At 41.0% G+C, this 288,240-nt stretch overlaps 10 protein-coding genes across 17 annotated transcripts; 5 read left to right on the top strand and 5 right to left on the bottom strand.

The window, feature by feature from the left end:
• Window positions 1-8,635: 8,635 nt before the first annotated feature.
• Window positions 8,636-31,632, top strand: dnaaf4 (dynein axonemal assembly factor 4). 2 transcript variants are annotated; one of them, XM_084364601.1, is made up of 9 exons: window positions 8,636-8,868; window positions 17,560-17,707; window positions 23,250-23,383; window positions 23,533-23,737; window positions 23,818-23,963; window positions 26,047-26,156; window positions 26,239-26,392; window positions 30,718-30,823; window positions 31,062-31,632. In XM_084364601.1, the coding sequence occupies exons 1-9, from the start codon at window positions 8,746-8,748 to the stop codon at window positions 31,178-31,180; spliced, it is 1,245 nt and encodes a 414-aa protein (XP_084220727.1). In that variant the 5' UTR covers window positions 8,636-8,745; the 3' UTR covers window positions 31,181-31,632. The 2 variants fall into 2 exon arrangements, with proteins under 2 accessions (XP_084220727.1, XP_084220728.1); XM_084364602.1 differs by lacking the exons at window positions 26,047-26,156; window positions 26,239-26,392.
• Window positions 31,633-70,964: 39,332 nt separating this feature from the next.
• LOC311264399 (homeobox protein DBX1-B-like) lies at window positions 70,965-76,488 on the top strand. The gene is made up of 4 exons (XM_084365237.1): window positions 70,965-71,367; window positions 71,843-71,926; window positions 75,576-75,778; window positions 75,929-76,488. The coding sequence occupies exons 1-4, from the start codon at window positions 70,998-71,000 to the stop codon at window positions 76,244-76,246; spliced, it is 975 nt and encodes a 324-aa protein (XP_084221363.1). The 5' UTR covers window positions 70,965-70,997; the 3' UTR covers window positions 76,247-76,488.
• Window positions 76,489-78,152: 1,664 nt separating this feature from the next.
• Window positions 78,153-116,870, bottom strand: ckap5 (cytoskeleton associated protein 5). 4 transcript variants are annotated; one of them, XM_084363649.1, is made up of 45 exons: window positions 116,763-116,870; window positions 114,050-114,146; window positions 112,006-112,199; window positions 108,386-108,592; window positions 105,722-105,893; window positions 105,489-105,621; window positions 105,258-105,358; window positions 104,882-104,995; window positions 104,614-104,718; window positions 103,346-103,435; window positions 102,429-102,593; window positions 101,958-102,086; window positions 101,671-101,826; window positions 101,402-101,503; window positions 101,018-101,128; window positions 100,284-100,376; window positions 98,905-99,090; window positions 98,659-98,753; window positions 98,300-98,483; window positions 97,970-98,112; window positions 97,276-97,453; window positions 96,464-96,577; window positions 96,007-96,135; window positions 95,689-95,883; window positions 95,423-95,549; window positions 94,347-94,429; window positions 93,838-93,948; window positions 93,000-93,122; window positions 92,284-92,433; window positions 91,994-92,197; window positions 91,776-91,911; window positions 91,454-91,647; window positions 91,194-91,366; window positions 88,785-88,808; window positions 86,320-86,493; window positions 86,075-86,195; window positions 84,407-84,586; window positions 84,000-84,187; window positions 82,096-82,171; window positions 81,793-81,981; window positions 81,496-81,633; window positions 81,258-81,341; window positions 80,905-81,064; window positions 80,696-80,817; window positions 78,153-80,435 (listed from the first exon to the last, which is right to left on the bottom strand). In XM_084363649.1, the coding sequence occupies exons 2-45, from the start codon at window positions 114,104-114,106 to the stop codon at window positions 80,172-80,174; spliced, it is 6,174 nt and encodes a 2,057-aa protein (XP_084219775.1). In that variant the 5' UTR covers window positions 114,107-114,146; window positions 116,763-116,870; the 3' UTR covers window positions 78,153-80,171. The 4 variants fall into 4 exon arrangements, with proteins under 4 accessions (XP_084219775.1, XP_084219777.1, XP_084219776.1 ...); XM_084363651.1 differs by having other exon boundaries at window positions 81,318-81,341; XM_084363650.1 differs by lacking the exon at window positions 88,785-88,808.
• Window positions 116,871-118,316: 1,446 nt separating this feature from the next.
• Window positions 118,317-129,070, top strand: cstpp1 (centriolar satellite-associated tubulin polyglutamylase complex regulator 1). Its single transcript, XM_084363681.1, has 9 exons — window positions 118,317-118,537; window positions 118,771-118,873; window positions 119,562-119,692; window positions 119,970-120,054; window positions 121,213-121,298; window positions 121,692-121,899; window positions 126,051-126,160; window positions 127,571-127,634; window positions 127,866-129,070. Exons 1-9 carry the CDS (start codon window positions 118,456-118,458, stop codon window positions 128,032-128,034), a joined length of 1,038 nt encoding a protein of 345 aa, XP_084219807.1. The 5' UTR covers window positions 118,317-118,455; the 3' UTR covers window positions 128,035-129,070.
• Window positions 129,071-130,718: 1,648 nt separating this feature from the next.
• On the bottom strand, window positions 130,719-162,037 carry LOC311263540 (C-Jun-amino-terminal kinase-interacting protein 1-like). The gene is made up of 12 exons (XM_084363680.1): window positions 161,828-162,037; window positions 154,719-154,794; window positions 150,443-151,027; window positions 147,130-147,714; window positions 145,873-146,130; window positions 142,493-142,568; window positions 142,206-142,372; window positions 142,002-142,105; window positions 138,409-138,519; window positions 138,041-138,111; window positions 137,745-137,843; window positions 130,719-136,309 (listed from the first exon to the last, which is right to left on the bottom strand). The coding sequence occupies exons 1-12, from the start codon at window positions 161,897-161,899 to the stop codon at window positions 136,237-136,239; spliced, it is 2,277 nt and encodes a 758-aa protein (XP_084219806.1). The 5' UTR covers window positions 161,900-162,037; the 3' UTR covers window positions 130,719-136,236.
• Window positions 162,038-172,375: 10,338 nt separating this feature from the next.
• On the bottom strand, window positions 172,376-195,059 carry cry2 (cryptochrome circadian regulator 2). Its single transcript, XM_084364817.1, has 13 exons — window positions 194,763-195,059; window positions 187,336-187,444; window positions 185,606-185,748; window positions 182,210-182,394; window positions 181,924-182,012; window positions 181,127-181,267; window positions 180,817-180,942; window positions 180,314-180,499; window positions 179,978-180,129; window positions 179,617-179,819; window positions 178,236-178,316; window positions 177,538-178,109; window positions 172,376-176,108 (listed from the first exon to the last, which is right to left on the bottom strand). The coding sequence occupies exons 1-12, from the start codon at window positions 194,918-194,920 to the stop codon at window positions 177,544-177,546; spliced, it is 2,139 nt and encodes a 712-aa protein (XP_084220943.1). The 5' UTR covers window positions 194,921-195,059; the 3' UTR covers window positions 172,376-176,108; window positions 177,538-177,543.
• A 901-nt stretch (window positions 195,060-195,960) lies between these two features.
• LOC311263599 (uncharacterized protein) lies at window positions 195,961-197,164 on the top strand. Its single transcript, XM_084363789.1, has 5 exons — window positions 195,961-196,019; window positions 196,104-196,152; window positions 196,223-196,281; window positions 196,354-197,006; window positions 197,092-197,164. Exons 2-4 carry the CDS (start codon window positions 196,148-196,150, stop codon window positions 196,998-197,000), a joined length of 711 nt encoding a protein of 236 aa, XP_084219915.1. The 5' UTR covers window positions 195,961-196,019; window positions 196,104-196,147; the 3' UTR covers window positions 197,001-197,006; window positions 197,092-197,164.
• A 2,812-nt stretch (window positions 197,165-199,976) lies between these two features.
• On the top strand, window positions 199,977-201,271 carry LOC311263828 (uncharacterized protein). 2 transcript variants are annotated; one of them, XM_084364155.1, is made up of 5 exons: window positions 199,977-200,065; window positions 200,153-200,217; window positions 200,288-200,346; window positions 200,462-201,120; window positions 201,205-201,271. In XM_084364155.1, the coding sequence occupies exons 2-4, from the start codon at window positions 200,213-200,215 to the stop codon at window positions 201,112-201,114; spliced, it is 717 nt and encodes a 238-aa protein (XP_084220281.1). In that variant the 5' UTR covers window positions 199,977-200,065; window positions 200,153-200,212; the 3' UTR covers window positions 201,115-201,120; window positions 201,205-201,271. The 2 variants fall into 2 exon arrangements, with proteins under 2 accessions (XP_084220281.1, XP_084220282.1); XM_084364156.1 differs by having other exon boundaries at window positions 200,053-200,077.
• Window positions 201,272-207,343: 6,072 nt separating this feature from the next.
• plcg2 (phospholipase C, gamma 2) lies at window positions 207,344-248,593 on the bottom strand. 2 transcript variants are annotated; one of them, XM_084365168.1, is made up of 33 exons: window positions 248,471-248,593; window positions 239,428-239,619; window positions 238,019-238,168; window positions 237,132-237,225; window positions 236,945-236,992; window positions 234,602-234,686; window positions 234,236-234,316; window positions 234,093-234,136; window positions 233,912-233,984; window positions 232,344-232,445; window positions 231,935-232,053; window positions 228,455-228,540; window positions 228,145-228,262; window positions 227,625-227,793; window positions 227,435-227,530; window positions 226,424-226,510; window positions 225,517-225,686; window positions 224,635-224,835; window positions 224,289-224,411; window positions 223,969-224,149; window positions 223,277-223,345; window positions 223,068-223,177; window positions 222,811-222,907; window positions 222,644-222,716; window positions 215,879-216,051; window positions 215,625-215,727; window positions 212,669-212,872; window positions 211,989-212,128; window positions 211,176-211,284; window positions 210,895-211,062; window positions 209,244-209,332; window positions 208,967-209,133; window positions 207,344-208,878 (listed from the first exon to the last, which is right to left on the bottom strand). In XM_084365168.1, the coding sequence occupies exons 2-33, from the start codon at window positions 239,609-239,611 to the stop codon at window positions 208,836-208,838; spliced, it is 3,756 nt and encodes a 1,251-aa protein (XP_084221294.1). In that variant the 5' UTR covers window positions 239,612-239,619; window positions 248,471-248,593; the 3' UTR covers window positions 207,344-208,835. The 2 variants fall into 2 exon arrangements, with proteins under 2 accessions (XP_084221294.1, XP_084221295.1); XM_084365169.1 differs by lacking the exons at window positions 236,945-236,992; window positions 237,132-237,225; window positions 238,019-238,168; window positions 248,471-248,593 and having other exon boundaries at window positions 239,428-239,501.
• Window positions 248,594-250,498: 1,905 nt separating this feature from the next.
• Window positions 250,499-263,551, bottom strand: meak7 (MTOR associated protein, eak-7 homolog). 2 transcript variants are annotated; one of them, XM_084365170.1, is made up of 9 exons: window positions 263,489-263,551; window positions 262,027-262,232; window positions 260,689-260,952; window positions 260,423-260,567; window positions 260,113-260,324; window positions 255,440-255,626; window positions 254,113-254,231; window positions 253,087-253,266; window positions 250,499-252,244 (listed from the first exon to the last, which is right to left on the bottom strand). In XM_084365170.1, exons 2-9 carry the CDS (start codon window positions 262,195-262,197, stop codon window positions 252,119-252,121), a joined length of 1,404 nt encoding a protein of 467 aa, XP_084221296.1. In that variant the 5' UTR covers window positions 262,198-262,232; window positions 263,489-263,551; the 3' UTR covers window positions 250,499-252,118. The 2 variants fall into 2 exon arrangements, with proteins under 2 accessions (XP_084221296.1, XP_084221297.1); XM_084365171.1 differs by lacking the exon at window positions 263,489-263,551 and adding an exon at window positions 263,196-263,213.
• Between the last annotated feature and the right edge of the window lie 24,689 nt (window positions 263,552-288,240).

The raw sequence follows: 288,240 nt of genomic DNA, 5'->3' as shown, positions 1-288,240 counted from the left end.
ATACTTGATACAGGAATGAAATGATTGGGTAGGCCTATTAGAGGCCAGTGACAGCCATTGACACACGATTATTCTTCTTTTTTTTTTGTCAGAGCAGTTGATTTATTGATAGCTGACAGGATGTTGACAGACTTTCTACAAATATAACAAAAATGTTTGTAAAATAACTTACCAACTATAGGAGTCCAAACCAAAAGTAAAATTAGAGTGAATAGGAAACTTGCATTTGTCAGGTGGCCTGAAGCACAACTCAGATGGAATGCTAATGTTTCTTTGTATATACTGGATTTATATTTAGGTAATGGTTTGCACATTCACCATGCATGGAGACTAAAATTGCTAAGAGTGTAGTGTTGAAGGAGACTTCTGTGGAACAATTTATACACAATAAAATGAATTGGCAGAACAGTGTTGAAATTATGGAGGCTAAAGAAAAGTACAGAACATTCATCTTTTTATACCCTAGTCACTGACAGCACTTGATTCTGACTGGTTTGCAGGTATCTGTCAGTTGCATATGCAATTACAACAGTGCAGTACTGTCAGATGTCTCTAACAAAGTACCTGGAAGAATTTAATCTATTCTGTATCAGAACAGTGATCATGCAGGGCCTGAAAATGCGACTGGTAGGTCCTCTAAATTATGCTACATTTACATTTTTTAAACCGTGTTTTTTTTTCAGCTTTATTACTTAAACACATACTGCCCATGGCAGAGATACTGTCATCACGGAGTAGAAAGCGGGTGTTTTGGATTAATAGCACTGGAATTTCGACCATCCAGCCTGACCGTTTGGACCATCCACGGGAGGAAGAGAGTCAAGTGGATCAAGCTGTTGCACTCGACAGGCGGACTGTGTTCTGAGCCGACAGAAAGCAGGACCACAGCGGGACAAGGAGAGGTGGACTCGATGCTTGGTGCTCACATTCAGTTAAAGTTGATGGACAGTGTTTACCTGATATCAAACTTTTGATGTGAAGATTCCGACTACATTAACATCATCACATGTTCATATTTGTATATAAATAACTCTAATGTTCTGTAATTACTGTAGCATGAAGCAGTTTACAACCTTTCATTTCGTTATGCAGACCTGTGAATAAGTTGCCATGAACCTTATGTTACAAACCTTACAACCTTATGTTATTTATAAAATAATGGCACTCTTTCTACATCCCCATACACATTTTCTTCTGTATCAAGACACTTCATTGTGCATTTTTGCTACTTATTTATACCAACTGCCAAAATATGCTAGTATACAACAAAGATTATTCCTGGTACACACCATAGTTAAAATTGCTTTGTTCTCTCTTGACAATAAATCAAAGCTCTGATAAACCATTAATCATGTTAGTTGAAGAGAATTTCCAAAATCACATTTGACTTCTTGTAGATATTTTTTTCATCTCAGTACATTTTAAGCTGTCCTGTAAAGAAGAATCTGCCTTCTTCACCTTGACGACTATGTCCAAAGCCCTAGATAGTATATGGCTTTTGCTGTAAAATGTGGAACACTGGGGTCAGCTGCAGTTCATTGTCCTTTTCAGGCCTTCTTGTTAATATATGCAGGATTTCCTTAGATGTGAGAAAGATGTGGAAATGCTCTATGTGCTATACGAATGTACAGGAACAGATATGGCTAATGTTTTATCTCACGTGAGTCAAACTGTCCTTTCGGACCATCTGCATCATTAGAAGCCTACCAGGAACACTATGTTCAACACTTCAGACATTTCTAAGAGTTTTATATACAAGTTGTTGTCAAGGAAAGATTTTACGATGTGGGGGTTAACAATAGAGTCCATTTAGCAAGCAAGAACAGAGAGGTTTTACAACAGCAAGTGTATATAAGATCACCTTGGCTATTATACTATCTCTGACCTTGTTTTTATCTCTGGATTACTCTGATAAAAGCTTTGATTGTCAGGTCAAAAGTCAGAATGAAGAGTTCATTGATTGTGGAAAAGTTAAAGCATTATTAGTTACCGTAAAGGTTTAGAGAAACGCTGTTGTGTAATGTAGCTCTTTTTTAAAAAAAAAACAAAACTCAATTCTTGACCTTATGATGGAAGTCAATGATAAGTCAGGGGATTCATATATTTATTACAGTTGATCTTGGGGGGGGTATTATGGTGTGAAACACATTTTTTAGCTTTCAATGCAGTTGTCAAGGCTCAAAACCACAAATGCTAATGTCTAGAGGACCAGTAATATAAGGGGATCAGGTCGTTTAGAATCAGCCAAAAACTATGAGTATCTGCAATTTGTGTCAGCTCATCTGAGGTGCTTTTGTAAGAGCGCTCTACAGCGGGTGATTAAAAGTGCTGAGAACATCACTGGTACCATCTACAGAGCATCTGTGAAATGAGATGTCTGCACAGGGCCTAAAGGATACTAAAAGACAACCCCCACCCAGCCACCCTGCTGTTAACCCTGCTGCCATAAAATACATGTATTCTTATGTAGCACAAAGGGACATTTGAAGCGTTCATGAAACCCTGACTGCTGTTGGCACTCTGCTGCTCTGTCTCCTCAGACAGAGGGCCCAGAATGGGCATCAACACAGTTTTTAGGAGCAACAGGTTGACATTGCAATCCAGAGAGCCACACTGCTTGCATGGCTTTAAAAAGTTTCATTCATTTCTTGAAAGAGCTGGGCACTGTAGCTGTCAGCAAACCTTACATAAAAAGAAGGAAATAGTTCATTTGTTGGAGACTATTTCCAGCCAGTGCCACGGTGTGACTCACTGAGTCTGTTCACATACAGTGCTGCTGATAAGATAAGCCTTTATTTTATCATCAGAGGGGAAATATGGTTGTTGTGGCTGCACAAGAACAGAAAAAAGTAAAGTTAAGAATAAGAGTGATATAAAACCAAAATAAGAGTAGAAACTATACAAAAGCACTCAAAGAGAAGATGACTTAAGTATCAGTGGTGTGATTTGATTATTATCAGCAAAGTCAGCAAGTCTAATATGTGTAAACCGCATATACTAGACTAGACTGAGTGGGATGTTCTGCTACAGCTCGTCTTGCCATAGAGAGGGTGAGAGGGGTTATGCTGGATGGCCAGCCCAGCCACCAAGCAGGCCTTCTTTAACAGCTTGTTAGGTCTGCGGGCCTCACTACTCTTGATGGCAGCTGACACCAGTGCACTGGTATGTGGGCCTAAGCTTACATAAAGTGCTTCACAGAGTGTAAAGTAGACAAAAGTCCAAAAAGAAGGAGTAGTAGAGAAACAGCTGCAGCAAAAAGGCAGCCTAGGGCTTGTTATGTAACTTTATTATCAGGAAAAAGGCAGGACTCTGGTGCTGTACCTAGTTTATTTTTTTATTTACCACACACCCTTTTTTTCCAACCTGTCAATAAAGATAAAGGCGGATATAATATCTGTGTATAAAGTGCAATTCTTTAGCCTTGTGTAACATGGTGTAACAAGATTTGTATTCTGTTAAGTTACACAGTATCAACTCAGTATAGCATGGGGGGGGGGGTACAGCAGCTACATCAGTAATAACAGCTTTACTAATTGAGATGTTAATATTAATGATACTAAAAGGATGATGACGATGATGATGATGATGATGATGATAGTAGGACTCAAACAGGACCACAGCAGCAGGGCCAACCACCATCCATGGGAACCTGTGAGACGAGAGAGCACAGAGACTCCGGGGAACAAGCCAGTCAGTAACAGATGGGTTTGGACAGAGAGAAAGAGAGAGGAGCTCAGTGCATGATGGGAAATCCCCTGGCAGTCTAAATATTCGGCTAAGAGTCTGTGCAGGCCTAAACTAGGCTTTATCAAAAAGAAAAGTTTAAGAGTCCACTCTTAAACATAGAGAGGGTGTCTGCCTCCTGAACCAACACTGGAAGATGGTTCTACAGGAGAGGAGCTTGATGGCTGAAGGCTCTCCGTGTCACGGAGCAGTGGGCAGCACACACATGCACTCACACTGCATATCTCTCTGTTGTTTTGCTGGCAGTATTTAAAACACCTTGCAGTTACCCCTCTCTCCTTAACTGTTTCAGTAGCGCCATCAAGGGTGCATACTTGGTTGTTCTGCTGTTTCCTGTACGCATATATTCACACAATCATTACTCTCACTCACTATTTGATGAAACAGGGGTGTAACAATTTCCTCTGTTAAGAAGAGTGCTTTGTGCATTTTGAGGGTCGATTATATTATATTATATCATATTGTGATTTTGGTGCCAATTATATTGTTTTGGTTGGAGTGAAACATGTATGTGTAAAAAACTCTAATGTGCAATGGGCTGTAAATGTTTTCTCTGCCAGATAATATTGTGCATTTAAAAAATGTTATGTGAGTAAATACGCCCAGGGGAGGGGCTATTAGTTTAAAGGGGGCCATCTTGGCCTAGTGGAGTCAGTCTTGGTTTGGTTATACCCCTTTTCCACTGGTCAAAAATCCCACTTAAACCCACTAAGATCGGGCTTCTGTGTGCAATGGGAATGTGTAAACTCTGCATTTACACCTGAGTCGATTGACTCTGCAGTAGACCTGGGTTTTTATCACCTCAGCTCGGCTTTGATCTAAACGTGAGACCTGGGTAACACGCTAAATTCCACCGCACAAAGTGATTATACATTTTTAACATCGGGTAGGGGCGCGTAAATAAGGAAGGAATTTGTGATGTGGTCTATTAAGAACGTCTTATTACTGGACACAGTGTTGGAGGCAGAGCCCCGTTCATTCCTATGAAAGCTGCTCAGTGGTGTTCTGAAGCTTGAACTTCCAGGCTATGAAAATACCTGGATCGCTGACCGAGCCGGCTAACTCCCGGTTTAGCACCCAGCTAACTTGAAGGGGGATGAAATAATTTAATCATGCAGCTCTTCTAGTCATTCCAACCAAAGGGCTCAAACTATGACAGTGAAACAAGTCATTTCGCGGGGGTTGTGACGCTAAAAATAATTTATCAACTATTTTACAGACACGTCTTTCACAATTGGTCTATTGTTGTTTTCTCTTCTGTTACAACTGTTTCCGGCGCATTCGTGACGTGAAACGTGAAGTCAGAACGTAACAATTCAGATAAAAATCACAGACTTGCCTGCAGGAAGTGGGATCAATAGAGAGAGAGAGAGAGAAATCAGCAGCAACAGTTGCAGTAGACAGTGTCTCCAACGTCATCCAGTACACCACCAACCACCTAGACCTACAACCCAGAGCTCTATGAGATAGTTTGTGCAAAAGGCTGTGTACTTTAAAATGGATTTTTTGTAGCGCTCTGTATCATGTTTAGTATAATAGGCCATGTAAATAATAGACATTTGATATAATGTATGTTTTGTACATTAGTAATTCATTGTATACATCATGTTACATTATTTTTGATAATAAATTAATTGAAGCAACAAAAAATCTGAGGAGCCACTTGGGAGTTGAAAGAGCCGGCTCTTTTTAGTGAGCCGAGCCATAAGAACCGGAATTCCCATCACTACTTTGCAGAGTGTTGTGTGGGGCTGGGTGGAGCGTGGAGGCAGAGGCGGTGCTCAGCTGCTCAGACCTGGCCACCTCTGGATGAGAGAGTCAGTGCAGAGCCAGAGCTTCTGAAAGGAATAAACACCTGTGCTGTAATTTCCATTACATCTGCCAGCCTGGCTATACCATTCTACTTTGAGGAGGCGCAGCAGCCCGGCAGGCAGGGATTTGCATTTCCACCACAACAGGGCTACCTGCTTGAAGGTGTGTCTTAAACCAATGACACCTTGCCTCGATCCCTGCAGTACTATCAAAAGATCACCTCTCACAAAGTGGCTCCACTAATTCAGCTACAATTACGTTTAATGTATTCTAACTACTTCACAATAAAAGCCCCCCCTTTGTTTAGTCATTTTAAGCTTTTATTATGAAACAACATTACAGGAAACATTGTGTTTTCACCAGCAGTCACAGCTGAACGTGAACACGATGAAACAGTAAAACACAGCAGAGGTTTGAAAGAACAAACATGACGTGAGAAACTAAAGGGATTCAGTTAGAAGCTACAAAAGTCCTGAGAGCTGAACACACTGACTTTTAGAAACATCTTTCTCTCAGGTTTCCTGCACAGACATGAGCTGAGTATCGATTTGCAACACACACTTGTTTGAGGGGGAGGTGGGTGCTTGTTACAGGTTGGCCGCAGTGGCGAGACATAACAGCAGCCTGCTTGGAGGTAGGGTGGGCCCAGCTTGGCTCTCCCGAGCAGGTCCATTGAGGGTATGGCTCGGCTCAACTCTGTGCAGTAAAACTGATGATTTAAGGTAAATCAGTTTGACTTGGTTTGACTCGGCGCAGCCAACCGTGGCACTGCAGATTTGGCTCTGATCCAGAGCCATTTCTGGGCAGGAGAGCACAGAGATTACATTTTTAAATGTTTTGGATCAAAGTGGATTTATCTTCCCTCTTTATCAACCTGACTGCAGCGGGGGTTAGATGAGGGGGATAGAGGTGATCTCCTGTGTCAGGTGTCTATGTCCTGTATTGGTACAGTCAGACATGCACTAAATTGAGAATTCAACTTTGCTGAACATTGATGAGAACTTGGCCTCAGCGGGTGGTGGTCACTGATTTGGTCCATGTGTGACCATACCTTAATGTTGACTGCTAACTAGAGCTGGAGGGAAATGTACTTTACTGTATTAATGTAATGATACAGAGAGGAGAGGGGAATAGATCAGAGAGAGCTGGAGTGATAAGTGCTGAGTTCAGTGAGAGGCTCAACGGATTTCAAACAGACACACACACCCTCAGTGCATGCCGTTCAGTATTCTGCCTGTTTGAGGGGAATAAACACACATGTGAATAAAGCAAATAAACACAAATGATCCTGTGGTGACATCTGTGTGAGGAAGGCAAGGCGAAGATGTGCTTCACTTTCTCTGTGAACACAGAATAGGATCCCCAAACCAGACACTCTCCACCCTCTGGCTGTAGTTAGACATTTTCACACTGAATTTAGGCAATGTAATAAGTTAAGATAATTATGGTGGGAAAGAAAATCACATAATAGCACATCATAATTCATACATTTAATCTTGTTAGTTAACATTGCTTTGTGCAAGTTATTTTTGAATAACATTTTTGAATAATTATGCTTTTTAAAAAGTAATAAGGACAAGCCCCCCCCCCCCAATCACACAAAAAAGGCTCCATTGGGGCTCATGGGCAAAAGGCACGGGGGCTGGGAATCAGGGAAACCAGGAGGCAGGGCTGAAGGGCGAAGCAGGTCTGGAGAGCAAAGCATGTCTGGGGGAAATGAGAAGGGCCAATGGGCCAAGCAGGTCCATGGGGCAACAAGGAAGCTGGAGCAAAGGGTGTGAGCCCTCAGGAGGCCAGCTGGGGTGCAGACAGGGAATCAGAGACTGGAGAGGCGTCGACTGAACCACGGACTGGAGAGGTGATGACCGTTCCAGGAAGTGGGTTCAGGACCAGGCGGTGCATTGGCCGACCCAGGAGGAGGCGAGACGTCAGTCAGGACCCCGACAACAGAACAGGAAAGGCATCTGCCGGAACTCTGAACTAGAGAGGTGTGGACTGATCCAGGAAGAGGAACAGTTTTCCACAGAAACTGCCGGAGAGATGCTGGAAATAAAGCACTGCTAATGAGCTTGATGTGACACAGGTGTGGGGGACAATCAGACTGGTGAGGAACACAGGAGAGGAACAGAACACACACAACACAACAAACACAGGTGAGAAGAAAGGAGAAAGTAACAACAAGACACAAGAGGATGTAACTAAGAAAATAAAACAGGAAATCAACAAACCCACACTATGACAGTCACACTGTAATGATCTGTGAAAGTACATTGAAGACTGTTAATTTTGAAATTGTATTCAACATTTGAGGTATTTTACTCAGGTGATCAAAGCTTTGTGCTTATTGTATGTCATCTGATGTGTATTATTATATATATTCTGATGTGACCTTTTCTTTGGTCTAATGCTGAGTTTTATTGGAATATTTAAATATTTCATATAGAATCTCATTTGCTATGAATACAATTGTTAAAGTTTGTCTGTTTTTGCTGTAATAATCCCATGTTTGATTTATGCAGCACAATGAAACCTACTTCTACTTCTAAAAACAATAGGTTCAGGAACAACTGAACATCACTGGTACCATCTACAGAACACTAGTGAGATGTCTGCACAGAGCCCAAATAATACTCAAAGACATCACCACCCCAGCCAGTCTGTTCACCCTGCTGCCATCTGTTAACAGATACAGAAGTATATGTTGCCATACCACCAGTGAAGCACAAATTACTCAAACATAGTTTTGTTTTTTGAACCCTTGGGGTTTAAAAAAAATGACAATAAATATAGCTTGTAACCTTGTATATCTTATCCTATTCTTGTTTAGAAAGAATGAAAGCTTTACAAATGAATGGGGTTTTAAACAGCATAAATGCAGCACCCGTTTCACAACTTTAAGAGGTGTAACATGTGTGAGCAAGCCTATGTGTCTTACATTTTTCCCGGTGTCATATGCAGTATGTCTACTTTACATTTTGTGTATTATTTCTTGAAAAGGATTACAATGATTCTCAATTGTGATTTTTCCGAAAAACGTGAAGGCAGCATGATCGATGTCTGGTCACCATAGCAACCGGACGCTACGCGGCACCTTGCTGTTCTCAGCGCTTCTCCTTTTGATGCAGACATTCGTTTTTAACCGACGTCATCGATACATCCATCAGTAAAGTGCAGGTCAGCGTGTCCAAAATGCCTTTGCTAGTGACAGACTACTCGTGGACACAGACAGACTCGATGGTTTACATTAGTGTGCCTTTAAAAGGAGCCAAAGCTGAGAAAGTAGACATCCTGTCTACAGACGAGTACCTCAAGGTAAAGTAACACGCTAACACAACAGCTAACAAACAATTACCGTGTGTCACTCAGTCAGCGGTATGTGCCTTTATGTCGACTAACATAGTCAACATGTAGAAATGCACGAACAACACAAATAGCATGTAATACAACAACAGAGCGCTAGGGTAGAGTTCTTGCTCTATCAACACGTTTAGCTATATCACACACAACTTCAACTGTACCATGTAGCTGTATTGTGTAGGCTACAGTGAATTGTGTAAGCTACAGTGAAGCTGTATTGTGTTGTATTGTGTAGGGCTACAGTGAATTGTGTAGGCTACAGTGGAGCTGTATTGTGTAAGGCGACAGTGTAACTGTATTGTGTAGGGCAGCAGTGTAACTGTGTTGTGTAGCCTACAGTGTAACTATGTTGTGTAGCCTATTGTGTAGGCTACAGTGTATTGTGTAACCTACAGTGTAGCTGCATTGTGGAGGGCTACAGTGTAGCTGCATTGTTTAGGGCAACAGTGTAGCTGTATTGTGTAGCCTACAGTGTGTGTTGTGTAGCCTACAGTGTATTGTGTAGGCTACAGTTTAGCTGTATTGTGTAGGCTTCAGTGTCGCTGTAACCTACAGTGTATTGTGTAGACTACAGTGTGGCATTTTTGTATAACCTACAGTGTAGCTGTATTGTGTAGGCGACAGTGTAGCTTTATCGTGTAGGCTACAGTGTATTGTCTAGCCTACAATTTAGCTTTATCGTGTAGGCTACAGTGTATTGCTTAGGCTACAGTGTCTTGTGCTGGCTACAGTGTATTGTGTAGGCTACAGTGTAGATGTATTGTGTAGGCTTCAGTGTCGCTGCATTGTATTTAACCTACAGTGTAGCTGTATCGTGTAACCTACAGTGTATTGTGTACTACCTGATACAGTGTAGCATACACAATACACTGTAGGTTAGACAATACACTGTAGCCCACACAATACAGCTAAATTGTAGGCAATACAATACAGGTACAGCTACACTGTAGCCTACCTAATACAGCGTAGCCTACACAATACGCTGTATTAGGTAGGCTACAGTGTAGCTGTACCTCTCCCTATGCGCATACTGAGTGAGTGCTGAGCAAGACTTGCGCAAGCAATTAAAGGTCCCAACTCTTGTCCCTACTATAGGCAGGATTCATTCAGTGATTGAAGCAAATATTATAATAACATTAATTGAAGTTTTACAGTATATAGAACGAACATTGAAGGCTCTGAGCGAGCTGTGCTGTGATAAACATGGAACAACAACTTTTCTTTGACATGAAACAGTAAATAATTAAACCAGTGGGGACCTGTAGTGCATGAAGCAAATGTCTCTACCTTATTCATGTAATATCTATCCAGTCAGAGTACAGTTGCCTACACTTTAAATAAAATAAGATAGACAATTCCGAGAAATGTGACAACAAAGAACTTTAACCCTGAGGGATCATTTACAATAAAGTGCTATTAAAAACGAAAAAATAGGCTACTTACATTCTTGGTGCTTGTATAAAAAAAGAAAAGAAAGGAAAAACTGCATTTTATCCCAGTGTCACTGATTGTCAGGCTCTTTTAGTCCACTGTCAATGTCGGGTCTTAGGTCTCAAGGCCTACAGGTTATTTGCCAAAAACACAAGAAAGTCCACATGTGAAGAGGCCAGTGCCGATCTCTTTTTATTCACTATATTCCCAGCAGAGGAAAAGACGCGTTCAGAGCGCACTGAGGATCCGGGGGCGGAAAGATATATCTTTGCCATCTGGGCGACGTGAGAGTATCTCCCAGAGCCCAAAGTTTTCCACCACATGAGAGGGTTTTGTATTGGAGACTCTTGTTCATACATCGACATCTCTTTGAGAAGCAGCAGACTGATGTTCTGGCCTGACTCTGGCCTGTCCCTGAAATACGTGTCTCCGAAGAGATCCCCCATAGCCGTTAGAGCAGTTTTCCCAGCGGTTTGCTGATCACGGGGTTGTCCGGCACCGGTGTCACTGCCTGTGCCTCCTGCCACATTTACCTGTTTCATCTCCTCCAGTATAGTTGCCTGCACCTCCTGTCTTTGTTCCTCTTTTAAATGAATGAGGCGATGAAAGCGTGGATCCAGGTAACTAGCTTTGTTCAGCAGCATAAATGCGCCCTTTTCCTCACTATACCGCTTCTCCAGATCGGTGATAATTTTTGTCTTCATCTCTGACAATGCAGGTGGTTCTGGTTCGTCTGGCGTTTGCTTGTTCAGTTGCGAGAGAAGAACATGTTTTAAAGGCGGTACAGCCGACGCAGTTGGACATTTGTCAGTTGACAGCGCTTCTGTTGCCACTTTGAAGGGTTTAAGAACCTCTTGTACCTGTAGTAAATAAGTAAATATAATATGCGTTGATATTAGGTCAGGTAGGTTTGCATTTGTCCAGTTTATTAACATTCACACAAAGTAAATTAGGGCCATCATTCTACCTATTTAACAAAACAAGAGAGGAAGTTTTGCATTTGTCCAACCTATTGCAAATTTCATACACTCTCAGAAATAATGTGTAAAATGTGTACCTTTAAGGGTCCAACAGCTTGTCACTGGGGCAGTACCCTCAAAGGTACACCTATTGTACCCATTAACATGGAAACATTTTTGTACCCTTCCTGTTAGTACCTCATGGGGACATTTATGCACCCTGGGGTACAAAAATAGACAAACACTCTAGGAACTAAAATGTACCCTTGTAAATGGTACAAATTTGTTCTCTAGAGGGTACAACCCCAGTGACAAACCATTTGTACCTTAAGACGTCAAATCTGTACTCCATACAACATGAAATAGTCAAAAAAATGTTTCAGATAAATAAATAAATTGAATGAAACATCAGTAAAACATCGATAACAATCGATACAATATAATTTTCAATAAAATATTTCAATACAAATTCATAGAATACAAATCAATCAATACAGATCATTTAGCTTGTAAAAAATTATGTGATGTCATTTCCAAAAACATCCTTCAGTTTTGTCAGAAATTCACAAACCATCAAGTTTAAAAAAGGCAAACTCTCCCTTTTGATTTTAGGGGCAGTAACTATATCAACTATGTCACGACAGAGTAGGTACACATTCCAATAACTGCAAGTGGGGGGAACACGGTGTCCTATTAAGAATGGCAACAGTCTAAAATGAAACCATTTCTGAGCAGCAGACCCTGAAATTCCTGAGCCATGCATTAGTCGCCCTGTCAGTTGTACTGGTCTGTTTTTTTTGTCATTTTGACCAATTGCTAAATGCTGTAGTTCTTCGTTTATTTCTTGTATGGTTATGTGTTTCTCTTTGTGTGCTTGGCACACAACTAGTTTCAGTACAAGTGGGCTGACTCCTTCGAACAAATCATGCATAATATCAGGTGGAAATGCTTTCGTCACATCAAAATAATTTAACTCACTCCAGCCAAGTTAATTGTGTGTGCCACACATGGTATGTTCACTGTTTCAAGATGTCTCTCCACTGCATTGACATAATTAGTGGCATTGTCCATTGTTACGGCAATCACAGATCCCCTTATTATGCCATAAACATCCACGATCTCTTGAATGCATTCGCCTACATGCTCTGCAGTGTGGCTTTCCGTAAGCTCTTTTGTCTTAAGCACATAGTCGTGCATTTCCCAGTCACCTGAAATCCAGTGGGCCGTTGCTGTAACATAGGTTGTTGTTGCTAGGGAAGTCCACCCATCCGTGGTAAGAGCCACATCTTGGTCTTTGAGTAACTCCTTTATATTGTCTGAGGTGCTGTTATAAATTTCTTCAATCCTATTGGTGATTGTTTCACGGCTCGGGATACGGTACCTCGGTTCCAATTCTTGACAAAAAGCTTGTGGCGGGCGGTGAAAAATATGAGTCGAGACGTGGCTGTTTAGTTGGAGTTCTAGACATCATGGCATGCTAATTTCGGTGCACATTTTAGAGATGTGCCCTCATGTTGCTAAGCTAACTGTAGCTTACACAGCTTGCATAAAACTTTATCTTGAGTCTCCGCATTTTTGCCGTCTACTGACCAAAATCCGAAGTATTGCCAAATGGGGCTTTTGAGGTTGCTTGGAGTCCAAACCACTCTCTCTGCTGCCGAGTTGGGCTCTGAATTTCTTGCCATTAGTGTTTTTCTCTGCCATCTGCATCTGCCACGGTTTTTGTCTCTCACTTTCATCAACGAGTGACGCTGTGCAAGTGCGACTCCTGTGACCTGTCCCTGACCCGTCATGCAGTGCAGCCGCTGATGTGTTTTTTTCCACAGTCGAATATTAATTTTCACGATGGAATCTCTGTTTTTTTTTTATATTTGAATATATATTCGATAATAGAATATTCGTTGACAGCCCTAGTAGGCTACAGTGTATTGTATAGGCTACGTGTAGCTGTATTGTGTAGGCTTCAGTGTCGCTGCATTATATTTAACCTACAGTGTAGCTGTATCGTGTAACCTATAGTGTATTGTGTAGGCTATGCTGTATTAGGTAGGCTACAGTGTAGCTGTAGCTGTATTGTGTAGGCGACAGTGTAGCATCATCGTGTAACCTACAGTGTATTGTATAGCCTACAATTTAGCATTATTGTGTAGGCTACAGTGTGTTGTGTAACCTAGAGTGTATTGTGTAGGCTACGCTGTATTAGGTAGGCTACAGTGTAGCTGTATTGTGTAGACGACAGTGTAGCTTTATCGTGTAGGCTACAGTGTATTGTCTAGCCTACAATTTAGCTGTAGTGTGTAGGCTACAGTGTATTGTGTAACCTACAGTGTATTGTGTAGGCTACAGTGTGGCATTATTGTATAACCTACAGTGCAGCTGTTTCATATAACCTACAGTGTATTGTGTAGGCTACATCGTAGCTGTGAAGCCCACAGTGTAGCTGTGTTTTGTAGGCTTCAGTGTAGTTGTATTGTGTAGGCTAAAGTGTATTGTGTAGGCTACATCTTAACTGTGTAGCCTACTGTGTAGCTGTATTGTGTAGGCTTCAGTGTCTCAGTATTGTGTAACCTACAGTGTATTGTGTAGGCTTCAGTGTGGCATTATTGTGTAGGCTACAGTGTGGCATTATTGTGTAGGCTACACTGTAGCATAATTGTGTAGGCTGTATCGTGTAACCTACAGTGTATTGTGTAACCTACAGTGTATTGCGTAGGCTTCAGTGTATTATGTAGGCTACAGTCTAGCTGTATTGTGTAGGCTACAGTGTAGCTGTATCGTGTAACCTACAGTGTATTGTGTAGGCTTCAGTGTAGCTGTGTTGTGTAGCCTACGGTGTAGCTGTTTTGTGTAGCCTATAGTGTATTGTGTAGGTGACAATGTAGCTTTATTGTGTAGGCTACAGTGTATTGCTTAGGCCACAGTGTCTTGTGCTGGCTACAGTGTATTGTATAGCCTACAATTTAGCATTATTGTGTAGGCTACAGTGTATTGTGTAACCTGGAGTGTATTGTGTAGGCTACGCTGTATGAGGTAGTCTACAGTGTAGCTGTATTGTGTAGGCGACAGTGTATTGTGTAGGCTACGTGTAGCTGTATTGTGTAGGCTTCAGTGTCGCTGCATTATATTTAACCTACAGTGTAGCTGTATCGTGTAACCTACAGTGTATTGTGTAGGCTATGTTGTATTAAGTAGGCTACAGTGTAGCTGTAGCTGCATTGTGTAGGTGACAGTGTAGCTTCATCGTGTAACCTAAAGTGTATTGTATAGCCTACAATTAAGCATTATTGTGTAACCTACTGTGTATTGTGTAGGCTACAGTGTGGCATTATTGTATAACCTACAGTGCAGCTGTATCATGTAACCTCCAGTGTATTGTGTAGGCTACATCGTAGCTGTGAAGCCCACAGTGTAGCTGTGTTGTGTAGCCTTCAGTGTAGTTGTATTGTGTAGGCTAATGTGTACAGTGTAGCTGTATTGTGTAACCTACAGTGTATTGTGTAGACTAAAGTGTAACTGTATTGTGTAGGCTACATTGTAGCTGTATTGTGTCGCTGTATTTTGTAGGCTACAGTGTATTGTCTAGCCTACAATTTAGCTGTAGTGTGTAGTAGAGCCCGACCGATAAAGGATTTTTAAGGCCGATACCGATACAAATATTTGCTGATTTAAAAATACGATATTCTGATATATCGGCCGATAAAAAAAAAAATCCAGAAACGCGTAACAAAACATAAACAGATTTCCGTAACATTAGTTATTTGTAGTTATTTATGAGTCCTCACTGAAATAATACGATAATGCAGTTTAAAAATAAACTTGTTTGTTTTATTCACACAACAGAACAGAGGAACATCAACATATATTAAAGTTCTGATAAATAAAATGTATAAAAATACAAACTTAAGATATGAAACTCAAAGTCCTTTGAACAAAAACACAACAACAACAAAAAACCTTAATAGACTTGGTAAGGTTCATAAATAAAACTCAAGACTGGGGAAAAAAAATTCTGTTAAGTTCTATAAGTCCTGATAAATAACAACAACAACAGCAAAATATAAACTATATACAGTATATGAGGTAGTGTACTGAATCAGTCAGTCCTCAATAGCTCCAGTCCAGCAGAGGCAGGTTGTAGTACAAGAAGCAAAGTTTCTCTGAATCCCCCCCTTCAAAGAGCTTCGCCTATCCTCATAAATATTCCCTATGGTGCTGAACACTCTTTCGCTCGCCACAGAGGTGGGTGGACAGGAGAGGTACTGCCTTGCCAAAGCTGACAGTCTGGTGAAACGGTTGGTGTTGTGTTTCCACCAATCATATGGATTTCCACTCTTTCTGTCAATGACCGGCTCTCTGAAGTACCGTTCTAGCTCTTCGATGATCCCCTCTGGTTCCACTGCCTCACTGGTGGAAGGAAGGAGCACAGTGTCGTAAAGCGAGTCTAAGAGACTGGGTACTTCTTTCTCTGTTCTCGGCCTTTTGGGATCGCTCTCCTCAGATGGAGTTTCACTGGCAGAATCTGGTGGACTGGTCTCCATAGCCTCTTTCAGCCAGGTTTTAACTTTTGGCAGAATTTCTGGTACCAAAGGACGCTCTTTGTATCGTGGGTCAAGGACACAGGCAAGCACCACCTTTTTAGAGTCCTTAACTTTTGCAAACCTTTTTTGCAAGCTATCCAGCATGGTTTTTCTCATGGTTTGAATACCCCTGGTGGTTGGCCCCTCCGACTCCAGTAAACGGCGTAAGACTGCTGTGCATGGTAAAATGCAGGATGTGGATGAGTCTGCTCTACTGAATTCCAGTGTCACCTCCTCCAGTGGTCCAAGGGTCTCTGCCAGGTTCGATGCAATGGACCATTCCTCTGCTGACAGACATGAGAAATGTCCATGGTCGCTAGCATATGCAGTGATGGCTCTTTTTTGTTCGATCATCCTCACCAACATGTGTAGTGTCGAGTTCCACCTCGTCTGTACTGCCTGTATGATAGAATGCTGTGGGACACCTAGCTCCTCCTGAATTTTAGACAGCCGTTGCTGTGCCGTAACAGAGTGGTTGAAGTGTGCAGCAATTTTCTTGAGCTTTGCCAGAATGTCCACCACCACTATCTGGGAACTGAGGCCATCATTAATTAACCAGGTGCGGTATGTGAGCACTGCAGCTCAGGTCTGGCATCTCAACAAGGCGCATGCCTTTCACCATATTTGCCCCACTGTCCCTGAGCACAAGCATGACCCGCTTCTCATCAATTTCCCATTCCTCAAGCATGGACAGAAATGTCTCTCCAATGTACTGTCCTGTGTGGGCCTGTGACAAGGATTTAACATTTAAGACAAGTTGGACCCTTTTCCAATTCTTATCAATGAAATGAGCAGTCAAGCTCATCAGTGCTTCGTTTGAACCTGACCAACAGTCAGTGGTAAAAGAAATGCTGTTTCCTGCATTTTCAACTGACAGCAGTTTCTTTATTTTGCTGAGGACTCCTAAATCTCGTCCATCTTCTTTGTAGGGAAAAATTTCTCTGTTTTTAATGGGTATCTGGGCTCTGCCTTGGCCCTAACCCTTTTAAACCCTGCACCCTCAACAACTGCAAAAGGCAGGATGTCAGTGGCTATCATCTCCATCAGTAATTTGTTTTTTAAAACCTACAGTAATGCCAGTGTGGCATTATTGTGTAGGCTACAGTGTGGCATTATTGTGTAGGCTACAGTGTAGCATAATTGTGTAGGCTACAGTGTAGCTGTATCGTGTAAACTACAGTGTATTGTGTAACCTACAGTGTATTGCGTAGGCTTCAGTGTGGCATTATTGTGTAGCTGTGTAGGCTACAGTGTAGCTGTATTGTGTAGGTTATGCTGTATTGTGTAGACTACAGTGTCACTGTATTGTGTCACCTACAGCGCATTGTGTAACCTACAGTGTAGCTGTGTTGTGTTGCCTACGGTGTAGCTGTGCTGTGTAGCCTGCAGTGTATTGTGCAGGCTACAGTGTAGCTGTATTGTGTAATGTACAGTGTAGCTGTATTGTGTAGCCTACAGTCTATTGTGTAGGCTACAGTGTAGCTGTATTGTGTAGCCTACAGGCTATTATGTAGCCTACAGTGCAGCTGTGTTGTATAGGCTACAGTGTAGCTGTATTGTGTAGTCTAAAGTGCCATTATGATGTCTAAACTAATTTAAGCCAAACATTCTTTAAACAGGTTCTGGTGTTTGTCTTCATACAGTACCCAAAAATGTTTTCCACATTCTCTCCTGTACAGGTGCATTTCTCACCGTACCTATTTGAAGCCTTCCTGTTTGAACCTGTTGATGAAGTCAGAAGCACAGCAAAGGTTGGAAACGGAGTTGCAGTAATCAGTTTACCAAAGAAGACCAACAAAGTGTGGGAGCATCTGACGATAATTAAAAGTAAGAGCGTCTACCCTGTATGTAGTCCTTTCACTAAACTGTTCAGCTGCACAATTCAAAGGCATACGATACAAGAGGTAGTATGAGGAATTGCCAGCAACCATAGCCAGTGTGTCAAAAATAAGATTTTCATTAGCTGTCACTGAATGAACAAACTGGCCGAGTTATGTATTAAGACAAACCTGTCGCACAGAACTGTGCTGTAGCTGGAGAAGACTTTAATATTTCAGCTTTCAGAAACATTTTATGTTCAGGACTTGCTCTTAATTCTACATTTCCGAAATCCCCTTCATTGTCTAAATATGTGAACACATAGGACTCCAGTTTTTATTTTGTTTTTAATATACTTTCACACAGAACAATTTACAGAATAGACATAGACATAAATCTGTAGTGCAAATGAGCACACACTGAATGAGTATTAGACTGCACATAAAGTGTGTGGTTATGTACACTATATGCATGCCAACATGTCTATATTCAATGCATAAAGCATGTAGGATTTAGCTGAATGTATGTGGATGATACAGTGTACAGTGTGTATTTCAAACTGTAACTGTATCATTTATAATTTGTAGGTTAGTGGGTGTTTTATGAGCACACACTGAATGAGTATTAGACTGCGCATAAAGTGTGTGGTTATGTACACTATATGCATGCCAACATCAGGGCTCGAAATTAACGATGTCCCGATGTCCCGGGGACCATAAAAATTCCTACTGGGACACAAATATATTTGGTCCGGGACAATGACGGGACAGTGGAAAAAAAATGTCAACTAAACTTCGAAATGGGTGTTGTTTACAAAGTCATTAAATATGAGTATCTAGACGTTACTTTGTCGTTTGAATAATTTAATAAAAAAGTGTGAGCGGCGAAACTATAGAAGGCTTACGTTCTCGCGGCACCTCACGATAGGCAGTTAGCCTGTTCGTGCAAATGCATTCTGCGTCATCCACTCTGCTGCTGGCTGCTGCTTGACTCGCGCCAATGCAGCATTCATAGAGCCAGAGCGATGGACCATCATTAACGACAGGTGGTTTAATAAACAGCCCCCTGATGCAAGCCCCAATACTGCCGACTCCCGAAACGAGGACATCCCAAGTCCTGGTCATGATTCATCGTCCTCCCCTGTGGTAAGTTAGTTGTCTTAACTGTCAGTGTTAGCTAGTGCTCAGCGATAGCTAACGCTCACTCAAACAAAATGCTCAGTTCCCTCCTCCGTATATCTTTGCGTTTCCCTGAGGTTGAGGACTATAATGCAGAGCAGGCAGTTGAGAAGTGGTGGCAAAGTGGTCAGAGAACATGTCGACCCATGTTCAACGACTCTGTGTGAGACAAGAAAAAACATCTCCGCGGCGGTCAGCCGTCCTGACTGAGACTTCAGTGAACTTTCCCCCCAGAAAACAGCATCGCTCCCCGCGAGTGAAATAGTCAGACAGCGTCCTGTTTACTGATGGCGATTATGTAACTTTGTACGAAAAATGTAACTTTGTCACTTTCCAGGATGTTTGGTGGGTCAGGATCTCAATCACAACACATTATAACAGCATCCATGTCATTATAAACAGTCAGCGGTACATGTTTAGATATAGGAGGACACCGGGAAACACCTTGAAAAAAACACACACGTCATCATACACGTCATGATGATGACGTGTACCGTCATCATCGCCGGCTTTCTGTGTGAATTATACTCTGGTTCGTCTTTTGCGCCGGAGCTGCTCGGCTCTGTGTGAACAGCCAGCGGCGGAGAAACCGATAATGCGGCGTCTCTGTGTGAAAAGGGCTAGTAACTCATAGGTTACAGGGAGCACCTGAACAATGTGTTGTGTTTTTGGGTCTTGAGGTGTATGTGAGAGAGTGACACATCAAGACAGAGAGGAGTGTTGTGTAGGAGGGCAGGAGTAAGCAGAGTAAATGTGAAGGGGGAGATCTGGTGGGGTGGGTGAATGAGTGAGAGCAAGATGATCGACGTTCATAAATGATAACAGAAGATAAAATGATATTCCTATAGTACTACTGACTTGTAATAATAACTTGTAATTACAACTGAAAAAAGATACATTTATTAAACTGTATTATGGAACACAGAGACCATACAGCCATAACATATTGAATTGAAAAATAAAACTATCAGAATTCTTTAATGTTGACATAATGATAAATTAGTCTGGATATTGAGAAACAATAGAAAACATGTCTTAAAACAACTCCTTTCCCTTCTAGTCTAGGAGAGGCAACAGATCAGACTGATATTCATATGTTTAATAAAATAAGTATTTTAAACTTACATGGTGGACCATATAAATGGTGGTGTGATGGTTAAGTGTGATGGTTAAGTGACAAAAAAGGATCAAATTATATGTATTCTGCATAATTGGGGGGGCGACGACAATAATTTAAATTTGGGACACTGTTGGTTATATCCGGGACAATACAAAGTAGAATTCGGGACAGTTGTGGGACACTGAGGAAAAAAGTTAATTTCGAGCCCTGGCCAACATGTCTATATTCAATGCATAAAGCATGTAGGATTTAGCTGAATGTATGTGGATGATACAGTGTACAGTGTGTATTTCAAACTGTAACTGTATCATTTATAATTTGTAGGTAAGTGGGTGTTTTAGTGTTACTGGGTTATTGACACTGATATCAACAACACGGTGATGACCTGTGGAAAGTAACTGTTGTTGTGTCTGTTTGTTGTGGTGACCGGTGCTTTGTAGTGTCTACCTGAGGAAATAAGTTGGAGCAGGTTTTGTTTATGGTGTGATGGTCTGCGGAAATGATTCTTGACTGTCGTCGCACACATGACTCAATTAATTTGTTCCAAGTCTAAAGCAAGTCAAGTTGAGTCATACTCATTTATATTTTGTCAAGTCAAGTTGCAAAGAGATGTTTCCTGCAGAGCTGGGAAGGTTGCAGAATTGCCCTCACTGTCATCACTGTAATTTCACAGCCTCTCCTCCAGACATCTTCACTCACCCTTTTATTGATGGCATCTGACTTTTTGCTGTTGTGCTTTAATGCAATAGGGAATTTGGGTTTAGGGCTGTAGCTATCGATTCTTTTTGGAATCGATTAATCTAGCACTTTATCGATCGATTAATCGATTAATCGTATATATATATATATATAATTTTTTTTTTGCATTTTTAAACAACCAAAACAAATAATGCATGACGAAAATGATGTGGCTGTAAAATGATCAACCATTTGGCTTTTATTTCTTAAAAAAACAGAGGTATTTCTTACAACTCAAACATTTGGCTCCAAAACTTTATTGCAATTTACCCATTTAGTGCAAGTGCAAACAATTAAATACAGTTCACAATACAATACAGTTTCAGCTTACTGTAAAACATGTATAACATGTAACACTATGAATCAATACAAACTTAAATAGTAACGGCCATTTTGCCTTAGTGTTGTCTTATACAACATTACAAAAAGGGATTGCACCTTCTAACCACCTACTAACAAATAATATATAATCTCTGGGATAGGCCTATTTGCTATGGTAACCTAGCAACCTATGTGTGTGCACGCATGCTGTGTTATATATAATTTTATGTTATACATAGCACCAAATCACAACAGAAGTCATTTAAGGTCACTTTTCCTATAGAACCGGTCCGGACCGTGTTCGTTTAATTAATAATTTCTTCATCGTCGCGCATCTACAATTCTCCGCCGCTCTGTTTTACGAAGGGAGGAGCTCCGGACCGACGTACAGTAAACAAACACACGTGCACACACACTTACAGACAGACAGAGAGAGAGAACATGTCACGTCGGTCTCAACTGTCTGTAAAGCAGATATCATATCTACGTTTTTTAAACGCGCACAAACTGATTCTGCTCTGGCATGTCATCTCGAGCCTTCGCAGTTCTCCGTCGTGGTGGCGGATACGCAATGCAATCTCCCCCGGGCTGCTGGAGAACCGGCGTGAGGACGTGAGTTTAGAGGACCAATCACAGCCCTTGCCGTCTCCGTTTCCCCTCGACGGAGTGACGGACACTTAAAAAATCTTTCATGCGCCCGGAGAGGCTCTCCGACGATGGCTCTCTGTGTCCGTGTACGGCACTTTACGCAGTAGTAACAACGGCCCGTGTGGAACATTCAAGATCTCTGCGCGTCACAGGAATTTAACGACGCTTCGAGGCAGAGTTTTTGCCTCGACCAATTTTTGTAATCGAGTAACTCGAGTAACTCGATGAATCGTTACAGCCCTATTTGGGTTATATTGTCTATCAATGATAATGATTATCAGCGATAATTATTCATTTTGATAGATATTAAGATCCAATTACGATCTAAATACATTAGATCTGTTCAGGAGCACCAGCCTTGAAGAAGGGACATGATAGCCAATTCAATAATTAAATCTCATCAAGTTAGCCGTATAGCAAAGCAAACTATCAATAACCTGACTACACAGAGATTACAATAACACCCAAACAGTGAACAAAACACCTAGATGGAGCACATGTGCATTACATCAGCCAGTTAAGCAGTCCTGTGCTTAGCCATGCTATGCTATGCTGTGTGCTATCAAGGCCCAGTTACACATTACCAGTCTTTGAAGAAAAGGTGCTGATGGGTCCTTAGCTGATGAGGAGTACATTGTAATTCCAATGTTGAACGGTGCTGTCCTTGCTGTGCAATGGCCGATGAAAGACGGTGGATGGAGGAAACTGGTTGCTCCTTTCCTTCGCAGGGGTAGCAGCTTGGTGCTAATTCGTTGCTGCATTTTCCTCGGATTGTGGAGTTAGCTGGCAAGCTTTGTGTCACAGCTGCTGGTACTAACTGAGCTGGTGTACTGGCAGGACCTTGCATCACTGCTGTGGGGAGAAGTTCTGTGGGCCTGCTCGAAATGTAGCTGGCAGCTCTCAGCAGCTGTTGGCCCCAAAAGAATCCAGTAGAAGAGAACTGGTAGCCAGCTCCAAGGGGGCAGAGCTGGAGAAGAGCTCTGAAAAGCGAAGAGGGCAGGCAGCACAATGGGAGAAGAGAGAGAGACAAAAGGAAGGAGCTGGAGTTTTGACTACCTGGTCAGTGGGGGGTCTGTCACCCTGACCAATAGTAGCTCAAAGCTGGGTCTCTTGGCAGTCTTTGCACCTAGGTGAAGGGGAATTCTGGGGGACTGAGTCCATTTTGAAATCCACAATGAACAACTTCATCTGTGGATCCCAACATTGCCTTATTGCTACTGCCAACATGTCTAGTGTCTGTGTTGGGAAAAACGTCTTTGGTATAGAAAGAACATGGAAGCAATAAACACATATAGTGATAGTGATGCGTAGCATTCACAACAATGACAACATTTTCAAACATCAGCAGACTAAAAAATCACTCATGGACCGTATGAATTAAGGTGTCTGGTTGCACATGGCCTACAGGACCTACATTAGGCTCTAAGATAAATAGAGATCCCTGATAACCCTGAGCTAATCATTTCAAATATCTGCTTCACCTGATTAAAAGTATGTCATACCTTTACATACATTTAATTTACCATTATAAATTGATGTGTTTCAGATGATAAAGAAAAACAGAGGACGATCAGAGAAAAGGCTCTGTTGAAATACCAGGAAAGGCTTTCTTTAGAGTCTCGATCCAAGGCAGAGAAACAGCATGCAGAGAAAAAATATGCACTGGAGACAATGATGAAGGTAACTTACTCAGTGACTCCACAATCTACTCAGTATTCACATCACCAAGTGTCCAAAATTACCTTCAAAAGTCTGCAGTAAAATCTAGAAGCCTTCTAGCTATATATGACTTAAGGTCTTATAGTCTTTGTTTTTTTACTTGATCCCAGCTTGAAAAGGAGGAAAGAGACAGTATCCAGAAAATGAAGGAGACTGAGCGAGACATCACCACAGCAGAGCTAGCAGCATGGCAACTGAGACAGAAAGAGGAAGCCCAACGCAAACATCAGAGTCAGAGAGACGGTCAAAACAAAGTGAAAGTCATGACAGAGAAGCAAGACAATGGATGTTCAGGTGGTGGAACGGTCATACCGGGTAAGTAATTAACTGTGCGATCAAAGTAGCTTCTATATTAGTTGGTTTTGGTATGTTAATGAACATATTCCTGTGTTTAGATCAACAAGCCAACAGTGAAGCAAAGAGCACAAAAAAACAAGCAGACCTGCCTGCTCCAAGACTTTCTGGAAACATTCAAGTCACATTTACCCCACGAGTTTTTTCAACAGCGCTCAGAGAATCAAGAGTGCCAGAGGAAGAAGAGGTGAGAAACACGCATCAACATATTTCTGTGGAAACTTGCAGCACAGTCTCATTCACATTTGTGGACTCTAAATAGATCAACGTTAACTATCAGGCAATCATCCAAAGAGGGTGAAAGACACCAGTCTAGAATTAGGACAGCAAAAATCCTCTCACTTTGATGCTCGATCATACTGTACCTTCAACTGTTCTGCGTATGGTGACTAATAACATTTTTTGAAAAGGAATACAGTTTTTCTGTTTTAACAGGGCAAAAATGTGTTTACACAATCAGTAACCACATGTAGTGTCATTGAAGCTTCACAAAGTACACAAATGCATGTTTAGAAAAGGGCAAATACTGATTATTAGTTATCAAGGAGTCTTGCAGTAAACATAGAAAAAAGAAAAAAAAGATCATCAAAATCTAGAATAATCAGTGATTGAATGTAACGAAGTACAATTTACCCAAGTACTGTACTTAAGTACAATTGTTAGTATTTCCATTTCAGTTTATACTTCCACTCCATTTATTTAAACTATAGTTAGTTGTGCAGCACGGCTGCACAGTGGTAAGCGCTGCAGCAATAAGGTCCTGGGTTCAAGACCTGGTTGGGGCAGGGCCTTTCTGTGCGGAGTTTGCATGTTGTCTGCGTGGGTTCTCTCTGGGTACTTAAACGGTTACTCTAAATTGTCCGTAGGTGTGAATGTGAGCGTGGATGGTTGCTTGTCCCTATATGTTAGCCCTGTGATGAACTGCCGACTTATCCTGGGTGTACCCCGCGGTTGCCCAATGTCAGCTGGGATCGGCTCCAGCCCCCCCGTGACCCTGAAAAGGATAAGCAGTTTCAGATAATCGCACACGGCACATCAGTTTGACTTTATTGATTATTTGAATCTCTCAACAGTTATTATTTCTGTGTTATTATTAAAGAATATAGAGAATGGCATTTTTGGCAAGGGGCTGTGTGCAGACACAAATTCAGTCTCTACAGCTGTTAAAGCTGACGGACAGCTGATGCAGCTATGAACAGCATCAATCACAATGCTTCACATGACACTTCAGAGGACAGGATGTCTCATTTCTCACAAAATACATTCCTTCTTCTCCTCTCTCCTCCCACGGTTTCCTCGTGCTTCTCCACAAATCCCTCGCAGTGAGGGAAATGAAAATGCAATTTAGGGGGAAATGTAATGTATCCTGTGATTACAGAGAGAGAAAGGATGCTATATCAGAGCCAAAGTAGCACATTATTGAATTAATTTATTTTATCACCAATCAGACACAGGTACTTATAATTGGAAAAATGCTGAATATCTGACTCGATATTAGGCCAGGCCGATAATCAGGCTATCCCTAGTTATGAATAGGTATTATGGCATGCCCTCAAATATACCAAGTGTATTAAATCTTAGCATGCTTAAGAATACTCGTACCCTGACTTTGTACACTTTAAGTATATTGCTGTGTATGTACTATTCATGATTGATTAGTTTATTTATAGTCTACCTTATTTGTATTATAAGTACATTAAAAAAATATTGTTCTCTTGCAAAGTTATTCTTCTGGTTTATTTCTTTTATTGTTACTAAAAGTTTGAAGTTAATTATCAATATACTTTAGTATTACTCTGCTGTACTACTTTGTACATTACATTATATTGTAATTAATGAAATATGTCCACTTTCCTTCCTGTAAACTCCTCATGGAGCCACCTGTAAATGCATCTCTGCTCCATACATTTCTGATTAGTGAAGATCATTTGATCAGCCGCCATCATTTCAGCTTCCCAAGAGCTGTGCTGCCAGCGGGGCTGCTTCACACAGAATGGAGGCCACAGGCTGCTAAAGTAATGCTTTCACTGCTGATTCACACTAGACTCATCACTTGCCACTGTCATCTGTCAACATCAACTATGATGAATTGTAGCACAGCTTTTGTTGATGCATAAGCCATGAGTCTTTTATGGTTCAAATGAAGACATTTCTTAAATATAGAAAATTATTAGAACATAGCGTTTGTCTAATTATAATATTTTATTAACCATATTCTTTCTGAGTGGAATTAGTACTAAGATTGCACTTTATATATTCCAACCAACTAGTGGCTCAAAAAACAAGCTGAAGCCAGACGTGCTGTAAATGCAGATGTTGAGGAGCTGAAGGACCTGAAGGGGAATGAGAAGAATTCTGACTGGTTAAAGAACAAAGGAGAGTAAGTCAAGTCTCCTCTCAAAACTGTTTAACAACACTTGTTTTTTCTGAACCATAAACACTAAAGTGACTCTCTCCTTCAGTAAATGCTTTGTGACTGGGGACTACCTGGGTGCAGTGAATGCCTACAACCTGGCTATCAGGCTTAACAGAAAGATCCCAGCTCTGTATTCAAACAGGGCTGCATGTCATCTCAAGTTAAGAAATCTTCACAAGGCCATTGAGGATTCCTCTCAGGTCCGTACTGTGTCTGTGTTTTACATCATCTGCTCTCCACTGCATGTTACACACATTAAAACTGCATTTGCTGGTGTCTTGAAACTTGCTAATAGCAGCAGCACATAACTTGATTATTAATATCTGGAAATTCTGTACAAGGAGAGAGAATATAGAATGGAGTCATCTAGTCTGCTCACTGCTGTGTGCGACACTGTTGTAATGTTGCTCCTAAATTAAAATTCTACTACTGCAGCCTCTATAAAGTCTTTAAAGTTAATTCTGACACACAACTTCAGTGGCAGTAACCAGGGATTTATTACTTTCAGGACTGAAGCCGATGATTGAGCCGATGACTGATTAGTAGTGATCAAGAAGCCCAAAAGCAGATATTTGAAACCAATATACATCTGCAGTAAAAATTAAAATCAAAATTTAGAATAACCAGTGATTGAATAACTAAGTGCACTTTACTTTAAAGTACTGGACTCAAGTACAATTTTTAGGTACTGAAATCCTTAAAGCTGCTGTGTTATTTCCTTATTAAAATGTGCGTTCAATAGCTCTGCATTCCAACAGTAATCACTGTTATGGAGTGTTGATGAAGGTTTTCAGTCATCCAGGTCATGGTTAGTCTAAGTGATGTATCGTAGGCAACTGGACTTGTTTCAGTTTTTGAAAACTTTTCAACTCTCATCCAAGAGGCTTTTTTCAGTTCTACAGGGCCAAAAGGATCCTTCAGAGGGCTCAAAACCAGCTACTCAATGAAAGAGGTGACAGATTTATTTCAGCATCAATGCACTCACTGCTAAGACTGACCAGACATTTGAGGAACTAACATCACTACTACCAAGCAACGTCCTGGAAAATGTCTTCAAGTTTGTTAAGAAGGCACAAGCATCACAACATACTAGAGGTAAGGAATGGCAGACACGAAAATAACAAACTTTACAGGCACGTCAAAGAAACAGAAGCTCTCACCTGGAGAAATAAGGACATCAGCAACACAGCACATTCGGACAAACAAGAGAAGTGGGTGAAAAACTTGTCCAACAGAGAGCTCACCCAACTGGAGAAGAATGTTTTGCCAAAGGACTGAACTTTGCAGGAACTCCAGAACAGATACCGGTAGTAGATCTCATCACAGCAACAGAGTCAGCCATCAGAAACAACAAGCTGGCAGACACAGAGGCAGAACAGCTACAGTTGAAGGTATCAGCTGCTCTTGCTAATGCAAAAGCACCCCCCTCCAGCTTCACTACTGAGGAAAGGAAGGCCCTGGCATCACTCAAAAGAGACCGGCACATCACCATCTTGCTAGCAGACAAAGGGAGATGCACTGTAGTGCTAAACACAGCAGACTACCACATCAAAGTCACTGATCTGCTCAGTGATACTAACACCTATGAGACTCTGAGGCGAGATCCTACCAGTAGCTACAAAAAGAAGGTTATAGAATATTTGCAAAAACTGGAAAAGGATAAAGCCATTGACAGGCCATCATATGACAAACTGTACCCCGGGGAAGACATCCCATGTATCTATGGACTCTCCAAGATCCACAAGGAAGGAGCACCACTCAGACCCATCACCAACAGTATTAACTCAGTTACCTATAACATATCCAAGCACTTAGCCAGTATTCTAGCTCCTTTGGTCGGTAACACTCAACACCACATCAAAACCTCACAGGATTTCACCAACAAGGTGAGAGAAATAACACTGGACCTAGATGCAACAATGGTTTCTTATGATGTTACATCACTCTTTACATGCATTCCCACTCAAGAAGCGGTTAAGATGGTGAAGAAACGCCTGCTACAGGACAGCACTCTGTCCAGCAGAACCAGCTTCACCCCAGACCATATTTGTGCCTTGCTTGACCTCTCTCTGACGACCTCCTACTTCCTGTCTGCACTTCTTGGACTGTGCAGTACACATTGGAGAAGACAGAAGCCTCAACATTGAGGTGTACACAAAACCTACATACACAGATCAATACTTGCTGTTCGACTCTCATCGCCCACTGCAGCACAAGCTGGGGGTCATCAGAACCCTACACCATTGTGCTGAGACCGTGCCCACTAAGTCAGAGGGGAACAGAAGGAACAGAAGCACATCAGGGGAGCACTTAAAACCTGTGGCAACCCAAACTGGACCTTTGTTAAAACCTGTAAAAGATCCAGAGCAGACAGAGAGGAGGAGACGAGAAAACAAAACATCTTCATTCCTTATGTCGCAGGAACATCTGAGAAACACAGGAGGATCTTTAATAAACATCAGATACTGGTTCAACCTACCAACATGCTGAGGCAGAAACTCCATTCTAAGAACAAAACACCCAGGCATAAACAGAGTAATGTAGTTTATGCTGTTCAATGCAGCCAGGACTGCACAGATTTGTACATTGGGGAGACAAAACAACTTCCCCATAACGAAACAACACAGGAGGGCCAACTCCTCAGGTCAAGACTCTGCTGTCCACTTACAGCTGAAGGAGAAACATCATTCCTTTGAGGACAACAATGTAAACATCTTGGCTAAAGAAGACAGATGGTTCGAAAGAGGAGTTAAAGAATCCATCTATGTAAAACTGGAACGACCGTCTTTGAACAGAGGAGGTGGCCTAAGACATTACTTATCACCCACCTACAATGCTGTACTGAGTTCTCTCCCCAGACAGCTTAACAACCATTCACACCTGGGCTCACCTAGCCTGAGCAACCCACATGAAGGCCAGTTGGGTCAACGACCCACAAGAGATGAGAGGTGAAACATCTTCAAGAAACTGAAACAAGCCTAGTTGCCTACGATACAGCACTTTCAACTGTTGGAGTGTTTGTCCAGTAACCCGTGTCTCTCCTCTCTCTGCTCATGCAGTAAAAGAGAAAATACATTTTCTGGTATCCCTGCCCACTTTTATCCAGTTGGGACAGAAACTCCATAAAGGGACAGTCCTATCTGCTTGATGAACACACACAGGACTGCTAACTAGAAATCAGGAAGTTAGCTAATATGACGGCAACGCTTACAGCAGCTTTAAGTATTTCCATTTTCTTACACTTTATACTTTCACTCTACTACATTTATTTGATAAGTTTAGTTACTAGTTACTTTGGAGATTAAGTTTATTCGGTGTTGATAGGCTATTACTTTTGACATGTAACCAATCAGATAGTGTTGACGGTGGGGCACTGAGTGACTACAGACAGAGAAAGAATGCTGCATTGTAGTCAAAGTTTCACATTTTCAAATTAATTTATTTTATCAGCAATCAGACACAAAAACTGCAATACTGATGATTGGAAAAATGCTGATTATGGGCCCCCTGGCCAGGCAGATAATCAGTCCATTCCTAGTACAACGTGGAGCTCTATGCACAAAGAAAGATGATCTATCTGGCTTTGGTTACATAAATAAAAGTTGACAATAGGATCAATGAATTGTTGGTTTGGGTCTGCACATTAGATTATCCTACATGACACTGAAGGGCACACTGGCCCCTTCTCACTTAATAAGACATCATTGTTGATATTACGAGTTCCACCTGAGCTTTTCATTAGGTAAACATCACTGCATGATTAGTTGTGTTTTTCACCAGCCTCCTTTGTGTTCATACGTAACTTTTTGTGTAACCATTTCCTTGCATTTTCAGCATGAATGAGAGGCAAGATTTGATAATATCGTGAAAAGAATTGTGCACGTGTCACTGGGCAAGCAAGCACTGTAAAGACTGTCAAACTGGTACTAAGTTTAGCAGATGGTGAATTTTATTATTAGACAGTAAACTGGATGTAAATGGGTTAATCACTGACCAGTCAATATCTCCACTGATTTTACACATCAAACACTGTATAAAAAAATAAAAAAATAAATAAATTGGGGTGTATGAGCTTACCAGACCTCTGGATCCTGCTCCTCATAATGCTCTCCTTGGTCCAGTTGCAGTGTGGGTACTGTAGGCGCCAGGTTTTGAGAAGGAAGAAGAAGGTTTGGAATCAAACAGAGAATATCTTTGATCGTGTTGCATGGATTTCTTTGTCCTTCATGAGTCCTACAGTATCATAGCAGTGTATTGATGTTCCCAGAGAGTGCTCTTCAAATGTTAAAGCAACGTTTGTATCTTGAAGCTGGTTGAGTTTTTAGAGTCTCTGTTTTAGATTTTGCTGTTGATCCTGCAGTGTGCTTAATGTGAACGTAGTGTTGAACACAACATAAGTTACTCCGACTACACAGACATTTACTCACAGTGCCATGTTTATAATCTTTTCAACACTTTGATTTAGTTTCTACTCTCTTATATAGCTTTTCTGTAAAGTTGAGATAAACATCATGTTTCTCTGCAGGCTCTTGATCTGTTGACTCCCCCAGTTGCTGCCAACGCAGCTGCCAGAGTCAGAGCCCATGTTCGCCGTGGATCTGCTTTCTGCCAGCTCCAGCTCTATGCAGAAGGTTTGAACAGCATCAGTTAGTCTTTCTGATTTGGTACACTGGTCCTATACACTTTAAAATGTTATCTTTGAACTTTAATGACACTCACTCACAATGATTGAAGTCTAAACATCAACACTTTTTGCTTTTGTGTTTAAAGATATAATGGTGTAGTAACAATAAGTCATTGTAGAATGCTTGAACATGTTTCTACCTATTCTGTGCAGTCAGCTGATCGACCTGTGACATGTTTTCGCAGGGTTACAGGACTACCAGGCTGCTCTAAAGATTGACCCTCACAATGAAGCACTGCAGGCAGACACGCAAAGAATCAGAGACATCATTCAAGGCACTGCAGCTCAACCTGAGACACAGTAACACACAGAAAATGCACTGTGATGCTTGTTTCTGTTATCCCTTACCCAATAGATTAATACATGATAACAGAGAACTCAAGGCTGCTGTGTATCTGTGACCACACAATCACACACCAACTGCCTTATTGGAAGCTGGGACAGGTATGTTTGTGTGGAGAACACAGTGTGTTCTACTCTATGATGCTGAGTTCATAGAAGATACTCTATCAGTGTGCACAGAGCGCCCTTGTGTGGTTAAATGTTACACCTAAAGTGAAATGCAAATGATGGATGTTTATGTGAATTCATAGAATTATTTATTTTCAATATGAATTTTACATGTCAGCTTTTTAGTACTAGTATGCAGGTTTACACTGAGTGTGAATATAATAAAAGCAGACACCTTCAGTTCTTTCAAATGTCTGGCCTTTTGTGCTAGTGCATTTTAGTACATAAAGACTTATGCAACCCTGAGCTGGCGTGTTTATCTTTCACTATATCATATAATGTCATTTTGACAACATAGTTTTCTTATTGTTTTAGTAACTGGAGTATGGTCAGCTAAAACTAAAAAGAAAGACAAGAAATGAAAAACTTTGAGCTGTCTCCACCAAATTCTTGTTAGGGTCCATACACTAGTTAATGTTTCCAAGAACTTTCATTTCCACCATGTAAATAAATAGTATAGTGAGGAGATTTATGACATCTGGTATGCTTTGTAAGCATACAAAGGAATGCTTAACTCCAAAATTTGACATTCAAATTGTGGCATTGTTATTTTGGACACAGTTGCCAAATTTAAAGGTAGTTTTGAAACCATTATTTACCAGAAGGTATATTTGAATATGTAAAATGTATCATACCAAATTTAAGGATCTGAATCCTTCATCCACCAACGGTACATCAGTGTTGAGAGACAGAAAAATGTTAACAGATGTAGACACAACTAAATGTTTGTTGTCAGCTAACCTCCAAGATCAGAGGCTTTAAGTTCACATCAGACTGACTGCTCACAGACCATCCTCAGTCCACCCTGCTCCCTCTACAGTATTTTATGACACTGATTTCACATTGAAGGGATTTGGACATTGCTTCTCCTCTTTGTAAAAGCAGACTTTTTGTAAAGGCCTTTATTGCCGTGAATCTGAAGTGCAAATTGAGGTCAACTGATCAGACCACACAGTGGGTCAGGACCCAGTGCTGCTGGGTCATGGGAAGGCTAGTGTGAGTCTCCAGATGATTCTGGAAAAACTGGTGGTATGGTGCTTTCTTCTTTTTATTATTCTGATAATAGCTGCAGGATCTAACATGCTGCCAGAGCTTTATTGAATTCCTTTAGCATGACATAATGCAGACCCCATAACTCAGTGCAGGTTAGTAGTCTAACAAACAAAGTATAGCAGCTTTAAAATATGGGTCCACAGAAAAGATGTTTTTGTCAGTGCACTGATCTCAGGAGATCAGAGCTCCAATCCTGCCAAACATGTGAGTGTGACTGTGAAGTAGCACTTGAAGACCTCGACCACACACTCTGCCCTCTGTCAGCGGACACAATTGAAATCTGTAAACACCCCGCAAAGCCGCTTTTCTTATTTTTTTCTTCTACCAATTTTCTGTTTTCTCTAATCTCTTAATCAAATGTGCCAAAAGCTCCCCAAAGAATTACCAAATGGTTGAAATTTAGCGTCAAAAGAATAGCATCATTAAGAGGCTCTGTTTTGTAGTGGAGCTGCAGTTTGAGTGAATGATTGTCAGTGAATTACTTCTCCCAGCGTTTGAAAAGATAAACACAATTCCAGCGTGCAGAGACGAGCGTGAGAGCTTAAGTGTTATTACAAAAGATTAATGCAAGTGCTTGGAATGGAGCGAATGGAGACACACACACAAGGTCGTGCTAGGAATTCACTGGACGACTTAGCTGTGGGACGAAAGGAAGACATTTACGGTTACACTTTATTCTGAGAGGACTCAAGAGCAGGAGACAACACAAATACCCTCAGAGGCACAATGCAGAAATGTTTTTTGATATGGACAGTCGCTGGCAAAAGTTTCCATCCACTTGTAAAGAACTTGTACATCATGGCAGTCCAATGATTTCTACAGCTCTTTTGTTAGCTTCCTGGCACGGACTTGTTTCTTCAGCACAGTCCACATGTTCTCAATGGGGTTTAAGTCAGGACTTTAGGAGGACCATTCCAAAACCTCAATTCCAGTCTGATTTAACCATTCCTTTACCACTTGTGATGTGTGTATGGGATCATTGTCCTGTTGGAACATCCAACTGCACCCAAGAGCCAATCTTCTGCTGATGATTTTAGGTTTTCCTGAATAATTTGGAGATAATCCTCCTTCTTCATTATTTCATTTACTTTCTGCAGAGCACTAGATCATTATTGAACCAAACTTGTGGTTCAGTAATGTGTGTGGGTCAGTGCTGCCAGATGGGGAATGTTAAACTATTGATGCAGAGGCTTGAAATTATCATCATTTGGGGAAAATTCTCGTACCTGAGTCATAACCACAAGAATAAATGGGCATAAATGTGTAATATTACAGAACATGCATTCAAACTCATTGCCTACAAATCTACCCACATTGTTTTTAAAAACAAGCTGATGTATCAATGTTAGTGGAAGGGGGTGAATAATATACTCATGACTCTGACAACTTTCAATAGCCCACTATTACAACATTAGAAAACAAGAAAGCACGACTGGAGCCTCATCATATTCTGCATGAACAGTAAAGGCCATATACTCGGCCAGTTAAATACACGACTCGACTTGAATGCAGCATACCATAGTGAGGAAAGTTAGTAAAAGTAAGAGTAAAACCAGCTACAGATAGAGCCGTCACAAAATTATTGTACATTGTGGCTTTTTTGGCCTGCTCTGGCTTGGCAAAGGATTGGCAGCTGAAATAGGTGTCCAACAGGCTTATACCAACTCTAAATCCAGTGAGTGAGACTTTATCCAGCAGACGGCATCTGTTTTTAGCAAAAAAACTGATGTAAACCACCTGCTCAGCACCAAACAATAGATAAAATTAGCAATGAGCTGGTCGTGCATTTAGCAGCTAAACAGTCCAAAAAGAGCTAAAAGGAGAGGGAGTATCATGAGGTCACCTGAAACACAGGAGAGTGATAATAGTCTGCCCTGAGCAGCAGCAGGACGAATACCCCCATGGAATCCAGACACTGGTGGTGGTGGTGGTTGATGACTCTTCTGAGATGATGAAGCTGGTGAATCTGCAAAGATGGGGAGGTGGAGGGCACGCAGAACAGCGGCATGAATGAACTAGAGGCAGGACACAATGGTTTTTAAAAAGACAGCAGCAAGATGATAGGCTAACAGTGAAGGTTTGTCGCTGTGCTATTAGACAGATGTGAGCAGCTGATATCGATTGACGGCGCCCAGATAATGACAGGCAATTATCATGAGTGAAAGGAGTGAATGAAAGGAAACAAACTAAAGACTGAGCATGTGAAAGACGTGTCTTCCTGTCGGAACTTTCACTAGAGCTTCATGTTGCAGGATGTGTTAATAGATAACTGTTTGCTGACTGTGTGTCAGCCATGTCACTTCTGAACCTTATAAGGAGATAACACTGTATGTTCATGTTGTGTCCACAACTTGTTGTTCTAGATGTGTCTAAGCTAGTCCACTATTAAAATAATGCTGCCTTTAGTATCCACAAGCTGCAGCAAGTTCTTTATAGACTCCTGCATAGATTTTCGATCAGTGGTAAATCCTTGTTGTGGTTACCCAGAATGCCTGCTAATTATCAGAAAAAGTAAATGTGTGTGTGTGTGTGTGTCTGTGTGTGTCTGCGTGCATGCGTGTGTGGGGGGGGGGGGATTCCCCTCCTATTATTGTGTGAGCTCAGTTTGATTGACAGGTGGTCAGCCCTCCTGGCTGGGTGCTGGAGCTGACTGACCACTACCATATGGAGGCCTTTATCCCTGCACGCTGAGCAGGACACACACTGCTGCCTCTGGACACCACTCTTTAACCCATTTAACACACTCTAACAAAGGAAGTGGACCCCCATGTATACATGTCCCTGCACCAGAGAACAGCTTGGAATTTAACCAGCTCCTGGGGTCCAAAGTTAGGGCCAGTTGGTCCACACATGACACTGACATTTATAAAGAAGAACTATGATTTCATTTGAAGAAATTGTTCTCCGTAACAGTTTTTTACAATTGCTTTCACAAACTTCTACTTTTTCAAAACTCTTCAGACAGTCTGCATAACTGAGATCAATGTGGATTAAACTGTGGATCACTTTTCATTGCTTTGACACAAAATGCATTCAGTGGTCACATCTCATGAAACTTACTAAACTCAACCATCACCAAACCAATATTGGCTGATATATCCACAGTGAATTGTTAACTTCCTGATATTGCTATCAGCACCAGAAACTGAGAATCAGTCGGACTCTAATTTTTATATTACTGTGGCTATGTAAAGTTAATATTGTGAACATTTTAGCAAACTTTTGCATTTTTACTTATCTAGCATATAAAAAGAAACGTCAACGTTCATTCAATAAAATGTTGACTTAACTTAGGTGGCAATTGACTTCAGTCACCTTTTTGAGCATACAGTAAAAGAGGCCTCAGGTGACCTCTGCTGTGTTTGGGAAAATATGGAGCAGCAAGGAGCAGTTAGGGACCCCTTTCACCTCACTCATTCTCATGTGTCCTCTAGGTCTTGACTAATACTAATATTGATTGCTGCAGCTGTGATCATTCATTTTTTGCTCTTGTTCAGAGCAGATAACTAATTCAGTTATTGGCCTTAACAGACACAAAAATTCCAATACCACTCAAAATTTCCATTTCATATATTTTATTGACTACATTTCACAGCCTGGCGGTACATAATGAAAGTAACACCTCAAATTTCAATCTAACATTGATCCTCAGTGAGAATGTCAATTTGCTGCAATAATTCAGAGAAAACAAAATCTACTTAAGGCATCACAGGTCCAGTTTACATAGCAGCTTAAACTGACCTGCTGTTGTTTCTGTGGTGTTATACAGAAATGATGTTTTCTTATTAGTGTGAACAACAAACATGCTGCACAAGTTCCGCTCAGATTTGTACCGTCCTCCTTCCTTCCTCCTCCTTCCTCTTCCCTCCCTTTCTGCCCAGCTGAATAACCACTAAAGGTAAATTAGTTTATAATGACCCTGCACCATCCATACAAAACCTGATTAGACACGCAACCCTCTGCCTAATGAGCTGAAAAACGGCTCTGTGTGTGTGTGTGTGTGTGTGTGTGTGTGTGTGTGTGTGTGTGTGTGTGTGTTAAATGTCTGTATTTTGCTCCTTTAGTCACAGCTCTGTGTGGTATCTTCTAACCCACACCGACACTGGTAACATGTAAACACACACACATGCACATACCAGAAAGCATATTTAATTGCATGAATAGTGTTATACATGCGACTCAGTAATGTTATGAGCAGCAAAGCAGGTTATATACAGTAGGTACTGGTGTTTGGTGTTAATGGTTCTGGAAGTTACAATCATATTTTAGCAAAGCAAATAAAAAAGATTGTGTCCCAGGTTTATTGTAGGTGAGGACATAAGACGAGATGTGGACAAAAACTTGATGATGAAGAAGAAGAAGACAGGGTCGACTATCACTGTCCTACCTACTGTATCTTTCCTTCACATGCATGTATCGTCAGTGTGTACATGTTTGTGCTGTAATACATTTATTTTATTTTAGTTATTAATTATTTGGTTCAGGAAAATTAAGCCTGTTGAAGCATCTTGCAGCATTTCTGATTCAATTTTTTGTTAATGCAAAAGTAAAATAAAACATATAAGCTACTTTACTAACCGTAGTGATACATATTGCGTCATATCTATTGTGTAAGGAGTGATGTTTTCTTGTTGGGAGACAAATGTTGTGACTGGAACTATTTTGGTTGCATTATGGATGTTAGGTGAACTATTGTGTTGAGCTTCATGTTGAAATGTGTGACGAGTTTTTAAAACAGGAACTGAGATTAGAGAAATTAGGGCTGGACAATATATACAATATATATTTATCATGATATGAGACTTTATATCATCTTAAGACATTGGATATCAAATCATTGTGATATGTAATAAGTGTTGTCTTTTCCTGGTTTTACAGGTGTCATTTGTAAGAAGTAGCCAGAATTTGAAAGTAACTCCAAAACTTTAGGGGGCAGCATAACCACAAAGTGCTGCTCACTATACTGGACTTGCTACTTGTTGCTGTAGCTATCTTTGCTGTCACAACTAGCTGCTGATACCAAGTAGCTCAGTTAGCTGCGGAGCTAAGCAGCCCTATTAGCTGATTGTCACTGAGTGACTGAGTCACTGAAGGCAATGGGGCTCAGCCCAACCAGGCTAAGAACTGAACTTCCAGTGATCACGGCTGGCAAGGCAGGAATATGGTTCATATGGTTTAATTTTTCACATCGCTGTTTGTGTGAAAGTGACAGAGGTGGAATGGTGGGACAGCTTCATTCCACCTCTGATCCTCCAGCGGCGGTGGTATCAGAGCCACAGCAGAGGCGAGACGGCGTCCGTTGTGAATGGATAAGCCGGTAGCCCAGGACAGATGTGTTGGTCTGATGGTGTTCACAGTCTGACAGCTAAACAGATCCTTCACTCATCAAATAAAAGAGAAATGTCCCACACTGCAACCCACAAAGCAACATTACAGGACCAAACAACAGTAATGTGGTAACTGGTGTCTTTGGCAACTTATATGAGGATAAGAATACTGCATCCATACATGGAAAAGTGCCTGTCATCCTGTCTGTCCTACCGACTCTTCATCACATTTATGCCTGAAAAACAGCATCTGTCCCCGGCAGCAGAGTCAGGCAGCTCCCGCAGTTGAATGGCGGTGACTATGTGACGCGATCAGAGCAAAACTCACCATGTCTTTGTCCCCTTCCACTATTGTGTTGTTGTAGTTACTGTACTGGAAACTCACCGTGACTGTCAGCCATCCTGACCGAGACTTCAGTGAACTTTCCCACAGAAAACAGCATCCCCCCCACCCGACTGAGAGCCAGACAGCGTCCTCTATTTACTGATGGTGATCATGTGATGATGTCATTTAGAACAAAAACATTTAACTTTGTCACTTTCCAGGATGCATGGTGGGTTGGGATCTCAATCACAACACATTATAACAGCATCCATATGATTATAAATAGTAGGCAGATACATGTTTAGATTAACAGGTGGAAACAAGTTAAAAACACCTCTGTACCACCACACCTATTTTGGCTGCAGAGGAGAGAGGGAGACAGCCAGCCATCAGCAGTGGGTGAAAACTGCGTGTAGAGCCAGAATATTTTCACATCTTACTCTGTGAACTGAGGATTTATTTGGACCAAACCAGAGGTAAGTTTGATTTAGCCTATGTCCAGTTTGAATGAAGTACATTTTACGATGAGTTAACGAGGCGCTTAAGCTCGTCTTGGTTCAGTAGAAGAGAGAAACTTGGATATCTTGACTTTTAGTTAAGAACTTAAGTGTAAAAATGTGTCCTTTGTTAATATTTTGTGAGTTTGTTTTCGTTACTGATTAGTAGCAAACTACTTTTACATCTCCCAGCTGAAACTATCACCTCTTGAGGTACAAAGCGGTATTACAAGACTAGCTGTTAGCTGGTTAGCATGCTAACTTCAGTAGACATCTCTGCAGTGAATAGGAGTCTTTGACAGAATGTCAACACTGTTGTTTCTTCACACTCTGTTAACAATCTACCATCTACAGAGTATCGGTGAAGTGAGATGTCTGCACAGAGCCCAGTGATACTAAAAGACAACAGCCACCCAGCCACAGTCTGTTCACCCTGCGGCCCTCTGACAACAGATACAGAAGTATCTGCTGCTGTACCACCAGACTTTGTTTTTTGTTTGTTTTTTCCTCATATGTAGCATCAAGGGACTTAATCTGAGTTTCATTTACAACCCTGGTCTTGTAAAATGACAAATATATGAACCTCTAACCTTTAAATGTTTATATCTGGATATGTCATGAAATATATCCCGTCTTTCTTTTTCTGTTACAGAAGTCCTCAGGGTTCTGTAGTCCCTGTGGACCTGACCTTTGCTCTCTCTTTGAAACTTCTAATATTGTTAATTTGAAAATTGAAGCTTATCTTGTTTTTTTAATTCATTATGAGAACTTAGTTACACCTTCCCTTTTCCTTTTCTTCCCTCTCCTTCCCATCCTTTCAACCCTCCTCCTATCGTTCCTCTCTCCTCCTACCGCCTGCCTCTCCTCAGTGATAATGAACAGCCTGTCTTGCCCCTGTGAGTCTGTTCAGAGAGTGTGTGTGACTGTGTGAATGATAGACTAACCCCTTTCTGAATTATAGACTCCTAGGGGTCACCCTGTATCCCCAGGGGCCTATTGTTATTGCCCCACTAACAGCCTCTCTCAGCTGCACTTGACAGCCCATTGGTCGGGTGTGTGTGTGTGTGTGTGTGTGTGTGTGTGTGTGTGTGTGTGTGTGTGTGTGTGTGTGTGTGTGTGTGTTCTGTGTTTCCTCTCAGGTAGAAGAAGCCAGCAGATCACTCCCTGTCCTCCAGCATGCCTCACTGCCCCTTTTATGGTCTCTCAGTTACTGAAAAGGGCCTGGACACTTAAATCCAACTGCTACTCACTGCCACTAACTTCCCATCTCACCGTCATGTCCAAGGAAGTGAGCAGCACAGTCAGAGGAGGACAGAGAGCCAGGCAGATACTGGAGGAGTAAGAGGAGAACAGAGTGGGTATGTGATGAAATAATGATATTAAATGGACCTTTTAAAGACCAATTAGAACATTGGGTAAATATGTGCAATGTCATCCTGCAAAACCATTGGAGAAATGTATATTGAAGAAATGCAAATGCTGCTGTCCATCCAAAAGAGACAAATGTTTTTAGAAGGTCAAAAAAGTGTTTTATTTGCTATTACTATTAGCAGTAGGAGCGGACAGAACATGTGCGGATCAGATTATAACCAGGTTGCCAATAGGAACGGAGAGAACAGAGCTGATCATACAGAGTTGGTAAATCAAACTCAGTAGAGAGAAGAGTGAAAGCATCTTTTTGAGAAAAGCTTACATTTCATTCTTTGCTTTTCTTTCAATGAAAAAAACTCTCCAGCTCCGATAGAGCTGATGCTATAGCAGCTATGCTAACACTTAAACCATGTCGCTGCCATCTCTAGCAACCAGTAGTTCCTTAGATCATCTGATCTCTGGAATCTAGCTATCTCGTAAGGTCAGCCAGCTTGTGCAGTGCTTCCAATTTTTTGGTTAGTCCAGACTGTTTGTTTTTTAATACACTGGCTCCCTCCATGTTTTTTATGTCAATGATCTAAATACTACAACATCCATCACTTGTAGCAAATTTAAAACACTTCCTCTGTGCAGAAAAAAAACCCTGCTGTGTCATGGCTAAATTAATCTGAAACTGATTCAGAACACAGGTGAAAATAACCATCAGGTCACAAATTAGGATATAATCTGTTAGCAAGTCATAGTTACAAGATACCAATGCTTTTGTCTCCGTTTAATACAATTCACATTTGTGTGTGTTCTGTGTTGAAAAACATTGAAGACATAATTAATAGAAAAGTTTACAAAAAAGAGTTACAAAAAACATCTAAAGTTTAAAATTCCTCCAATAATGCAACTCTATTATGACTTTGCGATGCAGAAAAAGAAAAAAACATTCCATTGTAATGTGGGAGGATTTTACTCAGCACTGTAAAACCCACAATGAACCCACACCATCACCATATTTCACTTTCCCTCTCTGTTTGCCGAGTTTGATGAAGGCCGGCGAAGCCCTGCTAAGCCACACAGAGCTCTATACACACAAGCCTCTGCCACAGAGTGCCCGGCTGATTATTCCCCTCAAGTGCTGCCGCTGCAGCAACACTTTGAAGTCTCACATTCATCCATCTCTTTCTCCTCTCTCCCTTCTCTATCAGTGTCTGTGTCTTGCTCATGACTAATACCATAATGATGTTAAGAGGCAGAGGAGGAGGGGATTTAAATTAGAGCGCCGTCTTTCTCTCTCATTGTATTTAATGGCTCTTATTGTGAGAGCTGTCAGGCCACAAGGGGTCCCTGAAGGAGTGATAGGGCCATTCCTTCTGCCACTCTGAAGAAAGGATGAAGGGAGAAGTGGATCAGGAGAAGGAGTATGGCCAGTGTAAGTGGGGTAACACCAAAGTACAGAGATGTGAGAGGCAGAAAGAGTGCCCGCGTTAAGTATCCAGGCTCCTTTCTTGGGTTTTAATTAAAACTCCTGAGGAATTCTAAACCAGGCTTTTCTTTCTTACTGAGTTCAGAGCTTAATGTGTTGGAAAACACGTCTGGGTTATATTGAGAGAGGAGTCGAAGAGGAGGATACTGAAAGCAAATAAGAGGCTGTTTACGGATAAAGCCATTCCTATTTCTCATTAATCAATTAACTCATTCATGGTTAATGAAAAGACTAATTAACTCCTGGTTAAAAGGCCATGGCAGGCTTGTGAAGGAGAGATGCAGCAGATCACGGAGAAGTGTTGAGAGGTATATAGTATGAGCAAATCAGCCTTTTAAAATTAGACTCTGCTCATTTAACATAGTATAAAGCAATGCTTTAATATGAAAGGTAAGTGAAAACATTTTGTCTTAGTTTTCAGTCAAATCTCTCATCTGCAGTCTCCTCTAATTGCTCAAATTGGTCGTTTTCTTTCCTTTTTTCCAGAGTGGGAAAAAGGAAAGTGTGCTTTGTCAAACAGCCATCTCCATGTCTCTCCATCTCAATACTCCACTCTGAACTATTTCCGCCTGTCTTGTCCCCTACGTCACCATCTTCCTCACTGAAAAATCCAAAAATATGGTTCTTTTCCATAGTTTTGGACTCAAGATGTCTCCTACATCCTTCTTCCCTCTGATTGCAGCAGAGGTGTAAGTGATGCAGCGACATCATGGTCTCCTTGCATATGGTCCTGAAGACTCACTCAAGGTCACAACAAATTCAGATGTTCTCTATATCTGGCTGTTGGCCTCTTGGGAGTACCTGACTCTGACTAACTAATGGCCATCAGGTTACTGAAACACTTCCACCTAGCTGGAAGCTACTGAGCTAAATCAAATCAAATCAAATCAAATTTTATTTGTATAGCCCAAATTCACAAATCACAGTTTGCCTCAGAGGGCTTTACAATCTGTACAGAGACGACACCTTCTGTCCTTCGACCCTCGATTCGAAAAACTTGCCCCCAAAAAAAGGCCCTTTTAACAGGGAAAAAAATGCGGAAGAAACCTCAGGAAAAGCCACAGAGGAGGGATCCCTCTCCCAGGACGGACAGACGTGCAATAGATGTCGCATGTACAGAGCAGATCAACGAGATCACAATGTATTCAATTATAAGCGATGGTTGACAGGAACATAAAGATGTATTACAGCAATAATAATGAAATGCACATGGAAATGTGATTACTAGTGATAACAGTAGTAGTGATTAATGGTAAGGATAGTATGTAGTAATGCATTACAATAATAGTAGTGGAACGTATGTAACAGATGTGACTAATATTAGCGACAGTAGTGGTGGGTGTCAGGCAGGGTCATGGCAGTAGGCGCATCCACGATCCGGCAGGGCCATAGCAGTAGGCGCATCCACGGTCAGGCAGGGCCATAGCAGTGGGCGCATCCACGATCAGGCAGGGCCATAGCAGTGGGCGCATCCACGATCCACGACCCGGGCGCGGCCAGGATCCATGGGAGCCTGTAGGACTAGAAAGCACAAGGACTCCGGGGAAGAAGTAAGTCAGTGACATGCAGAGATGGGGCATGTATACAGGCATAATGTATACAGATGGAGAGGAGAGGAGAGGGGAGGAGAGAGAAGCTCAGTGTGTCATTGTCCCCCGGACTAGGCCTATAGCAGCATAACTAAGAGCTGGTAGCTAGCTAGCTAAGGCTAACAAGCAATGTTCCCTCTAAGCTGCGCGCTTGCGCAATCGCGCACTGCTCCCACGTTCTCTGCGCACAGCAAATCTATGCAGCGCATAAAATAAAATCCAACCTGAACTGTAAATAAAATAAACACATAACAATTTATTCTGTACCATTTTGCAATGCAACTCAGTGAGTGACAGGTGACAACAAGCGGTAACTACAGTAAAACAATGACTAACACTGTCCAGCCAATGATATGATGCGGTTCACACGTGTTTACTTACGCAGCCAATCAATGTCATTAACAGCGCTTTATGCGTACGTGCCCCTGTTTTGCAGGTTAGCGTATAGCTAACGGTGCGGCGGAGTTAAGAGAGGTAAATGCTGCAGTGCTAACCCCCCAAAACGAATGGGCAGTGGCAAATCCACTGACCAAGCCAAAGTACAAAAGAAATGCGGTTCTTTTAAGATGGAATGGCTGTCGGAGTATGTGCGAACAGAAGAACAAGAGGTGAAACTGGGTGAGATTTTTTCTTTTTTGAGTGAGAAAGGGCTGCTCTGCAAAACATGCTGCGAAGCCAAAGTGGCAAGCGAGTTTTCGGAGGGAAAAGTGTGGACCGATTGGAAGTTGGACTACCTCAAGCGTCACATTCAGCAGAAAAGTCATTTGAATGCTGTTGGAATTGTACGAAGACGCAAGACGGGAATGGGCATCGGTACATTATTGCAGGAGAGCGCAAAAGATTGAGAGAAGAGGAATGAGCTGTCACACAAAAAGAAATCCGACCCCGAGCAAGTTAAAGTTCTCATCGACAATATTCTACTCGCCATCAAAAATGAATGCATCAATGCTGTCGGTTCAACAAATCCACGATCACATATCAAAGTATGTGAGTATACCAGATGGATGGCGAAGCAAAAATTATGCCTTTGAATTTGTGAACTCAATCAATGAGATAGTGCAGAATGAGACAATGTGCAATGTTAAAAATGCACCCTGGAGCTAAAGGAGATCTCACAGCTTGTGGATATTTGTGCTACATTTCAAGCATCCAGTGCAGATTGTGAAAGAATCTTTAGTTTAATGAATCATATCAAAACAGCATCCAGAAATCGTCTTGAAGTGGCACATTTGGACCAGCTGATGCGCATAAAGTCAAAGCAAGAAGCAGACGGGGCCATCAACCTGGACAAAGTCTACAACCACTGGAGAAGTGAGAAGGACAGACGGGAAAAATACGGTGAACGGAAATTACCGCTGTAATTTGATTCTTTTAATAAGCCATGTAACTTGTTATGATCTCAGGTTTTTGTGTGTTAATTTTATCCCTCCTTGTCTGTGTCTGTTCTGTCTGCTGGTGGGTTTCCTGCTCTAGCTGGAGTCCCAGTGTGCAGACCTGGACCCAGAAGTGACAGCAGCGCTCTCTGTGCACCTGGACCCTCACAGCCTCAGCCCAGAGATGGACTTCCTCTGAACAGCTGCAGACTAAAATTCAGGCAGAGAAGCTGTCTAAAGTGAACCTACTTTATTGCAGAACTTTTGTAGTGTATCTTTAACTATACAGATGGTCACTTTTGTTTTTTTTTTCTGATATACATACTAAACAGCTCATGAAAAACAAGATTTTTGTCTTTTTCATTGTAAGTGGGCCAAATCACTTATATTAAACGTAATCGTTAACGGAAATTACTGCTGTAATTTGATTCTTTTAATAAGCCATGTAACTGGTTATGATCTCAGGTTTTGGACAGGTGTGATACTGGTGTGGCCACAGTGTGCACGTCTGATGTTGCTCACAGTGGTCCAAGGAATTCTCAGGGAGTTTGTGTGTATGCTCAGACACATGAAAAATTAGGGGGAACATTGCTAACAAGCTAGCTGTGTTCACACAGAAAGAGAGGTGAATCACCTTGTGCTAATTCAAGTTCGATCCTGGGATCATTTGTGTTTATTCAAGTTAGTTGCACGAGTTAAGCCCTTTTCACAGAGACTCCACATTATCACTACAACGAAGGCTCGTCTTTATGCTGCCTTTGTTTGTTCACACTGAACCAAGGAGGAACCAAAGGGGTGTGATGGTACACATCATGATGTTGACATCCATCTAAACATGTATCTGCCGACTGTTTTATAATCATATGGATGCAGTTATAATGTGTTGTGATTGAGATCCTGACCCACCATGCATCCTGGAAAGTGACGATTTTTGCTCTAAATCAAACAATTACATGATCACCATCAGTAAACAGTGGACCCTGTCTGACTCTCATTTGTGAGGACGATTGCTGTTTTCTGGTGGAAAGTTCACTTAAGTCTCGGTCAGGAGGGCTGTTCATCGCTGTGATTTTTTTTCTATACCAGAGACAGTAACTACAACAACACAGTGATGGAAGGGGACAAAGACATGGTGAGTTAAAGTTTTTTGCTCTGAATCACGTTTCATAATTATTGCCATTCAACTGCAGGAGCTGCCTGACTCTGCTGCCGAGGGCAGACGCTGTTTCTCGGGTAGAAAAGTGACAAAGAGTCAGTAGGACAGACAGGACGATGCAGTATGTATGGATGCAGTATTTTTTTCCTCATATAAGTTGCCAAAGACACTTCCATTTACCACATTACTGTTGTTTTTCCTGTAACGTTGCTGTGTGGATTGAAGTGTGGGACATTTCTCTTTTATTTGATGAGTGAAGGATCAGTTTAGCTGTCAGACTGTGAACACCATCAGACCGACACACTCCTGTCCCTCACTGCCTGCTTTTCCATTCACACCGACGCTGTCTCGCCTCTGCTGTGGTTCTGATACTACCTCCGGAGGCGGATCAGAGCTGCAGCGAAACTGTCCCCCCTCTCTGCATCTGTAACTTTCACACAGAAGAGAATCAGCGCATGATTCCCACACTGAAAAGGCAGTGTGAATGGGGCTACAGACTGTACTTACTCTATATTTGCCATTAGCTTGCAAGCACCAGCAGGCTTTTGATGCACTGGTCAACCTGGGAACTGTCCTGTTGGTCAGTTACAAGAAAATACCATGGGTTTGGGCCGGCGTGGGTCGATGACTGAGAAAGCAGTGTTCAGAATAAGTTAAGAACCTAGAAAAACTGTAGAAGCATATTGTGTGCACATTCCATTTCTTTTCCCTCTTTTTGTCACCCTATTACCCCCACACAGACAAACACATATGTCCTCAAATACCCTCACATTCCCTCTCCTCTCCAACAGTAGACCAACAGATAAGGCTACTAAAATGTGTTTATGTGTGTGAGAGTTCATGCTCAAAGTTTAACCTTGTTCAAAGATTCAAACTTCTTTCACTGCCATCCAACAATCAATACCATCGTCTGGAACAATTCATTATTTTTTATTTATTTATTTAGCCTAGATCTTCCCAGTACTGTGAGTGGGATAGAAAGAGGAAAAAGAGAAAGGACATATAACGCCTTGTACCGGACTGTGTTAATACAATAGATAAAGTTGACCTGTGCATCACTACAGCAGGCACAAAGGGTGTTTGTGTCTCTGTTTGTATTCAGTTTAGCCTCTGAATAAGTCAGCACTCACCAGAGAGTGCTCTCCTTGACTGCAGGTGTTTATTCCTCCAGACGCCCCAGGCTCTGCCTACAGCTGTCTCCTCCAGAGCTCAGCAACTCCAGCAGTTGCCAGGTAACACCAACAGGGTGACTCGTTAATTCAAAACACCTGCGTCTGTCTTTTCGTCCGTTAGTCCAATTAAATGCACAGCAAGTGTTATTATTTGTCCAATATTTGCATTAACAATTTCCAGAAAATTCAGTGACTCAAATTAGTTAAGCTGAAACCCAGTAAACAGCTCGCAGCTAGCTGTCACTCAAAGCCGACACACCCTTATTTATACATAACTTTAAACTGTAGTATACTTATAACTAAAATGAGTGAGTTATTTGAAGTTATATAGGCCAAGATGATGAACAATCATAGCTGAAATAATTAAAACTGGTGACAATATTGTGGCAAGCTGTTGTTCATTCATGGTAAATCCCAGGAAGTTAGTTTTTTATATACATATATTTTTTAACAGATTATGAGCAAGAGGCAGGGTATCACTACAGTTGAACACCCAGACAACTGGGTCTTCCCAAGCAGCACCAAACTAAATGTTTTGTGATACATGAGAGGGGTGACAAGCTGTTGTAGAAAAGCAGCACATTTAACAAATGGCTTGCATACAACCTAAAAAATGCAGATTTATCTTCACTCCTGTTTATCAACCTGACTGCAGCAGTGATCTGGAGGTGACCTCCATTGTCGGGGGTTTATGTTCTGTAATGTTGACTGCTGACTGGAGCAGAGTAAAAAGTATATAATGAAGGTCTTGTCGTTTTTTTACATTCTAATGAAGAAATCTTACATTTTATATATATCTTTGCTGACTATAAACCAGTGTTAACTGTAAGACATACACCAACATGTCACTGAAATGTATTGAGTAATTGCTGTTTCTGGAGAAAATGAGGCCACCCGAACCTAAACCTGCCTAAATGTGCTGTGGATTGGACTCATCTCTCATCTCTCGGAGGAGGCAAATGGTAATGAGGGAATTATGTAAAAATGCCATTGGCCACATAGGATTGCCCTTCATTCCTTTCTCTCTTTTTGGTCAGAAAAGTAACAATTATTTCGACACAAAAAGACATGGATGGATGGATGGAAGTGAGGAAAGAAAGGATTGAGAGAAGGGGTCCTTAAGTAAATGATGGGAATGATACTTTGAGGAGAATGTAGCGCTATCGGACATATGGTGAAGTGGAGGCTGGGGGGCTTTTCATGATCTTCACTCTATTACAAGGATTAGTGATGTAGGGAGGGCAGGCCACACACACACAACTCTCTCTCTGCCCCGCACTTGAGAGCGCAGAGACTTTGTTTTGAGATTTAACCTGATGTACCAGATAGATGTTACACTGAACCACCTGGACATGCGTCCTTGGAAAGTTCTTGAAGCTAACTTCAACCAATCAAATCAACAGTAGGAGAGCACTATCACCAGTGGAGCCCGCTCGTAAATCAAACTCTTACCAAAGTCAATGAAGAGAAGAGTGAAAACATCTTTTCCATCAAGAAAAGCCTTTAATGTCGTTCTTTGCTCCGCTTTCACTGATATAAACTCTGTTCTGATAAAAGTGATGCTATAGCAGCTACGCTAACCTCTGGAGGAGTGGCCATTGATGTTTTCAGATGAACAGTCGCTTCTCTCACTGGCATAACAACACCTGCCACTGCCATTAGTTACTCATAGCACTGTGGTTTAGTCACAAGAGCACTGCTTGAAGCCTGGCAAGATGGATTTGCAAGATCATGTGATCTCCTAAATCCAGCTGTCACACAAGGTCAAAATTACAACCTCAATTACAAGATATACATGTATGGCTATGATTAGTGCATTTATCTATATTATTATAATCCACACCAAGCCATGCGATAATTAAAATATAATTCAGAACATAGAGCTCAGTTAAACTGTGGAACTGTAATTGGTTCATAGCTCTGAGTCACTGTGGAAAGGAGAGATGGCTGTCCTTCTAATATTCTAAAAATATTGTTTATTTTCCATTGACTGTGATGTGAAAGCATATGAGCATCTAAACCACGATTAAAGGCCCTTTTGTCATCTTCACAGTATTTTAAAATATAGGCTACTTGATGTAGTAGTTGGATGCAGATACTTTGCTACTGTGTTAGTCCCTGTTTAGTTTCCTGGTAGTAATGCAGAAAACGTTAAAAACACATTAAACATAATAAAAGTTAACAACATTTTAATTCAGGTTTTAAGTCAGGTGGAAACACAAAAGTTATAGTATAGTTGCATTTGACTTTGACAAGCACTGGAGCATGGAAGCACCTGGACTGAGAGGAAGGGATTTACACATTAGCTTTCCTCGCCTTTCTCAAGACAGACCCCCATGAAATCAGTCTTTAACTAAGGGATCACTCACTCCCTGTGTGACTGTGTGCACGCACATGCGTGTGTGTGTGTGTGTGTGTGTGTTCATGGTGGTAATGCCCATGGTAAATTGATATCATTACTGTCTGGTTGTGAAAAAGGCAGAACTAAAGACCGTTCCTATGTTCCACCTCTTGCTGTTGACTTTCTAACAGCTCTGTGTGTGTGTGTGTGCGTGTGTGTGTGTGTGTGTGTGTGTGTGTGTGTGTGTGTGTGTGTGTGTGTGTGTGTGTGTGTGTGTGTGAGAGAGAGAGAGACAGACAGACAGACAGAGAGAGAGTGAAAGAGAGTGGCACGTGAACATACCATATTGATTTGCATGAGTTGACACATCTTTCTTTTTTTCTCTTTCGTTCGTACTTAGGTTATTTCTTTCTGTTTGTAAGTCCCCCCCCTCCTCTGGGTCTCAGACCTAGCCATGTATGACAGATATGGTTGATTGTGAGTAGATCAGAGCAGATCATTGAGGTGAATGGCCTTAGTGAAACCTCTCATTCAGCTCAGAGTCAAAGCTTTCAAAGGAGCCCTGATATGGAAGAAATGGGGATATCCTCCTGGCTGTTCCTTTATTCTTGTGTGTGTGTGTGTGTGTGTGTGTGTGTGTGTGAGTGAGAGAGAGAGAGAGAGAGAGAGAGAGAGAGAGAGAGAGCAGGGTGTTTTGCGTGGGCTGCTGACTTTGGTCCATGTGAAATTATCAAACAAAGCTGAAATAGGAAGTAGAATGAATAGCACTCACGCTGGGCACCATGACCATAATCTGGTGTGTGTGCACGTGTTTGTGTCTCCGTGCACACTCGCTGTATGAGAAAGAATGGCTCGACACAGTCTTCAAACAGGAAATGAAAATGTTTTTATCCTTTTCTTTATGAGCAGTTTTGAATCGTGCCTTCTGAATTTGCTTCAATGCTAATGGACACCATGCTCTGCTTGTACCAGCAATGGTGATTTTCTGTTAGACTGTCAGTCTGCTTGTTATATGAAAAGTGTTTGTTTTTCTCAGAATGGATATTTAAATGAGTCATTTGAGCTATTTGAATATCTTCACTGTGAAAATGCACTTTAAATTCTGCTCACATCAAGACCATGGTGTTTTTTCCCCTCAGGATGGCACCCCTGCTGCTGGTGAAGAACAGAAATACAAAGATATCATAGCACAGGAAATACATTTTGTAGCATTAACTGTTACCTTTTTCCATTTTAATAAGTGGAAAAAGTTTTGTAGAATTGTTATTTGCAAAGCATTAAGTCCATCCTTACTGAGTAGCTCAGGCTCACTGACCATCTCACTTGTAATGAGATGGTCAGTGTGGCGGACACTGAAGCCCTATGGAGGCTTGGCAGGAGGCCGACAAAGAAGGCAGAGGCCCTCTGGAGGATGGTCTGTCGGCTGGAGTCGGCCAGGCCGCCAAAGGAACAGGAGCTGGAGTCGGCCGGGCCACAGATGAAGGAACGGGCTTGGGAACCAGGGCTCCCAGTGAAGACCCATGAAGAGGCTCACGGTTTCCATGTGCATTGGCTTACCCAAAGACTTCCAGAGCTGGGACACTGGGCAGACTTGGCTCTGGGGCACTGGACATGTATCTGATATCTGAACATCATAATTATTGTTGTACCAGGACCATCACGACGAAAACCACATTTGGAGCTAACTGTCATGGCTGAATGGATTAAGAATAGGGCCTGGGTTTTAATCCCGTTTAGAACATATTGTTAAACTGTTCACTTCATATTTTAACACTAAGTTCACTTGTTATTTTCCATTTCATTTCAGTTTTCTGTCGCTGTTTAAGCAACAGAAATACTTGGTTAGCTTTAGGAAAACATGGTTTGGGTTTAAACAGACCCTTTCACAACATTAAACATGTGTTTAAAAGGATACTTTCTCTTCTTTTTTCTCAAGTTGCAAAGCTTTGACAACACAAGATGTGATTGGTCAGTTGCTATGACCTATGGTCCTAGAGCAACATAAATATGGATGTTTCAGGAAGGGCACCAGGACAGCGATATCAGACTGTGCAGAGATGAATGTGAAAATATTCTTCAACTGTGAAACTTGTGCACAATGAAGCTCAAATATCTAAGTGAAGTAACAATGAGCAAAACACATACAGATGTATGTAGCCTACTGTAGAGGACTGACGCTGATTTCATCAGCACAACATACTTATAATGCTATGGAAAAACAGTTGTACGATGTCCTCATGATTCTGGAGGAGCTTTGTCATGCAAAGGAAATTTCCCTAATTATGTCATCAGGGTCATCTCGTAGACAAATCAGCTTGGAGACAAGTCTGTAACAGAAAGTCTACGTTAAGACAATATACTAACGGGTAAAATTCAGGATATCTCAGCCTCTGCTGTTTCTAATCAGTTTCTTACAACTCCTCCAAGGTTATGGTAGTAAGCAGCAGGAATACTATATTCTATACTATATTAAATTAACATTTAATGCCACAAGAAACACTCACATATAATTCTTTTTCACAGATAACGTGCTGACATGCGATATTATACTCACTCATACTACACTCATACTAAGTTTCAGATTTGTTGCATTTAAACTCTTTTGAACACAAGCTGCAGTCTGCATTTTTCTTGAAGAATACTTTCTCTACGACATAAATTGGCATCACGACAAGATTGGACAGAATTTGATCAGAAGAGAAGAAGTCTGCTGCTGTGGCCACATTAAAGAGGTAAGAGTCATCTTTCCATTATTTGTTAATGCGCAGTCTCACCAAGGTCTGTGCAGCAAGCAGAGTCCATTCTCTGTAAATTCTCCAAAAGAACCTGAAAAGGTTTGAGGTTTGAGAGATGAAAGCGGCTTTCTGGTTTTATTTAGGCCGACTCCTAAATATTAAAATGGATGATGGCTGAATTCTATGTATCTGCTCTGAATATAATTTTAATGTTATTAGTAATGCCTGTGCTTTTCTTACTGTGACCAGTCCAAATGTTTGCTGTATGTTCAATTCATTTTGATGATTACCTTTTATAGCAAGTAGCATCATTTGCTCCTCTATAATAATTTCATAGATAATTTGGGTACACTTATTGACGTTAGTAAATGCAGTACTAAGCATTAACCAGCTACTAATTACCACTTAACTGATGTGTCTTGTAATAGTATTTAATGAATAGATGCTATTAACACAGTAATAGAGTAATAAGCATTAACTAACAGTAATGAATACAATACTAAGCTTTAAGTAATGGTTAAAGGTGTCCCTTGTTAACATTTATTAAGGGTTTACATGTTAAGATACTAACATAATTAAACGTTTGATAAAGATGTTCATGTTCATTGTCGTGAAGTTCATGAAATTCAGTTTTTATGAATGTTGATGATAATGAGGGTAATGACTGTCCACTTGTTCTCCCTCTAACTTCCGACATATTTTTGTTAAGATCAGTGGACACACTTCATGGTCTTCATGTATTCATGTTCCTTTATTTTCATTTCGACGTTCATTAGCATATAGCCTAACCTATAAATTAGTGTGCATGTTAAACTGTAAAAGCATTGTTAACCATAACATGGGGTCATTTCTCTTTGTGACCCTGATTGTAAAGTTGAAACAGTTATCCTTTACGTGACACTTTTAATTTCATAGTGTGGAATAAGCATTACTTAACCCTAATTAACCCTATCCTAACATTATTAACCAACCCCAGACCTACCCAAAACTAACCTAGTAAGTATAAACTATTAAATAATGCATAGATTAATAGCGTAGTTGATATGAACACATTAATGACTACAAGACCCATTTGTCATTAGATTTCAGAGCAAGACTTCTCTTTAACAAGACTTGTGTTTCTGGTTACAAAAAGGATTTTATTACTGAACAGAAAAGTCTCTCTCTGTAGGAATTGTTTGGAATGTTGTCAGACACTTAGAATAATAACCTCAGCCTGTCAGTGGTAAAAACAAGCACTTTTAGTGGACGGAACTTTGACAGTCTGTGTTGCCCAAAAGGACTTTTGGAAAGTATGAATCATTTACTCACCAAAATATGGAAATATAGGGCCCAGCTTTAAAAATATCCAAACTTCCCTTTAATATTTTGTAAAAGAAAATGAGAGTATTCCCAAACATTTACAAGTTATCACTGAATTCATTCAAGCCAATGAATCAATAAAGTTTTCTATTGAAATGTCATGATGGAATACCAATTCACATGCATCAGCTTTCACTGACAGTCTCAACTGACCTATGAACATGGAAATTGAAGGCCTATCATTCTGTTTTACTCCCCTTACTTCAAATGAAGACTTGAATTTTAAAAAATGTATTTATTTTCCACTGATGACATAGTAATGACACCCATCTCTCCACAGAAACCAACCCGCTCCAGATGTGATAGTTGTTTTTTTATTTCTATTTCCCATAGCAGAACTCCTGCCGGTCAGATTATATGAGCAGCAGATCCCTTACTGAGTTGGATCTGACTGGATTAGCTGTTTCCTGCCCCGACACAAAAGAGTCCACCAGGAAACCAGATCAAACCACACACAGGAATATACATGGGTAGGCTGTGCATATCATAACATGTGCGTGTGTATTTCTGTGTGCACATGCCGGGAGCAAAGAGCCAGGCTAAAGGGCCGAAAGCCAACAAAGAACAAGAAGAGGAAGCAGCAGGAAGCTGACTAGTCACTTTATCCCTGGCTCTCACTCTCTCTCCCTGCCTGGGCAGACGGCTGGATCAAGGGAGAAAGTTGAAGTTAAAATCAAAGGTTGAACCAGGGATTAGTCCTGAGTGGAGAGTGGTGGGGGGTGGGCAGGGGACGGTTCAGGTTTAAAGAGAGCCTTAGGATGATTTTCAATGCTCAGATTAAATTGTCTGTTTCCTAGTCAGTGTTCCTATCACCCAAAGACTAAGTAACAAGTAACCATTACTCTTAGTATTGTTGAGCCCGAGTTTGTTCTTCTCTGGTGATTATTAATCCTTTTGCCAATTCTGAGTTGATGATTAAATTCAAATTTGTTGTAGTAAAACCTAAAACAAAGATAGTAACAGGAATTTATTTCATTGTTATTATTGGGTCATGGAATAGAGATATCAGATATGCCTTGTGACATGCCTTTAAATTACAGAACATTATATATATACAGTGCATTCAGAAAGTAATCAGACCCATTCACTTTTTTCACATTTTGTTATGTTGCAGCCTTATGCTAAAATCGTTTTGATTGCTTGGACATGGCACACACCTGTCTATATAAGGTCTCACAGATGACAATGCATATCAGAGCAAAAACCAAGCCATGAGGTCAAAGGAACTGCCTGCAGAGCTCAGAGACAGGACTGCGTGTAGCACAGATCTGGGGAAGGCTACAAACACAGGTCTGCTGCACTGAAGGCCCCAAGAGCACAGTGGCCTCCATAATTCTTAAATGGAAGAAGATTATTACAACCAGGACTCTTCCTAGAGCTGGCTGCCAGGCCAAACTGAGCAAATGGGGGAGAAAGGCCTTGGTAAGAGAGGTGACCAAGAACCGAATAGTCACTCTGGCTGAGCTCCAGAGGTTCTGTGTGTGGATGGAAGAAACTTCCAGAAGGACAACAATCACTGCGACACTACACCGATCTGGGCTTCATGGCAGAGTGGCCAGACGGAAGCCTCTCCTCAGTGAAGGTTTACAAAAAAAACGCCTAAAGGACACTCTATTCTAAGCGTCATGTCTGGAGGAAACCAGGCACCGCTCCTAACCTGCCCAATGCCATCCCAACAGTGAAGCATGGTGGTGGCAGCATCATGCTTTGGGGGTGTTTTTCAGCAGCAGTGACTGGGCGACTGGTCAGAGTTGAGGGAAAGCTCAACAAAGTTAGTTTTTTATTTTTTTGTTTCATCGGTTTCGGCCAAGCTGATCACTATTGTAACTATGCTGCACACTTCCAGTGCTGAAAAGGAAAATAAAAGAACCTGCTGAACAGTTAAAGAGCCTCATTGTTGCCTCCAACCCTCGACCAACCATACAGTACCAATTTAGCCTCTAACACAGAAACCTCAGAAACAGCTATAAAACCAGAGCTATATCTAAAATTATTGTCTACCATTGACTTTCACCAGCTAACTTCAATGATTTCTTCATCTAAACCATCAACGTGTCTGTAAGACCCAATCCCAAGTAAATTGCTTAATAAAGTTTACCTTTACTTAGCATTTCTATACTCGACATGATCAATCTGTCCCTATTAACAGGATATGTAACACAGTCCTCTAAAGTAGCTGTAATTAAACCGCTTCTTAAAAAGCCAACACTTGACAGAGGTTTTAGCCAACTTTCATTAGACCCATATCCAACGGTCCCTTTTTCTCTAAGATTCTTGCCAATCAGCTATGTGTCTTTCGACATAACAATAGCTTTGAAGAGACTGATGAGAATGAGAATTTCCAATCAGGTGCATCATAACACCGAAACAGCATTGGTTACAGTTGCAAAGGATCTCTTAGACGCATCTGGCGTGGGTCTTGTCTCTGTGCTAGTCTTATCAGATCTTAGTGCAGCTTTTAACACTATTGACCATCACATTCTTTTACAAAGAATGGAACATTTAATTGGAACTAAAGGAACTGCATTGAGCTAGTTCAACTCCTATTTGTTTAACTGAGACCTATCTCAGTTTGTACAAGTGTACAAAAGTTAGACACGGAGTTCCACAAGGTTCTGTGCTCGGAATAATACTATTCACTTTATATATGCTTCCTTTAGGGAATATCATTCGAAAACACTCCATTAATTTTCATTGTTATGCAGATGATACACAATTATACTTATCCATTAAGACAGATGACACCAATCAGTTGGCTAAACGTCAGGCATGTCTGAAGGACATGGATGACCTGCAATTTTCTGCTTCTAAACTCAGACAGAACAGAGGTTATTGCGCTGAGCCCTAAACAACTTCCTGTAAAATCCAGAATAGAATTTAAAATCCTCCTCCTCACATACAAAACCCTTAATGGCCAGGCACCAGCACATCTTAAAGACCTAATAGTACCCTATTACTCCACTCAGACGCTGCGCTCTCAGGATGCAGGGTTAATTAAGACAAACAATGTGCAATAACCCATATATTTTCAACTGTAGCATTATTTATTACACCGTATATATAGATATATTCTAGTAGAATGTATATTTCTTGTATTTTTGTTCTGTTTTTGTTGTTCTTGCTTATATATAGTTTGTATTATTATTATTATTGTTATTATTATTATTATTATTATTATTATTATTATTATTATTATTTATTTTTATTTTTTTCTGCATATTTCTGGACTTTGAATGGGAGCAGCTGCAATGCATTTCCCCTCGGGGATCAATAAAGTATTTCTGATTCTGATTCTCATTCTGATTACTTGTGGTTCCTAGTGTCTCCAAAAGTAGAATGGGAGGCAGAGCCTTCAGCTATCAAGCTCCTGTGTGTGTGTGTGTGTGTGTGTGTGTGTGTGTGTGTGTGTGTGCAGCATGAAGGGACTACAACTTACATCTCCTTGTACAAACAATGTGTTGTAGCATGGCAGTTAAATAGACCTTGAACGTCATCAGGCTTATTTCCCAACAATCATTTTGGCATATTGTCGCAGAAAAAGCACAGGTGCAATTACTAACATCAAAGATGGCTGCCTATCATTTTACTAAAGGCAAGGGTTAGATTGGTCTGGAGCACACCAGAGCCGAGCTTTACCTCCTGACATCGCACCTTGAGCTCTAGCTCCTTCAATATCACCAAAGTCAGAGCAGCTGGAACTGCAGGGAAAAGAGAAATAAAGCATCAGGCCAAAGATAACAGGCAACAACAGGATAACTAGATGGCTGGCCAAAAAGATTAGAAGTGTAGACTCACTGAGTATTTGTAGAGGTCTTGATTATTGAAAGGGTTGCAGCTGGTGGAGCTATGTTCTGACTTCAGCACACTCGTCTCACTCATACAGTCAACAGGATGGGAAGTAGAGGGCTTAGCAGGTAACAGCTTGTCTAGGTGGAAGGCATGGAAATCACATACAAGCGAGAGGTCCAATATATGAAGACGATGCACCCAGCAGCGCTTCCTGGGAACAAGGGAGGTTGGTAATGGTGGGCGGTGAACTGATGGGAGAGAACATTAGGCTTGATAATCCCTGAACAATAAGTTTGATAAGTGAGTATGATATTGAATCTAACAAAGCACAAGGCCCTCCTGGCTCGACAAAGGTGTTTCTGATGAGTCTCAGAGTCCTTTGAACGTCCTCATCTAGATAGACAAAAACAAGGCATCCTATCACGTCCCTCAGCATATCATTGACCAAGTTCTGGAAACAGCAGGGGAATTAGTAAGACCATATACCTAAAATGGTTGAGTGGTGTGTTGAACGCCGTTTTCCTCGTCCCTCACTCTGATGCAGAGGTGTATGGTAGGCAGAGGGGCAGAGGCACATCTGATGAGTGGTGAGGGATATTTGCTAATTTAATGCTCTACATTAATGACGATACCTGAGTCATGGTGCGTCTTTCACATCTGTGTCCTGCTCCACCCTGACTGCACTCATGAGGGATTCTCTGTTAATTCCTGCCAGTTTCTCAACAAGATGTTTGGACTACGTGTCCTTGTTCCACCACACCATGGCTGTGAGCTTTTGGTGTCTACTTTTATGTCGGGCAACTTCTTTTTTTAATTTCTAAGCCAGCAGCATCTGTCAGATGTTGCAACTCAACAGATGTTTTTGCATTTGTGATGTCCACACTGTGTCTACCAACTGTTTCATCAGTTCTCCATGGTCATTTTCATGCCATCAGCATGAATGAATATTAATTGGGGGTGTTTCACTAACTATTTATAGGCAACTGTGAGCGTTCCATGAAGCTTGCAAAAGGTGCGCCGACATAGGATGTGCGTGCACCTTTTAATAAATCAGAATATTTTTGTCCATCACTTTCTATATTTCATCCGTATGACACCTTTTGACGTGAATCCTGCGTACAGTTTTATGAATGATGCCCCTGGTCTGTTTGGTCCTTCGGCCCTGCCTCCTGGTTTCCCTGAATTCCAGCCATTACCCAAGGACGAGTGCCATGCTTTGACGATAGTTTTCATAGTGGCCAAACCGTGTAATTACATCGTCACGTGGTGCACTGCAGCCCAAAAAGACTTTTTCCCATAAGCTTACATTGTGAAAGAAGTGGCTGTTAACCGATGGATACATTTTTTCAAGTGTCACAACCCCTGTGAAATGACTCGTTTCACTGTCATAATTTGAGCCATTCGGTCCAATGACATTTGGAAAGTCTAGAAGATCCGCACAATTAAATTATTTTATACCCAATCAAGTTAGCCGGGTGCTAAACAGAAAGTTAGCCGGTCAGCAGTAGTCTCTAGTGCACACTCTCTATGGGCCACACAACACGGAAGATCCAGGTATTTTCATAGCCCGGAAGTCTAACTTTTTTGGCTCCAAAATGCCACTGAGCAGCTTTCATAGGAATGAATGGGGCTCCAACACTGTGTCCAGATTTAATGTAACCTCCTTGTTCCCAGCCCCTCTGCCTTTCACCCAAAATCCCCAGTCGCCCCTTTCCTCCGATGTTTTGAGACTTTGTGGTCTGTGATTTTTTTGGATTTCATATTTTTGTAATTGGACTTTTCAACCTGCCTGACTCAGTGTCTGCATTTGGTTCCTCACCATTCTGCAACCATGACAAATTCAATTGGTCAGTAAATTGTGTTTTGTGTTTATTTTACAAGAACGTTTTTCCAAAGTCAAATGAATAGTTTCAACTTCTTTAAACAGGTTAAACATTTACTCCACTTATGCAGTAGCTTGATGAACAAGGCAAAGTCCAATTCTTTTTGGGGCATTTGTTAATGTTTAGTTTGATTTTTACAGCACTCACTTTACCCACAGCTTTTAGCTGTCCTTTCCTTATTGAGCTGCATTCCTGTCTGTCATTTCTGACAGGTACTTAAGATATAGGGTTTTACCAGACTGACGCTCCATACAGGGAAGACTATGATCTATATGACTGATCCAGAGCTGACTAATGCCGCCACTTTTTTGATGCTGGCAGATTGGTTTATAAGGTTACATTCTTTGATACTGTCTCTGTCGGGGAGTTGAACCCCCAACCTCCCCCTGGTCTAATCTCCCTGCTCCCTTCAGTGGATGTCACTAGATCTTTGTCAATTTGTGCCAGAAGAAGCTTCTCTCATTAGATATACAAATATTTATTTTGCTTTTTCATAGAAGATGCATTTAAAGATTCAACTATTAAAATACTTTTATATTATGCATTTCGTTCATGTATTTTAAATGTTTCAATGTTTTAGGCCTTTTGCAACACAGCTGGTCAGCCTCTGTCTGGATGTCTTTTATGTCTGCACCAGTTGTTACTCATACAGTGTTAGTGTCATAATTGTTGATTGTGATATTGATGATACTTTAGTTTATTCTTATATTTCGATGTATCCCATGATCAAATTCTGTAAAAAGATCATTTTAGTTTTAGCTAACAAATTAATTCTGAAACTGCATTTTCATGCATCTCGGAATCATGAAAGCAGATACACTTGTTGCTAAATTAGTGAATGGGATTAATTTTATTCAATAACACATTGATTAAAAGATAGGTTCTGTGGCAAAATAGTTGTGTAATTATGTGGAGATCTAACAATGGCGAGATGTAACTGTGTCCCGCTGAGTAGAAATGCCATCACATAAATGATTTGAATCTGTGGATAAACAGCGGTACGCATGAGTGTTCTGCAATAGAATCTCTCTGTCTGCTGATCCGTGTGAGAACGCTTGTCCCTCAGCATATGCATATATAAGCCTACTATACACTTTCAATTACAACACTGTTCCTGTTCTCCCTCTCTCACACACACACATACACACACAGGGACACTGAAAAGGCAGAGTCCCTTTTTCCCTGTTATGCAAATAACATCAGCCCTTAAAACGGTTTGAGTGAGAATTAAACGTGAATTAAATGAGGCTTGGCTCTTTTCTCTCCTTTCAATCTGAATAAGGCAAAGTCCCGTCACCATGGGAGATCCCCACGCCGTTGCCATGCCTGTTATGGGATTGACAAGACGAGAAGTGACATAAATACCGTGGCCAGCGTTCAATCCAATTATGTGGCGTGGCCCGCCTCAATACCTGCTAGCCATGCAGTGCTGCGCTGGCGTCCTTGTATTCAGCCCGCCTCAGAAATAAGACTGGCCTTATTCATCTTCAGGCCTAGCACTAACCTTGGTCTCTTCACCTCAGCTAGCTCTCAGTCTCTGCCCTCAACCCTATGCTCAACCCACCAGCCTGGCTTAATCCAGGCCTTTGGACAAGGTGCTTCCCCAGGCTCTCTGAAAACCCCCGAGCTAAAACAAAATCCCCTCTGAACTATCCAAAGGCCCCAAGCTAGCCATGGAGATGAATAGCTATTGATATAATGATATACACACAGCACTAAGACAGGAAGTCTATGTGTAAAGAAATTCTGTGATGTTTGTGTGAGTGACTGAAGTTTCTGCTGAGTCAGTATGCACATTTTACATGCCAGGATGACCCCAGTGAAATCAGGTTTAGGCTGATAGGGGATGATTTCAGTCATTGATGATCCACTACTGCATTAATGACCAATTTATGTTGATTGTAGGAATAGCAGTGCAATGGAGTGCTAGGGGTATAGTTGTCAAAATGTGTATTTTGAATTGGAAAAGCTCCCATTACATTCAGCCCCAACAGGTAGGCCTGTTGTCCTGGTGACTCTCATCACTCCTGGAACTCCACCTGGTCTTCATAGAGAGTCCTGGAGTGCTGGAATGGACACGTGCAAGAGCCTCATTTCCACTCCCACAGTTAGCCATAAACTTACTGTACATAGAAACACCCTGAACTACTTGCTTACATATTCATACTCGACTGCTCCACCACTTATTAGACCTGTTACACAACAATGAGAAAGAACTCTCATTGCACATGACCATTACACACAGCTATAGCTATTATGAATTCTACATTCATCACTTGTATCTGTACACTATCATGGGTAGTAATATTTCAGTAATACTTCATTATTCTGAATAAAATTTAAAAAAAGATTTACAGGGAAATGGCTCACACATGAATAACAAGACTCTCATGTTAATGACTGCGTCTTTGATTGACATTTACTGTGTAGACAGCAAAAATAATAAGTTAAATTGGCAATGTCTCAATATAATATAATATAATATAATATAATATGCACTTTTTCAGACATTCTTGTGCCACTAGCTCGCTAACAGCTTCAGCTATACATGTGCGGAGCCCCGTGGAGTGCAAAGTGAGTGTGCACAGGCAGACAGCCTTTTTCTTTTATCTGTCAGTGATATTAAGAGATTTTCTACAAATACAACAAAAATGCATGTAGCATAACTTACCAACCCTAGCTTTAATGCCTCTCACTGGGTTGAATTCGGACTTATCTGGGTTGAATGAGGATAAAGTCTCCGTGAAGTCTGAGGGAAGGAGCTCCTCTGTAATCTTGCGGTACAGCACTAAAACAAAGTTTACTTGGTTTAACCATCTTCATATTAAAGTTATTAATCTTACATAGCCAAAAATAGATACACATCATCATGCACCCAGCAAACAGCTGGGTTTAAAGGAGAAAAAATTGTGTAAAACATAAATAGCCAGGCAGCGGTGCTCATACTGCTTTGGTCCACAGGGACCGCAGACTCAATTAAAAATATACTGTTGACATACTGTTGAGCAAGGCTTCCAGAGAAGTTTCTAGTGTTTTGAGTTCAGTCAGACAACTCGCGTTTGAAATGTTTATTTTAGCAGTAAAAGTTTGGCGTCCAGGCTCTGACCTCATATGCAGCATATTTTGTATGACTGCTGTTTAAAGATATTGAGTCATTTAATCATTTGCTGTAAAAAAAAATATGAATGTATTGGTGCGGCGACTACCCGTCGTCCACAGCGTTTAATATAGTTTCCTCTGGTTCTGAGACGAGAGCTGATCCAAAGCACCATCTGAATAGCACAAGAACACAACAGAAGTAAACTGAAGCAACAGGTTTCACTTACTCTCTCCCCACCACTCCACTGACAAAACTGACAAAAATGTAAACTGGACTTGACAACCAAATCGGTCTCCCTCCCCTCTTCCCCGGCAGTGCTTGGCTTGTGTTTGGGCCCCAGAACCCATTTTAACCACAGGCATTTACAAGCTCCCCTCTTAACAACCTGCCAGGTGCTTTAAGCCTCCCGCTGAAGGGCCGCAGAACGTTATGAGACTCCAATAAGATTAGGGCAGAATGGGCTGTGAATGGAAGAATGGAAGCTCTTATAATGGGAAAGATTGTTAGCACAGCGATGTGTTGCTCTGAGCTCCCATGACCAATCTACAACTAATGAGCATTCAGTGAGCGTGCTCTATGTCACAAGTGTCCCGAGGCTATGATGGGGACACTGAGGCAAGCAATTTCTCATATTTGTCAGCAACACGAGCTAATCGCTTTGGTCAAGTTTTACTTTTATTGTAAGAATTCAATATGCTGAGGATGTTCTCACACTCTCACACTGCCTGATGAAAATTCATGGGGCTGCTCACTGGCAAGGGAGTATTTTATTCCAGGGATCTGTACTTGTCGTCTCGCTCTACTTGAAGGCCGAGGAAACTTAAAAAAAAAAAAAACATGTTCTAAAATATATTCTATTCTAGAATAAAGTCAAGGCCTTGTTTTTGTAATATGGTTTGATTTGTATCATTTTAAACTTTTACTGAGTGACTCTTTATAGGATTGCTAGTCTGTCAGTGCAAAAGGTCCCAGACATACAACTGATGGATGTTTGAAAATAACTACATTGGTATTTAGAATGAGTGATAGTGTCATGGTGAATGGTAGGGATATGTGAGTCCACCTTTATCTGTGTCTGCAAAAAAGAATTTCCCATTGTGGGATTAAAAATAGTACAATTAAAATTAATAAATTAAATTATCTGTTCTACCAAAGAAATGATCTGTAGAGAGGCGTGGACCACCATGGGACCTCATTTCAGAAAAAATATGTACAGTAGTACAGTGGGCCATTAACTACACGTATGATGTCTGTCAATTTAAAGGATATTTTTTCAATTCAAGAAAGTCACAGTTTGTAATAAAACTTCTCAAGTATATGACATAAAATACATAATTAAAAAAGAATACACACCCATCAGCTGCATAAGTGACCTTGTCTCGTCTGACGTTCAACTTAACTCAAAACTGAAACCTTGTGGAGTCGGTCCTGTATGTTAGCAGCTCAAAGATCTGACTGACTGTCCTTTACTGTAACTGCAGCTGTCAATATGACCAGATTTGTTTGTATTTCCACCTTTTTAATACTTCTTCTGCACTAAGGCAGCAGCCATGTTGATGTTGGTGACATATATTGAGTGAGATGATGTGGTTCTCTGAGCGTTTTCACACCAAACTAGATGGTATTTTACCTTACTTATGACAAACAGTGACTTTCTTGAGTTGAAAAATGATCTTTTAAATTGACAAACATCATATGTGTCATTCACGACACAATCCAAACAGGATCGGAAAATTATTTGTCACTCAACATTAAACATGAAATACTGAAGTTGATTACTGATGGTCCCAAGGGGCACAAAACCAAACGTTTTTTTCATAAACCTGAATGAATGAACTTCAGTCAGCTACCCAAAGAGGATTTTCCTTCATCACGAGCGCAGATATTGATACATTTTACCAATCATTTATATCAAACCAGTAAAAAGTACATTATCTGTACCAGATACTTATTTCAGCCGTGTACTAATGAATAGTAACAAAACTAAGAATCTGCGGACGTGCTAGTAGCAATGTGAGCCTGTGCTTTGAGCTAAATGCTAACTTTAGCATGCTAACATTGTTCATGTTAAGCAGGTACATATAATACGTATACCATGTTCACCATCTTAGCATAAGCTAACCAACAGTAAACACAAAGTACAGCTGAAGCTGATGAGAATGTTCTTGGTTTTGCAGTATTGGACACATTAAAATTTATACCTGATGGTGGCGCTAGAATGAAAAGTCACCAGAGGTTGAAATATTTCACAGAATAAGTGACATTTTTTACTCGCTGGTTCATCCTGTGGCGACCATGAATATCTGTGCAACAAGTTACAGTAATCCATCCACTAGTTGTTGAGATGTTTTGTTCGGGACCAGAGTAGTGGACTGTCCCACAGATGGACATTTCCATTCCTTAGTCCAATGCAGCTAAAAAGCATGTGAATAAACTTCTTCAACTGAAAAGTACCCAAAAGTCATACTTGAGTAAAAGTAAAGATATTGTCACCCAGATGAATAATACTTAAAAAAATGGAAGTACAGTTGGTCTAACCTAATCCCTCAGAGGGAATCAACATATTCTTTTATGAACTTACATATATTTTATAAAGATTTCAGAAAAAAAAAATAGAATGAATATTGTTATGAAATGTGTATCTGAGTGATATTCACAGTTTGATGTTTGAATACAAAGTATTTTGTTCTGCATTTTCTTTCCAAAACTGTACATTGAAGGAACAGGTGCACTGAGGGTCTCGCTCTCTCTCTCTCTCTCTCTCTCTCTCTCTCTCACACACACACACACACACACACACACACACACACACACACACACACACTCCTTCTCTCTCTCAGAGGAGCTTTATCCCAGGGCTTGTGTCTCTCTCTCCCTCGACAGAGCGAGGTGATGTTTAATGGAAAGTTAATATGGCTTTAATGCTCGTCGCCGCACTTCGACAGCGAAGGCCCCACTAATCCACTCTGTTCCACACTGCCTGGAAACAGATGCTCCGCCGAGGGAGAGAGAGAGAGAGAGAGAGAGAGAGAGAGAGAGGGTACAAAGAAGAGTGAGGCAGAGAGAGGAGGCATTAGATAGTATTGGCTCTCCACACACTGAGCCGAGTGTTCACTCAGGATACAGTAGTTCCACAGTGACATATTAGCTCGGACCACTCTATTATAACTTCAAACATGGGACTTTTATATCTGTACACAAATACTGCATTCATTCTCTCATATTCATATTTGTAATAATAGTGTTAACACTCTATAGTAACCATCATTAATGAATGGTAAATGAATAGTTAATTAAACTTTAGTTAATAGTTATTCACTGTTATAAATGCTTTATAAACCCTTTATTAAGACATTGTTTAATCTGTAATTGCAACTGATGTTTTTCCATCTTACTCCATGTCCCATGATCCCTGTCACCACCTACTACTAAGCTAATATTAATTAATACTACTACTTAATACTAATACTAATATTAGTATTAACAATACTGCCGATGTAAATTAGCTCTAAGCTAACTCTGGTTCAATACATCACATGGCAACATGTATGTTTAATATTGTCCATGGTCCCTCTACCTCTTCCAAAGTAACAGGAGGCAGATTGTCTTTCTCAGAGTCACTGACTGGTGCACCACATCAGTCATTCTTAGATAGGTTAGCAGCTTTATCCAGTGAATGCAACCAACACTGTTGATATTGCTCAGCCCACTTAGCTAACACTTGGTGCATTAGTTATGATACCTTTTATTAATAATAATACGGTGTGGTTCATCTATAAACAGTATTTGGATGGCTATTATAAAGTTGCACCTGATGTTTATGAACCTCTACCATGTCTAAATAAATGCTTTATAAAGCATTTCTTTGTCTGTTACAGCAACTAGAAATGTACCATTTATTAATGATGGTTATCATAAAATAATAATGAAGTAAGTAAAAAACAAACACTTTTTATACAGTTGCTAACTTGTATGTTTTCAGTGGTACTGCTCAGCTTTGTTTGCTTTCTATCAGCTGCACTTATACTGCTGTGGTAGGGGTGTCGCAACCTCGCGATATTCACGAAAAGCGTGATGTAATTATTCACATATTGATATTGGTTTAATAATGCACATTTGATAATATCGTCTGAATAATCAAGCGAAGATGTTTTCCCTAGTGCATCTCTTGTACATGAGCTCATCTGGTTGCCTCTTCACTAGAAACCGAGTACTTGATAGTAACTGCTGGTTTTGTACACTTTTCTTCACAGTAATGGGGACAGACTCGCTACACTCAATTTTAAGGGTCATTTATTTGCTAAAAAAGACACAAAACATGCAGAAAACAAAGTTAAAGACAGATTTAATTGCTGGCATGTTTTCAAATTTTCTACAGATATTGTGATAATAATGATAATAATAATACTAAGAAGAAGAATAATATCATTATTGTGAATTTGTTTGGCCACGATAATCATGTAGTGAAAATCTGACAGCCCTACACTGTCGCCTAAGTGACGCACAAAAACTAAAGAAGAAGAATAGATGAAAGCTGGCAGACTATAGGAAATGTAACGTCAGTCAGACACTTTGATCCAACACTGTTCTGTACTGATTCAGATGAAACAAATATGACAGTGTGCTGGTTCATCTCTTGAGTTTTTCTTTCATCCCAGGTCTCCCCATCTGTGTTGGCCTTTAAATATCCGGTTCTGAAACAGCATGATCACAGAAATTCTACAATTCTACATTGCTCAGTCATAGTGTTTGCATCAGTGTTCAGTCTATTTAAGCTCACATCGACACATTTCCCCTTTAATTACTTTAATTTGACAACAATAATTGTTTCATCATAGCTTTTATCTTAATGGGAGCTATTGTCAGTGTTCCTGGTGCCTATATGAACGACAGCTGGAGGGAAGCATACAGGACACAGCTTCATGTAGAACCTTTCTCCCCTTTATCTTTTTGAAAAGACCGATGACTCCATGTGTTCTTCTCTGTCATGCACTCACTCAGATTGTGTTTATCCTCATTTTGTCACTGTGTTTGTTGGCGACATATTGGTTAAGACTTGGAGGCTTAGAGCATTGACATGAGTCTTAACTAGTTAGCACATCACCATAGACACAGCCTCAGTTGTTTTCCCCACTTTGCATGTGTAATCAATTCAGGGAGTTCGGTGGGGAGGGCTCATGTTGTCAGACTTCAAGAGGCTAATAGCTTTAAAATGAGTCTTAACTGGTGTTTAATTCACCCACAGCTGTTGTACTGGTTAAGAATCGAGCGACAGGCCGGTCTGTCAGTCGGACCAGGAGGAGAAATTAGTTCTGCTGATGCCCATATTCCCTCCCAGAGAACCATCTGCTCCACTTCAATACAATAGAGGGATTTTCTGAAGGAATAAAATGCTTTGAACACAACAATTTCTCTCTCTCTCTCTCCTCTCTCTCTCTCTCCCTCTCTCTCTCTCTCTCTCTCTCTCTCTCCCCCTCTCTCTCTCTCTCTCTCTCTCTCTCTCTCTCTTGTTTAAGGCGGCGTATTTCCCGGCAGGACTGCCACTCAGAAGATCTGTCGCACATTTACTGATTGGTTCCTTTTGTTAAAGAGTAGCTCATGTCATCATGATGCCGACAACATTATACCAAAATGAGGTGCATTTAAATGCATATAGATTTGGGCCTCAGTATGATAAGAGCTTTCTCTCAGCTCAGTGACAGAAATGAGTCCCCCTGTTCACTATGGTTCCCTCCTTCTGGGTAAAAGCAGGATGCTGGAGCGTGTGGGCACCAGGGAGAGCCCACACAGACAGATTATATCTGTGAAGTCGCCCTTTTATTCTGAGCACAATGACTTGGTCTATCGAGTAAACTGACACTGTTTCATTTGCTTTTTTCTCTTTTTCTGTTAGGTTTGTTTATTCGCAAATCATTTGAGAGAGATGTTAGATGTTGTTAATTTATTTAAATATCTGTTACCCTTCTTTTCATTTTCTGTCAGAAGGCGTCAACACTGCTCATTTATCTTCTTTCTTTCTAGTGATTGTTGTTGAGCACATTTCTACACTGCCAACTGTATTTCAACCACTCAGCAAAACTGAACCAACAGGTGAACTTCACTGACAGTGTAAAAGATACAGCTATATTGCAAATTGGCTACTTATGAATAATGCTGTAAAAACTAGTTTCAACTCTGTGTTGTAGATATTTTAGATTTCATACTCACCTTTGACCTTTTCCTAAAAACAGAGAAGCGTAAACTTTTTTTATGAAACAAGTCAGCTGTTATGGCCTGGCCCGGGACAATGTGTCACTGTGGTGGTGCTCTGCTTATAAGCTGTGGTGGATGGACGTCAGAAAGACAAAGGTGAGCGATGAACAAAGAAGCTTTTAAAGAAGATTTGGTCCGGGACTTGAGGGATGTGAGTCCCCGAGGGCCGCGATAAGACCTGTGACTAATGGCATTTGAGCACGTGCTGCTAAGGTCATCTTCCATGTAGCCTATTGCTTCTGAAACAAATGTATTTTCTCACTCTTGCTCCAATGTTATTGACATGAAAGGATCATTTAATAAATAAATCATCTGTTGACCCCACGCTGATGGAAAGTCTCGCAGTCCGCAAAACATTTCTGGAGCTTCACAACAAAACCTTCTCCTGAACAACTGAAGCAGATGGAGACTTGATTTAAAGCTGAAAAAACAACCAAGAAAATATCAAATGGGTCCATCGTACAGTGTATCCCTAGTCTGATTTGAAAAGACATAATTTACAACCTCAACGTGCGGTCGAGCTTGTGCACCCACTTCAGACGAGGTGCTACAGGGACGATTTTGACTTAAAAAAGGGTTTGGCCTCTCAGGGCTCCTTGAGACTTGGATTACAGCAGATGAGCTGTATGGAGCCATGTGATGTGTTTTTTGGTTGTTTTTACATTTGAATGTAAAGTTAGTGAGTTTGTCATTTTAGTGAAACAGAACATTTTACCACAACACCTGGTGGACATGACTCCAGTAATTCCTCAGGTGATTTAAATTAGGAGAAACACATTGCGTTAGATTTTCCCAGTTTTTGCGTCTCCTGGCTGCTGTGTAGCCGGCTGCAGGTAGGCACGGCTCAGAAACAGTACGGCGGCCTGTGAGGACCAGTCTGAGTGTTTGAGCAGCAGAGTGAGCTCAGGACATAAACAGCCACCTGTCTGTCTGAGCATCAGCCTACTGAAGAACTACTTTGTCCATTGAAGTGAGCATGGGACGTTCAGGGGCAGTGGGTGCTCTGTGTTTCTGAACTTTGACTCATTTTACACTCAAGTCACCAGGGGACCTTCAGACAGTCAGCGTGATCAAAGGCGGCCAGAACAAAGCTGACTTAAGTCCCTCTGTCTGGAAATCATCTGACGCTGAGCGGCCACCTTTCTGCCTAACTTGTAGACGGAATGAATGATGGGTAGATGGTGACATCACAACATGATGACGATGATGCAACGAGCTGAAGCGGGTTACCTGCAGGTGGACATGTGCCTGCTGATGATGGGCCTCTCAGCCTCAGGCTGTTCTTTACACTCTGTAGTGTCTACACCTCCATGATGCTCTCATACTGATGTTTCCGGCCTCAGCTGATGCCACAGTGAGGCCAGCATGTCGGATCAAAGAGGGACAGTCAGCGGGGCGCGAGGCCGACCGACGCTTCAGGCTGAACGGGATCAGAGGGAGCGCGAGGCCAAGGCTACATTTCATTAGTGTGCGCGCCACCGTTTGGGAAGGAAATAATAATAATAATAATAAGAAGAAGAAGAAGAAGAAGAAGAAGAAGAAGAAGAACATTAATAATAATACGACTACTACTAATAATAAGAAGAATAATAATAATAACAGCAATAATACAAATAATAATAACAATAACAACAATAATAAATAATTATTATCATTATAACATTCATAATAAACAATAAATAACAATGATAATATTAACAATAGTGATAACACGACTTCTACTTCTAATAACAATAATAACAATAATACTGGTAATAATAGTAATTAATAATATTGTTAATTATTGTTATATTATTAATAATAATAGAATTAATACTACTACTATTAATAATAATAATAATAATAACAATAATAACATTAATACTACTACTAATAATAATTATAATTATAATAATAATAATAGTAATAGTAATATTAACAATAATAATGATAGTAACTTATATTTCTGTAAGCTAAAATAAAAAAGGAGCAAAGCTGAAATGTTTTCATGAAGTTTCTTCTTCCAAACATTTGATCTGAATGTTCTCACACAGTGAATTACTCTGGGAAACAGCTACTTTTGTTATCATTCACATGTGAATGCCGGGTTGATAGTGCCTGTTTCTTATAGACGGGCCTTCTTTACTTTGACACAGGAACCGGTCAGTTAATCATTAGTGATCAAAGAGGCCTATAACTCATATTTGGGACGAACACACTCGCAGTAAAAATACAGATCTTAGTGTCAAAATGAATAGAATAGAATAACCTCCTCACATACTGTACAAGGACAAGTACAGGTAGGCCCACTGATAATCAGGACCATGTTGAGTATGGGGCCAGATATGGAGGGGCCCATCTCTGGTCTGTCCCTGGTAATAACACATGAGGCTTCATGAGACAGTACTCTGTGCTCTGGGTCAGTTCTCTGTGACAGCTCCACTGCAGTCTGAGTCCGTCTCATGTTGTTAGTCCCGCACATGTTTGTGTCAGCTGCTGGCAAACCATAAGAGAGCCACAGTCAGACCTGTACCCGCTCCAGAGAGGTCCAATCACAGAGGTATCAGAGCCCCGCTGACCAATCCCGAGCCCTGAACTCTGATCACTGAGCTCCATGAAGAGGACCTGCAGCATCCCTGAGGGCTGACACTTGTGCGCGTGCGTGTGCGCGTGGGCCTCAGTGTGTGTGTGTGTGTGTGTGTGTGTGTGTGTGTGTGTGTGTGTGTGTGTGCAGGGGTAGTATAAAAGCTCTCCAGGAGAGCGCAGAGAGTCAGTGTGTGTTGTTGAACTTGCTCTGGATCTGAGCACAAACTTTCCGGGTCGGACCGCCGTCATGATGTTTCCCTGCAGCGCTCTGCCGCCTCCTCTCTACCCGGGCTTGCTGCGTCCCCCTGCGGCTCTCTGCTCGCCCCTGACCCGGTCACTCCCTTCAGGCTTTCTAGTAGAAGATCTCCTCCGGTTAAGCCAGCCTGTCAGCTATATACACCGGACTTTCTCTTCCAGCAGTCCTCGGGACATTCTCCCGCTCAGCCCGGGGCCGGGCGCCTCTCCCCGGGCGTTGGGTCCCAGCACAGAGCGGTCTGTGCCTCAGAGCTCCAGCCACCCGAGCCGCAGCAGCCCCGGCTCTCCGCAGACTGCCTGCGCCGACTCCGGCTACCTCAAGTTCGGCGTCAGCGCGATACTGGCGCCGTCCACACGGAGCGGTGAGTGTGGAGAGGAACTGGTGATGATCCTTTATTACTGTACTACAGCTACTGCCAGGACAGGAGAATCATACACAATATGTCTTAGTATTATTATTATTATTATTATTATTATTATTATTATTATTATTATTAATAATAATAATAATAATAATAATAATAATATCATCATCATCACCATCATCATTATTATTATTATTATTATTGCTATTATTATTTTGTTGTTGTTATGAAAGATGGACGTACTCTGTCACTATTACTGAAACATAGAGTGTGAAGAATACTGAGTATAGCTAATATAGTAAACAATTATTGAGCATGTACTAGTTCATACTCTGTAACCAGCTGTTTGTCTGGAGGCACAGGTCTGACTCCTTGTCACTGTGGCAGTTGTGTTAGTGTACTTGTTATTTGTGCTGCTCTGGAACAGCCCAGATGTGAAGTGTCTTTGTGTTCTTCTCTGCTTGCTCCTCAGTCCACAGTTTTCAGACTAAGAACTTCCCTTTGCCTTTGTTTGACGGGAGCCTCCATCCTTTCATCAGAGCTTCGTATTTCACAGGTTGGTGGACTTACATATATTAACATTAGTACTTTTAGAAATAATGCATAACTGATTCATGTGTGAAGGTTTCATCCCTTTTTTATGCGAGGAAGGCGTCACTAAAGTCACATTTATTACACCCAGGTGTCACTTTGTGTTGGGTGCTAACATCAGAAAATATTCCTCTTTTCTTATTCACAACTCAGTACCATCCTCAAACAGACTAAAGGGTTTTACAATGAAACACAACACATATAGTTACAAATAAAAGAAGAAATATCAGATCAGAAGATAAAGATTACAACACAAATACAGTATAAATACAACCCAGATATCTGAATGTGATGCATCTTTTACAGTCCTGTCAACATTAAATACTAATACTCATATGAATACTGATAATAAACACATACCAAAGGGCAGTTTGACCAATTTGCAATTAAAGTAAAAAAAAACAAGTGAGAGTTCGTAGAGGAAATGTTTCCTTCTTATGAGGTGGAATAAAGTGTTGTTGTAATAAGAGCAGGCTGCAGATGCAGACACTGAAGGCTGAACAATTACTTATATTACTTTGACTTTCATTGCTCAGTTTCTGTACTTTGGTCTGGAAGAAAAACTCCTCAGTCAGTCATTTCATTTTCCTCTGCCTCAGCCGCACCACCGATATCTTAGTGATGAGCAAACAAACAGCTTTACAACACTCCCAGTGTTAGTCAGGCTACAAACAAATGTGAAAGAACTCTGATATATTCTGCATTTCCAAAAATATTAACGTTTCTTTTTACCCTGATTAGCTGCCAGTGTTGTACACAGTCATACTTGAGTCAGAGTAAAGGTATGACTTTGGTAAAAGTGAAAGTCAGCTGTACGAATATACTCGAGTAAAAGTCTTAAGTGTCAGAATTTGAATGTCCTTAAGCATCAAAATACAAGTAATATGTGCTGCAGCTGTCCTGGGAATATTTTACAGCCATAGATTATTATTATAATATACGCTTACACAACAAGTAATTCATAGGTTTTTAATTGACCATATCAGTACTTCATACACACCCATTTACAAATACAGAGGCAGATTCTACACCCTAAAAATCATTTAACTGTGTTGTCCAGAGGAATGAGATAACATGTTATTCTGCTCGGATCAGCCTGCTGGATCATCACATCTGATCATCCACATTTTTCTGATTGTTTAATCTGTTTTTTAATCTGATTGTAGTTAAAATCAAATGCAGCATGCAATCTACAAAGTAACTAGTAACTAAAGTTATCACATAAATGAAGTAGAGTACAAGTACAATATCTGCCTTCAAAGTGTAGCACAGTAAAAGCACAAAGTAGCAGGACATGGAAATACTAGTAAAGTGCAAGTACTTAAACAAAGTAGTTGAGTAAATGTACCTAGTTACATTCCATACTGCTGGCTGCTTATACATGTTAATAAGGAGAATGGATTGATTGATTCATGTCCTTTAAATTAGAATCATTTGGAAGACACAAGCTTGTTGTAAATGTGAGTAAGTCCTGGTGGCACCGTGTGCGTTCTGTGGGTCAGTTCACTCACTGATAAAACTGGACTTTGATTCTAAACTCTTTCACACAGAGCACACGTCTGTGGTCCAGCTCAGTAGGACTTCTAGCACACAGTTCTGCTTACTTCCAGTTTGTTCCAAAAGTTTTGTGTTTGTCACTGAAATGTGATGAGACGATGGTGAGCTCTCAGCCTGAGCCTCAGAGACATCGTCAGCCTTTTAGCATGGGAATGCCCCGGACAGCATGGAATCAGCTCCGCCAATTTGAAGGCCTATTTAGGCGACGCACTGACTGCTGACATTAGCACCAGTTGTCCTAATCTACAAATTAGTCCAGTTTGTCACGCTCTAAATATATTAGTGCCGTTTGTCATGGTCTAAATGTGAGGCGAGTATCTTCCCAGCTCAGGAACTCAGCGCCTCTTCACGCGCCGTCGTTTTCCCACCAAGCCCCTCTGCCTGCCCACAAAGCTCCCAGCACCATGACCAATAGGAGCCAAACCACACACACACACACACACACACACACACACACACACACACACACACACACATTCAAGTACGCACACACACAAAGATTTGCGTTTCTTACAAGCTCTCTGTTAAATTCAAAGGCTTGAACTCATTTTATTGGATTGATTTCCAACATTCATCAACACAACAAAATATATGGTCAGACTGAGTTCTTGTGAGCAGGGATGTGACTCTGAACAGCGCTCAGCTCTGTGTATCCTCTAGAGCTTTAGGAACAGCTCTACATTATACTGACCTGTCTTTAATGGGCCTGTAATATACTGGCCTGTCGACGGCCTTTTCCACTCAATTCATTACAACACAATCACCTTTCTCTATGCATTTGCAGCCTATACAAACCCCCTTCATGCTTCATTAGAGGCAGTGTGAGCCGAGCTTTGGAGAGCCCGTCTCATTAGCATAGGCTCTGTTTCCACTGCTGGACAAATTGGGCTTTAAACGGCAGATTTCAGGCAGAACAAGTATATTATGGGCTGCATCAGGGAGCCTGTGAGACAATGATGGAAACAAGAAGGGATGATGATTTTCCGAGAACACCGACAGACACAGAATATACACACAGAGATCCAAGTTTAGCAGATTAATTCTGCATACAAGCTTCAACCCTGTATCCATTCAGACCAACTAAGACGGAAACAAGAAGATATGATTCAACAAAAAAGAAAATATTACGATGGAATGATTGATTTTCTTTAGACATGCTGAAGGCAAACAGTAAATGTGTGAATGACAGAAGACAGATGTGCCAAAAAGCTCCATTCGTTCAGCTCAGCATCCAGATGTCACTGAATATAAAACAAGATGGTGACATTGCAAATTGCTCAGCACAGTCATATTTTATGAACGTGTTGTATATGAATTGATCCGACAAAACATCCGTGCTGTCGAGTTTTTATCAGCCTCCGACTGATAAGAATAAACCTGGAGACGCAAAAAGATTAACAATTGAATGTGTAATAGCTGATAATGAAACGTCTGCATGGACGTATGACTCTGAACTGATATCATGAGCATGAGTCACCCTCACTCAGAGCTCCAAAACACTCCTTACATGCCTGCAAATATTATTTTCATGTTAATCAGGATTTCATTGTAAAAGAACAGCTTTCACTTTATCGGCTGTACCACTGATGGATTGTAACTAAGTACATTTACTCAAGTACTGTAAAATTTTTACAGCACTTGTACTCCACGTGACTATTTCCATTTTCTGCTATTTAAAACTTCCTCTCTGCCACAGTTTGCCAGCACATATTGTACTTTTTACTCCATTACATGTATTTGATAGCTTTAGTTACTAGTTACTTTGAAGATTACATGTTGCATTAGAGCCAAAGTGGCACATTTCTAATTCATTTATTTTATTGGCAATCAGATAAAAAAAAAAACAATAATCAGGACAATATTTAGTCAACACAGTATATACATACATGTGTAACTTACTTTCACTGCTACTTCTGATACTTCACTTTAAGACTTATACTGACGTAATACTTGTATTGGTGGCTTTCACTTTTACTTAAGTAATCATACTTATCAAACTTTTGCTAAGTATGTGATTCCTCTTTAAATCTCTCCTCTCTTGTGTTTTGTCCCTCCAGCTTCCTCCTCTGTGGTCCCTGTCCCCGGGACGTTTTCATGGCCCCTGGCCCCCAGAGGGAAGCCCAGGAGGGGCATGCTGCGGCGGGCTGTGTTCTCAGACCTCCAGAGGAAGGCCCTGGAGAGAACTTTCCAGAAGCAGAAATACATCAGCAAACCGGACAGGAAGAAACTTGCCAATAAACTGGGACTTAAAGACTCCCAGGTACACACCAAGTACAAACAGATTATTCTCAAGTGCTCTTATATTGCCTTGTGTATTGCATGTAAAACTGATCCTGCAGGGACATCTGTAGCCCGAGCCAGCTTTGAACACGGTCAGTCATATTGATAGTGTTTATTCTGTCCTGTGAAGGTGAAGATCTGGTTTCAGAACCGCAGGATGAAATGGAGGAACTCCAAGGAGAGAGAGCTGCTGTCGACAGGCGGCTGTCGCCAGCAGACCCTCCCCACCAAAACCAACCCCCACCCAGACCTCACTGATGTAGGCAGCACCTACTGCCACCGGCTGGACAGGACTGCACCCACCGGCCAAGCACAGCTGGACAGCCAGAGTTCCCATCTTCACCACCACCACCACCACCATCATCATCACAGTCCTTCCTCCCCGTCAGAGTCCAGCAAACAGTCGGAGCTCTCAGAGTCAGACAGTGAGGAAATCACAGTTTCATAAGACCTTGATAGAGGCTTAAGTAATCAGATTACTCTTGATTGCAATGAGTCAGTTGTGGAGGATGATGGGACACAATAAGGGGTTATTAAAGAAACCAGTGAATGGAAGTGAATAGCAGAAGAATCTGCACAGTACACAGCTGTGTTTTCTCAGCCTTTCCCCCTCAGTGCCATGTTTCTGTACAGTGTTGTCTATATTGCTTTAATATGTAGTTCAGTATATGTATATACAGTGGATAAGGTGGACTGAGCTCTTTTAGATCTTTGTAGATTGAAATGTTTAAATATAAAAATTGTACTTTGTAATCTTTATATTTTCTCAAATAAATCTTGAAAAGTATTCTTTTGCTTTTTGTTAATGTTCAGTATCCTGCTGACATGAAACTACTGGAACATTCCAGTTACACTTTCAGCAGTGTCTCTGACACCACTGCTGTGTCCCCAGAGTTTAGACTGCACCCAAACCCAGCTGCTGTGTCCCCAGAGTTTAGACTGCACCCAAACCCAGCTGCTGTGTCCCCAGAGTTTAGACTGCACCCAAACCCAGCAGCTGTGTCCCTAGAGTTTAGACTGCACCCAAACCCAGCAGCTGTGTCCCCAGATTTTAGACTGCGCCCAAACCCAGCTGCTGTATGCCCAGATTTTAGACTGCACCCAAACCCAGCTGCTGTGTCCCCAGAGTTTAGTCTGCACCCAAACCCAGCTGCTGTGTCCCCAGATTTTAGTCTGCACCCAAACCCAGCTGCTGTGTCCTGTGGAAATCTCCTGAATGCCAGCAGAGGCCGCTGTATCTGAGGCTTAATGCACATTTAGGTTTAACATCACAGTTCAAACAGATGCAGATTTGTTTCCACATTTTTCAACTATGTTTGCTGCATGTCATCCTGGCTGAACATGTCATCCTCCCATGAGCTGAGGTCAGCTCATCAGTGAAGTGTTCACTCACCTGGCTGAACAGCAGAGGAAAATTAATCACACCTGTATAATAAGACCAGCTCCTGCTGCAGTGTTAATGTGAGGTGATATACTGGGCGGATTACTTCAAATGTTCAGTGTGCTACAGTATGATGTGTTTGTATTAGATGTACTGTGGGGTCCAGAAGCCGACATACATTCGAAACAAATACCAAATCTTTATTACAAATGACAATACCAGCTCAGCAATGTGACAAGTTGAATCTTTGAAATGTCCATGAATGTATTTGGTTTGTCCCTCTTGGGCTTTAATGACAGCATGCACTCGAGCTGCATGGACTCCACAAGTTAGTGCAAAACTGGATGTACTGAAGTTGATGTATTGGTGTTCTGATGGTGCGCTCACTTTGGCTCTGCCCGGTCGTGCTTTGGATACAACTGATAGTTTCTAAGAGGTGTTTTATGCCGCTTTTCCACCAAAATTGGCGGGTCTACACAGGGTTTTTAAACACGGTTCAACCCACTAAAAATCACCTATTGATCCCATTCCCGCTTCCTACTTTAAAAAAAAAATGCTAAATAGAAGTATTTTGACAAGTGGTCTGAGACTTTTGAACCCCACTTTATCAGCAATGAACCAAAAAGAGTCGACAAAAAACCTAAATTGTGCTTCCCTAGAATATTAAATCAGAAAAAACATGAACAGAACATTTTTATTTGATTAAATCTGACACTTGGATTTTTTTATTCTTCTGAACTGAAAAGACAACCTCTGATCTCACGATCCTCAGTGAGCATCTTCTGTCTAATGAATTTAACATGCAGCTGAAAGTTTTATGGTGGAGGTTCCCGTTTAGCTGGATCAGCTCAGCTATTCAGATGATAAGTGACACAGCAACACCCCCGTCACACTAGACTAACATACATATGAAGAACCAAGCACATAAAGATGCAGCCGCTAACAGGAAACAGGAAATCGGAAAACTCAAAGATGGATTGTTAAAAAAAAACAAGACTTTATTGCCATTTTCCACTATGGATTATACAAGGAAAGCTGGAGAGCAACAATAGAAGACTAGTACTGACATCTGAATTAAATACAAAAACAATGTTATTTATTTGTGTTTTTCTTTACCCAACATTCGGCTGCAGAACAGATGACTGACAGAGCAGCCATCATCATCATCATCATGATAATCATCGTCTTCATCAGAAAAACAATGACTTAATTAAAACAGCGCTTTAATTAATGTGAACTTTATTTACATGAGTAAAATAAAAACAATCAGACTTCATGCCATGCTCTTCAAGCCTACAAACACAACGGAGTGGCTGCTGTTAAATAACTGAAGGGAGATGTTAATGGATTACATACAGTATTTACAGCCAAATGTCAACTCACAGCACAATCCACCACTTCAACACACCTGTACGCAGCCCCGCTTGGTCCCAACTTCAGCTGGGGACAGATTCTTAGTCCCGATTGGCTGAAAAGCGGCGTCAGGATGCACCGAATTGTGTCACTTCTCCTCCAGAACAAAAGCAGTAGTTTTTAACCCTGTCCCACCTCAAGTCTGCAGGTTTTAATCACAACCAAACACTACAGCTGATCACTTTGAGTGTGGCTGGAAGAAAAGTCTGAAAACTTTCAATAGGAGGATCAAAAACCACCGACTTAAAAACAAATTCTTAACACTTTCAAAATAAAATAGAACAGATTCCCTCCAGAACCCCGACCAAACCCCCTGTTACAAACAGACAAAAAAAAGATCCTTCAATATGAGCATACAGCTGTGGCTTTTAGGGCCCTGTCAGTTTGAACCCCATCAGAGGTAGAAAAAAGACAGAGGACTTGATGTCGCTGTGGAAATGCAGCTCTGCCTATATTGTTGCAGCATAAATATCTGAAATGGGCAGAAATCAGACACTTATCAATTATAAGCCTCGTCACCAAATTGAAGTTTTTTGCTGATAATAACAGATGTGAACTTTGGGCAAATTATCACAAATCACCGGATGCCCCCAGTGCAAACAGGACTTCAGCTGAAATCTCTGAGAACTACAAACTGATAATAAGACAGTGTTCAGCCACAAGGGGGCAGTCACATGCTGCATTTACACAGCCACAAATCTGACATCAGCTCCTTACAGCAGTGTTTCTCCATCCACACGCAGCAGCAGTGACGCGGTCAGTCGGGAAAACGGTAACGTTTGACTTTTTTTTCTCTTTTTTCCTGCAACCACATGAGAAGCGCTCCATAACAGTACAATGGTTTTAACAACCTTTAAATATGTACAAACATCTTTGTGCCGTGATAGTAAAACAGAGAGGAGGAGGGTAAGTTCACTATTTCATTATTATAATACAGTATGAAGTGTACATAGAAGGGGAGGGGGGCACCCAAAAACATTAGGCTGGGACAGGACAGGAGGAGGGCGGGAGACAGTGACAGTCATCAAGATGAAACTGTACAGACTGACAACTACAGCTGACTACGTGATCCTGTACACACAACATCACAACTCACTCTGAGACTGTGGCTTTCTGCCCTGATGGTCGACACTTGAAAACAAAAGGGACTTGAAGCCTAAATAGAAGAGCTAGAAGAAGAAGCTGGAATAGAAGCTAAAACACTTTGATGTGTGTGTGTGTGTGTGTGTGTGTGTGTGTGTGTGTGTGTGTGTGTGTGTGTGTGTGTGTGTGTGTGTGAAGGCTAAAAATCCCAGTCACAGCCTTAGTTCAATCTGAATGTATTCCACTACAATCAGATTAGGGTGCGTTTTATTTCTAATAACTTACAGGCACAGTGGGTGGAGTCAGGTTCAAACTTGAGGGTGTATTTGTCTGTTGCTACCTGGTTTGTTGTTACAGAGGGGTGGACTTTAGTGTCAAAGTGCTTTCTATCTCCATCTAGCAGAACATGAAGAGGAACACAGAGGGAGTTGAAAAGGAGGATGTATTTAGCTGGACTCCACAGGCTTTGCGGATGACATGAGGTGGTGCAGCGGCTTCACTGCCGGTTGCTCTTTATCCTCTCCAGACGTTTCTTCAGGTCGTCCAGGTTGGCCGCCGGGGAAGCTGAGCGTGTGTGTGTGTGCGTTGGGGAGTGGGAGTGTGCGTTGTGTTCCTGCTGGTACAGCTCTCTGGACTCTTTGAGCTGAGACAGCTTACTGTGGAGCATGTCGGTGGAGGAGGCCACCGACGGCTTGGAGGACAGCAGGGAGGAGATGGGAGGTCGCTGCTGAGGCTCATCCTCGCTTCCTCCACCACCCTGCTGCAGAATGAGAGAGGAAAGAGTTGATGAGACATTTTCACTTCACAGTAGATATCAGTCAGGAATGTTGCTGTATAACTTCCTACATGAAAAGAATCAGTGCAGACAGTCTGTCCTAGATGTGAGAAACAAATCTGATTCGCCTGCAGTCTGAACACCTGGACACATCTTTGGCTCCTTCCTACTGGAATGACATATACAGTACATGTACAGTGTGGATGAACTGTATTGGCCGAGTGTGTATGAGTGTGTTCACTAACTCTGGAGGTGTTTTCCAGGCCTTGTCTCTGTCTGAGGATCTTGAGTCTCTCGTAGTAAACAGCTGGTTTCAGCTCTTCATTGTTACTGCTCAGACTGGAGTCCATGCCATGCTGAGGGATCACTGCAGCGACACAAACACACACCAATGTTACCACACACTCCTCACTTCATTGTGACCCACGTGCACATTGCCAGCGTCCAGCTGTACCTGCTGAGGTCTGGATACGAGCCTTGCCCTCTCTCTCGGACTCTATGACACGAAGGCCTCGCTCCACGTAGCTCTGGAAGAACTGGGATGTGTTTTTGAGGAAGGGCTCCAGGTCTGCGTCAGAGTACTTCTGTTTGTACTCGTACAACTCGGTCAAACCCTGACAAGAAGATTGGATACATATTGAAAGATTACTTCATGTCTTGCAGGCTCTTTGTTATAAGCCTCCTGTTTTCTGTCTGTGAAGTTACAAGAGGAAAAAAAATGTAGTACAAACATTTCTTTCAAGTTCTAAAGTGCAACGAAAAGTACATAAAGAATGATCTGAATGTGTTTTATGGGGCTGAGCTGACCTCTTTAGTGTTCTCCTTGGAGCCGATCTTCTTGAAGATTTCAGACAGAATGTCACTGACCTTAGCCTTTGACATCCGATCCTCCTGGGAACAAAACATCAAGGACAAAATCCTTGTTACATCCATCGCCACAGTCATGCAACACAACTCCTTCTGATACAGTGAGGCCGCTGAATTTTCTTCAGGTAAGAACCTAAATGGCCACTGAGTGTGTTCATTGTGGTGGTGTGTTGCTCACCGTGCGCAGACCAGTCTTCTCGTTGCCGCGGTCGCTCTTCATTCCTGACAGGTTTCCAGAGTGTTTGACCACCCGCCTCAGATGGGCCTCCAACTCTGACTCATTACGATTCTCTATCATTGATAGGTGGTCCAGGATCTGTTCATCAGAAACACAGGAGCTAAACCAGTTAACCATCAGATTTTGATACAATACATTAAGTGTCTCTCTCTCTCTCTGTGTGTGTGTGTGTGTGTGTGTGTGTGTGTGTGTGTGTGTGTGTGTGTGTGTGTGTGTGTGTGTGTGTGCGTGCATTACCTTGGCGCCAGTTAGCTTGCAGAGTGTGTGCAACAGAGTCTTGAGGGTTCGGTGAGGGACGTCACTCTTGAGCTGCTTGAGCTTCTCTTTGGGGAAAACCTTCATGAAGTTGTGGACGTCCAGTAAGATCCGATCCAGGTTGATGCTGTTGATGGTCTCTGGGAGGAAGCGGATCATCCTCCACAGACACTGAACACACACACAAACACATGATGTGTATGATGCACCATTTTAAAAAGGACAGCGAGGTCAGCACTAGTACGATGTAGGATTTGTCAGGTCCTCTGCCGTCACACTGCTTACCTTCATGACCAGTTCAGAGAACATTGGGGGACCAGCTGTTGTGACCAAACTGTCCTGAAGCAGAACCAACAGAGCACTGCAGAGAGGCAGGGAGGGAAGGAGGAGTCAACTCAATGGGTAAAGAAAAAAAAAACAACAACAAAGTTTCTTTAGCTTCTTTGAAATGATCGAGTCTGTATGACGGACGGGCCGCGAGGGACCAGGCACTGTGCCCCCTCTGTTCAAGTCACTCAATGACTAGTGACAATGTGGTGGCATCAGTGCAGGTGTGCAAAGGCTTCAGCTCCAGAAAGAAAATCTGTCCCTTCCCTTTTCAGCCTCCCTTCTTATCGCTATCATGTCTGTTGCTCAGTGAAGTTGGCTCCCAGTTTAATCAGAAACATAAAAAGAGATTCAATATTCATTTGTGCTGTTATTTGTTTTTCTCCAGGAACTTCTGTCTCTGTGCCGTCTTTCCTGATGCTGAAACCAACAATAATTGGTTTTGGTAACAATGAGCAGCCAAAGATTATATAACTTACAACTTGAAGCACTGGGAGCGGCTGCACAAAAAAGACGGAGCGCTGCACCTTTTCTCTGGGTGGGCACCTGCTGCTCGCTCCTTATTGGGAACAACTGAAAAAGATGCTGCCGCTCAGCAATATAACAAAATGCTGATGGTTCTTCTAGGGCCTGTGTCCACATAGCATTTTCTGTTGTCACTTCACTACAACAGTGCTGCAAACCGTAATATTTCCAACTCACGTACTAATGGTTTCATACTAAGGCTTCGGACCTCAGACCTTTTAACATGGTGCATCAGTTCTAGCAGTCTCTGCAGGTAGAGCACTGGGAGGTGTTAGTGTGGATTGGAAGAAAGGCACCTCCCCAAAGTAAATGTGGAGGAGTTTCAACACCAAGCCCGGGTTAATTGCTCACAATCATGGGCTGAGGAAATCTGGAGCAATCCAAAACCGACAACTTATTGTTTATTTAAGAAAGAGTATAGATGTGAATGTTATGTAATTTGCCTAAAAGTCAGAGATCACTTTGTGCACAGTTAAGGTGTTTATTACAACTGCACGTTGAAATAGGAAGATACAGGTGTGCCTGAAGATGAACGATTCTGTAAATATTTTGAACTAAATGAGGTGGAGAATGAAATGACTTGTGTTATACTGTCCTTCATATAGATTTGATAGGTACTGAGGATGGAGCTCTAATTGAATACCTCTTTGATAATGTTTTTGCATTTTCTGAATACGTCTCCAAAACATGGGACAGGAGGAGGACAGTGACGTATAATAGATTAAATCTTCTGTACTGGACCGAAGACTACCGACTTATGAACTGGATCGCATATACAGAGTTTGGCACTAATGGATGCAGATGTAACTTTTGATTTGTGTTGTTTGGATTTGGATATTGCGTCTTGTGCTTAGGGGGCTGCGTTTGTGTTTGTATATCTGCTCTTCTGTAACTCCTGGAATGCTTTTATATCGGGGAGGTGGATGATACTTCTGTTCAGATGTTGATGTACTGTAATACTAGATGATTCTGGGTCAACGTGCCAGAATGTTAGATTTGTTCTAAGTTAATGTGTATGGATAATTCCATGAGGGGTGGGTCATGTAAACGACCAGTCATCCATTCACTCACTCACTCATGTTGATTGATTTAGGGTGAACTGGTACTCAGTAGTACAGATGCAATTAGGTCTGTACCCTTAAAAATGTGTCTGCTTAGATTTGAGTAAGACTTTGTCCTTCAGATAACCAGCAGTATGAAAAAAATACTATAATATATCAACTATTTGGGCCTTTGGAATTTGTTGCATGACTGTTGAATAACGTAAAGTCCTGAGCAAGTGAAGGTTCAAGTGAAGGTGAATGTAATTTTGAGGTGAACTGTTCCTTCATACCAACCTGATCATGTTGGTCTGATCAGACTTCTCCAGAACTCTGATTACCAGCAGGTTGACTGATCGGATGACCTGCTGTCCATCCTCTATGTCCTCCACTCTGCCGTCCAGCATCAGTGTTATCAGACCGTGCATGAGGTCCTTCAACACACCCATAGATGCCTCTCTGGCCAGGGACTCCATAGAGAACAACTGACAGAATGGAACAAGAGCAGTTTCAGACAGACGTTAGTGTCTCCTCTCATCAGGTCCTGAATCAACCTCACCAGTTAGAGGCTGGCCACACTGGATGCCTGAAACGCACGAGTGAGCAGCAGCAGCTCAGCAACACAGCCGCCACGCACTAAACAAGCATCCTGTGTGGCCAGCCTGTTGCTGTATGTATCAGAGCAGCAGCAGGCAGACACTCACAGATAACATGTTTCCTATGATGCAGCTGTACAGTTTGATGATGTCCTTCTTGTCCAGTCGGTCATCAGCCATGTGTGTGCTGTAGATGAGCCTCAGCTGCATGAAGGTAGCGATGAGGAACTGATCAATGTGTCCCGACATGACTTCTGCTTTGTCCTCCTGCCGCAACACCTCGTCGATCTGAAGGGATAAAATGCACACTTTAGGTCTGACTTTAAAGAAGCAATGACTGATCTTTCTATAATAACAACCTATCATCATCATGTGAAATGTGTCTCTAGTAATATGAACCTATAGAGAGCAAACACCAGACTCTGTAGCTCCCCTTGCTTTACAGAGCTTTGTAGTTAGTTTCAAGTTCTCATCGTTTAGCTGTAGGGCCAACAACTTGACTGTTTGGTGTTGATTATGGTTTATAACTGTAACAAAGAGGGGACATCATAGTCTGATAGTCAGACTGAATTTCCATTTTTCTTTCACTTTAGTCATTCTGACATTATGCTCAGGTTAGCCAAATTCTTATCAATACGGTAGGTTATTTTGTGTCGTTGGTAGCGTCTGACTTATCCCTACAGAAGTTGTAGCAGTTGCTCTAAGCAGTTAACTTGAGGTCTTCTGAGTAAATAAAAGAAATATGACAATTTAAAATGCCATTTCTGAAAGGGGAGCCTTTTTGTACAGCTGTGTCTCTCTCATCCCCTCCTGTTCATATCTTTATGGATATTGTAAAATAACAAGCTAGGCATGTAGTTGTATTGTAGTTGACGTCCGAAATCTTAATCCCGGCTCTGATTAGTCAACCGTTTCTCCAAATACCAGAACCCACCGTCAATGAACACCAGCTCTATTTGAATCACTGAACAATCTGAGATGTGTGCAGTGATGAAGAGGTCTACAAACATGTCTTTTTTTGATACTACAACTGAACAATGTCAGGAGATATTAAAGCTAATAGAAATGTAGGTTTCTAATGAGACCCAATTGGTACTAGATATCAGGGACCAATTAACAGTTGATTTAAAATTAGAACAAAAAAAAGTCGAGCCTGCCCGATATTCAGTTTTTGGGGCTGATGGTGATGTTGGGGAGAAAAAATTCTGACCTCGATACATCGGCCGACGTACACACATTTTTTGCAGTGACCATGAACACTTAGATATATAAACAGAGGCAGAATGTTTTACAGTTTTAACAAACTTTATTGTCTAAATAACATCAGTGCTAAGAAACCGTAAACTTTGCATGAATGTAATAATTCTAAATCTACCCAAGCAACACCTTTTGACCAATGTCTCTTCTGACTCTGTTAACTGCCATTATGGCAGCGTGCAATAAACGCAAATCCAAGTGTCAAAATATCGCTTCATCAGTGATCTCACAGGCACCATCTTCATGGTTTCATTAAATGTACAGATCAAAACAATGACACCATGTCTCGCAGTAATGAAAGTGATAACAGGTTGTATTACAGTTCACTGTAACAACACTTCGGTTTCATCATTTGCAGGAGCAATAACTTCAAATGTGTTAGAATTAACCGATATATGTACTGTACATGATTGTGTGTGTGTGTGTGTGTGTGTGTGTGTGTGTGTGTGTGTGTGTGTGTGTGTGTGTGTGTGTGTGTGTGTGTATGTATGTGTGTGTGTGTGTATGTGTGTGAGATACCTGTGCCAGTGCCTGTATGCTGGTGTTGATGTCACCGCTCGCCACCTGAGAGATGACGAAGTTGATGGTGGAGGCTGTGCTATTGTGGAGGTCATCAAAGTGTGGAGACACAGCTCGCATCCTTTCAACACAAAACACAAAATATATTAAAATCTGTTTTTAATGCTGCTTTCTATCTGAACTGCCTATGTTCTTCAGAGTGTGTCAGAAACACAACCAGACTAACAAAATCTGAGTGTGTTTACTTGGGTTCGGGGATCATGATGGGCTCCAGCAGCTCATCCAGCTTGTGTTGGACGAGGTCCGGCAGCTCACACACCCTGCTCTGGTCCATCTCAATCATGTCCAGGTCTAACTGGAACTCCTTGGGGATGGAGGGGTGGGAGGACTCGCTGTGCTGGGCGTTCTGACGGGCTTGGCTGGATGGACGGGGGAGGGAGGGATTGATTGGGGGGTGGACAGGACAGTATATTTAGTCGGGTGTATTATCGATCAGTGCCTTTCAACTCCAGTCCTTAGGAACATTGGATACATTCAAATACCATCATAGATTCTCCAATGTATAAAAGTGAGAGCATGTGACACTAAGTCTAATTACAATGTATAACATGCAACAACCACCTTTATCCAATTAAATAACTTAACTTCAGTCGAACATTTAAATAAGAAGATTAGCGTGGTGGGTTTACCCTTAAGTACCTTCGCTGCTTTGAGTCTAATGAAGATCTGTTTGGGAGAGCCAAATATTTAAGTATTCAAGTGTTAACGGCCTGGTCTTTTCCAAATTTTGGCTGTACCATCAGGACTGGAGCTGATCAGCTCTGATCTAAAACAAACATCACACATTTGAATCCTTTAGAACGGACTGAAAAACAAACACACTGAAAAGCTGCCTTGATATTGGAATTAAAAAAAGAAAAAAAAAAAGCATAATTCCTTCCGTCTTTCAATTGTTGGCCACATTGTTGATAAATGATTAATTTAAACAAACGACGCAGATTTTTTGCTTGATGACAGCTTATTAAACCGACTGACGAGGGCTATTCCGGTCTCATGACATGAAGAACTTAGATACTTGTATCTTAAAACTAATAATAGTCACTCAAAGTTGTTGCTGCTCCTTCTGCTCTACCTGTCCCAATTTAACAACTGGTCAAACAAATCTCGAAAGATTGGTCATGACTTTTACAAGCCGTTTTGAGACCGATTAAGCAGGTGACTTTAAGCCAACTAATCCCTGTATCTTCATAAAAGATGTGCACTGCTTTGTTGCTGCTTTTAAGTATGAGCTCATCAGGGCTGAGTCTTCTTCTCTCCTTTGTCAAAGCAGACTAAGGTTTGGCCCTACATGTGCATTAATATCATGTATAAGGACCAAAGACAAATTGGACTATTTATACAAGCAGACAGCAGAATCTGAGCTGGTATTGAATTTCATGCTATGAATATTGTAGCAAAAATATCAATACAAATGGTATAATCACAATATTAATGAAACATCATCATCTCCAAATAGCCATCAACAAATACCATGGCCAGAGCTGAAGCGGAGCAGTGAAGAAGAATGTAATGTGTGCAATCTTCTCAGTCACATAAAATGCACCCTTGCTCTCTGACAATATCAACAGCAATTAACTAGCCACGCTTTGGCAGTTTAGGCAGCAATTGTTACCTTAGCAAGTTGTGGCCAAAGTTACTAGAGCTCTAGACAGCCAACGAGCCTGCTCTATGGTCCCGCACTGACCTTCTCTGTTCAACTGGCTGTTTGCAAATGCTCTGCTGTGTTGTCTCAAAATAAAACTGCTACTAAAAGCCAGAGAATCAGTACAAGAAATAGTTACTGTTGTTGTTACTGCCAATACATCATCATCACACAAAACTAGGATTTCTACATTTTAAGCATAACACAAATTAAAGCACCACTCCAGTGTATTTTTGCATTTTTTATGATATCCTTCCTGACAGTTAGCTTCACTGTTGGCTAAGAACTTTGTGCCCAAACTATACCAAGACTATAGTAGAATCTACAAGTCATACCTAATGCTGCAAGTTTTGTCAGGCACACTAACAACAATGTTGATCTCACTAGAATGGTGATGTGGTTGCCATGGTATTGGATTGCATCTGACTATTAACCACACCCTTGTTGCTTGCTAGAAAAAACAGTGGCTGGAGTGGGGCTTTAAGAAAACAACTGCTATGTTGAGATGAACGACAAATCTACGTTAATGTAGAGAGAATTTAGATTAAGAGCACGTGGCCATCGATAGGTTACATTTTTTTCTTTTCTTAACACAGTCAATAAGCTAATTTTTCCAAAATACAGTGTCCCCTACATTTCCAGCTGGCAGCGTTTGTGTAAAACTAAGCAGAAACACTTCATCACATTTACAGGTACAGTCGTCAACATAAACAAGTAAGACAAAGGAGTGACACGAGAAGAAGAATGAACTTTATATGAAAGTGACAGCAGGACATTTTGAGCTTTAGTCTGGTGCTTTACTGGTCAAGTGACAGTGGGGAAGAAGAACAGACCCTCATTGCCCACCATGTGAAGAAGCACGACTAAAACTCAGATGGCGCAGCAAGCTTTTCTGTTCATTAGTTTCATGAATAATGGAGCATTAGAAGGCATTCGCAGGGGAGTTCTTGTACAATGACAGCATGTAGAAAGGAGAGACGAGGAGGAGGAGGAGGAGGAGGTACTCACATCCTATACGTGCGATACATTATTCTGCTCCAGAACGAAAGGCAGGCAGAGCAGAAAAAGGAGGAAATCACACAGGAAGAAAGATGAAGGGTTAAGAGACAGACAGGCCGAAGACAGGCAGCCGGCCCAGCAGCCGGCCACAGACACACACCAGGTTGGTTTCACAGACACAGTGGAGAGGATTTTATGTGCTAGTTTTGTTGTATAATTAGGTATCTGTGAGAGCAACCAAACATGCAATGACCAAGTAAAACAAGACGAGAAGAGAAGGACAGATTAGTCGCGAGCAACACAAACATTCAAAAGATTTATGGCATGAATCTATCTAGAGTCGAGTCACAACAGTCCACAGCATGATTGGTAGAATGGATGACATGCTTATGAAAAGATTGATTTTAATAAGTTAGACATTTCACATCCAACTGCTAGACTTTTTATTTGGAAAGTGAATTTCATCAATTCAGAGGCATGCTAGTTTTCTGCCTGGTGTGACGCGCCAACGTAATAGATTACATTAATACGTCAATTTGCGTAACGTGCATCGTCGCAGAGGATGTAAGCAGTACTACTGCTGTGCTCGAGCACTTGAAGCGGAAGCATCCCAGGGCAGCTGGATTCACATTGGATCCGGCGGTGTGGTGCAACGCCAACGGGTTGCTGTGGCGGTGTTGGAGTGTCACTCCATGATTCCTGTTGTGACGTGTTGTGAACCCAGCTGATCAGTTTTCGGAAAGATGAAGCTGCTATGTTGTTATGCTACTGGCATGCTAGTCCTGCTAGTGATCATTTGTCCTCATCGACGGATTAAAAATAACAGTAAACAACCAGGATGAGGCAGATCATTGCTGTGTTTTATACTGTGGGACAAAACCGAACCGAAGTGAAAGTGAAACTTGATGCTACACAGAATAATTTCCGTTGTGTTTCCTCCATAGTTTTTATCCATGCTGAATAACATGCCCTCCTGATTGCTAGCTTATGTGATTGGACACCGCAACGTGACATCGGGCTGTGTTTGTCCAAGCTGAGTCGGCTTCAACTTTTCCACCGCAGCTAGGTGCATTGTTTTTGCAGAACCTCCTGTGGCACACACTGCCAAAACGGACTAACCTCATTAAAATGAATGGGAAAACCTGCGTTTTCGCCACAACGGCAGACCCAATTTATTTGTTGATGATTGAATAAAATATTGAAATATAAATTACAAGTTTTAAAAAATGTTATTTTGGGTGAATTTATTGTTGTATTCGAGTAATAACCGATAGATTAATCAATAAAAAAAATAATCATTAGGTGCAGCCCTACCACCATACATCACTGGATAAGTATATTTTTTTGGTAAGAAGTCGGTTTGTGTATTCAACCGTTAAAATGCTTGTTATCTCACAGCGATGTACCAACTCAGCTCTTCATCCAACTGATGAAGATAATAACTCGAGCTATCTAGAAAATTGTAAAGTGCTGCACTGTGTGTCGGCTGGAAGTTGGACTGATTCTTCCGTGACTGGACTTCTTTTCCACTGCTAAAGATGATCTATTTATTAGTTCCCTGAAGAAGAACCATCATCTTCAAGGCACTTCTGAGAAAATAATTTTGTATAATCAAATTCATTCTCAGTGGCTTTGCACCACTCCTACACCCCTTCAACCTGGTTTATAATATATGATGTTTGTGACGTTTGCTCAACTCCATTCATCGTTTGTAATATTAGATCATCAGTAAGGCTTTGTGTGCAGGCTGTTTGATCTCTTCAGAATCTTATTATAAAGTTAAACTCAATCAAAAATTGAAATAAAAATTGAGGTTATGTCTAGTATTACATTGGAAAGGTGGTAAATGCTAAGCATTAAAACATTAACATACTGTATTTAATAAGGTTTATTTGTGCAAAACTGTCAGCTCAACTTCCAGCTCCAAGGAACCTCCAGTCCAAACAGAAGCTTATTTCAGACATCTGGATGATGGTAATGTGCACACAAAGAGATTTCTTTCATCTTTATCTTTCGCATTGATCCACTGTAAGTGAATGTTGTAAAATAAAAATGAAAAAGGAGTGATGTTTTGTATTAAAGGCACTGTAACACAAGTTCTCAACCACTCCGATGACCTTCTGACATTGTCTGGAGAATGTTTTTTAAGACTTTGAGCACCCAGCTCATTTTTTGTTTCAATGTTTTTTTATTAATATACAGTATATTGAAATAATTGTGTTGATCCAGTGCATTTATTTTGAATCCAACTGCCATATTTTCAATGATGATCTTTAGAAATGAGTAAGCGCCCATTCACTGGATTTTTGTTCCTCAATATTATGCATTTTGTGGTGAACAAGTATGATGTGTCTCCTCACTGGATTTTATTCAGCTTAGGTTAACACATCCAGCAGCCCTGAGTCAGAGGGGACCTACTTGAGTTTGTTGGGGTCCTCTTGTGCAGGCTTGCGGAGGAAAGTGGCGTTGGGGTTAGCTGGGGGCTCTCTTTGAGACCTCTCTGTCGCACTCTGCTTGGCAGGAGCTGGAGGAGTCTTCTTGGCTGAACGCTTGATTCTCTCTTCCAGCATGCTCATGTCTTTCTCTGACAACTGGAAGGACAGGCAGAGTAATAATGTAAAAACTGTACAGAGAGTCTCATGAAACTTAGTATGACAATAGTATCCTCTCTATCTTACGTTTCCTATTAGTTTGTAGACCTGCTCCCCACAGACATTATAGACAGCCACCACGGTGTTCAGGGCAGCATTGCGGACAGATGTGTCTCTGTCGCCTATGTGAACCGCAATCTCCTTCAGGGACTTGGCTGGAGTCGGTTGGCATACATTCATCCCATAGTCTTCTATCAAACAACCCAACTCCTCCAGACATTCTGAGGACAGTAAGCAAACAACATAAACTCTTCCATTCAATAAATCCATCAAAGTGATTTACAGGGGAACAAAAGAGGTTTGAACAGAGATTGATGCAACTTCAGTCATTAGCTCTGTAGAGACCTACCGGCTCTTTGTTTGGAGTTCTTGGACTTGGTTCCATCCATGAGGAGAGGGAAGACCTTGGATGCTGGGTAAACCTTACACAGCATGGCCAGTATGGCCCGAACATCTTTGCGAACCACATCCTTTGACTCTCCAACCTGAAGGAGAAGGGAGAAGAAACTGAGCAAAAAGCGCTTTACAGTGGCTTGTTTCATCATTCTGAGTGTCATGTGTGCTCACCTTGAGTATGAGGTAGGGGGCAAAGGAGTTGGCCTCGTATTCAGTCAGGTGATAATTCTCCCTGTTCAGCATGGCAAACAACAGTTTCAGATACTCCAACACCTTCATCAGGACTGTGGTGTTGGTGTCAAAGAACCGCAGGGTGAACCACTTCAGAATCAGGTCCAGACAGCAGATGGTGGCTTCGCTCTCACTCTCTAATCTCTGTCAAATGACAAGCACACACAAGGACTATAAGTAGCCCACTCCTAAAACTTGACCCACTGGTAAAAAATAAGACCAACAGCTACCTCGATCATGACTCCGATGGCCTTGACGTGTCTCTGGAAGTCAAAGTGAAAGAGCTCATCCTGCAGCCACCTGGCAAAGCAGGTGGACATCTGAGTTTTCAGCTGCTCCACGTACTCATCTCGAGGAGTGATGAAGTTCCACTTCAAAATCTACAAATGAAGCATTTTAAGTTAAACTGTAGTCGACAGCACTTCTGATGGGTTTGTGTGATAGACAACTTCAGTTAACTAACAGAGGCCAACTGACGAGTTCATTTCCAATTAAGCTGTTTTTTCAGTTGCTACCTAGTCCAGGTCGACAATTAGACAACTATTCAACTCTGCGGGAGTCGTCAGGCATGATGAAGGTCCAGTACTGAAACACTGTATATAAATATAAAATAAATATATCTTTGCAGCCTAGACACTGTGCAGAATTTCACTTGTCATCTGTGATGTGAAAACATCACATTTCCACACAGTCAGAAACAAAGAATGCGTCCCAGTGGGAAGTTCACCAATAGAATTCTAGTGCTTTACAGAGCATCTCTCTAGCTGGGCTGCTGGCTGTTCTGTAAGAAGAGTCAGTCACACTGGACACCGGTAGAAGAAGATATACCAGTGTCTGTTTTAAAATTAGTTAATTGATTTGCTAACATTCAAAATTAGAGCTGAGAGCATCTGAGCAGCAAAAACACAAACTGCGATCATGACACATTCTTCAGCCAGTCAGGTACCTTCAGTTGCTTCTCCTCTTTGATCCTCTGCTCCTTAGCATTGGGGATGAGGATGAAGATTGGCCCAGACCTATCTTCCTCATCCTTCGGGTTTTTGGCTGCAGGCTTCTTACCAGCTGCACCCTGAGAGAGGACACAACACCACAGTGTGTGTGAGGGAGTGCGAGGGAGCCAATGCGCTCTGTCTATGGGTACATAATTAATTATCTTTGTGTGTAATCATGTTTTCTCATGGGTTTTACTTGAATGATTTGAATGGCATGTAATCGTTGTGTAGGTTACAGACATTAGGTAGAATAAGGAGACAAAGGGCTGTTATGCTGAGACCGTCTCAGTGCAGGTTAATACAGAGTGCAGGAAACACTGACATGAAATTATTTCCAAACATGAAACACACACACATTCAGAAACACGGTCATGCAGTGGAGTGAGCTGAAACCTTAAAGTGACACATGACACTCTGACTCTGTTTGTGCTCGTGTAAGCATGCTTATACTGCACTTTGATTCTTCTCAGGTCAGCACATTGTTTAAATGTTAAAATATAAAAAAACAGACTGATCTTATTTCACCCAACAACTGCGTGTCCATGTGCATTTGATTATGAACAGTAAGATAACTGTTGTATAGTAAGTGGCGGTTAGTGATTAGAGAGACAGTATTAGACTGAGCCAAGACCCGACCAGGTCAAGTCAGATAGAAGCTAGACAGAGGTTAACATCTGTCAGGCCGACAAGTGTCCACTGAGAAACTCTGTCCACATCTGTAGCAGCATGTAGATGAAGTAGTAAAACATTCTGGACTGAGTTTCATCATGAGGACCCCTGCTACACATCTACCTGTTGACTGCCAGCAGCAGCCTTCCCTTTGCTGGGGGGCTTTTTACTAGCATTACTGTCCTTGTCCTTGGAGGAAGGGGGAGGGGCAGGGTCCTCGGGAGGGGAGGGAGGCTGGGTGAGCAGAGAAACCACATCATGTTTACACTTCACGGTGAGAAATGACTAACCAAAACCCAATGGTGCTCACAGACAAAAAATAAATGTACATGACTGATGTGTACAACTGCTAACAGGATTGACAACAACCTAAGTACAAATGGTGGTTGTGTGAGTATATAGGTACATGTACAGATTGTCGCCCAGTTGTTTAAAAATGTTAAACCACACCACAGGCGGATTTGAACCCAAAACCAAATACCGTTCATTAAGCTGAATGGGGAGTGAAAGTCCAATTTTACTTTGGCTAGACAGCCATTAGAAGATTTATTAGCCGGCATAATGTGTGACAAAACTACCAAAACCTGTCTTATCCTTCGTGTACGCGGAAAAACGAAAACAGGTGTTGATACCTTCTTAGCAGCCGCTCCTCCTCTGACCTTCTTCACTTCAGGTTTACTATCAACTTCCTCACTGGCTGGCTGAGACCTGGAGGCTGCAGAGGAGAGGAATACATGTGTGAATATAATGTATCTATTAGACAGTTACTGGACAGACCATTCAAACATTTGAAATCACACACACTGCATTTGCATTGTAAATGGAATGCTTTTATAAAGCTATTCTGTCCCAGTCACCGTACAACTTGCCACTCGTTCAGCCACACTGGCCTAACCAACTGGAACAAATTTGGGGTGGAGAGTCTTGCTCAGGGACACTTGGCATGAGTCAAGGCCTGTGATGAGTGGGTGATTTGATCACCCTATAGAGGAGCGGACAGTTGGGGACTAATGCATGGATTTGGGGAACACACGTGGGGCTTGTCCATACACATGTGCTGGCTAAGCTTGATTGGGCCCGTCAGCCCAGCACAGCAGAGATTTGAATCTTCATGACAACAAGGCTACCTACTTAAAGGTTTGTCTTTAACTAATGATACCTTGTCTTGAATAGTGGTCACACGAGCAGCTGTACATACTCTTCTTCACCTCAGTACTATCGAAATATAGCCGCCAACAAAGCTACGCTAATTCAGTCCTTTCATTTTCCATTAATTCTTCAAAATAAAAGTACTGTCATTTAGTCTTTAAAAGCTTTTTATTTATGAAGCAGCAAAAACAGGAAATGTTGGTGGCTCACCAGCATTAACTTAACACGACAACGGAGCTGCTGGAGGCGGACACGATGAAACGCAAGAACACAATTCTTAGACTAAAAGACGTGCGTTTCTTTTCGCATTTCTTGCATTTTTGGTTCTGCAGCATTGGGTCTTCACTGTATGAAGTAGAGCTGGAGCTACAAAATAGTTTTTCCCCTCTTACAAATGATCTTTGACCATGTAAAGACACCAGCTTGCAGGGAGAACCCCACCTTACTTTACATTATCTGCAGAACTACCACAAAGCAGCACAGATATGGTTTGACATTAAGGATCTGAGAATGTGGTTGTAACAAGTCTACAAGTCATTTATCTTGATGTCGTACAAACCTGAAGCACTTCTGCTTGGCTCTGCAGAACCTTTTCCTCCTCCGGTCTTGGCAGGAGCAGCAGGTTTAGCAGGCATCACTGCCCTGGCCTTTTCCAACATGGCTACCACCTGATCCTTGGAGGAAGGCTGCAGGGAGGACAAAGAGAGTCATTGAAAAAATTATTATTATTATCATTATTGAAAAAAGACAGCCACATACAAAGCCTGGGGCCAGGCTCTAAACATTTAATTTGTTGGTCATAGCACATATCCATTGGTTGAGTACTTTGAGTTTCCCTGTAGCCTTGCTCATCTTGTCGTAGCCTAGGTGCATCATGAAGGTGGGCAGGGCTTCCTGGGCTTTCTTTCTCACGTCTCCATTTCTGTCTTCCAGGCAGGTGTAGAGATAAGGGACACACAGCATCAGATCACCAGGTACTGTTCTCATGTTCGGCAGCTTCTCTGCTAACCAACCTAGCAACTGGTGATGAAGCAGGACAGGTGTCTTTGATCAGTGTCATGTGTACTAGGATTTCAGAGGGAACAAAAAATTGGAAAGTATATTTCCTGAATAAGCAGGAAGAGGATGTGCATCTGTGTGTACCTCCTGCCGTAGGAAGGGATTCTCTCTCTTCAGCTCCTCTGACAGGTCTTCTCCTTCTAGCCAGTCCTTCATCCCAGTCTGCTCCACCCAGGCCTGCAAGGTGGTCATGGCAGCCGTCCTTACATTAGGCTTTGTAGGAACAAAGACACATGTCAGTCAACACCACACAGTATTGATAAACACAAAAACAGTCATCATTTCCAATGAGTCCTCCTCCTAGATGTTTTACCCAGGTGCCACCCCTCAACAAAACCAAACAGAGTATTTTCCAGTAGTGAGAACAAATCTGACGAACAGTCTCCTATTGTGTGCTGTGTGAAAGGGTAACGCGCCCAGACCTGATTCCTGTTCATTTGAGAGAACAGCTTTCCAGACTTTGCTGTCACATAACACAGTGTAAACACAGGTATCTTACTGCAGGTATTGTGTTTCTAATGTGAGTGTTTGTGTCCAGTACCTTGCTGTCTCCAAGTACAGTGATAATAGGGATTCCCAGTGCTTTAACATGCTGCTTGAGTCCAGGACCCATGGCTGTAGCCAGCTGCTGCAGGATGGTCAGGGTCTGCTGGACCTACAAACCACAACAGAACACTTATTTTAACTTACATTTTTAAATCCCATTATTGTGAAAAGTTATCCTTAAGTCCTTCTCTCAGCTAAAACAAAGTTGGCCCATTTCGTTGCAACAGAAAATATCCTGCCGACAGACCCGTTGATCTATCTTTCTAATGTTACGAAGAAACTTGAAAGTTACACTTCAGCGTCATAAAATCATTTTAAATACATCTTTAGTCTGAAGTATTAAACAAGCAGAAACTTATAGCAAAATACAACCCATAATCCAGATTTAATAATCAAAAGCAATGCCCTCCATTGTTCCTGCTTTATTGTGGCCTAAATTTGAAGCAAACTAGAATTTACAAACAAAGACATACGAGCAGCCATTTACTTAATTGTTCAGAGATTAAGTGCAGGAGCGAGCCTTTTCCTTAACATGGCGTGGAAATGTTCACAGAAATGTCAGTGCAAGCTTCGTTCAGTTGTTGTGGACTCATCCAAACAAAGCCACTTAACCAAAGGAGAGTTCAAAGTAAAATGAAAGTTGCTTTACTGGTGACAATCAGATGAAACCAGTGACAATATGTTGACTGAAGGCCTACCCTTTCAACTGTCTACACACAATGTTGTTTCATGTTAAATGAAGCTGTGCAGAAGTTTGCAGTGCAGCCTTGAGCTCCACAGCCAGGACAGATGTGCTCTCTAACTAACCAGGATCTTGTTGGAATCCCCAAGTCGTCCTTTCAGGGCCAGTGGAAGCTCTCCGCCGATGTTGGCTGTGATGAACTTGGCCTCAGAGATGACGGCAGCAGTCTCATCCAGACCCTCCTTCCTGATCTTCCAGTTCTTGTCCTCAATTTTAGACACCAGATCGGATGTGATCTTGTCACTAAAAAGGGAGGAAAAACACGAGAGGACGAGGGAGAGAAATCAGGTACAATGTTGTGCAGATAAATACAAACAGTCAGTCAGTCAGTCAGAGCCACCTTAGTCTTGGAACAGGACTCTTTTGACTTGGACTTGTGTGCTGGGCCTAGGCTGAAACAAGACTTGTCCAGATTGAACAATCCTTTTTAATCCTGCTAATTCCAAGATGAATATGATATGACCTTAAAAATGGATTAAAAAACTAATTAAAATGGAACTGAATAGAAAACTGAAAATTGGAAGTACAGTACATTGTACATTGAATTGTTATGTAGCTTTCCTTGCAAACAAAGTGTTTTACTCCTCTTCTAAGTGTTGCGCACCGTTATCAGCTGGAAACATTGAAGGTTGACAGATAGCTATATAACAAACAATAGTTTAAAGCCAGACAAAGCAGATAGCTGATTAATCAGCAGATAAACACTGTATGTATGCAGGTGGACTGAGATGCTGTGTCACACAGTCACTGTCTTGTTACCAGATATCTGTTCTGGGCAGTAGGTCCATGATGTCCTGTCCTCCTCCATCTTCCTCCTGCTCCTCTCCATCATCCCCCTCCTCCTCCGCCGCTGCGGCCTTCTTGGTGCATCGGATTGGAGCTGGCGGAGACTGACCCTGCATCTGTGAGGGACACACACATAAATACATATCTCCTCCTTTTCAAGTTCCATTCCCTCGACATAACTCACTGTCAGGATAACCAAGTGGCGAGAGGCCAACAGCTTTCTTGGCTTTTGGCCGTTTTCTTTATCAGTATAACTGAAAATAAAAAACCTTTTCGCTCCTATTACCTGACTTAAGTTCCTACCTTCTCAAACTCGGCATCTATCTGTGAGAGGAGCGCAGGCTTCTCGTCTTCAAAGAACATGCGCAGCGGAGCTCCCATGTAGAGGAACATGACTCCCAGCAGGGTGATGGCAGCCGTCCGAACAGCAGGATTAGTCGCTCCCAGAGCCGTCTTCACGTTGTTGATGAAACCCTTCACATTGATACTAGAGAGAGGGGAGGTCAAAGGTCAACCGGTGCGCCAACAGCTTTAGCCTTCACAAACTGCTTACTTTTTTCCATCAAAATGTATCACTTGGAGTTAATGCCTTATTAAAAATGTAATTAAGTATGTATAATAAAGGACAAAGCCTTGACTTTTTTTAATACTTCAGTAATTACCCAGCAAAGCCAAACTCCTTCATAGCATTAGCCAGCCAGTTGAGAGTCTCTGCCTGGTTTTTGGGGTTCTTCTGTGCAAACGCCATAGACACAACCTGACAAATGAAATACAAACATTTGAAATACAGTATATCCATCATCAACATCCACTCCTTAGGATCTTTCTTTGGGGTAAAAATAGCTTTTCAAGTTCTATATCAGCAATGTCAAGTAGCTGTCTTCTGTCTAAAGAAATGGGCTACAAACCTGCTCTGCAGTCCATGGTAGGGAGCAGGCCTCTCCGATAGCAGTCAGTCCCTCTTTCGCGTTTCCACCACACTTGACATCTCCGACCTTATCCACCAAGCCGTCCAAAACCACAGAGGCTGATGTCTTTGAAAACTGTCCTCTTCTACATATAAGAGCCACAATGTGCAGCTTCATCTGCATCACCTGCACCAAGAGAGACATAACCACAACATTAGAATGGATGCGGCCTCTTGCATGACCCAGAGAGGGGTGTCATCCGCCATCGTGAAGGCTGTACCGGTGGAGGAATGTTTAAGACCTAGCTAAAAGTGAAGACTTTATTGGATAAGACATCCATTTATTTCTTATCTGTTAGTGAGCACAACTTTATGGAGCCAGATGAAGGCCAAATGGTTTGTTAATTTGAAAAAAAAAAAAAATTGAGTGAAAAACTAAAAGTACAGATCTTGAATTATAAAAATTTAAATATGATTTTGAATTAATTCTGATATTCTTCTGAATACATTTATTCTTAATTTACACTTAAGTATAATTTCATATTTGAGGTCTTATTTCAGTTGTAGATTTTATGTTTTCGGATTCAGATCTCTTAATAATTATCAATATATAAGAGCAGTAATATATGCCAGATTGTGAAGTTTAACAGCCATGCTTTAAAGAATGCGTTTCCCATTTGCACATAAGCCTGTGAACGCAGTATCGGCGTCCTCCTCACCAGGACAACCTGCTGGTGCAGGCGCACAGGTAAGACATTTTTAGACGAGGTACTGTGGAAAATGATCATATATAAATATATATAAATATTGTAATGCTGGGTCATTTTTGAAACATAGGAAGATACAGAAAGACATCTTTATGTGAGGAGTTTGTCAAAGCGGTTAGCTAAGCATAAGGTTAGCATTAACTAGCTGTATGCTGTTAGCTGTTGTTAATGGATGTTACGGTCCTTAAAATGTCTAGCTCAAACTTTAGTCTTAAATTGTCTTTGTTAGCATCTGTGTTTCAGTCAGTGCCAGTGCAATAATAAGTATAAGTTTTTTAAAGGTGCGTAACATCCATTAACAGAAAAAATAGGATCTAAAAAGTGAAAAAATAATAATAAAACAATCTGAAACCAAAAAAAATGTATTTGAAAGCAAAAAATAAGATCTGAAAAATTGAAAATTGAAAATATATAATTTATTCAAAAGAATATCAGAATTATATCAAAACGTTAACTTTTTAGTTTAAAATCTTATTTTCTCAATCACATTTTTTGGCCTTGATCTGGCTCCAAACAACTTCACCAGTTTGACAAAGAGTTGCTAAACTTTGGTTTCCAATGCCTATAAAGCTACGTTCATTTGAAATATCAGCTGCTGTAAGGAGACAGTTACCTGGAAGTTGGTCTCCTTCCAGCCTGGTTTCTTGGCCAACATCCTGACTAAGGCCTGGCAGGGCATCACAGCTGTGTCCATGGTCTCAACAGCCTAGAAGCATACATGCAAGCAGATATTAACATTTCTCACACATCAAGTCTTTCAATGACAAACATGCAGTTTGAAGTATCAATAGGCTTCAATCAAGATGGGCTGCTAATTTCATAACAAAAACTGTCAATATTCAGTGTTGGGCTGCAATGCACATTCATTTTCTTGATTGATAATTTTGTCTATTAAAAATGGAGAGAAATGCACATAATATCCGAAGGCTGAAGGATTTAAATGTCTTGTTTTATTCAACCAAAGCAACTATATAAGCAAATAAGACGTTTTTTTTCCTGAATAGTTATTGTTCCGCTGGATACATCATAAAATTCTAAAACTATTTATGGTGAAGTGCTGAGGATGAATTTAGGAGTCTCACAGCATGAGCAAAGAAACTGCCCTGTAGCCTGGTGATACGCCACTACAACTACAACAAAGTTCACTTTGTTTCACCAGTTTCATCTTTTGTCCACACGGGGTGCCATAATCTACAAAAAAATGCAGGTTCCTTGTAGCAGACTTATTGATGCAGCTCTCAAACAACAACTATCTATCTATTCGTGTTTTGTCAAAACGATTGCAGGAGATGCAGACACCACTGCTTTTATGCACACAGATAGAAAATAAAAAGAAATGGACATTACCCTCTGGAACTCTTCCATACTAGCCAGTCTCTCCTTCCAGTTGGCTGAGTCCAGCTGCTGTAAACAGGAGGCAGGAAGTACACCTCCTGCCAGCTCCTCACTCACCTCAGTCTGACATGACAGGACACACATGGAAATAATCACATACTGTATTACAATGCATGTAACATACTCCCCCCTGAGAGCCATAGTGGTTTGGAAGCAAATGATACTGAAACAATTTATCTGTATAAAGAAAAGTCAGGATTTAGATGGAAGATCGGTCATCACTGAAGTATGTTGTCATAGAACGCATGAAGACTAAACTGCATCCACCACTGGTATTATGACACACCTTTTGACTAAGGCTTGAACTCAAAGACAAATGTTTGCACACAGACTTACAGACAGTTCACTCTCTGTGACTTCTTTACTGTCCGGGGTCTTCTTGCTTTTTCCACCAGCTGCAGAGGCCGGTTTGCCTTTCTTAGATTGACCTGCTGAAGGCTGCACAAAACAAACACAAAACACTTCAAGTACAACTGTGGACAGCGGATGTCACCAGTTTCCTGAACCTAGTAAAACTGGGGTACAGCCAGGTAATGAATTCATTCATTAACTGTTTTTAATTCACTTTGGGTTTTTTTTTTATATGTGCATTGATGTGAGTATACCTTGCTGGCAGCAGACTGGGTCTTCCTGGGTGGGGCAGTGGATTTGTGTGGTGGTTCAGCAGCAGGAGGAGCTTTAGCTGCTGGCTTCTTCTCCACCATTTTACCACCACCTTTTTTGCCTCCAGGAAGCTCCACTTTGTCAGCACACTCCTTTATCTATTAGCATAGGACACAAGACACTAAGTGGTTAGCAAGAAATGACAATAAACATGGGAGCTTTCTGCTGGTTTGAATTGATCCTAGCTGATGGGCGTTTCCGCTCCTTTTATCCTTCTACAGATCCTTACCTTATCCAGTTTGAGTTTGTCCAAGTCAGCCAGGAAAGGGTTCACAGCCTTCTCTCCCACTACTTTCATGGCTGTCCCCAAAGCTTCAAAGGCAGCGTCACGCACCTCTGGAGCTGAGTCGTTTACTTGCTGAGATGGTAAGAAAAGTACAAATACACATTAAAGATGACATTTAAAAATAGGAGCCAAGTGTCCTTCCAACTCTTTTTGAGGATTTGATAAACCACCTGAAATCATCTTACACCCAGCAATGTTTTCTAATGTCCCAGTTTGATGACAATCATTGGTTAGCAGGGAGCAACAATGGGCTCTTACATATTATACATATCAATGGTAGTATTAGTACATTACCTACTACTCATGTTACAGTACTACAGTGCTGATTCTACAATAAGAAACAACTGGTGTGCTCTGATCATGTGCAGTATTAGGAAAGTAAAAGTGAGGAAGTTTCCAGCCGGGTGTGTGTACCTTGATGAGAGCAGCACAGAGGGGTTTGAGGACGCTCTTTGGCAGCGTGGCCTGTGTACAGTGTCTGAAGGAGCGAGCCAAAAACAGAGAGGCCTGCTGCTTAATAGAAGGGTTCTTATTGTCCATCACAGCCAGAATGTCGTCGGACAGGTTCTGGAGAGTGGTCTGGAAAAAGACATGATATCATAAAAATATGACAATCCATCTATCAAAGTTATTTTGAGTGTCCGCTCAGTGTTTCCCCTTGGATGGAGTTGTAGCAGTGCAGGTGTCACACAGGCGCACATGGAACAATCTCTCTATATTTTGTTAAATAATTATCAGTAAAGTGGAGATAATTACTTGGTAAATGCAAGTATAATAAGAACAAGTAGAACACTGGTGAGATGAAATGAAATCACTTACTGCAATGCAACCTTCAAAACCAGGAAGCACTTATGATAACCATTTAATATCGATATATTGCCCGGCCCTACAACTGAAGAATGCTTTTGGAAAAATAAATAAGACTTTAGTAAGTAATCTGGACCAGCTCTAATTCAAGAGGCCCATGAGCAAACACGGGGCACCAGTGCTGAGAAAAGCCAGCCTTTCAACAGGCATAGTTAAGGAGATCTTTAACTCTTACCAAACCTTATTAATAATTGCTGGAGCTGCAACTAATAAATACTTTCCATACGAATTAGTCTGCAGTTATTTTCTCCATTCTATGTCAAATGGCCTGTTTGAGATTGAAGTCCACATCCAGAAGAAGCCACAAACTGAAGGGGTGGAGACTGGAGAACATCGTCACAGACTTTGTGTTCTTGCCTTTCCTGAGCTGGTTTTCGTCACAGTGGCTACTTTTTCCATTAATGCTCATCACATTTCATTGCTCACCACTAAATATTTAATGGAATTATTAAGACTATACTTACAGTGAGGAAGATGGCATCAATAGCCTCCTGCAGGGACTGGACAACCTGAGGCTTCTTCTCCTTAAACTTCTCCAGAATAGTTGGAACCACCTACATACACAAAGAGCCCCAGTTTAGTGATGAGTGACTTCGAAAGATAGAATAGTATTGTCATTCAATTGTTTTTTCATCTGAGCAAAGCCTTTATCTCATACAATGTCAATTCTGATCATAGAAAATCAGCTGTGGTAACTCATTGATTTGTTTTAGTTAAATCTGCTGAAATGATGAATAACACCTTCTTAATCAAATAATCCCCAAGACCCGTCTTCAATGTGTTATCAAGTTCAAGCACTTAACTAATGACCACAACCATTTACCCCATACATGAATACAGCACCAGCATTTTGCAGGGCGAATGTGTGTAAGAAATAACCAGTCTCTTCATTTTATTGCTCTCTATACATTAAAAAAGGAAATGCATACATTCAGATTATATAAATATCAAACAAATGAACACAAACATGCACAAACATTATTTAATCGCAGTTTGTCTTCCTATGGTCTGGAATGATCCTCCATGCAAAAAAATAAAGAGTTGTGAAAATGTCTCTGTAGCCATCAATGGAAATGAAGAAAATGATTTGCCAACCTTCAGAACTAGAAAAAAGGGAGGATGACAAAGCCAAAGTGGGGTGTCTGAATTATATTTTTCTTGGAGAGGACTGTCAGACACTTTGTTTCATGCATTCCGGTGACTTTTAAAGAATAAAAAAAAAATAATGATAAGTCCACTGCAACAGATTTTCTTGTTAAATACATTTAATTTTAAGAGTGTGTGCACATCACAGGCCTATGTTTGACAGCCTCTCAATGGTGATGGATGCTGCTGCAACCCTTTCTGAAACTGATGCAGTTTCTTTTCAAAATGCATGCACTTTTCCTTTAAAACTTTCCGTAAGAAACAGGAATTCTTCTTACAAGAATGTCTTAAATGTGCGTATTTTGTCTCCTTTCTATTTTAAAATCAGTCTCTCACTAACTGAGGAGGATGAGGCGCAACAGTACAGTAGCCTACATGCTGTACAGTGCCAGAAACAGAGTAAATAAATCAGGAGCAACACAGGAGAATTGTGATTCCGGATAAAATTGGGAGAGGGGAATAAAAAACAGAGCCTCCCAGGAAAATCAGGGGAGTCTACAAGTATGGTTTTATGTGCTTATACACATGCCATTTAAAAAAAGTAACAAAGTTGTTGTCAAAATATAAAGAGATTCCTTGAACTTACTTGTCCTGCATATGTTCCAAACTTCTTCCTGAGACCGGTGGCCAACCCAGCAAGACATTTAGCTGCCACTGACACCAACATCACATTGGCATCTTTCCCCACAACCTGGAACAGAAAACTAGTAAGCGTACTGCGTCGAGTCACCAGTCTTATTAGACTGAACTTTATTTATAAAGACAAGTTTTGATGATTCATCTTATATGTCCCTGATTAGTTCCCTATAACCTACTTCCAGATAAGACTGTCTAAATGTAGTAAAGTATTTCACCTTCTTCAGTGCTCTGACAAGGTCTCCATAGTCTCCATTCTCTAGTTTGGGATTCTTGGTCAGTGCCTCTACAGCCTCCAGAGCTTCTTTCCTCTCCTGCCACTTTTTAGCTTCCTGCAGAAAGAGAGAGAAACGTCACATACTGCAACATTTAGGTTGCCATTACACTGAAAAATTCATTACCAGAACTAAAATATATCACACCCATCATGTTCTAATAAAGAGTGTTTCAGTTGTAGAAACTAAATTAACTAAGTCAATCAGACTTTTCTAATTGGATACCTTGAGAGGCTATCCAAGAGGAGGTTTGGCCAGTTAGAAACCAATCCAGAGACATGAAGTGTGCCAAGAATTCTACACAGTTAAATGATCTTACTATTTTCTCAAAGAAGTCTTTGGGCATCTTGGACAGAATCTCCACAGCTTCCAGCAGTTCATAAGCATCCACTGCTGCCACTGTATCAGCCTCATCCTCTCCTGAAAGACAAACAGAAAGAGAGATGGCACTGGATCATGACTCTACAACTCCTCTAATTTAAAAGGAAAGCAACAATACTAAGTATTGCATGAATGATTTGTTAGCAGTTTGCGCTGTAGCTAAACCTACCATCAGACTGTTCTCCTCCTTGGGCTTGATGCTGTTCAAACTTTGCCTTCAGGTCCTGCTGTGAGCGCAGGAACCGGGTTTGCTTGGGAGGAGATGAAGGCAGCTTCACCCACTCCTCTTCTAGCTCCTTCAGCTACACAGACAGAACAAACAGCCATTAGTTAGTGCAACTTGATTCTGAAAGCTGAATATGAAAAGGAGATTGAGTATGTGCAATGATGAGTGTGCCCCACCTGTACAGAGTTAATGTTTTGCAGTGGAGGTCTCAGAGCATCTCTGATCCATCTGTAGATCTCAACAGCAAGAAGCTTAGCTTCGTCTCGCACCGCCTTCTCTCTGGACTCAAACTGCTTGGATAAAATCTTCACTACCGGCTTCAACGTCACGATCTTAGATCCAAACTCACTATGGAATGATAATGACAGATCCAGAGGTGACAAAGTTAGCATCATGGACAGGAGACTAATATACAAAGCATCAGTACAACTGTTGGACAATACTGTAAAAACTGTGCCATAACATTTAAAGATAGAAGAATTACTAATGCACATATATTACACACATTTAATATTGTTTTCAATTACACCAAAGAAATTAAAAAAGAAAATCCTATGGCTGAAAAATCTTCCGTTTTAAATAAGGGTGGAACTCTGCCTTTAGCATTGAGTACGGCACCCATTCGCCGTGGCATCGTTTTGATAAGCTAATGCAATGTCACAACATTTATTTCTGTCCAGAGTTGCATTAATTTTTCGCCAAGATCTTGTACTGATGATGGGAGAGTCAGGCTGCTGCGTAAAGCCTTCTCCAGCACATCCCAAAGATTCTCAGTGGGGTTAAGGTCTGGACTCTGTGGTGGCCATCAATGTGTGAAAATGATGTCTCATGCTCTCTGAACCACTCTTTCACAGTTTGAGCCCGATGAATTGTGGCATTGTCATCTTGGAATGTGCCCGTGTCATCAGGGAAGAAAAGATCCATTGATAGAAAAACCTGGTCATTCAGTATATTCAGGTCGTCAGCTGACCTCAGCTTTTGGGCACGTAACGTTGCTGAACCTAAACCTGACCAACTGAATCAACCCCAGATCATAACACTGCCCCCAAAAGCTTGTAGGGTAGGCACTTGGCATGATGGGTGCATCACTCCATCTGCCTCTCTTCCTACCCCGATGTGCCCATCACTCTTAAAAAAAACAAAAAAACAGGGTAAATCTGGACTCAGACCACGTGGGCTTTTTCAGTCCAATCCAATCTTTATGCTCCCTCGCAAACTGAAGCCTTTATTTCCCCCATTTAGCCTCACTGATAAGTGGTTTTTTTTTAGGCCTACAAGGCTGTTTAGTCCCAATCCCTTGAGTTCTCTTCACATTGTGTGTGTGGAAATGTTCTTACTTTCACTATTAAATTGATTTTTTTACCATTTGATTTAAGATTTCTTCCTCGAAGATGATGGTTCACAACTTGCCTTCCAGCTTTTAATAATGGGTAATTTACAATTATTTAAGTGAAGTTTACCATTTTAGTGCAATGATGTCATTTTGGACATTGAAGTTTGTCACACTGTAAAAATATTCTGCCTCCATTACATACATATCTTTTTCACCAATGTTTAATAAACACATTTGAGGCGTCAAACGTGGTTTATGCATGGTTCTAGGGGTGCAGAAAATAATCGATTCAAAGATGCATCGAGATGCTTAATAGGACGATTCTGAATCGATGCAGTAACGTCACATAATCGATTTTTCAATTCAAAATAAAACATGGGCGATTGTTGTTGCGTTTCCCGTTTCTGTCGGACAATAAAGTTGTAAAGTTCAAGTTGCATTGTGGGTGAAGGACGGACATGCGCGCGAGCATAGTAAACACAACATCCAACATGGCGGAGGAAGGCAGTAGCGGTAGCCGATGCACATTAAAAAATCCACACAATTTAAAACATCTGGGAACATTTTGGTTTTTATGAAATTCCTGGGATGCAACGACAACTGGACAAGACCCATGCTATTTGTAAAACTTGCCACGCTAAAATCAAATACTTCGGTAACACCACTAATATGAGAAACCACATTAGCCGATGGCACGCTGAGCTAATGTTAGCCTCTGGTCACAACGGAAAGAAAACTACTGACCCAGCCCAGCCAAAGATCGATGAGTCCGTGAGAAAGTTGACATCCAAGTCGGAGAGAGCCCAGAGGATAACTCGGTGTGTAGGAGCTTTCATAGCGAAGGACTTAAGGCCTTATAGCGTTGTCAAGAACGCCGGGTTTCGCCAGCTGGTTAAGACCCGGGAAACGCGGTACAAGATCCCATCTCGGCAAACAATTGCAGACACGGTTGTGCCGGCGTTGTACAGAGAAACAAAAGCCCAGGTGATGAATTCGATGAGGGAAGCTTGCGAGTAGCAGTCGCATGCGATTCATGGACTTCTGTGGTGACCGAGTCCTATCTCACGGTAATGGCACATTACCATACCCATGTTTGCCACGATCAGGGAGTGCGCTTGGAGTTGCTGTATAGTGGAAACATTTATTTTTTTGCACTTTAATTTACAGAACATTTTATTTTTGAGGAATTAAAATTTTCACATACGTTGGTAGGCTTGGCCTATAATTATATTTGTCTTTACAACTTAATGTAACAAAACATGTGACATTTAAAAGCAGCTTTCAAAATAAAGAGGTCACATTTATCTGACTGTGTTAATTGATGAAAAAGCCATGTGTGGTTATATAGAAAATTGAGGATATAATGCATCGAGATGCATCAAGATGCATCGTATAATCGAATCGAATCACATCGTAGACTGGTGAATCGTAATCGAATCGAATCGTGGGGGCAGTGAAGATGCACACCTCTACATGGTTCCTTACTTTCAGAGAGAGCAGCACTGACCTGAGAGCCTTCCTGAGTGTCTCGATGCAGGACACCACTATCTTGGGGTTCTTGTTGTCCAGTCCTTTGAGGAGCTCGTCTTGAACCACCTCAGCTTTCTCTATCTCGATGTACATCAGACAGATGTCTGTGCCCAGCTCCTTGGCTCGGGCCTTTGGCTGGTTGAACACTTTGGTCACCACGCCAGATACCACTTCCCCTGTCGTCCTGTAGCCAAAGGCAAACATACAAACACAGCCAGTCAGAACACACTGCACATACTTATGGACACAGTCTTATAAACAATGTGTGCTTTTTTAAAAAGGGTCACTATACCGAGACATGTCTGGACACATTTTCAATTCAGTTTATTTTTGGTTTTTTTATATATCATTATGAATACCAACATCTCAAATCTCCCTGAAATCTCAAGATATAATTTTAAGGCTTTATCACCCACCCCTACTGTACACTAGTAATCAGATCACCCAGGAAGGATGGTAATGTCAAGTTGTCAAATGTCAACCCTCGTATAGATTCTCTATGACTCTCCAAAGAAGCCTGCCTCCCTGTCAGACCAGTAGAGAAACAGTGATGGTTGCTTTATAAGTCCCTGTCTACTTCAGTAGATAGGGACTCAGCTCATGCAGGTTTACATGCAACCAAAAATCATGTGTCTAATTGTTTTTTTCATTAAAAAATAATTTATAAAAAATATTATAAAAAATACATTATTTCCAAAACAGGATTGGAGTTTATTTATATTTTAAATAAAACTAAATGTTATTTCTAGAGTAGCAATGAGTAATGTTTACAGCAGCAACGTCACAATATACACTCAATAATATCTCACTGCAAACTAATCTAATGTCAGTCTAATAAATATTTTCACTGATGGGGGCTTGTACAATACAGAGAGTGAATGAAGAACAGAGACATCAGTCAGTATCAGTCATCCCTCCTGTCCTCTGTCCTCCTCCCTCTGCTCTGGTGATTCACTGCCTGCAGGTGGCCATCTACTGGTGAAGGAGGACAGTTTGGAGTCCTAATTGAAACAGTTCAACCCCATACAGGCAGCTTTTGTTTTTGGCTCATTTGTAACACACCAAGCTGGGCGCTGTGCGGACAGAGCAGACTGACATAGTCCTGCTCTACATGTTTAGGCTTGTTGAACCAGTGTATTGTGTATTATTTGCTTTACTGCACTTACACTAATTGGGGGGGGGGAATACAGTATTCATTGAAGAAAACAGCCAGCTGGAGTGAGGAGGGAAAATGAGACCGAAAAAAATTCTACTTCCTCCAAATTTTCAGCAGGCTACACGCTTATTTCTGCTGCCTCCTGCTATTAGACATGAGTACTGCTGCACAGCTGGTCAAATTCACAAGGTGTCAGCAACGTTTTATGTACTTAAGAGTAACAAAAAGTACCATCGTACTTTGATGTCAAAATGCGTACAGGTTGGGCAGGTCTGTATTTGGCACGCTCAAAAAGGGCTAAAACAACCACAGGATCACTACAATGCATCTCTGACATTGTGGGTTCATATGTAGCCTGCTCAGGTGCGTCTGTGGCCGCTTTATTGTTCTCATTGACCTTTCTCACGGTGGATCTTTTGACTAGACAAACAGCCCGAACTTATATAATAAAAGCCACATTTGTTGTAGGTTTCATCAGTTCCATAGCACTTGTATAATTGAGATCACAGATGTTTTGTCTTGCAAATCAACACTGGGTCGGGTTTATAGGTCTGCAACCCGACCTGAACCTGAGGCCCGACCTTGGGCTAGGGCCAGGTTGGGCTTTGTTTTTAAATGCATAATTCGGGTCGGGCCGGGTTCCGTGGTCTTTTTTTTTTGGCTGCTATGGTCTATGCTCCTTGCTGAAGCACTGACCAAGTCTCTGTGACACACACACACACACCCATCTTCACTCCTGAACTGTTAATCCAAGCACGGTGACACACACACCTTCCTGTACCATCAACAACTCTGTTTGACTGCATATGAAAAAAATGCACCGATATTAAACTGAGGAGGAGGAAGAGCGCTACTGCGTCCGTCTGCGTGTGCGTGATTCTCAGTCCGAGGATCAGGTGGGACAGGTCTTAAAAAAGTATCATCCTGATCAATAACAGGTGGGATGAGAGGGGAGAAATACGTCCTTAATGAGGAAAATATTAATGACATTAGCTGCAGTGATCCTCCAGCAGCAGAAACAATATGGCTAGCTCTACATTAACATGCACACGTGCGCACAAGGAACAGATGATAACCTTCATTGATTACTTAAAACTCCTGACTCGTTTCCTTTGGAGAGTTTATAACTACAGCTTTTAGTTTTGCTGATTGAATGTGCCACAATATTTGTTACAGTACATGACTGCGTTCAGAGAAATGTTTAAAATAACTGAAAGCAGCCTCTCAAATCATAAAATCAGAGGGTACATCTTACTGTCTGAATATTGCACTCTTTCAATAGCAGGAAACAGATTGTGCCTTTGACTTTAGACCAGCTTTTTGTTGGTCTATGGTCGCTTTCTGCTGCCTCAAGACAGCAATCCTTCAGTACACCAGACTACACCTCACTTTATGACCAACACGCCCAGGAGCACGCAGGTCTATTTCTGATATTCGGGTTTAGACTCTGGGTGCGGGCTTCAAATGTTGCATTACAGTCGGGCTTAATGTTGGGTCTGGTCTCTAAGCCATGAGCAGTTCACGGGCACGGGCTTAATTTTCAGGCCCGTGCAGACCACTAGTGGGGTTGTGCCATCAGTACAGCTGGGAGCACCTGGCTCTAATGCTCCAAGCACTATAGCTCGACTTCCTTCAATGAGTGTCCATGCTCTGATTTTTCTCTCTTTTCTCTCGTCTCACATCGACTGTCAACCACATCCGGTTTCTTTTTAACAGTTATGTTTGTAAACAAAATAGCTATCTAAAACTTTCTTTGTCCTTTCCATTATTTACTACAGTCTATGAGATGTTCACCCCATCATGTCTTTCATACTACAGATCCTCAGTTCCACACTGTACAGACAGTCTTCAGGTTCATTGTAATACCATTTCTTTGACAATTTATGCAGTGAACAGAGAACATCTCAGTGCTCTGTCAGCTAAGCCACCAAAACAAATGGTGTTCTGGAAACAACAACGAGAGCTGATGCATGCAGTATTATCAAGATCACTTCCAGGCCACACCATACATCACTGTCAGCCAGGCATCAAGTCACTCTGATGGTTTACAGAAAGGAGAGCTCTACAGTTATATAAAGCTTTAGTGGAAACAATTTTTGCTACACCATTGTGCCTTTAAAATGAGTGTTTAACATCTTATTCAAACACCAGGGTCGTGGTCAGACTGACTTCAGCCCTGCGTGAGAAATGCAGCATGTGGGGCTAGTCTGGAGGCTTTGGAGGAAAAAGAAGAAAAAAAACGCAGAATCTTCTGACAAAGAAGTTTAACCTTGCTCAACTTTCACTGAAACAATGTAATCAGGCAAGGCCCTGCATTGGCCACTTGAATACAAGCAAGTGCACATTCCTAGTGGATTTCTTTGTTGCGTGAACACAGCATTTTTACGGTTTACCTCACAACTTGTAAATGTTATGTAGTGTTTTGGTATCGGATTACTTACTTGCCAGCTACATGAGCATTCTCAACGAAGGCCAGGGCCGCCTCCAAGCCTTTTAGCTGAGCCACAGCATTCGAGTCAGTGACAAACTTCTTTATTAGTCCGAGATACTTCCCCCACTCTGGACTCTTCTCATCCTCTATCCTCTGGAACAACTTCAGAGCTTCTTCATAACCATTCAAACGGGCTTTCCACACCTGAAGAAGAGTCACAGAGAAAAGGGTCAAGAACAGAAAGAGAAAGGAGCGTATACATTTAAAATCAGTCATGCAATAAAAAAAAGAAAAACTAGATGTACATAGACAAACACAAATGTAGTTCAGTTCCTAGTGAGAAGAGAGGTCTGTACTAAAGGACAGGGGATGTGACCTACATTCATAATGGCCGAGCATCTCCATTATTATCACCACATCTTCTTCTCCATTTGCCTTCCAGTATAGGCAAAATGTTTGCCGTTTGACTTTCTTCCTGGGTTATTTTTTGGGTTTAATGGAAGAGTTTATCTTGACTCATAAGACTGAGTTGAAGTTGTAGTTTTGATGATGTACAGACCAAAAAAAGGGACTTATAAAATATAAAAAGACAATTCAGTCATTCAGGCAGACCTGTGGTCAGTCTGATTATTATCTTGCTGTTGTTCCATTTAACACGGATTCACATTTGACTGTAGAGTCTAAAAGTAACTCTCAGGGTCAAATGTTCAGGAAGTTTAAAAACAATACCCCCTGGAAGTAATTGTTTTCTTTATCTGCCAAAATCACTATTTCTATACTTTTGGCCTTGTGGTGGAAGAGAACTGTGGCACCTAACCTAATTATACTTCTAACCTTAATATACTGTGCATTTTTTTTTTTAAAACTTGCTCATGTATATAGGCTCACTAAATGGAAGCTTTGTCATCATTTTAGCTAACTTCCTGTTTTGCAGTTAGCAGTTCCCTCCCTCTCTACGTCACCACACCTGCACGACTCCCTTTTGTTTTGAAGCAGCTCCCTTTGTCTCTTTTCTTCAAGTTTTTCATCACTTGGCCTGTTTGGTAGTATAAGCTGTCACCGGGAGCGCTGGAATCGGTAGCTTTCCCTGTTCTACTACAGTGTGTGTGGTAATGAAGTGAAATAAGATATGTATTGACACACACAATAATTGTGTGTAGAACAGATACACTGCTGGTCTTTTCATGGGATTGTTGAGACGGAATTAATCTTTGTGCTTATGCAAAGATCCCCGCGATGTAAATTTCCTCACAGAATGCTCCAGTAGCTTGTGCATGTGTGAAATGTTTCCTCTAAACGTACTACAGAAAAGTATAAACAAGCTACAAAGCATCCATGGTGTCTGCAGCTGTCGTTGTATAATCCGTTGGGGAGTATAATCCAGGACTTAGACAGTAAGCAAAATACAGAATTTCACCAGCCTCCTCCTTTAACTACCCAGGCAGAATATCAAAATGCTTCTAGGCTGTATAAGGTTGCCTAACATCAGCAAGTTAGGAGCCCAATTGATGCAAAGTCAGTGTTTTGAAGACAAAGTTTGAAAAAAGGCAAAACTACACTCTTTAAATGAACCAAAATCCTATGGCATTGGACCGTTTGCTGGAGATGCTTACAGCATTTAGTCTGACCATTGACGTCATGCTCAGTTGGTTGGATTATCAGGCAGAAACTCTGCATAATTTGGTTTTCTAGATACGGGTAAACCACTAAAAAAGGCCAATGGATGGGTTTGCCTTTCTGTTTCAATTACCATCTTGCTTCTTTTCTCATCTCTGTTGATAGTTGCACGTGCACAGTAGTAATCAGAGGCTGACAGCAAGGCTCAGTTATTAGTGACAGGGAAACCACCACCAACTGTTTCTTTTTAAACATCTTTTACTTCAGTCTCTCTTTCAAACTGATGTATGTATTGTATATTAAAAGAGCTGTTCGAGTAAAAATGAGCTACAGTAAAAAACAGATATGACAAACATCTCCTGACCTCGTTTGACTTAAATGATTTTTTTTGCTATGGACAATATAAAGTAATTGAGGACAAACAGTGAATCAGTCACCTTGTGTTCACATTTCTGGTCGATGGAAAGCTTCATCCATTCGCTATCGTCCCCCATGGTGGCCACTCGGGGGGTGGGCTTCCCCAAAGGTACTCAACTGAAAAACAACATGACACAAAATTACATTTGGATCATATCATCTGTGGATCAACAGTATCATGTTATCAGCAGAGCACTACTTTAAAAGAAATGGCCAAATGTCATCAGAAAAATGTAGCTGCCGCTGTCTCCACTCACACCTCTGCTGGGGACAGCCAACAACACCAGGACTGCATAGGGGCAAATAAGACTAATTAACTATGAAAGGGACACAAATGTTTTATTTGGGCTGGACGCCTTCTTCCCCTCCTTTCTTCTGTCACATGCTCTGCAGGCAGAGAGAAAAGCCCTTTTCACACTGAGACTCCACAGTATCACCGCAACGAAGGCTCGTCTTTGCGCCGCCTGTTTGCTCACAGTGAACCAAGCAGTTAACCAAAAGAGGCGTGACGGTACACATAATGACGTTGACATCCATGTGTTGTTGTTTTTTAAGCATTTCCACCTGTTAATCTGAACATGTATCTGCAGACTGCTTATGATCATATGGATCAAGTTGATGAGGTGATTGAGATCGTGACCCACCATGCATCCTGGAAAATGACAAAGTCACGTTTTTTGCTCTAAATTACTTAATTACATAATCACCATCAGTAAACAGGACCCTGTCCAGCTTTCACTTGTGGGGAGGGATGCTGTTTTCTGGGGGAAAGTTCACTGAAGTCTCGGTTGGGAGGGCTGACAGACGCGGTGATTTTTTTTCCAATACAAATTACCAGAGAAAGTAACTACAACAATGCAATAGTGGAAGGCTTCCTGTAACGTTGCTTTGTGGGTTGAGTATCGGTGCATGATTCCCGCACTAAAAGGGGCAGTCTTAATGGGGCTAAAGACGCTCTCTGAAAGCACTTACTGTGATGCAACCTCTCCTGTTTAATGTAGGCCTACTTATGCCGTTGCTTTGTACAAACTTGTGAGTGCATGCTGATGGACAATTAATGCAACACTACGATTTTGAGTTGGGTTTCTTTCTCGGGTTGTAACACATCGTCCCAAACGCTCTCTGTGCTGTCCAAAATTAAATATTTCCGTGTTTTTGAAACAACCTAACCTAACCCACCCACATATGTTTAAAGGCATACTGTATACATACAGATTCTCTGATGTGTATCCAACATGGTATTTGCAGAAAGAACATGTGAAATCACCACTTTAAAATCGTTGAAATGGCAGGCACACTTCATCCGTCATTAAAATTCCAGAATATATGAATGTGCATATTATATTACAATATTTTTTTCATTTCACAAGTTTAACTACTGGATACACTACATCACTGTAAAGTCCATTCTTAGTGCATGTACACTGGAGAGCTTCGAATTTCCATATAAGATACGTGCATGCTGAATATTACAGCAGGAAAACCAGGTGTGTTTCCAAAGTAAACTGTGATGGCACAAATCATTTTCATTTGACCACAGAGAAAATGTGCACGTAGCAATGAACGTGACAACAGCCTTCTAGTGTCAAACTCACAACATCATTGTGTACAGTGACTGAAGGAACAAGAAGAAAAGCACATTTTTGACTGGAGGGGACTTAAATGGACTAGATACTGTTATCTACCACATACATGATCTGAACTATGGGTGTCGAGACGATCTAAGGAATCTCATTAGTAAGGTAATGTAGGATATAATGTCCAAGCAGGCAGAAGAGATCAATGTTCATAACACTCTGACACACCTGCCTAGTTCGGAGATGTTTATTACGAAGCAGTAAGTTAAATGTTTGTGAAAAAGACCACATTTCCGGTAAGTTACAATAACAACATTATAACCAAAACCACAGACGATAGTTGACCACATTTCACAAGACTGCTATGTCAATATATCTCCCGGTTGTAGTCCCAAATACAGTCTTTCACAAGCATGACATGAGCATTTGCATGAAGGAAGCTACAGTAAACCGTCAGCATTCAGACTGAATCATAAACTGCGTACAATAATAAAATACACGAGGACCTGAAGTTTCACTGAATTTAGATTAGGTTAACTGAATACTTAACCACATTCCCAGACAGCTGTGCACTCTCCATACACAGCTACCTTTGGTGCACTGAGACTAGACTGCACCCTGAAATGTATCCCGTCATAATCAATTAGGTTAGCAAGTGTTTGCAAGCTGTGCTATCATCCAACCATTTCCATTGTTGTTACTGATGCTCTTTCCAGTTTTCTTGGACTGGGAGTGGTCATCATCTTTACTAGCAGTCGTTGGTTACTAGCAAGACAGATGAGCGCCATTACCTAGCTAACTTAGCAACGACACAGTTGCTACGTTAGCACGCCATTCTGCTGACAGCAGCTTCAGCAAAATACATGCAGCTCGCGTTGAAGACCAATATGTAGCTTGTTGTTATAGGTTATAAAAAGCATTAGGTCCAGCAATTGTTCAAGCGAGACCCTATTGTTTGCTAGCGGTCTTTAGCCGCCGTTAGCTGATCAGAAACAAGGCTATGAGCTAACGTTAACCTTCCATCCGCGCCAACAGACAGGCCGAACAACGCAGTTCACAACAACAGCTGCAGAAACACAACAGCACAGCATGCTAGCTCGGAGTCAAATATGACTTTTAACAAAAATAAGAAAAATATTTTATAACGCTGGGATACCTGTTTGCGTTTCTAGGTGACAAGACGATGCTGGCTGTCCAGTTAGATGTGGTGATAGTGGAAACACTCCGGTGAAACCCAGCCGATCTTTATACAAGCGTTGTCACTGCGAAGACAAAAGACAACTTCCGGTTCGCAATAAAACTGACAGCTAAAATGTTTTTCGGTTAACACAAAGCATCGATTTAGTTAACGTTATTGTGTATTCGTAAGCACCTTAAGTAAGTTGACATTTTGGAATATAGTTTCATTTATTTATGTATCTATTTGTGCAATTGAGATATTTTGCGCTCTTATTTTTGATGTAGCCGAACAGCAATTTCCGGTCCTATCGCCATGCCTATGTCCAACTTGTTGCAGTTTTTTGAAATGCCTCCAAGGGCGGAGAGACAGAGGAGGGCGGAGACAGGGGCACCACCCTGACTACATCACCCTTGTGTGATTCATGGTCATAGACTTTATATACAGTCTCACATAATGAAAAATGAAAAACAAACATAGGAACACCAGCACACTCCACAGACTGTTCAATTCAATCGTGTCTCATAAACAATAGCTTCACGCATTAACATTTTATTCATTGGGATAGTTTAATGAGCTTTCTTATTTGTCACTGGACGAAGCCATTGATTGGTTGCATTTGAATTATGGCCCGCCCCCAAAATCTGAAATTCCTCTACTGATTGGACCATCCCATGCATCGCTTATTCGTGAAAGATTTTAGATTGGCTGCTCTGAAATCAACCCTCCCTCGACCTGAAGTTTAACAATAAAAAGCTTTCTATTATTGGTCTATTTCATGTATTGCCCTTACACCTATGTGATTCGATTAAATACACAGTGAAAGACCATAGTATAGTAAAATTCTCAGCTTCAACACAGCAGCGCAGGACACACATATGTTAGTCTTATTTTAGACACAGATTCAATAGACACCAGTCAAGTACAGAAAGAGCACTTCAGTATTATCGAATGACACTGTAGATAAACTTACGTTCAACATTGTGTACTAACACTCAAAACACTTTGCAAAACACGATTGCCTGATTGTGCAAAATATTCACTGAATACTGTGGAGAAAAGGCGTGCCATGCTAGACATGAATCAGCTGTAAACATATTAAAATAACTAAAATAGTAAGTAAGGATAGTACCAAAGAGAGATAACTTGAAAGCTCTCACAAGCCGGATATAGGATATCATATCATAGTAAATCATGCAATATAATATAACATAATATAATATAATACAATATAATATCGTATCATATCATATCATATCATATCATATAAAAAAATACAATATAATATAATAAGGATTCAAATGCAAATATTTGATGACACACAATCTACTTTTGGATAATTTAATTGCTGCTATACTATACTCCACAAGTAAAGGTTATTACTAGCTAATCATATTTCATTTATTATCATTATTATTATTAGTAGTAGTAGTAGTAGTACTAGTAGTAGTAGTATGAAAACAGCATAGGAACCTTTAGATAGTCTGTTGTTCAGGGGCTCGTAATTGATGTAACTCACAACAGTCCGCTGTTTCCATGGATGTCCACCATGTCACGACAGTCAGTGCGTTGACAGCTAGCAAAATCCTAAGGCTTCAGAAATGAAATTATGAAATTGTGTACATAGTTAGAGAGGTCGCCGCTTATAGCTACATATACCTCAAGTTTATTAATGTTAATGTCAACGTTATCTGCTGAAAGGACGAGCAGGATGAACCGTTTTAATTCCACCGTCCCCGTTGAAGAATACCTCGGTAGGTGTGTTAGCTGTGCAGGGTTAGCAGTCGAGCTCTTTAGCTAACTCCCTTCTTGTACATACTTTCACCCAACAGTCGAGTGCTATCTATTAATCGTCCGTCTTATTCAGAATCGGTATATTGTCAATAAATGTATTGCTTCCCAGCTAACTTATTCATCAGTGCGTGTTTGATTATGTGTGTGTGTGTGTGTGTGTGTGTGTGTGTGTGTGTGTGTGTTTTCCTTACAGCGGACAGTAATGTCTTATTTTACCTGAGTGATGCAGTGACCCAGCTGCTGGAACATAAAGAGGAATACACCCAGTTTGGGGTGATCCGCTACTTCGCTGAATAGTATGTACACAAAAACGTGTTAGACATTCAGTCACCTATCTAGCTACCTGTGTAGGGAGGGTTCCACTGTAGGTCTGGGCAGCAGACCTATTAAAACTTTTTGACATAGACTTAAATTAGCATTTTTAAATTACATTTGTGTCATTCCATTCCTAGTCATCTAGGGCTTCCCAGTTCATGTCAAATATTTTAGCGAAAGAAAATCATGTAAAAACTAATATCGACGTCTCAAAATCCTATAGCTGTACTTTATATACTTTAGTTGTTCCCACTTCAAAACAGGTCGTGGATAGAATATGGTCACATTCATTCAGTTACCATTGCAGTGGCTGACTTTTCTTTGTTTTTATTGTGGGCAACTTCTTCTAAACCAGTGCAGATAAATCTGAACTCGTTTACTTAACAATACACATTTGTGGCTCTCAGCACACTCGGTGTTCTGAGACTTTCAAATAAAGAAATAGATAAATAAATATACATTGCACGCTTGTGTTCCTCGTATATGTGATGCAGACAGCCAGTGATGCACATTGTCCTCTATTGCTTTTGTGCTAAATGTAGTTTATAACTAGACCTCATTTCTCTTTGACAGTCAGACTGTCATGCATCATTTTTAGCCAACTGATTACATGAGTTTAGAGGTGAGGTGGACTTTTGCTTCTTTGTTTTAATTTGTGTGTGCTTGTAGTTTCAGCAGTGTGAAGAACAGTAACCACGTTCTCTTCAGGGAGTATAACTACATCAGGGCCACTCCTCATAACAGAGCCTCCTTCATCAGAGTCTTCTGGAGGTGCTACAGACAGATCGGCAAGAGTGGAGGTGAGAGCCTAAAATTTGACGATAGTAATGTTGTGATAATCATTAAATAAATGCCTCTTTCTCTATATAAGGCTGGGTTTATATTATAAGTAAAGTCCGGCTTATTACAGACAGTGAATTTAACACATGATGTCACACCAAATATACAGTAGTTTACTGTAATTGGTTGCCAAATATTAGTTAGACTTAAAAAAAACCCACTTGACTGGTTGGTTTGACTGACATCAACGTTACATTTCTGCGGCTAAAGTGACTTGTATGTGTTGTTGTACCCCAGACTTACTGTCCATGCTGGAGTACAGGTCTCTGCTGCAGTTACTGTGTCCAGACTTCCCAGCAGAGATAGTGCAGACTGCAGCCAGGTCAGTACACTGAGACACACCACAGACAGCACACTGTACTCTTTCTCTTTGATGCATTTAAAAAAATATATATGTATATAAAATGTATAATATAATAATTTAAAAATGTATAATTTAGATATATACAATCAACATCAAATTAACTTCCTGCAACTACAAAACAAAGACCCACACAGGAGGGCCAACTCTCAGGTCAAGACTCTGCTGTCCACTCAGGCAGAAACTTGTCCATCCTAAGGACAAAACACCCGGGCATAAACACAGTAATGTAGTTTATGCTGTTCAATGCAGCCAGGACTGCACAGATTTGTACATTGGGGAGACAAAACAACCTCCCCATAACGAAACAACACAGGAGGGCCAACTCCTCAGGTCAAGACTCTGCTGTCCACTTGCATCTGAAGGAGAAACATCATTCCTTTGAGGACAACAATGTAAACATCTTGACCAGAGAAGACAGATGGTTTAAAAGAGGAGTTAAAGAATCCATCTATGTAAAACTGGAACGACCGTCTTTGAACAGAGGAGGTGGCCTAAGACATTACTTATCACCCACCTACAATGCTGTACTGAGTTCTCTCCCCAGACAGCTTAACAACCATTCACACCTGGGCTCACCTAGAAACCCACATGAAGGCTGGTTGGGTCAGTGACCCACAAGTGGCCCCATCGACTCCCACACTCCCACACAGAGTTTAAAAGCCTGCAGCTCCTCTCTAGTTAGTTAGAACTGAAGAAGCTCTTGGATGAGAGGTGAAACGTCTCCAAGAAACTGAAACAAGTCCAGTTGCCTACGATACAGCAATGAGAATTACCATGACCTGGATGACTGAGAACCTTCATCATCTAAAGTAGTTGTAGTAGTATTAAATTGTAGTCATCATCATGTATTTAAGCTGTGTTTAATGTGCATATGTTACAACAGACCTAACAAGTAAATGTAATATCTTATGGTCATTGTGCCCTTTACACATACAGCCAGTATTTTTGTATTTATTTTCCTGTTGCGTACCACTCAGATTTTTTCATTTTTATGCACATACCGTTTTTTCTTTGATTTATTAGTTGGGTCCCTTAATGACTCACTTATAACTGGACTTAACTGGTTGACAGTAGACTGTTGTTAACTGTGATGTTTTCTCTTTTCTTGTCCCTAAGAATTGTTCTGATGGACGACGCCATAGATTGTCTGATGTCCTTCTCTGACTTCCTTTATGCCTTCCAGCTGCAGTTCTACTACCAAGGTACAATGAAACTACTGTGGTAAATTGGCTGTTTGCAGTGTGTCCGTAACCTTTCCTTCCTAGAGTAATTATAAAGGGAGAATTTGTTGGTGATATTCCAAATGGAGCCTATTAAAAACCACTTTGTTTTACCAGTGTTTATTATGTCTGTCTTGACAATAGTTAGTCCATCATGGGGTCAAATTCTCATTGTTGAGAATCTTCACTGTGTGACCATAATACTTCATACTTGCAAATCAAATTCTTATAATATTTATATATATATATATATATATATATAACTTATTTATGTACACATATTTGGCCAATAAAGCTGATGACTATTGAACACTGAAATGAATAAATAAATGTAACAAAAAGCTAAATGTGGCCTGTTATGTCATGTGTCTGTAGAGTTCCTGGACAGTGTGCTGGTGATCTACCAGGATCTGTTATCAGGGAAGAGTCCTAACACTGTCATCGTCCCCACATCCACCTCCATTGAGCAGCTCCCCTCGCTGGCTGCAGATGAGAACGACAAGGAGGAGCAGCAGCAGGATGGGGTGGAACCGTCCACTCTGGCTCAGTGTATCGACGCCCTCTGTGACAGGTTCAAACACAGGTAGGACACACATACACATTCCAGTAATCACTCACTGGGACCACACACTCTCTCCAAACTTGCTGTTTGATATTATATTGTATTTACAAGGAAAGACATGTCACTGACAGAGAGGAGTATTTTGTATGTTTAGAAACCGAGCACTCGGCTGAAACCAGTATCCTGTATGGATAATGTAATAACAATAATAACAATACATTAAGCGTATGTTGCGCTTTTTAAGATACTCAAAGACACGTCACAACAGTAGACAGTAGACTCTCTTTATTTGTCATTCAAATTGCACCTTACAGTGCAGATCAGAGCGAAACTTCATTGCAGTTGGCTCAGTATAGCACAGGATAAAAGCAGCAGCAAGTATTTACATCAAATAAATTAATAAAGAGTGTGAACATAAATACTATATAAAATATAAAATAAAAGACACCAACCAAACAAAAAACACATACAGGGACATATCATAAAAGGGGATTATAGGTTGTAGGCAGTTTTAAAGAGGTGTGTTTTGAGGGATTTCTTAAATGTGGTCAATGAGGAGGAGTCTCAGATGGTCTTGGGGAGTGAGTTCCAATAGAGCAGGCCCTGTCCCCCCAAGTATGGTACTTGAGGTTTGTGTCAGCTGACCGGAGGGTGGTGGTGGAGCTCAGTCTGGTAGGGGGGAGCCAGGTTATGGAGGGCTGTGTAGGTGATGAGAAGAAGCTTGAAGTGGATTCATTCAGGGACGGAGCCAGTGGAGGTTCTGAAGGACAGGGGTGATGTGGTCACAGGTCTGGGAGTGAGTGAGCAGGTGAGCAGCAGAGTTCTGGATATATTGGAGTTCTTAAAGTATTTTGGATGATGAACCATAGATGATGATGGACACTGTTATACTTTTTATGGGCAGACTTATACGAGTTAAACGTGTCAATATCCAAAGTTGTGATGAAAGTAAAATCATCAGCTGTGACCACATCATCCTGTGCAAACTACTCACAGAGCTCTGCCTCCTCCCTGATGCCTGCAGCTCTGTTGCACTGCACACACACACACACACACACACACACACGTTGCAGTCACAACTTACAGCCAGTGACTCGTTGCTACTACTGGTTAGATAATGTCCCATTGGCACACTGCTGGGTTTGTAAAACATCTTGACTCAGCTGAATGCTTTCCACAACAATATAGTCGCAGGGCTGAATATATACGTGTCTGTGTGCACAAAGCACACCATCAGTTAATCTAAACAGATAATTAAACCAGAGTAGAGATCTGAAACTCCCCCTCTTCACACACACTCATTTTCTCTTGCTCTCTTTCTTATTATTTTTGCTGAATATACAATGAAAAGAACATTATTATTTTATCTTACTTTATATAGCTGGCCTGACACTTCATCCTCACTATAGCTCATAAAAATAGCAAATTGTGGAGTATTGGCCTACACATTCTAGTGTTAATTGTAGGCATTAAAGGTGCAGTAAGTGATTTAGAGAAAGGTAGTTGATTGTTGAATCTCACTCACAGGTAGTCAAATACTGACACTTTGGACTAGTAGGTCAGGCCGCCATCTTACATAATGCACATACATACATCCATACTTACATAGCCAAGGTCAGAGGTCACTAATAGGTGGACTGCAGTCCGGGTCCAGACCCAAAAGAATCCTGTCCAGACCTGGACTTATAGTTGAGAAAATATTGAGAATTATTACATTTTGACGAAGCACTTCTCTATTAACTGTCGCAGCTTTTCCAGCCTTTACGGCACTGGTTTAGCAGCTCTGGGAAACTAACAAACCACTTGCGTGTGTTGTAAATCATCTCACATGACGCTACTCAACCAATCAAATTGGCCCATTCAGACCAGCAGGAAATCTCGGGTGAGTGAAAAAATAAACACACAGACAGAAAACTGTTGGGGCAATGTGCAAGTCAGGAAATAGATATTTTATATGGTGTGCGCTAAAAAGAGAAAAGTAAACCACAAAAACTGAGCTTTTAAACATGTTCATCCCTCCAACGGGCCGTTCAAAAGCAGTGTGACTGTGACAGTCGAGAACGTGGCAATTATGAGAAGGACCACAAGAAGCATAAGTCTTTTAAGCAAACAAACCCACTGAAATCTGAAATAAAGACACAGAAAATAAAGGCAGCTTTCTGCACTATCAACATTATTAAAACTAAATATCATCCCCGCTACTCATTTGTATGAGGAAGACCCGACACCAACCCAGATCTAAAATTCTTGCAGGTAACACTGGAGCTCTATTCACTCACTGAACAGGAGAAAGTGTGGGCGTGCGATATAAGAGGGGAACAAAGACTTTACAGCTTCTAAGATGTGTTGATATTGTTTATCATAAAGGTGGTTGAGACTGTTAAAATGTGAAATGGAGTTAAAAAATACATTTTAGAAAAAATGCATAGAGAGGACTTTGATTTTCCCTTTATCTTTCATTTTTAACTCCATTTCACATCTTAAATTCAAATTTTAAGAGGCAAATTTTTCAAAATCTCTTTGTTATGTATTGTATTTTAAAATGCAGCCCTTATGCTACTCAAAATGAGTATAGAGCATTTATTTATTATTTAAGTCCTTATTTAAAATCCCTTCAGTTCAATGTGAAAATTGACAATATTGTTGAAATATAGAATTGTATATTTCATTTGACACTCAGTTGTTGACTACATACAGAGGTTGATACAACTACTTGGCTCCTTCAGTATATGGCACTGAATCATAATGCGAGTTAGTCATCATGATGTTCTGGACCTTCGCTTCAGGACATTTTCTCTAACAGGACCTTTTGAATTTTAATTGCATAACCCTGGCCTAATTGTTTCACTGCACGCACATACTCTCTCTCTCTTCAGACACACACACCACATAATTAATTAACATTTTATTTAGATTTGTGTAGAAATAAAAAAGGAGATTTCCTGACTTCCCATCAAAAATATCCAGTTTTCGTTGCCACAAACACGGCTGGGAGTTGTCCCGAAGCCTCACGGTGTGACACTTACAAATGTTGAGACAAAGTTTATTCTTTATTCTCAAACTTGTTCTGTAACTGGTTCTCTCACTCTTGTGGTCAAAAACAATGGATGAGCTCAATTCAGAGGTTTTCAGTAAAATAGCAACTTATGATCAACCTGATCAATTTCAGGCGTAAATCAACAACCTCTGGTTAAAGCCCCGTTACGAGTACGGGTACAGATACAGATCATTTGGTTGGCTGAACAGCAACAGATACAGATAATGGTGTACTCACTCAATCCTACTGTATGTGATAAGTGACATTTACATCTGATGTCACACTTTGTCAAAATGTTATTGCATTGGTTTCTCGAACTTTTTGTGTCCAAAGCACAGCAAAGGGCCAGCCGAAATCTCACGCCACACCTGTATCCGTATCCGCGCAAATATTTTCTGAGGGTATAGATTTTGCATCTGTATTAGAAAGTGAATGTGTACAAGAAAGGCTATAGTAAATTGAAAACTCATTCATTAATTGCTGTAATGTTGTAAATTACAATAATAATCTCTAGGCCCACCTGGACACGGCCCAACGGTGTGCCTCGCCACACCATTTGGGAACCTCTATGTGAACCATTGTTCACATGTCAAAATTCAACCAATTAATAACACGTGCTGACATGTTAACATGTACACAATGCAATGACAACACCCTGACAGCACATTATTACAACCAATTACAATTATTACTGCCTGCCTGCCTGCCTGTCTGCCTGTCTGTCTGTCTGTCTGTCAAAAGAATAATGGCAGCGCAATAGTGTCAAAAGATACAGTCACAGAATTTTACAGGTGTGCGGTTGAGTTCAATAATAAGGTTCAAGGTTTGAACATTATTATAACCAAAGTCTCTCTAGTTGATAATAGTACTAACTGACAATCTATGTGTTGTTGATGATATGACCAGAAGTTTAGCGAAGTTCAATAAAGTTGATGAAACGGTTTGAGAATAAAAAGAGTCACTTCCTGCCTGGTGCTGGTGACTGTCCAGCCTGGGCCACCAAATGGCCATGAGACGGCCCTGTGCTTTGCGGCAGCTAAGCACAAGCAGGAGTGCTGTTGAGTACTCACTGTAGCATGTACTTGTTGTTATGAGTGTGTTTTAGCTGATCTGAATTTTTTGTGTCTGTGTGTAGTCATCCCCCCAGGTCCAGTATGAGGGAAGCACTGGGACAGACTGACAAAGTGTCTTACTACGGCTTCCTAATGGGCCTGGCTAAACATGAGACCATCAACCAGGCTGTTGGTGAGTTCAACATTACGCATTACCATTACTACTATCACCATCATGAGTGGTATGAGTTCCCTCTAAGACTCGACTCAAGGAACTGAGGACTTGCAACTGGAGTTATCTTCTAAGAGAAATAACTTGCTTGAGGTTTGATTACCTGAAGACTGGGCTGGTGAACTGCCTCACTGTATGTAATAAATAACATAACCATGATGCACCCAAAGATCTAGCTGGCAACAGAATGGAATGGAAAACAGCCTTTTAACATAAAAATAGTTCATCTATACACATAAAAGCATAGCTTGAATTGTTTTTTTGCAGCTGTAGAAGGACAGAGAGACACCTTAATAATAAATGATCTTAACTGCTGAGGAGAATGTCCGGAATAACAGTCAGCACACTGCTTGCTTCAGGGGTTGATGAAAGAGTTGAACCAACAGTCTGAACAATCGATGGAAAGTAAAAACCAAAACAATAAGCTAAAAGAAGTTGATTTGGCAATAACTCTCAGGGCTCATCACTGCAAACCTTTCACATGACAGCATCAGTTGAATCAATACTATATACAGGTGTGTGTGTATGTGTGTGTGTGTGTGTGTGTAAGATCTGAACAAAATGGTGGCAAGGGTTTGTAATGCCATGCAACGTGGCACCGACAAAGAAAGCTACAAACAAAATGGCTGACCAAAGGAGACGACAACATGGCCGCCAAGGAACAACTCGTGTCTGTGCAGGAACCCTGAGAGAAAGATGTTTCTAAAAGCCAGTGTGTTCAGCTCTCAGGACTTTTGTAGCTTCTAACTGAATCCCTTCAGTTTCTCTCGTCCTGTTTGTTCTTTCAAACATCTGCTGTTAAGTGTTTCGTCATGTTCACTTTCAGCTGTGTCATGTTTAGTGACTGCTGGTGAAAACACAACATAGTTTGTGAAGAAGTTACAGTAAATAAAACATGTTTGTAACTGAATTAGCGGAGCCACTTTGTTAGCGGTGATTCTTCGATAGCACTGAGGGGCCCAGTTGTGGTGGAAATGCAAATCCAGGCCGTGCTGCGCTGCTGCGCCGAGTCAAACCGACTGGAGCCAGGCTGGCAGGTGTAATGGAAAAATGGCATAGATGTGATATGGTCGAGGCTGGGGGAAGAGTGTGTGAGATACTGGTGCCAGGTTCAGAAAGGTGGTTAGTTGCACTTAGTGGTGTGGCAAAGCCAACGATCAATAACCTGACTACAGAGATCATCTTTGGAGAGAAGTTCACAACTGGGTTAGAAGACCTAGAGGATTGTGGGGAATTGAGTCCTTGGCTCCCCTTTGTCATGGATAAAGAGCAAGTGGTCTCACAAACAATTCGATGTTAATCCCAGAATGAACAAATTCATCTTTGGATCCCAACAACAGCTTTACAAACCTGAATCTTCTCTTTCTGCAGGGGCATTACCGAGCAAGGCAGAGCTGCTCATTGACCCAGAGATGGACCAAGAACTGGACAAACTGTAAAAGCAAACACACACACTCACACACACGCACACACACACTCACACACACACACACGCACACACACACCTGTATCAATAGGCACAGACAGTATACTACTGTATACTGCACAGGGTGACTGTTTCTTCTGTCCTCCTTCCTGTACTTGCCCTTCACTTCCTGTCCTCTTTGTTTTCTTTTCTCCTCTCTTCTCCTGTCCTTTGTTCTCTTTCTTGTCCCATGCTGTCCAGAATTGCCCAGATCTCAGTGAGTCCTGGCAGCAACAGCAGTGGCAGTGCTGTTGGGGGGCTGAAGGAGGTGCAGAGGAAGGCCTCCCCCAGGAGGAACATCCACCACAGGAGGAAGATGGAGGTGGAAAGCGATGGCTCCACTGAAGAGACGGACTCCTCTGAAAACTGACCTCTGACCTCACCACCCTGTGACACATCACCTTCCATCTTAAGTCCAGCACACACTGTGGCTGTATGGCATATGTGAAAGGTTTCCTGCCCATTATTTTCTATGTAAAGCCACACACTAGCAGTGGATCAGAGAGTACTCCACCCTGCTATTGTTTTCTCTTTGTCCAGTAAAGCAGTGAGGGATAAACAGAATATCACTGAATGCAGGGCAGATGCTACTACTGTTCTTTATGTGCTGTGATGATGTACAGGTCCTGTGACTGCACATGGTCATATGACATGCCACAGCTTTTTTATCACTGATGCTCTGTAGATGGGAACAAGTGATGTTATGGGTGGTTTTAATCACCCGCTGTGGAGCCCTCCTGTCCTGGCCCGTGCAACAACTACACCAGTTTGTGATGATTTCTATCATACCATCATGGATCTAACTAACTAAAGGTGAAACTAACAGCGTAGTTCTAGATGCAGTCAGTTAGCTTCTGCTTATGAAGCAAAACAAGGCAGGTTTCATGGCTGCTTTCACAGGAAGTGACAGGAATTAAAAGACAAACAGGCACCTCTTTAAGGTTGATTTATTGACTGAGAATGCTTGATTTTTCATAAAAAGCTGCACTTGATGGTAGCAAACCAACCTTGATTACAAACATTTCATCACACTTGGGTTTATGTATTCCTGTTGCTGTATATGGTGCCGTTGAAAGGGTGGCCACAACACTGGACAGTAACACTTTAAGTTCCCTGACGAAAGTAAAAGTATTAATAATAAGTCCAACACTGATTGCAATGACAGATACATGTTCTCTGTTTGTTACATGTTGTGTGAGCATGTTAAAGAACTGTTAAATAATGTGTTTCCTTGTTCCTCCTGCTCATAACCTGCACAGTGAACAGCTCAGCATGAACTGCTCATTTATTTATGACTTTATTATTGGTGAATAGAATGGCATTAAGGTTGATATGTGAATGTGATATGACATGTATAACATCCTAACTCACACTGTGATTAATAAAGATGTAACTGTGATGCCTTATACAGATGATTTCTGTTACTCACTGACTCAATGGGATATTTTATTGATGTTAAACAGGGTCTAAAAGTAATTACCAGAAAGTCGGGGGAGGCATAAGGGACAAGTAAAAGTTTGGTCAAATTGATGCTGCAGAGCTCATGATATCTCGGCCTTTAGTTCCTTGTTTTGGTTAAACACTGGACCCTACATTTCCCATAATGCAGGGTAATGTTTTATTAGACCCTCCCTGTCTCTTAAAAACCAACAGGCTTTCTGTTTGAAAGTGTTGTGTATGTCCAGATTACCCTGATGACATCACTGTGACATTACCTCGGGCAGCTCCAGAGACACAGACCACATTACACACTTATATACATCTAATTCTGTCACATAAGATCAATATGAAGGATCACATTCAATGCAAACTTTTGTCTATCATGTTGAGTCAGTGTGAATAAATTAAATGTATTGATGTGTGATTTACTTCAGGAGACAGAATAACCAACTTGACTTATGTATAACACTTGAATAATGAACACACACAGAAGTTCACCTTAACTTTATGTGTAATAACTGAAGAAATGTCTGCATTAATTATATTATTATGATTATTAATTAATTAATCAGACTAAATGAATGTATTCCCATGGACTCAACATGATCGAAAAACTGTCCATTAAATGAGTTTGAATGTTTGTTAAAATCCTGATGGTCAATGTTTTAGGCAAATTATATGAATGTACGACTGTTTTCACCAGCTCAGGTGTTCCAACCCGACACATCATCACATGCAAACAACTGAGTAGGCTGATTGTCAGTGTCTCCCACAATGTCATATATCTTATATCACCGCTTCCAGAACAACTTGTCTGTTGCAGTGTTACAGCGACACACATACGGACCTTTGTCGTACGGCTGCAGGCGTCAGGTTTAGACACTAAAACTTCTTGTTTAGATTTAGGAACACATCATGGTTTGGGTTAACATCACTATGTTACTTCCGTAACTTCACCTACAGATGTACCTATGTTACCTGTTGACTTCTGGTTTCTCACTGGACACATGCAGCGCTCTCCTGAATCAAATCCAGTGTTTGTTTACACGTTAACTTGTCACCTCCCTGTATGGACTTTTCACTCTTTATACTCCTGATCCTCACTTCCTCCTTTACTGCAGAAATAATTACTGCGGCCACTAGATGTCACCGTCTAACAACGAATGTAAATATGGGTCAGAATTAGCTGCTGTTATTTTCAACCTGTATGGTCGTTTTCCAGGAGAACAGGCTCTACCAACCATGAAGGTAAACTGACCTTCATCAGAAAAATGAGTGCAGTGTCCCTTTAAATCAAACAAAGGTCTCCATGACACAATGATGCTTTGCAAACTAAAAAAATAAAGGAAGCCTTGTGTCCTTGTATTGGAGGGAGTAGTCTTCCTCTGTCTCACAGACACTGTGTGGATGCTTTTCAGCTGTCAGTCATTTGTTAACTGATTTGACTGGCTGATTGACTGAGGAGGATATCTGATGCAGTTCCTTAATATAATTGTACAGGACAAAACTACAATCATGGCTTCAACAATCCAGTCAGATCATTACTAACAATGTGATTACTGCGGTAGTGACTTACATTCTATTTGATTCTAACTGAAGAACATGTTTTCTGAGTGCAGTTGTAAACGTGATTTATTGACAAGAATAATCACCATCATCATCATCAGTCTGTGCATCTGTGTGTCTTCATTTTACAACATCGATATCATGCGGTGTTACACCCAGGTTTAGTCAAACCAACAGCATACAATAATAACTCCTATACAAACATACATACATACAGTATCTATACAGGATATATAATATATATATATTGAGTCATGTACATTGGATCCCCATGGTGTTCCTCATGGAATCACGAAAGTGGAATACATGGAAAGGACACTTTCTGGTGGATCAGAACAACTTCCTGTTGTGCACCTCAGATGGCCGGCATGGAAATGAACACGATGACTTTTAAAAGAGTTTTTCTTCTCTTCCAGATTGTCATTGACTGTCATGCACTTTAGCGTGCCCCTGTATGGATATCAGACTCAAACTGTGTAATCCATCAGAGTGAATTTCTTGTCTGCTTTTGGTGTAAAATTTCTGCTGCATAAGTGAATTATGTTTGTATATTGTGAAATTAATGGAGACAATGGCTGTCTGGAAGGTTTTGTTTTTTCTAGTCAAAAAAGAGGTTCGTCTCATATAAAGGGTTCAGCTGATACAGGTTTCGGAGGCAAATACCACTATGGTCAGACAGAAGCTGAAGCCTTGTGTAGTATTCCACTGACCATTTTCATGACAAATCTTTAAATGTTTACCATTTTTAAATTTTGCATTCTTATCCTCCCCAGGCTACAAAAGCAGCGAGATCATGGGACAAAAAATCTCCACGAAAATAGCAGCATAAACTATTAATACTACAATCCTAATGATTTTTATTCACACATACAGTAGGGTCAAATAGTCTGAGGACACTAGTCAAATTACTTCTGTTTTGCATTTGTTTTGACTGTACTACTTTTCTTTCTCCATTAAAATGATCATATAAATGTAACAATTTGCATGGAAAGCTGAATCATTGAAATGTCCAAATGTCCAGCTGGCATGTAGCAGGACAGTCAGGACTCCTTGGTCTTCAGTAGTTGTGTCAAAGCCTTGAGGTGTGTCAGGACTCATAATCCTGCTGCAGCATGAAGTCAAGTCCATGGAATTCTAAAAATGCTTTTCAGAAAAAAATGTTTTGTCTAACTCTCAGGCAACTGCATGAATTCATGTCCACTTTTCAAAGATTTGACTTTTCACTCAAGCTGATCAACTGATATTTGTAATGAAAAAACAAATAGCATTACATTAGAAACAAATGCAAAATAGAAATATTTTGACTAGTGCTCTCAGACTTTTTGACCCGACTGTACTTCTCATAAAGCTCATCAAAATAATGCCTTACAATCAGGTTAGATTCACTTCTTTTCATAGAACACCGACCAGCTCTACAGTAAATATGTCATCAGTCAAACAGTATCGGACCACAATACAGCGACTGACTGAAAGACAACAGCAGCTCCATATACCAGCTGAACCCTAGTTGGCCTGTGGGTCATCAGCTCATTATTTAACATGCCATGGCAGCCATCTTAGGTGTACCAAGTCATATCCCGCTACATGACTACTCATCTGAATGAGTCCGGCTGCTCTATGATAGTATCCATTGAGATTCTGTGATTGGAGACATCTGAAGTCAACAGTTAATACAGAGGACAGTCACCATCACTACACCAGAGAAAATCAAAGAAAATAGGCACTGTTTTTAAACACAAAACATTTCAGGCTTCACTTCCATTCACTGTACCTGCTCAAATCTGTCTATATCATGTAGTTCATCTGCTTGTGCAAGAAGGTCAGTTCCAAGCCTAAAAGTTCACATCCTGGATCTTAAAGCTGCATTGACTGATTCTTTTTGGCCACAAGCTGACACAACAGAAAGAAACACAACATTGCCACAATATAAAAGCAGCCATTGCCATCGTGTTTGCAAATTGTCTCTTTACCCATCCAGCAGATGCAGAGCAACATTAGAATTAGTTTCACATGACCTGATAAATATTGAAAGAATACCTTCATTGTAGCTCTGGTGTGGTCTCCTTACCTTGTGATGCAGCTGGATTAGTGAGGTCACGTGATTGTGTGAGCTCACAAATCCATCTTGCCATGCTTCAAGCTCATGACTCTATTACTTAGACCTGGATATGGTGGCACCATTCAGCCCGTGCACCAATTCAGCCCAGGGGCCACTCACAGTATAGCAGTGAAAAATTCCCCTGGAGCCACAGAGCTCTATTATGAAAGAGACGTCTGTAACTGTTGACACCACACCTCGAACTGCAAACAGGTCAATTATGACTCTAGTTATTATGAATTTTTGATCCATGGAGGTTTGATTTTTTTAAAAACTTTCATCAAGCTGAGAAAAGCGATCCAAAATTCTGTGACATCATCACCATGTTAAGTCTACAGGCAGAGCGGGAACCTGTTGGTGGAGCTAGTGGGAGGAACTCTACTCTGCATATTCAGTGGGCCGCATAACCAAGGAACCTAAAAAAGAAGGAAGGTCATTAGGTCGCTATATCTGGCTTTGAGGTCAGACAGCTGTGTTGAAGTCAATGGGACATGATGGAGAAACACACTAAAACCCAACATATCTTCATCATCAGCCTTCTGATGAAGAAATGCCTCCAGGAAATGAAAGAACACACTTCAGACAGGAGGTTAACACCTGAGTTTTTATCGACACGTTGTTCGCCCTGATGCAGTCTCATTAGCGAAATTGGGTGGAACTGCCCAGTTTGATCACAATATTTTCAGCACTGTCAATCATTTGAGTAAAAACTGTTTGGTTAAGCTCCTCTCTGGAGGCATTTCTTCATCAGAAGTCATACGATGTAGATATGTTGGGTTTAAAGATTTCTCTGTGTCTCCCACAGACTTCAATACAGCTGTCACCACAGTCTGACACAAAGCAAGATTCAATGATGTAATGACCCTTCCTTCTTTGTTAAGTTCCTTGCGCATAACCAGGAAGTAAATCTGGAATCTACAAAACTTTTCTTCATACGTGCCAGGTGAGCAGTTCCCACTGGACTGAATAGACACCATATTTTGCATTTGATATCTAGTTCTATTATTAGGTCTATGTTCAAGCTATGTGCTTGTGACAGAACACGCAGTGGTTTAACCAATCAGTGTCCAAAGAGGAACTACTGGTTGCTACAGGCGTGGTTCAGGTGTGATGGCCAGTGAGAGAAGCGACAGTGAAAACAACAATGTCAGCTCCTCCAGAGGTTAGCGTAGCTGCTACAGCATCACTTCTATCAGAGGAAGAAGCAAAGAATGAACCTGAAGGCTCACTGACTTCAGTAAGAGTTCAAATCACCAGTCTGGACTAAATATTCTAATGTCATCAAGGAGGAACTGTATGGAAAGAACAACAAGAAGTCAGATTGTGAGTCCCATCACTCTTCAGCAGCCAATTCCTGTATTTACTTTTAAACATATCCAAGCTAAAAAAAACTGGAAACAATCTGTACGTCTGATGAAAAGTATGTTGACGTTGACCCAGCTTTGGTCCTAGATTTGAGCAGGCAATGTAAAAGAGGTGAGAGCTGATCGTGATGTGGACAGACATGGACATGGACTGCACAGTGATCCACCATCCCACCAGTCTGATCTGTTGCACACATACTAAATTGCACAGCGTCATTTGGGCCTTGTTTTTACACAAAGTTAAAGGAATCATGTCATTGCTGAACCAGAGAAAACCTGCATGTAGTTGAAACCACATTTGGAAGAAAAGGAACATCAAGCAGCAGAAAGAGAAATTAGGCACCTTAACAGCAACGTCAAAGGTCTTCAACAGTAGATTGTCAAGTCTGGGGGTTATAAGATATAGATTTATACTTTGGAAACATCGATCCTCATCTGTGCAAAGAAACAAGCAGGTCCATTTGTTCATTGTATATTCCTTCAAAGCACTGCCTTTTGTTGGCCTTCTTTAGAGTAAAGTCAAGTATGAAGTCAATTTAAAGACAGAAGATTTACCTTACTTTCATACACATACAGTCAGATTCTTATAGCCTGTGTTTATGGTTAGTATACCTGCCTCCCAAGCAGGTGACCTGGGTTTGATTCCAGGCCAATGCATTCTGTGACATCTGTAAAAATGAAATTCACCTCACCTGAAACCGGTTAGAAAAATGAGGATCAAGCTCAAGCTGCAATTCTCGTGAAAATATCTGGAACCGGATTTCTAGTTAATCAGCTTCAGTACCCAGCTACTTGTGTATAAATCTTACATAAGAGGCGACATTTGCTGCTTTTCCTCCTGCTAAAAATCATGCTTCGTTATGCGTCACATTTCAACATGTGCAAGACTTTAATATGTTTTCCTTTCAGTCAACTTCTTTGTCACAAGTTTGCAAAGAAATGTACAAGTTTGCAAACTGGAAGTTAACGTTGACTGTACTTTGTGTTTAGTGCTAATTAGCAAATACTAGCTGCTGACAAGGTAAATAAATGTGATGTAATGGTAAACATTACAGCCCTGTTCAGACCTAGTTTTATCAATTGCCTTAGTGATCTGATCACAAGTGGACAGCTGTAAGTACAGGTGTGAACACCCCCAAGACGCAGTGAGGATGCATTTGAGATCTGATCACTCAGATCACATTCAGAGGTTGTCTGGGCCACATGTGACCACATTCTTTAGCAGCGTGTATGCACATGTCCTGGACCGCACTGAAGGACCGCCTGAAGAAGAAGAAGAAGAAGAAGACTGAACCTGCCAATGTTAGCAGCAGCTGTTTGTGAACACACTGTTTCAACCGATCCAGCCACTGAACTAGTAACGATAAAACCAGACTCCCTTAACAAACGGTCTGATTTTAGATTTTTAGAGTTAGTTTAAGAGTTGTTGAGTGAGGAGAAACTTAACAAACTTTCCTTGTAAAAAGTGTCAGTTTGTGGCAGCATGGCTCTACCAGCCTGTCAGCCAAATATTTTATTTGCATATAGTACGAGGGAGTGAGATCCATTTAGGAGCTGTCACTCAGATGCATGTTTATGTCAGGTGGGAACCGACGGACTTCGAGCTGTCCACTTGTGTGTGGATGTTAATACCAGGTCTGAACAGGCTCCACCTGCAAAACATTGCCATCGTGCTCGTGTTAGCGTGCTGTAACTGCAAGTTCACAAACTGATGAAACCATATAAACATTCTGTCATTAAATTAACTCCAGTTCTGAAGGCTGACCATATAGTTCACATCCTATATCTGCGTGTAGTTACATTTAAGTCCTGTTAGCCCATAAATTATATCAATATCAGATATTTGTGTTTGGGTAGCTTTATGTTACATTAGTTCTCACTGTATGGAACACCTCATGTGATCCTGTCCATCCATAGAGGTATTTATACCGTGACATGGCCAAGAGAAGGAAAAGCTCGCTGTATCACTGGATGCAGGAAAGAAAAGAAATCCACCATGCAAGTACTCTGACGACGATATATCTGTGGTCCAGTCTGTGGTGTAAGACCAGGCTTACAAGCACATAGTGAGTATTCAGTACATAGTGTGGATGGAGGACACATGTTATTCAATGAAGATGTCTTCAGTGGGACACGAGTAGCCAATGTGTTCCTTGTAATACTGCTGGAATGCTCTCCTGAGGGACACCAGAGAAGAGAAGAGAACAGATCATCACAAAAGCAGAACAGATGACGGCACACATGTGTTTAGTTGTATTTTCATCTGCATGGAGCCCGACTCAGCATATCAATAAGACACATGGCCAAAATACTGATATGAGGTGTTTCACTTTGGTACAGACTGACCAGACTGACATGAACTCAGTTGTGAATATTTGTTGTCCTCAGCACTGTTGGGAAAACATTCACATGTTTTACCTTAGTAAAATGAGCAGTAGTCCACTACACTAGAAGTCCTTCATTTTACTGAGGTACATAAGTATACTGATACACTGGATGGGATCTTGGCACAGCCATTCTAGGTACATGCCATGGTCCTCCTTACTACTAGGGGGCCCCAACAAAGTGGAAAAGAACATCAGTTTCCCACATTGAATAATGCTTAACATGTATTTTAAAATATGTGTTTTCTGATCCAAACCTCTATTTCAATGTTTAATATTTATTTATTCACTTTTTTTCAAACGTACACAACCAATGTGCATTTTTAAAGCTCTTCAGTGGTTTCACCTCAGTGAAAGTCAGGAGAAAGCGTCTGTACAGGTAAAGACACATTCAAATGAAATATAAAATGCATATAAACAAAATGTATAATAAAGGGTTCTATTTTTCCTATAATTACAGTACTAACTCATTGTCTATGCATACCCAAATATAAATTGAGAAGCTAAAATATGTACCTAACTAAATGAATGAGCTTAATAACAATCATGTGGCATTTGCAGTGGAATAAGATACTGCCAGGTGTTGGACTGCTGTGCAGTGGTGATAGGACAGCAGCCTGGGATTGTACTTGCTTCTGACAGCCAGGTACATAAACAGCTGATACAGACATGACTTCAATAACTTCATGAGTCACAAACTGTGGCAACAACAGCCATGTCCAGCACAGTGTCCAGCACAGTGTCCAGGCCATGTCCAGCACAGTGTCCTCGTATTTGTGTTGAGCTCTCAGGGCCACTGTAGACAAACCTTTAAAAATCTGTTACTCAAACTGGACTTCCTGGATTGTATTTGATTGCTTCACCAGCGCTGACATGTCACACCCACCAGGCACCCCCGTCCCCTCTTAACTTGGTTGTTTTCAGTCTAAAGGGAATAATTCCATAAAAACTACTCAGTGTGTTAATGAACCCTTCCTTTATTTGGGACTCCTCCTCTGAAGTATCTGTCCCTGAGATTTGGGCCTCCATCAGTGGAGGTGAAAAGAAGTCTGTTTGTTATGCTGTGCTTCCACTGACATACGTATGCCCACAGTGTTAACACTCAACACTGTGGATCTGTGTATAACCACTAGTATGTGCACTGACTGATACCACTCAGGGCAAGTCAAAAACATTCTGAGATATAATCAAACAAAATATGAATATAAAACAATATAATGTTTCTTACCCTACAGACTCAGCCAAAGGATGTAATGTTGTCTCTGACATCATCACATGGCAGGCAAAGCGCTGCTGGTCCGGATGTTTGGTGATGAGACCAAAATACCTGCAATGTGATAAAGAGCATTTCTCATGAAACTGCACAAAGCTTTACGTCATGTCAGCTCAATTAAATCCCATAAACAGACTGTGAAAACATTCAGTTTAACATTGTTTAATACATATTTTGTGTCTGTGTGTATGTGTGTGTGTGTGTGTGTGTGTGTGTGTGTGTGTGTGTGTGTGTGTGTGTGTCCCACTCACTTGCTGTGTTTTGGATGACACCCACAGAATGAGATGTTCTTCAGCTGGAAGAAATGGAAACACTGGTCCCCCTGACAGAGACAGAGAGGTAACGTTTGTCTAGGTGTGTGTGAGGCTCCTATGTAGGGCTAAACCTGAAACAGAAAAACCTGGAATATCTATCCAAATTGGCAGAGTATTTGATGTCTCCTTTACCGTTTGTGAGTAGCTTGTAGTTACTGCTGATTGCCACTGTAGAGCGCTATACACCTAACTACTACAGCAAAGTAGCTTGTTTCCAACATCAAAGTAACCAGCTGCAGGTTCTCCATCATGTGCTACACTCTATAAGGCAGGCAGGTGATGTGTAGATGAAGCAGTGCACATACCCTGTGAGCAGAGTGACACTGGTCCTGCACGCTGATCTTCACACCCTTCACACTGACCTCCACCACACAGGCTGAGGGGGGCTGACCTGCTAACCGCCTGTTACATGCCACCTGTTAACACAAATAATCAGGAAACATTACTGCACAGTTTACACTGACAGCACTAGGATGTAGTGTTGGGCCACACATTTTCAGACAGTCTCTCCTGGAAGGCGTTCATACTGTTGCACTAGTGGTACAGAACTAGTTTGAATCAAGAATGCTAGAAATAGTTGTGACAAGACTGAATAGAGTGAACTGGAGAGGTGAGGTCACACCCGGCCAGTCACTGAAGCGGGTGTGAATGTTGGTTTGTTATTTAGCATACTGCCCCTTGAAGTTTGATCTTCAGTTAGTGTCATATAAGTTAGACTCATAAAAATAAAGACTCACTGTAGGCCAACAAGTTAGCCACCGTACAGCAGCCATGAGCAGAGGGGGAGCTAGGCTGCTGGAGCTCCTGCCCCTCTGCCCCTGAAGTGTCCTTTCATCAAGGCTTATTTGTGTGTGTGTGTGTGTGTGTGTGTGTGTGTGTGTGTGTGTGTGTGTGTGTGTGTGTGTGTGTGTGTGTGTGTGTGTGTGTGTGTTTGCAGTGGTTTTGTTAGACAGTTTGATAAAATTGTTACCACAGTTACAACAGTACAACATTAGACCGGCAGTTTCCAGTAATCTAAAAGCGTGCGATGTCAAACAGCTTTAAACAGCATTTAAATCCACTGAAAGCAGATTAGTGTGTCACTTATACTCCACTTTGTAATCTACAGTTGTAATTGTGTGTATCTTTATTTGTGTTCATGTTTATCATATTTTCTTGCATTGATGATATTTCAGTCAGCAGTGCAGAGATGCCTCATGAAGAGAGGAGATCAAAACAAAAAGGAAAGCTCCAGTTCATGTGCCTGTTTTTCACTCTGAGCACCTGCCACATCTGCTGACCAGTGCGATCAGTAACCCAAATATAAGGATAACAAATATGAACATATGGAAGTATACACCCACTGTGTTCACTGGCCCAAGGAACCTATCCTCAGCCTGACTGATGAGTTAGCAGTACAGAGCCCTGACTCATCATCTCAGCTGTGCTGCAGCTACTGGAGGGTGTTTTTACTTTCTCAGAGTTTTTGCTGTTTTTTTTTTACTTTTTTAAAACTCTTAAAAAAAAAGTCTTCATTTCATTTTGCTGGTACACTGACTGATAACAGGCTGAACTGTGTCTCGTTCAGTCCCACTCTGTTCTCTTGTATTTGCACTATGTAACTTGTGAGTGTGTGTGTATGTGTGTGTATGTGTGTGTAGGATCTCCTGGCTGAAGTACGTAACGCTTCACGGCACTGTGTCACACAGCACCAACTACGTCAGTGAAACTGGATCATTTTACAGAGAAAATGTTTTCTGGTTTTCCCTCTGGTGTCCTCAGACTGCTCCGTCTCAACTCTTGTGGTTTAAAGAGTTTCCTGGTGGACAATAGCTTGACTTGTTGCCAAACTTACTGCTAACTGATGCTAACTGTAGCTGCAATTAGCTAGTTAACTCATCTGACATTAAATGTGACAATATTATTACAGGAACCTGGGATCTGTACGACAGTGGTGCTGCACTCACAAACTGCAGGGGCAGTCAGAAATCAGACAGCTTTGTGCAGTGAATGTAATCAGTGTTCACCTTTGTTAATACATGTAGGCAACTGAAGCACATTTGTGGTGTTTCTGTAGCGTTGCAACAAATAATCCATCATTGGATTAACTATTTTGATGATTGAATCATCAGTTTGAGTGATTTTTTTTTTTTTTTTTTGAAGACCTAAAAGTCAAAACTGTCTGATTCCAACTTCTTAGATGTGAATATTTTCTGGTTTCCTTCCTACTCTATGACAGTAAACTGAACATTTTGGGGATGTGGACAAAAGAGATTTTGTCCACAAAACATTTTCGGACATCATTTTGGGCTTTGGGAAACACTGATCAACGTTTTTCACATTTTTCTGACTGAAACAAATCCATTAATTGAGAAAATAATGGACAGATTAATGGACAGTGTAAGTTGCAGCGCTGTGTTTCTGTAGATACCCATGGCTGATTTCTCTCAACTGACTTCAACTAACTCTAACAAATCAGAATAACTGGAAATAAAATATGATTAATTGATTGCAATTTATAAAAAACAAACAACTAATTGTATATGTTAACACAGCTAATACTGATGCTACACAAATGTGCAGCTATTGTGTGTTTTTCAGGGTTACGTAAGAGGTTAATTATTCCCCTAGTGAGTATTCAGAACACGTGTGTTGTGCTCTAGCAATGAGTGAATTTCACCTCAGGAATCAATAAATCTCATCTTATGTGAAGTAAAAGCAGAACGTGAGGTGAAAAGACAGAACACATTTCTGTACAAACTAAGCCTGAAGCTGAAGTAGCCGGCTCTGTGCTGTAATGTTCTTAGTGAGGATTTAGACCCAGTGAAGGCTTTAGAGGAAACACAGTGATTAGCTGCAACAGGTACAGCTCTGCACAGACTGCATTCAACACACTGGATTCAAGTCAGTTAAAGGGCCAGTGCGACCAAATCTCAGATAGTTTTGGTTAAATTTGTCTTGGCTTTGTGAGATCTGCCTCTCAGATTTCTGCCTCCACCCAATGCAACAGATGGAGGCAGAAATGAACAGAATTCCACACAAAGTTATTTGGCTAATTGCCGTTCCTCAGGATAATCCACAGGTCTCATTGTGAACGCTTTCCACTGTTTTTCTCCTTTCAAAGAAACTGGTAATGAAAAAGGGAATCTCAAAACCAAAACAAATCATCTGCATGGCAGGTGTGGGTAAAAACACTGTGTCATTGTGAGTGAGGGGACCCAACTCATGCAGGAGAAACTGAGCCAGTTTACAACACGCTGTGTTAAACCTTGATCAGGCTGATAGAGGACAGCTGGGTACAAAACCAAAAGACATTATTTACACCCTTCACTGATGAGTGAGCTCTTGAACCCACTTCAGACAGGGTGCATGCTAAAGCAATTAGCTTAGCAGCTACAGTGAAGATTCTGGCTCTCAAGAGAGTGTAAAACATATAACATATTTTCAATTAATTTGGTATGTCTTGGCTTCCAGAGACTTGGATTACACCTGACAAGTTGTATGGAGACAATTTGTGTATTTTTCAGTTGTCTTTTTTAACATTTTAAAACAAGTCCCCAGCTACTTTTAGTATTGGGTGACCTTAAGCTTTAAGATCGAAACTGATCCTAAGTCAATTTTATATGGGGGCCACTGTTGAGCTGTAGCATTAGGTGCCAATTCTCTGAGAACTTGTCACTGTCACTGTGAGTGACCATTTCATTTGAAAACTAATGTCAATATTAGACTTATAGTAGAAATATCAAAATATGGAATATAGAATATATCTTTTTAAATGTATACTTTTGCAATCAGCTTTCATTTATTTTTTAGCCTACGCCAGATGATGGAGGTTGTTGTCTTTACCTACCACTATATCCCTGATGGTTACATGGCTTTCATTGTGTGGTTCTGTGCAGTTGTGTCTGTTTTTATGTACCTTCTGCATCGCAGCACACAGCACATCGTTGCCTTTGTGGATGGGGACCTGAACTGATCCCAGGAATCGCACCAGGAACTGTTCTACACAACCATCTTTCTGGACTGAGAAAGGAAAGGAGAACAAAGAAATGTGAAACATACATCAAATGTTGTTGATGATGGTGATATTTCTGTTTTTACAATCCAGTTCTCTGCAGCTCACCTTGGCTAACATCTCTGGCCACCTTGACAGCGTAGAAGGCCGGAAATATGCCTGTAGCTCCAGTCCTCATGTTGTAACCCTGGCACCACAGGTCCTCAGACTGGCTCAGCATTAACACTGGGTCATCTGTCTCGAGGCAGAGTTCATCTGCATGACGAGGGACAAACCTAAAGACAGGAATAAAAATGTACAGATTGTAGTCTAATGTGTTCATCTGGACATGACCCAATGAGTCTGTGTAATGTCGTGTGTGTGTGTGTGTGTGTGTGTGTGTGTGTGTGTGTTACCTGTAGACAGCTCTGTGGCTCTGCTGTCTCTCCACTCCATCCAACACACAGGAGAACAGACCAAATGACCCAGCACCTGAATGATACAGCATTGATGTTACACTCAACAGCCTACACTTTGTATTTTGTTTCACATTCATCATTTAATACTTTAGTGTCAGTAGATGTAGCCTGGTTTCAGACCCGTGATCACAGATGTGGATGCAGTATGGTGACTACAAACAGGACCGTCTCCAGTTTGTGAAACATAACTGCCATTCAAGCGGCACTGACAGGGCAATGTGCTGCACTGTGGTCAAAGAGTTGAGACATGACGTTCTGTGTCTTTTACTGAAGAGTTTTCCTTTACCTCTGTGGAAAACATCACAAGGACAAAATTGAGGGAGTATTCATGAGGGCTTAGGAAAAGACAGATGTGGCACCCAGAAAATCTGAGTCCACCTAGCCTGCACTAGGCCCACAAGGATTTGTGGGAAGGCATTGTCTCCTTTCCTTTCATAAAGGATGGTCCAGTGCACTCTATGCTACAGGAGATAATGCTGCACTCCACTCGGACCTTAGGAAACAAACAACCTGATACGGAAAAGTGCAACGGAACAGTCATCCAAGTCAGGATTCCAAGTTGATTTTCCGAGCAGATGCAAAGGGATGCATTTAGACAGGAAGTCGGGAATATCAGCTGAAAAACATCCATTTCTGAAATGCGATGGATTGCAGCATTCGAAACCTTCCTCAGTAAAAAAAGACTATTCAACCATGGACATCTTCTCAGTAGCTACTTCCTATGACAGCTCGGATTCTCCTGCCTCTACTTCATGTAAGACAGTGACAGACAAATGTTAAATCCAGTCTGTATCAGGCCACACCAGATGTTGGCTCAGAATAAAAGAAATAAATACATTTAGAAATGGTTCAAAATTAAAAACATGTACAGAATTGAAGACTGAATTGTGGTACTATTATTTACATCTAAGACCTCAAATATGTGACAATAGCCCCATTCACACTGCCCTCTCAATGTGGTGTCTGTCTCTGGCAACTTGTATAGAAAAACAGTCACCACGACTTCAGTGAACTTTCCCCCAGAACACAGCATCCCTCCCCGCGAGTGAGAGTCAGACCGGGTCCTGTTTACTGTCCTATTTATCGGATCGATTTCAGTTTGTACATGTTAATGATGAGTCATCCCTGTATACCAAGGTTAGTCATGGTGTTCCTCAAGGCTCCGTGCTTGGACCCATACTATTCACCTTATATATGCTCCCTCTAGGAAATATAATTCGGAAACACTCCATAAACTTTCATTGTTATGCAGATGATACACAGTTATACCTATCAATAAAGCCAAATGAAACTAATCAGCTTACTAAACTCCATGCATGTCTCAAGGACATTAAGACCTGGATGACCTGCAATTTTCTGCTGTTAAACTCAGATAAAACCGAAGTTATAGTACTTGGTCCTAAACACCTTAGAGATGCATTATCTAATGATATAGCGAGTTTGGATGGCATTAACTTGGCCTCCAGCACCACCGTCAGGAATCTGGGAGTTATCTTTGATCAAGATATGTCCTTCAACTCCCACATAAAACAAATTTCAAGGTCTGCATTTTTTCATCTACGTAACATTGCAAAAATCAGGCCCATCCTATCTCAAAAAGACGCAGAAAAGCTAGTCCATGCATTTGTTACTTCCAGGCTGGACTATTGTAATTCTCTATTATCAGGCTGCCCTAACAAGTCTCTAAAGAGTCTCCAGCTGGTCCAGAATGCTGCAGCACGTGTATTGACAGGAACTAAGAAAAGAGATCATATTACTCCTGTATTGGCCTCTCTGCACTGGCTCCCTGTAAAATCAAGAATAGAGTTTAAAATCCTTCTCCTCACTTACAAAGCTGTTAATGGTCAGGCACCATCATATCTCCAGGAGCTCATACTACCCTATCACCCAACTAGAGCATTACGCTCCCAGAACGCAGGATTACTTGTAGTTCCTAAAGTCTCCAAAAGTAGAATGGGAGCCAGAGCCTTCAGCTATCAAGCTCCTCTTCTGTGGAACCATCTTCCTGTTTTGGTCCAGGGGGCGGACACCCTCTCTACCTTTAAGAGTAGACTTAAGACCTTCCTCTTCGATAGAGCTTATAGTTAGGGCTGGGCCAGGACAGGCCCAGGCCTGTCCTGGACCAGCTCTTAGTTATGCTGCTATAGGCCTAGTCCGGGGGACAATGACACACTGAGCTTCTCTCTCCTCCCCTCTCCTCTCCTCTCCATCTGTATACATTATGCCTGTATACATGCCCCATCTCTGCATGTCACTGACTTACTTCTTCCCCGGAGTCCTTGTGCTTTCTAGTCCTACAGGCTCCCTTGGATCCTGGCCGCGCCCGGGTCGTGGATCGTGGATGCGCCCACTGCTATGGCCCTGCCTGATCGTGGATGCGCCCACTGCTATGGCCCTGCCTGATCGTGGATGCGCCCACTGCTATGGCCCTGCCTGATCGAGGATGCACCTACTGCTATGGCCCTGCCTGATCGTGGATGCGCCTACTGCTATGGCCCTGCCTGATCGTGGATGCACCTACTGCCATGACCCTGCCTGACACCCACCACTACTGTCGCTAATATTAGTCACATCTCTGTTACATACGTTCCACTACTATTATTGTAATGCATTACTACATACCATCCTTACCATTAATCACTACTACTGTTATCACTAGTAATCACATTTCCATGTGCATTTCATTATTATTGCTGTAATACATCTTTATGTACTTTCACTCCTGTCAACCATCGCTTATAATTGAATACATTGTGATCTCGTTGATCTGCTCTTTACATGCGACATCTATTGCACGTCTGTCCGTCCTGGGAGAGGGATCCCTCCTCTGTGGCTCTCCCTGAGGTTTCTTCCGCATTTTTTTTCCCCTGTTAAAAGGGCTTTTATTGGGGCAAGTTTTTCCTCACTCGAATCGAGGGTCGAAGGACAGAGGGTGTCGTCTCTGTACAGATTGTAAAGCCCTCTGAGGCAAACTGTGATTTGTGAATTTGGGCTATACAAATAAAATTTGATTTGATTTGATTTGATGGTGATTATGTTATTATGTAACTTAGAGCAAAAAACGTAACTTTGTCACTTTCCAGGGTGCATGGTGGGTCAGGATCTCAATCACAACACATTATATCTGCATCCATAATATTATAAATAGTAGGCAGATACATGTTTACATTTTTGCTGTCAGTGCATTTTCTGATAGCACAGATGCCTCTCTGGTTGTCTGTGATACGGGCAGCTTTAATTGGTTATGTGTAGTAGTATGTGCCACAGGAGGTGACGTTTTGTTTGATTTAAACTAAATATTTGTAGAAAATACAAACCAGTAGCACTGTAATGGCTGCTGTTGTTGGCAAACAGGTTGAGGAACTTCCTGCTTCTGGAGGCTCCGGCCCCTCCTCCATTGGACTCATCCTCCTCTGAGGTCGTGGTAGACGTTACCTTGGACTGCTTGCAGATCCTTGCTACAACTTCCCTCCTCCTCTTCACCTCCTCCTCCCTCCTCCTCTTCACATCCTCTTCACTTCTCTTCCTCATCTCCTCCTCCTCCCTTCTTCCCTTTTCCTCTTCTTTCCTCCTGTCTTGGAGCAGAAAACAAGGAAAGGTCAAATTGATAGCAACAAACAAGAATCCGGCCGGACAGATGGTGTAGGTTTGAGCTCAACTTCAGGCAGTCTTCCCTCCTGAGGTTACACCTACACAATCATTGAGTAAGAGGTGTGGTGTTCTGATCATTATGTGTTCACTGGTGTTCCACAAGGCTTAGTACTGGGTCCTCTGATCTGTTAGCTGATGGCACAACTATTTCTGATGATATACAGATGACACATAGCTCTACATACAAACACAGTAAACTTTGTTTTAATGCCGTACCACCGGACTACAGGGCAGCTGCTTTCCTCAGACTGTGACACGCTTGGATTCAAGACAGGATATTTCAGCTAGTACCGCAAAGATTTCCAATAAATCCAGTTTGGATATTGAGGGTTCCTATAAAACAATTCCTGATGATTTTGCTGACTCTGTAACCTGTCCTCTATCTCCACCACAATGAATTAGTATTGCATATTATAAGGCCTAAATAATAATGTAATGTCCACTTTTACAGTCCTAAAAAAACAACTGCCATAAAGGATGCTCCCTCTCTCCCTCTCCCCTCTAAATTGACATCAGTCAATAAACTCCACCAGGAATCTAAGTATAAATTACCCCAAACATCTTTTTCTGGATTCAGATCTCTAAAAAAAACATTTTCACATGGACACACACAGGTCTACATACATGTTGAGACTGATATATCTGTGATAGGCCAATACAGTCTGATAATGTTGGCTGACCGATATATTGATCAGGCTCTTCTTATAATCCAACCCTAACAGGCAGATAACCATGAGGAGAACATTTTCTGACCCAAAGGGTTAAATCTTTTCATTTAACGAACTTTCCTTAAGGAAAGGGCCATCCTTACTGGTAGAAAAGTGCTCTGTATCCTTTCAGCTTTTCATCTGTGAGACACTGTTGTACCAACGTGTGATTCTGCTCTGTGCTCATCCAGGTTACAAAGGAATCAGTTTCATTACCTTGCTTCTTTGTAACCTCTCTCTTCTTCCTCTCCTCCTCATATTCTGGGTCTTCCTCCTCATTGGCTGACTGGTAGACCGTCTCTGCATCGCTGTCATCATTGTGCTCATTGTAACGGTGGAAGCAGTCCTTTAGGCTGACTAGCTGCAACTTAGCGTGTTCATCGACCACCAGAGTGTATTTAACAGAGTCATAGTTTAACCCTGCTGTAGCTTCACTCTTTGGTACGGTCTGAGCAGCCACACGAGCTCCCTGAGTGACAGAGTTGGTGCCATCCACCTCAGTGTTATTGTCATCTTTTCCTCCCCCTACGTCCATCTGTGACTTGGCATTGTCCAGTTCTGTTTTCTTATTATCTGCAAGGCAGCTGGTTGGACCATTCTGGACGTTCATGAAGGGAGTCTGATCTCCCTCCCCCTCTTCTTCACTGATGTCAGGGTTGATTCTGTGGGATAGAGAAGGATGCAGGGGCCCTGGAGGGGGGCCCTCTGTGTCCGAGCTGAGGGACATTCTGTTTGACCCGCCCTCGCTGCTGGACCTGGAGAGGGCAGGGGCGTTTTCCTGGGTCCTGTCATGATTTTGGCCTAGGAACACAGCATATGGACAGAAGGTTGATATGAGGAGTAATATAGTAATTCATGGACTGCTTACTAACAGTACTATGTGGACAAAGGTATCTGTCACAGGCATAAATCCCAGGGGGCACACGACCCTCCCGTCCTGGCAAAAATATGATTTGTCCCTCCAGTATTTCACTCTTAACACAACTATGTAATTCCAACAATATTAACACATAATAAAAGCCCCTGAATCCCCCTAGTCCTCAGCAGTGGCACATGATGCAGGTACAGTACATTTGTGGCTGGCCTTTAGTTCAAGCAGACGATATGGTACCTCCCCCACTAAATACAACAAAAACACATTTCTAATCATCATCAGTCTTCATTTTCTCTACACTAGATTACAGCTCACACTTCATGAAGGCTCGTGCTTAGCTGAAAATTGCCAAGGAGCCACGGCAACATCAGCAATGTGGTGTTCCATAGGTGGCGGGATGAGGGGGCGTTCATGAACAGAGTTACAGCACTACTTTGGATGTCAGGATTTAAATCATAAGAGTTTTTTTTATTTTTGATACACCTCACATATGCTTCATACATTAAAGTTGTAATAACAGGATAATATGGCCAGAATATGAAGATAGCTCCAAAAATATAGGGGGCAGCATATCTCCATAGGAACTCACAACTGCTGCTCTTTGCTAGCTATCCTTAGCTTTAGCTAGCTACCGTTTTTTAAAGCCTTTTCCCAGAGCTTACGGCAACAGCCTCTGGGACCAACACATGCCAGTTTGAAGACAGGGGAAACAGTACAGAGGCGATTTACAGCGGCTCTGATCAGGACGATGACTCTGGGGACGAAAGGACATGGCAGGCGGGGACAGGAGAGACATGAAGCGGCAGAGGAGAGAGAGAGTCAAACATCAGCAGTGGGTGAAAATGGCGTATAGAGCCAGAATATTTTCACATCTTACTCTGTGAACTGAGGATTTATTTGGACCGAACCAGAGGTGATTGTGGAGACAAACTGAGTTCTAGTTCATGTCAAGTTAGAATTAAGTGTTTTTATGATGTTCTTCCTGCAAATGTATGTAAAATTATCCCAAAAGGCCTATAACATAAAATAATAAATAATACAATAATATATCCCAGTCTAGGCCAGAGTAAATGCAAAGCTGTTGTTGAACAGTTTGGAGTACAGACATGGTTTCGGGCTCTTTTGAAAGTTAGTCTGATTTCTTTTCCCAAACTGTCTATAGGAGTCTGAGCACACTCAATTATTTATTTATTTTTCTCACCTAAATGTTTGAATGCAAATATCAGCCTCCGGCTGACCTGCAACTGCCCCTATTGGCTAGAAAACATAATGGGTCCACATCATATAGTCTTACATGGTCCAAGTTCTAATTTAATAACAACATCATCATTTAACGCTTGTTTTTCTAAGATGTCTGGCAAAAAAATGCCATTTGGTGACCTCAATATGCCCTGTCTGATAGTAATGGGGACAAAAACTCCCTATAGTTCTTTATTACCTTATTTACACTAACTTTGTGCATATAAAAAGTCAAAACAAGGGCTAAGATAGAAAAACAGCCTAAACAAAAGGCATACAAACTTCATAAACTGGTACAATTTCCGAGTTTAGAGCTTTAAAAACTGATATAAAATATATGTATTGTCTCATTGGCTACATGATGCATCAGTCATCTGGAAACTGCCGTGTTAGTGGCTCAGGAGAGAGGAGAAAGAAGAGAGAGTGGGTCCCTTTGACTAACTCAAATGAGCTGTCAATCAAATGGCTGCCATCTCAGGATCTCTGGTGTAGAGGGATAATACTGTCTGCTGTGAAATGAGAGGAGTTGTCTTACAGTGAAAAGCATGAAAAGCATCTGCATACTGTGTTTTCGACTAAAAATGTTACTGAGATGGATCTGGTGGACATTTTGGAATAAGAGAAGGCAGTTTTTGTCGAAGTTTGACACATGATGCACTACTTTATTGGTGAGTTTAATAGAATCACAAGAATCTAAGCTTTCTAACCATGTATGGCACGACACTTTAATTGCGTTTGTCTATTTGCTTTGCTGTGTTTTTAAAGCTCGGCGAACTAACTTTTAACAGGTTTTAACGAGGTATTTAAGCTCGTCTTAGATCGTTAAAAGAGATCAATTTGAATTCAGATGGTGTACGGTGGTATGTTTTTAAATTATAGAATATTAACTGTCCTGACATTTTTTTGTTTACTTACTCCCAGCTGAACCTATGGGGGTATCAGAATATTGCCTCTTGAGGTACAAAGTGGTATTAGGAGACAAGCTCCACACATTATAATCTCCAAACCCTTTAACCATTTATGATCCCATATGATTAGATTAGATGTAACTTCCTTTGAAAACTCATTTTGCGGTAGAAGAGAAAACTAATGTGCTTAATACAAACAGACATTTCACAGCAGCACTCAGAAAAGCTCTTAATAATAATAATAATATGTTCTCTGTTCATCTGTTTGGGTCTATGTGACCGTTTGATCTTGAGCTGCACCAACAGTTTTGAACATATACACAGTGGATAAAACAACTTTGCATGATAAGGGGTGTCTAGTTGTGGCCAACCCAGAGAGAATTATCACCAACTCTGCAGTTCCCCTCAGCTCGACGAAGCTCCAACTCTCAAAAGAAGTCAGACTACCCTCCCTGTGGCAGAGAGAAAATGAGCACAGCACCCTGCGCTCTAAAGGTGGGTTGATTACCTTGGTCTTGGGTCTTGTCCTGGTTTCTTGGTGCTACAGGCGTACGTGGGACCACCATGGCTGTCAGATAAACTTCCTGGGTAATTCCTGGCATGTTGTTTGGCTTGACTGCCCCTCCTTTGTTACCCCCTTTAGCAACTACTTTTCCTTTCCCATCACCCCCCCGGCCTTTCGGTCCATTCGCTTCTCTTGGCCTCTGATGTTCATTCCTCTCTTTCTCCTTCCCCCTGGACTCCTCACACAGTCTCCCCCCTCTTCTGTCTTCCTTCCCTACTGTCACTCCACCCTTTCCTCTGATGTCTCCCAGGCTCCTCTCTCTCATGGCTGTTGCTCCTCTTCCTCCTCCTCTTCCTCCACCTCCTCCTACCCTCTTTTGACCTCTCTGTGTGCCGGAGGACTGTGTGTGAGCGGCTCCAGACACCTGTCTGTCCCGTGGTCGGGCGCGTGTGTCTGTGGTGGCGGCAGCAGCCTGAGTGTTGGCTTTGCTCTTGGCTCCATTTGCAGTGGGTGGTTTGGGGGCCGGGCGGCGCGTGCTCTGCCGGACTTTGTCCTCTGCTTTTGGTTGAGCTGGTGGTATTAGATCCCCTAACACACACATACGAAAACAAACAAAAGTATTAGATTATGTATGACGTATGCAGAGGGATTATCAAATTAGTCAACAGAAAACAGTTTATTCTGCATAGATACTGGAGGAAAAATTTCACAATTGATAACAAAATAATTGAAAAACATTTTCCCTTGTGGTTACACTACAATACACACGTTTTCTAGTTACACTGATGCAGGTAGAAAAAGTGTGACCAAAGCCACAAAAAATCCTTTGTGCATTATCACAGAGACATGAAAAGTTTAAAAGGTTTTGAAGAAAAACTCCAATGCCTCTGCAATGGAAACAGCAGAGGCAGTGATGTCCCAACTTTTACTCCCAGTGTTGACAAAGCAATAAAACAATGCAAGTTGACAGCATTTCTTCTTAAAACCTCTCTCTCTAGTAAATGCCTGCAACACTAAGCCCCTGTTTGTAACACACAGGTTTTTCTCAGCAGTGTTGGTGTTATGAAACTTGTTCTTGGCCGTGGGGTTATGTAGGATTCAGTGTCCTTGGAGTAAAACTCAATACTATTAGCTTAGCTCTGCCACACAAAGGAAATGCAACAGACATACTGAGCATGTCTGAATCTTAGGACGTACAGGAAATGCACAGGATCTGTTCCCAGAGCTGAGGATACTATAAAGACATATAACTCAAAAGGGAACAAATTTGGGGCATCTAGTAATCGGAAGGTGGCTGGTTCAAATCCCTGGCTTCCCCAGCTGCATGTCAAAGTGTTCTTGAGCAAGATACTGAACCCCAAATTGCTCCTGATGAGCAGTTGGCACCTTGCATGGCAGCCTCTGCCATCAGTGTATGAATGTGTGTGTGAATGGGTGAATGTGAAGTGTTGTAAAGCGCTTTGAGCGGTCAGTAGACTGGAAAAGCGCTATAGAAATGCAAGTCCATTTACCAAAATCTACAGCATTTCAAATCCTTGGTTCCCTCAAATGTGTTGAACAAACATTCCCAAATGTGATTGACTGAGATTGTGCCCAGAACAATTCTTCTGATTGGACCGACTGTGGCATTGGGAGGGTGCAGCTTTTCCAGTTGAAAGAAATCAAGAACTATTTGTGTATATCACTGTCTCAGGACGGACTGTGGACTTGATATTCTACAAGATGAATTACACAGATCTTACTGCTGAGTTTGCTGTCGAGAGAACAAGAAAAGTGACATAAATATATGATATTATATCATACATATATTCCACAACAGCGTTCTCTGTCATGGACATTCCTTGAAGCCTGTGGTCCATCTCATGCTGACAGGATTTCTCAGAGTGCTTCCAAATGGAAATGCACCAACACAACTGTCCCAAAGTTTCCCTTATTTTCTTTGGCCTGAAGTGAAGTGATGAAATGAGATTACCATACATTCTGCTGTTGTGTTCATGGCCATCATTTTGCTGGTTGAGTTTAAGTTGTTCACAATGCTGTTGGATGTGCTTAATGCTGTCTAAGGTGAGTGCAAGTTAAAAGAAATCAGACCACATAGTCTTATTTGTGTACATACATGATGTTTTGCTATAAAATGTAACTTTATTTAACTGAACTGCTGGAGAATTCTGCTGCGCAGCTGCAAAGATGGCAGCATGAGAGAAATTCTCCCCCAACAACCAGGACTAAATTGCCCTTAAAATCACTTTAAACTTGAAGTAAAAGGATTGGATAAGGGCAAGATGTTAACGCGAGACAGTCAGAGCAAAGTCAGACACAAGAATATTGCACAGGATGTCGACCCACACGAAAACTGGAGCCGAACTTAATTTCAAAATTAAGTCAGACATTTCCAGATGGATCACCTACTATTCCTTAGTCTAACCTCAAGAACTGAATCACTTAAAATGGTTATTCTACCTTGTCTACTATATCTTTTCCATTCCCTGCCAATTGAAATAAATGATCGACAATTCATTGAATGGGATAAGTTCATTTCTCGTTATATCTGGATGGGTAAGAAACCAAGAATAAAATACAAAGTATTGCAATTATCAAAAGAGAAAGGGGGCACGGTGTTGCCACACTTAAAAGATTACTACTATGCAGCTCAATTAAGACCTTTCTGTGTGTCTTTGTGATTCACAGTTCAAGGCAAGGTGGAAGGAAATGGAAGAGGGAGAAACTGTAGGAACAGCATTACAAGCCACAACAGCAGACAGTAAACTGATAGACAACCTTGTGGATAAAAATAATCCTTGGATAAAAGCGACTCTTAAAACCTGGCAGAAATTGGTCAAAAAGCAGAACCTGAAGGGTGCAGAGAAAATATGACGACGGTGTGCATATGATGTAGATTTTATCCCAAGCAGGACAGACACCAGATTTAAAACATGGATGAGTAATGGGCTGACAGCATACTGTTGCTTTGTACAGAATGGAATTTTAAAATGTTTTGAAACTTTCAAAAAAGATTATGGATTGAGAACCAGGATGTGTTTAGATATTTACAAGTAAGGCATCAGTTAAATGAAATTATGAGTGAGGGATCGGAAAAAGCTGACAGTGAAATACTAAATGTCTTGTGACAACTTACAAATAGGGGAGTGGACATAGACTAAGATTTAGATTTTATAAAAGTTTCAAGACTCTTTAAATCAAAATACCCAACATGTTCAGAGTACATGGGGAGGAGAAGGAGGAATGGTGATATCTGAAGATGAATGGGGAAATATTTGTAAATGACAGTGGAGAAGCACAGCTTCACACAGCTGGAGGGAATTTGGGTGGAAAGCAGCATGAGATTCTTCATTAGCTGCTCAGAAGAGGCATCAAGGTGTTGGAACAAACTGTTGGAGGTTATGTGGCCAGCCATTATCATTTATTTTGGGATTGCCCCAAACTTACATCTTACTGGATGAAAGTGTCTGGAAACTGTATTTCAAATGGCTATTCCATCTGATGTTCTGACAATATATTTGGGCACTATAGAGTTGAATAGTCAATCTACAGCAGACACATATTTAATGAGAATATTACTTGTTGGAGGGAAGAAAGCCCTGACCAGGACGTGGTTACAACCAGATGCTCCAACATGGGAAGATTGCTTAATAATTGTTCATAAAATGTACAAAATGGATCAGAGAAATGTAAGGGTTTGTGGTCGAGATGGGTCAGGTGCATTCGCTCACGGAGACCAGACCTGCTTTAAGTATCTTGCTAAATTGCCATTTTTACTGGATTACTGAGGAGACTGTGCTGTCAGTAGATCTTTGTGGACTAATGAGTGAGTGTGACATCTTTTATTCCTTTGTTCAGATATTCATAGTTGTTAAAAGCAAAATGACAGGGAGAGCAACAGACGGGAGAAAAGGCTTTCTTGAGTCATGACTTGGTACAATTGTCGGAGCGATATTGGGATCATAGTGTACTCATGTATGTATATGTGAAGTATTTTATGTACTTTGAATCTGGGACTATGTATAAATTTAACTTGAACTAGAAAGGCTAGTTCCGTGGTTCATGTGCCATCTCCCAGCCTATCCTCGTGTTTTATTCTCTTTTGCTTATGGAACAAATTATCCATGGTAACAGAGCTACTGTTTGTCACTGATTGTGTGCAAATAATCAAAATGGATCCTCCTCAGGGTTTTTTCACACTAAGTGTGTGTTTCTTTATCTTTTTTGTTCGTTTGATTTTGGTGTTGTGTTGTTTTGTCACACTCAGCAGGGTCCATACCTGTAACATGTGGGGAGGAGGAGCGGGAGTCCTTCCAGCTGTCCTTCTTACCCAAAGAGTTGTTGTTGATGGTGTCCTGGACAGAGTTAATGAGACAGAGCAGCAGTGTAAGAACAAAAACCAACACATGACACACACACACACTCACAGAGGAGCCCCCGCCCCTGATGGCGTAAATGCCAGGAAGAGGAAACAGCATCAACCAGGAAGTGTGTGTGATGGTCCAGCCTCAGCCACGCAGAGCGCTGACTCACTTACTGACATCCCATCATGCATCATCCCTGTTTCACACACCATTCTGTTACTATGGTTACTCTGTGTGTGTGTGTGTGTGTGTGTGTGTGTGTGTGTGTGTGTGTGTGCGTGTGTGTGTGTGTGTGTGTGTGTATGTGTGTGTGTGTAGAAGAGAGAGAAAGATGGAGAATCAAAGTATCTCTCTGTAAAGCTCGTGCCTCTCTCTGATGACACCCTCCTTGAGCCTGACATTACAGCAGCAGTCTGTGGTGATTTCAATGTGCAGACACAAAGCTGATAGAGCCAGTTTCATTATTAACGACAGTCAGGACTCCATCTATCATTTTCTGTCTGACACCCAGAAACTTGTCTCTTTCAGTAGCACGTACAGAGTTACCATCTTCTTTTCTGTCAGAGAAGCTGTGGTTCAACTCTGTGATCCTTTTAGAGGAAGTGGTCGTGTTGTACTGGATTACACTCCACACATTCAGATACATTAGTCTGTGACGTTGTATACTCTGAGCCCACAGCAAATTTGTTTATTTTGAGTGTTATGGATAACCACAGGGCCGTGTTCACCTACTGTTCTGAGGTCAAACTCTACCTCTTAAAACACCGAAATCGACCTTTTAAGAATTTCCTGCCAACCTGCACCTTGCAATACCACTGCAAAATCTCTTACACACACCAGCAGACATCTAGCTGGAGAAATCTGGTTATTTAACCATACCCTACGAAAACTGGTGTCTTATTTGTGTGACATTTAAGAGATCAGATTACTACAGAAAGCCAACAGCAACCCAGTATCTTGTGAAAACACGCTACAGAGCGGTGGCAGATCAGAAAACACTAAAATGAATCATTTTTAAAGGCAAAATACATTGTTTTAGAGGACACTGACAGTCAACCTGTGATGTATATGTGATGCATACCTTTAGGTATGACAACAAGTTTTTCTTCACTGCAGATTTGGTACAGGTTTTGCTATTAGACCATTCAATAAACACAATGTTAGGTAATGTTAACATGAAACAGTTAGAGTTCAGTTAAACTCAATGTAAAAATGACCACATTTTGACAATTCAAGAACAATCATGTTTTTAACTACCAAACAACAACACTGTTATATAGTCTGGCTACTGCAGTGTCCCTTATGGCTAGGACATCATAGATTAGTTGACTATAATGCAGCCATAAAGTTTTTTTCTCTTTTGAAACCGATTTTTGAACTCATTTTAAAATTCTTTTATGGATTTGCATATGAATTAATCTCTTGAAATTGAAATTTTCCAGATTAGATTTAATTTGATGTATAACCATGTCCATGACTCCTGTGGTCCATCAGACAGTAGAAGGGGGTGGACTTCACACAAAACACAAACAAAAAGAAAAAGAAAGTAAACAAGTTTTATTATAATCCACCTGATAGATCGGCTTTAAAATTTAAACTTGTTTTGGTAAAGATGTGATTTTTTTTTTATAAAAATATGCGTTAATAAAGGCAAAACAAGTGATACTCAACTGCTTTGGTTTAACTAGTGTGTACCTCCCTATAGTGACTCTCAGGGTCAAAAAACAATGACGTTTCAGATCATGGAACAGTTTTGAATCAAACCTTTTCAATGATCTGAAATGTTGTGTTTTGACCTCCAGATTATTGGTACATGAAAATCTACACAATTGATTCTGATTCTAAATGCTTAAAGTAGATTGTTGTTAATATAAATATATATATATATATATATATATATATATAAAAGATCAATAATTGTATTATGATGATGGTGAACTTTGTTTCAGAACAGGTTTGAATCCTAGCATAAAGGAAGTCTGTCATTAGCCCTGTGAGGACACCAGATTCCTCCCATTCAGTGTTAGACATCCATTGTATAGGATTAAGTGGCATCCAGAAATGTGGTTGCAAATTGCAACCAACTGAATACCCCTCACTTCACCCTTCCCTGCAGTGGCCACCAAAACCATAAAAGTCCCTCTGTAGAGCCAGTGTTTGGTTTGTCCATTCTGGGCTACTGTAGAAACATGGCGGTGCAACATGGGGGACTCTGGAAGAGGATGAGCTCCCTTTGGAGACATACACGACTCATTGATGAAAACACAGTGATTCTTAGTTTCAGGTGATTATTCACTATTGAAAACATAATTATGAATGTTGCATTCCATTCTGCCTATAGCTCCCCCTTAATCCTACACACTGGACACTTAACTTAAAATGACTTTCAGACAGACACAACAGATCAATGTGGCTGCCTGTGATGCTGCATCACCCTCCTCCTCTCTGCCTCTGTTAACAGCAGTAAGCAGTGTGGAGGCAGCCAGTCGCCCGGAGGCCACGGAGAGCTGCTTTATTTATCATTAGATTACTTATTTTCAAAGTGGCTCCTTTCCTGGGCCTCAGCCGTGTGCTGCATCAGCTGTAACACCTTCCTCCTCTTCCTCCCCACATGCCTTTAAAACCCCCATGCACACTGAAGGGATAAGGGAAAGGGCACATGTCAAAAGGCATCACCACCAGGCATTCTGTCAAATTCACATTCTCCTCATCAGCATGTCTCTGTTGGCTTATTGTGTGTCTGCAGGGTTTGAATTTTCCACAGCAAAGCAAAGTCAGTGCTCACTGCTCATATCTCAGATTTCAGTGTGTGAATGCACCATTTTTCATATGCGCATGCATGTCAAGCAGTGTACTACATAGAGATAAGACAGCTTTAACAAGAAAAAACATGTGTTAACTATTCAAGCTCAGATAAGTTTCAAGTATCTGTGAGACAGTTCTCACAGTGTAAGAACAAAATGAATGGAATCTAATGAAGGCCTGCCTGGTAGATACAGCCACACTGCTGGATGCTTTACAATTGTTACTGTTATGAAGTAAATAAATTCATAATCCCTGCACGCATTGTCATCTTATTTTCATTACTGATTTACTTGTTAGTGAAGTTGAAGTACCTTATGTAAAATATCAGATAGAAACATATAAGGTACACAGAACTCATTAGTGAGAGGCACTATGCAGCTCACACACTGGTTTCAGAACTAGTAATTACCTGATTAGTTTTTTTAGCTTAGAGTTGATGACCACACACAAACACACACACACACAAATCCAGCTCCTGTGGTGAGTCCAGCTGGTCAGCAGGACAGGTTGGTGAGGATACTGGTCACAGCAGACAATCCCACTGCTAATCACCATACAGCACGTTTGATTACTGGATGCAGTGTGTCTGATGATGCGGACTGAGGACATGACCAACACTACACTGGCTGTTTATGAACTGATCCAATAACATTTTGATTGTACATACATGAATACATAATTACATGTATACTGTGCTATCACCCTTGAATGACTTTATCACCCAGCCAAGAGCAACTTAATATCAACTTACAGTAAATAACATACAATAGAGATTGTTCGCTTATATTCAGGATACACTATATAGACCAATGCCATCTTATTGTTGGATAGAAAGGCTGATTTCAATTTAACTATAGTGGCAATGGGTTTAAAACATTTAGATACGTTTCCTAACCAATCAGATTCAGGCTGCTGACACTACAAGAAGCTGAAGCTTATTGTCTGATTGAAGCTGGACTGGGAGGTAAAACATTTGCTGCTTAGTGGGAATTTCATTGTTGAAGCTGTGGTAATGTTATCCTCTCCTCATCTTTACCACAGTCTGGAGCAAGTCCTTTATACTGCTTCTGTCCTGCATTACTGTTAGTGCACAGAGAGCTGGGTATTTATCATGCTTTGGTCCCTCCTACAGGAGCCATAGTGGACTGAACATCCATCACAAATGATGAAGAGGGAAGCAGAATAATGGTGAATACATACAGTAGCTCTGTATGTGCCTTTAATCCACTGAGAACAGGTCCCAGGTCTCACTTTACAGCGCTCCTATATTAAAGCCAGCAGGCATTCTCATTTTAACTGAAGACACCATAAGCTTCTATATCTGCCTGTCAGCACACTGTCTTCCTGCTCTATGTCATATTACAGTGGATCATTGATTGTTGAATGATCTGTTACAGTTACTGATAACTTGTATAAGAGATCCTCACATTACAGTTAACCTGTGAGGAACGTGTTTCAAGATTGTGTCTGAAAAAATACACAGCATTGCTGATGCTCTACCCATGATTCCTCATGCAACCGTGTGAGCAAGCTAACCTAACGTACACTAAATCACTGTGCAGCATGGTGATGGTGAACATGTCAGCTCGATGTTTTATTGGAACATACTGGCCAGTTATCTGTCTAAAGTAAGGCCTAACATGCACAACATTAGCTAACATGCTAACAAATCCTGCCCACATGTTTAAACATGACACAATGGGCTGCCCTACACGTTACTGCATATTCACAGTTTAACATGCATCACAATTCCATACAATAGTAGGAGGCCCTGCTCCATTGAAGACCCCTGATATACCCAATATCACACATCACAGGTTTGCCTCAAGGTGCTTCATTAGCTGTATAGTTGACAGCATCCTCTATCCTTAAAACCTTTGAACCTCTGATCATATTTAATGTCTGACATGAAGAATAGCAGCAAAATCCTTTCTAGTCAATGCACATTTCTACACGGTGCAACATGTTGTCAGGTGACAGGTGAAACAACATTTCAGCCATAAAGTTACCAACAGGATGTGGTGCATTTCACTTTGTTTCTACGTGTCTAAACTGATCTAATATTTCTGGGGTGGCCTTTAATGAGCACTAATTACCACCAGACGAAGACCTTTGTGGACTGATTTCACCAACCGGAATAGGCAAGACGAGACACTCGCTTACATCATAGGTCTGTGTGTTTCTCTCCACTGTGCCATTGTTATTTTGCGTTTTCTTAGCTTAGTCTTCTCAGTATAGTTAGCCAGCTAACTTTGTTCCAAGCTTCGATTAACATATCATGCACTCTGCAAGTAAAACTGTAGGTTTTAGAGTGCTAACAAATGGACATTTATCTTAGATACAGAACCCTGGAAACACATTTCAATTTTTCAGAGAGGAAAATGAAAGAAACCCTGATAGACATATCAGTGGAACAGTGACCAGCACAGAGGTTATGTCAGAATCCCTGCTAGGGTCGTCTTTTAGATAATAAGTTAACTAATAGCTAACAAAATGTTAGCCTGGGCGCTAACAGAGATGTGCTGCAATCAGACAGTCATAGGGGTGAAGTGCGGGTCATTTAGTAGCATAGTTCTTCTAAGTTTCTTGCAAAGGTTGCGATGTCTGTGAAATATATTTTTGATAATGGGAAATTGATCAGTGAAGAGAGAAGGGTCACCACGTTCACCCTCTGGGTTCAGTTCTGACAGCAAGTTTCCAATTTAGATACAGTAGATATAGCTCATTGCATTTGCTAGACTCATCAAACCATTTAACTCCAACCATTGGTGGAGTTAAAATGACTGATTAGATAATAATTCAACTTATTTCTGTGATGTCTGAAGCGACACTTTGTTACTAAGTTGCCTGTGAAAGAAGAACTGTGAAAGTCAGGAGACTCGACCTGTTATCTGAATGTGTCAGATACTGTTCTGTTAATTAACGTTTCATAATTTAACCTTTGCTGCTCACCTCATTTTCAGGTTGTAGCTACAGGTCGCCAACATTAATTAGGTTTCTGCCTGCTCAGCCATTTAAAGATAATTACAGATATTTTAGTTTTCTTCTGTGACTTGCAAACATTGAAATCTAAAGGTAGCTAGATTTGATATGGAATTTTCTAGATTCAAGGCACAACACTACCCTACCATCCTGTTTGTTAAAGAATGACCAGATCTCACCTGTAGTGTATTTCTATTATATTAACATTTGGACCTAAATAGTCAACAGCAGTCACAACAACAGTGATTTGAAATGATGTCTCAATGTAACTGGAAGGAACGTCCTCTCTATGTTGAGTGATTTGGATGTTGATGCTGAAGGGAAACCCAGGTTAGGGTGTAATGACTCTGCTCTGATCTGTACTGACACAGTAAACAGGATGCAGCTCATTTAAAGGGATACATCAGGAGACTACTACTGCCACTGCTGCCCCCCTCCAGAGAGCACTCATCACTGAACACTGCCTGAGGAGCCGAGGCTGGCTACTTCACCGTCATCTGGGCTTGTTTTATAGAAATATTCCTCTTTTGACCTGGTATTGTATTTTCCTCTTCCTCTGGTCTCTTACTAGAAGATGTTGCTACAGATGACCCTTCTTAAATATGTATTTCATGAAATGGCAGAACAGCTTGTTTTAATCAGGGTCAATCCCCACAACAGCCAGTGTATCCTGTCAAAGTGTCCTTGAGCAAGTCAGTGAAACCCTAGCTGCTCATGTACGTGTATGTGGGTCTGCTGGAAGAAAACAAGTCAGCTACATGACTGTCTCATGAACAAACCGACCGATACTTATATATGATACAGGTCTCTGCCATAGTATTACCATCAATACACGAAGCAGGGACTGAAACACAGCAACACACAGCTGCTGCTGAACCATTTTCAGAATTGACCTACCGCCAGCACACACACACACACACTCACACACACCTTACAGCACACACACACACACACACACACACACACACACACACACACACACACCTTACAGCACGCACAAACACAGATACACAGCTAGCCAATGCTGTCTCATTCTGAAGACAGGATCCTCCCAGGAAACACACACACACGCACACACACACACACACACAGTTAGCCATTTATTCAGCTTGATGTTACTGCTGCCTCATCCTGAACACAGGATCCACCCATACACACCATACACACCATACACACCATACACACCATACACACTCACACACACTGTAAAAACAGGGGACCCTCCCAGCCTCCCTACCTGGGTGCCGGCTTGTGGCAGCTGTGGGAACAGAGCCAGGGTGGTCGGCCTCTTTGGTCGATATTTGTCCATGACAGCACAGGTTGATCCCCCTCTGACAGGTGACAGCTTCCACCCTCCCTCCTCCTCTTCCTCCTCCTCCTCTTCTCCTCCTTTATTAAGCCAGCGCAGGAGCTCCTCCGCTCGGACAAGGCCTCCCCCACCCTCCTCTACCTCCCTCTCTGCCCCGTCTTCCTCCTCGGTCCTCTCAGCATCAATCAGCTCAAAGCTCTGGCTCTGGACACACCCCTCCCACCCTCTCCTTGCATGATGATTGGCTGGCCCGAGTGTCACATCATCAGCAGCATCATCATCTTCCTGGCAGGAGCAGAGCGGAGCAGAGGGGAGAGGAGAGATAGAGAGACAGAAGGAGGACAGGAGAGAGAGAGAAGTGGGTGGTGTTGAAAAGAGATGGGGTGAACGAGGATTGACAGAGCAAAGAAGGCAGGGAGGAGAGGGAGAGAGATGCAGGGAGGGAGAGAGAGGGAGGAGGAAGGCAGAGCCAACCAATCAGAGCGAAGCATGACATCATCACTTCATCTGCCTGTGGCGTTTTCTGTGAGTAAAGGCTAATAAACACTGTTAGTGTGCCCGTGTGTGTGTGTGTGTGTGTGTGTGTGTGTGTGTGTGTGTGTGTAACCAGTCAAATAAGATTATCCAGTAACAGTGATCCCATGGAGAGACAAAGGCGACAGACCAGTCGGTAAACAAACAGTCATTCAGTCAGCCACCTTAACCATTTAACCACCTACTAACCTCTCATTCAGCCAATCAACAAACGCCATCCGATAAAAAAACAACCAGCCAGTCAGCCCACCTGCCAGACAACAGTCTGTCAACCAGATAAACAACACTTGATTCTACATTAAGCCAATTAACCGACCAGCCAGCCAGATTACCAAGAAAAACCGCCAGTCAGTCCACCAGCCATTCAGTCAGTGAGTCAGTCAGTCAGTCAGTCAGTAAATGAGTCAGTCTAGGTCATACAGTGAACCAAGAACTAGTCAGTTCAGCCACCAAAGAGCATAGCAGCCACTTACACACTAGTCAGCCAGCCAGTTTAAACTGTCAAACCTTTAACACAGTGAATCAACAAACCAGTTAGACAAGTCAACTAACCAGCTAGCAAACCAGTTATTAAGCCATTCGCCTAGCCAGCAAGTCAATTAGTAACCCTTTCTGTCCCCAGTCAGCCAACCGAGGACAGCTCAGTCAGTTACATTAGCTAAGTCATGTACCAGTTAGCCAATAACACAGTCAAACATTCAACCAGTCAACAGAAAAACCAGATAGTCAGACAGTTAACAAATAAGCCAGCAAACTAGTAATTTACTCATTTGGCCAACTAGCCAGTTATTCTGTCAGCCAGCAGCTAACAACCAAGTCAGTCAGTGAGTCCATTGTTCAGAACTGCCAGCTAACAAATAATGCAGTTAATTGGCAATCCGTTCTGAGTCAGTCAGAAAACTAGTCAGTCAGAAGATCACCCAAAAACCAAGAAACAGCCACATAGTAAGTCAATTTGCTGACTATTTATCCAACCAGTCAGTCACAATAAAACAGTCTATGTGTTGAGGTGGGGTTTTGTTTGGACCTAAAATGCAGAAGCCAGAGGCTGGAAATCGGTTTAAAGGTATTTATTTTGCAACAGAGTTCTTGAGGGAGTAGATGACGAGGAGGCAGGCAGGCGGGGTTGTCTGGTGGCAAATCTCAGGTGAGCCAGTGGAGCAGAGAGCTGAGCGGAGAGGTGCTGGAGGTTCTGCACACAAGGGAAAAAACACAAGCATTAGATGAAGCCCAGTCAGGGAAAAAAACACTTGAGTGCAAGCACAAGAAAAAACTCTGGAATTACACAAATTCAAGAGATAGAACACTGATGTAGTCATCATATGGGAGGGAACAATCTGGCACCGAAGTGGAGAAGAGACCAGGATGATATAGCAGAGGTTGATGAGTTGATGATCTGCAGGTGCACCTTTCCGCTGCTGCGGACACCACTGTGTCACAAACACACACACACACACACACACACACACACACAGGGAAAGGAGCAGGTGAGGGAGAAGGGAGGGGGGAAACAACACAAAACAACAACAAAAAAACACAAAACAACAAAAAACACTGACTGCCACAGTAGAATTGTGACACTATCAGTGAAACAGTGACCAACCCAATGATTAACAAACCAGTCAGCAGTCATCCAATCCAGTCATTCAGTCAGCCAATAAACCATGTAATACTAAGTGCTTTATCGTAGGCAACTGGAAGTGTTTCAGTTTGTTGAAGACGTTTCACCTCTCATCCAAGAGGCTTCTTCAGTTCTAACTAACTGGAGAGGAGCTGCAGGCTTTTAAAATCTGTGTGGGAGTGTCCTCACAGAGTCGTTAAAGGATAACTACCGTTTTTTACAACCTGGACCTTATTTCTGGCAAAATATATGATCATTTACTCACCCAGATAACTTTGGTGTCATTCGGCGTCGTTCGGACGAAATTAGATCCAGTGTAGCGGCGATATATCCATATAATGGGAGAGACGGGGCAGCGACACACAGCCTCTATATAACGCATTATCTGCCACGAAACTAGTTCATTTCACCAATATTCTGTTATGAAATGCTAGCGCTATTCCCCTCTGAGTCTGGTCTCGTCTGTTATCAACATCCGGGGTCAAACTAGCAGTAGCAGCTACAGGTAAACAAGCCGGCTGTCGCGGGTGCGCGCGCAGCTCAGAGACGACATCTTCCAGGTCAGAGGTAGTAGATCAGCCTACAGACCCCGGATGTTGACAATAGACGAGCCCGGACTCAGAGGGGAATAGCGCTAGCATTTCATAACAGAATATGGATGAAATGAACTAGTTTCGTGGCAGATAATGCGTTATATAGAGGCTGTGTGTCGCTGCCCCGTCTCTCCCATTATATGGATATATCGCCGCTACACTGGATCTAATTTCGTCCGAACGACGCCGAATGACACCAAAGTTATCTGGGTGAGTAAATGACCATATGTTTTGCCAGAAATAAGGTCCAGGTTGTAAAAAACGGTAGTTATCCTTTAAGGACACGTGTGAGCCCTTAATGACACTATAAGAACTGTTGTGCATTTTATGCTAACAAATATGAGACTTCAATTATTTTTTATCTATTCTTAAAGAGTACACATAATAATAATAATATTAATCATGGTAAACATTCTAAAATAATAATAACATGTAATTGGAGTGAGGCCAGACCGGGTCACAGGAGAGGTGAGCGGGGGGGGGGGGGGGAAATAGCAAGGGAAAAAATAAATTAATTAATAAAAAAAATAAATAAAAAAAATTCTATTTAAGAAACTGGTAAGTAGTACTTATGTGTGAAAGAGTTGTTTTTTCCCTAGATATGTATTCTGGTAAGTGGTTAACAGTTATTGTTTTTTTGATTTCCAGTTCAAGGGAATTGTTTTCTAGGTGACAGTTAGAGAAATGATCAAGCTGTTTTTGTATTTGTTCGGTATGTTGACTTCTGAAGTGTCTCCTAGCAGACACAGCTGTGGGGATGGAAAGATTCTGCAGTCCAGGATGGTGGAGAGTTTTTGATTAACAGAATTCCAGAAAGAGTGAACCGGTTGGCAAGCCCAGAGTGCGTGAAAAAAATTGTCTATTGTGCATTGTGAGCAAGTGTCATTGTTTGCCAGTCCCATTTTGTACATTTTATATTGAGTGATATGTATTCTGAGGATGATTTGCATCATTGCAAAAATGTTTTTATTTATTTCTATCCAGAACTTGGTTGAGGGAGAGATGGTTAAGTCAGTGTTCCAGCTAGCTGTGAATGATATTGTTCTGACATATAGCTGCTGCAGCTATATGTCAGAACAATATCATTCAAGGAACTCACACAACAAACCTCCGACATAAAATTAGCCTCCATGCAGATGATATTTTATTATATAGTGGCTCTATAAAGATGGCAAACAATGAAGGCGAGAGTGGGCATCCTTGTCTGGTGCCCCGGTGAAGTGTGAGACTCTTTGGCGTGATTCGTTTGTGGTCACTTTGGCTTTGGGCGAGGTGTATAGTGTATGACACTTACATGATGTAATATAGACTTATTTTGTGACGGTAAATATTACCATTATATTATAAGATTAAACAAAACACAACCCTTCCCAAGAAATACCTTGTTGACCATTTTACCACCTTATGGCTTCACTGTAGTTCCAAACGGCAAATTTAAAACTCTCCATCCAAAACATGACATGTCATAAGCCCTTACACCCATTACATACTTGAAGAAAACCCCTGCTGGCATTAATTAGAAACCAGAGGTTTCAAGATGTACTTAATCTATAAACAAACTGACACCAATACCAGTGCTGTTGGGTTAGACTAGTAGTCAGTATTTTATTACTATATTACATTTTTCAGGCAAAAGGTGGTACAACTTGTGGAAAACTAACTAACATAAGAATCAGTGTACCATTTCTCCCACTGGTCCTCCAACTTCTCCCCATCCTCAGCAGGGTCCATCACCAGGAACAGCAGCATAGACTGTCAAGGTACTCAGCAGCCACTCTGGATAGAGCTACAGTTGGATTTCATTTTGTATCCTTCACATTGTAAGGTAACAGGGGCCTGTCATAAGTCTCTGTCAGTCCTAAATCTTCTGAGCTTCTTGAGAACTTCTTTTCATTCTAGTGTTTGGCTGGCTCTACTACTGGTGTTGGGTTTTGGACTCAACTGAAGCCAATGTGGCAGCTACTGCTGGTTTACTGGAGCTGCATTCCAAGTTCTACTGAGGAGATGGTCTTTTGTCTACTGGAGCAGCAGACCTGGGTTGATTGATGAGATGGTCCCCATATTGGCAGTCTGACATCTACTGCAGAGGTGGTCCAGATTCTACTGGAGTAGCAGTCCTTGATCTACTAATATACAGTCCAAGGTGTGCTGGAGCAGTGAATTTGGGACAATTGAAGAGGTGGTCCTGGGTCTACCTGAGTAGCAGTCCATGGTATATTAAGACGTGGTCCTGGCAGAGGAACTTGGGCGTTTGAAGAAGTGGTCCTTGGTCTACTTGAGCAAATACCTAGGTCTATTGAAGAGGTAGTCCTGGGTACGACAATGTAGTGGACCTGGTTTACTGAGGAGGTTGTCCTGAGTCTACTAAAGAAGTGATTCTGGGTCTAATGAAGAGATGGTCTTGACTGGGCTAACACTACTGGGTCTGAAGAGGTGGGCCTGGGTTAACCGGAATAAAGTCTTGGGTTTTTTGATGAGTTGGTCTTGTGTCTGCTAAACAGGTAGTCCTGAGTCTTCTGAAGAAGTGATCCTGTACTGAAGCAAGATGCACTGAAGAGGTCATCTTTGGTCTCCTGAATAGCTGTTCCAGAGTTTTCCAATGAACCACCAACCTTTCCAGTTGAGCCAAAACCTTCTGCTAATAAAGTAAGGCGGGGAAAGCAATGATTGTTTGTTCTGGCTTGTTAATAGATAAAATAACTCTTCCTTTCTCTGTGTCATTGGTCTGAGCACAGTAAGGAAGAAGCATGCTCCTCTCTCAGAGAAATCCAGTGAATAGCCTGGGTGCCCTCCTCTTTCTCTGTTTCAAGGATAGGAACAGCTGCTCCTCTGATCGATCAAACACCATTAACAGGCACTTCCTCTCCTCTCAACACAACAGCTCTCTGTCTGTCTCTCTCTCTCCACTCCCTTACTGATCTCTATATCTGTGTTGCTTTTATTCTTAGAGTTTCTGCTTTTTTCTTCACTGTGACCTTTCATCCATAAATCAATTACACGTTGTGTTAGAGAGTTCTTTGACATTGTCCATATACAGTATTCCATTCCTGTAAAATGAATATGCAGTCGCAGTGTGAGTATGGATACAGAGGAGCATAAGGTTCAGTTATTGGACATTACAACAAAGTATACAGAGTGCAGGTACAGATTCTCAGTGAGTGACTGTCCAACAGTAGCTGCCGTGGGTATAATTTGTTTTTATTAAATGTTAGAAGTAGTCATGACATTTACCTATAACACGCATACAAAAAGAAGTTACTAATGTTGTGAAATTTCTGTTGCAACATGCAAAAGAGTCAACTAGGGTGTCTTACGAGTCACAGCTGCATACATGTACTCTTTTTCCTCTTTTACAGGAACACCCTGGTCACATTTACACAGTTACACATTCACACCTGGAGCTACCCAGTACAACCACAGTCTGAAGTATGTACCAGGACATCACACAAATGTATTTGTTATGAATAGATTAATAATTAGGATCAGTTACATATCAAGTTCAGATTGGTGCAGGGTGAAGTTTAAGTCGAGATCTACTTTTAGATCTCAGTCGGTCCATAAAAATGCTGTTACACAGACACTACCCCTCCTGCCTCAACACTGTCCTGTTCTGATGGTAAAGTATCAAGTAACACTAGAGCAGATCAGACTGCAACAGAGTTGAGGTATTCTTTAGATCATCAAGGAGGGATGCAGCTGCAAAGCCCTGACGCACACTGGAACACTGTTGAAGGGTGGAGAGATCAGTGGAAACAAGAACAGAGAGAGGGAAGGAAATAAGGGGCCAAGAGGGGAAGGAAGGAATGGAGGACTGAATGCTAAGCAATGAAAGAGTAACACGGTAATTTAATTTGTAATTATTGCTGAAGACTATGTTACGCAGCTATATTATTTATACTATTAATAACATGAATAAGTAATAAAATGTATTAATATGAAATTGATAGAATAAATATATGTTATGCATTTGTAAGTGAAGGAAATACATAAAAGAGTTATTTAAAGTGTTTGATTTCTAAACATTTATAGTGATTATTGGATAGCTGTTGGATTGGATGGTGTAACACTTATTATGCTGTGCATATGACATCACACCTGTCATGAACAGTGTTGGGCAAGTCTTTAAAAATGCAATATATTACATACTACGAGTGACCTTCATTTTAAAGTAATACATTACGTTACAATATTACTGTCTGCGTAGAGTAATAAATTACTTATTACACTACTTTTTAGTTACTTAAAAAAAAAAAGTCCAAATAACCTGTATAGATCAATTAAATAGCCTAGATCTTTTTAAATAAAGGAATGGTCTTGGACAGGCAGACAAAAGATCACAGTCTGATGTATTATGAGATAGGAATACATATTTTTAATTGTAGGCTCAGTATGGACATATGTGATCCAAGAATGTAAATTAAAGTGCGCTCGGAGGATTAGGCTTCATCATTAGACTGAACAAAGAACTTATATTAAACACACACAGCCTATATTAATATGGTCATGTTGGTGTGGATGGGTTCTTAAAAAAACAAACAAGAAACGCTTCACTTCGGTCAGTAACATGGATTGTAACGCGTTACGTGACATAACTGTGTTAATATATTACTGAAATATTGTTAGTAACGCGTAATATTACTCCGTTAAGACTCAAAGTAATATATTACTGTAACGCGTTGCTTTTGTAACGCGTTACCCCCGACACTTCTCATGAACATGTAGTTATAAATGTTTATGACTGTTGTCATTAAGGTCTAGTCCACACATACACACCGGTTTTATGTAAACAGAGTTTTGAAAAATAAATATCTCTGTCCAGACGAGCATTTTAGCACCATTTCACTCCTAAAAACACATATCTCATGGCAATTCATGTGCACTGGGCATGTGCAAGCAGTTAAAACAAGAAGCAGTTTGTATACTCTGGTCAGTTAACTTCTATGAACGAGGAAGAGAAATGTGACTGCGCTTCACAGAATCTACTTTGATAACCTGTCAGCAAAACATTGTAAGCAGCTGTATTATCAATGTCCAATGGGGTCTTTCTAAATACAAAACAGGTTAACTCCCATTCTGTCACTGTACAAACTCAAATACTTCAATTTCATAACATACTCTGAGTTAATATTTGTCAATGATGCTACAAACACTGATAAACTTGTGTGTGCGTCATGGTTTTTCTGAATATCTTCACCATGGACAGAGTCTATTAAAGCTCAGTTTTCAGTGACCTGAAATGCTGTTTACGTGTACAAAAGGCCACAACGCAGAGAAAAAGCTTGGTTATGAAATATCTGTGTACGTTTTGTAGGATTATCAATGACCTGCTTTCATTTGGATTGGACTGTGAAACCTCTCAGTCATCTCAGTGTCTTCAGGGCACCCCCCTGTGAGTCTTAAATGACTCCAAACACACAAGGACATCGTCCTGAGGACAAGAAAGAGTAAAAGATCAAATGGCGAGATGGTTTATTGCAGGACAGAGCACCAACCTATCTGATAACTGTCACCAGACATGGCTATCCACTGTTTTCAGAGTTCACAAAGACGTGTGAACTGTTCTCTCAGGACCTCGGACCACAGGGTACCGTGGACAGTGTACATACTAATCTACATGTATCACTACTACACTCTGTTTCATTTCACTGTGCCGTTTAAAGATGTCAGTGTATAAATACATGGATAGATACACAGACTGCCACCTTTTCAAACCTGTAACCCTCAACCTCTAACAGACATTGATAATTTAATAAAATTGAAGTTAATGAAAGTTTGAAGAGAGAGAGATGGAGGCCCCCACACCAACAAAGGTCGAGTAGAGGATCAACGCAACGCCTCCTTCCTCTTCATCCTCATCAGACTCAGTGTCTCCTCCTTCCCCTGCAGCCTCGTCAGGTATAACATTTCCAAGAGTTGAATAATAAGGTCGATGGTTTACAGGTCCAATGAGTGTCGGCTATGACAGGAGAACATTTCCTACTTTCTTTACTTACTCTCAATACTCTCAGCTTTAATCGATGCAGGCACAGTCTGTTTTAAGGTTCCTCCATTCAGGGTCTTTTGCTCCATTCACACCTGGTCCAACCCCTGAAGCTCTCCGTCTTGTTGAGTTTCTTGTCACCATAGTTTAGTTTGTGTTTTGTTGCTGTCGTGTCTTTTCTGTAGATTAGTGAATAAATGTTTGACTATAAAGTCATTGTTTGTGGTTAATGTACATTTTACAGTTTGGTCACTGAACACATTCTGATTTTGCAAACACCTTACTGAAATCACAACTAATTCTTTCCCCTATATTAATGTGTGTTAATAGGCCTATTCTTGTCTGCACAACCAGAGTGGTTTGTTATTATTATTGAGCAGACGGGGAGGAATAATTAGCGTGTTGCTAAATAACTTTTATTAGGAGCATTACTAATCATTTGGAGCTATAATTGTAATCTTACAGTGTGGACAGGGCCAAAGAGTCATTCGGTCAATCATGTCACTCTGAATGCAAAGCTGACCTGTTTGAGAGGTCTTTTTGACAACTTGACTTGAACCAAGACAATGTAATGTGTCATCAACATGTCATAGCAGGCCTGTCAAACTTAAAGAAGCTATGTAGCTTCAACATGTTAGCTCTATTGATTGTTGTGTTGTTTTAGCGTTAACAACAAAACAACATTAAAGTGTCATGTGTGGCACGTTTTGCCTCTGGTGTCATGAGACCATCATGATCGTTTTATAAATCATTTTCTTGACCTCATCTACAGTAGTCCTGTTTGGACGTGTCATTAAACTGTCAGTACGTGTTATTAGACTGTCAGAAGGTCCTGTAAGGTGTCATGACTAATGTTCTTCACCTAAACTGCTACGACTTGGACACACGTCATTAAGATGTCAAATTATATGTAAACCGGCCCGTCTGAGGCACGTAGACACGGTCAAGACGAGCAACAGGCAACAGGAGATTGGACTAACATTGCCTTGTCTGAAGAATCTCAATTGTTTAGTCTGGTGTACTGGTGTGGGAGAGATTTTCTTGGTACCCCTTAGCACTAGTTGAGCATGGTTTAAACACCAGAGCCCGCTCGAGTATTGTTGCTGATCATGTCCATTCCTTTATGACCACAGCGGTATACCCGTCTTCTAATGGCTACTTCCAGTAGGATTATGCGTCATGTCACATGACAGTGAGTTCACTGTGCTCAAACGGCCTCCACAGTCACCAGATTTCAATCCAACAGAGCACTTTTGACATGTGGTGCAACAAGAGATTAGCATTATGGATGTGCAGTCGACAAATCTGCAGCAACTTGTCTGACATATCATGTCAATATGGAGCTAAACCTCAGAGGAATGTTTCCAGAACCTCACTGAATCTATACCATGAAGAATTACACGGGTTGTGAAGGCAAAAGGGGTCCAACCCTGTACCAGTAAGATGCAGGCCTATCTACTGTAATACAGAAGGAACAAGCTTCTAAATATCATGAACAGAATCTCTAAATCATAAACTTGACATTCATGATTGCAACATGTTTTTCCTTCCTGACAGTGATGTAGTGTTTGACTGAAAATGGCTCCATCATGTTAAATCACTCGTAATAAAACCAAGTACAAGTTTATCAAATAAAGTTCCATTTGTGATAATACTTTTCTCACATACATGAACTCATTTTAACATATGAATGTGTGAGTAGGTAACTGACTGTATAACGTAGCACAAACACACATCACACCAGATGCTCTTGTTTCAATCACAATTCCTTCAGCAATTTTAATGAAAATAAACTCTTTTTGTACAATACAAAACAAATAAATATCCATGTAGCCCACAGTTCTCAGACAGATCCCCGGCCCTGCAGAGCCTCATACTGCTGTTGGAATGTAGAGCAACACACAAGCATCTGATCAGGGCTTGTGTTGTGTTCAGCATAAGTGGGAACTGTGAGCTTGTCTGACCTGAGGTTAGGCCAGTCAGCCCTGAGAGGCTGAACTGGGGTTCCACCTGCTGATTTCTCCTTTTATCTTCTGGGATTCAAACTTCAAAGTTCCCACTCGTCTTTAACACCAACAGTATCACACCTGCACAGGCTGCAAGGTTTGTCTTTAAACAACCTATGATCCCCCTTTGGGGAAACTTCAACCCATTTAGACAACACAGAGGGGGTTCCACAAAGTCAAGCTGCTGCTATGGCCTGCTTATTCTGCACTGGGTTATAAAGTGAAGTTTGAACAAAGTGGTGAGGATTAAATAGCCATACTGACTGTCACTTTCAAAAACCAGAGCATCTCCCAAATAAATAAATAATAATAAAAAAGCAATAATATGACGTGGTTGGTTTAGAGTTATCTATGTATATATAGTTATATACCGGTACTATTTCTGATTGAAAAGGGTTACTGAACAGATTTCCTCTAAACTTGAATGGAGGATGGGTCTCGGCCCAGAGTAGGCACCATTAACTTTTGGTGCAGATCCAGATAAAGAGACGGTTTCAGGGACTTTTTCTTACTTTCTTCAGGGTTTTTAAAATGTACGTTAAGAAGTAAGTTAATAACACTGATGCCCTCACCACACACACTGATGTTCACCAAAAGTTAAAACGTGAAGTGTGACCGAACTGTTGGCGTGGAAATGAAAGATTATGCTATTATTATTATTATTATCATTATCATTATTATTATTATTATTATTATTAAACCTTAGAGGAATACATTGCAGGATTCGTCAGTCGCTGTTTATTAAAACACTATGAGAAGTTGGCACTGACTCCCCACCTCCTCAATGAGGAAAACAAGGAGACAGAACAGCAGTTGTCCAGCGAGCTACAAAATGAATGAAGAGAGTGAGGGGCGGAAGCACGAACAAAGCACTGAATCAGAAAATAAATGTTATTTTCTAACATTCTAAAGCCCAAAAACAATCCTGTGCTTCATTGCTAGATTTTGTGCGAATTCAGCCGAAGCGTACACTTCAACTGGTCAGTTGTGTGGCCACTGGTCGGCCCTGTGTCAACGTTCAGCCGGGCCACTACCAAGTCTAACCTGGAGCTGTCACACAGGACAGATGGATATCGGATGACGGATGTCATTAGCATCATCATGCAGAAACCTACATCACGTCACATGGGAAGAAGTTTTCAGAAGGGCTTGGGGAAATAACATTTTGTTGTAGTACAGAGGGACTTTAAGATTTTAATACATAAGGAAAACTACTGGGGAAGCTACAGAATGATATTACAACCTCAAACGCCCCATCTCACAACCTCACATTGTGAGGTTTTTAGACTTATTTATTCATTTCTCAGGGAATAATGCATTGTTCTGGAGTATTTAGGTGGCAGGTATCTATGTTAGTGTCAATAAAAAATGAATAATACATTTTATTTAGAGAACTTTGAAGAGCAAGTTAAAACAACAAAGAGGTGCGAGTTGGCTCCCTCTTGTTATTAATGTAACTGTTAATAAAATAGTGTCAATCATATCCTGGTGTGTGCTGGAATTTTTGGTCTTCTGTGATTGGGCCTGTGCTGGCTGCACCCAGAGGAGAAGCGCTGCTTTGATCAGGGCATCTTCCGTTTTTTGGATAACAGGTTTTATTTGATATTGGATTAGGCTTGATTGAATTAAGAGACTGTCGGGCCTCAGCAAATACATTTTTTGTCAATCAGTTGATTAATTGACTAATTTCATTAGTTACTACTGTAATTCTAATAATTGTTTTGCTAATTTATCAAGAGAAATTGCTACACACTTTTACTGGCTCCACCTCTTCAGATGTAAGAAGTTAAAGAAGTGAAATTGGACTATTTTGTGACATTTTACTAAACAATTCGGGGTTATAATCCAGAAAATAATCATCAGGTTTAAATCTTTATCATAATCTTCAGTTAAAGCTCAAGTGAATTTACAACTTGTCTGATACATATTCAAAGTTCACCCCCCATGTGCAGAATCTGCTGGCTCTACTACCCTCTAGTGGAAACATCACGGCAGAAACAAGACTCAAGCCTTTGTGAAACCCCCTAAATCAGACCATTAGTAAAACAGACAGGTTATGTTTGACATATTTCATATACAAACTCTGATAAATATTATGTATGGGGAGAACAACCAACAGTTTTTTCTTTACATTCATTGCACACAAGCCGTATTTTCAATTGCCAGAGAAAAATATGGCAAATGCAAAATCTTGTTGTTTTCTTCAGATTAAAGCTGTACAGTGCCTCGGCCTCTTTATTTACAAATGGTTCCATTAGAAAGGTGCTCAACCATCAGAGATGTGTGACCCTTCCACACAGACAGGGAACTGACGATTTAGGGAAGTGGACTATAAAAATGCTATGTTTTCTTTCAATAGTTAACATCTGCAATGCAAAGCAAAGATGTTAATTAGCAAAAGTATCATTTTACAAGCAAAAATATCATTTTTCCAAAAGTTTCATCTTGCATTTACATATTAAAGTGTAGCGTTTCAGTCATGTTCTTTAGTGTTTCTTTGTGTTTTAATGTGGTAGAAACAGGAGAATGTCCTGAACAAAATCATCAGGGCCACGCGAACACAAATACCCGCCTTTTCCCTCTGGCCACATGTGGCTTTTCTGAGGGAAAAGTCTGACAGACAGATCGCCATTTCCCCATCTGAATATAAAGACTGTCTCCTAAAGCGGGCCCAAAACGTCCACAACTGTACACTGAAGGTAGCTACAACATAAAGTGAAGTTTAACACATTTCACTAATGGTCAGTAAATCTGTCTGAAGCTAGAAGTAGCTCTGCTTCCTGTCTGCCTGTTAATAACAACAGTCAGTTTTTGGCCTGACCAGGACCCAGAATGAGCTGGTTCAGGTTGTCACTCCGGGACTCTGTCGTCACAAACTCAAATTAAATCTCATAAACTACAGTTATGCAAAATCATAACTGCAAAATGTCAAAATACACTGCTTTATCAAATGACTGAGTTATGTTTCTGTCCTAGAACATAGAAGAACAGAGTGCAGAGTCTGGTGTACAGACAGAACAGGTGACCTTCAGGCTCCTGCACGAGCTCGTTTCTACGGAGAGGACGAGCAGAGAGGTGCTACTGCTGATGGCCACACTATGTTGTAAGGGTTCAATGTAGATATGGTGTGTTCATTATGTTGCTGCTTATTAGCTGCGTGTGTCTCAGAGATGGAAGAGTACAAGAGAAGATTACTCATTACTCATGGCCTGCATTTCATCAAATAAGAATTATTTTTGGATCATTTACAGTCGTACTGGACTTGTTCTGTGCTAAATGTCAGAGTGGTTGATTCATTTTTCAAGAAGATAAACTTATTTAAATGCTGAGAGTAAAATGTTTTTGTACAGCTTCCATTTGTGTTGTATGCATGCTTAGCATATTGTCCTCATGTCCAGAACCCCGTCTCCTGTATGTCTTCATGAGTCCAGTTTTCCAGGATGGATGTTTGAGGAGTGTTCTTTTAAAACCGCATCTGAAAGAGAAGCGAGAGCACAAAACACTGCGTTAGTCACAACAGTACTGCATCTCTGATAATCCGGCCTGTCATTCATTGACAGAGAAACATTGACTGTCATGTTACTCTTAATGAAGGTGAGCCACTGAGGTGTCTGGTACACGAACCACCAGCGGTACTCGGGCTCCGCCTGGTGGTATGCAGGAGCCTCCCTGAAACTGTTCTCCTAACTGACCCAAAGACTGTAAACTGTCATTTACATTTTTTTTTTATTACAGATAAAAGTTCTATATACACATTACATAAAAAAATAGTTATAATCAATATTTAAAATTTGGAAATAAAATTAAAGTTGTTATACAAGAGGTGGCTCTTTCATTGTATTTGTTGGTATTTGCAGTTGGTGGTACTCGGGAAATGTGCGTTGGTATATAGTGGTACGCAGTCTGAAAAGTTTGGGATCCTCTGTATTCAGGTTTAGGATATATAACCTTAATATTTGCTGGAAGACACACCAGAAAATGGTGTGAGTGTGAGTGAGACGGTGTTGGAAGCTTAGTGACATCGTGGCAACCTGCAGGGCTAGTTGGTGAGCTATACAGGAAGATGCTAGCTCTAGCCACAACAGTAGCGTGTTTTCTGAACAGTTTTGATTTAAACGGGTTGAAATGTTAGCAAGTTAGCTTTTGAACAGTTCCTAATATGAGGACAGCTTCCTCCATTTTGGACTCTCTGGTTTTCTCAAAGGTCAGCACTTCAACTAAGTCGACAAGTGGTAAAAGACGAGAACAATGACCCCAACAAGACATTCTTAATGTGTATTTAATACGTTGCATTCTAACATGTTCTGATTTCAGCACAGACACAAACCTGATATCAAACTCTTCATCTCACTCTTAAGAGAGCGTATAAGCTGTGTTCCAAAAGCACTGTGCCTGGCGCTATGCTATTTATATTAGCAGCACCAAGGCAATGTTGCCATGTCTCAAATATGCTCTAGAAAATGTTTTACGATGTTTTATTACATTTGTGTTTTTCCAGCTTCTGACTGTTAGTAAAGACACCACTAGGGCTGTCCTGAATACCATTGTTGGGGCTTCGAAGCTTCAGTCAGATACCGTATACCCGCAAATACTGCCTTTATCTGTGCATGCTGAGCAGAACTGTTCCATTCCGAGGATGGTTTTCAACTTGCAGATACTAAATTCTATGACCTCTTTGCACCTGTATCACGTGCACGCACCGGGTTTTTAAGTGCACAGATTTTGAGACTAATTAAACGCCATCGAGGAGCTTGCTCTTAATCAGTCTTTTGCCTCTCTTTCAGTGGAGCCCACTAAATGTCTCCTTCCTCTTCATTTAAAACTGATCTGGACATCGATTACCACGGCAACGGGAGAAGCTTCAAAGCATCCAGGTCAGCCCAAAAAGATACTGTGAATTGTACCTCATATCACTGCTGGTGTCCTGCTGTCTCTTCAGAAGTCTCCTCCTCCATTCTCTCCTCGTCCTGCTCCATGTCCTCCTCCATCCTCTCCTCTCCTCCCGCTTCTTCCCTCTCCTCCTCCTCCTCTGATCTCCTGTCTCCCTCCCTGGGTGCTGGAGTGCAGCTCTGTCGCCCTCGTTGCCTCTGGCTGCGGCGGACCTTGCGGGTCAGACCTTTCCTCCTCTGCCCCAGAGAGGAGGTCTGAGTCGGGGTTGTGGCTGGACTGGGGGATGGGGATGAAGTGGGACATGAAGAGGATGGGGAGGATGGTTTGGACCTTGACAGAGGGCTCTGGGCTGGGGAGGGAGGAGCTGCTGTGGATGGAGGATGGCTGGCAGATGTCGATGTTATGGCTGCAGAGGACTGTGTGAGTGAGCCTGAGGAGGTGTAAGGTGTCTGGGATGGGTAATTGTCCTCATTGTCCTTCAGGTGTGGATGTGGAGCGTAGGTGGAGGATGCACAGACTGTGGATGAATCGGGAGCTGTAGAGCAGCCAGCTGCTTCACTGTCTGCAGGACCTCTGGGAGGAGAGTCTAGGAAAAACAGGAGAGAAAGCTGAGCACACAGTGTACAGTCTGACCGTGAAAAAAATAATGAAGTTAATATTTTGTAGAGCCTTGATGGGATAATAAGAATGTTGCTTCTACGGGTCCTCCTACCAGGGCCACTACTCGTCTGGGACTCATCGGTCATTGGTGGTTCTGCCTCCTCTTGGATCGTTGGTACTGATGCTAGTAGACCTGACACACACACACACACACACACACACACACAGACACAGACACAGACACAGACACACACACACACACACACACACACACACAGAGACACGCGCGCGCGCACACACACACACACACACACACAAACACAACCACTGTGACATAATTCTCAGAGAACCTAAGGTGATGTCATCATATGTTCAGATTTAATAGCTTAAAACAAGACAATGTTTGGATTTAAAACTTTAAATATGACTCCATTGTTGCCTGTTCATTTTATGTCAATCACCTTAGCTCACAGCTCGAGTAAGAATACCTCACACAGTGTTTGCCTGACAAAGTGAATAGTGAACCATTGTGGTTTATCAATGTGAATGTTCATATCACAGTATTAGGAGTGGACAGACATGTTCAGGGATGGATGACGACAGCATGTCCTGCTCATCAATAAAATTGCCCAATGGTACTGATGGAAGGTAGAAAACAATCAACGAGATTTTGACTGGAGCCGTCAGGGCGATGACATGGTATTCAGATGAGGAACGGTTGCACATAGGCAGTAATTGGATACATTTCTATTGGTTGGAAATCAGAGAGCCTGTCCCATCTCCTCGGCCAGATGCCCGAGCATTATGGGACAAAGGCTGATTGGTGGAGGGTGCAGCTGAAGTAGTTGAGGGGTTTTCTGATCATAACCTGGTTTCAGTGAGGGCTAGCATCTTAATAAGTGACAAACAAATACATAACAAATACAGGTATTAAACCACTTTACTGACAGCGGACTGACGTTACACAGACCGACTGAGAAGGGTGTACAAGTGAGTGAGGGTGCCAGTGAGTCTGTAGGTTGTTTGGTATATATTCATTTAATTTTTATAATTAAGTATGCTTATAATCAAAAGTACATGGAAATGTAACGTTCTACCATATGTGTCTTATATGAGCACCCATAAAGTAGCTGCGCATTGGAAGGACGACGGCGAAGGTTTGCATAGCAAGATATGACCACAGTAGCAAGAGTAACAGACAGGCAGCATGGCTGGCTGCTCCTGTGGAGGCTGTTCTCATCTGTTGATGAGCTACACGGGTGTGTCTTTCTATTGGTCGAACTGCTCATCGAGGTGAAGGTGTTCTGTTCACTGTGCCCCTGAAAACAGCGGTAGTTATACTGATGACGCTAACAGAAATTGTAAGCAGTGATGTTCACTGCAGTATATAGTGAAACCGGTATACATTCTGTAGTATATACTGTGTTGTCCTTGATAGAGACACCATGTGCTAATGTTAGTCAGGTACAAGTCAGCCTTGTTAGTTGACTTACTGAGTCCTCTGTAATGGGAGAGTTGCTGGTAAACTTGTTTCATTCTCTCAATGTTGAGCCTGCTGCCCTCTGCGTGGTTGATCATAGGTTTGGGGTAATCCACTCCCACCACACAATTGGCTGCCTTCTGGACCGACTCTGGGGCGTTCCATGGCTCATAGATGTACCGGTTCGGGTAGTCCTTCAAGATGGGGATGTACCGCCTGCAAGGAATTTCAACAGAAAAGTTCAAACCATTTGAACTTCAATCGTATTTGCTGCTGACATTTACAAGCATGACCAGTCACACAGAGGAGACTTCCCTGAGCTCAGACAGATTTCATATGGGAAGTAGGAGATAGTGTAGGAGTATAAAGTCTACCTGATGTAGTCCCCTGAGGGGTCTGTTCTTCTTCCAAAGCCAACAGGACAGTAGCAGTGGAAGAACTGCTGGAAAAAGGCACTGCAGGACAGCCACATCCAGCTGCCAGCATTCACACTCCAATCTGCATCCAGCAGCAGCTCCTCAAACACCTGCGGGAACAAAACACACACAAAATGCGACATGATGTATACTGTCCATTGCTTCTACAGTGAACTTGGCACAAGAGGTAATCGATGCTGCCACTAGACAGTGTACAAACAAACTAGGTTTATATGTTCTCCACCCGTGAGACACCAGGCTTAGAGTTCTAAATGAAAAACTCTTGTGTCCTACCCTCATGCCGCTCTCCCAGCTGATCCACAGGTCTCCCCTGGTGAGGAAACAGGCCACAGCATGTCGGGCCAGGTGGTGGATCCAGCCCTCTTGTCTCAGCTGCGTCATGATGGCGTCAATCCAGGGAAAACCAGTCCGACCCTCAGCCCACTTGGCCAGTGCCTCCGGGTTCTGGTCCCATGGGATCTGGAGACATGTGACACGTACGACACAGGACAGAGATAGTGACTATATGCTCTTCTTCACTCGACAGGAGACCAATCCTTTATCTCTACTTAAGTAACTTTAACTCGGTTTATGTTGCTCTTGAAACAACAATCACTGGTTACATACATTACTGGACGACCAGCTCTACCTCGTGAGCCACAGCCGCCCAGTTGCTAGTGTCATATCTACAGGCCAGAGTGCTGCCAACTTTCTGACCTAAAATAAAGGTTGTTCACAAGTTTCCTCCCCATTATGTGTGTAGCTTTTCTTTTAAACCGAGTGGTGCAGAGACCCACCTGGACACAGATTGGGTTTCCCTCCATGCGATCAAAGTTTGGGTTGTTGGTGGCAGCTGTGTAGAAGAACTCCCTCCATAACAACTGGCCGAACAGGGACAGAGGAGGACTGCAACGCTTACGGAGCTGACAGAATGGAGAGAAGGTCAGTGGAGGGGTGAGGGAAGATGAGTGCTATTAAAAAGATGCGATTCAATATTTGATGGTCAATGGGAGTGACGAATTATCATAAGTGTCAGAGCAAACAGACATCAGTGTGTGTTTGTGTAGCCTAAACTGAAATCTGAGGTTGAGTGGCAGACCACAGTACCTTCATGTAGAGCTCTCTGAGGTTGTAGTACAAAACCCTACAGGACAGACAGCCGAAACGCAGGTAGGGACTGAGGCCAGTGGGACTGGCATACAGAGAGCACGTGTTGACCCGGGGGTGCTCCAAGTTGGCCACCCACACCTACACAGATGGACACAGTGAGAGCATTCAAGTGATCATCTAAGGTATGGTCATGTAAAACAAACAGGTTTTGAGGAGTACTCCTGTGCATGTGGAAAATGGAAGAAGCTGCTTGTAATAAGATAAACTGCCTCCCATGATGTCACTCAGGGTTAGGGTTAGCAGGTAAGTTGCTTTGAGGGTCATGTAGGCACCAGGACAAGCGGTGAACTGGTCCAGTATCACAGTCCTGTAACACTGCTGGACTCATTATGGACAGCTTTAAAACAGATGATCAAAATTGATAAAGCAGAACCAGAGACATCACCTTCTCTATTCCACGCGTTCTTCTTCCTTTTCAAAACCTGGCACCTACATTACCCACAATGCAACTTAGACACTTTTTATTCACATATGCAGTTGTACTCCCCTAAAACCTGTAAACACATGTTAAGTGAAAGAGAGTGGAATTAACAGTGAATAAAAGCAGCATGTTCTGAGGAGAAGCTCACAGCAGCAGAGTAAGTATGATACTGCTGTTGTACAAGGATCACAGCCACAGTGTTGGACGGACAAGTGATAGGTTGTCACTACAACTTGGAGTTAATCAAAAATAACAAGCTTAAAATGCTGTGGATCGGACAGTAATGTGGGCTTAACGTCAGCTTCTGGTTTACCTTTTTGTCCAGATGTTTGTTGAGTCTGTCCAAGGCCTCTGACTCTCCTCCCCGCCATATAGCTGGAGGTAAGCCTTCTGTCCTGAAACCTGGACACATTCAGATCAGGACATGGGTCAAATACAAAGCAGCTACTGTCAAATGACAATGACCTAACAGTGATTAATAGACTTTGTGACATCCACTCTCTTTGCTGTCCCTAAATATGCAGTGCTCATCAGCATCATCCAGCAGCTTGCATATTCAATCTGAATTCTGAAAATGTCTTATAAATAATCATATGTACCTAGTTCTTCCAGTGAGGGTATACTGTATAGCTGGTCGTGGTTGTCAGCTATTTTAGTGCGACATTTGTCCATCTGTTGCTGGGTGATGGGAGGCAGAGGTCTCCTGGGCAACTCCAGTCTGCTCACAATGGTCTGAAAACGCTTAAAGGTCAGAGGAGGACTGTTGTTGTTCATCTCTATTACCCTGTGACAGACAGAACAAACACAACGGTGAATTCATAGAACCGGTTTGATTGGTGGCAACTTTCAGCTGAAATTTCCAAATATAAACATACATGCATAAATCCAAACATACACGAATAAAAAGTAATACATTTTATTACATAAAGGTAAAAGTTAGACTAAACCTTTGACCTGATGTTTGTGGTGCAAATGTATTCAACGCTGTATATATACACACAATATACAATTGTTAATATACGACTCAACCAATTATCAGCAGCTTTAAAACAGGAACTTTTGATTTTCAACCAGCTTTGTATGACTACAATGTTGGTAGTATATACGAATGAACAATGGTAAAATTCTCTCCCTTTTGCCTGCACCCAGAGCTCCCCACTCGTTTGCCTGCAACAATCTTAGGGCTGTTGTATTGTTGACAGATGCTACTTCCCCATTTCTGTATGGCTGCATCCATGGACACAAAGGGCTCCATCTTAGGCCTGGTGCAAAGGGCAGCGCAAGTGTCATTTCTAGTTTCAGATCGATGCAAATGTCATTTTCCCGCCCAGTGCCCCATTATATTAATGGCAAATGTACATGCTGCTATGAGGGTGTTGGTCTTATAAGTGTTCTGGCGCATTGACTGCTCTTTAAGCAACAGAAAGTGACCAAAGAAAATCTGGTCTAAAGTCAATGGCGCTGAATTTTTCCTGCTATTAAAGAGCGCATTATTCAATACAGTAAGATGCACCGACACATATCATGGCACATTTAATCAGCAGGGGAATCTCACTGTACGAATCTGAACTGTTTGTGTGAGCTATTGATGTTAAAGGGAATGGGAGATAGACAACCCAGTTTTGCACAAGGGCCATCATTCCAGCAGTGAAATACTTTAAGCCAACAAGACAAGTCAAAATTGCAGCGTTAATCGACCTTAAATGATAATGAGCCTGCACAATAATGAAGCAATAGATGGATAGATCAATATGGGGGAAAGGGCTTCTTGTGAAAGTGCTCAGTGGTTTAAATGATATTGTGCCTAAAGGATGTTTAAGTGATCAAATGTTTCCATCTAGACGGAGGGTAATGTCCGTTGATCAATGCCGTTCCACCTCTTTGCTCCAGACTTCAAAAGCTCAACATCTATTTGTAGAATTGCCATGAAATGTTGTACAGACTTTGATGCTCCTCAGAGAATGAGCCCTGATGACTTCAGTGATCTCCCCACTTTTCTTCTCGTGCCACATCATGTTGTGCTTTGAGTAAAATGTCTTAACTATTGCATAGTTTGTCATGACATTTGGTTCAGCATGGCTACACAGCCAAGTCTTGACCTTTTTCCTTCTTTAAAGAAAACTGATCTTCTACTAACAATATTGTCAATACATAATGAAACAAAGATGAGAAAAAAACCCTTTAAAAAAATGCTGCCCATTCAATCTTCTAAAATGCATCCAAGAGTAACGGGGAACCATTTTTTCAGAAAATCTACACTGACCTATACCGTCATGAATAATTTGATTTTGTTTAATGGCTCCTCTTTAGCTTGTTTTGCCAGAGCAACTGACAGTGGAGCTCTGTATTTATAGTTTCTGTCTTATACAACTTGTCTATACCAGTGAGGCTGTTCTGGCTCCGCGGCTGCTGGATTTGCTGCAGGGACAGCCACCTATTGGTTGACTCACTGTGACTACTGAATGAGCAGAGTAAGCTGGCCACATGTCTACAACTACCAATATAAACCCTGCAGATGAGCGCACACAAAGCTTTGCTCCCTCCTGCCTCACACACACGCCAGTAATATTCCAATTCATTATGTAATACAGTGCTGTAATACTGTGTTTGCATTGATGTTCTCCATGTAGAAGGCAAGACACACAAGGCTTGTTTATACAGGGAAAGTCCTTTGGTACGCCCTCTGATACATTTTTGTTTTGGAAAGGCTGAATGCAGCAAAACAAAAGTCTGCTGAAAACAACAGGAGAGTCTGAGAAATGCTACATCAGAGCACAGACGAGGGGAGACTTGCTTGGAATCTCAACTAAGGCGATACCAGGAATAGTACCAGGTACCATGTGCTATCCACAAACACGGAAAAGCAAAAAAAAAACGAGTGGAGTAAAGCTGAGCTGTGGAAACACTGTACACTCATCCAGCCACCTGGTCCCATCACATGGACAGGGGTGTGACCTGCAGTAACACGAGATGACCACTGGAGGGCTCTGTTGCGTGTCATAATGTGAGAGGGATTTTAGACGTTCAGATTATGTTTAGCATCTTCTTGGACAGTATGGATTATTGGTGATTTTCTGAAATTACCAAAAAGTCTCAAACTGACAGGGGACTTTTTTAAAGTGTACACTGAGTATTTCAACTGAATTTAAGTGCAGCACCACACCCTATCCTTCTTCTTATCAAGGGGATGTTATACAAGAGTATATGGCTGATGATGGGAGGTTTACTGTACAAACAAGTGCAACTGAAATAAATGGAATCTTTCTCCACCCTTTGTGTCATGATAAACAGTATTCTAAATTCCATACAAATCCTAACCTCAATCTGAAGGGCTATTGCCATTGTTTTTTCTATGTTTTAGCACATTCAGCTCATGTCACACAACATTTACACTTCCTACCAGGGGTACTTGTACCCCAAAGGGGTACTTTGGCAGCTGCCAGGGAGGTACATGGAATTGTATACGATGTACTTGTTAAAACATATCGATAAACTGTTTAAAAATGCTGTCTGATTTACATCACAGCCATGTGACGTGGTTGTGGTTATAATTGTGGTCCTATTTATTAAATTCTGTATCTGGAAATTACATTACTCAAGAAATATAACCCAAAATCTGAAGACAAAACATGTCACATCTAGATTCTTCAAGTAGAGCAGTCTTCTTTTCCGTCATCATCTACATGAGTGACTACAGCACTGATCACAGTTGATGGCCACATAAGTTTTTTTACATTTAAGTTTGCATGTCATGATGACTGTCACTGTGAACAAAGTGTGCAGATGGTAGGATATGGTGACCAGCGGATTTTTCTTTCAGTGAGGTTCTTTTTTATTAGGATTTAGTTTTATTATATATTTTAAAATGCTGCCTCCCCTGGGCGTGTCGACAGGGAGTGAACTGCATCCTATCAACCAACATCAATATACATTTTCCTGTGTGTGTGTGTGTGTGTGTGTGTGTGTGTGTGTGTGTGTGTGTGTGTGTTACAAACCTATCCAGGTTGTAGAGGGTGTGTGAGTTTCTGACAATGGTCTCCACTCCAAACTCTTGGGCCATCTTGATGATAGCACCATCCCTCTCCTTCCCATAAGGCTCTGGGTCATATTCAAACGTCAACCTGGTCACTTTCCACTCCTGCAGCGAGAACACAATAGCCGAGAAAGAGACAGAGAGAGAGAGAGAGCAAACAGAAAGAATGGCGGAGAGAAAGAAATCATTTGTAAAGAAGGCAGTGAGACAACAGCAGACTGTGCAGCAGGGCTCAGTTTTACAACTTTTTTAAAACCAAACAGCAAAGCACATTGATCATGGCACCATTCAAGTGCTTGGATTCCACGTGGTTCTCAGGATATATGCTTTCTGTAAGGTGAATTTTAGAAATAAAGGCTTGTAACAAGTGTTGTCATTCATGTTTTTATTCTAATGGAACTCTACAGTAGCACATGACACTCTCTGATGTGACATTAATCGGCAGAGCTCCTGCAGTTGACCCGGTGATAGGCTGGAAAAAACCCCTCCATACTATTGGGTGTCCAGGTATATAATGAAAAACCAGCAGTGTTATGTAAGGGCTGCTGTATAGAGATGGCTGCCTGGAACTAATCCCCACAGGGACTCTCCTCGTAAATGTTAATACTGTCTGCAACGGTTTGTTGTATCAGCAGTATAGTCCAAACTATGTGCTCAGTCACAAAAACCATAATAACCATGTTTCTGACTCCATGTCAGCTGCTGTGATGGTCTAAATAGCACTACAACAATAAAACACAACAGGGTGTGTTAGCTATGGTTTGGTTACAGGTGCAACAGTCCAGCCTTATCTGCCTAACAGTGTTATACAATGTATAAAAAAAAACAAATGGGATGTAACATCCCATGTTTGCATGCAAACATGGGATGTTACAGAAAAAGTCCCAGCTAGATTTTAAAAAGTAATAAGGCTCGTCTTACCTACTCCATCCAATCCTTTGGAGTGGCTTTATTTCATTTAAGTTCTGTCCCAGCTACTGTAGCCAGCAGTAACAACAGTGATATCTACAGGTCTGATAGTCTGACTGAAACTAATGCAGTAAAATCTGCTGTCAGATAATCGCTCTGTAAATTAAATCATTTTTAGTGTGTAAGGGGGCTTTTGAAAAGAGAGGGTAAGAGTGTCTTGGAACCGTTGGATTCTGAATGTAGTTTATGCTGTTCAATGCAGCCAGGACTGCACAGATTGTACATTGGGGAGACAAAACAACCTCTCAAATGGCACAACACAGGAGGGCCAACTCCTTAGGTCAAGACTCTGCTGTCACACACAGAGTTTAAAAGCCTGCAACTCCCCTCCAGTTAGTCAGAACTGGAGAAGCCTCTTGGATGAGAGGTGAAACATCTTCAAGAAACTGAAACACGTCCAGTTACCTACGATACAGCACTTACAATTACCATGACCTGGATGACTGAGAACCTTCATCAACATCCATAATAAAAGTAGGTTAACATTCCTTAAACCACTCCAACAGTGGATGCTGATGTCAGCAAAGAGTTTATTTCACACAGAGTTGTAGTGAGAGAAGAGTCAGCAGAATTGTTTGACAAAAGATCAAGATTTTAGGCTTTGTTTCACAAGTTATCAGCCTGTGTTTTGTATGGCTTTGTCTAGAACCTTTGGTGTTTGCATGATGTGAGTGTTGGTCCCTGACAGACAAAGAGAGGACAGGTAGTGGGCAGAATACAGACCTTTAAAAGCCTTGGAAAAACATCAGTGGGCTGCCCTCTGACTACAAACAATCTGGAGTTGAGCTTCTTCAAACTGCTGTCCAGGTCCTCCAGAGCCTCCAGCAGAAACCTGCACACAGACAAACACAAGGGAATGTAATGAGTGAGAAATATTACCCACCTACTGGACAGCAGTTTGTACAGTACAGCTGTGATGGTGATAGTTGTTTCTCAGCACACTGATGGGACAGCACACCAATTCGGTCATGGAAAATTCTTTTTAAAAGACTCACACACATTGGACGATTATTAATTGCAAGTGAGTGACAGCGCCAGGAATACAGCTGCTAAAACTTGTGAGAAATTAAATAGTTATCCATTCAGTAAGCAATGTACTGTAAAGACCATATCAGGATGTGAGAGCAAAAGGGGAGAATCCCCTTTTGGTGTGAGGGTCATAAAGTCAAATGAGAGGCAATTGTCTCTGCTTGAGGTGTTACAGGAAGACAGATGGTAGATGACATTTACATTCTAATAAAGCATCAACGGGTCACTGTCCTGGGAAAGATACAATCAACCAAATATCAACGGGTCATTGTTTTGGGAAGAAATGTTGTAACCCCCTCTCAGTCAGAAACATTTGGAAGACTGGAGAGAACACTTCGGGTCTTCTCTCCATGCTGCATGTATTAAAGAGATCTGATTCATCACGCTGAGTCTAAAATTCTTCTGAGTTTAAGCAACTCTCAACCTCACAAAGGAGAATTTCCACTACAAACTCCAGCTCATTCGCTGACTACCAGCAGTCGCTTCTACACAGAGATCCTTCAATACTGCTGCAACTAAGACTCTTCATTATGCCGGCTTGGTGTACACCACAACATAGTATAACAGCATGTGTCTCGTCCTGCCAAACCCTTCCTACCCAAACCTGTTGCACTTGTGTGCAGCTTCTTGAAACCCTTTGTTAATCAAGTCTCTTTATAGGCTAACATTAACAACCCGTTAACTACCCTGCCTTTCTGCACTGATAACAGAGGAGCAGTACCAACTGCAGCAACTCCACAGTTGGACTTTAGGTACATTTTGGCTATCATACGCCATGAAAGGGGGGTAATGCAACATTGAAACATGTCAAAATGCGGGCCTGTCATGCAAATATCAGCAATAACCATGTAACATTAGCTCGTTACCTGCCAAGACATGAGCAAATTCATAGCAATTGAAGGATGGTAAACTTTTAGTTTACCATCCTTCTTAAGTGATCCGATCACAAGTGGACAGTTTCAAGCCCGTCAATTCACACCTATAATTCACACCATATTTGACACGACATGCATCTTGAGTGACCTCTTGTGATCAGATCGCACTTCCCCGTTCTATATGCAAATATACACCAATACCACTGGAACAAAGATAAGTTTTTTTACACAAATAAAGAAATATCGTCATGTATAATGTTTGCTGAAGTGACAAGTAGGCCAAAATAGTTAAGAATGTGTGGTAGACATGGTTTCACAAAGTTTATACAGTGTCGCCTAACACAACAAGTCTCAAAATTGACCTTTTTTTTCAAGGGAGTCAGGTGATTTTCTCCATGGACGACAAATAAGCCAATATTGGCTTACAATAAATATGTCAGATTCTTTAATACATTTGGTGTAAATGGTGAAACCAGTTAAAACAGTGTTGTCAAACAGCTGCTGAGAGGCGCACTTCAGACACGGAAGCAGACACGATGCACTTTAAATGCGATAAACAGCTTTTACAGCGATGCCGGGACATGTAACTCGAACCCTGCCAACGAGAATCAGGACACCCTAACCCTCAGCCTGAACATGCTAAATGTCTAAAGTGACATTTAAGTTACAGACTAACATTTAATGGATTATTTGTTGAGAGCTGAATCAATTATGAAACCAATTGTTGCTTGTGGCCCTAAAAGGCACTGCCACTTCACATGGGAAACTTTACACTGGTTGGCCAGTGGAATGTTGCATAGTGAAGCAGCATGAAGAAGGCTTTGTCTGCATTACTGAATTACTGCTACAACAACTGCATGGAGATGGTAAGTGTGTGGCTTTGACCACCCAGCTTTAAACAGCATTAGTATCAGCCTCAAGAATCCAGTATTGGTCAGGCTACACCCAAAATGCACCTGCAAGTAAAACGATACTTGACATAACACCTTGAAGCTTTGGAGGACGGCAGCTGGGGGCAGAAGAGAGAGATCTAATACACAAAATGATATCATGTTGATCATGTGGACCCAATTTGTTTTCAGTCAACATGATACAGAACAAAACAAAGTGAAATGTAAATACCGTCAGAAAAATAGCACAGCCTAATTGAAAGTGTTCACCATGGTGTGTGTGGCCAATGAGCAGACGAGAGGTACTGTGTGTGAGAGTGTGTGTGTGTGTGTGTGCCCTCAGGGAGTCAGGGATGTTGGAACACAACAGGTTAGCAGCAAACTGTGACTGTTATCAGTTGATATTGATCCTGAGCGTGTCAGAAAATAAATGCTACAGCACCTCAACAGCCTGGCAGAGTTGCCGAGTTTGGTTTACAAGCAGAACAGTACAGACATGCAGCAGTTAGCCACACAGTTAGCTACAACTTCAGTTCTGGAGCTATGAAGAGTCTCCACTTTGTTTATTGACCACAGACTGGAGGCCGAAGCAACAGCACATCGCACAAGTGTTTGTTAAACTAATGTCACTCCATACCCTAATAATATACCAATGATGGAATGGAATAACAGAAACTATTAAAGTGTTATTCAGATTCATTGATGGTGGCAACAACGAATGTTAAATACTGTTTATTTTAGTTTGATTTCCCTACTTCAGCAAATAAATGCATGGGTGTTCTTGAATACTGAATATGTGAAATACATATTAATTTAATAATCCCTGATTTTCTTTCATGGGAGCTGTGGTGTTTAATAACATGTTGTTTTATGAATTGTTCATTAACCATTTATTTTCTGCTATTTTACAATATAAGTTGTATAAGATCTGATGAAATACATGAGCAGATGCAACTCTTCTTTCTATGCTGGAACTGAAATAGTGATTGTTATTGTAATAATTGTTGTTATATCTTTCTGGCAATCTGACTGAATATTTTGGTCAAGAAAGGACCAAATAAATACAAAAGCACAAACAACTGAAATGGCACTCAGTAGAACGCATATCAGAGATAGCCCTGTATCACTCTAACCTTTAAACCACCCATAACTGCTTAACCAATATAAGCTCACAAGGTCTACAAAAGCCAACCAGCAGGACAACAAAACAATGCAGATGATTTCATAATCTCCATTGTGTTGTGGAAGAATAATAGTTTTTTATTAGGATCTGCATCAAATTGTATTCAGTCAGAGACTCCAGCCACTTTAATAATGATTTTCTTTTCTTCAGGATCCATACGTTATTCCCTGAAAAATGAACAAAAATGTTGAAAAACACCCTATCTCACAATGTTAAAGAAAGTGAGAAAAAAAAATCCTGGACCTGTCCCTTTATCTGGATCCGCACCAAACGTTAATGGGGTCTATTCTGGACCGAGACTCATCCTCCATCCAAGTTTCGTGGAAATCCATTCAGTAGTTTCTGTGTAATCCTGCTGACATAGCAATCCATCAACCATCAAACACACAGGGCACGTAATTATCTGCTTAAATCGTTTTGTCTTAGTTCAAGACCACACAGTATGTTTGTTTTGGTATGAAAGCTGACTTCTGAGGTCCTCTAAACAAAACCATCTACTTAGTATGTGTCCAAAAAATTAACTAACTCTAACTGACATGTGGAGTATAAGTCCAGTAAGACAGAACATTTTTTATGTTGATGGGTAATGAGAAAAACCCTGAAACCAAAAAAATAAGTTCTGAATCTGAAAACATAAAATTTGCAACTGAAAAAAAATAAGATCTTATATACAAGTGAAAATTTAAAATAAATAATTTATTCAAAAGGGTTATCAGAATTAAATCAACATTGTATTTAAATTGAAAAGACTCTTCCTACTATTATCTTTATTTTGAAAATGTTTTTGATTTTTTATCATTCAAGATCAAAACTTGAACTTTTAGTTTCAAATTTTGTTTTTTCAATCAAAGTTTTAATTTTCAAATTAATAAATCGTTTGGCTTTGATCTGGCTATAATACAAGCAGACCCTAAAAAATAGCTCATTCAAATGTGTCAACTCATTTGTATTCACCTCATAAAAGTTTGTCTACTTGATGTGGATATGTGATTATACTCAGTACGTAGAGTAACATATGTAACATGTTTCCCATGACTTCTCTGGTTTCTCTTCGGGATGCAAAATATAGGTTTTTTGTTTTTTTTTGCCATTTTCCAACTCATCTCGGCTGATTACTGATACTAATATACACTCATATTTTTTCATGTAATTGCCCAGTACATCAACTATCTGTCCTATAGAATTATAGTCTGAAGAAGAAGAAGAATCTTTTATCACTAACTAACCCAATGTACAACATAGTGAAACTGGTTCTTCACATTTAACCCATCTTGGTCCTACCCCAGCTGGGTTTCAAAACAAGGATCTTTTTTGCCTTGAGGCTAGCCACTGTGCCACCTTGCATAGTGGATTTAACATATTGTTGATAAAATTGAAATTAAAATTGACATATTGTTAATGAACATGCAATTAAAATATTGTTATTATGCCTACTGTTAACATGACACAATACATACAATAGAATGTACACATTCAATGGGCAGAATAAGACAGATACCTAGCCACTGGTTTGCATTGTATGCGCATAATTAAAGCATCGTCTTACCCTGTTCATTTCATTTGATGTGCAGATATTGTGCATTCCTACTTTCCATAGGGACAATGTATTGAAAACATGGAAGTTGGAATAGTTATCATTTATCGAAACAAATACTTCACATGTCAATGCAGATTTGGAAACTGACTTAACCCTTCTCTCCTGCTGGCTGCTATTCTCATTTAAAAGATTTAACTAATGCAACACTTTCCCAAAAACAACCCAAAGTTGATATAAATGAAAATCCAGTGGTTAAAGCAACATTGTGTAGAGATTAGCATTTTGTGCAATTTGGCGTCCCCCACAGTTTCTGAGTGCAACACTACTGTGGTAAATACAAATCCCAGGTGTGTAACAGTTTATCGGACCTAATGTAGGTGCCAACTACAAACGAAACTCCTCACATCATAACAATGTTACGTGTTGAAAACTTGTATATTGTAGTAAACATGTTTGCATGTATGTAACACTATGATCCTACCCTCTCACTTAAGTTCCATAGAGCTGAAACAAGTGATAGAAACACCATTCACTCTGTTACAAGACACTGTACCATCAACATGATGCTGAAGCTGTTGGTTTAGGTCAGAAAGTTACATCATGTTCCTTTAAGTGTAACAAGTGCTCCTAAGGGGTCAGTTCAACCAAATCACACAAGACATTTGCAGTGTTTTAAGCCCATGTTTTGAAAGATCCATCTCTGAAAATTGTGCCATCAATACAAAACTGCATGTTCTACAAAGTACTTATCAAAGCTTTAAAAAATTACATTTGAAAAACATGCATAGAGCAAGTCATCCAGGGGCAGCTGGTCAATAGAGTGCAATAGGGCACCACCCTACTTGAGCCACAAAAAAAGAAAATAATACATTTATTGTTATTATCAGCTCCATCATCATTATAATTGTTATTCCTTATTTATTAAACTATACAAAGTTTCAAGACAGGGCGTCCCATTTTCTGAATACCTGAGTCAAATCAGTCGCAGCAGAAAGACATGCAAGTCTCTTTAGGGCGATTTAAATTTGGCCGAAAATCACCCAGACTGCTCTGGTCAAGTCTTTCTTTTCCTAAAAGCACTCACAGCAATGCAATCTCTATGGATTTGCACCAGTGTGTTTTCATCATACGTAACCTGGTGGTGCTCATTCAGGGTGTCATTTCCTGACCTGGAAAATCATTCTTCTGACTTCTTTGATTTCATCAGTTTTATTAGCTCTTATTGCGGAAACAACATGGATGCTACAAAGAAGATGTGTGTTGTATTGCTGAGATCGTTTCAATGTCACACTGATAGCTGTTTCCACTGAAATATATACCTTTACTGTCTGAAATTCTGACACCACAGTCAAGTCATCTTGGCTAACTTTATCACAACTCAGAGGAGCGAATCAATCATGTAGTCAAAAGAAATACTGTTTATTATTACTGATATTATATCTGTTATATCTGATGTTTGTGGATCACTATTCCTGCTGCATTAATGTGTATGTGTCATTTTAGTGTTGTAGATGTTTAAGGTTGAGCTCAACTTAACTACTGTACATACTGCTGACTGGTTTCATCTGCAGCAACGCGTCATATTCTATAAAATCATCATGTGTTTGTAGCTGCATCTGTAAAAACAGCCTGTTTCCAGCTTTGTGACGATGTGTTTTATTAAGCTTAAGAAGGAGGAGAATGTTCTCAACACAAAGAAACTTCATCCTTCAGTTTATGAGAAACGTTTGAAATCATCAAATCTGGAGATTCATGGTTTACACTGGACAGGACGGGGAGGAAAACTAATCTAATAAAGTAACCAGTAAGTAAAGCTGTCAGACAAATGTGCAGTAAACATGTGCCTCTGAGAAGTAGCTGAGTAGAAGCATGAAGTAGCATCAAATGGAAATCCTCAAGTAAAGAGGGTCAGTTTCATTAGTTACACTACCAACACTGCCTTCCTATCCCCACAACAGCTGAATTGTAAATAGTTACATTAATGACACGTTATCAGGCCCAGTGCCACTGCTCCAATAAGTCACTGTCTTTACATCCAGAGGTGTGTTGCTTGAGGGCGGCAGAGGTAGCTGGTTAAACCCGGCAGGACAGTCGACATACTGCTGCGCAATGCGGTGTGTACATAATTCATAAACACGGAATTGCTTTAAAAAAACGGTGGTTATTAGGCGGTGATTTGCGGGTTGTTATCATGACCTACTTTTTGTTCCGTCCACCAAACTTGAGTGGGAAGTTGGGCGAAAGATCGTGTATGTTTTTTTTTTCCTGTAACAATATGTAGCTAGACAATTTCTTTAAAAATTCAACAGTTACTTGGTTCACGTGTATGCCGAACAGACCAGTGGGCAGTGCTGACTTGTTAAAGGAAGTGGCCTTCGTCTAAGAGGGGGTACTTTGCCGAAATATAAGGACAACATTAAATTGTTCTTTTCCTCTACGGTACCTGGCATGTCAGTCTCTATTTTAAGCTAGCGTTAGCTAACTGACGTGGAGTGGAGGCCCAAGCCTCAACTCGAAGCGCAGACGTTTACAAGGCGATGAATCATATCAATGGCGACCTAATTTATTGTTTTCACATTATACACCATGTTCTAAGCGGAATTTAATCATGTCACAGATCAAGTTAAGTTACAAACCTCCATCGGTTGATTCCCACGTTAGCGGCGCCAGCAAACCACGGGTCCAGGATATAAACACAGCGCACTGTGTCCGCTCCATTCAGGGCCTCCTGCAACGTCGGATTATCGTGCAACCGCAGACCTTTGCGAAACCAGTGCACTGAATTCACCACCATGATTACTTTTTATTCCATCTTTAGAGAAAGATCCAGAGAAATCCGTCGAAATGAAGCCAGAAAATACACTGATTCAATAGTGAAACACGCAGTCGTGGAGACTCCCAAAACTTCACTTGCTGTCAAACGAAAACCAACACTGAGGGGGCGTGGACAGTGCGCTGTGTGACTGCTTACATGTTATTATCCCACTATCTGTTCACTGATTGGGCAGACGGTAAAGCGTCAGCATGAATTATAAAACTGAAGAACTTTGATTGGGTGACTGGTGAAAGGCAGAGGGCTGTGTGAGGAGCTGTGTCACGCTACAGACCAGGAGCCGTCCACATCTGATATAAGATGCAACCAGACAGACACGGTACATGTTTGTATAAAGGTGTTACATTCACATTAAAATGCTCTTACACCTTCTCATTCGTATTTCTTTTTGTCTCAATTCTTGCACCAGAAATCTTCAATTGTATTCATTACTTGACAAATCTTATAACTTGGATTAATTTAAGTTAAGTTACATAAGTTATAGGCAAGCACAAGTTAAATATGTCATAGAGATACTAAGTCAGTTTCCACCCACCTGATGTTAAAGGCATTTTCAATTCAAGATATCGCAATCTTTTTTTAGCTACACTTTATCCATAAAAGCAAAATGCGCCAAATAGGCCTACAGGGAAAACAGAATAAATAAATCATGCAAATAAATAATGGTGTACACGAAGCATGTGACCTAAATATAACCTCCAGTCCACTGTAGAGATGGAAAAATAGCATCAGATGAAAACATCAGATTCATGTGGAGCAATGAGGATATTCTAACATTCCATAAATGTATCCATGAAACAAACATGACTGCCATACTTTCATTTTGTTTTCCATTTTTAATTTAAACGACTACATTGTGTCCTCTTCCAATGCAAGGTAAATGGCAGGGCATTGCAGAACTTTGTTCACCTTAAACACACCTCAGGTTTAATTGCTAGCAGCTGTTCCGACTTAACCATCAATTAACGCTGCCATGAGAATCCCTTAAAAGAAGCCTTTGCACCTCATGAAGACATGGCAGAGAGGTGCTTGTGGAGGATACATGTTGCTCCAGTAGTAGGTATGTAATAGTTTATGCTTGACTTTTTGTTTGTGGTACTTAATTGTTAATTGGACCACTACTGTCTGTGCTTTGCCTCTACAGTTTCTTGAAGACATAGCCTGGATTTATCTACCTACTAAACCATAATGATGTAAGTAGATGACAGAGTGGACTTGGAGTTGCTATGATTTAAAACCTAATCTAATAGAAAGTGTCTGCAGGATGTTGTGGATTTCATGTCTGCTGATTGGAAGCATCACCTGTAGTCCAGTACAAACAGGTAAGGTATTCCCTGCTCAAGAGTACTGCTATCTGGTTTGATCAGATGACTAACACACTTAACTTCCACCAGACCATGGATCAGAAGCTGCTGCTCCAGCAGCCACAAACTTGCTGCCACAGCCAGCCTCTGCTTTCTTTTGGCGTCGGCCAGAAGGGATGAGTTCTGGCCCGGGCAGCAGCTCCTCTCTAAGTATCACCAACCCAAGCTTTAACAAAGCTACTGAACTTCCTGCTCCTCAAGATGCCACTTACTATGGCCCAGGCAGCTACGGCAGCACCAACATGGCTGGGGGTGAGGCGTTCAGCAGTGGCTACAACAGCCCTGAGGTCAGTCAATATGGACTTGGTTATGCAGCTTCTCCATATGTCAGTGCTCCAGCTGGCAGCTATAGTGGAGGCTACGGTAGCTCAGCCAGTGTTTATGGAGGGGACGGCTCCTACTGGTTTGCTCCAGCCCCTCGAGATGAGGATGGGAGCTCTGGATCTGCTGGTGGCGAAATCCCTAAGCCGGTCTTCAGTGACGTGTCTGATCTGGAGCCAGTGTCCTCCTTCAGCTCTCGTTCAAACTACCAACGAGGAAGAGCCGTATTTGCCCAAACCCGCTACACCCAAAGAGACCTTGTTCCCCCACTCATGTCAGTATCCAGAAGCGGCAGCAAAACCGCTTCAGGGAAAAGCAGTCCTGCTAAAGCTCCAACCAAGGGTGGTTACCACTGATCTGTGGTAAGACACAATTCCTGCAATATCTACCCCATCCTCTATGTGCTGTCTGTGCTCAGTTGACTTACTCATGTCTTTTACCTTGCAGGTCTCAATGCTCCAGATGTCTCATTGCTGCTACATGAGCTGATGCCAATAAACTGTAGCTTTCAAAGTCTTGACTCGTATCTTGTACTTGGGTTTAATGGTGTTCACTGTTCAGGTCTAAGCAGCATAACAAAGGCCAGTATGTTTTGTCATGCAACAGTTTGCACAGTGGGTTAAGGTGAACATAAGTAAATGAGCTGACACGCTGCACAAATTGGGATTTTCATTTGATGGCAAGCAACTTGTACAATATGACTGACTTGACTCAATTTGTACATGTACTGTAGCACAATGTTTTACAAAAGGGTAAAATAACCTGCCTCACACTGTAAACATCTAAATGTGTCTTCATATCAACACTTTGAGCACCAAGTTACCTGTTAGGCACAGACTAAAGTAAAGGAGTTTACGCCCAACTAGCAGTTGGTCTGAGATGTTGCTGTAAATGCTAGCAAAGCAACAGTACAGGAGCATTAAAGGTTTGAGTTACAGCTGAAACTGGCAGCTTTGATATGAACTTATTTCTTCTCGGCTGTGACCAGGGGTTTAGTCTGTAGGTTGACTATCCAAATGTTTAGTGACTTGCCTTCAGGGTAGGAGAAGCCTTTAATCGACATGACCAGAATCCATCTCACCTTCAGAACAACCCAGATCCTCTGCCTCTTGTCTAGCAAGCTGTAGCTGTTGGCATTGGCAAAGACAGGTTTTGTGGTTTGTTTGTTTTTTTTTTCCCCCAGAGCCAGTGGTGACTTCAGAAGTTGGCGCAGCCCTGGTGTCTTGCACTGCCTGCTGACTTAAAAGTTTTCAGATCTGATGTGTGAATTTCAACTTCAAGTTTGGATACTTGACTGGACACTTAGTTGTTCCAACAGGTACAGTAAGCTGTTTGAACTTCATGCACTATGTCTTCATAACAACTTTTTTTTTATTTGCGTCCATGGCTCAGTATCGGGCCTGGAGGATCAGAGTTACAGTTCTTGTAGTTTACTTTTTAAGTACAGGGAACTTTTTTGCCAGGTATGTCTCTTTTGTACAGACTCCTCAAGCTTTCCTAGGTACATCACAGCTCATTAAGTACATTTACTCAAGTAGTGTAAAAGTTGAGGTTTTTCCATTTTCTGCTTCATACTTCCACTTCACTACATTTTGACATACATTTTCTCCATTTATTTGACATCTGCAGTTTCTAGTTATTTTGCAGATTGCTGCATCAGAGCATATTAAACACATTTTTAAATGTATTTTATCTGCAGTCAAATAATAAAACTGGCTGTTGGCAGGGACCGGCCTGCCAACAGCCAGTCACAGGACCATCCCATTAACAGCCATCCAAGGGACCAGCCCGTCAGCAGCCATCCGTGGCTATACTGGCATGGACACTATCTGTTCAATGGGGCTTGTGTTGTATACTGACATGAAGGTGTTCAATTATAAATTAAGCTTAAAGAAATAAACATCAATAGTGATGAAAAACCTTATTTCATTTCTATTTGTTCAAGATAAACATGTTTTTTTCACCATATCTAGATTACAATTGATTTTTTCTTCATTATTACATTTTATTTATAAAAAAAAGTAATGGCCCATTTATTCATAAATATGATCTAACAGAAGTAAATGGAAAATTTTAACCATTTATGCTGTCTATATTGCTTGTAATTGGGATAAAGTAAACATCTGATAAGTATTTGTACATAAATTGTTATGTCTGTATTGATTAAAAACCCAATAATGCAGTGGGTCCACCAGGCCAACGGATTTCATTGTCTGTCTAATAAAATGAACACCACACAAGGGTTAAGAACATGCTCCCAAGTATGATCCAGACTTGTTGAGGTCCACACGGTTTGGTTTTGGTTGATTTCTTCTGATCTTCATGATCTTCCATGATGCAAAGGAAAGAGGCACTGAGTTTGAAGGTAGGCCTTAAAATACATCCATCTCCAATTGTCTCAAATGATGTCAATAAGCCTATCAGAATAAGCCATGACATAATTTTTCCGGAATTTTCCATGCTGTTTAAATGCACAGCCAACTTATTGTATGTAAACTTCTGACCCATTTGAATTGTGGTAAAGTAAAGAATAAGTGAATATATTCTGTCTGTAAACTAGTGTTGGAAAAAATGACTTATGTAATGCACAAAGTAGATGATTTAACAGACTTGAGAAAACTATAGTTTGTTAACATGAAATCTGTGGAGTGGTTAAAAAAATGAGTTTTGACGTCATCAACCTTTAAGTGTATGTAAACTTAAGGGTCTCCAATGCCAAGTTAATTTTGGAGGACTAGTTGGGAAAAGGAAACATAGATTGTAGAACACTATTATTATCCACTGTGGTGGAAATTTGTCTTTTTACATTCAAAACAAGCCTAAATATGAAAAATCATGTTGTACAGACAATATGCTGCCCTTAACCCTGAGTTGGGTGAAGTCACCAACAATGAAATACCTGTAATCAAGTATGCAGAATTAACTTTAATGTCAACATGGGAGAAGGAGTCCTTAATAAGTATTTAGGGGGTCTGTGTGTGTGAACATCGGCTCTGATCGCTATCTCCAATTTTGTCACAGAAAAAACATGCATATAAACATGGATTTAATCATGTCTAATAAATGAATTGCTTCTTTTATAAATTATCTGTTAAATAGGCACAGACAATGAGCACACTGGTGCTGTCAGTGGAAGTCTGTGAGAGCTCAGAGTGTAGGGCTCCAGGTAGACAGTTGTATTGGATCCTCTGCACCTTCTGGCAAAGACCAAGGAGGTCTTTGCCAGAAGGTGCAGAGGATCCAAAATGCCCAAATAAGTCCTTTGTTTCCTGCTGTGGAGGTTAATTAGCCTCTCCCTTGAACCCTCAACCACCAGCTGTTGTTACTGAGCAATCAATTTCCAGAGCATTGAGACTCATTTAAAAGCAGCTCTTGGCTCACAAGGACATTACAGAGGGACTCCTGTTTGGAAAAGCTGCAGGTTTGTTAGCAGGTATGAAATGGCTTTTGTTTGACTTGGATTCAACATCATTGCTGACCAGAATGTTCCCATTTTGTGTTTGTGCAGTTTCTTGCTCGCAAATCAACTTGAGCTCTGTCCAGAACCGGCCCACGTAATTGCAGCAGGATGAAGTAAGTAAATTACTACTAAATCTAAAACTGTTTGAAAAAGCTACGATCTAAAACCAAGATGTATCTACAGGATGTTGTGGCTTTCGTTTCTGCTGATTGGAAGCATCACCTGTAGCCCTGTTGGAAAAGGTAGGCCATGGTGTTTTAGTTTAATCAAAACTACTGAAATTACAAACTGAAGCTCTGTTTTATAAATTGCCTTTAAATGAATGCCAGCTCTTACAAAACCATTGTTTCTCTTCAGACCAAGGATCAAGTGGGGCTGACACAACCTTCATGCAGCAGCCATTTTCTTCTGGGCGTTGGTACAGTGGAACAGGGATGAGTTCTGGCCTGGGCAGCAGCGCCCCTCTACCAAGTCTCAGCAACCCAAGCTTTAACAAAGCTACTGAACTTCCTGCTCCTCAAGATACCGCTTACTATGGCCCAGGCAGCTACGGCAGCACCAACGTGGCTGGGGGTGAGGCGTTCAGCAGTGGCTACTCTAGCTACAGCAGCCCTGAGGTCAGTCAATATGGACTTGGTTATGCAGCTTCTCCATATGATGTCAGTGCTCCAGCTGGCAGCTATAGTGGAGGCTACGGTAGCTCAGCCAGTGTTTATGGAGGGGACGGCTCCTACGGGTTTGCTCCAGCCCCTCAAGATGAGGATAGGAGCTCTGGATCTGCTGGCAGCCAAATCCCTGAGCCGGTCTTCAGTGATGTCTCTGATCTGGAGCCAGTGTACTCCTTCAGCTCTCGTTCAAACTACCAACGAGGAAGAGCCGTATTTGCCCAAACCCGCTACACCCCAGGAGACCTTGTTCCCCCACTCATGTCAGTATCCAGAAGCGGCAGCAAAACCGCTTCAGGGCAAAGCAGTCCTGCTAAAGCTCCAACCAAGGGTGGTTACCACTGATCTGTGGTAAGACACAATTCCTGCAATATCTACCCCATCCTCTATGTGCTGTCTGTGCTCAGTTGACTTGCTCATGTCTTTACCTTGCAGGTCTCAATGCTCCAGATGTGTCATTGCTGCTACATGAGCTGATGCTAATAAACTTTGTTTAAAAATGTCTTGCCTCACACTGCTTCTTGAGGTATATTTTGACCCGTGCAACATGTACAAATGGCTTGGCTTAGGTTTTTTTTTTTTTGTTTTTTTTTTGTGTTCATATTCCAAGTATCCTACAGTCAATTGTCTGCGCAGATGTAAACAAAGCAATCTTGCTTGGGTGTTGACCAAATTCTTGAAGTCTCTATCCACCTTATTCCTGGGGTCGTTGCTGTAGAAATGATGATGGGTGCAACTTCCGGTTCTCACCGGAAGTAGCAGTGAGCCATTGTTTGCTAGCGGTTTTCGTTTCCCGTAGCCGTTCATTTGAAAGTTGTCTCTTACTGTTTTCTCTTCTAAACGATGATCAGCTCCAGTGGCATTTAAAAATGTCCTTACGCAGCTCGGGAACATGTTGCGCTGTTCAGTTGTACTAATAACAACACAAAGTTAAATCTGTGGCTACAAGAGCAATGTCTTGAACATGCACCCCGGACTAAGAATGTTGTGAGAATCAGTACGGTTTCCACTGCCTACCGAAGGATGTGGCTGGAAAAAACTTGAAAAGGCCACCTAAAATGTTATACATGTGCTCTGTCCACTGACAAAAAATATTACTACTTATAAAATTATTGTACATATTATATGAATTATTACTGTGCAGGCACTGATACGCCTCAGCTTTTCAGATTATTCATTGCCTTCCCATCCAAAGCGACAGTTAAGAAAGTAGCTAAAAATGCAACTATGTTATCTAAGACCACTTCTTCATGTCATCCTCCCACCCCTCTATATGAGTAGGCAATGGAATTGTAATGTCTTTTAAGCTCTGACAGCTGATGTTCCCACATGTTTTACCTCTCTAACCCTCATGAAAACCAGATTAGCGTCTACCGTTGCCATGTAAACAAACGCGACCGGAAGTCGCGCCTATAATTCACGCAAGGCAGCATGGGGGCTAGGAATAAGGTGTATAGCATTGTTTAGCATCTTATAGCAAATGGGCCTTCAAGAGTGAATTTGGACTAAACTTTTCTTTTTTTTAGAACTAATTTGTCACCTTTTTATTGTCTTGACTAGGTAACCCAGACAAAGAATTTGCTAAATCACATCAGTATGTTTAATTGAAAACAAAGGGTGTCGGTTTGTGTTCATTTGTCGGGACATGAAAAATTCAGATTTTAGAAACCTGTTTTTAAAAGGTCTTAAACGTGTGAGGTTTAGGCAAAGTAATGGCAAAAATATGATGTTGAATTACATGAACATTAGCTGAAGCTAAACCAATGTTACCTTTTTAGATAAGTTAGACTGCCTTTTGATGGTGCATACTTATAAAAGGACTTGACAGGAGTTCATGATTCTGTGTCTATGGACCTGCTGACCTTGGCGTCTGTATTCTCCAAGTAAAATAAAACGGGGCCCATGAGCAATGAATAGTGTACAAGTTTTAAAAATGCAGCATGACGCTTGAGGCAGTTAACAGAGGTCAACTGATATATGCTCCTTTCATAGGTAACACATTTTCTGGAAAATTCCATGTCATCACAAACGGATGTTGCTTCATGTGACGCTTCAGAGGAAAGCACGTCTCATTTCTCTTAAAACACATTTCCACAGTCCTCCCCCCCTAATGACAAAACAAATCAAAACTGAAAACTTGAGAGCCTCCTGAGGAAGTCAGAGGGTATGTCTCATATCTTGTTTCCTCACTCCTCGCTTGAACCGGAAGTCGTTCCTGTCCACCATCTTGCAGGCCGTCTCAATGCTTTTCTTCGTGCTCCGAGAAGCGAACTCTGATGAGCAAGGAAACATGAGAGCAGCCTTCATTGAAGTCTTTTGACTGGCTGAGCTGACTGTAGGAGAACAAAAGGACCACAAACAGCTTTCTTAAGCTTGTTGTACTCCGATGGTTAGAAAAGTCCTTGCTGCATAAGTTGCACAAAACGATGCTCCTGTCAACAGTTCCATCTGAGCGTTTATCTGAAGCTCAACCCAGTGTGTTTTGGTATTTTTATGATCTTTCCTGACAATCTTTTATATTTTTTAACATATCTTAATTTTGTGGTTAAACTTAGTAAAAAATGACCTGACACTAAAATGGAACTTTTATGTCATCCACCAAGCTTGGCTTCTGGCGTGGCTACTTGAAGAACAGGGCAGTTTGTAGTGAGTGAGTGGAGAGCGATGGTCAGTGGCTGAACAGAGCGGTCAGGAGCAGATGGAATGTTTAGCAGTTAAGCTGTCTAGTTGCAGTAAATGTACAGTACAGGTTCCAGTTTGACCATGAAAAAACCATGTGTAAAGCTCCTCAATACACAAGAAGACCTCAGGGTTAGGGATGTGGTAAGGGTTTAGGTTAAAACTGGTGAGGCTTAAGTTGCCACAAATGTGGGCCCAGTGCACTGGCAACAGAGGCCTAGGTAAAGTTTTGCATGCCCACACTTCCCATTTCAAAATAGAGGTCCCTCAGGTTACGCATGTGTGCAGCTGTGTAGTTTAAGCCTATAGAGCAGTTAACATCATGACAGTTGGTCAGCGGTGACCCCAAGTCTGGAGTAAAACCACTGGGGGTGGATCGTCTCCAGGTATATGCTAAACATGCAAAACACAAGGGTCATAAATCCACGATAAAGATCCTTCTTACACATATGGAGAACACACAAAACACTATGTTTCCATATTTCATGCATAATTCAGGGAGAATCATAAAAGAAGGAGGGAAAATGATAATATTATAATGTAAAATTGAGTAAATAATGAAACTCAATATATGGATAAATAATAAAAAAAATAGAGAAATACGTAATAAATAATAAATCAGGTAATTGATAGTTTACACTCTCTATATTGACATGCACGCAACAGGGGATGTATAAATATGGTGCAGCGTTTGCAGCCAGATGGGGGCACCACTGAGTAAACAGCCTTTAAACAGCAGGATGGGACAGGATGGGAGGCAAAGGTTCATTTGTGGTGTAAGAAGGACCTCTGCTGGATGAGGCTTTTTTTGTGGTGAAAACAATGTATAACAATGAATGCAACACACAAGCATACACATATGTTACATAAACATTTTATTGCAGTGTGATAGGTAGTGTGATCATGTAATTAACAATTTTCTCCTTCTGATTTAGGCTAAGTTGAGGCCTAAAGGCACCTTGGTCCTCAATTTTTTAATCCACAGACTGTCTTCTGCACTGGCCCCCAGTCAATGTCGCACAGGTCTGTAGACCTGTGATAGAAAAGTGCTGGATGCGGTGAGTTTGGAAGTGTTGTACCACAGGGGTGTTCAGTCTGCCTTCCCTAATATCATAGAGGTGTTTTTTTAACCTTGTTAGCAGGGTTTTGCTTGTTTCACCTAGATATAAGAGATTGCGGGGTTGACATATTATGCAGTAAACTAGATTCTTGTTTTCCAGGGTGAATTTGGAAGTGATTGGAGCCCCTACACCCTGTGTGGATTGAAAACAAACTTCCTAGATGTACAGGCCTGATGATTAATTGGCTCACTGCTAACCACCTGCCTAATAAACGATGCTTAAACAAGTAGTTTTGTGCTATGTGTGTTATGGTTAGCTTTATCAAAGAAAACTGTGGCGTCTAAAAAGTCAGCTGAAAGTGGGTCTAGGTGGTATTTTGTGATTATTTAATGTATCGACAAATTCTTTGAATTTATTCTCGCCATGTTCCCATCCTCCGATGATATCGTCCAGAAATCTAAAATAGAATGTGAGTTTCAGCAGCCATTTCTCTAGCACCTCTCTCTCCCACTCACTCGTATACAGGTTCAAGTAGGCCTGTGCATACCTGTGGCCCATCACCGTGCCCTGTAGCTGGATGTAATATTGATTGTCAAACACAAAATCGTTACATTAGAATTGGTAAGTATCTTTGAGATAGCTGGGGTATCTGCTGGAGAGGGGGCCTAGGAAAGAGTTTATGTACAGGGAGACGTTGTATGTAGCACTGTTACAGTCAGAGATGATGGGTCTGCGGGAGGGGACTGTACCAGGGACCTTCCAGGTATCTGGATCTTTGTGTATTTTGGGGAGGAGGTCAAATAGTCTGTCAAGGGGGGGTCATCCGGTCGAAATCGAAAATCACGCTGTTTTGTGTTAATGGCTTTTTGATAATATAGGTCCTGGATAATGGATCCTATTTTTGTTTGAGTTTGTGATTGGATACTGTTATCAGCTGGTTTGTAATATTTAGGATTGTTAAGTTGCCTGTTGGCTTCCATGGCATATTGTTTTTTGTCCATGATGACAATTTTAGAGCCTTTGTCAGTGGGTTTTATAATTATGTTTGGATTCTGTTGTATTGTCTTAATTGTCTGTCGGTCTGTCTGATGAACTGGGTTATTCATCAATAGAGGGGGGACGAAGGAGTTAAGGCAATGCAGGTCGGAGCGAATGAGGCCAGGTTGTCCAGTTGATCCCAGGTGGGCTCCCAGCTGGACAGGAGGGGGAAAGGAACTATGTTAGGGGTGGAACTGTGAAAGTAATCTATTAATCTGATTCTCTTGTGATACTGGTACAGGTCCCTGCGCAGCTCCTCCCTGTCAAAGAAGGTTGGAGTGGGAATGAAAGTTAGTCTCCTCTACAGCAGGCTGATATGGGCTGGATCATGCTTGAAACAACGTGGAGAAGTTTAAAATGTTGGACGACGAACCACAGGAGAGGTCCACCGAGGTCAGGGGACTGGGCGTAATCCAGGATTTTCCAGAGGTGGTAAAGGCAGCACCTAGATAGCTGTCAATTTGGATGTCTGGGTTATGGAAAGTAGGTATATAATTTAGAGTTGTGTCACCTAAAAAACAAATAGGCTTTATGCCCCTGAACTTCCAGTCAACTAATTCTCTACCCGGTCTGGCCTTGTGGTAGGTGGGAAGAAAGGTTGCCCTAGTTTGCTGCTCGTCATTTTGGGTCCTCCCCTCGGCAGTCAGCAGCTCATGCATGCATGCAGAGACCGGGGAGGACTGGGGCCTAGGCTCAACAGAGGTGTTTTTTGTGGTGGGGTCAGAGAAGGTGGTGTGAGCCAGGAGGTCAGCATTTCTGGACAAAAATGGTTTGTGTGTCTGAAATGATCTGCTTGTAGTTTTTGTGCTGAGTCTTGATTTTGTGATTTTCCTGATTTCTCCCTCACTCCTGTTAACTATCGACTATAGCTGTCCCTAATTTGTCTGCCTCGCTCCCCTGTAGGTGGCCTGTTTGAGTGTGGCTCCATACAATCCTTCTCAGAGGAGGAGGATGATGATGGCTCACTCTGTGTCCTTTTTCGGACTGCCTGCTCTGGACCCTGTCTGCTGGGAGGAGGAGGGGGAGGCGGGGAGGAGGAGTCTGGACCTGAGGGAGAGAGGTGAGAGTGGACCCAGGGAAGAGAGGGAGCCGCACTGGGTGTTGTAACGTTTACAACAAGAACAATGGGGGAGAGGGCCAGTGAGGGGAAACCTTCCCCCTTTTGCCCAGCAGGTGGTGCCAAACCAAAGCTGGTTCTATCCCAGCAGCTCTCCCCCACTCCATCTATTGTTCATATTTGTGATTTCGAGTACGAGTGGTGTTCTAGGTCCTAGATAAAGAGATCTAGGGTTTGACAGTATTTTGTGTGGTTTAGGTAAGGGTGGAGACTCTGTCTGTCCTCGAGGTCCACTCTCGGGGGGTTGGATGGCAGTGAGTCTGACACATGTGACTGTTCAGAGGCACAATTGAGCAGGCCACCTGCACAGTCAGCCTGGCCTTGTAGCATTTTCTGGCCCAATTTGTTGCTATGGAGAAGGCCACATCATCATAAGGTGAGTTATCGTGAGAAAGAATGATTTTCAAATTATTTTGCATCCAAGCTTCTGTATTTTTTGGCTAGGGCCTGTCTGACTACATCTGTGGGTGAGGAGGGATGGATGGAGGCCATGAGTTTTACCACATGCTTGGCCATACCTTTGGGTAGAGTGTGGGTTGAAATTGCAAAATTTCTTTTTTTCTTTCTTTATTTTTTGTGTGAATTAAAGTGAATAAAATCCAACACATCTTTAGGCAAATTAGTAAAGTAAAATGAAATAGAGTGTAACTGTACTGTATAGTTCACCAAGCAAACTTTATTGACTCAATTCATTAGAAGGTGAGAGAGGAATTACAGGAAAGCTACATCACCGGCTTCAAATGAAATACATGAAATGCTCTCATTACATTCTATTCAGTCACCTGTTCTAATTTATTTGACTTCTCTTTTTAAAGGTACACTATGTAGTTTTGGGGAAGAAATTTTAATCAGAAGAGAAGGATCTGCATTGACTATTTGTTAATGCCTGAACAGACTAAATAAACAAACTGACCTTAAAGGACAATTTCATGATGTTTCACTTTGTTTATATTGGTGGACCCTGCCACCTTTCTAGCTTCAAATGATGCTCTGGGGATCTTAAATTCCTCTGAGAGCAGATTGTTTATTCAGTTATGAAAAAAAAATAAAAAATCTGAGTTCGTGTTAGTACCTAGTAGTAAAATTCTGAGTTTGAATTTCTTCCCCGAAACTACATAGTGCCCCTTAAAGATAAAACACGCTACCAAAAACAGAAAACAATGTCAACTTTGTGAAAATACACAACAAAAGAAACCTTTTATTTCATCAGACTCACATCTCCACCTGTAGGCCGCGGTCCATTTCAGCTCTATATCAGCTGTTTTACATTTTTCAGTAATTAAAATAAGACAAAAAAGAGAGTTCCTTAGCAGAAGAACAGTATTGTACTGCAGTGAAATGATTACTTCAGTTAGTCAACACTCCTTTTCAATTGAAAATAAATATTCTGTATAGTTTGATTACAGACTGGATGCAGAATTGTCGAGCACTACACTGGCTGTCTGTGGGCAGGAAAAGTTACAGCCTCACATCCAAACTGTCATAAAGAACTTACACAATTAACCCTCCCTCTACCTGCCTCAACCAGTTCGGTTCAAGGTAATGGTTTCCTACATTAGCCGGATGACTTTTAGAGAAAAAATCTCTAAATTACGTCAACATATTTCAAAATTTTTATATCTGAGAACACGTTTCTTATGTTAAATAAATATAAAATTACTTTGAAAAACTCTTAAAAGGGCTCTATGGAACGTCTGTGTTGTGCTTAAAGCTGGTCTTTAGTTTATGTAAGCGGACTACATTTCTAAACTAACGCTAGCTACTGTTGCTCCCTGTTAGCGAAGTGGAGAGAGGCATTGCGACAAGGTACTCGAGAGCAAGCATAAAGTCACATCCTTTGGACTGTTGCGGAAAATCCGACCCAAGTCCTTCGCAAAGAAAAATCCACAGTCCAGCAGCATTAAACACCTTCAACAAATCGTCCACACTCTTGTATAGGCAACTGAGAGAGATAGGGAAGGTCTTATTTCTCACGTCAAAATACAATCCGCTTATTTATGGGCAATAAAAAGTGATTAGTACATGTGCAACAAATTGTTACATAGAGCCCCTTTAACTGAAAAGATCGCAGATCTTTGAGTAAGCAAATAGAGGTGACACTAGATTTGAAGTCGGCATTTCTCCACCACTCAGGCAGGTGGAACGTGGACAGGCGAGGTTCTGCCGAGGCCTCAGGAGTAGAACTTACTGTTGTTTATCTTCTTTTCTTTTGTCCTGGGGCACACAAAAAAGACAGCAGGAATAATTAGAGACCTAACATATTGCATGTCATTTAATCACACCCTGTGAGTTGGAGGCTAACCTGTGTTTCTCACTGGTGCTGAACTCTCTCGAGAGGTGGTTCTGTTGGCGAGGGGCGGTGGAGCGCTGAATGTTGGTGTGTGTGTCGTACAGGAAAGGCTCACTGCTGAGCTCAGACTGCTTTTTCTTCAGCTGGCTGGAGGATGAGTACAGCTCCTCCTCTGCTTTCTAAATGACAAGAGTCATGTGATCACTATCACGGACATACATACAAACTGAAGTCAAACTACAGATATACAGTATGTAAATCAACAGTGATGTGTGCCGTGTGTTCTCACCCCTGCTTGCAGTATACTGATGTGGACCAGCAGAGAGGCTAACTCCAAGTTTTCACTGTAGCCGTTCTTAAGGGGAACAGAGCGGTAACCTGTTGATAAAAAAACAACATTCAATCAGCTCCACGTAAACACAAACAAGCATCTTAATAATGGTAAGTTTATCTGATATCACTTATATGGTGTTGTTCCTGCAACATCACCATTAATGTTGCTCCAGGACCACCATTGCAACTAAGCGAATTCCAATTAAGGAGCAGGTGGTTGAGTTGGTTAAGCACAGGACTGGGGTTTGTGTCCTATGTGGAGCTTGTTATTTTGTAACTTATCATTTTCTGTGTTCATATTTTTTTTCAGTCTTCTGTTGCTGTTTGGTTAGGTTTAGGAAAAGATCATAATTAGAGTTAAAAAACAGATGCTTTTACAGTGTTAATCATGTGTTAGTAAGGCTGACTTCCCCTGTGTGCTCATTTTTCCTGCCTTTTCTCTGAGCACCAACATCAGACTGTGCTTGATGGTACAATATCCACCCAGTCATATCAAACTATACAATTGAAGAACCACATTGTTGTTTTTGATTGTCGTTTGCTGGATACCTTGCAATGCAGCTGGATGTGTTCACACACATGATCGTGTGACCTTTCTAATCCATCCTGCCAGGCTTCAAGCTATGTGCTTGTGCGAGAAAAGCGACTGTTGGTTTCAAAACAACAATGGCAGCTGCTGCTAAAGCATCAGTTATATCAAAACTGGAGAGTATTTCATTGAAACACTGAAGACACTAAAGGCTTTTCATCCAATCACCTGCCAAGTATCTTTTTAAAGTGCCTGCCCTTTTCCAAACTGTGTCTGAGGACGATTTCCCTAACAAACCAGCACCAGTGCCTCTATGGCGGGATACTATTCATACTCCAGGTTTGCCATTGCAATAATTCAGTGGGCTTAATGTCACAGCAATGCTATTTAAACTAGTTCAAATGTGATAAATGCTAATATGTTCATCAGCTTGGTCTTTCATTATTACCAAGTGTTGAGAGCAAAATGAAGCTTCATGAGCAGGGCTCCCACACTTCTGAAACCAAACATACACCCTTACTTTCAATATCAGTTAAATAGATGCATTCAAAACAGTCAAATCACTTCATATCAGAAAGTAAAGACAGTTTTTGTACCTCGCTTTCGAGCAGACATTTTACTTCATCATTTTGTAACAGAGCTTCAACAACTTTAAAAGCAGACCTGATGTTCACTGTGATGGATTAGCTGTTTCAAGCAAGGTTTTACAAGTTGATTGTTGTGAAATCAGTGGGAGATAGTCAAATCAAATTCATAACACTATTGCTATCTTGGGACAATAGCTGGAGGTGATACTATGTATACATAATACAGTGTATTTGTAGTAGTTCACATTTCCTGTATAAAAGTATAGTACACCCTGTCTCAAATGAAGGAAGGGACCTTTGACATTTCTCCTAACTCTTTACTGTATGGAATTGTCTCATGACAAATAAAAGGTAAGGTAAAGCTGAAAAGTAATAAAGTCAGTATATTATACAGAAAAGCTACAGTATACTTACAAGTAAAACTCTTGCTTAATAATGACTTTCACAAGAGCTTCATGTGAGCTGTGCAGTAGAGATGTGTGTGTGCCCACCTGAGCGAATGCCTTTAACAGGAAAGGTGGCCTGGGCCAGGAAGTTTGGGTCTGAGAACATGTCCTCCTCATTGACCACAAAGCGCAGGAAGGTGAGTTCCGGCTCGTACACATTAAAGACTACAGGCTCTGCTGGGGCTTTCCACACCGGGTTCAGACCATTATCTCCTGCAGCAGGTACATGATCACAAACAATGTCTCACTTCTCAATCATTTCTCCATCCCCCCCTTCCCATCACATTAACTTTCATCCTCCCACATCCCACATCCCCTTTCCTTACGGTAGACGATGGTCTTGCTTTTTTCTTCCGTGTGTCCACACAACTCGATCTCCACGAACGGACTGGCAATGCTGCGGCCAGGCTTAGGAAGGTGTCGTGCAGCAATGACCTGCAGAAGACAAATACAATTGCTGTTATAAACTTCTCTCCTGAACAACATGTTAATTGTCGGGGGGGTCAGGTGCAGAGCCAGACCCTCTGGAGGAGTAAACATCTGGAGTCACATCAGATTCTGCTCTGATCTGGATCTGATCTATTTATCAACAGGAGGAGAGCTCAGAGATTACTTTTTACCTTTGACTGCTTTGTAAAATTGACTGCTGACTGGAGCTTGAGGGGAAATGTATTTTACTTCATGAACATAACATTACAGAGAGGGGAGGGGAAAAACCAGAGTCTCAGGTGAGTGCTGAACACATGCATGCCATAGCTCTATATCTTACAGATAATGTATGGTAAAAAATCCGGCTGTTTGGGGCAAATATACATTTGCACAAGTAACGCAAAAAAACAAAAACAATCAATCCCTCTGCAAAACCTGCGCAAGCAACACAAGTTGAAAATTTGCTGAGGATGAACACACCATTAAACAACCACCATTGCTAATGAAAATCACCAACTGAAATGCACCGTTACCTTGAGTAACAAAGATTTCTGTGGGTTTGAACAATGTTGGAAACATTTGTGCTAATCTAAGTACACAACTCAACAAATGTATAACAAAGGTCTTGTTGATTTTAGACATTTTAGTGCAGAAATCTTATTAAATCTTATGTTGTATCTTTAAATGTGTGTGTTTGTGTGCATACATACCCGAATCTTAATGTTGTACTGGACCTTCTTCTTCTCCTGCTGAGGGTCATAGCTATCATATCGCATGAGCTCCGGCTGCAGCACATAACCTGTACATCCATTCAGACTGAAGAGGGCGCTGTTCAACTGGGTGTATTTATCTGGGTAAACACATACACATGGTAGAAATCTAAGTGAAACTCATCTCGTAAGAAGGAATGATCGGCATAAAGACTGGTTTCAATAGCTGATTACATCAATCCAAATAAGACTCCAGCATGTACTGCCTGCTCTGCCTCTTTGTCTCACCCTACATCAATCAGTGACGAGCAGCCTGAAGATGGTCACAACTTTTAACACAGAAAATTCCTTTTCTTGATGTATGTTGTACATTGGCAAGACATTTACATATCATGTTCTCATCCGGGGCCGACAGTAAACACCCATGAGATCATGAAAATGCCTTTGAAGATACAGTTGCTGTCTGACAACAGGAAATAAAGTAACGAAAGGTTAGCTCAAGGAAGCCAGTGTGAGCAAGTCAAAGAATGCACAGAGTGCCGAGGTTACATATGGGGCTGATGTGACCAATTCCTGACACACGGGAATGGATAGACAGACATAAGAATACTGAGTGGGCCACCAAAAGTTTCCACTACTGTTGTACTTTCTGAGAGCTCAGCCCAGATAAACTACTGTACCTGCAGTCTGGTAGTTGAGAGCCACCATGTGACAGCCAACGGCCCACAGTGGGTAAGGGTCGTAGTTGGAGGACTCCACACGCTGACCTTTTGGGTAAATCCGACTCAGGGCCTTTCGGTTGTACTCCAGGAATTCTTTGGTGCGGCTCTTTCCTGGAATCTTGTTCTCCACAAAGGAGCGGATCTCTTTGTAGCTGTAGCTGTCTGAAGAGAGAGAACAGAACAGCTGATCCGCTGATAACGTTTTCAGGCCGTATCAGTTACCAGAAGACCAATGAACTGAACTGAAGCCGTGGTTACTTTGTGGTTATATTGAATATCTTTAGCTCAACATGTTGTCAACTGATGATTAGCTGCTGATGTTATACTTCATTTTTGTTGCATTGGTGGGTCAAGCATGCTGTCAGTGATGACAATGTGCCAGGTAGTTGTCAGCTGGCTGTTGTAATCCTGCATGTCTTTAGCTGATGATGTTATAAACAAAAGTAGCTACAGAGGGTAGTTTGGGGAAACTGAAACACTGTTGAGCCTTCTCTCTGTCATGGGTGCACCTCAACAAAACAACAGGTACTGTGAGGGTGCCCACCTGAAGACCCTCTAGACTTGCCTGCAAGTTTACACTCGCACACAAATTCATATTGAAACAATGTTCTTTCCTTCGGTAAGACTGATCAAGAGAAACGATTCACGCATTGCTAATTAGTGGGTATTTGGACGACTTGTAGAAGGGTAAGAGGTGACAGTGGCTCGACTACTGACCAGGCCATGCTATTCAGATAAAATTGTCTATCAAGCTAGTGGGGTCAGCTAAAGTAGTTTAGTCAAGTAGATACGATGTACATATAGATATAAGGGATAGAAGGGCCAGTAATTGGTTAGCATAGACAATTGTTTGGGGGGGGGGAGGGAAAGTGCATTTCATTCATTCCTGAGGGGTTTTTGAACTATTTAGACTATACTAATGATATGGTGTATATAACCGATAATACTGCAATTCATTGCAAATTAGAAGTTGATATTTCCAAGTTGGTACTCTCGATTTCCAATATGAATGCATCCCAGTTCATCTGTTCAGGAAAACTTGGAAGCCCACAGCAAATGGTTCACAAGCAACTTCCGCAACTGATTCAACAAATTATCCCAATAAAAAAGATATGGGAGGAGTCGGCTCGTGCCACATACTGGCGAAGACTTTTGTCAGCACATATCAGCTGTATAGAAATTAAAATGTTAACTACAAAGTTGTTGCAGCATGTTTCACAACACAAAAGCTACATTATGGAAAAATGATGACAACATAATTGTTAAATTCGTGCACGGCCATACTGCTGCGATGTTGTGTGTTTCAGTCAGTGAAGTCAGGCTTGGTGGATCTCAGTAAAAAACAGTCACCTGAAAAAAAATATTGTGGTGTGAATGGCGGTATGTAAAACTGCATTTCCAAATCTAGACTAGCGTAACACAGGAAGCTGTCTAGTTTATAGATCTTTCCCTTTGATCACATCCTGTTTGTTGAGAAACTTTGACTTGTGGTTTAAGAACAGTGAAGGCAGAGCTGAGGGGCCTCAGGTCAAATATTCAGTTGAAGGAGGTGCAGCCCTACAATGCATGACGGAGGCATTTACATGAAGTACTTCATACAAAAATGTTTGTATACATTTTCATATGATTAGTTTTAACAGTTAGTGCAAATCTTATTTCCCTACTCTTAAATAACGTATTGAAACCTTGCACTGAACCAACAAATTAAATACATTTATAGTTTATTTCTTGCCAAATCCCTGTGTACTTCTGCTCATATTTTTTTCAAATTCACCAAAATAATGCAAACAGAGGTATACATATGTGTGCACATTAGTTTGAGACGCCTGAATTTATTTGTCCTATGCAGCACAACTGGCTCTCAATTTGAATCAAAACTTGAAACAAAAGACTGGAACATTTAATTTAAAAATCTGGAACTGCATTGGGCTGGTTTAAGTCCTAGTTATCAGATAGAGCTCAGTTTGTACAGGTTAAGAATGAATCCTCATGCATATCAAAGTTAGTCACAGAGTTTCTAAAGGTTCTGTGCTAGGACCAATACTATTCACTTTATAAATGCTTCCTTTAGCGAATATCCTTAAGGTTAACAAAGCTGACACTTCTTGAGCTACAAACAAATTCATTCAGCCTTTTATGTTTTGACAAATTTACTCCTAGACATGGCATATGGTATATTTTCACAAACATTTTTAAATAGTAGCAGACCTTACACCATAACTGACAAATTCCCTCATGTGAAAATTGTTGTTAACTAAATTGTGCAATATCAATATTTCCTATCTGTAATAATGTGGATTCAACTGTTGTGTTTTACTTATTTATCATATTGCTAACTGTAACACTGCACATTTCCCACCTGTTGGATTAATAAAGGATCATTTTATACATAATAAATACTGTGTTAATTAAGTGAAAAAAGACATTCAAAAAATGTAGTTCAGTTGTGGTCTAAATTAGATGTGACTGTGAGCTCAATGGATAGAAGGTACCTTCCTAGACTTTTTTGTTATGTAAATCTTGGGCTAAAAGAAAAGGTATTTAACAGTCTAAAACTGACACGTGGAGGCAAATTTAGAGTGTCACGGAATTCTAAGGGTCATCTTGTGGATTTACACTTTTCCAGGTGCCGTATCTTGCTTGATTGTTAGATATTCATTCATTATTTGTACTCTGCTAATTCCAATGTAACTATTCTAATTGTAACTCTAATGTACTAAATCTAAATCTTCTTTCATAACTGGTGGTTAGAAGAAGTGTGGTTGAACTACAAAGTTTAAATTCAGATTATGAACTGAGATACATGTTAAAAAGCTAAGACCAAGTTAAGCAATTATTTATTACTGTTACTACACATTGTGCTGCTTGTGTTCACAGGTCAATGTGTTCAGATTCTGCATTTACATGTATTTACCAAAGCGGTCCTTCTCCTTGCTGCGGGGCTGACAGTAGACGACCAGGTCAGACATCTCCATGGCGACCTCTGCCTTCTTCTCTACTTCCTCCTGCTGTCTGATCTGAGATTGTAGAGAAAAACAGCCACTTCCTGTTTGCACAGTGATGCTGACAGACCACCGGTAAAACACCCCTTTGTGATGATACAGTTCTGACTACTGAGGTGAGCTCTTACAGCATCACATATGTTATGATAAGCATTTAGATACCAACCTCTTGTTTCCTGTTATACTGCTTGCTCATCTCTCTCTGAGTAATGTCCCATCCCACCTGGTACCATTCAAACAACTCCTCCAGAGAGCCTGCTGCCAGATCAAATTGCAGACTGTCTTGCTCCATGTCCTGCAGGGTCAATACATTGGGCTTCCCATTTTTGCCACTCTTCACTAGAGACAGGGAGGGAGGAAAAGAGACATAGTCAGGGAGGGTGAAAAGGGATGCACAATTTCAGTACTTTTTTAGGCAAGGCATTCAAATTCCATTCAATATTAAAATTCCATTCTAAAGTTTTGATTTAGTTGCTTGACCTTTACAGATTAAACCACTGGAATCCATATTTAGGATTACAGCATGTGCAGCACACTTAAGGCAAGTACCCAATTCTTCAGTGTGGGAATACCATTGCATTTAAACAAAAAAATATTAGAACTGGGGAAAGTTGAGACCCAAATATATGTTTTTGTGTGCAAGTCACTATTTCCCAAAATCTCAGAAATGAAGGTAGTGAGTTCAAAGTTAGCCCTGTCCATTTTGACTACAATTATTGTAAAAACGCCTGGTGGAAATATACCAGATTTTTCATTTAATGGTATCCTTGGTCTTATGACCTGTGCATCCATTCCATCTATCCATTTTCAGTGGCAGCCGGCTGATCAAGGTACTCTAGATGTCCCTCTCCACAGCAACTCTTTCCAACTCTTCCTATCTCTAAGGGTGAGCTCACCCACCCTCATTTTGGTCCCTTGTATTCCCAATCTTGTTCTTTCGGTCACTACCCAAAGCTCATGGCCATAGGTGAGGGTTGGAATGTAGATTGACCTACCAGTTAATCGAAAGCTTTGCCTTCCGACTGTTCCCTCCTCACAAAGGTCCTGTACGATAACTACATTACTGCTTACGTCCTTCTATGACTTCAGTTTAGCCTCACTCAAGAACAAGATTCCAAGATATTGGAACTCCTTAACTCAGGGCAGGAGCTCTCTCCCAACCTGAAAGGACCAATCCACTGTTTCCGGCAGGGAGCCATGACCTCAGACTTGGAGATGCTGACTCTCATCCCAGCCGCCTGACACTTGGCTGCAGACAACCCAAATGCATGCTGATTGTTATGGTCTGATGAAGCCAACAGAACCACATCATGTGCAAGAAGCAGAGAGGTTCCGAAACTGGACACTCTTGTTATGCCAGCTGCGCCTTGAGATCCTGCCCATGAATATAACAAATAGCAGGTGGTGGTGGTCTGACTTTGGTTATACAAGGACCAAATTCCTTGTGGCAACGGCCCGGGTATCACTGACTCTCCCATTATCCCAAACAGGATCCCAGGGGACATGTACCTAAGCCTTCTCTCAGACAAATCACATATAGACATATAGTTTTATATTCCCATTCCCTCTAACAACCCTGCAAGAGAAAATAGATGGTCCACTGCTCCAAGACCAGGGCGGAATCTGCAATACTCCTCCTGAATTTGTGATTCAGCAATTAGCTGGAGCTTCCTTTCCATGGAATAAACTTTTCCTTGGCGGGCTTTATCCGTAGATTTCCCAGTAAATGCCAATGGTTTGACGCTATTCTGCTGACAGAATACAGTAGTAGTGTCGAGAAATACAGCAATGTACCAGCAAAAGCAAAAGCCGATGCTTGCAGAATTATATGGTTCAGAAGGAGGTTACCCCCTGTACAAAGACAAACCCTACTTCCTGTCTTTATTATGCATGTGGCAATGCTTTGGAGCGATGTCCACAACTGGGAAGAAAGGCACACAGGGAAAAATGAAACTCTCTGATGGAGAAAGGTATTTGTTTCGGTTGCTTTTGTGCACAGGGCACTTAAGCAAGAACTGCAACAGGGGAATTACTGCAGACAATGCAAGTGAACTAATCCCAGCATTTTGCATATTGAAAAAAGGTAAAGGGTTATCCACAGAGATACTGAACTGCCAAAGACGATCTGAGAGTTGCACAACTATCTCAACTTGTGGTCATACAGGGGCTGGCAACAGCACTGGCATTCTTCCCATCTTGCCTGTACAAGTGAAGTGCACAAAGGGAAATAAGGTGATTGAGACATGAGCTTTTCTGGATCCAGGAAGCTCAGGTACCCTCTGTTCTGAAAAACTGATGGACAGGTTGAACACTGAAGGACAAAGAGGTAAAATTCATCTACGCACCCTGGGTCATAATAAAGCAATACAAAGCTTCAAAGCAATTTTCACGCAAGCACTTCTATGAGCTACCCAATGTCTTTCCCAAGAAAGTGATGCCTGTGTCATCAACATTATCAGTGATGAGGAGCTGGCCTAGTGGCCTTATCTCAAAGGTATTCAGATTCCTCGTATCAGAGCTGATGCTGACTTGTTAATCTGCACCAATGCCTTCAAGTTGATGGACCCTTGGGAGGTGATTAATAGTCATGGAGATGGACCATATACTGTCAGAACCTTGCTGGGCTGGGTGATTAATGGTCCATTACAAGGAAACAATAACAAGCAGAGTAGGAGTGGCTATCCTGCAGTTACTGTTAACAGGACTATTGTCGACAGGATAGAGGAATTGCTAACCAACCAATACAACCATGACTTCAATGAGAGAGCCTCTAAAGACCAAGAATAGATGTCAAGAGAGAAAATATGTTTGTTGAAATTGTGGAAAGCTCTGTTCAGCTTCAAGAAGGGCACTATAAAATTAAACTGCCTTCCAAAAAAGAAAACATGCCAAACAATCTCTGCGTTGCAAAGCACTGCATGGTCTGAGAAAGAAACTTCAAAAGGATATAAGTTTACATTGGCAAGCACACAAACTTTCTTGCTGATGTCATTACCAAAGGCTATGCTGAGTAAGTGCCACAACATCAGCTGGAACCACCTGAGGGAAAGGTATGTATATACCTCACCATGGAGTGTACCATCCAAGGAAAGCAACGTTACGTGTTTGACTGTGGAGCAGATTTCAAAGGAGTCTTACTTAACAGTCAACTTCTACAAGGCCCAAACCTGACCAGCTCATTGGTAGGAGTCCTTGTGCAGTTCAGACAGGAATCTGTAGCAATAATGGCTGACATACAAGCCATTTTCCACCGAGTCAAGGTGGCAGAGGAAAATGTGGACTTCTTAAGATACTTGTGGTGGCCTGAAGGTAACTTGGAGCAGGATATTGTAGAGCACTGCTGTTTGTTTATTTGGGGCAGTATCTTCTTCACCCAGCTTTGCCCTTAGCAAGACTGCTGAGGATAGCCAAATCAACTTTCCAGTAGAAGTGACTGACACAGTCAACAGAAATTTCTACATGGATGACTTTCTGCCCACCCTCTGAAGAGGACGCTGTCATCATGGTTAAGAACCTCATAGCTGTTTGCAACGGAGGAGGTTCAATCTCACAAAATGGATTAGTAATAGTTGGAAAGTTCTTTAAAGTATTCCAGAAGAACACAAATCAAAAAACCTGTATGAACTAGATTTGGACAGAGATAAGCTGCCGACGGAGAAGGTTTAGGTTTATAATGGTGTGTCGAGACAGACACTTTCAACTTCAAGCCGGAAGTTAAGGAGCAGCCACACACCAAAAGCAGCATGTTGTCTGTAATCAGTTCTGTGTACGACCCCTGGGGATTTATAGCACCTCTCATACTCCCTGCTAAATTGTTGCTGCAGGAGTTATGTAGGAGGAAGTGCGATTGGGATGACCTGATATCTCAGACTTTCCAGCAGAAGTGGAACAAGTGGCTGACAGATCTTGAAAAAGTGGCAGATTTGAAGGTCAACAGGTGTGTCCAATCCAAGGGGTTTGGAAGAAGTGCAAATGCCCAATTGCAGCACTTCTCAGATGCTAGCAAGAATGGAAAAAGCATTGACAAAATTAATCATGTTGCTTTCTTGTTTGGCAAAGCCAGAGTGGCTCCACTGAAGCCTGTTACCATACCTCGTCTAGAACTCCCAGCTGCTGTTATTGCTATTAGACACAATCATGCAGCAGGAATGACTGGGTAGGGGGAGGCGCAGGTGACTGATCAAATCTATTAAAAAATAAGTTCAGTTCATTCAGGCCCCCTACAGTCTAGGAGCCTCTCCAGACTCTGATGATGTTCTGCTGCAGCTGTTCCTCAAGCTTCCTCCTGTAGCTGTTTTCCCCTCCCTGATCTTCCTCCTTAGCTCCCTCTGCACAGCCTTCAGATCCTCCTTATTACCTGATTTAAATGCCCTTTTTTTCTCCTTGAGGAGAACTTTTATATCAGGATTTATCCAGGGTTTGTTGTTGGGAAAACACCACATTGTCCTGGTGGGTACAGTGTTCTCCACACAGATTTTAATGCAGTCTGTTATACAGTGTGTAAGACTGTCAATGTCCTCCCAATGAGGATCACAAAGTTGTTCCCACACAGTTGAGCCAGTCTTTGAGAACCTCTTCAGTCTCATCAGACCATCTTTTCGCTGTGCAGGGGACAGCTGATTGCCTGTGTACGAAGGGTTTGTACACAGGCAGGAGATGAACCACGTTGTGATCAGATCTACCCAGGGGAGGGAGTGGTAATGAACTATATTCCTCCTTAGTGGTTGGCATAGAATAAATCCAGTATTTTATTGTCTCTGGTTTGGCAAGTGACATAATGGGTGAGGTGGGCAGAGTAGAGGATGGAGAGGCACGATTAAAGTCCCCAGAAATGAGAATGTATGTATGTCCTGTAAAGCATCCTGTATAGAGATCCGAAGTCATACAAGAAGGGTGGACCCCATGGGACCTGATTTCAGAAAAACTTTGTATGGTAGTGAAAGGGGGAGACAAATAATTTTTCTATTCCACTTGAGTTGTGCCATGAACTACAATATCATATGTCTCGTAAATTTAAAAGATAATTTTCCAAGTCAATAAAGTCGCAGTTTGTCATAAAACTAATGAAATATAAGACTGTGAAAATAAGTAAGTATAAAGACTACAAAGTCAGCAGTTGTGTTAGTGATGTCATCTCGTTGAAAGGTCACCAAAACCCATAACTTAAACATTGTAGAACTGGTCCTGTATAATAGCTTGCTCACAAAACTGACAAACTACCCTTTCAATATGATCAGATTTATGGAGATTTTCATCTTTTGTACTACCTTATCTTTGCTGTCTGGGTATAAATCGTAGCAAAATAATCTGAAAACCTTGATTATTCAGTCACATCAGTGCTAATAAGTTGCCCTTCTATCAGAGTACAAGCTGTGAACGTGAAGGAGATTGTGAGAAGGTTGTTTAATATTTCAAATGTACATTGGTGCATATTGTATCATTGTATCAATATTTAAAAGGATTATAACGCTAATCACCAGCGCAGGTTGCTAATGTTAATTGCTAAACCAATTGTAGTTCTGTTTAGTGGCGCATCACTGTGCTATTGTTATGCTTAAAGGTGCTCATGCTAACCGCTAAGCTAAATGCTAAGTTTGGTCAGCAGAGTGGTGAAACATTAAAGGAGTATTTCATCTACTCTGTTGACATTAAAGCACTTAGTATTAGTGAGATTGACTCACTGCAATGGATGTTGTATGACTACATGTGACTGATTTTAGTTGTAAAATGTACATGTTAAGTACATTTTTGGCAATAATTCAGTTCATGTTTGAGGTCTTAAATACTAAAAATATGTATGAACAAAAAGAGTTAAAAAAAGGTGGAATGTTATGAGTTAAAAGAGGTTTGAAAAGATAAATAATTAATTTCTTTGTTACAATACTTTGCCACAAATGATAATTCCTGATAAGTAATTGATTATTTTGGTGATAAAACATTAACTGTTGTGGTACATGGCAATTTATTTCATTGTACTGGGAGAATATCCTTAGATTTTGGTTATACATTGTAAGATACACTAAATGAAGAAAGAAGTTAATGAGGTATCATGTCGTCACCCTAATAAAATAATGGCCTAAGTCATTTTTTCAAGCCTTTGGGAAAACACAAAAAACTTATAAATAAAATCGCCTAAGTCACCCTCTTGACATAGGCAATTGTCTTATTGGGAAAAAAGAGCATGATCCTTTCAACTAAGACTGATGGGGATTTTACCAGAGGTGGCCAGCATTATCAGGAGCTGATTTAGGCCAAAAACTCATTTTTGTCAAAAACTGACTTAGGCCATTATTTTATTAGGGTGACGATGTTAGAAATAGAAATAGGACAGGATAACTTACAATTCTGCACTGTTTGTGCAGGTTGGGTTTTTTTGGACTACAAGATTTATTGACAAATTTAGTGATGGTGAGACCAGCCCAGCAGGACTGTGGATGATTGTGGATTCTGTGTAGCCTACCGTAGGATCAGCCCACAGAGGTCGTCGGATTTGCTTGATTTATTCATTCTGATCCCATCATCCCATCATCCCTCATTGAACACACTTCAGGACACCAAGAACTGAACTCTTGAATCTCTCAAAACTACTACTTGAAAGGAACATCAGAGTCGGAGAGTCCAACTCAAAGAGACTTATTTCTTTATTCTTGTTTATTAAATAAAGAAATAATTGTCTTGACGGACAATAAAGAGTTCAATTTTGTACTTCATACAAACTGCAGCACTGTGAATGGTTTTCTATTGCTGGAAGGCAATACAATTGTCAACTGTTCAACACAATACCAACGTCCCTTTATTTAAGGTATATTATTCCTGTAGGACCTAGATAGATGTTGTCTACCCCACCCAGTTAGGACTACAGGTAGTACATTATGTCTACATTTGACCTCAGGGGTATGTCAAGCATGCATCTGACACTAAAACAACTCACAGTTTTGGATGTTGCACTTGGAGATGTCCACAACACCTTTACAAAGTTCCCCCAATGGGTTGTCTTCCATTTCCTGTTTTAAAACACATCACAAAGACATTTATTTCCAGTCAATCTCTATGCTGTTGAACCTCCAGTTAAACTGTGACTTCAACTCCAATCCTCACCTGGTCTTTAGTCTCGGGTTTTGTGTTGTTGGACACTTCCTCTACATAGTTAGCTGGGAAGAACTTCTGCACTCTTCCACCATGGTCACCTTTCCACCTGTAGTAAGAAGGCAGGGCCTGTTTGTTCTTTGTTGAGCATGCCTGATGTGATGGTGCTGCCTGTGTGTGTGTGTGTGTGTGTGTGTGTGTGTGTGTGTGTGTGTGTGTGTGTGTGTGTGTGTGTGTGTGTGTGTGTGTGTGTGTGTGTGTGGACTAACCATCCATCGATCTCTTTTGATACATTGTGTATCCAAGCTCCTTTACTGAAGCTGAGCTCATCTGGCCTTTTAGCTTGGTAGCTATATATAGCCCTAACTGTACTTTCAGGCTGAAGGAGACAGAAACAATCATGAATGTACTTCATCAAAGAAAGCTGCGCAAAATAACAATCAAACAAAGCTGAATGTGTATTGTTGTGTATACACACCAGTGAGGGTTCAATCTCATTGGGTTCCACATATGTCTTCACCTCATACAGAGAGGCACAGCCCTTCCCCTGTGAACATAATCCACTGTTTGGTACTGGTCAGTGCAAACAACATGTTATTGGGTTTAAAAAAACATGTAGTACTGATATTTGCCTTAAATGTCCAATTGCAGGACTAAAACACTGAGCAAAAATAAAGATATGACTTAAAATTAAAGAAAAAAAATCAGTTTCTTTCAATCAAAAACAATTTCAAATCTGGGGACTGCCTAACTTTTAATCTGGTGAAAGTTGATAGTGAAATGTTTAAGTAGATTGTCGTGAAGTTTGGTTCAGCCATTCAAGCCTCCCTTGATGATTTGTAATCATTTTTGTGATCCTTACTTTTCCCCTAGAGCCATCATAAGGCCAACATTTCAGTTTGTGCAATATTTTGATTTAGGAACAAATACCTGCAAAACATCTGACATTCCCATAATTTCTCATCTCCGCAAGACTGCAATGGATATCTTAGATCAATGGTGAAATGTCTTCAGCTCTACAATTTGTCGATTGTTTTCATGTGTTCTGACTGTTGGTTAAATGTTTATAAAACATTTACATGTTTTAGGTCTTTCTCACTTATATTACTATATGCTGCTTCTTTGACAGGACTTTTTCCTGGCCTTTGTATATCTCCTACAGTAACTCACCATGCTGAAGCGGTCCACCAGCTCCGGGGTGACTGGGTAACGAAGCTTGATCTTGCGATATAGCGGCTTCTTCCTGAAGTAGTTGACCAGCTCCACCAGGCTCTCGAACTCTGTTGTGGTGCCCAGCAGGTACATGTTGCCTTCCTTCTGGATCCGGCAGTGTTTCACCTTACCATCACCTCTGAAAGACAGCGAACTTGATTTATATATATATATATATATATATATATATATATATATATATATACATATATATATATATAATTTTTAAAAAAACATCAAACAGGAGAAGAGAAACAAAGTCGTTATTGTAACTGCACCTGAATGTGATGGCGAAGGAGTCTGGTTCTCCTTCTCTCTGTCGGATGAGGAAGGCTCCATCTCTGGGAATCCTCAGCAGGTAATCCTCTGCTTGACCTCTGCTCAGGTTACTGTAGAACCACCTGCACAACACACACAAGGACAGCAAAATTATGTGTATGTTTGTGTGTGTGTGAGAGTGTGTGTGTGTGTGTGTGTGTGTGTGTGTGAAGATAGTTAACAAAAATCAGCATAAATACTAGTACAGTATTAAGTATTCAGTCATATGTCAGTTTAATAATTTTTAGCATGTGTATCCAGTTCCCTACAATGTATCAGACTAATGATGGTTCATATTTAACAAACCCTTCATGTATATGTGGGTTGGGCTGTGGTACAGCATCGGTGAGGCGCAGCTCAAAGTCTTGGCAGCGCAGCGGGGTTTCTCTGTAGTGCTGGATCAGGGAGTACACGCTGGGAAAGTGCAGGTTTGGTGTCAGGTAGTAGTAAGTGTGTGTCCCCTCTGAACCCGAGCGAATACGACAGTGCTGGACCCTTCCACTGCGCCTGAAATACATGCAGGAGATGTGTTTAAAGATGCAAACAGTTGCTTCAGATATATTACATCATTTGTTAAACCAAAAGCAAAGACAACAAAAACATCCTAAAGTTTGGACTTTCTATATTTCAGCTCCTGGCCAAGGTCAGGTTTTTTCTCTTCACTGGCTAGGTTTTGGATATGGTTTGGGAATTAAAGTATTACAACTTGTAATTTAATGTCAAATTGGAAAAGTAAAGTGGGTTAACACATGACAACAGGGTGGTGTAATGGGTACAAAGGTTGTTCCCAGATTGGAACAGGTTTCATCCAAAATGATGCCAAACTTACATTACTCTTAAATAAGATGGTCATCTTATCTTCCACACCCACTGGCTTATCATATACATTACATGGACCAGGTGGATAGAAGGAAATACTTTAACTGTGTCCCATTTTATATCCACATTGATTATGTTAGGTCAACATGACTCCTCAAAATAAGGCTGTGAAATGTAACAATCTTTTGACCAAAGCAATCTTTTTTTGGGAAAAAAAAAACATTCTCTGGATCATCTCATTTGAAGAAGAGGCATGTTTTCAGCCACAGCATTTGGAAGAAGCAGCCCCCCGTAATGATACTGTGTATCACACAGTTCTCGAGGGGTTTGGTTGGGATGGGCGTGAGATCAAGAAATTGGATGTAGTACCAGAAGGAGAGGGTGAAGTCTGTGACAAAGGTGTCACTCTCTCGGACCAAGAAGGTGCCATCTCTTCCTCCGGTCTCTGCACAGTAATCATAGATGAGTCGCTCGGCCATCACCCTGCCCTCCTGCATGCGACCGTGAAACCACGGCTCTGAAGTGTGCAGGTTCTGGTACTGATAATGACAAGAACAACACTGGTTTTAACATATTAAAGACATTTTCTTAGGACAACACATACTCTTTTACTTCTAATTTACATACTGTAAGTAATGTGAGCAGTTTTTATTTGTACACATGATAAAGTATACTCAATGTGGGAAAATGATCACTGTTTATATCATAATATTATCTCCAACATATTTCTGTATCAGCAGTAGCCCTGAAATGCAGGATCAGCCTTTTAATAATAACAAAACAGTCCTAATCATATCAGAAAGTGACTTCAGTTAAATGGTATTAAAGATATCCTATGTACTGTAGTGTCATGTAAACCAAAAAAGTTATGTTAACATTCAGTGTTTCTCATCATAATGCACTGTGGGGATCCTTGAGACGTAACAGAGCCTGAATGCATAAAATAAGATTTGTTTAAATATTATGACACCAGCATTGTTTACATCCATGTTTGCTGTCTTGCACTGTTCTTCTTCCATTCCTTTTGTTGATGCTTTGCTGTGTTTTTTTTGGGCTTTATCAGCACCGCCTGTCGATAAGTGGAATGGCTCGCACCTCTAACCTTACCGTTGATCCAATAAAAATCTTTTTGCATCTTTACTTTTGCAGTTGTGTTGCTGATCTCCATGATTTGATTGTGACAATTCTGGATATTTTACAGTTCACCACATAAAGCAGATTTAAATTGAAAACAATGCAATAAAATTCAACTGCAAATTTCCTCTCTCTCTTTTACCTTCCTGGGGTCTTCTTCCTCCTGCTCGTACTCCTCTGCATAGTACAACTTGTCATCAGAGATCACACAGTAGTGCCTGTTCCACCGCTGAGAAAGGGAAATGACATTTACATGTTAACTTCACATGCAAACAAGCTGCTCACAGATGGGACTTTTCAGAGCAACATGCAAATGTTTGAATTCTGAAAATTCCTCACTAAATTTTAAATATAAATTTTCTCTATATCAACAAGGGAATTTCCACAATTACACAATATTCATATGAAGTATAAGTTATTATTTCACATTGATAATGAGTTCATCTCTACAAGCATTCATATACACTCTTCAAGTGTATATGAATGCAAAATATTTAGGCAAGGGTCAAGTTTTAGGTATGGTAAGCATTTTGGTTTCTGTTTGTGGTTGGAATAATATTGACCAATCACGTTTGAGCGGGCTTCAGTGACATGCAGGTAAACGGTCTGTTCCCAGACTTAGCTTTTTATGAGGTTTTTAAGGAACACATGCAAATAAATTAAGTTGTCAACTCCAACTCCGTTCTTACGTCTCAAGTTGCTACCCAGACTGTAAACAATGGTTGCCATGCGGAAGATCAAGTTTTATCTTATAACAGCCATTATGTGTTATCCGTATATCCCAAGAAGGACTATCTGCTGACACACAGTAGCTACACGTCATGCCTACTACATGATATACCCTTGAAATGGTTAGGTTTAGGCACCAAACTAGTAGTTCAGGGTTAGGGAAAGACCTCGGGGGGTGTCATGAAGCAGTGGCTACACCAAAAGGCCCAAAACATCGTCCATCGCCCCCAGGAATTTACTGCATTTATTTGATCTTAAATTACTTTTTGCTACCATAATAATCAAATTTCCCTGCACAGTTTCAGCATGTCATATTAAATACTCCACTCATCGTTTTGGTAATGTTGCTTTTGACCAGTCAGCCTTAAATTAGTTAAAGGAGTCTTTGGTACCTTGCCATACCATCTGACCCCTCTACCAGTACCTGGTCCACAGGGTCCCAGATCTCCAGATCCCCCTGTTTCAGCCCCTTCCGGAAGTCTTTACTGGTTCCTGCTCCCTCCACACTGAGCTTCTTGTGCTGCACATGGATAACAAGAAAAGCACAGTCATAGGCATTAGTAATGACAACACAACAAACACAAAACACACACACACACTCTCTCTCTCTGTACCTTGAGTATGATCTTGCCTTTCAGCTGTGTAGGTGAAGGAAGCTGCTCAGCCATTTGCTCCACAGGTTCAATCAACAGTTTGTCTCCAAACACCTCTTTGAAGATACGAGCCATCTGACGCTGCTGCTCTAAAGGACAATGCTCCTCTATGGACAGGATCACTGGGAAACTGAGGCAGATAAACATATTCATCAAGATGTGCCGAGAGAAAGGGGCCAAAACAAGAGGCCCAAAGTGTTATAATGACCTTTTCTTAAGTCAAAAAACATTTTAAAATGCTGGAAACCACAAATTCTATCAGTAGATCATAAAACACAGAAACTATTACATGTTTAATGGTTAACTTCAAATTGAGACAAAATCAATACCATGATGTAGTTAAGTCACAGAAAATAATTATACTAAAAGAACACAGGATTCATTCGCAAGAGTAGATTCAGTAGGGTGGGAGAATAATTTACAAAACCCCGAATAAAAATCTGTGTGTGTGTCAAAGACATGGTTTTTTGGGGATTCTTACTCTGATGTGACAAATGCATGTTCATTAATAGATTTGACCACATCCTCAAACTTGATCTTGGTTGTCCTGGTCCAGCCGTGGTAGATGATTGGCTCCCCGGGCCCCTCCCAGCAATCCACTAGACAGATGCAGCACCGCACAAAACACACACACACACACACACACACACACACACACACACACACACACACACACACACACACAAGAAAAAGGCTCAAATTGAGACCAATTATGTTAATGTAACAGCAAAATGTGAAAGAAAACACATCCATGATATAAATGTAGTGCAGTGGAGCTGTTATATACTGACATTCAACACAGCGGCATCCCAGACGCAGACAGCGCACATAAGCCTCTGTGGACGACTCACTACGAAGCTGATCACCTGTCAGGTAGCTGTTGAGGAACACACAAAACAGGAGACATGCTAAATTATATTCATTTGAAAGAACTGAAATCTTGGTCATGAGTTGTTACCTCTGCTGCGGACGTTTTGTTAATTTTTTTCTTGTTGATTTATTAGCAGTCTGTTACAACTTTCGAATAAAGAGTTAATAATATGTAGCCGATGGTTTTATTCATGTTAATATATTACTGAAAATAAAGAAGCTAAATAAATGACAATAAACTCATTAAAGGAGCACTCTCGCAATTTAGTATCATGCTTCTGTTAAGTTGGCCGACTCACAGGTGAGAGATTTAAAAATCAATGGTTAAAATCAGAGGAGAAGAAGACGCCATCCTGATTTCAAAAATAGAGCAGCTTTGGTGTACGATTTCTGCTTGCATTGCATTTTAGCTCAGTTATGGCAAGATTGTAGTGAACTTATTGATCAGACGTTTCAAAATTGTTAGTCACTAGACAAATTGATAGAACTGGAGACAAAAGCATAAAAATACACAAGATCAGTCAGTATTACAGCATATTAGGGAAACAAGGGAGGAGATAGATGACATACTTGGGGGTGATGTAGAAAAAAGGCCAAGATTTGCCAAACAGACCGATCAGGCCAAAAAGCAGCCAGACTTCTGGCCAGACGTCTGCGTAAACAGCAGGCCTCTAATACAATTCATAAAATAAAGAGCCCTCAAACCGAACAATTAGTACATAAGCCAGGTGAGATTGAAAACATATTTGAGTATTATAAGAAACTTTATTCTAAACAACCATCAGCTGATGAAAAATCAATTAGAAGTTTTTTGATTCACTCGATCTGCCATCTATCGGTGAGATACAGAACAATACTATCATGTTGGAAATACAGTTAAAGAGCTGGAAGAGCTTACACCTTTACTTCTATCTTGTTTAAACTGGAACCTGAAGGAGGGCAGGGCCCCCCCATCATGGAAGGAAGCGATTATTACCATGTTACCAAGGGAAGGCAAAGAATTTTAGGCCAATTTCACTTTTAAATGTCTACTGCAAGCTATTTACTTTAATCATTTGCAAAAGATTTGAGAATTTTGTACCAGACCTGATCGAGGAAGGCCAAACTGGATTTATTATGGGGTGCCAAACACAGGACAACATTAGAGGAACTCTCCATATTATGGACAAAGCTCAAAAAAGGGGCACAATTATGTTTGTGGTTAGTTTGGATGCCAAAAGGCATTTGATAGTGTAAGTTGGGTATTTTTATATGAGGTATTAAAAGATTTGGTTTTAATGAAAATGCAATTCAGTATATTAGAACTATTTATCATGAGCCTACAGCTAGGATAAAGGTAAATGGAAGTCTGTCTAATATGATCAGGTTGGAGAGAGGGACACAACATTGGTGCTGTCTTTCTCCTATTCTCTTTGCTTTATATGCTGACCCCTTAGCACAGGCAATAGGGCAAAGTAAAGACCTGCAGGGTGTCAGTATTGGGGGGAAGAAACATGGATACTACTCAGGGTATAAATTTAATATATCAAAAACACAAATTCTTTCATTTAATTATTCCTCATCCCAACAAATGAATATAATCTTAAATGGAGCTCTAAAACAATGAAGTATCTTGGTATAACTTGAACTTTTCACTTTTCAGTGTGTATGAAACTAAAACAAAACTGATGAAAACAGCCAGAAGATGTTGAGAGGAGGTCTACCCTCCCTTTAGACTTCAGTGCCAGAATACAGACGGTTAAGTTGATTATCCTACCTCAGTTATTACATTTATTTCAATCCCTCCCAATTAATATTCCCAAAAACAAGTCCATAGCCTGGGACGAGATGAGATGATCTCTAGATTCATTATAAATAGCAAAAGGCCAAGAACAAGATTTACAACACTTCAACTGCCGAAAAATAAGGGAGGAACGGCTCTACCCAACCTTAGGAATATTTTTATGCAGCCTAACTTAGATATCCGGCCTGTTGCTGTCAACCTGACTATGAGTCTCGACGGAAAGAAACGGAAAGGGAGATACAGGGTTAACAGACCCAGATCGTGGTGGGGGATAACTATTTAATAGGGGCTCTGAGACATACTATGGACCCTATAGTAGCATTTACACTGGAAATATGGAATGTTGTAGTCGAAAAATACAAATCAAAGCTGGAGGTTCATACTCTGAGGTGGTTCGCGTATGACCCAAATTTTATGCCAGGGGTACATGACCCAACATTCAAAGAATGGGCACAAAAAGGCATAACAGCAATATGTACAAACAGAGCTTTCTCAGCTTTCTATCAATCTTTGGGGGGAAGCAGGGGGGGATTCAACGCTCTATATTAAAGCAAAATGGGAAGCAGAGTTAGAGACTCAAATAACAGATGAAGAATGGTATCAAATGTGCGAGACACAATGTAAATTACATCCACAAATTCACTAGTGTGGAAGGAATTCTGCTGGAAGAATTGAACTCCCAAAATAAAAAGCAGGCAACTTGCTCCACAACAACAGTGTTCGAGGCTGTTGGAGGCTGTGTGGGAGTAAGGATGCTGATCATTCACACATTTCCTGGAACAGTTCAAATACAAGGTCATATTGTGTAAATATAAATACAGTTATTAAATCTATTTTGGGATATGAAATCCCATATGCTTGCCCGGAAAATATGGAAATAGAAATATTGAGAATGATGTAATGAGAGAAGATCTTTCCCTGATCAAAGTTTTACTGGCAGCAAGTAAAAAAACTACGACAAGGAAGTGGTTTAATGTTAACAGCCCAAAACAGGATCAGTGGTTGGAAATTGTCCAAGAAATTTTTGTTAGGGAAATATTGACTTCCCATCTGAGAGTCAGGGAGGAAGCATTTAATGGGAAAAAAAGGAACATCTGTTTAGCTTATGACACCGACTAAATAAATGATCTAATTATAGTATAATAGTATGAATATTGAAATGTCTCCAGAAAACAGTTTTTTTTTTTTTTTTTATACTTTAATACTTTTATGTCCATTTTTGTTTGACTTATGTGTTGTTTGTTGCTGTTTATAACCTTGTGAAAACTCAATAAAAACTTGAGTGTGAAAAAAAAATTGTAAGTCACTATACATCAGATCTAAATTAAATAGTGACCAGTCAGCATCAACTTCTTCAAAGTCCCATATTGTAAAAAGTTTGTCTATTTCACATCTCTCTTGACTAAAAGGCAGGTCTAGGTGTTCTATAAATACAGTGAATGCTTAATCCATGGAGAAAAGCACACAGCCTGTAATCAAAAACAGCATTCAGCCTCACCCCCTGCATGGCCGTGGTTGAAAATGAGCATAATGATGATATGATTCACTTTGATTTACTCCATATAAAACATGTATAACTCTATTATTACTTGTATAGTGTGTGTGGAGTCATACTGACGTGTTGTGTGAGGAGCTGATCCAGTAATGGGACAAAGGGTTGTTCATGTCCAGGTTGCTGATCTCTGAGAACTTCTCGTCCCACATCGAGTTCTCTTTGGAAAACAGGAAACTGAGGAACTAGAAGTGGAGAAATGGTTCAGATTTAACAACACAGTCCCTCATTACTTATGTGATTTCTTCTAGCAATGATAATACTTCATATAACAAACAACAAAGCTTTCAGTAATATTTTAAGCCAAATAGTTCATTCTGGCCTAACACATTGAACTACATCCCTACGATTAACTATTTAGCCTGCCATTTCCATCAAATTCAGCTCACACTTTCTGCATACTGTGACCGGTGTCTAAGGCTGTTACATCTTTGCCTCTGTCACAAACAATACATGCAGGCACAGAGCAGAATACCTCGCTGACGGTGAACTCAGGATCATTGGTTTTCCTCATTGTGTCGTCGATGAAGGTGGTCATCACTTCTCTGACCTGGTTCAGATCACTGGCCCAGGATTCCTGAGGGTGAAGGGACCCAGAAGGAGAGAGAAAGATATTGAAGCCAATGTTAAAATAAATGAAACACTGTGGGACTAATAAATAGTCAATGCTAACACTATTTTGCTTATCAATTATAGGTGTCTGTCTATAGATGACATAGATAGATATAGATAGGCTATAGATGAAATTTTGTCTTTTAAAATCATAAAAATTAAATGTTTTTTTCAGCCTTTTATTCAGACTTTACAGAACCTTCTCTACTATGAGAACATAACCACTAATTATCAATAAAACAAAGAATTCAAATGAAGTTGGGATGTAGTGATTTACTTGGAATTTGATACCAAAGCATGTACCAAACATGACGACAATGCTTAATATATTGCATAGGCCAAAATCTAATGAAAATGTGATGAAATATGATGTAAAGAAAACAGAATTTGGAAACTTATGATATAACGCTAATTTCTTTATTTGAAACTTGAAAGTTAGAGGTAAGAATCTCATCACATCTTGTCTTTGGCCAAAACTAGGTTTGGAGTACCTCAAGGCTCAATTCTGGGCACTATTATTTGCCCACATGGCATTTCATCACATTTTTATGCTAATGACACACAGCTATAACCAACCCAGAAAGCCCACTGGCTTTGGTGCGCTTCGTTTCTTACAGAATTATCTAGCTGATGTAAAAAACTAGATGTCAAAAAAATGTCCTCGAATTTACTGTCATTCATCATTAAACGTATTGCTTGAAAGTGAAACATTTGATCCCGACTTAAAGGTGTAATTTGTGAGAAATGGCAAGAATTTGAAGGTAACTCTAAAACCATAGGGGGCAGCATAACTGCTGACTTGCTATTCCTTGCTGTAGCTATCTCTGGCTGAAGCGACTAGCTTGCCATTAGCTACTAGCTCAGTTACTCATGGAGCTAAGTGGCCCTTATTTATTAGCTGACTGCAGTCTGCCTGGATCACAACCGCGACCGGGCTATCAGACCCTTGCGGTACACAGTGGTATTGCAAGACGGGACAGATGTCTACAGTACAATACTGTGCAACACAGTGAATAGTTGTCTTTGACTTAAAGCCAACATTGTTGTCTTTTAACATTCTGTTGATAATGTTAGTTCATTTTTTGAATGTTTGAAACAAAAATTATGGCCATAACTTACAAATTGCCCCTTTAAATTTTAATTACAGCATCACTAAATTAGTGTATTGTTTTTATTAACTTTAACATTACAAAGATTCCACCTAGTCACCTAGATTTAAAGCTATAAGTTACATAATAGATAACACTGATTAATAAATGATGAATATAAATAATAACAGCGCTTATATGTTACGATACAAATGTTTCGGAAAGGACCGAGAGAAAGGTTGTTTGACAGGCACAAAAGAGCAAATAAATGAGTCAGACATGCAAAGTTACAACAACAGCTCTCTTGTCTGGTGTTCTAATCATTCACTGTAGATTATTTTACCTTTTGCTCGTAGATAAGGAACCGCTGGAAGTCATGGAGCAGAACTGCTGAGGCGTCTGGTTTATCTGTGTTACTGTTCAATGGAGTACAAACATGATGACAAGCTATAAATTATCGTTACAAGTTGGGTTTCATTCACATCAGGGTCTGTTAAGATCAATTAAAGAAAATGTGAGCTCACCCCAGAATGAAAGCACACGATTCCTTTTTGAACTCATCAAGGATCTGAGTTAAAAAACAAATGTGAATGAAAATGCTGGGATAACATATGTATAATAATACATGCAGTGCGTACTCACTTTGATATAATAAATTCAGACTCACCTCATTCTGCTCAAACATTATATGGTTGTACAATTTATGAAACTGCTCAAAATCCAGGCGGTCTTTCTTTGCTCCCACTTCCTGTGAAAGCACAACATAAAAACATGAATGAGAAGACAAGAGTACCTACTAAAAGTTTCTTATTTCAAATCACACAATGTCTAATCAATCGTTTTTAATTTCGAATATGTGAGAAGAGATGCAATTTTCATTGTAGAATAGATTAATTGTCCACTGGCTTTCTACGTCTATATGGTCTATGTCCCAGTATTTTATTATGTGTCAAAGGCCTGAGAGAAAGAGGTGTGCAGGACAAACTTAATAACACACAACAATGATGACGATATGGCATGAACAGAAGAGTACCTGGAATTTGTCTTTGAGAGCACGAGAGCCGGGGGTTTTGTAGTTGAGCAGAGGAAGCAGAGCCTTCAGCTCCTTCATGGAGATGCTGGTTAAAGAAAGAAAATGACAGTACGCATCCAATGTCTGCAGTAATCTTATATGGTTGTTTCTCATGATGATCTTCAATGCAGTCTAGATGTGTTATTGTCATATGTCATCTTACTGAATATAAGATGCCTAGAAAAGTCTTTTACAAAAGTTGTAATTTCAAAATACAGTTTTTACTGTTAGTACTGAAGTCAGTGAAGAGAAAAAAAAATATTATCAAGTTATAAGATTCCAGTCATAAAACACAATACTGATTTAATTTACAGTGCTACACTCAAGAAATGATCTGCCTAAAACAGTGACTTTAAGTATTTTAATAACATGTACATTTTCAAAATATTTTGAATGAACTTCGACGTACAGGGTCTTATTCAATGCAATGTTTCACGTTGAGTCAATGTAAATATATTGATAAGTCAGATCAAATTAAAACCTTGTGTTTTTTTTTCAGTTTTTACACATCAAGTTAAGGGAAACTTATACATAATGTGTTTTTCAAATGTTTATTATTGTCACATGCAAAAACAGGACCCAAATGCAGACACAGGAGCAGTCAGATCCAACACAAAAAGCGAGCTTTTATGAAAGCTGATAATTACTCAAAAAAATCAAAAAGACGACAAGCAGACAGACAGGTAACAAAAAGCTGTCAAAAAACAAACGTCAAAGGGGTAGTCCAAAAGAAACCGGTTGGGTGGAGGGGCTATGGAGGAGGCCAGTGGCAGACACTGAAGCCCTCTGGAGGCTGAACGGGAGGCCGGCAAAGAAGGCGGAGGCCCTCTGGAGGATGGCTGGGAACCACTGGTGGATGTCGGCTGGACCACTGACAGAGAAACAGGAGCTGAAGTCGTCCAGAACGCCGACTGGGTGCCGCTGGCGGATGTTAGTCGGAACGCTGAGTCTCATGTCAGCCAGGTTGCCAACTGGGAACCACTGGTTGGTGTTGGCCGTGCTGCCGACCAAGGAACAGGAACAGGAGTCAGCCGGGCCACCGACCTAGGAACAGGAACTGTAATCGACTGAGAACCAGAGTCTGATGTTGACCAGGCTGCCGACTGAGAACCAAAGTCTGACGTCGACTGGGCTGCCGACTCAGAATCAGAGTTTGATGTTGACTGGGCCGCTGACCGAGGAACGTGAAGAGGAGTAGACTGAGCCACCGACCGAGAACTAGAGTCTGACGGGACATCGGCGGACCCAGGCCGAAAAGACTCAAGAGTCACGAGATGTATCGGCCAACCCAGAAAAAGCCAAGGCATCGGTCAACCCAGAGACTGGGGTGGCGTCCACCGGAACCCTTGATGCTGGAACTGGTGTGGTGTCTGCCGGGACCCCTGACGCAGAAACAGGCAGGACGTCGGCTGGACACTGTGCAGGCTTGGCTCAGGTGCACTGGGCAGCAGTGAAGGCATTCAGCTGGGCAGCAGAGAAGCAAAATGTTGCTTTCTTGTGGGAGCCGGGCCATAGGCCAGGCAGGTCCCCCAGAAAGGAGACTTCTGGGAATCCCCGGCGAGCTCTGAAACAGTCTCTGGAAGCTAGCCGGCCAGAGGGACTGGATGAGCAGGCTGGTTTCTAACAGGCCTTTCGAAGGGTGAAGCTGGGGCTGAGAGCCGGGTGCCCGGGATGAGGGTTGGCAGATTCCATGCTAAGCCCAGTGTGGGAGCTCGGACGCTTGAGAGTAGTAGGCTGAGAATCAGTCGAACTTTCAGTGGTGTTTAAAAGTCTTCACCCAACTCTGGCAGAAAAAAGTTTTGAGGACACTCTCTGTGTACCATATTTAGGGCTTCTTGTATAAACTCCTTGGACAGGGCCCTTCTCTAATAACCTTGGATGCAGAGGAGGGTATAAGATGGATCAAAAATTTCCTCTTTAAACAGGGCATCCACTGGGTCCATGGTTGGTTGGTCCTTACTGTCACACGTGCAAAAACAGGACCCAAATGCAGACACAGGAGCAGGCAGATTCAACACAAAAAGCGAGCTTTAATGAAAGCTGATAATTAGTCCAAAAAATCCATAAGAAGACAAGCAGACAGACAGGTAACAAAAAGCTGGCAAATAAAGGGAAAGAAGAAAACAGGAGGGAAGACAGAACACTGGAAAAGGGCAAAAAACAAAACACACAACCGGAAAAAAAATGTAAAACACACACACAATGAACCAAAATAACAGGACCGTGCCAGTTATTCAAGTATAACACATAAAAGTAATGCATTTCAAATTGGTTATTTATAAACAGATCATACACGTACAGTACCTGTTTGTTTTGGTCTGGTTGACAGAATACATCTGCTTCCTCAGCCAACTGCAGGGAAAATAACAAAGACAGATCACTGACCAGACGTGCTGTCTTTATCAGTAACTATGTGTGTGTGTGTGTGTGTGCGCGCGTGTGCGTGCATGTGTGTGTGTGTGTGTGTGTGTGTGTGCGTGCGTGTGTGTACCTCTCTATAAGAACTGGAGTCGGAGCAGCCAGTGTCTCCTGCCTCAGTAATTCGAGTCCTATCAGCCATTTTTGTGCTTCTTCCACAGAATCAGCTGGAAATTGAGCAATACAGACAGTAATGTATTACTGTACTAAACAAACTTTGTGGGAGGATGAGCAGTGAATCTTTCTTTACACAAGGAGTACTGTTCGATATTTCAACATACTGCATCAAAGCAGTAGATGTGACCTTAAAGTTAAAATTAAACTAATAATTGGCACATTCATATCATGTTACAGTAGTATGAATGTATCTGTTTGTTCTGTGCTCCACTGTGTTTCTGAGAGTTGTTTACTGTGTATACAACTCTCTACTGGACATGGAATCATTTTCTCTTCATGTAAATCTATAAAGAGAACACTTCTACATTTCTGTAAAAGTGCTTCATTAGAGAGTTGGAGTTAGGACTTAGCCTAGCTTAGCATAAAGACCAGAGGCATGCCTGCTCTGTTCAGAGGGGAAAATATGTAAACCAACAACTCTAAGGCTAACTGATGAACACATTGTGTCTTGTTCATTTAACCTGTGCACAAACCGAAAGCTACAAACTGAAATATGTGGTTGCCTAAGCTAGGCTAACCACATCTCGATCTCACTCTATAACAGAACAATAAGCATATTTTCCAAAATACTTGATTATTCCATTCAATTTGAAAATCAGCATATTGGAGGTTTTCATTCAAAATTCTGTGATTGGCCTCAAAAAAATCAAACATATCCAAGACATATTAATAAATGTACTAAAAGTTTAAACAGAGTACTACAGAAATACACCTTTCATGAAATGTAATTAGAACATGTTATCTGGTCTGAAGTTCAGAAACACACATAAACAAAGAGCTCACCTCCCAGACTGAGGGTGTTGAGAACAAACTGTGAGCCGTAGAAAATAGTGAAGCAGGTATCTTCATCGTGTTTGTCCTTGCCATCTTTGAAACGCTCAAAGTCCTTGGAGTTTCTCCCCGGACGAACCTCTCTGATCTCAAACAGGTCCACTGAAACACGGCACACATATTTCTGGTTGTTATTATTGTTGAAGGAGATGATTTGCTTTTGTAAATCATACCTGCTGGGGAAGACCACTTCATCTATAGTCAGGATCACATGACACAAGTAAAATTTTAAAATGGTTCTTTTTTTTTCTATTTCACACATTTGCAGCTCCCTGCCTCAGTTAGTGTTCTGTAGGGGATGGTAATTTTCACACTTCGACACACTGTGATGTTGACAAGTTCAATACACTGAAACATGGACACTAACATGCACACTAGTATCTAAACAGTGGGCTAGAGGCTCCACTGCTACAGTACTGTAATACCGGTTCTCAAGATATTAACAGCAGCCTGTATAATTGAGAGAGAGTGAAACTACTGGTAGGGTCACGTGGATGCTTATGTGCTTGCATGTGTTTGTGTGTGTGTGCATGATACAAACAGAATTAGAGCGCACAACTATTTCTTCAAAGCTTTACCAGAGGCAAAAAAAACTCCACACGATACCTTTAAAGGAATATAAATGGGTTCAGTCAGACAGATAATTAGTCAGTAACAATAACTGTGTTTGGAAGTGATGACAGATACCATCAATATGCATATAATGTAAATATACAGTAACGTTTATATTGGTCCTTGTTATAAGCACTAAGCACACAGTTTATAGACTCTTTAGGAACATTAATAAAGGTTTTATGCATTTCCTTTGATTGTTTATAATCATATTAAAAACACAAATTGAGTTTAACTAACTTACCTATCATGTCATTATTAAATCTTTTAGACAACATTTTTTTGTTGAATGTTAAGTTCAGACATACTTTATTATGCATTTATAAGCTGTTAATTATGCACTTATTGTACTCACTCATAGATACCAGCCAGCTAAATATGCCTGTTTTTTCTTCATCAAGAGCCATGTGTTATTCCCTGAGAAATGAACTTAAATCTGGACAAACGCTCTATGTCATGATGTCATAAGTGCAAAAGTGATCCGTCCTTTTATCTGGATCCACACAAAAAATTACGGGCTGTATTTTGTGCCGAGACCCATCCTCCATCCGAGTTTCATGGAAATCTGTGAAGTTGTTTTTGTGTAATCCTGCTGACAAACCAACCAACAGGCCAACAAACAACCCAACCAGTGGACACGGGTGACAATATGACCTTCTTGGTGGAGGTAGTTATGCAAAAACTTTCCAGCGAGTTGGTTTTAATGGGGAGGAGATTTTGTCAGTGTTTTAAAAATACTTCATACTCACAGACACCATCAGTCTTGTCTGCAGTGCGTGTCCATGCCACCTGCCGGGTTTCCATGATGACCTGCACAGTGAGCCGCTCCGCCTTCTGCCGAAACACTGTCATGACCACGCCCATCTCCATGTCCCGTTTGATGACGATCTTCTTGTACTCTGTCATCTCGCCCTGCTGCCCCCAACAAGCCATCTCTGCAGCTGAGAGGGGACGGAAGAGACAGAGAAATGTTCATTCACTGGCAGTCGACAACTGTGTAAAAGGCTTAGATCGCGAAGGGTTCTTGAGTACCTACAAGATTTAAAAAAGTCATATCACCTAATTATTATTATTATTATTATTACTTTTAATATCATTAACACTCATATCTTAATAACTAATGTTGTTATTACTGCTGTGGCTGCTCAACCCCCCCCCCGAAACTGCTATTCTAATTCTAGTAATAGTGCTATAATAGTGCCCCTAAATAAACTTGTCATTTGTGAACACGTACAAATCGAATTACGTCAAGGCAATGTTTTAATGACCTCTAAACTTGGCGATCAAGTTTTACCAGACAGTTGTACACAAATTTCTGCTTTTTTGCTGCTTTGCTTCCAATGCTAATGTAGGCTACAGCATACAGATATCTTTTTTAACGGATTAGGGCTTTTGGCACCTTACAGTAACATAGCCAGCAGCCTAAGTGTAAAATGATCTTCCTGTGACACATCTATGGGTCCTGCAATAGCCTTAAAACCACAAGTGCAACTGCAGACAAACCTCCCCTTGCAACAGCATGAATCTAACTGAACTAACAAACCAACTGAACTCAACACCTGAAGAGTCACAAAATCCAAAGATCACTGTGGAATGATCTCAGCATAAATGATGAGTTGTATTCATTTGGGGTGCCCTATACATTTCATCACGTAGTAAACTCTGTCTAAAAACACTAGTTTAGTGGTGAATGGATGCCGCTTGTGTATCGTTTTGAAAGTTGCTTTGAACACTTTTTTTTTAGAGAGGACAGGTTTTTGTGTGGTGTTTTAAATAAGAATTACTATAGGACTTGTTTTGTTTTATTGATTTCATTGCTTTGGCACTCCACCTCCCTCCTTTCCTCCCCCACATTTTGTGAGTTAAGTTCATCCTCAATAAAGTATTTTTCTTTAATCGTTAAATTGTCTTGTCTCGATCCTTGATTTGTCGTGTTGCCCGTCCCTGTTCCCCCTGGACATAACAAAGGGACGTAACAATCATTGTTAAAGTACTTGGCATTTAACGTTATGTTCCTTAATACGTTTTACTCTTCATGGCAGCCAGACAAAAATGTATAACATCTCTTTGTCTCGTTTTTCATCATACACTTTGTGGTGGCACAGTCATTATATAGTAATATCATTTTTAAAAATGATTGGACTTTATGTACATCTTGAAACATAAATTCCCTTGTCTCTTCCAACATGGTGAAGACATTATTTTCACAATATTCAAAATAAGTCCAGCCAAACATTGGCAATTTATTTAGTTATATTAAGCTCCTCTTCTAAATAACAAACTCTGAAGACATTTCTACAGAAGACTATGCAACAGTTATATCTTTTGAGGAACGATGATTGTGAATATGGATGAAAATTTCTAAAGGTAAACACATAAACCAAGAAGGCAATATACACTGATCAGCCACAACATTAAAACCATCTGCTTAATATTCTGTTGGTTCCCCTTGTTTAGCTAAAACAGCTCTGACCCGTCAAGGCATGGTCATAAGACTTCTGGGGGTATCCACAGATCAGATTTGTTCCGACGCTTCCCACAGATGCTTGATCAGATTGGGTTTTGGGGAATTTGGAAGCTGGGTAAATGCCTTGAGCTCTTCTACATGTCCCTCAAGCCATTCCTGAGCAGTGTTTGTGGTGTGTCAGGGTGCATGGTCCTGCTGGGGGGCACTGCCATTGGGGAGTGCCCTTGCCATGAGGGGGTATACTTGGCCCGCAACTGTGTTTGGATGGGTGGTGCGTATCAAGTGGCATCCACATAGGTGCCAGGACCCAAGGATTCTCAGCCAAACATTGCATTGTAACTAAATTATCAATGTTATTCATATCACCTGTTGGTGGATGTAATGCTGTGGCTGATTGGTGTAAATGTGTAAGCAGGCACTTGGACCACAAAACTTCAGTATTAATGATTTATTTATTTCACCGGCAGTTTCTCTGCTGAAAGCGTGATCAATGAATCCCTACTTGCCCAACTCTGCACTCTGTCATACTTAGCTGAGAGTACCTGAACTGAGTCAGTTCAGTCAAGATGACAGAACTACCTTGTTTTCTGTAACACATGACAATCTTAATTTCCCATATTACGTGAGGATTAACAGTCCTCCTAAAATCCGTAGTTCTGACGAAAGCCAGTCTTCTTATGGTCACCAAGAATTAGGATCTTTTTTGCCATGGCTGCCATTTTGGTCTCAGTCTGGGTCTCATGGAGTCATATACATGCACATTACCTGTGTTCTCACCTCCTTCTTTAATATTCCCTTTGATTATTTTTCAGATTATTATTATTATAAAAGGTCCAAAAACAGGGAAATATTTCCATTGTAATTTCTCAGATCTGAAAGAGGCATCTTCCAATTCCAATTCCAATCACTGTTTTCTGCTGATCAAATAACAGATTTCAATCAATTGTTTCCACTCTTCTAGACACATTCTGGTTTTGACAGAGCCAAGAAACAATCGAAACCTAAAACCAACATCCTTAATGTAGCTCTTCTGCACTATTTCCACCACACTTAACCACCTCACATTCCACTCCTACAGAACTTTTGTCAGTAGCGCTGCTTTCAGACACAAACTGAGCTGTGCGGTGACTCATTCATCTCGTTTCACTGTGTCTGGATTCAGGAAACTGACGTCACTTCAAAGGTTCTGATGAGTGGGTGGAAGAACAGAAAATCCACAGTATCTCTAATTTTGGTTGACACAACCTTTTATAGCTCAAGCTCATTTATAGAATCTATTGACTCAAACGGAGCTGAAAATGTGCTTTAGTGATCCTTTATTGATATTGATATTATACATACATACACACAAACACAACCACACACACACACACACACACACACACAATGTATATATTGTTGTTTTTGGTATGACTGTTGAAGGACTTTGATCATTTGACATGCCTCTGAATTTCCATGTGTTTTGAAGTGTGAAGGAGGTCACTACGTGGCACTAGAGAAGACCGGGTAATTACATGTTACGTTTAAGAATGTCAAGCATTGACTGCACCATGAAAATTTCATGTGAATGAAATAATGATTGTTAGACAAGGCTTACTTCCTGCTGCCATCTGGTGTAATAAAATATACCTCCTAACTGGCATGTAGAAGTGTTTTGTGCAGGACTCTGATCAAACGTGACATTTTGGACAGACTGGACCATTTACACAGAAGTTCTAACAACATCCTGTTTCATGGTGAATAATTTCTTGCTACTGCATAAGCATCCAATTAGAGCTCACCATATACCATCATGACAGCCTTAAGGATTTAGGAGGAGCACTTAGAAGGAAAAAAAACATGTTATTTCCCATTGCCACTAGGTGGTGCTGCAACTATAAGCAACATTTGGCATGTTAATGTATTCGGGCCAGTACCCTTATCAAACCAGTAAAGTTTGGTGCAGATGTGAAGGTAGAGTAACATCAACTTCCTGTTTCAAGGTGATTCATTGACCTTTGCTGCACCACCACGGCCAAACCCTGAATCTTAGGTGTGTTCTCAGCATGTCTGAGGTGGCTGTGGTCATTAAACGTTAAATTATTGTATTTTATAATCGTAAAAGAAAGGTCATTTCGTGCAGCCACTCTGGGACGCTGTGACTGTAAGCAAATATTGGTATGTAAAAGTATTCAGAATGGGACTCTTATCAAACGTGGGGACTTTTAATAACTTGTCATCACAAAGATGTTAGCTGTAGGAGGAGTTTGTCAAAATACAACACATGCAAATTGCTAAAAATGAGCGGTAGAGTTCAAAATGGCTGACTTCCTATTGAGTAGTGGCACCAAGAAAGCTTCTTGTAGATGTAAGTGCGGATAGACAAGTGCACCATATTTCATGCATGTACGTCAAATTAGCCGCAAGGGCTGTTGTAAGACGTTAAGAAAAATTTCCTGTTGCCACTCGGTGGCGCTATGACTGTAACAGAATATTGGCATGTCAATGTCTTCAGGCAAGGACTCTTATCCAACATGTGAAGTTTGGGGCAGATTTAACTATGTTCAGTGGAGCTCTAGCAATTCCCTGTTTTATGGCGCCACATCATTGATATGAATGATATTATTCTCATTTTAAGACCATTTAAACCTTCTGTTTAATGATAATATAATAGCATAATGATGCAAGTATAACCCTTCAAAGAGTAACAAATATCTTAATAATAACTAATAATATCTTCATTATTTCAGAAAAAATAAATGGACTATCAGGTTCTGTTAACAAAAAGCTCATGTAAACACAACATGTAATATCAAGGCCAGCACAAATAATTGCATTCATACACATATTGTTGTTAAAAAGTGCACGGTAAGAAAAGATATGTACAATAAAATCGAGAATATAACTGTCATGACAGGTCTACTGAGAAATCCTGTAGCAATACCAATAGCATCTGTAAACCAATAGCATCTATTCAATAGACCCTACCTATCGGGTTGACACAGACAGGTAAACACAGGTAAACATTTATTCATAACATATCAATAACTTAATGATGAACATAATAATTTTGAATTGGTACCTTCAGTATCTGGATAAAAAAAAGAATCTGAAATAAGGTGTGCCAACAGACAGAACTGCAGAGCGAAAGAGAGTTTTTTAGGGAACTAATCTATTCTATAGCCATACTGTGCCATCAGTGCCACAGAATACTGTATACAGGGTCATAAATTGGTAAAATGAGTGGAGTTCCCCTTTAAAATACAAATGAAAGACATATTATCTGATACCCTGTACTACCCCTTGCTCTCTTGTTTACTGGTGTTTCTATGTGTCCTCTCCAGCTGTAGGTCACCCGCTTTTCCTCACATACAAAAGTAGTATTAATATCAGATGCAAATATAAGAGTTCATATCCTGTTGTGACCATGCTCTCTTTGTGCCTGAGTTCATTTTATTATTATCAGCCTACAGCCTTTGCTTTAATACGATCACTTCTCTTTAGTTAATCATTTATTCTATATACAGTATTGGTATATTGCATCATTATTTTGAGGGGTAAAGTAAGACGGGTAAAAGTGTATGTTCCCAAGGACACTGTCTTTAACTTTGCACAAAACAGGTTAATAAAAGAGCTGTTACTAAAAGTTTCCCACCATCTTATCGGCAAATGTTTGTCAGTAGGTTTGGGATACTTTGGCACAGTGCAATTTCATGGCTCAAAGAGACTAGGGATATGTAGTTCAGCGATGAAAAAAAAAAGTCATGTGCACATGACTTGTGGAGGTTTTCAACCTGATTCGCCACAATACCTAATATTTAACTTGCAAATGACCAGAGAGATATCAAAAACAAAACAGTGGCACAGGGGGAGCGCTGTCTAATTTAACTGAATTATGATTCAGATATGTTGAAATATCAATAACAAGGTATTGTGGAGAGTAGAGAATAGAACAGAAACAATTCAGAATGAAAGGCAAGATGGAAATGAAGAGAAAGTTGGTGCAAAAAAAAAATCACTTGGCACAGGGGCCACATTCTTTAAATCTAATGTGATTGAAAGAAATGCTTTAATACTTCTTACTATGAAAAGGCATATATAAAGAAATACTGCATAATTTCATGTGCAGATTAATATCTTGCTTAATTTGGATGATACTGGATTGAATTCCACTTTATTGTCATTGCACAGGGCGAAAGTTCCAAGACAAGGAAATGCAGTTACAATAATAATATATGTATACTGTTGGTAATATTAATACATGTGAATCCAAATGTTTATTGTGTGAATAACCATTTTTTGCCTTCATCTATGCTTATATTAAGACCAACAACGCAAAACCTAACAAGCGTTCTTCAGTGTTCTGAAGGGAAATTAATCATTTACTGACATTATTAGACAACTATTCCCCCGTTTTTTCCGGCTGAAACCTTTAGAGGGGACTGTCCCAGCCTTAATCAGACTGACAAATTTCTTCATACCAACACAGCAGCGATACTTAACACAAATACTGTTCCATTACAGCCATATGTGTTCATGTCACACATGAACAAACACACATGCTTCAGGACAAATAAGAAAATTAGGATGTGATGATCCACTGTGTTGAATTTTAACAGAGCAATGCTTATATATACTCACAAATACACCGTCAAACTCTGCGGTCGAGCTAAACAAGATCAGATTTCATGGGAAGTTCATCTGAATTGCACCGGATATCTACTGAAGTCAACATGCTAACCAGCTAGCCCCAGCCCATCCTATCCAACGCTCCTGTGCTAGCAATGTAAAGACCAACATTCCCCTGGTTCTCTGAGCTCCCAGTCTGGACCTCTAGCTGCACAGCTAACTGAGCTAACTAGCTAACAGCAGCTACTGTTAGCAGCAGTTAGCTGTTACTCTGGTGATATCTTTTTCTTTTGAGTATGAATTCAAAAGGTGGCAATTCTTGCAAATGGTACCTTTAAAATAAAAAAACAAAAACATAGGCAGAAATATACTCAATGGTTAAATTAAAAAACTGTTAAAATGCCAGAAGATAAGATGACAGTGACAACAGGGTGACAAGTGACAAGCTAAACTTTCACCACAGTTTACTGACTATCCACTACAATTTTGTGTTTTTATCACTGTAGTTTTAGATCAAAGTTGAAAGTGAGCTGTGTGTATAATAACTCATAGGCTATGTATTAACAATAAATGCAAATAACAGATATCACTACATGATTTTAATGAATCTTTACATTAATATATATTTTTTTAAATAACACTGAATAACAGCATTGGATATAAAAGTAGAGAAAAGAAAGATTTTCCCTCATACAAAGACAAAGTGTTAGAGTGCATGTAGCTACAGTCCTGCAAGTGCACAATGAGTTTGCCCACCTAAATGTAACAAAGTCAGAAGAAACATGTGAATGGCTTGGGTGTGCCAACTCTTTTTGTATCAACACTGAATAAAAAGATAACTGTATATGTGGCACAAAAAGAGTTTGCTTGTAAACCTGCAGCAAAAAAAGAAGCACACGTACTTGACCCATGGCTAGGCTATTATAGTCCTAGTTTGGAGTATGGAGCAAGGAAAATTCAATGTTCAGGAAATTAACAGTTTCATACGTTGTTACACTCTGGTGACTTTATGATGTTATACAGTAAACTAAACGCATCGTCCCCACATGAGGACATTTTTTCCAAAAACTACTTCCTATTCAAAGATGATGCTTCGTTTCTATACTTATCAGGTCCTACTGATCCCAAACAACTAGCAGAAATTAAAAATGCATACCAAACAAGAGCTCAGGAGGTGAAAGGTGTCATTTGTAAGAAATGGTCACAATTTAAAGGTAGTTCCACGATACAGGGAGCAGCAAAACCACTAGCTGCTGCTCACCATACTCGCTACTACTTGCTGTAGCTATATTTACCTGTAGCAACTAGCTGCGGTGAGCAAGCAGCTTAGTTAGCTGAGGAACTATGTGGTTCTAATAGCTGACTGGAGTCTGCCAGTACGGCAATCACGGATAAAGAGGGAGTCACTGTGGGAAACGGAAAATATCTCAGCATAACTTCAGCCTAACCAATACTCCATTTTTGGGGGCCAATGCAGTGATCCCTCTAATGTGGTTATCAAATGCTTTTGATGCAGAAATGTAATGGAGACAGAACATCTCAGTTTTATTACATTTATTAAGTTGTACAAATAGGAAATACTCAAGTAAAGTACATTTAGCACAGTACTTGATTAAATGTACTATGTAGCATTCCACTGCTAGTTGTTGCTAGTTCATCGCGTTACCTCAACGCACTGTTCAGTGTGTGTACTGACTTCAGACGGGGTGCGTGAAAACACTTTTAGCTTAAAAACAGTGTGAAAACAAATTTTCAGATCAATTTGGGATCTCAGGGCTTCTGGAGACTGGATCACGTTGGATGGGCTGTATGGAGACATTTAATGTTTCGGGGTTTTTTTTCTGTTTTTTCGTTGGGTTTTGTTCATATTAAAGTCCTCGTCTAGGAGGAGCGAGGCTCCACAAATGATTTGTGCTGGTCACCCGACATTCCATCACATGGCGGTGAGTAGATACTGACTGAATTTTCTCTTTGTGGGTGAGATGTTCCTTTAACTAGCAGTTAGGCTATATGACAGTGCATCTCAGGCAATGTTGCTGTGTAATGCAAAAGTAATGTAACAAGACAGTAACAAATTACTTCCTACAGGGAGTGAATAAGTATAACAGTAACTTTCTTTTTTTTAAAAGTAACTATTAACGTGTTATATATGACTTTTGAGAAACTGTTTGTGTTAGGTTGTATTCTAGCTTAAGGGACATAGGTTGAAAACTGTCTGTTTACTGTGTCCACTGTGAAGTTTTAGGCTGTATGGACTTTTTACCAAGCCCTCGTTGTTCAAACCATGATAATGTGTAAGTGATAATAGAAAAAGGTTCAGTAGCACTTTGTATATGGCGACAGTGATGTGGGAAAACAAGCCTACATCCTTGTGTCAGCATATTGCACTTGGTTATGCTTCCACCTTTCATACATTATTGTTTTTCCTGTTTAACTAAGCTTTCATATGGTAACTCCAGAACCTGTTGTTCAGGGTGATCTGTGGAACAGGTGCAGGTGGAACAGTAAAGCGCCTCTTCGGGATCACTACAGGCTGTGACAGCACACAGGACTGAGCCCATGCTGTGGAGCCGCCTGGTCAGACACACATCATCTGCAGCCCAGCAGATATGCAGCCAGTAAAAAGCGGATTTCCCCTCTTCTCGCTTTACTCTGTCACACCACGGGCACTTCAACACAAACTGAGAAAAAGCATTTTAAGAAGGTCAAAGACTTACCTTTACAAGTGATCGACTCTCTTCAGCTCGAGTTAGCGCTGGTGTTTTATCAGATCATGATTTGAAAGTTATGAAATGAAGCTAGAGAGGATGTAGAATGTTGACAAAAAAGGCCAGCCGCAAAACGGTCAGTTCCTCTATCTGTGTGTACAAGGAAGTAAAAGTTAACTTGCATTATAGGCATAGCCTGCAAGTTATAAAAAAAAAAAAAAAAAAAAAAAAAAAGGCCGGAAGCAGGACGGTATCTATGCAAACTACACCGCGCAGGAGGCATCGGGTCTGTGTGGGCTGTGTGTTCGGGGTGAACACTAACGTTGTGTTCAGAATACATGTTTTGGACCGAGTTGTACCTTCTCCCACTGTCGGTGACAACAGCCCGCTCTCACAGCAGCCTGAGCACCCGGCGACATGTTGGACAGGTAGGCTGCTTCTTAAAGAGGGCAGCTGAAAGGTCCGGTACCGCGGAGGAGTCGGTCCGGAGAGCACGAACAGTCCCTTCATTCACTGAGACAGTCCCGCTTATTTCACATGTGAGAAGGACGAGCATGTTCACTATCTGTTATCAGCGGAGGAAGGCGGTGAAGTCTAACATACTGACGCATTCACATGCTGTGTGCAGCAACAGTTATGGCTGCTGGGCAGAACATAAAGACATAACTGTGGGTGATGGCAGCAGCACCACACAAAGCAGTTTATTTCCATGTTCCTCTAATCGCTGCTTTTGTCTTGTAAATAAAATATATATATATAAATATTCCAAAATGGTTGTGAACCACTGATTTATAATTTAGAATGCAGCTGTTAGTTCTCTGATATGTGAGAGGCTTGAGAATGGTTCTGAAAAAAAGATTTGAATAGCAATTAAATCAACTTGAGTTCAAGTAAAGGTTGAGATTATATAGAAAAAATGATGGACAGTTCACAAATAAATTAGTTTCAAATATATGTATATATACATTCTGTATTTCATGATATATGTCCATTGTCACGAGCATAGATATTTAATAGACCTGTAACAGCCTTTCCTAAAGCGTCCCCCTTGTGGTCCACGAGTAGCTTTGGTCAAATAAGTTTGTTTCTCAAAAGTCTGTGACCTTAAGCAACTCTAGAGCCACGCTGCGAGTACGATAGATGTGTTGTTTATGATATTAAATTAACTTAAAGTCAAACATTATCATTTGAATTAGCTGTTTTGCTGTGCCTAACATATGTACCCCGGTATTATGACTGATGTCAAAAATGATCAGCACAATGTGAGACTAAAAGCAGCACCATTCTTCCCATTAATATGCCAACAGAGACGATGATGAGTGAGTAGGCTACGCTATTTTGTAAGACATCTAATTAGGTTGTAATTTGGAATATACTGTTGAAGTAGGCCGATTGTTTTTTGTGGATGTTGGGAAGTGAGGTGGTTTTTATTAGTTTAGTGGTCCTTGGTCTGAAAAGGTTTGAGAAACACTGACCTATACATGCACTGAACTGCCCTGACCTGCTTTACTGTACATGTAAAGTTTGATCAATTGGTTGGTTGATGTATAAAGAGATAAAGGGCGACTGTCCATACAATATATACACAGTGGATATAAACAGCAGTTTATCTAGCTGTAATGAAGGGCCTATAATGAGGTGATCCTGGGGGTCAAAGTACAGCATCATTTCTGGGAATAAAACAATAAAATCATTTCCATACACAAATATAAAGACAAGTCTAGACATTCATTATGGAACCATGTCTTTCATGCTACTGTATGAACTGCTGTGGGGTTATATGACAGATTTGCATGTATATCGCGCCTCAGTAATTTGCATGATAGCAGAACAGAGTAGGAGTGGGGATGTATACAGAGCAGCCTTTTAGCCTCTGAGCAGGTGTTTGTATTGGCCCAAATAGAGTGGAGATCTTGAGATCTTGTCATTTATGTTTATGGCAATATTTTTACAGCCTTTTTTGATTAAATCAGATATGATCACATGAAGACACAGTAAATAAGCTGAACTCACTCAACTGAGAAACACAAGTGAAAGTACAATGGTGCACCCTCAAGGCGTGCTCTTTAATACAAGCAACAAGTATTCACTACACAAACATTCACACACACACACACACACACACACACACACACACACACACACACACACCATCAACTGTTTTCTATGACAAATGAAATTATTGTGAGAGGTGATAAGCATGTTCCCAACCGCAAAATCATACATCGTTTCCATAGTCAAGAACATTTCAATAATTTTCAAGGTATATTTTCAGCCTATTCCAGCAATGGTATCTGTGGTTTACACGTATATGTACTCAGAAAGGTAATTTCACTTCAGCCCATTAAATCAGATGTTGTGTTATAAACAACCAAATTCATGTTTTGTGTTAGCATTCTACTGACGGGAAACACAAAAAAGTGTCATACTTGCCATCCTATACAACCTTACAAGCCTGAGCCAATATAAAACAATGTGTTATGAATGTAAAGCAGTTAGAATTTCAAGTCATCTGAAGCACCTGTCAAACCTTAAAAACACCAAATTAAGATGTGAACATTTTCAAGGATTTACAGCATGGATGACCACATTACTGTATGATGTTGATTCATTCGAGCTGTTGGTCCAACATCTCATGTGGTGACCAAGTCACAAACCTCGATGAAAAAACAAAATAAAAATCCTGAAGTGTCTCTAGGCATATATTCACACAGCTCCTCCACAACTGTCAGTCTGAGGAGGGCTGGAGTATTTACAGTAGAATACCTGGTGTTTGAACTAACAGTTCATGTATCTTCTGGTATTTGAGAAATTCCCTGAAGAACTCGTCAGCTTCTCAGATGGTTACACCACTTATGAGGGATCTTGTCAAGTCACATGTTCACACACATAAATATACATGTAGTGGCCTGAGTAACAGGTTAGTGTCACATTATGTCTCCTAATCCTGAAGGTTTTTTTAACACTGTAGCATTAAATTCATCTGTCACACAACTATTTACACTTAGATGTTAGCAGATGTTTAGTAATTCCCTGTATTATTTTACTTTGAGAAATAATTAACAATGGTGTAACTTATTGTTTTCCCATGTTCCCTTTCCTCAACCTAATACTTCAGTTAGTGATATCAGCAGAGTTGATGTGGATGTGTTGTATTCTGGTCAACTGCTGGTGAAGAGACTTGTTCCTCTATCTCTTCTCTGATAGATTTTCTGTGATAATTCTTGTATGTTGATTCAAAAAACTGTTCTTCTATCGAGCACCAGTGTAGCTTGGTGGAAAAAAGTGTGAATACACTCATAAGTCCCATTCACACTGAATATTTATAGGCTGCTTTTTTGACCTATTAAGGTTTGTCAGCCTTGTTTATGTTGTGATGACATCTAGCCAACACCATCTTTAACATCTGGTGGCTGTAGACATGAGGATGACTGTAGTGTCATGTGCCATTAGAAGAAGCAGCAGTTGGTGTGCTAAAGGTACCAAGCAGAAACAAAGGCAGGGGAAAATAAATCTAATATCACAGTTTATATTGGAGACATGTCTCTAAGTCTGATGTAAATGTTATCCAGTTATGTCACATGATAAACTCCAAACTTGTGCAGGTGGGCCTGGAGTGTCAATAAGGTGTTTGGTCTATCACCATGTGGCCCCTCATTACTCCTGGTCTTCCTCAGGCTCCCTGAGGCCTTGACTGTGTAGAGTCTTCCCAGCCATCTCCATCATCGCCTGGACCTCTGGATCAACATCCAGGACACTCTTCTTACCCTTTCCCTCCTCATCCTGAAACACAAAAAATACAGAAATACCATGGGTTTTAAAGGACAGTTCACCCAAAATGAAAATCCAGTCCACAAAACATCTGGAGCTTCACAGCAAAACAGTCTTGCAGCATTTTTTCTAACTGAAGTAGATGGGGACTTGTTTTAAAATGTAAAATAAACACAAAAAAAACAAAACAAAAAAACAGAAAATGGCTACATAAAGCTTGTATAGCATAAAGTCTCTGGAAGCCCAGGGATCCCAAATTGATTGGAAGAAGACCTTGCCATCTGCTCCAGTTGTTCAGGAGACTGCTGTAATGCTCTTTTACTGTGACTTTCCCTCAGCAGGATTTTTCAAGGAGCACTTGAATGCAGCCTTATTTATCATTTCAAAAATAAAAACAGTTTAAGACCTGAAAGACAGACTAGTACAGTCTGTTACAGTTTTCATTTGTCTGTTTCCCTCTTTCATTCTCACATCTGTCCCTCAGCTCCTGTGAGTTTCTGACCACTCAGCAGATGATCCTGCGTTTTTTCTCCATGGTTCTCCCCCCACTGCAGCAGTATTAGCCCCTCGCATATTGCTGTAACATCTGTACAACACTGCGGTGAGCCTGCAGTGTAGTACAATTTAGGACTGTGGTAGTACTGAGGTTCCCCTTGTGTAAATGTGTGTAATTATATCAAGCAAGATGTTGCTGGGAAAACAGCGTGGATCTTCTGTTACGTTTGAAAAATAATTAAACAATTTGTTAATGATTACCAGATGATTGCCCAATTTCCTGTCAGCCTCTATTGTCTGCTTTCAAATAAAGACTAAAAAAGCAAAACAGAAAACATAAAAGAGCAAAATACTCTGACCTCTTCTGGTTCTGGGGGTTTTCCAACTGCCCACACTTCCATTGAGTCCAGGGTGAAGTCCTCCTCTCCAGAGAGCTGAGGGCTGCCATAGGTGGTGCACTTGGGTCGTGCGCGACTATGACCACAGCCAAAATTACTGTCCAACCACAGACCGAAGTAGCCGTGCTGACCACCCATACCCTATTAATATTAAAAGTAAATTTAACATTAAATATAATACATTAAGTTGTTTATTTCCATGTAAAAAGTGTCAGTTTGTCGCAGCATGGCTGTACCAGCCTGTCTGCCTCTGTGTCTGAAGTGCATCTTATCTGTCAACATATAGCAGCTGTTTGAACACGCTGTTTCAGCTGATTTCACCATTTACACTCAATTTATGAAAAAAGACAAATTATTTACAGTAAACAGGTCAAAATTTCAGAGATCAATTTGGTGAAATTTGTAAAGTTGGAAAAAAAAAAGTTGTGAAAGACTGTCCATGCTAAATAATTAATCACTTGGACTATCTTGTATCAAAATAGTACTGCATATACTGTAGAGCGGTGGAACTGAGGTCCGACTACAAGTGGTCACCTGAGACGCATGTTAATGCCAGGTGTGACCTGACAGACTTAGAGCTATCCACTTGTGATCGGATCACTCAAGACCGATGGTAATACCAAGTCTGAACCTCACTGGTGACAACAGACTCTCAGGCTGCTCTTGGGTGATAATTCTGTCCAGATCTGTCGGCAATCAACCACTATAACATTAGACACAGTTATTTGGTTATTTGTTGATTTTTGGCTGATTACACTACATTGTCAAACTGTTTGTTTACTGGCTGCCATTCTACCACTGTGACAAGCCCACTGGTGTACGTTACACAATAAATACTGTATTTAATAAAGAACACTGCAATCTTATCCATGACATGACAGGTCAGTGCCAGCAGCTGAACGTTACACTCAGTTTATTGGCTACATTAGGGGAATTACTGAACTCTATGTGATAATTACAGGCAATGAATAACTAGTGCGGTCTCACCAGTCCGTTGGGCATGGTCTGCTGGTTCTGGTTGAGGTACATAAAGTGTTGGTTGTATCCTGTCGCTGTATAAACTCTCAGTCTGGGGAACACAGTGAACAGGAAGCATCTGGAGTTACCTGCACACACACACACACACACACACACACACACACACACACACACACACACACACACAAATATACAAATTATACAGATCTGAGTGAAAAATCAAGTGACTGCCCACAGTATTCAAACAAGTGGTATTACTTCCTTAATGTCGCTCAGTGTTTAATAACAATGGTTTAATGTTAGTCCCGATCTGGTGTCTGGTCCACACCAACATGATTGTGCAGATTTACACAACATGATGGATTTAGAAGCCTGGATTCCCTGTTATCTATCAGGGACAACACACAACACTCCTGTGTGGCTGACACTCATCATCGTGGGGTGTAAGTTATCTGTACAAATCACTTCTGCTCTTTATTCAGCAGGACAGAATCAACAGTTTCATGAGCAAGTCCACTAGTATTACATTTTAATTTGAACACTGTGCCTTCAGGATGAACCAAGGGTGCCGCAAGATTTGTACAATTTGTTTTTTGTATGTTTATTTATATATATTTGTGTATATATAGTTTGTACACAAGTTATACATAAGTTATTCCTGAGATTAAAGCATTACTTGACAAGGTCACAAATCAATTCAGTTTTAACATTCTTTTTAGAGCTGACGGCTATGCCATTGTTAGACTTTCAAGTCTTAATTGTTAAAAATTAACAGTTCATTGGTTTCCTGCCCTGACAACTGTCATTTACATTTTCAAATTCTTTCCTAAAAGATGGTACGTGGTATCAAGTGTGATACAACATAAAAATGTACCACAGTAAGGCCATATGGTTGACATGTACTTGATGTAATAACAATATTTCAACTGTCAACTGAGAACAAATGCAAAAATATCAACAAGTCATTTGATGGCAGAAGACTACTTTACAACCACAGCTTGAGTTCCTCCCCTGCAAAACCCACACTTTTTGATTCAGTATTGAAATTGTGACACCCTTACATTTACATACGCAACATTTTTAGATTGTGAAGAAAAAGCAATAAATACAAGATACATACATAATGTAATCACAGTATTAAAACCCCTGCTATATATATGCAGTTTAGGGCTGCACAATTAATCGCAAAATCATCGAAATCGCAATATGACTAAGTGCAATATCCAAATCGCAAGAACTGCAATTATTTTACAAAAGTGAAATGTATCTGTAAGGTCTGTTAGTCATGCAAAATTAAAGTGCTGTGGGATAAGACAGAGCCGGTCCCTTCTCTCACCCTGGAACTGAGGTTTGACTTCCCAGGTGTGGGATGCGAAGCCCCCAAAAACATGTCCCTTTGTGTCTTTGATAAGCAGCAGGCTGGGCCCGTGTTTTGTCAGGCCGGTCACCATCCTGGTGAAACTCTCGCCATGCAGCCGTGTGGAAAACACAAGTTTCCAGGGGGCGCTGTAGCTGCCTGGCAACTGGAGAGATAAACAAAGATTGTACATGACAAAAATGATTATGATGATTATTATTATAGTCATACTGTACATTTGAACCATTGGACTTTAACGTCCTGCGTGTGGTTTCAGGTATTCCAGCTGATTAAGGCTCTACTCAGATTGAAGTTAGGCAGAGCTATGCTCGTAATTAATTGAGGTCACCAAAAGGCATCAAAATATATACAAAATAGAAAGGTGAAAGTGTTCCCGTACCAACAGCAGCAAGTAAACTGTACACACACACACACACACACACACACACACACACACACACACACACACACACACCATCCTGAGGAGAGGTCTAATTAGCCAGCATAAGTGAAAACAGCTGTGTGAATGAATGTGGTTCTGTTAAGTGGGTGTATGAATGAAATATTAGTTATATTTTCATGTGCTCATTTACATGACCCATTCCATGACACTATTTAAATAGAGTATTTCATAGTAAATCAGAAGTACAGTTGCTCTTAGGATCTGTCACTGCTTTGGAATGGCTCCTAGTGACTTTCCTGAGTCTAGTGTCTGTATCAAACAAGCCTTATTAAAATGGGCCCAGAAAAGTCACCAGCTGTTATCAATCAAAATCACTCAGAAGAAGTTAAGAGGCCATGCTACGAAGCAAACTTGATGGACACAACTTTTCTATAATGCTTTGATCACAGCATTTAGCTTGTCTGTATTGTCGGGTCTGGTGTCTCTAATCTTCCTCTTGACATTACCCCATAGATGGGGGTCAGGTCAGGCGCGTTGGCTGGCCAATCAAGCACAGTAATACTATGGTCAGCAAACCATTTACTAGTAGTTTTGGCACTGTTGGCAGGCGCCAAGTCCTGCTGTAAAAGGAAATCAGCATCTCCTTTTTGGAAGGACTAGCAACTGGTTTGCTGACCACTGTATTACTGTGCTTGATTGGCCAGCCAACTCGCCAACAGCACAACAATTGGAATTAATATGTATGTCTGTCATTTGTCTTTAACGACCTAAAAAGGGACTATACACTATTTTCTTTTCCTCAAACAATTACAGACAGCCTTCAGTTAAATTCCCTGATCATCTTAGACATTGTGTTTTTTATATTTAATATACATATATACACACAGTACAATAGACACACAGTTTTGCATAAACACTTACACATATATGACAAAAATCTTGAGTGAAACTTTAAACATGGCTTGATCACTGTGTCCACCTGATGCCTACCCTGGTCTGCTCAACATGAAGATCTATTACGTTATAGCAACTTCACACAGATGACTCTAAACATTCTTCCTTTGCCTTCTTAAGGTCACAGATGAAGGTTTATAGCAACTGCTCTTATTAAAAATGACACAAACGCACAGTCAGCTTCTTGTATAACACAGGACTTCCTGGAGAATCGACTTTAGACAGAGACGCGAACTGAAAAAAGGTACATAAAACAAGGAATCTATGCTTTTCCTGTGGCATTATTAGTGGCAAGTGGTTCCTTTTAGAAATGTAACAAAAAATGCTGGAAACATTTGGGACTTTAGTTTAAGTTTAAAAATGTACCAAAGCTAGATTTAACTACAGGAAATGAGAAAACCATGAAGGCTGATTTGTTTGCCAGGAAGTTGCAAAGTACTGTAATAGTTCAGTGAATCTGAAAAGTCACAGCTATGAATAACAGTAAAACATAATTACAACCTGATAATAATGGTAGGAGTGGCACAGGTGGCATGCTTAAGTCATGGCAGAATCATTTATATTATGACTTAATAAATTATGTGCAGAGGGAAATATTTACAGTATATGATGTGACTGAGGTCGGAGTAGCGACGTCAGATGTATTGTCTGAAGCTATGTTGAAACCAGACAACAATAAGGCAGGTGAAACTGATCATAATACTGTTGACCACGTGAAATATGATGTTCCTCCTCTTTCCACTTGACTTACTGGGTTTCTAGATCATGCCATTCTACTATACAATGCTCTCAGGGCTGATAGTTCCTGTAATAAAAACAACAATAGGTCAACTGTTTTTAGATCTGATCCTTTATGGTCCAAAGTTTTTTTAGATAATTCTGATTGAAAGGTTCACAATTATATTTATTTAGGCTGAACAGAAACCAACCAGTCACATCACTGTTCCTATAGCCGGTCAGAGTGCAGCGGCAGAGAGCCAAAGTCACGGCCCTTCCGGTTTCGTTCATGGAACCTTACTTCTGAAAAGACATGTTTGGTAGTGAATGGCGAGAGACAAATCATTTTTTGATCTTGTTTGAATTGTACCTTGAACTACACCAGATGTTTGTCAATTTAAAAGATCAAAAAGACTAAAACCCGTCACCTAAACATTGTAGAACTGACAAACTACCCTTTCACATAACTGCAGTTGTCAATATGACTAGTTTTAATGAAATTTTCACCCTTTTTAAATACTTTGTCTGTGCCGAGGCAGTGGCCATGTTGGTGACTTATGTTGAGCAAGACGATGTAGTTCAGTGAGCGGTTTAACACAAAACTAGATGATATGTAACTATCTTTACGACAAACAGCGACTTCATTGACTTGAAAACATTTCTTTTTAATTGACAAACATCATTTGCGTAACTCATGGCACAATTCAAACAGGATCAAAAATGTATTTGTCTCTCCCCATTGACTACTGTACAAATATTTTCCAAAATAAGGTCCCATGAGGTCCACCGAAAGGGCCGTGACTTTGGCTCTCTATTCAACCTTTCAGCATTTAATGTTAATAACCCCAGATGAAGCCTAGACAGCTCCTGTGACTTTACGACAACATATGACATTGTTATGGGTTGTGGGATGAAGATTAATAATTGATGATTTCTGCTCAATTTATCTTTCATATTTCAAAAGCCTGTCAGCTGCAACAGCATGAGGCAACCTAGCGTGCAGTTACTTAATGATTAATTTATTCTTGCTGCCCTCCATATTCAACAATCTGTAGTTATTTATCTTATTTTATTATTTTTTATTTATTTATCTTTATCTTTATCTTTATCTGTGATGAAGTTGCTTTTCTATTTCTCAGGGATCTAAGCTTGATGCATTGATCTTCTGATGGTGTGGTCACTCTGGGTCTGCCTGATCGTGCTTTGGATACTACTGATCCAGTTTCTGCAAAGTGTTTTAGAGTTACATGCACTTCCCCAAAGAAGCCTTGCCACTAAGAATCCACATATGCCATTTAAGTTATTGACATATTTTATGCATGTTTTTTCAACAAGTTCCTACGCGTCTAAGATGCATTTAATCAAATCAAACATAAAACAGTTAGAGGAGAGAGGGGAGCACCTAAATATCTACTCAGTGACAATGAGTGTTGGTGTACCTGCAAAACCATGTAGCTATGAGGTAGTGGTACATCTGATCTTTTTCTGTCAGCAAGGTTAAGCGATAATATTAGACAACTGAGCATCGTGGGCCTGATGCCTTTTGGCATTGCTGTTTCTTTTTCTTCCATCTCTCTTTCTTTCTGAGTACTTTTCTTTTGCAAAGCAGTCCAGTCCAACTACAAACTAAAATATGGGCACAGTTGTCCTGCTGCTATAGTAAATTAAGTTAAAACAATTCAAATTTACCTGGGATGTGAACATGTTTGTGTGAAGATCCGAAGTGGTACAGGAAAAGTTTGTATTTCCTTATGTGTGTGATTGTCGGTTAGATAATCTGCAAAAGGACATGCTTTTGTGAGTAACAGAGATTTTCCATTAGAAGTTTGTTGTGCTGTTAGCTGCAAGCCGCCGCTCATTAATTAAGTGAGTGGTCAATTAGCAATGTGAACAGACTGTAGCTGCTGCTAGCTAACCCAGCTCAACACATGGCTTCGTCTGGACTGATTCCGACCTGGAAACAAGAGACTACAACCAGATAGTGCTCTTGGGATTGCTCAGAGTTTCTCTGGCAGCGCTAGATAACCAGCAAACTCTGTGAATACCCCCACCCCCCCTCAATGATATTATTTTTGACATATCCTTTTGCTGGCTTAAGGTAGAGTGATTATTGATGTGTGCATAATGTGTTTTTGGTCACTTATAACTCAAAAGAAAAGCACAGGAAAGCTATTTAATGTGTTGCAACATTTGAGGTTTAAAGGGAAAACCTGTGATACAACACTTAATGTTTAAGTTATTTTTTTTGGTTATCTTTGCCTCATAATTAAAGTAAGAAATTACTTATTTTAATTTTGAAACGGTTTCCAGGTGTGTTTAAGGAATGGACATATTCATTAGACTCGTGCTTATATGCAGTGTTAAAGGGTCAGTACACTCAAATTTTCTGGTCATCATTTTTGGTTGTATCTCAGAGGTTAAAGGTTTCTAGAGTTACCAGAGATAAATAATATTAAGTTAAACAGCGTTATCTAAGTTGATTGACATAAAGAATTCCTTCTACAAAAGGCCCCTTCTACATATTGAAGGTAGACGAGCTACAATACTAAGATTTTGTATATTGTACTTGCATTCTTACCTGTGGTGCCAGAAACATGAGGGTGAGAAGGTCCAGCAGACAGCTCAGCTCTTTCCAAGATGTCTCCCTGCAGGCAGGCAGCAGGGTGGGGGCCAGCCGGCCACTCAGGGATAAATTTAGGCCCTCAGCTACCAGCATCTCCAGGTACAACGATACCTGGGGGACCCTGAAGATCCAGTCCTCCAGACAGGAAACATCACAATCTCCCTGATCTGAGTGGAGGAGAGTGGAGGTGAGGAGAGGAGAGAGAATCATCAGTTACATTTCTTTACTATTAAAATGCTTAAAAATCTTCCAATCACCACTTTACCTGGGGGTTTGAGTTCAGAACACATCTGCTCTGCCAGTAGCTTGACACCTAGGGAGCTATCGCCCATCCTGTCTGGCTTCCAGCCCTGCAGACGCCCTCTGTGGACCAGAATCTGAACTACAGCTGAAATCAGGTCCTGTAGGAACTATGGAGAAAGGGAAAATGGCCAGAGTTGGGCGTCATTAGGGAAGGAGGGAGTAAGCAGTTGAAGTAGAAGAGAAATACCACATTTCCTATTTTAATCTAATTTAACCCTCTCTACTCACCTCTGCTACCTGGTCACATGTGACAACCATTGCTGCCCCTGCTCTACTCTGGGACATGGCCATGACAAGAGGAGCCCGCTCTTCTGCAGTGCCTCGCAGGGTGTCTGCTAAAAAGATGACCAGTTGCTGTCGACCTACTCCAGAGGCAGCAGAGTTGCTGGACTTCCTGGAGGCTTCGGGTGCTGCAAGTTCAGGGTCGATACTACACATGCACTGGTAGACTCTCCTCACCATGGGATCTGGTGCCAGGCTGCCCATTGAGGACTGGGAGAGAGAAATGGAGGAGTTAAACACAAAAAAAGAATCTACCATTCCCTGGCAGATGTACTGATAGAGATAGACTGGATAGCGATGAGAGCATGTACTGGACCTATTCAACTGGCGGCCTATGGGCTGAATGCGGCCCTTTAACAACCTCTTTCCAGCATATCATGTCAGCTAAATTGCCTAGTAGGTTTTCACACACAAGGAATTTGCTTTTGTGTTTGGGTGTATATGGAATATTTTAGGGTTCGTTGAAAATGCTCATGCTGGCCTTAAAATCTTTGAATAATGGCAAGAATATATGAAAAATGTGGAATATTTTAAAGTTTGTTGAAAAAGCTGACACCAAACTGAATTGGTGGCTTTAATTCATTTGAACAGCAGGGTGAGAATGAAGGAATCGAAATATACTTTAAGCTGTGAGCCAAACTGCAATGCTGGCTTGAATTTGTGCCGAGAAGCAGGTGATGTGAAGTGGACGAGTATGCAGAGATGTTACAGGTTGGTTTTTTGTTTAATACTGTGATAAGAGATAAGACTGGGCATTGTGCAGATCTTGGACATGGGAGCGGATGTAGCGTTGGTAGGCTTTAATTATGTTTTCTGGGACCCTTTGGCTGGAGCCATCAAGGCTGCTCCAATAGAGAAAGAGTGGCCAATATAAGCTGGGGGAAATCCTGGACAAGGTTAGAACCTGCCTAACTGGGATCGGGTAACCACTTCGCCGGATTATGTGATGACCACGGGGGTTGGTAGGAGAAGCACTTTGAGATTTTTTTAATTTAATGGAGACTAAATAAAACCTCTAAAAGAGCTGCAATCATGACATTTTCCAACTGGTCATTTTCAGACGTCATTATAAAATTGTGTGGGGAAAAAAAATAAAGGTACAAAGAATGGAAAACTTACTTTCTCTTATTATCTTATAATCCTAAAGATTATTTTTTTAAAACCTTAGAATAGTTTTATGGTCCTGCATTGAGTTTTAATCTGAACTGTTTTTGCTGAACTATCGGAATGACAACTGTATGCACAAATGATTATACCGTCTACTTACTACTTTAACAGACACACCTGCAGCATCTCAAGCGTTAGAGTCTTCACAGCTGGTGTTTTCCCAGGAGCTCCTGAAGGGCCCCCAGCACCGGCCTGCAGCCTGTCGAAGACCCCTTCAACCACAGGCCGCTCCTCAGGGCGGAAACGGGCCAGCCGCTTCTGCACCACCACGCTCTCTGTGTTCCCCATGGTGCTCTACAGTACGATTAAATGAAAAATCCACCCTGCAACAAAATAGATACTGAGCTATATCGAGTTCAGACAGTACACTCATATATCATACCCGTCTATATCTAAATAACACAGAGCCGACCACTAATCGATTTAAAATTATGATATGGACTGACTTTGTAGGCGAGTAGTGCTGCAACTAACAATCATTTTAATTATTGAATAATCTGTTGATTATGTTTACGATTAATTGAATAATTGTTTCATCTATTAAATGTCAAAAAATTGTGGGAAATGCTGAACACAATTTCCCAGAGCCCAAAGCTTTATCCAACCAAAAGTCAAAAACCCAAAGACTCTTCATTTACTGTCATAAATGACAAAGCAGCAAATCCTCATTGAAGAAGCTGATTGTCATGTTTGCCTGGAAAATAAAACATAACGGATTATCAGAGTAGTTGGCAACCAGTTTTCTTTGGATCAACTAATTAATCAACTAATTGTTGCAGCTTGACAAAGAAACTTGACACATCCCATCATGTAAGTTCCAGCTGAATTTTTCGTCAAAATCTCCTGTTGTCCTTATTGATGATGAATTGATGATGATTCACCATCTCAGACAGTAGTCGTGACCCCTCTAGAGTACCTCATGACCCCCGGAAGGGTCCCAAACTCCAGATTGTAACCAACCATCCTGGAAGCAGCTTCAGAATTTGACAGCTTAGCTAACTGTTAATATTGTAGTAGTGCTTTAACTCAACTCAGGGCTGACCATAACCACACTGCTGAACGAATAATTTACAAATACATATGTATCGTCATGTAAGTTATGGAGGCTATCATAAAACTTTAAGTCAGCCATCCGAGTACAACTGCAGTTAAATAACAACTTTCATCGTCTTACACAACCAAAAGATACAGAAGTAAGGTCACGTGGAACAACAGAAGATAACCCTAGAGCAAAATGAAATGTAAAAATGTAGCTCGTGTTAAATGACACTTGGCCATGGACTCACTGCTTCTCTTTAGACTCACGTTGTACGCGATGCAGGCGCGTGCTAATAATCATGGATCATTTAGAAGCAGTGTTTAATAATACAGCATGGTTAGCTAAATAACGTGTTTTATTGTAGACCTTGGATGATTGGCTCATGCTAGTTTAGCAAAGCACAGGATCAAGTCATTTGTATCCCCTACGAAAAGTTATATATATATATATAAGATATTTTGTGTGAATATATACATGTATGATGTTCTCAAAGCAAGGCAACTTCAACGTTAACATTGAATGTGTCTGTGTGCCGCTAACCTTTTAAAGAAGAGCAGCTAAGTTGTCCATCTTGCATCTAGTGACAGCAAAATGTAAACTTCCTGTTGTTTTAGCGATGACACTTATAGTAACCAATAAAATGACCCGAATCGACACCTGTTTTTCGTTGATTGGCCCATGGGGTCCGGAGGCGGGGACAATTGTCCGTTGGGGTATGTTCACTAACACACTGGGTCGGTATTCTGTTCTTTGAAGCTAAAAGAAACAACAGTTTGTAAAATCGACTGATTTAGATTAATGGCGTCTGTATTTTCATTTCTACGTGGTCACATAAATGAAACTCATGGATAATGGATAAATCTTGTAATTGTTAAAGTTAGATATCACAGAAATGGTAGGCTAACTCTCTTGTGTTAACAGCATCTAACTAAAGCCCAGACACTGTTACTTAAAAATATTTGAAACATTTAGAAAATCACTTTCTAGTAGACAAAAAGAATAAAAAATTGCATGTTACATTGTGAAATGAAATTAAAATGAGTGAAGCCTATTGTACTGAAGTTTTTCCATGGCTGGCTAAACCACTTCATGTCAAGCAAGACTTCCTGGATCCTGTGTTTTTCTCTGCAATGGAAAAAAATTAATATTAAACCCAAATTAACTGAAATACCAGATGGCATCACTGATCTTCCCTTACCTACTTTGTTTTAGTAATTTGCATTAACCTGGGGAGAATCTGTAATGTCACAGTCCTATTCCCTCTTCCACCAGTAGAGTCTGCACAAGAGCAACTGAGGAGAGACGGCCGTCTGCAGACACAGTAAGCTGTTGAAAAACGCCTTTTAAGGGCATGAGACTTACAATGTGAGCGCACTAAGCTGGGTGTGTTGCATTGTAATGAGGACTTGTAGGACACAGGATGCGCCCACATCGGCACCGCTGAATGTGTAGGTGAGGCGAAGCCATCTGGCCACATCAAGTAAACAAAGTAGTGTAACAGGATACAGATGCTGAATCAGTGCGTGCAGCGTGATATGAACCACAGTGCAAAATAATTATTTTTGAACCCAAGTCTTCTGGACTGCATTTACTGTAAAAACATTTTCCGAAGTTGATATATATAAATCTGAATAAATGAACTCACCTGATCTGGTACCAAAGCATTCAGTTCCCATCAGGTCATCATATAAACACACAGGATATAGGTAAATGATTAAAACGTATGTGCTGATGCTACGCAGTTTAACCAAGAACATTAAGAGTGCAAAGAGTTAAATATGATGTAATATGTGTACAGTACAGTGTGTGAAGTCTAACAATTCACGTTATGTGATACAAAGTGCCCAAAGTGAATTAAACACTCTACAGGCCCATTGGCTGTATTATGAATGGACTTAACTTGAGCTCTTGCACAATGATTGTGCTCTTGCACAAGTAAAATGTTTGCTCTTTGCTTCAATTAATTAATTCAATATAATCCGCTCATGGAGAGAGATTTGAAATAAGACAGTTAAACCACAGTTGTTTGTGCTCCGTCACAACGTGGTGAAACTGAGAAGGTGAATCCAAGTGTATCTGCAAGTCACAGAGTAGAGTCATTGTAAAAGTGAAATAATTGTAGCTTCAAGTTCCTGGTTTATGCTCTCCCAAAATGAATCAATAAATGTGTACACTTTTGATAGCACAAATGGTTTATACCAGAATATGACTAATGATATAAAACCAGGTTACTCCTGAGAAACTGTCACTGTGTAATTTTTGCTGATTGGTGGCTATACACTTGGTCCAAAAGGTTCATTGCTTATCAGACACCCGAACCCTGCACAGAAGTGTATAATACTATAAGAGGGATAAGGATTTTACAACCTTGAAAAGGTGTCACACTGGCAATCGTGTCTTCTTTTATTGAGTTATGACAATTGGGAGGAAAGCAGCTCAGTGAGGAGAGATGATTGAAGTGTACAACATTATTTACAGACATTTGCAAGTGATGAAGAAGATTCATTTGTCATGCAAACCAAGATTGTAGAAATTTCCATTTGTAATTCCCTAAACTACTAATTCACGAATAATAATCAGGTCACAATAATAAACCATTCACGATGATGCATTGAGGTTGAGTTCAAGAGTCTCACAGCCTGAGGAAAGAGCAGCTCTGTCCTCTGGTGGTACTGCCACAGATACTGTACAAATTCAAACATTAAGGGGTGAAGGTGGAATGTGTCAGAAAAAAATCATATACATTGAAATTTTTTATACACCATTTACATTACAATGTTATCTATCAAGAATATGTAGTTAAAATTTGCAAAACTTATATGTGATTCAAACCAGTTTACAATTTGGAAATCTCATTCTCTTTGCTCCTGCTCTGTTTCTTTTGGCTCATCATTGTTTCAAATAGGTACAGGCAGAAACAGGTGGTACACATGGTTCACTGCTACAGTATGAGACCATGAATATGCACATGTTGCAATAAAAAAAGAGAAACTTGGCTTGATCACTATGAACTGTGAACTGAGATGTGTTCACTACTCTATACTGATTAAGCTGTCAACAAGTTGAGACTTGAGAAGTGAGTCATGTTAGTTCTTCTTTTCTCTTCCCTTAGCCCACTAACCCTCCTCTCAGTTGCATCCCTATATGGTAAAAGACTCACTGCTGACTGACTTCACAGGAAATCTACTGCTGAATACCAGGTTCTAAAAAGAAGAAAAGCCACACACCACACATACACATTGATTGACTGAAACTGTCACCCAGCTTCAAAGTGTTCTAGCATATCCATTTTAAGAGAAGTTACGCTGTACGCGCCTGCCACATGTAATTGCAGCCTTGTACTTTCTGTATTGTGTATATTCTTAGTTCAGAGGTAAAGATAATGAACACTATCCCATCAATTTTCACAAATGTTTTAAAAGAGCTCCTGCAAAGAAAGACACAATAATCTGCATTAAAAACCACCCTAATCCAAAGCGTTTCCTTGTTGAGGCTTTGACATGAATGGCACATGAGGCCTGTCACATGGAGAACTGTGTGTTTCCCAGGTTTCAGAGTAAAACAACACCAATGAGTTCCTATACACATTCTTCTATGTCTGAGTGCTTTGCATATGTGTACTGAAAGATTTCAATAGGGAGGACACTCAGAAAACACACTTTCAGAAAACCTGACTACTTCCTTTGCATGTGTGCATGCTTCACAATATCACCACAGGCTCAGCATTGAAATGCTGCAATAAATAGGTCACTTGTTGTCATATGGTTTCTTGTTGATGACAATCACATAAAATAAATATTCTCTGTGGGTGTAAATTTCTTCATGATCTGATGATACTTGGTGGGAAAGCTATTGGCCACATGGAGCTTTTAACCCAAAGGAAAAGTTCATCCAAAAATGAAATTATCTACTCACCCCCATACTGATGGAAAGTCAGATGAAGAATTGTAGTCCACAAAACAAAGCATTGCAGCATTCTCCGAAAACAATTGGTGAATGGGGACTGTGTAACAAACATATATTGGCCAAATTGACTTAAAAAGATGTTATTTAAGTGGAAAACTTCACTTTACCGGCAAAACTAAAGGCATTAGCTTTTAAGGCCCCATCTGACGTGTGTGCATAAGCTCTACCGCACATTAAAGCACAACAGACAACTTTTCTCACTAGCATTTCTGAGTAGCAATATTGTTGGCAGCGCTATTGTAAATTCAACTGGATCTTTTCTGTTTTCCTTAGTCACAAATAACAACAACACAGGATAAAACGTGAGTGGCAGTGGCTGTATGAACATTGGAGTGGTTGGTAGTGGTTGCTGGTAAAGAGTAACTAGGGGTAGCCGCCAAAGCTACGTTAGCGGGAGCAACGAAAGAAGATGTGAGACACGTAGAGAGCAGGCACAGCGGGAGATACGACCTGGGCCCTGCAGGGGCTGGAGGAGGTTACAGCTCTGCAGAGGTGGGCTGTGTCGTGACGTCAACAGCGTGCAAAGCTGGGCTTTGTTGTTGGTCCGGTGAAACAGGATTTTCCTTTCCTTGAGGGCATACTGGAGGCGGGCGACTGTCCAGCCGGAAATGGATGTAGTAGGAAGAGGAGACAGATCCGGGAGTCGTGGGTTGGCCGCTGTGCGGCTACGGGTTGGGCATTGGTAGGCTGGCTGGTCGGACACACAGTGTCTGGGAGACTGGCTATCTCTTGGATTACGGCAGGGATGACTGCGACCTCTGCGAGGGTGAGGTGGTGTTGGCAGTGTTTGGCTGTAACTGCTGGATGTGGAGTAATGGACGATGTGGTGCCGAAGGATGTGGATAGCGGAGCGCAGGCTTGATGACTGGCTGGCTGGCTGGCTGTGTTGGTGTGGAGATGATCATGGATGGAGGAGATTTGTAGATGATGGATTGACCGTCAAAAAGATCTTCGTCCGATGGGTTGAGAACTAGCTTGTGATCCATGAGGTAGGCTGTAAAGCTTTTAGTTAATTTGAGAAAACGTGTGCAAACAAATGTCAGAACTTGAGACGAACAGGAGAGAAATGGTTAGAGTCACCTATATAGGTCTACACAGGTAATTGAATTGGAAAGGCACAGGCGTTTGCGTTAATGGGACACAGATGGTTTGATTAGATAGGCTCAGGTGGCAAATTAGCAAGGGAGAGTGGCATGGTCTAGTTCCTGAACTTTAGTTATAAAAACTTCATTTGTTGTGAAGCTCCAGAAATGTTTTGTGGACCACGAAAACCTTACCTAGTATTACTAGTATTACTTTAATCTTAATCTAGTGGAATCTTTCTTATAAACTGAGACTTTGCAAAACTTTCCAACCGCACAATGGTAATGTAACAGACTGTACTGTGTTTATTATTGCCACAAAGCGATTGTTGTTGGCGAAGTTCCTCTGTGGTTGAAATGTGCGAAGAGGAATAACAACAGAAGCTGTTGCTGGTCACTACATTACGTCTCTGTGTCCAGTTTATTATTCACACAGTTAGGCGAACCCACAGATGCTCAGTTACATTGGTGGCAGTGGTGTTTCTTTTCTATGGGCTGCAGTTAAGTGTTTCTCTCAGTAGTGCTGTGGTTATTTGCGTTTTTATTATCATGGCTTGGCTTCCTCAGTATAGCTAGACAGCTAACCTTGGTTTGAGGTACGGGAGCTGGAGACAAGTTACAGACATGTGGCAGGGAGATGAAGACCCTTTTAAAACTGAGGCAGGGTTGTATGCCAGCCGGAGAGCTTGGAGATGTATGCCGCTGACATCAACCAGCTGGCCATGGAGGCATTCTCAGATTATGGAGCTGATGCTCAGAAGGAGGAGATGTTTCAGCATTTTCTCAGTGGCTTTGACCCAGCCCTGAAAGCAGGGTGCCTGGAGCAGGGCGCTACTGATCTGGAGGAGGCATTGACTGTGGCAGAGCGATGTGAAAATGCCAGAGAGGCTCTACAGAGGCTGTACCGTCTGTGTCAGATGTATAGTCTGTGTTAATATAATGACGAGGAGAAGTGCGTCATGAGGGTGGAGCTCCTCAGCCTGAGGGCCCCTTGTAGTATGACTTTTCTATAGATTCTATTGCCATGGACAGTGTCAACCGCCCTACATCCTATGTTAGAGGGGTGGTTGAGGGCACTGAGGTGTCCATCTTGGTGGACTCAGGGGCTACTGTGTCACTGATTTGTGACTTTCGTATGTTAGTCCCTGCTCTCAAAAAGGATTATATTGACTCTCGTGCTGTGAATAGGCAGATGTTGGATACGCTGGGCTCCATTTCAGTGACATTTCGAGTGGGCCCCACTTGCTGGCAACACACCTTCCATGTGCTGAGGGAATCAACCCAGTCTGTATAACTTGGCCTGGACTTTCTTGCCATGAACTGTGCACTGCTGGACTTGGCACAGGGAGTGTTAGAGTTAGAAGACATTTGTGTGCCCCTGCTTTGGGGTGGGGAATTGGTCCTTATATGTTGTAATGTGTCCCAAATGTGCTGATGTTATGACCATTCCCCCCCCCTGAGCGAAGTCCTGGTGCCGGCGAAGGTATTCTCCTCCTCCGGTGCTGGTTTTCCTGCCACAGACTTTGAGGGCTATCTGGAGCATAACATCTCAGAAACGACTGGACTGGTGGTGGCCCACACAGTGACGAGTGTGAAGGGTGGTGTAATGTTGGTTCATGTCCTCAATCCCACTGGAAGGGCTGTTGAGCTTAAGCCGGGGCTGCACCTGGGTGAGTTTTACCCAATAAGGAGGCTGATGTAACACCACTTGACCTTCCCGCTGAGATCGACGCTGACAAGATCTGCTGAACTCCCTGTCACCCTGGATGAATCACCCAAAATGGCACAACTGAGGGTGGAGCTGTCAGGGCTGCTGCAGAGGTTTGGTGGTGCTTTCAGCCTGTCTAACAAAAATACAGGCAGGTGCACACTCATTCAACACCACATTAGGACTGGTGACCACCCTCCCATCAACAGTGTGCCTATCGGGAGTCTCCAGAGAAACAAAAGGAGATCAAATGTCAGGTGGCTGGTCTACTGGCCGATGGACTGGTGGAGGATAGCTGCAGCCTGGGGTTCTCTGGTGGTGCTAGTTAAAAAGAAAGGAGGACAGTGGAGATTCTGCATTGACTATCATCACCTCAACTCAGTGACTATCAAAGATCCACACCCCCTCCCACCAGTGGATGACAGCCTCGACACTCTAACAAGGCTCATCCTGGTTTAGCACCCTTGACTTTTCAAATGGCTATTGGCAGGTGGAGGTGGCGAAAGGTGTCAGGGAGAAATCAGCCTTTACCACAGGCAGAGGCCTGTACCAGTGGCAGGCCATGCCAAGCATGATGCACATTTGAGGACCACCTCATCCATTTGGAGGAGATCTTAGCCAGGATACAGTCTACTGGCCTGAAACTCAATCCTGGTAAATGCCACCTTGCCAGGGACCATATGGTGTTTCTGGTTCATTTGGTCTCCAGACAGGGCCTCCAGCCACAAAACACGGATGAGGTGAGAACTTGGCTGACTTCCCACACTCCGGGCCTTAGTGGGCCTCTGCTCATATTACAGGTGTTTTGTAAAAGTAATTTCCCAGTTTGCAACACCACTAAACCACCTGGCTGGGAAGAATGTGCCTTTTTTGCCTACCTTAAACAGGTGTTCACCTCTTCTCCAGTAGTGACTCTGCCCATCTTTGCCCTCCCGTTCAAAGTCCACACAGATGCATCTAAGGACTCTGTGGGTGCGGTTTTGGCACAGGATGTGGATGGCCTGGAACGGGTCATAGCTTATGCCAGCCAGGCGCTCACACATGCGCAGAAATGGTGGTCCACATTTGACAGGGAGCTGTATGCCATTGTATGGGCCGTGCGTGAGTTTAAACATTATGTTGGACTGTCTGCCTTCACCATCATTACTGATCATCGCCCTCTGCTGGGCCTCAGGCACTTGGCTATTGATAACAATCCCACTGGATGGTGGGGCCGGTGGGTGCTGGAGCTCGACCCCTTCAACTGGGCCATTGTTCAAAGGGATGGTGTGCATCATACTAATGCAGACGCACTGTCCCGCCGGGCGGTTTCTCCTGACTCTACTCACCTGCAGGACTCTCAGGCAAGCATGTACATGGTGGGCTCGGTCAACTCCTCTCCATGCTCAAAGTGGGCCTGCATCAACCATAGGCCTGCTTACTCTCTCTTCTATAGTGACTTTGAACTACAGTCCTCACAGAATGAGGACCCCGACATTGGTTTGATGCTGAGGTGGTTGGGGCAGGGTGAAGCGCAACACCCTGGTGCCTGGGGGGCGCCTCGGCCAGCCTCAAGAAGCTGTGGACAGAGTTTGACTGCCTGTCGATCATCAAGGGACTGCTGTATAGGTCTACATTCTTTTCATTCATGGGGGAGAGGCAAGTTCAGGTGGTGATTCCCAGCCATGGTCCCTGAGCCTCTGCAGCAGCTGCGTGGTACGCCTACCTTTGCACATTTTTCAGACCAAGGCCAGGAAAGCCTGCTGCTGGTCCTTCATGTTGAGAGACATGAGGCAATGGTGTGAACCGTGCTGGCCTGTCAAACCAGCAGGTCCCCAGTCCCAGGTCGATCGTCCACTGCAGCTGGTTGCCAAAGATATTCAGGAACTGCCTATGATGTCACAGGGGAACAGGTACATTTTGTTGGTGGAGGATTACTTCACAAAGTTTGTTAACCTGTGTGCTCTGCCCAAGCAGACTGCTCACACTGTGGCCCACTGGCTGTCTGAGGATTATGTGCTGTAGCATGGAGTGACGGAGGTCCTGTACAGGCAGAGGTGATCCGGAGCCTCCGCCATCTGTTGGGGATTAAAAAGACACGCACCACTACCTACAATCTCTCACGGAGGTGAGTGGGACAATTATGTGAAGCAGGTTGCTTTTGCATACACCACCTCTCGACATGCCAGCACACGTTTTAGACCCCTTCTACCTTATGCATGAACGTGAGGCTTGGGTTCTGGCTGATGTGCTGGTGCCTCCCTGTGTGTAGGATTCTCAGAGCACTGGATCTCTCCCGGAGTATGTGTCTTCCATGGTGGAAAGGCTAGTGTTGTGGCTGAGCAATCCCACGGAGTGCTGTACAAAGTGTACAACAGTTAGCAGGACGTATGTAACAGACTGTCCTATGTTTACTGTGTTTATGTATTTGGAGTAGTGTGACCCCTGAGAGTTGCCGTAGGGCTGCTGTAAAGCAGTTGTTGTTGGCGAAGTTCCATTGTGGTTGACGTGCAAAGACGAATAAAAACAGAAGCTGTTGCTGGTCACTGCACTTTACTCAGTGACTTTACAGTACATGGTTGATGAATAGAACCACTGATAGACAGTGTTTGGCAATGGAGAAGACATTAATCTAGAATTCTTCCATCTCCTTGTTTTATATTTTCCTTGTCACACTACCAGAGTCTATAAAATACACTATGATACATTACAATGATGGAATGTAGCTAAGTACATTTACTTGGGTAGTATACTTAAGTACAGTTTGTATGGGTGACTTTCACTTTTACGAAATCAATATTTTATATCAATATACAGTTGTGGTCAAAAGTTTACATACACTTGTAAGGAACACATGTATATTATGGCAATGAGTTCCAATGATTTCTACAACTTTCATTTTTCTGTGATGGAATGAGTGGGATACATACTACTTATCAAAAAAAAAACATTCATTAAGTTTGGGTCGATAACAAATTTACTGTTGGTCTCCAAATCTGCTATAAAGAGTACCTTAAGTTTATTTTGTCAACAATACTTCTGTACTTCTAATTAAGTAAAGTATTAAAATCCAGACTTTCACTTGTTAATAAATAGTTTTATATTTTTGCCACTTTTGCTAAAAGACCTCAATACATCCTACCCATCTCAGAATGGTCCTTAATTAAAAATGTTGAGAGAAACTGCTTGTCTACTTTGACATTTTACGATGTATGTTTCAGGATAAAGTCTCTTAAAGTAAGTAAGTTATAATGGATATGATGAAAGAGTCTAAATCAAATTGAAGTGCTGCTGGATTGAATTTTTGCACATATAGATAAAAGGTATTAAAATAGGCCTAACAACATGAATCAAGCAGATGAAGCCATAGCTTACAGATCAGTGCCTGATTCCCCAGACAGCTATCTAGTTGACCCATGTCGTGATCTGCAGTGATATTACTGATACTGGTCTTGGGAGTAATTCAGAGTGCCATTAAAATACACAGCCACATTCCTGTTTATTGTATTGAGTCTATGCACAGAGGCAGTTGACCTTTAACTGTACCCTCATAGTAACAGAGCCACTGCTCTGTGCCAACAGAACAGGTTCAATAAATAAATAACTATTTTATTGGTTGTTACTGATCCATGCAGAGCAGAGAGTTATAGTTTAATTAAAATTATAATATAATCAGCAAGAAATAGATTTGCACAGTGTATTAGTAATCGCAGTGAATAGAAAGAAAGAGGACAGTCATTGTTCGAGACAGCAAAAAGGGGGTCAGAAGGGAGAATTATGTCAGATATTGCTGCGGTCTGACAGAGACAGACAAAAGGGGGGAAGTATAGGGGAGGAGATTTGTGTTGCCTTAAGGTCGAACACTGACATGAGGGTGAGTGGAGCTGTTGTGTGGGCTGATGGCGTGCTGCAGACATGTGACACTCACAAGAAGACACTTGACACAAAATATAATATATGATTTGATGCTGTGGGATTGGATGCAATTTAATACAATAAGATACAAAAGGATTCAATACAAGATAATAACAAAATTATGCATCAGGACACATTTTATGATACATTACAGCACAATAGAACCAATGTAATATGATTTACAATTATAAAATTACACAACTGGGTGCATTTAGATCCAACACAATGATACAACTCCAGGGGTTCCAGGGGCTCCCCAGCAAAAATGTAGTATTATGCTGTGGGACTGTTTTGCGGCCAGTGGATCCACTGCTCTACAGTAAGTAAATGGAATAATGAAGACGGAGGATTATCTCCAAATTCTTCAGGAAAACCTAAAATCATCAGCAAAAGATTTGGTCTTGGGTGCAGTTGGGTGTTCCAATAGGACAATGATCCCAAACACACATCAGAAGTGGTGAAAGAATGGTTAAATCAGGCAAGAATTGAGCTTTAGGAATGGCCTTCCCAAAGTCCTGACTTGAGCCAGTCAAGAACATGTGGAATTAGAATTACTGTATGTATATTTTTGATCCAGCAGATTTGGTCATGTTTTCAGAAGACCTATGATAAATTCATTATTGAACCAAACTTCACAAATGTTTTTTGTGACAAAGTAGTATGTGTTCCACTCATCCCATCACAGAAAATTGAGAGCTGTAAATCATTGGAACTGAAAACTGCCATGATAAACATGTTCTTTACAAGTGTATATAAACTTTTGACCATGACTGTACATACAGCAAAATATAAAACAACACAATATGTTACAAATGCACAAAGATCCTATATGAATGAAACAGTATGAATGAATTCGACGGTAGGCGAGACCCGCCATTGCTGCAAATAAAAGAAACGCTGCAAACAAAAAGAAAGGCCGCTGCAAATAAAAGAACAACAACGATGCAAATAAAAAAAGCCACAACGGAAGTGAATTAACGGGGACTATTATTGCCGGTGCACCAGTGTTTTTTATGTGAGAAGAAGAAGACCGAGAGAGAGAGACAGACGTTTCGGCATTTCTTTTTGTTTGCAGTGTTTCTTGTATTTGCAGCGGCGTTTCTTTTTGTTTGCAACGCTTCTTTTATTTGCAGCGGCGTTTCTTTTTGTTTGCAGCGTTTCTTTTTTTTTGCAGCGATGACGGGTCTCGGCCACCGTAGTATACACTACATCTCGCACAAAATGAATACATTATGATTCATCACGTCGACATTGTTTCATCAATGGGGAAGAAGAGTAAATGGGAAAAGAGTTGTTTCTTGACATGTATCTCTTTTTAATTGATTTATTATTGATTTATTATTTGTTATCTTTAGAATTGAACTTACATCCTCCTAACAAGGGTTTACATTTGTGATTTTGAATCTTGGACAATCTGGGACCAATACAGATGATACCATACAGTCTGTGAAGTTAATTTAACCAGTTAACCTTGTCAGACACTCAGGAATCAGGAAAAAGTGTCATGAGGTTAAAATTTTACTTTTGTCCTCCTCCCTTCCTATGCTCAGTCTAGTTTGGTTAGCCATCTTTAGATAACCTTTAGAACAGGAAGTGAGCTGCTCATTTCAACTTCCTTACATACAGATGAAGATAAGGACTTTGGTTTCACTTGACTGTACTTATCTCCAAAGTCAGCTGCTAACAGGCATTGTAGAAATGCTGGGTCAGAAAGAAGAGAAAACACATGCATTTATTTTATTTTATTTTATTTTATTTTCTGGTGTATCAGTAAAGTCAAATTTCAGCTTGGTAAAACTTTCATACATCCTCTGGCGGGTTGATCTATGAGCCACTGACATCCTTGAACAACAAAGAAACAAAGTTAAATTCTACAGATTTTCTAAAGAATTATCAATATACAAAGTGATTGAGGCAAATATTAAAAGACATGATAGTACAGTATAGACATCAAATTTAATCATATGTGTCACTTACACTGGGGACACTGGGAATGTCCCCATCACTTTTTTGAAATGGCTGATTCTGTCCTCAGCTTTTTTAAAACGCATCATTTATTTAAGAATGGTCTGAAAAATAGCTCACACCAAGAAATATTAATTAATGAGAATCCTTTGCTAGCCATTAGCTTGTGAACTTGTAAAAAGCACTTTCATCATATTTGTGCTTCATCATTTCTATAAGCCCGTATAGTTTACAGGTTCATTAGTTGCATTTTTAAACATCATATACTGGCTATAAGAGCCTGTGTTATATTGTTTTCGTTGAAACAGCTGTGCCTGATACTGTCTGCCTCTGCCCAGTTCACTGTCAGATTGTTAGCAGAATAAAGAGCTGTAAATGTTATATTAGATCTGTCATTCTTATTATTAGGCTGCAGAGTTACTGATTGTTGGCCGTAAAGAAGGCCACAAAATGACAGTAGAGTCAATACATTCAAAGGTACATGTACAATTGGCTACACGCCATCTGGACAATACCATAATGTTTGGTAAGTCTAAAGTACTCTAACACGTTACTTTTGTCAGTAGATAACGCAGTAATGTAACAGGTTACTTTTTAATGGTAGTAATCTTATAACATCATGAGTTACTTTTAAAAGTAATGTCATCAAACACTGCTGGCCTGTGCTGATCCTGGTGCAAAATTATGGCACACTTGAAATACAGTACAATAAACTGAATAGCTACAACACGCAGGAAAACTGTTTCTGCTCATTAGATAATAGATGTGATCAACAAATACTGTCAAATCACAATGTAATACATTGGATGGACTGATGAGCTACCTAACTAGCTAGAATAGTATAAAGTTTGCAGATATATTAAGATCATTGCGCAATTGCATTGGTACATGATTTGATCTTATGTACGTTAGCACATACGTTAGCCTGCAGTTTAGCTTGCTTAATTAGTTTCTCCTTTCTTTTTCCACTTTTGCATCACATTGCTCAATACTGCATAGGCCTATGTTGAATTTTTTTTCATCTGAGTCCTTATCTCCCCACCACTTTTCAACACAATGTGACACCCTTGAATTTAATCTCAACCATCAGTGATGAAAGAGGACATTAGCCAGACCATAAACTTACATTTTTGTACTACAACTCTTTCTAGTTTTGATGTTTCTTTAGGTGAGAAATTAAATATCTAGATTTCAGGTAGGCCTATGTGTTCCACTTATCAAAATAATGCCTTTATAAAAAGTTGCCAAAATATATCATATGAATCATGATCAGTTATCATTCGAATCAAATGGAAGCTACATACTCAAACTGTATTTAATGAAGTTTAGTTCCGGTGATCATAATGAGGATATAGAGTGTAATGATTGTGTGATGAGTGCTTTCACTAGTTTTATTTCCAGGCTTTGCTCGTTTTTAGAATTCATAGGGTGACAAAAACCCCAGGCCGTTATCGGTACACAACAGAGCCAGAGGCCGAGGCACAACTCTCATGGCGAGGCAAGTGTTATGAAGCACTTGACTTGATACAGAGAAACTAAAGAGGAGATTCGACCAAGATGGCATGAAAACAGCAGCTCTGAGAGAAGGTGGTGATTAAGGCAGCTAACAAGGAACAAAAATCCCTTCCCTTGTACTTTGACGGAGCCCAAAAGGAGACCCAGTTGAAAATGATTGTTGATTGTTGTTCATTGTCGAGACTGGTTGAGGGCTATTTTCAAAGAAGCTGAAAGCCTCATTAAACTATGCTTATGTCTCCACCATCTCAACTGCTTAATCAGAGAGAACATTTTCCACCCTGCACCGTCTAAATGGTTACGCACAGCAATGACTCAAAAAAGGCTGACACATTTCGCTTTTATGCATGCTCATGGTGATATTTTGGACAGTCTGGATACTGATGCCCTAATGAGACCTTCATCAGTGCCAACCTGGAGAGAAAGGCCACGTTTTGAGTTCTGTGATGCAGACGGTAAGACATGTTCTCTTGTTTTAATGCTGTTGCCCTTGGCTGTATCTTCTTGTTCTTGTTTTTCAAGCCTGGTCGTTTGTGTGTGTGTGTGTGTGTGTGTGTGTTGATGTTGTTGTTGTTGTTGTTAGTTAAGCATCTATATGCACACACATAACGTCATTCCTGCCAGCTAAGTGGAAATTAAGGCTGTACAGGTGAATTCGGTGACTGATTTGTGTGATTTGCCATCTAATGTCACCACCATTACTGCGATGGCAAGTTGCAGTGAGTGTCTGCTACTGACAGTACAGGCAGCATATGTAGTTGAACTGATGATGTTTGCTAGTGTGCTCCATTTACTGATGAAGGTGCCTTGTGTGGATGGTGATCTTAACGTTATTTAGATTTCTCATATTAGACACTGGTCTTTCAGTAGTCAGAATAGGTTATGAGGAAATAGGCCTAAAAACCAGCTGTCACATTTTAAGTGATGAAGTAACTTACTATGTATCACATGCTAACTTTACAATAACATTGCTACCGAGTTAGCATCATTAACCAAAAGCAGCATTTAATTATCACAGACCAGATACATTACAAAAAAATACAAATTCATATTTTTTTGTTGGCATTCAATATCATTTTATTTAAAAAAATAACTGCTGACGGATGACAAAATGCTAACTACATTGCAGCAATGGTGACTTGCCTACTTCTGGTACCTTCTCACATCCGTATATATTCATGAGATCTGTTGATTACAAGAAAAATGTTACAGTTAAAAATAAAGATGACTTTATTCAAACTGTGTTGTTATCTTTCATATGGGAGGTGAATACCTGAGAGCAATAGTGGTAAAAAACCAATAACAGACTGACATCACAGCAAACAGACACCCCACTGTCAGCTTGTATTGAGTAAACGCACTCTGTAAACTTGGTAAACAGATGCTGATTTGGGGTGGGAGAATGAAGTCGCCCTCAGCTCGTTAGTCTCCGACAATGGCATCTCTGTGCCAACACTGTGCAGCGCTGGCACACAGGAGCACTGAGAATTGACCCATTCACACTCGCATTCCCTCTCTGCCGCTCTGTCTTCCCTATTCACATGGCCTGGGAGAATCTGAATAGAGACCCACCCCACCTCCCACCCCCTTTTGCTTTGCTCAGTTGCGCAGATTTCAATTTCTAAGCCCCCCTTCGTCCTCCCGCCAACCATTCTCTCTCTCTCTGTCTCTCTCTCTCTCTCTCTTATGTGTCTTTCTCTGCGTCTCTCTCCCTCTTCACCCAATTGGGATCCCCAAAAAACGTTACTCTCAAGTCTCAGTCAGGCTTCCAACGCCTTCCCAATTTACATTTTAGCTAGACTGACTGTGACAGGGAAATAAATTAGTAATGACATAACTGGATCAGAGGAAATTAGATCAGGTTTTTTACAAGAAAAGAAGTTTAATTTACTTATAATGTAAACCAAACCTTTCCTGCAGCTGCAGCTTAACAAAAAAAAAAAAAAAAGATTACCAGACACCCTCATCCAGCCCACATACCGTGTGGAATGGTGGCACTAAGGCAGTCTGCTCCTGGCCTGCTTGTGGCTGAAATGACTGTTATTGTTAAGTAGACTAGTCACAGGAAATGCAGTGTGTTCAGTGAGTTAAGCACCGCTATCGTTCATCAAAATTGCATCTGCAAAACAAAACAGTCATTTTTGGCATTTGTTGATGGGATCAATTTGAAATTTGTCAGGAAACAGTTTTATACAGTCCATGGAAGTAATATAACAAGTACTAAATGAAGAGCTGCAGGTGACAGGCTGCAACTTCTCAGTGAGGTAACCAACTCCTTCTCCCTCATTAAAGACAGCAGGTTCACCGTTCAAATTTGGTTTAAATAGAAAATACTGCCAAATAGTCGCTTTTACTTACTTTTTTTTACACCAACTACCATGGCAAGTGTTGTCTGCACAGTTTCCAGAGCTAAATATTTAGCGCTATAGAAATTCTGATGCTCCACTACGTACAGAAGCTACTTTCTGACTTTTTTGTCTACTCTAGTCAGGGGCTAGGCAGGTAGTGTTCAGTGGTTTTTATCAGAACTGCTTTTTTCAAACATCTGGCGGCTACAGCTGGAAACGAGGTTGATAAAAGCAGTGAGAGTGAATCGAAGTAATGAAGTTGTAAGCTGCAAAATCAAAACAAAGATTTTGATCCAACAGTTCAAAATAGAGACACACGGCTTCAAACACAAATTCATAATTTTTGGTAAAAGCCTGATTAAAGGGAATGGATTATACACATTATTTCAAATTATGCAATGTTAATACAAGTGGTAGTCAAACCTGGAATCTTGTTTTGATTAATTTTACAACAGGCAAGATTGACTAATTAGTGAAAAAACATCTTTAAAACTGTAGAAAACACATCAACATGAGCAATAGTACAAGATACAAGGGATATCTTTCTTGAGTAAATTCATTAAGTGGGAAGAGATCCCCCCCTCCAAAACACACATACACACACACACATACAAAGCTCATACACACCCAGGATCCCTGCCTGTCTCTTTCTTTGAGCTCATTCCCAGAGTGAGGGGTTACTTCAACACCATTCGCTCGCAGGCAGACGACTCGGAGCACGCTGGTCCGTTTGGATTTAGGACCCCGCTGAGCTGTGACTAACCAAATGTTGAATCAGTCAAACAGTGGTGACGGAGTCGCAGATTTGAAGTGAAAGGAACCGACTGACAAAACTCGAAAGGCTTTTATTTCATGTCTTACATTGTGTATCCATGGCTCAGAATTAAACAGATGTATCGCATTACAGCCTTTCAGTCTTCAAGGAAAAAAATGTGATACACCAGTGGTGACACAGAAACTCAAACAGACACACACGTTCACACATTTAGAGCAGCATTTTATTTGTTTGTTTATTATTATTATTATTCTACCAACTACAGTGCATGAATACATTCACCAGTTTACCCAATCTGAAATGAATCTGATCCAAACCACTGTGTCATCGTCCTGTCTCTGTGAAAGCTCATAAATATCGTCATCACACAAACATTTAGAAACATTGTGAGCCTACAAGACATTTCTTGCCTTTCTTTCTCTCACACAAACACACACACACACACACACACAGACATGCATGCTTGTACAGCACATGACTTGCTGTGGGCTGTAAAATATGCCACTGCGTCGTGTTTTGAGGAGGTTTGAGGAATGCAGGAAGGATCTGAGTGGTATCGCTCTGCAGGAACTGATCTGACAGTCCTTGTTTGGACACTCCTACAGGTCCTGTATGCCAACATCACTCTCTCTCTCTCTCTCTCTCTCTCTCTCTCTCTCTCTCTCTCTCACTCTCTCATAGATTGGGTAAGGCCACACTGAGACTGATGATGCTGCCTGTTTTTACCTTTGACCACACTGACTGGAGCTGTCAGGACATGCAGGTCTGTAAAGTGAGAAGAACAATGGGATGGAGGGGCAGTTGGAATTACTAAATTAACCAATGAACTTCCAACAATATCTATTGTTTTCCATTAACAGAGTGAAGTACATAATAGAAGCACATCCATACTGTGTGATACCCTTTAAAGCCTATGGTTGTAAGGTACATCACCCTGTGTTCAGGCACAGTTTTCAGTAAAGGTTACCTACATTTTAGCAGTGCTCAGACCTCAATATGATCACTGTAGTTCAAGCAATGAATGGGATAAAAGAAATAGACAAAGACAAGTTACATGCATAGCATAAGTGAAATATTGTTGAACATGTGTTGAAGCATTTGTAGTAAGTGACTCACATTTTGCAACTTGAAAACTCAGACAGCCCAGCTGCTCAGGACTGACCCACTGCAATGCCCCTTGTGGTCCAAGCTCAGTAAGCAGTCCATCCTGGTCTGAAGGCATTTTTAGGGATGGTAATGTCTGTCTTTCTCTGGCTGGGTTCTGTTCATCCAGTACTAGGGTTTATGAACTGCCAGCTGTAATTTTTGTTTAGTACAAATAAGCACATGTTAGCATGCTAACATGCAAAGCTAAAATAGTAAACACTAGAACAATATCATATTTCATATCAATGTGCTAGAATGATCATTGTGTGCATGTTAGAATTCTGATATAAGCTTAAAGCACCCCTGAGCTTAAGTATAGCCTCACAGAGCAGTTAGTATGGCTATTCGTCAATTTCTCTCATTGTTAAAGTGCAAAGATTTATCAGAATCCTGATATAATTAATTGCCACAACGCAGCCTTCGCTTTTACTCTTTTTTATCAGGTACTGTACATTATTACAACATCCTCCATTGTTGCCATGTTTCTTGTTGTCAGTACTTCTTGACTCTGAGCTGCCCTCGACTAGATGTATTGTCTAACATTTGTCAACATTAAGGACGTATAGAAGTCTGTTGGTTACATCGTTACATTTACATCGTTTGAGAAGGACATATCTATTTTCTTATGTAAAAGGGGCAAAAGTTGGCCTTTACTGTATGTGAACCTTGGATGTAGGCGCTGTTAGTGCGCAGTGCAAGCCATTGGAAATAAAGGTTTTCAGAGTGCAGTGGTACTCAGGTTGTGCTGTGTCTGAAATGGCCTGTAGTCTTTCTTTTGCCTCCTTCAAACACGTGAGAACATTGTGTGAGAAAATTGTGAAGTTTCTCAGGAATCACCTCACCCCAGTTGCAAAAACAACAAAAAAACACGGAAGCAACTTAAAAATTCTTGGTATTGTGTGTACTGTATATTAGGAAGCAGATGTTGACATCAAGTGCCAGTTGTTCCTCATTCTTTGTAACATGAGAACATCATGGAGTGTTAATTGATTGTGAGTTATATTTACAACACATTATTTCTCCAAAACTGATATGAACTCCAGAAATGAAAATCTAATCTATGTGAAGGCCTTAACCTCATATATATGGCCCCTTTATACACATTACTCTTTTTTGTCTCAACTAGTCTTACCTCCTACACACACACTCACACACTGTAGCATGAGCTTAAACTTCATCCCTGACTACTCACTTCCTTACAGCTTACTTAAAGCCGCAGTGACCAATACCAGACATCTGACATCCGTCATTATGCAACCTGCTATTAGTCCTCATAGATCACTGCAACCACCCAGCCAGCCTGTCAGACACGCACACACATACACATTCATACACACACACACACAAACACCCACACACACATGCACGCACACACACACACACACACACACACACAAACACACACACACACACACACTCAACAGAAGTCATGCTTGATGAGTGGCTGAGTCAGACAGACTAATTATTAATCCATTCATCTGACAGCCGTAGCAGAAAAACACACACGTCACACACATGCTGATGGTGTGTGGGTTAGAACAGCTGGGGGCCATTGACTGACCCGATAAAGACCAGCAGCCGTCGCTCATACTGAAAACCTAGCATTGAAATTGACAAGAGAACACGCAAATTAGGCTGCTTTATTGGAAATCAGTGTCCAGCCTTACTGATTACTTCACTGACTTCGTAAACTCACGACACCTGACTTTGTGACCACACAAGTGCTTACTGACTTTGGATTTAGTCATCAGGAAGCAGTGAACAGTTGTAAAACACTTATCAGTGATGTATTTACCAATCCTGGCCAACAATAGTACAGAGAAAAGGCTAACATTTCAAATACTGGCTAGTGAAAGAAAATATTCTGGGTACAACTGATATCATTCGCTGTTCAATTTGATTTGCAAAGGAAGAGAGGACGTAAGCGTAGCAGAAACACACTAACCTACATGTGTATCATTTGTCCATTTGATATTTAATTGCAAATCCAAAATCAGAAAATAAAAAAATAAAAATGATTATTTCATTATTTGTTTATGAATGTGATACAAAGAATGTTTTGTTTTTCGTACTTTTGATTTTATGCTGAGATTAAAAATAGGGAATGTAAAAAATGGGCCGCAAGCTGAATTTGATTTTGATATTTAATTTCTCTCATTTGTTTGCCCCTGACAGGTATTTATTATGGCTTAATGACTCAAACAGTAGGTGTGGCTCGTAAACTGCTCTGTTTATGGAAGTTTATGAAGTGTAGCTTTGCGGATAAACACACTGATCTTTTAGGCCCTTCTCCAAGTATTCTACTGCTCCTCTTGGGGTCGCTCATCCCCGGAGTCGCTCTTTGCTGCAACTACAGTGTCTCCGGGCTCATTGGGAAGAGCGGACGGGCCGTATGATGGAAAAGCAGCAGGGCAGCCTACCTCCACCATCCAGCCTGTTCGCTGTGGTGGTGGTGGTGCTACTGGCTCATAATGATTGGTTTTTTACAAACCAATCACAAGAACATAGTTATAATAATGACTTAGGTCTTTTCGTGGGCCTGGTTATGTTAGTCTGCTGGACAACAAGAGGTAGGGAGATTGTGGGACCAGTGCCCATGACAGAGAGCCTGTTCTCGGCTGTTCTCCAGTGTCACACCCCCCTGGTGGCCATGAGCCACACCCAATGTGTGAGTCAACAAAGCCATTATAAAAAGCTCCCAGGGCACACAAATCGGAGAAATTAAATATCAAAATCAAATTCGGTCTGTGGCCCATTTTTTAATTTCCTATTCTTGATCTCAGCATAAAATTAAAAATATGAAAGCGTTATTTTTTTTTCATAAACAAATATATGAATACTGAATCATTTTTTTCTGTTTCTGATTTTGGATTCTTAATTGAATATCAAGTGAACGAATGATACTCTGAACAAATGATATACAGAACGAATGGACCCCTACAGCATTACAGCTCCAGATTATAAAATGGTTGAAACAGTTAATAAGTGAATGTTCATTTAGTGAAGTCTCCAGTTGAGATCTGGGAGGACTAACACAGGGGGACATGCAGAGACAGTGAGGACCTAATTGAGACACTGACTAGAGCGCTATAGAATATTCCCTCCTCCTCCCCAAGTGCTGACTGGCTAAGCATGACGGTTATAGTGGTGACCATGGAAACCCTTGGGAGTCCCCAAAGCCCCCAGAAACCGTTGCTGTGTGGACCCTGAATCCACAAGTGCTCCCATTACCTCATCCTACACTGGTAACAAAAAACATCTAAAAACAAATGGTTCAGTGAAAAACCTTTTATTATAGGTTAAAATAGTTTCATAGCATTGCAATGTACTCATAATATATATATATATATATATATATATATATATATATATACATGTATGTATATATACACAACACTCTGTTCTCCCATTGGCTGAGAGCATACCTTAACGCAATGCAATTCTGGCCTATTCATCCACGCTGAGGAAACGAGCTGGATTAATGAGGTGGACGGACACGCGCTAATCACCACCAGTTCAATCACAAGGAAGGCTTTCATTGGTGTCTGGGCAGACACTAGTTATTGATAGTGTGTATTGTATGCTGCATTTTCTTCTTCTGGACTGCTGAGTCTGGTTTGCTGCTGTTTTACATTGTAAAACATTGTAACTGCTGCTTGCCTTTCCTTGTGCTCATCACAAGCTGATCTGAGCTTCTCCACTTTTGTGGATCTAATTGTTAGCCTTGCTGCGTGTGAGTGCACAATAAGTCGCATTTCTATCTGCAACAATGGCCAAAGGAAGGTAATCGAGCATCAAACAGCCATCAAGCCAGAATATTCTTACATTTTACTCTGTGAATTGATAATTTATTTTGATCAAAACAGAGTTGATTGAGGAAAGACAAACCAAGACTGTTGGTGAGTTTAATTTAGTTTATGTCGAGTTTGAAAAGAGTTTCTTTGACAAGGAGTTAATGAGGTAATTAAGCTAGTCTTAGTTCGGTAAAAGAGAGAAACTTGAATTCAGGCAGAGTACAGATGAATTTTTCTGTTTAGTGAGGAAATAGGTATAAGAATATTTCCTTTATTGACATTTTGAGTTTATTTTGTTTACATAATAGAATAGCTAGCAAACTTGCCGCTTTTACATCTCCCAGCTGAAACTAACTAACAGACTATCTCCTCTTGACATAAAAGTGGTAGTATGAGAGAAGACAGGCTGGGGCTAGCTGGATAGCATGCCAACTTAAGTAGGTATCTCTCCAACACAGTACAAAGATGTCTTTGACGCATTATTATGGAACTCCACTGATGTTCTCTCAAGACCCGCCCATCCTCCTGAGACGCTCTTCACTGTGAGTGACCCAGAGTGTCTCTGGGCTCATTTGGTTGAGCAGACAGACTGGCTGCCGCTGTTCTGCCACCAGGCTGTTCTCTCTAATGTTACCTAACAAGCCCAGAGACACTGCACTGTGACAGCCAGCTGTTATGGTGTGTTTACCAGGGCAACTACGACTGTTACAGTCTGCTACATCAGCTCCACCACTGGCTGTTTGTTTTAAACAAGCACAAGACAAACACAAGCACAATCTATTAACACCAGTCAGCCACTGAACATACGGTTGGGAAATAATATGCTACATAGCATATTATTGTCTCTTTTGTAGTTTGATTAAACAGTAAATTCATTTTGGCCCACTGAGCTCCCTCCCTTTCTCTGGTTGTTCATTGGACTACCAGGTCACCCAGGGGGTTGTGGACACAAGAGGACAGCTGAGAACAGGCACTCGGCCGTGGGTCCCACAGATCTCCCTCCCTCTTGTCCAGTGGACTACCAGGACCATGAAAATCTTTGTCAGCACAACTGTCATGTCATTATTTCCTAACTGGATTTGCAGTGGCTGTCTGGTGTTAATGGGCTGTGCTTGTGTTTTTCTCACAGTTGGTTTGTAAAAGAAAAAGCCAGCGGTGGAGCTGATGTAGCGGACTGCGAGCCGTAGTTGTCCCGCTAAACACACCATCACATCACACCGACTGGCTGTCACTCAGTGTCTCTGAGCTCGTTAGGTAGAACTCTAACAAGCTAAGAGAAACTCTGACATCGACGAGTGGCTCTGGAGGATGAGTGACCCTGACAGGGGCATCAAGAGAGGCTGAGGCTCCTGAAGAGCAAAACTATAGCTCAAAAACTGCCAAAAAAGACGTTACCAGATCTACTGTGTGAGTCAACAGCTTGAATCAAATATGGAGAAGGCAACCAACAAAGCCAACCATCATGTGGGTTCCACACCCAGTGAGCATTTTCTCATTTTAAAAAGACATTTAAAAAATGTCTTTTGTCACCATTGAAAATACGTTCACAAATGGTTCAACAGGGGAAGTCAAGAAGACAGTAATTAAACATTTACATGTAGACCATATTTCACAGGGATTTGAAATACTGGTTTTAAAATCTGAATGTGGTTTCTTTTAGCCAGGCTCCAAAATGATAATATGAGAAAGCTTTTTAAAGCTATAAGAACCATAATGGCATGTACAGGACTTGAACTGCCACACTTCTTACTGATAGACAACCACTTACCCTACAACCACATCAGTGGTGGGTGAAACCTCATGTTTATTTCTTCACTGTGGGAAGTGTGTCACAACTTATGGTTTGGAGTAGTCAAAGCTGTAATGCTTAAGTATTGTGCATGCACTTTTCACAATAAGCGCAATGTCTTATTTAACATTAATATATAAAACTGCTCCCATAATGTTGTCCTGGAAGCTTTTATTGGCAGCTCCCAGCCTATATAGTTCCATATTAATGACAATTTGTATGAAAAATATAACTGGTGTTAAAACTGCCAATGCTTGCATTTCTATAGTGCTTTTCCAGTCTACTGACCGCTCAAAGCGCTTTACAAAACCTGACACATTCACCCATTCACACACACATTCATACACTGATGGCAGAGGCTGCCATGCAAGGTGTGAACTGCTCATCAGGAGCAATTTGAGGTTCAGTATCTTGCTCAAGGATACTTCGACACGCAGCCAGGGATTTGAACGAATTGCTGGATGACCCGCTCTACCTCCTGAGCTACAGCTGTCCCAAGAATCAATGTTTGTGTTCACTGGGTAATAACATGTAAGGCAGGCAAGGCAAGTTTATTTAAACGTTTAAATAAACTTGCCAGTGTTGACATTATGTATTTGACATAATGTCAACACTGTTATTGTTTTACACTGTGTTGATAATGTTATTAATGATATTATCTTACACAATGCTCCTGTAACACCTGGACAGTTGTTATGATCTCATGTGACTCGTTGACACACCCATCCCTCATGTTAGTCGTTCGGGTTACATTGATCATGGTGTGGCTGGGTATTAACCTGCCTGGGAAGGGATCCCAGGACTGCATTGTGAATCTTCACTGACATTAAGCATTTAAACGAGTGGGTGGGCTGGTGTATACGTGACTCAGGAAGTACATGGAGATACTGCATAAACTATATAACTTGCACTGGTACCTGTAGCTTACAAACTGAAGATCAAAAGTCTTTTTAGCAGTGGTTTAGAATGAGGACCACATCATTTCACTACTAAAGTGACCAAAGTGATATCTGCAGGCACAGTTTGAAGCTGCTCAGAATGCTGCAGCTGATAAGCTAATTAGCTATTAAGCCTGCAAAAGTCAGCAGAGCACTCTTCCCTCAGGATGTTTGTTTGGCAGCTCTTTCAACAAGCTAAGGTGCAATCTAAGTAAATATATGCTTGTAGTCAAGGAGACTCTTTGCATCACCATCTGCTGTCTGGCTATTAGTGTGACTGTAGACCTATGGATCTGACTATTTCATTCAATTAAGTTTGAAATTTCAACAACTTATAGTTCTCTGTTTACGTGGACAGAAAAAAAAACTTGA

Source organism: Pagrus pagrus (assembly GCF_965226575.1).
Source record: "Pagrus pagrus genome assembly, chromosome: 10".
In the NCBI taxonomy this organism is placed as follows: domain Eukaryota; kingdom Metazoa; phylum Chordata; class Actinopteri; order Spariformes; family Sparidae; genus Pagrus; species Pagrus pagrus.
The sequence above is the reverse complement of the archived record's forward strand: the minus strand, read 5'-3'. Positions and strand labels throughout refer to the sequence as shown.

Bases quoted from the DNA above. Each gene is read 5' to 3' on its own strand.
- dnaaf4 (XM_084364601.1), top strand. From the start codon at position 8,746: ATGCCTTTGCTAGTGACAGACTACTCGTGGACACAGACAGACTCGATG. The intron at 17,708-23,249 runs GTAAGAGCGTCT...GATGTGTTTCAG, and splicing joins GCATCTGACGATAATTAAAA to ATGATAAAGAAAAACAGAGG. The intron at 23,384-23,532 runs GTAACTTACTCA...ACTTGATCCCAG, and splicing joins CACTGGAGACAATGATGAAG to CTTGAAAAGGAGGAAAGAGA.
- meak7 (XM_084365170.1), bottom strand. From the start codon at position 262,197: ATGGGGAACACAGAGAGCGTGGTGGTGCAGAAGCGGCTGGCCCGTTTC. The intron at 254,232-255,439 runs GTGAGAGAAGGG...GTGTGTGTGCAG, and splicing joins AGTCAAACCTCAGTTCCAGG to GTAACTCCAGATGCTTCCTG. The intron at 252,245-253,086 runs GTCAGAGTATTT...TTTGTGTTTCAG, and splicing joins AACCCCCAGAACCAGAAGAG to GATGAGGAGGGAAAGGGTAA.
- cry2 (XM_084364817.1), bottom strand. From the start codon at position 194,920: ATGGTGGTGAATTCAGTGCACTGGTTTCGCAAAGGTCTGCGGTTGCAC. The intron at 180,943-181,126 runs GTACTGTGGTCT...CCATTCTGTCAG, and splicing joins TCAGAGAGCTCTACATGAAG to CTCCGTAAGCGTTGCAGTCC. The intron at 179,820-179,977 runs GTAGACTTTATA...AATTCCTTGCAG, and splicing joins CCCTCAGGGGACTACATCAG to GCGGTACATCCCCATCTTGA.
- plcg2 (XM_084365168.1), bottom strand. From the start codon at position 239,611: ATGGCTTGTTGGGGGCAGCAGGGCGAGATGACAGAGTACAAGAAGATC. The intron at 227,531-227,624 runs GTACAGAGAGAG...ATCCATGTGCAG, and splicing joins AAGGCAAGATCATACTCAAG to CACAAGAAGCTCAGTGTGGA. The intron at 225,687-226,423 runs GTAAAAGAGAGA...TGTCATTATCAG, and splicing joins AGGAAGAAGACCCCAGGAAG to TACCAGAACCTGCACACTTC.
- cstpp1 (XM_084363681.1), top strand. From the start codon at position 118,456: ATGTTAATGTCAACGTTATCTGCTGAAAGGACGAGCAGGATGAACCGT. The intron at 119,693-119,969 runs GTGAGAGCCTAA...GTTGTACCCCAG, and splicing joins ACAGATCGGCAAGAGTGGAG to ACTTACTGTCCATGCTGGAG. The intron at 126,161-127,570 runs GTGAGTTCAACA...CTCTTTCTGCAG, and splicing joins GACCATCAACCAGGCTGTTG to GGGCATTACCGAGCAAGGCA.
- LOC311263828 (XM_084364155.1), top strand. The intron at 200,347-200,461 runs GTAGGCCATGGT...GTTTCTCTTCAG, and splicing joins CTGTAGCCCTGTTGGAAAAG to ACCAAGGATCAAGTGGGGCT.
- LOC311263540 (XM_084363680.1), bottom strand. From the start codon at position 161,899: ATGGACAAATATCGACCAAAGAGGCCGACCACCCTGGCTCTGTTCCCA. The intron at 151,028-154,718 runs GTATGGACCCTG...TGTGTGTGTTAG, and splicing joins CTCCTCCCCACATGTTACAG to GGGATCTAATACCACCAGCT. The intron at 142,106-142,205 runs GTGAGCTGCAGA...TTCCTTTCTCAG, and splicing joins GGCCAGAGATGTTAGCCAAG to TCCAGAAAGATGGTTGTGTA.
- LOC311263599 (XM_084363789.1), top strand. The intron at 196,282-196,353 runs GTAAGGTATTCC...AACTTCCACCAG, and splicing joins CTGTAGTCCAGTACAAACAG to ACCATGGATCAGAAGCTGCT.
- ckap5 (XM_084363649.1), bottom strand. From the start codon at position 114,106: ATGGGGGACGATAGCGAATGGATGAAGCTTTCCATCGACCAGAAATGT. The intron at 102,087-102,428 runs GTACACACACCC...TTACCATCTCAG, and splicing joins TCTGTGCTGCTCTCATCAAG to CAAGTAAACGACTCAGCTCC. The intron at 84,587-86,074 runs GTATCTCACACA...TTATCCCTTCAG, and splicing joins GCATACAGGCACTGGCACAG to ATCGACGAGGTGTTGCGGCA.
- LOC311264399 (XM_084365237.1), top strand. From the start codon at position 70,998: ATGATGTTTCCCTGCAGCGCTCTGCCGCCTCCTCTCTACCCGGGCTTG. The intron at 71,368-71,842 runs GTGAGTGTGGAG...CTTGCTCCTCAG, and splicing joins GGCGCCGTCCACACGGAGCG to TCCACAGTTTTCAGACTAAG. The intron at 71,927-75,575 runs GTTGGTGGACTT...TTGTCCCTCCAG, and splicing joins CAGAGCTTCGTATTTCACAG to CTTCCTCCTCTGTGGTCCCT.